Genomic DNA, 288,358 nt, shown 5'->3' with positions numbered 1-288,358 from the left:
GAAAGGTGTCCAGCCCAAGTGCACAGGGTGTACAGAGCATGGGCTTGCTTGCAGAGAGCCCACACACTTGGTGAGCATGGCGAGTGATGGGAATGAGCCAGAGACGATGAAGTTCAGGCCTTGAATGCACTGCACTAGTGCTTGAGATCTGTGCTCGGGGTCAAATCAGTTGCAGAAGCTCCCCTGCTTTGAAACAGAGTATTTTTCTGGTTTTGTGTGGCTATTCAGGGAAAAGAAAGATCCTTTTAGACCTCACTGTCTGTCTTGGAGAACAACCTACAGTGGCAGGAATTAATTTGTGAAATGCCACCTAAAGCTTGAGAAGGTGTAGATTCAAGTAATAAATTTTGGACAATCTCTGCAGTATTCAATTATTTTGCTTGTCCCTCTCTCCTGCCTCTATTCTATGTCAAATAACTGTTGCTGCCCAGAACTGATTAAGGGGATGAATAGAGCCAATGGATCAAAAGACAAATTTTGTATTCCAACGTGATTTCTGTTTTGACTTAGATCTTCCACCACCTTCAACAAGAGAGAGACCTCCTGGGTGTAAAACAGTGTTTGTTGGAGGATTACCAGAAAACGCAACGGAGGAAATTATTCAGGAAGTCTTTGAGCAGTGTGGAGATATAACAGCAATTCGGAAAAGCAAGAAGAATTTTTGTCACATTCGTTTTGCAGAGGAGTTCATGGTTGATAAAGCCATTTACCTTTCTGGTACTTCACATTCTTTAATGGATTTTCCTTGCTTCTCATTTGTATTTTGTGATGCTAATGCTTGCTTATTTTCTTAGCTTTAATCTCAGCAAGTCTTTCTTGAACTCAGTGGCTGTAGCGTGAAGTGGCAAGGGGCAATTCTGTTATTTCTCTGTGTCTGCCAAGACTCATGCACAGTTTTTTATGTTACTTACCCAGAAGCAATCTCCTGCCATCCCACGACAATGCAGCAGATCCTGAAATTCACTACAGAATAATCTTATTTTCGATTTACGCAGGTTTATATAGTTCTGCTGACAGGTTGTGGAAAGAGGAGGGCACCAGGCCAGGAACTCTGCTGTTTTCCAGTGCCAGTTTCTCTGGCAATTTATTGCCATATTTTTATAGATTTGCAGTGCAGTCTGAATAAAGTCTGTCTTTATGCATGTATGTATTCAGCTACTGCATGGGTTAGATTCTGAGCCCCATCTGTAGGCTACGTCTGTTGCCTCCCAGGACAACGACTGCTATAGAAACTCATGTGTAAAATTTCATCTCTTTATTTTCCAGTAAAGGAACAACAAAAAACCAAACCAAACCAAACCAACCAAGCAAACAAAAAACCCAAAACCAAACCAAAAATAAAATAAAAAAAAAAAAACCACAAAAAAAAACACCCAAACCAAACCAAACCTGTAATTCACAGGGAAAAAAAAAAAAAAAGAAAGAAGAAAAAAAGATGAGAAGCAACTCTGCTTTCACATATCAGGCTTCCATGGCTGTCACTGCCTTCTTAAGGTTACAGAATTGGCTTCCTAACTGAGTCCTTTTTCACCTTTCTGAGTTGGATACCATGCCTTGTATGTATTTGTTTCCACTCCACAGGCTGGTTCATCTATCTTTCTGGGTCCTGGAGAGACACAAAGGCATTGTTTTGCTCCACAAGTGTAGCGTAGCGCTTTCAACCCATGCAAGGTATTCTTAAATAAACAAGGTTCAGAGACTGCTCCTTGGCCAAGACAAGCTGACACAGGCTGGCTTACATCCACCCATCATGTGTAAGGTGACCTCAAAAGGACCCTCTGGAACCATCCACATTTGAGCTTGGGAAGCAGATAACGATCCAGGATACTTTGTTTGAGCTCCCACCCTGACCATCTTCTGTTTAGCAGTAAGGACATAATCTCAACATCCAGTAGATGTCCATAGGAAGCTCACACAGCTAGAAACAACTTGTCTCTCAAATCACCATCAACTAAACCTTAACATGAATGAAAGAAAGAAAATAAACCATCTAAACTTTTGAAATATGTTGTCAGGAAAAACCTAACTCCTTTACTTCACAAAGCTTTTGTTAGGGTTTCTGGGTTGTTGTTTTTTTTTTTTTCTAACTTGGCTGCTTGCTTTCAGTATCTATTTGAAGAGCTACAGAAAGTCATGAGTTTTATGGGATCTATATATAGATTGTTTTGAAATACTGCTCTAGTTTCAGGTTTCTTGTAGATCTCCATTCCACCCCCATTTTTCCTTCTTATAGTTTTTTATTTTCATTTCATTTCTTCTTCCCTCCTCATCCTCTCTTTCTGATTTCCAGTCTTCTTTTTAATTTCTTCATTCACATTGCTTCCAAAATGCTGTAGTTCATTGTGACAGATTACGGGCATCACTAGCAGCAGCACATTTACCAGCTTCTGTCCAGGGGGGCCCACTCCACAAGTAACAGAACAGAAGAGGGGCACACCAGATTCAGTAGGAGCTGGTATTGCTGTATTATGATAAACAAAACAGTGGCAACAAAGAGAGCAAAGAAAAGCTCAGAAATGTACAGGCTGCCACCCTGGGCCAGAGCCAGTGTTCCTCTAGCTCAGTTTTCTGCTTCGCAGCAGTTGGCTGCACCCTTTGCTTCACTCCAAGTCAAGTTTTATTTTAATTTCATTTGCCTTAAATCCTGAAAGACCAGATTTTATTATTAGAGGTGGGAAATTCTATGTGCTGCCGCGTGTCCTCATTCATAACACACTAGAGTGCTCATTCAGAATAAGGGAAACAAGTAGAAATGGAAGTGAAAGATTCCCTTCCTCATTCTTCCTCATTCTGAATTTTTTGCAAGTTTATTTCCAAGTTCCTGATCAATCCTTCCTTCTTCTATTTCCTTTTGCCACAGTCCACTGCTGTCTGTGCTTCCTCTTACATCTGTTCTGCAGCCTCCATCCCCGTTTGTCTTTATTTCCACAACTTTTAATTCTTCCAAGGTGGTGTCTCTGACCAGATCAGGTAAAGAACCAGTAGAACTGGAAGGGAGGAGAAAGAAATGCAGAGGTACTCTGTAGCCAAGTTTCACTTCTTTTTACCAAGATCACTGAACTCTGCAGATGAAACAGAGAGCACTGATTGTTCCCCACCACCACCGAGCAGGGAGGTCTGAAACTAGGCGGGGGTGTCTTATTTGTGCTGAAATATTGGGGGGTTTTATCCAGTCTGTTCCATTCTCAAATGTAATGTATTCTTAAATGGTGGGGATAAAGCATATCATTAAGGCCTTTTATTTTCCCTGTAAGATACAAAAGGGATGTACAAACTGAATTTGTGGGTAATATAGTATGTGTGTTATATTATGGGAAAGTCATGCCTTTAATATCTGTGATATAATGATAATTTTGTCTACCTAATCAATTTTATCTGTCTACTCCATCAAATCTTATCAAGCTTTGCATTTATCCTATGCTTGTCACCAGAATAGTGCAAGGAATTATAAAATCCTTCAAATAGCTTAATCACTGATTATTTTTCCCTTTGTATTCCCAAGTAAACATGTATGAAAAGAGACACTGAGAGAGGGGTAGAAGACTGTGATAAAAATGTTGACTTTAGGAAGGCTAGGTTTCATTTAGCCCTGAAAGTTGTATATATCTGTATCCTCAGATACAGATATATCTGATCTGAGGAAAAGACTTTCTAAAATTGTCATACCAGCCCATGAGAAAGCACTTTTCCAAAACTGTATGTACTTTACTCTTGTGGCTGACAATCCAGTAACACCTGCAAATATTGATGGCCCTGGACTTGAAAACACGGGACAAGCTTGAGACAGACCTGTTTATACCCCAAAAGCTCATGTATGCATTTTTCCTATGCTGATATTTTCCCTTTTGGGTTTCTTTATAATACCGTGTATGTGTTTTATTTTAAGTTCTCTCTGATCATCATTAACACTCTGATCTAGATCCCCAGTTAGGGAGCAGATATTGGCCAGTCCCCAAAATACTCGAAGGTAAGTCAAGCCATGGAGTTCTCACTAGACCTATAATATGAAAAACTGTTTGATTTTTATTTAGTACTTCATTAATTTTTCCTGTTTCTGCTCCTTTAAAGTGAGGATCTTGGCAAGTTTCCAAAGTCTTTTCCTCTGCCATTGTGTGCAAAACTGAAATTTAAAACGGCAAGCCAGGTACAAAGTTAATGCTAGCTGCAGTCCTGAGCAAAGAGATGGGTAAAAAAATTCATTGCCCATGCATGAAGGGGAGACAGCAGCAGGTGGTCCTCTCATACATTCAGACACGCTCAAACATCAGTAAGGAGACATGATATTGGAAAAGAGTGAGGCTCCCAGCTGCCTTGTGGCTCAAAGTTTCCAGTGCAGATGAGCTCCTGAGGATCTCATATACAAACTAGGATCTGCCAATTGTGCTCCTTGCTACACAGTACCTTGCTGGTTATCAGCCCATCAGGGAGTCTGTTCTTCACTGGCCAGACCACTGGTCCTGCAGTGTCTGCAAAGTCTAATTTATGAGTGTGCAAGAAGCCATCCTAAAGGCATTTGTTGCTTTTTTTAAGAAAAAGATGCCAAGTCCTGAGCAATCTGATCTGACTTTGAAGCTAGCTCTGCTCTGAGAGAGGGACTGGACTAGGTGACATCCAAGTCCCTTCTGACCCAGGTTATTCTAAGTTTCTGTGCTGGTGGAAACAACCTGGCTGGCTGACCACCTTCAGTCTTTAGAGTTAAACAAGCAATCAGATTTTTTCAGTGTGATTTGTGGTCAATTTAAAAAAAAAAAAAATCTGTTAATTTGGAGGCACTTAAAATGGTTACTTAAAGGGAACCATTTGTCTAGTGCTACACAGAATACTGAGTTTTGAACTGCAGTGTACATTGTCCAGGTTTTTTCCCATTATCCCCATTTACTTCAAAAATGAGATTTGCTTTAATAGAACTCAGCTTTTCTGGTTCACACACAATCCATAGATGCACAGGCCTTTTCATTAGTTCTTTATTCAGGTTATGTGATGGGTTTTGAAGTCCACAAGAGTTTTGCATTCTGCAGCGCTGTTTCTGTCTCTGCCCATACCTGGTGTGTTCCTGCCAACGGAGGCAAAAGATGGGGTGTGGGAGAGGAAGAGAGATTGTGTCTTCCTGGAAAGTACAGCTCAGCTGGGAGATCTAATTTTAGGTTCACGAGACCTGACACCTTGGCAGTGTCCTCTACATTGCTGATAATGCTATTTTGGCACAGAGAAATCACTGTTTGAGGAATGCAGCTGGCACATCAAACTGGCAGGGAACAGTGATCAGGTTAGCTGCACCACTGACCCCTTTTGGCTGACTCCTTTGTGCCTACACCTCTGTGGATAAACCCACATAATTACGTCCTCATTAGTTCAAGGCCCAGCTCTGAAAGGTCACCCACACTCTTCTATTTTGTCGTACTGAATATGATGTATCTGTAACTCTTCCCTTCACCACCTTGGGACTTTGAAGCTATTGTCTCACATGTGCTGTAGTACAGACAGACCCCCGTACTCATACAGCAGGATAGTTTTCCAGCAGTAAAACAGAGTATGCCTAGATAAGCATTTTTGCAAAGATTTGCCTAATCTATTACACAATTCTTAGCTTCGCTGCTCCTGGAGGGAGTTCAGAACTGAGTTTTAACTGTGGTGGTGAGGTGCTGAAGCTCTTTAAACCACAGGCAAACCACAAGACTGAAAGGTAGGTTCTCTTGGATTGCTGTTTAAAAGCAGCAAACACAATTTTTCCTGACATTTTGAACAGTAGTTTCCCCTCCCTGGAGTTACTACGCAGTGGTTGTAGAAGTTTGTGTTTCTGAAGAGCCTTATATGTGCCAGCTTAGCACAGAGTTCATCTCTGCAGCATCCCATCATTTGAGAAGTCTATTCTGGGCTGTTCTCCTTCTGAGTCCACTGCAGGGGGTTGGCATGGAGAAATTAGAGCTACCCTGTGTAGACTGATTAATTCCACCCATATCTGAAGGCTCTGTCTGCAGCTTTCTACATAGTATTTTCTTACATTTTCTCTGAATTGGCATTTTAAAGGTTAGACAAACTGCTCTGTGCATATTTTTCAGGCTTGGAAATAAAACTTGGGAAAAAATTAGTTGACCAAGTATGGTCACAAAAAGCTCCCTTATAGCTTTGGCATGATTTGGTTGTCCTCTGACAGTAGTCAAGGATTTTAGTTCAGAGCAGGGTCCTTTTGTACTGCTGCATAGCGCCTGATTTAAACCTTTGCAGTCTGCTAACTTTAGCATAGGATGCATTGACCAAATTATGAATACGTAGAATACCCCTAAAGATGAAGCACGATGGGTTTCATTATTTTTTCTGAAAGGGATCTTTCAAATGTCTAATCAATCTGTCCATACTTTAAAAATTACTTTAAGGAATGATGAACTCAATTAATTTGTAGGTGGTTTATATTTACTGCTGGATTATTTCCACTAGGGAATTGGAAAATTGTGTTTGCAACTGTAAAGGCTCAAAATTTGAGATCTAGCATCAATGTAGTTAAGAAACCACCCTCTTTGTGGCACAGTAATTTATGTAGCACAATTTTCACAATCACCTGTAGTCATGGTTTTTATAAAATTCAGCCTTTCCCCATACTTCCAATTCCTTTGGCAGGCTGGAGAAAAGCATTGAATCCAATATCATCTCAGTAGGATCAGGAGAAGCAGAACTACATTCAGACTGAAGCAGATGTTATTTAGTAGTTGTTTTTTGTTTCCTTGGCCTTTACACTTTTAATAGTTGGGGACATCACGCTGAAAAATTACATATTTTGGGACACTTCTAAACAGGAATGTGAATTCTGTATCTACTGTGTTGATAGGTAGTGTGGAAAATTATGAAGAAAAATGAGTGGACGAATGTTTATCTTCTTCTGAAAATATGATGATTGATAGATCCTGCATAGATATGCGGGAATCTGCTAATGTACATTTTTACTTGACTACATTTGAAGGGGGGGGAGTAAGAAAATTTAAGCAAATAAATCCTGCAACAGTTAGTTCTACTTGTTGATTTCAGGTTACCGCATGAGATTAGGATCTAGCACAGACAAAAAGGATTCTGGTCGCCTCCATGTTGATTTTGCTCAGGCAAGAGATGACTTTTATGAATGGGAATGCAAACAAAGAATGCTGGCCAGAGAAGAACGCCACAGACGCAAAATGGAAGAAGACAGACTGCGCCCTCCTTCACCTCCAGCAATAATGCATTATTCTGAACACGAAGCTGCTTTGCTGGCTGAAAAATTGAAAGGTAAGCAGCATTTGCTACTTCTCATTTTATTATTCCTTAAATGCGGGAGCCATCCAGAAGTCAGAGCAGAGGAGCTGTTTTCTCTCCAGTGTATTTCATTACTTGCCCTGTTAGCTTTCCCCCATTGAAATGGCTTTTTCTGACATTTCTATGCCAATGGTAATGATACTCACCCACCTGCTAGAAATGTATGACATCTGTCTGTCTACCTTTGCTTTAACAGCTAAAGCACAGCCTTCAAAATACTACCTTGGAAATGCTCTCATAAGACAACCTGTTGCAAGGATCCTTCTTCATATTAAAGGCCTGATTCTTAAAATATCTTTAGTCCTTGACATATGGGTTACTACCTCACATGCATGTGACTGTCCCTGGCATTTAAATTGCCCTCAAAGGCTGCATTTTGAAGTGCCCCTCAGATGCAGTGGTACAACTTATCTCTGACACACGCCATCCATTCCTTCATTCCCTCTTTAGGGTTAGAATTACTTGTGCAAGATAGCATTGTGTTTTGGTATGTGTTTGTTTTCTTGTTTGTTTGTTTATTTCTAGGCGCACTTATTAAGTTAGTATTTTTCAAGGCTGCACTTTGAGGATTCATCTTTAATAGTGAACATAGAAAGTAAGACGCAAAGAAATCAAGTTATTCTTGGAAATATAAAAAAAAATAACAAGTAAACAACTCTTCACACCCCTTGTATTTGTTTTCATTAGGTGTTTAGCAATTATGTTTGGCATTCTCTCCCCCATGATGGCCAAACGCATTACTGTGTGCCAGGTCATAAGAAGCTGTGATTCTTGCCACTGTTTCAGAATTATCTAGATCAGACTTAGGCTATCTAGCTGTCATCACACTGGTCTCTGTTCTAACTATGAAACATGTTTGGGAAGCTGAAGAAGGACAGTGCAAAGTGTTTTCTCCTTGGAGCATGGAGCAGAGATGCACCCTACTGTCTCTTTGAGTACTGCATTGATTGCTGTTATTTGTCGCTGCTACCTCAGTGTATTATTAGTTTGGTTGACTGTCATTCTCACCATATACACTCCTCTATTAAATAATTCATTAAGTAACTGGCAGATTGGTATAATAACCCAGATGGATTGATAGACCAGGAGAAAAGGAGCAAAGAGGCCCTAATATAAGAATTTTTAATTCTTATCTAGCTTCCAATACAGTTTTAGATCCATCTATTTTCAGCTGAATATCTTAGGAGTTAATCTGTTTTAGGGAAGTTTTTCTTTATGTAGTAAGGCCTACAGGTTTCCTGAACTAAGCCAGAAAATGCAAGAAATCCGGACAATTTCTTCCATATGGCTAGTCATTCATTGCCTGGGGCAACTGAATGTGAGTTTTTGCAAGATGTTTAAGATGTCTATATTTAGAAGGGTTTTCCTTTTCATTCTGGGAAGTTTCCATACTTAATTAAAATCTATTCCAAGCATTTATATCTTGGGTTCTCCTGAGGGAAATTTGACCAGAGCTTGACATATATTCACGAGTTTAATATAGAAATATCTTGAGCAAAATATAGACCAACACCATGTATATGACTATTTCTCTGGAAATAAGCTTTCAGAAACATACATAATTAAATATAAAGAAAATTAAGAAAACAAAATATTAGGTTCATTGATTAAAAATCACTAAAACCCAGCAAAAGAATACATTGCAATTTTAAAAACTTTGGTAATTAACAGTAGCCTTGTAGTGAGATTTATGGCACTGGCCCTGAATCAGTACAGATAGCTGGGGATGGAGAATGCAGAAAAGCACCCTCTCCTCCCACTGGGCTTGAGTTGTCTCCTGTGCTAGGTACTATAGAAAGCAGAGGTGGGGTTCAGTCATTATACTGGTCTACATTTCCGAAGGCATCTTAGGCAGTATCTATAAGATAGTAGTGTCAAACATTACGGCCTCCCTTGGGCAACATGGATTCACCACATGAGATCTTTGTGACATCCTAAAAAAAGAAATAAAGCAACACTGGAGAAAATGCTTTAACTCTAGCAAAGGGCAGTTCATGTCATAGAGGAATAGAATCATTAAGGTTGGAAAAGACCTCTCAGATCGAGTCCAACCATCATCATACATTCACAATTTAAATGTGAACTTCAGTGAAGTTAGCATACATGTGTGTGTGTGTACACATCCATATATAAACATATGTATATACACATATATATGTGTACACATACACACACACTCTGTGTGTGTGTGTATATACACACACACAGAGTGTGTTTGTATGGAGTCAAAACCTCGGGTTTCTGTGTATCACCAGATTTGCACTGCTGCAAAAGCCTGGATGATTCATCCTAAAGTAAAGAAGGATCAGAATATAACTGCTCTTGGCAGAATTTACCTTGAAAGACTGGTTTTTGAGCAGATGCTTTGCAATTCTTTTCTTAAGGAAAGTCATGACCTTGCCATGGTACCCACTTCAAAAGACTCCTGAGCTCTGTTGCCAGCTCATGAAACAGAGCTGCAGGTGCCCAACATGCAGGTTTCAGCTCCTGCAGTGCCTCCAGAAGTTCACAGAGCAGCACTAGCTGAAAAGCAAGCCAAAATAGCTAAATATCTCTCATCCTAAGATATTGCTTTGCAATCACAGATGTAGACAACTTGGTCTGAATCCAAGCAACTTTTGTTGTCAAAATAACCTTGGAAATTCCTGACAGCAAGGAAATCTTATGTTGAGCAGGGATGAAGTAGGTTCATCAGCTACTCCCCTAATGTGGTCTAGATATTTACCGAGTCTGTAACAGAGATGGCAATATCTGTTTTCACCTTCTACAATCTGCAGCATAAGACTAAGAAATCATTTTTTTTGTGTACCAGACTTGGCTGGAAACTCTTGCCCCAGTGTTGTCAGCATATTCCTATTCCTCTCACGTGCTGAAGTCACCTGGCATTAACTGTGGGTGAGAGAATATAGAGGAACTTTTGTGCCAGTTGAAAACACAAGTTAATTATAAAATTTCAGCCAGGTTCTCTACTGGTATGGACCTTCAGAAAAAAAGTACCCGTTCCTCAGAAGGCACTGCCTAGTGACGGGGACTGGGACCCCACTGCATGTGAGGCCTTGTACACTTGCAAAAGCATGAGGGTTTATGACATGATCTCCATTTCCTCCTCCCTGTGGACTACCACAAACCCTTTCATATCTGCAAAGAGCTTGGTTTGAATGCTTGATTTATTCAGAAATTAGGAAAACCTGTCAAACTATGGACCAGTGCAATTTTTCACCACTTTCCATTTTCGAGCGTGGCAGACAGTGTTGGTTTATGTGTGTGTCCCTGTCCCTTTCCCTTTTTCCTTCTTCTTTTTTCCTTTTTCCTTTTTTTTTTTTTTTAAATCTATTAAGATCTTCAGAGTCCTTCAAATTAAGTCCTTCATAACTCACTCCTTGTTGCCAGAGTGGACATTTTTTCCTGCACCTTTCATGTCATTAGCCTGAACCTCAATTATCAGAATGAAATGAGCTCCAGCATTCCAGCTAGATGGATAACATGGAGAACAACATGTGCTCCTTCTCATTTGTGTTTCCTTGAGGAAATACCTCAATAAATTCATAGATGTGAATTCTGGGAATCCAAGGTCATTTACAGTGAAGTGTAAATGTTATTTGCCTCCTTAAATAGCCTTCGAGAATAGACCCTCAGTTCTTGTTTTGACAAAACCAGCAGAATACTCTGTCTTCTGCTATTATATTACAAAAAGGTGACTTTTTTTCTTGTGGTTCATTGCAGCATTTGTGTGTGTCTTTGAGATTTTAATTCCTCAGCATTAAATCAGATGCCTTATTACTGCACAGTGAAATGTGTCAGTAGATATTTAGGTTCAAATTTGCATGCTCTGACATCTGTTTTCCTGGGTGTTTTATAAACAGTTGAATATTGCAGTGCCCAGAACATCACACAACTGGAGATAGGCTGAACCCTTTAGGTGGAATGCTGCTCTGTCAGGTGCATTGGAACAAAACATTTTAATTCGTGTGCTTATGGCATTTGTGTTTCAAAGCAGAATTTCGAACATTATGGTTTTCTTAATTCAAGCATATTTGTACCTAATGGTATCATCTTCAGGAATCACTTCTTGTAAATAAGCTCCTTTAAAATACTACATCTATCTTATTTGCTCTAGGTAGCTACATATTTCCATCATCTAACAAAGATGTCTCTTTATATCTGAATATCGTTTTTTAAAGTATTTTGAGCAAAGAAGACATATATATCTGAAAGTTATATACAATACGCTGGAATTTACCTTCCTTTTAAATACAGTGTTTCTTTTTGAGCACAAGGAAGTTATTTGTGTGGTTTTGCATTTTAAAAAATATAATTTGAAAAATTGGGAAGCTGCTTCTTTGCCAGGCTCTGTATTATCCCCTGAAGAGAGCACAGATTGGAAATTTAAATAAATAGATGGCAGTTACAGTAGAATGAACTAACTAGGGATGCATCTTGTGCAAGATTCAGGTAACATCAAGCCTGAGAATCTCAACTCTTGCACGTAATTTGAAATATAAACGACATTTAATTGCTTGGGAAATAGGATATTTCACTGAGAAGAAAACCAGGCTGCTTTCATTGTCACCCTGTGCTTCAGAGCCAGACTCGAGGAGCATAGCAAAAAAAGTGCGGTTATCCAGAGAGGCAAGTCTCACCCAGAGAGGATCAAATTCAGTGCAGGGCTACGTCAGAAGGGGAGGCAAAGTGAGATCCTCTGAACAAATCCAATGAATGCCAGGTTTAATTGCTGCTGAAAGACTCCAGACCTTTTTTTAGCAAAATCTTTTTTTTATTGGTGGTATATCAGGACAGAGCCCTACAACAGATATGTTTCAACGCTTTAGCATCAAATCTGTTCATTCACCCTTCCTGGTTTTAGATTATCATTTTCTCCTTCCTTCTTCCATATGTTGCTGACATCTGCTGTGACACAATACATCTGGCTCTGAGAGCCTCGCACAGGGGCTGTGATCAGGTACAGTGCAAGGGCACTTTTGTCTGCTGGCAGAAGAGCATAAGGCTGGGTTCAGCTATCAGCAGCCTGGTTACCCAATTCCCTGGGCACCTTCCTCCCAAAGCCTACAAGAAGTACACTCACTGTTAAGTGCTTTGCTAAAAGTGTCCTCCATCACCTAAGCTGTATTGTATTGATGCAGATTTTAAGGTTTTAATGTAAACCTGCTAGGTTAAATATACCACACTGCAAAATGACTCAAAGTAACTACTATGAATTGGGAAACGGCAGCTCACCGATCTTAAAGTTTGTGCTGTGATTTTGAGAAATAGGGAGGAAACTCAATACCCTCATAATTACTTTTTATTGGAAATAGTGGCATCAGCAGGAGAAGATAATGGATTTCAGTGTCTCACATGAAACACCTACCCCAGGAAGAATCTTGTGTGATTTAATTTGAAAGAAAGAAAGAGTTTGATGATACAGAGGGGAGAGAGTACCTTTTAATGTATCTTTTAGTGAATGTGTATGTATATTTTAGTCAAATCTGGTGTCAGCTAGTCATTTATTGGATAACTGAAAAAGTTTCTTGGTTATACCACACAGTTAAGGCTATTTAAGAAATAGTAAAGTAGATATTAATCATTCTTTAAAAGAACCCTTTGGCAGTAAGAATTTGTATTTCTTGAGTCTCACTTATTATGCAATGCCACTGAGTTAAAAATGTTATTAATCCCAAAGTAACAGACTGATGTGTGTGTTGTATGGCACAATTATATAAGGAATTTGAGCAGGAAAAAAAAAGAAGGTGAGGGTAGTAGACTGAAGAGTTACATTTCTAGGTCAGTGACAGGCAGTCTGTACAGAGGAAGCTCATAAGCTGAGAGAAAAATAGATTGTCATTTTGGCACCAGAAGTGGTGTGTCCTGGGAAGCAAATTGTTCCTGATGCACAAGGGAGTTGGGCTGAGTCTTCTGATGAGAGAGATTAATGAACCTTTATCCTGACCTGATTCACCCACAGCAGTCACCTGCTGTGGTTTATTCTTTTTTGTATTGAATTCAGTCTCTGCAGTTCAGAAATCTTAGTTATAGTTATAATAAATTACCAAATCAGAAGTCAGATTAACAATAACTTTGGCCATGCATCCTCCTCTGGCTGCAGTTAAATGGAAGGAAGAAGTTTGCATCCTGAACTGGACTATGCCACCTTCCTGTAATAGCTGAACTGGGCCCAGTTTGACAAACCGGAACTGGAGTACGATCAGCTGAGCAGATTCAGGCAGACCTGAGGGCAGTGTAACCATGAGCAAAGGGGTAGTGCTGAGCAGGTGGTAATGAGACAGGAAACACATCTTCCCATGGCGCTGCTACGACTGACAGAGGACAGGCTGTCAATCAGAGGCAAAATAGGTGGGACATATCCCACCACTGTTTTCGCCTCACTGCATGCCCTGCAGCACAGTCATTCTCAGTGCTCACAGGAGTGTTTGTTAACTGGATTTCTACTGGTAAGGGCAGAACTTAGCATCTTACAGAAGGGCCAGAGAAAAATGAGATCATTAATGCAATCCAAAACATACACAGACAGCATGGGAGCTTTCTAGGTGTAGTCATTAGGGTAAAGAGCAACAGCTCTGTCTCAAGTCTAGGAGAGTGTATTATGGGAGCAAGATTAGAGACAAGAGATAGTGCTGAGTCTGGACAACACCATGACCCATAGAACAATATAGAAGGGTTGCTATATTTAAACAGGTTCCAAGTGTTGTGTGAATTATCTCAGATAATTTTCAAACATCTGAGAAAGCCCAGGGTTGAGAATCTAGTAACAAGACTAAAAGCAAACTGTAGCCCAGTGTTTGATTTTCTCCTAGCTAGAAGTCCAGCATACAATGTTACTCTTGAAATACAGAAATATAAAGTTAGCTATATTTGCAATATATCTATAAGTGTAAAAATTATAGTAATAAGAGTGTTTGAATGCCTGGCTTCAGAGTGATAGATTAGTCCATCTCCTTTCTAGTGGCTAAGGCCTTAGACACCATCACCCAAGTTGTGAAAGCACCTTTTGGAGGTGCTTAAAAATGAGAGATAAATAGTCACATTTCAGGTTACTTTGAGCTGAATTCTGCCCTGTGTTACACCAGGGAAACTCCGTAAGCTAAAAGTTAAACGTCTATTTCCAAGACCTTTTCCCAGTAAACCATTTTGCAACAGTTCTTGTCATAGCTTTTTCAATTAAAAAGTTTATTCCATTTGGGGTTGCTTAGAGGTGGTCAAATTACAAGCAGAAAAATGCTAGACATTTGTCAACAATTATTCCCCTTTTTCGTAGAAATATCCCTGTTAACAATTTCCTGGGCAGCTCTGGGGATGCATTTTCTTTTCTTTATATTTCATTTCGTCTAAGTTGTGAGCTAGGATTTAAAGGTCAAATATCCTTAGTTGATGTAAGAGGAATTTTAAATACCTTACCTTTGGAGCCTTGTGAATGGGTCTAGCAGCACCTGGAAATCTCTACTGACAGACACCCAGCAAACCATCATTGATAGATGGGTAATCTTAAAATGACATAGCATCATCACAGCTTGTGTTAGGACTGAACATCCAAGTACAAGAACACACAGGTGAACAAGTGCTGAGTAGGTGTTCTGGAACAGGTGCACTTGTGTAATGGTTAGGATTAGTCTGACCAAATGTAGACATCTGTTGCAGAGATGTCTATATATGAGCAGGCCATCCCAGGCTTCCTTTACAGCTGGTGGAGGGAAGCAGGCACTTCTGGGCCACAGTTCACCTCGCCATTAAATAGACAACTAAAACAGAAATGATAAAGCCTACCTTATTTGCTTAAAATATGCTGTAACTTGGAGGAGAAAAGAGCTCTAAGCGCAAGAAATAATTCTCCGTGAGTTCATTTTAAATGAACAATTACATATGGGAACATGTCTTATATAAAGGAATTTATTTGAAGAGTGTGTTTTTAAACAGTGTATAATTATGTGCCTCCTACCATGAGGGAATAATTTTGAACAGAATTAGGAGTTTTGCTTTGTTTTATTTTTTAATGAATGGCTGCAATCATAAGGCAGTTCATGCTCTGCTTAAATTAGATTCCATTGCTGCATTTCTTCTACTATTTATCTACTAACTAAAAAATAAATGAACATTCTGGTATAAAAATCTGATTTTCTAAGGGAACCTCTGATTCCTCAGAAAGAGTCGCTGTATTCTGGATGAAGAAAATGAATTCATGGTGAGTTACCTAATGCCAGTCACTGAGTAGTGAACTCAAGAATATAGAAGTTAGAAATGAAGATGAAATAAGGAAATTTTAAAACTGTAGAGAAAAGGTTTTATTAACTAATATGCTCCTGTTGTGCATATATTACCCTCTAGCATTTTTGAATGTGTCTTCTAATTGTGTAATCAATGAAGATGCTGATGTTTACCAATGAAAGGATTTTTTCCTGCTAGTACAGAGCTGTGAATTAACTATAACAGTCCCATAGACATCTGCAGCTCCCTGGAAGTATAGTATATTGAAAAAAGGTTTTCAGCATGCCCTTTTAAATGGGTAGAATCTATGTGGCAGAAAGATGGCATGTTTATGAACACCCCTTAGACACCTACTGTGCCTGATAAAAAGACAACAAAACTAGAGGTGTTTTTATTTAATAGAAACTCTGTGGCAAAACAACACACAAACGTGTACTGGAGAGAGATTAAAGCAAGAAAAACGGTGAATGTTTCTGTGCAACTGATTTTCCTAATGCATCTCTGAAACATTTTTGCTTAGATCTGCACACTGTTTCTTCACAGATCCCGATGTAGCTCTTTGGAGGTGCTTCTTTGCATCATTTCTCTCAACTTTGCTGTTCATGTCTGGACCTAGACTGAGTGCTACTATCGTATTGGGTGATAAATTATGTGTGACGATTTAGATAATAATGTCTACAAGATAAAAAGAGGAACGTTCTGCTGTAGTTATTCTCTACTCACAATCAGCCCAATGCTTGCTGTTAACAGGCTGGCGCCATCCGCAGGGTGATCTGACTACAGACTGCTGGAAATTGCATTCTAAAATTGCCAGAAGCCATTATACGTTATTCTTATTTACTACTGTAATTATAATAAACATTGTGTTCCAGAGATGAGTTTTTGGCTGTAAGGAGTATTTGACATCCAGTTCCCATGCATTTCAGCAAGCTGCAGTTTTTTGGAGAGCCTTATTTTTGTGTTTTCTTGCAATGAGGAGACTTTGCAGGAGTCTTCTTTAAATTTGGCTTTTCTGAGGCCTATATTCATACAACCTCACCCCTCAGCCACTTAATACATTCTGCTCCATACGTATCCAGCAAAGCTCCAAACTGGAGTCTAATCTGAAGGGACAATATTGAATAAAAAGATGCACATCTGACTCTTCCTCCCCATGGGCAATTACTTAATGAATGATGATAATGAATCACATGTTAATGTTAAGTTACAACAGATACATCATTGTACACAGGGAGAGTGTTATGATGCTCTTATTTTGCAAATTTTTTTCAAGGATCTTGGGTGAACATGCCTATTCAGCTGTGGAGAGCAAATCTTAGTGCTGTAGCTGAAAGCATATTTCAGTTAATAAGATGTTAAAAATCTCTTCAGAGGCTGTGGACACAGAGTGTGGCATTAGTCCTCTCTGTACTTTAGGCTCCTCACCTTTTAGGGAAGTGATTACTGATTCAGAATAAAAGCCAAAATCACTTAAGAATTAGTATTTCATTATTTTTTGTACATAGAAAGCAGAGTCTTACAAACTACGTCCCATGATTCTGTATTCTGTAACACAGTTGACTGGTTTTAGTATTTCCCAATTTTTATTTTAAGTATCTGTTGGTTATAGCTATAGTACTTCTTCCCACCATAACCATATACCTTTTCCTAGAGAAAGGTATACTTGCCATCTAAAATATATATAAAGAAATATAACCAAAAAGACTAGATGAGATGTTTAAAATGAGTTGTTGAGAAATGGAAGTTTTATAGAATAGAATCCTGGTGAAAAAAATGAGATTGAATTGCACAGAAATGGTTCCACAGGAACATACTGTTGTAATAACATTTTTTTGAAGCTCAGCCTAAATGGGACTTAAAAGAAAATGTTTCCTCTTAATTCTGGTGAAGCCTGAAGTGTAATGGATGCTGTGCTAAGAGTTTTCTGAGGAAGCTGAGAGCACTGTCAGAGGAAAGAAGATTACTTGGAGAGGGAGTGCACAAAATCTAACCTTCAGTTTTGGCAGTCTTAATGCAGAAAAATACAGCTTATGTTACCTGAATGGTAAACATGAAGCTCTAATCCAGGTGTTTTCCTGGATTCATCTAGAATCATTTAAAAAAATATATAAAGCAAAACACAGACAAATAATGCAAAACAAATGATACAAACCAAGCACAGGCACATCATCTGTTCAAAGCAGTTCCTTGTAAGTAATCAGTGTTTTGAGGAGGAATTGTTCAACCTCAACACTGTTCATTAATTAAGTAAATATATAAAAATAACATAAATGTGAACTCTGTTGACAAAAGTATGCCCAAGCTCTAAGACTGAGCTCTCAGCTGACCAGATTAACACAGACACATTTCGTTTTCTCAGTGAGTTCAGTACCACAGAGGTCTCTTCACTCCCACTGTAAGGTCATTCCATATCACTGAATGGCTTAAGGGAGACATTGTGAAAGCAAGGACTCAGGCCACAGGGAAGAGGGGGAGGGTGCTTTTTGTTTTGAGAAAGCTATTAAAATAAGGAGAAGACAAGGCTTGAAGGAAGATTTATGTAGTTTCACATAGCTATATTGGCTTCTTACATCTGATAGAACAAAGGGCACAAAAGTTGCCCAAAATGATATACTGCAAGCAAGATTTATGCTGATTTTAATGTGACATGGAGCAGAAAATGTGTTCTCAGCAGGATATTTATGCCTGCAATTTGAAACCTGTGCTTTGATTGTTCTAGATGATAGCAAATTTTCAGAGGCCATCACAGTGCTGCTTACCTGGATTGAGCGAGGCGAGGTGAATCGTCGCTCAGCAAACCAGTTTTATTCGATGGTGCAGTCAGCCAACAGCCACGTCCGCCGGCTCATGAACGAAAAGGCAGCTCATGAGCAAGAAATGGAGCAAGCCAAGGAGAGTTTCAAAAATGCCTTAACAGGGATCCTCACTCAATGTAAGTAACTCCCTTTTTGTCCAGTGTTGTTGTAGTGATGGTGGTGGTGGTGGTAGTGGTTTTTTTTATCATTTTGTTTGTTTGGGGGTAAGTAGTTGCAATGCAGTCATATTCTACTTCATATCCTATTCCATACTCTATGGCAATTTGGAGGATCAAGGACCATTCCTAAGAGCTTATTATTCAAGGTGAGCAAAATTTCAGTAGTTTTGTTTATTATTAGATGAAGACATGCTCTATGCATAATGTCTACTGTCTACTGTTGTAGACACTTCAAGAATGGACCAGACAGAAGCCTCACTGCTCTGAGAAAATATCTTGCGCTTTTTGAGAGAAGGGATATGTAGCTTGTGCGTTGCACAAGCTAGTTAATTAGGTCGATTAAAGAATAGAGCACAATTAGGTAATATTTTTAACCTGGGTTTAGGTAAAAGACAGTAGAAGCCAGCATGCAGGCCACCTCCATAGTAGAAGAAAATGCTGTACTGCTGCTGGCATCAGGACTACTTGACTGATACAATGCCAGTAATAATTTGGCAGATAAACTGTCTTAAATATCTACTGCTGGGCAGCAATTTCCTTAGCATAGAAATATAATCAATGAAGTTACCTTAATGAGGTTCCCTCATAAAACAATAATTGGGACACTTGACAAGAAGTTTTCTTCAAAGGCAAGGGAGGCAAAGAGAAGAGAAGAAAAGAGAAGGAGGTGAAAATGTGAGAAGAAAGGGGAAAAGAAAGGAAAAGGCAAGAAAAAAAATGAGAAAGAAAACTAATTTAATTTTTACTGTTTTTTAATGTGTCTACTCATGGCTGCTCAAGCAAGAGGCTTTATGATACTCAGAAATCTGAAGCCTGAAGTTAAGAAAAAAGCCCAAGACAATTTATCAGATGGAGAACAATGCAGCTGTTGCATTGTAATTTCTGAATCATATCCCTAACCTTTATGTAAAAAAATAAGCCTTAAAGGCTTTTCTGCAATACATTTCTGGTCCCTCAGTGGGCATCCTTCAAAAGTTAGGGCTGAAGGCACATGCTTGGATGGACTTACCTAGCTTAGGAGAGAAACCCCTGAAGCTTTCTGCCTATGTTATGGTAAGCTCAGCATCTCAGAAAACCAATTCATCCCAGGGCATGTCCTTCTAATTTAAGAGTTTAGATGCCTGAACTTAGGAAGAAAAATTCTGGGCCAAAGACATTTGATTTCTGTGGACATCTGTTCAGTGAGTAAATTTTAAAGACAGCTAATTCCCTTGGTAATTTGCTAGGCATTATTGTCTTCCATTTAGCATCTAAAAGGCAGTGTGAGACACAAAGATGCAGACACCATGCATGGCGTGCTGTTCAGTTCACACCAGGGCCTCTGTAGTTTTGTGTGCCACAGCCAGCTCTAGCATTCAGAAATGCCTTCTTCAGCTGCATTAAAAAAAAATCCCTCATTGTCAGCAGGCTGAACTTTAGTTAAATCAGTCTAAATTAGCCCATTTGTCACCAACTGTTGTAGAACATCTGTCACTTTGGAAATAGAGATCCCTGTAGTTTCAGGTGGAAACTTGCAGTTTTGGCTATCTTGTTTTGCTCCTGTCATGTACTGAATGCTGAACTTACAAAACCAGAAATAGGTCTGGCTTAAAAACAAGAGTTTCAGTGTCCCAGCAATGCCTGGAAGAAGAAAGTTTCTGGCGAATCTGGCCAAGGAGGACAAGGTCAGGAAAAAAACATCCTCAGGGAAAGGTGTTACACTGTGTGGATTATAAAAACAAATTTTACAAGCTTTCCAGATGCTCTCCATTGGTTATTTTATAAACATCAGAAACATTGGCCATTATTAACATTAATGTGTCTTATTAAAATTCTTTGCAAACTTGATGCGAACAGATGGATGATATTTTTGCTTTACACATGTATATGCCTAAGATTGCTAAGCATGGAGACTGTGAAATGAGCTTCCCGTTTTTAAGGAAATTTGAATTAATCTGTATTTTAATTGATCTGAGGAATGTTTTTCATGCATCTTTTTCCATTGTTTTTCCACAGTCCTGCAGAATTGGTTACAATGTGTCAGTTGCTTTATGAAAGTCCTAGATGTCCAAATTAGGTGTGTGTGGTCTATTAAATTTTGCAGCATGACAAAAACTCACTTCTGCTGTTCTGCAGTAAGGATCCAAAAGTCTAGGCTAATGCTGCAGCTGTGTGGCCATTTGATATAAATATTACAGTATTTTTAAAATATAATGTGGCATTACTCTGTCATGAACTAGGTCAGAAGTCCAACTTGGAGCTGACCATTCTGAGATTTCTTTGCAGTTAGAAAAGAAAAATAAGAATCTCCAGGGAATGAGTCATCAAACTGACCTCATGATGCTCTTCCAGTGAGATGAATCATCCCTTGGATATCCCATTTTTTCTCTGCTATCCATAGAGGATTCACAGGGGCCTAGCTCTGAACCAGATGTTCAACTTTTTACATGCCTTATTTAGAGTAGATTAATCCCACTAACTGTGTATAGCCTTGATACAGAAGGATATAGCATAAGGGGAGAACTCAGAGTTAGATAAAAATGCCAGCATTGTAGCAAAAAATGTTATAGAGAGTGAAAAAGAAATAAAATGGGCTTCAAGTGCACTCACCTGGAACACACACACACACACACATGCACACACACACACACTGTCTGTGAGGGTCTCAGTAAAAAGTGAGAACATTTCTTGTTAATGAGGATTACTGTGGCCAGAACATTTCAGCTTATGGCCCAACTGCTAAAGAAGTACAGGTATTGAAATCGCTGCTACAGATTTGTGCCTGGAGGTATTTAGAAGATTATCAAGCAGATTACCCCTAAAAATTTGTGTCAAGTGTTCAGCATGTGAATTAATTATCTGACCAAGATACTTGTGCCAGAATTAGCTATGAAATAAAGTGTATTACTGCTGTCACACCACAAATTTATAGCACCTGATTTAAGTTCTGCAGGTTGTCTTAGTCTTGTTATGGTACTTCTTCAGTTATTTAAGGGATAAAGAGAGAAAAATGTCCACTCCTTCTTTTTATTAAATTACCTAGTTCTTCAATATTTGAATCTGTGCCTAAAATACAGATTGTTTTCCAGAATTTTGGGTAGGTCTGTGTCTTGATTTCTAAATTCTTCCACTGTGTTTCCACATCTTAATAACATGTGACACTGCTCCATGACTTTTCATTCATCTCCATTTCATTTCCTCCCAAACCACCTTTTCAGCCTAAGATTTACCAGTGTTGATCGTCATGTTTAAGGAAAATGGGAACCCTAGAGACATCTGTGTTGGTCTGTGGGCCGTTTTTAGACTACACCAAAGCTACAATTCTCTCCTCTGACTTTCTTCTCCATGCACTGTAAACTTTGTCTATTTATTGAGGTTTTGGACTATTTGGTGCAATCTCCCTTGACAACATTGTCAAAAGTACCTATAGGTGAGTGAAAATCTAAAATCCCATTCAAAAATTATTTTGATATCTCAAGAGTCAGACACACAAGGTGGTGGAAGTGTCCCAGTATACAAGTGGATAGATTACACAGACATTGTAGTTAAGAGAAGTACCCCATGGCTGGGTACTAAGCAGATTATGACACCTACTTATTTGGTCATTTTTGTCCATTTTACTAATTAAGGACTCTTCAATGGACTTTGGAAATAGGAATCAGGGTCTATGAATCAGTTTCTTGTGTTCATGGAAGGGTGGTTTTTATCATGGAGCCCCCTGGCCAGATTGCTTCCTTGTCATGGACTCGTAGAGTCAGTAAGGTTGGAAGAGACATCCAAGATCATTGAGTCTAACCTTTGAATGAACCATGTCAACTAAACCATAGCACTAACTGCCATGTCCAATCGTTTCTTGAACACTTCAGGGATTCTGACTCCCTGGGCAGCCTGTTCCAATGCTTAACTACCCTTTCAGTGAAAAAATTCTTCCTGATGTCCAGTGTAACCATGAACAAGGGAGGATGGCTTTAAAGTGAAAGAGAGTAGGTTTTGATTAGATATTAGGAAGAAAACCTTTACAGGGAGGATGGTGAGACACTGACACAGATTGCCCAGAGAAGTTGTGGATACCCCATCCATGGAAGCGTGCAAGAGCAGGTTGAATAGGGCTTTGAGCAATCGGGTCTAGTGGAGGATTTCAACCTGCAGGAGGGTGAAACTAGATGATCTTTAAGCTCCCCTCCAAGCCAAACCATTCTGTGATTCTATGGATTATGAGATTATGCAGTTTACCTGCTTAGTTTGTTACTAAGCATCTTGAGCCCTTATTTGTGAAACAAGATGTGAAGCTAGATACAACTTTGAGCTGATTCAGTAGGCCTGTCCATTAAGAACAGAAGACTGGGGAGAAGATTGTGTGTCATGTGCCCCTCTTTGGGAACCTCTGAATTGTCACCTCGAGTTTTCCTCTCTTTTTACTTAAGGACTTCAGTGTTGTGTTAGACTACACTGACTTTTTATCAAATAGCTGGTAGGTATCTGATATGAATTCTCACCTCATCCCCCTCCACAAAAAAAAAAAATAAAAAAAAAAATTGAAGTTAAATAATTCTGAAGGGAAAAGCATTCTCAACAGACTGAATAAAATTCTCCTCCTTTCAGGTTTCTTCATTTTCATTCTCTGATCTCTCTGGGTATGATTTAATCTGTTTTAACATTATCAGTGCCTTCACAGATAGAATCTGCATTTTTAATATTAAAAAAATTAAGAAAATGTTAAAAATCTTTTTTGAGCTTTCTTCCAAAAGTGATTGGCAGCAGTTTTGTTTTTCTCATTACAGGTTCACATCAGACGTTGCTCTCTTGCTTTAGAAAAGATAAAAATTACATTGATATAATGATGATTACTAAAATCATAGTCTTATCTGATTTGCTTTATATTCCATACTGTACTCCTTTCTCCCAATAATCCTTCCACTTTTTAGTATGTTCTCACTGTACTAAAAATGATGCCAGTTTCATTACAGTTATTGAAAACATGCTGGTTAAAATTCTCTTAGCAGTCAGGCTTTTTATATACAATCATGCTTTCCAAGTATTCTTTGAATTGCTCTGTATTAATAACAACTTTTAAAAGGATTTTCCTGCTCTTTGATTGTCCAGTCATACAGTCTTTCTTTCATTTGACAGTGATTAATTCAAAAATATGAGCTTACTTTATGTACAAATTTTAGGTCATCATTAAGCTCTTTGAGAAAGAGATTGAGTCATATAATGTGTTTTTACATTGCAGCCCAGATCTCAGTTGGTGTCACAGAATGCCACTATAATATAAATAAAAATATTAATCATTCATGTCATTAGTTGCCACTATTACTTTCTACCTTGATGCATTTTTAAAAAAAAAATTACATACAAAATAACATCCACAATCCATCCATGAGCTTTTGATTAGCTCATTTAGTCAGTGTGCTCTTGGCTCATTTCTGTACTCATAATTTGTCCAGTAAAGTTCAGCTGGGTATCTATTCTTTCTTAGTTGTCCTTCCATTTTCTGTCTCATGTACACATGTTCTCAAAAGCATTTCTATCCAGGATGCTGTGGCAGTGGCAGAGAATAGAGATGAAAGACTCCATTTATATTTTACCTTGCATTCTTATAGTTCCTCCCTATTTTCTGGCAGTATAACCTTTTGTGGTTGCAACTTGTAATGTTTCACGTAGCTTATTCCTTTGTGTTTCATTTGCTTTGAATTTCTGCATTCCTTCCGTTGTCTGTAGCTTTCACTCCACCTAAAGTCAATACGAATCTTAGTATTGATTTAGCGTGGCCAGAATTTCAACAGAAGCTCTTCTTCTGTTATTTTTAAGACTTTTTTTTTTTAATGTGGACCATTAAATATGCATGGTGCTTTATAGCAAAATAAAAGCACTGCCTTCCAAGAGATTTCAGTCTAAGGCCCTATTTTGACAACTCGTGCCACTTGCCTGGAATTGCAGATTTCTAGATGATGACACAGGGTTCAAGGCAAAGAAGAGTATGCTCTAGTCACATGAAAATCTGTGCTTGGTTTTGAATGCTTTGCTGAGTAGAGATGGAGGTAAGGGCCTGCTGCTTCACAGAACAGAGCTGTAAATGTTTTGTGGAAATAAAGGATAAGGGAAGAGAATATGACACTGGGGCAAGGAAGGAAAGATGAAGGTTCCACCCAAAAGGGTTCCTGAGTTGGCTGTGCATATCACATGGTCTGCACATCTAAAACTGTTCAGACTGCTTATAAGTGATTGAATAAACCTTATAAATATGAATAATCCTATGCAACTATCACCGATTGAAATACTTACTCCTTTCATTATGCACTAGTCGTGCTTCTTGTCAAATCACTGGATTTGTCCCAAATGGGGTAGTTCATGATGATGACAGAGATGTTATGGGGACGGGAAAAGAGTTTTGGAAAGGGATAGACTATGTGGTAGAGAAAGATGGACACACATAGAATGAGGGAACAAAAATACAAAAGGAAGATGAGACTGGAGGCAGTAAAAAAAGAGAGAAGAGGACAAGTCATGGCAGACAAGGTAACATAAAGTATGGAGAACTAAATATTACCACATATGATGTCTGAGACGATTTTTTGTTTTGATTGCCTGAAGAGGCTATGGCTGTTGAAACCTCCTCATCCACCTCCCTATTCTTTTTCTTCAGCAAAAGAAACTGTACTATGGGCAAAACAAACATAACCCTCCTGATCTCCTAGGAACATTCTAATCTGCAAGATCTCTGTGTAATTATTACTTAGAGAGAGTCCCTTCTCTTAATGGGACCTACCAGGGCTTGGTTGCATTTATGATGTTCCTTCATTACAGAGTTCTCTTTTTGGACAGACTTACCAAAACCAATTTTTCCTGCTTTTGCTATTTTTAAATCTGAGGACTGAAAATAAAATCTGTCTAACCATAAATAACAAAAAGAACAGCTAATTAAATGCAGTACATTATAATCTTGTCAAGCTGATGAAGAAAGCATCATTCACTTAATCTTCCTTTGAGTTGGGATGGGGAGATTGTGTGGGTTGGGCTTTTTCTTAGGTTTTTTTCTGATTGTCAACACAAGGTCCATAAAGTCCATTCTGTAAAGTGAGATGGTGGCATTGAAAGAGCAGGTACTGTACATTTGTACCTGCCCTAGTGTGTTGTGCTGGTCTGATGTCAGGCTTCTGTTTGTTGAGAAATGACATGAAGGTGAGGTGGCCTTGTTGAGTTCAAGTGATTTATCACATGGCACAGCACCAGCTCTTACAGTTACACTCAGCTGTCAGTTTCTTTGTTGTAAATTAAACCACGTTTCACAACCCAAAAGATTTTCAAAGCTTAAATTGGAGACAGATTTTTTAGCTAAACCTTGCAGGGCAAATTGGGCTCTCTTTAATCAAATTGCATTTTCTTTTATTTCGGAGTTTAACAGGGAGTGTTCTTCTATTTCTAGAACTACTAATTGTTGATATACATACCTCAGACAAGTTACTGTGCAGATTTCAGTATAAATACAGAAAACAGGGCATTTTTAGTATCCCCATAATGCTCCTTCTTTCACTGTTACTCACTCGATTTCTTAGCCAAGAGAAGAAGAAAGGAAAACAATGGCTCCTGACACTGAGGTTTGATACTCTTACAAGACCAGGGATTATAATATGTGTTGTAGTATAAGGACTTTTTCTGTTCTTTGTCTGTGTGGAAGAATCTGCTTATTGTATTACGAAAAAGTATTTCTTCCTGCATTACTCAGGTGTAGACCACCAACATTCGCTCAGTCTCTTAATAATCCATGCAAGCACATGGACTAGAACTGGTCTGAGTCAGATGGAATAGGAAGGGATATCAACCATTAACCCAGGCATGCCTCCTTGTGGTCTCAAGCACTGTAGGCCTAGTCAAAGGGAAATACAGAAATAATTTAGGGAGAGGACATGCTTTCTAGTGCTCTGGTAGGTAAGACAGGGTAGATGGAAGAGGAAAACATCCTTGTTCCTCTGGTAGGTTTTGTAATTGCTCTCTGCAATGCTGACACCTCTGCATCAGAGTGAGAGCAAAAAAGGTGAGACTGCTAATAAAGGATGACCCCCCTGACTTTATCTGTAGGATTAAATTAAGTTGAGCTAGGGCAGGCTTGCCCATACTGTTCAAATGTAAGAAAGCTGTTGCTCTGGGCCAGCTAGGATTTTCCCACACACTGTAGGTATAGTTCAGAGTTTGATGCAGGACAAGTAGTTTCCCAGAAAAGCATCTTTTTTGTGGAGAGAGAAGGGTTGCTGCTGCAGGGACACTTGGCATCTTGTGCCAGTTGGTTTCAGAGAACAAGAATGGTCCCTGGCTGGTTTTGATCACTAGTACAGATGTAGCTGTTAGGAGCAGGGCAGGTTGAGGAATGGCATCCTTGCAAGCTGACCGCCCACACAGCAAAATGATTTGGGAGATAAATCACTGGAAGCAACATTCTTTTGGTCTGTCCAAAAAGGTGGAATTTGGGGATATAATAGTGAAGTCCTCTGGTTTGCTCCTTTATCATGCTATGTCTTAACACTATGTCTTAAGGAACCTATTGGCATCCAGGCAGCATCCACACCAAACAGTAGCTTTCTTTACTCTGATGGAGTTGCAGCTGTGATTCACCTTCTTTTTTTATACCTCTGGATTTTTTTTTTTAATTTTTTTTTTAAAAACCTCAGCAAAACCAATGTAAACAACTATGCCATTTATTTGTAGCAGATAAGTTATTTCGCACTGCTGTCAAAATCTATATCTTCATTATACAAATCTATAATGGCATTTGCTTGTGTATGCTGCTGATGACCTACAGTATGCTTTACTTTAGAACCCATCCCTTGCATTATCTGCAGTCTTCTCCAGGGTGGTATTTCCAACTTTTGTTTTCCTCTGCTAGTCAAAGGCAATCACATCTGTTTCTCCCTCTGTGGCATGTGAATTGAGTCAAAGGGAGAGGCTGCACGTTTTCAACTGCAAATGTGAGAAAGGCAAAGTCTTTTGTGAAAGTATCAGTAGCATAACCAGAAGACTGAGGGTTTGGCCCCAATTAATTAAAATAATAAATGTTTCATTACTCTGCAATCTGTCTAACATTTCTCTTACTCATGTCACGTCGTTTGCCTACGTGGAATTTTAGCCTTAGACATAATGCTGAGTTCTGTTCAGTTCATTACAAATGCCTTTCAGAACTGTTGCCAGAAATATTTTCTTCCCTATCCAAAACTGACCTGAATACTCCAGTCACTACAGCACCTAGCCTTGACTACTGTAATTCCTTGGTTTGCTGGGCTTGAAGCCAAATCGACTGGCAGACTGCAGCTTAGTCAGAATTCAACAAAAGGCTTCTGACCCAAACCATGCCAACTCTATATCCTCCCTGTGCTGCGAATCTATATTTGAAAAGCATGTTATGCATTTACTGTAACAGTTTCCTTTACAATGTAATTTTATGGGTGGAATTTTTCTTTTACCCTTCATGTCAACTGTCACACTCTTATAGAATTTTTCTGAGCTAAATTGCCATATATTCTACCCTTACACTTACAGTAATTTATTGCAAAGCGCTTTTCATCCTGTATCCCTAACTGGTGGAATTTGGAGAGAAATTATACGTGGAATCCGATTATTTTATCTGCCAGAAAAGACTTTTGTTTTTATTTTAACATATTATTTTTCAGCTTCTATTTTGTTTCTTTTTTTTAATTATAAATTATATTATATTATATATATTATAAAATAGTATGTATGGCAGCTTATAATGTAATAAGCAAAGGAAAAATTGAGTACTTCTTCTCTCCTGAACTCAAGGATAAATTTCAGCCTTCCCTCAGTCATGTATTTAAAATAGCCTGCTTGGTAAATATAATGCAGGCTAAAAGTGTTCTCTCTACCTCTTAATCTACAGATGAGTCTGTGCTTTGGTTCTCATTTATTTCTATTCTTCTTTGGTAGTATAATTTTCAAATAATCTATATCAAATATTCTCTGGCCCTGGAGATATACTAGTTTTCCCTTTACTACAATCTTCTATGCAACTTCAGCAGGCGTTGTTTAAGGCACTTTTGTTGATATTCCTAGTTTTTCTGGTTGTTTTTACATTTATTCTTGATAACAATAACTTATCCTGGTAGCACCCTTTATGGCAGCAGAAACTGAGGCTTAAATATTCTTTTAATGTACTTACTATGAGCTGGCACCTGTAATAAAGTGTGTAGTAGTTGCACTGCATTGACACTTGCATATCATTCTGGATTTAGTTGTTTGGGTCTTTTTAGTTATTTATAACACAGCAGAAAAGCAATTAGATAATAATCCTTTGTCTGAAACATGCCACAGAAATTACCAACCACAGAATAAGTCATTAGGAAAGCTGCAATTGCTTACATCCTGTAAGTTATATTGATAGGAAAAACAATGACATGTTATGGACCCTTCCAGAACGATGCATTTTTTTAAAATCCTAATTTAGTAAGGAAACAGCTTAGCATGTGGTCAGTGAAAATTTGATATAGCACAGAATTCAGTAACAGATGTTTGACAATTAATATTTCATGTTACTTAATAATTCTACTTATCAGTCACAGTTGACAGTACAGTGCATCCTGGAGTTCAAGGTGCCTTAGAGAGATTGATATGACCTGTTATTTAGTTTTGGAAATTTCTTTCTAGAGATCAGGAAATAATCTGAAAACTATGGTCAGCAGCAAGACTGGGAACAATTGTTTCACTCAGATTCTGCAGATATCAGTCCAAAATTTGGGGCCTCTCTTTGCCCAAGTTTTACCCAGATATAAAATAAAAATTAGTTAACTGGAGAGTTTCTCAGATACTATAAACCTTTCATGGCTTCCTCTTAGGGATGAATCTACCATCCCTACAGGCTGTGTGCTGATGGATCGCTTACCCATACAAATTCGATACTGATCAGAAGTGAGTATATTGTATCTTGTCTTCCAATTACACAGAGCACAAGCATTATGCCAGCTTTAGGTTTCCTGGGTATCTATGGCAAAATAAACAAATCTTAGTGCAACATGAGCAAATGTGAACTGGCAGAACGGGTTTATATTGAATTGCCCTCTCATAACACGTGAATACAGATTTTGATGCAATACAAAAAGATGTGAAGGCACTTTCCTGTACTGTCAAATCATGGCTTTGGCTGCTGTTTAGCTCTAATGTAATGGTTGGAGGCCTTTTATGTTGGGTGTTACCTGTGGGTATTTGCAATACTTCATAGCCTAGATAGCTGTGAATGTTGAAATGGCTGTACATACACTGACACTTTCTTTGAATAGCATACTGGGATATTGGTCTTTGATACATACTAATTTAGTATACTCCTCCACATTTCCCTTTTTTTAAAATCCCTAGCTGCCAGTTTCATAAAGTTTCTTTAAATGCCTTGATTTTTAGCATGTGATACTCATACTATCCTACTTCCTATAGTTTTTTTAATTCCTAAAAGTTAAGTAAGTGAAGCAGATGCTTCTTCTGTTCACTTTGTCTCCTGCAGTTATACAAGAAAAACTCTTTGACATCTTCCTAGCTTGTGTTTCCATTGAGGAGAGTTTCTGAAATAGTCGGATAATGACTTTTGATAAATCTTAACACCTGTTCACATAATGGAAATTAAACACTTTAAAGTTCAAATGTTTTTCAAAATTCAGATGATCTTATTAATACTTATTAGTGGAAAATGGCAAACCAGCTCTTTCTCATATCTTTGTGAATCTTTTCTACTTGAATTTCCACTTGCAAACTGAAAACAGATTGTTAATTAAGCAAAATTTTCTGAGCACCTGGGTCATCAACACAACGATAGTAATTAAATTCTAGCCGCAGTTTCTATACACATAATAATAGAGTGCTTTACCATTTTCATTCTTTTCAAATTAATTGAATAAATGTACACAGTGTAACTTCCTTGATACATCCACTCTTCAGTCCAAGCAAGTTCTAATGGGCTGAAATTATCACATCTGCCTTTAAAACTTGAATGGATTACAAATGGATCAGATCACCACAGTAATGTTGAGGCATATTCTTTAGTAAAACTGCATATACATATTAATTTAAAAGAAAATTAACTACATTTATTTTCTATGACTTTAGAAGGTAAATCATCCCTGAAAGAAAAGCTTCCATATGTGATTCAAAACATTATAATCTTCCTGAATATTGCAGAACCCAACAGAAGTGGTAAAAAAAAGAGAGTAGAATAAATATGCTCCTATTCAAATGAGTGAGGTTAATTTTCAGATCTAGAGGTGAAGATACATAACTGCTTTAGTAGGTGAGTTCACCATTTTAGCAAGGGTAGGTTGTTATGTATAATAAGATTCTCTACATCTCTGACTCAAGAAAAGTCAGAGAGCAGATACTGATCAACTCAATGAGGGACCAGATCAGAGGGCGCTAAGGCACGCCTGCCACCACTTTTCATTGAGAGGTGGGTGGTGCTGCAAGCTTCAACTTTATAAAACAGGGGACATCATTTCAAGCCAGGAATATAAAGAGATAAATAGCCAAGAACCTCGTTAAAGAGTTGAAGCATTTTTCAGTTTTTCATAGTTTGGCACAGCTGCTCATTCAGGAGCACAGCCCAGGTCATTTGTAGAAAATCTGAATTTCTTGGTGGTCCTTCAGTTAACTGTGCTGAGATCAAAGCAACTTACCTGTTGGCCATTTTTAGTCAAGTCACTGTTGTGGAAAGACAATGTTGCTTCTTACTGATGTGAAGAGAAAGAAAAGAGTGTTGAGAGAAAAGCTTTCTCAATTGAGATGAACAAATAGCTAAAAGCTTAAGAATCTTAATTGTCCTAGGTAATTGACCTAAATATAGATGTTTGGGTTCAAAACAAATGCATTGGAATTGAATGAAGGAAGCCCATTTCACATCTCTTCTTCATCTTATCCAAAAAAAAAAAATGTCTGTTCACGTACGTAACCATACATAGGCAATGGACACAGGACAGAATGATCTACCACAGGTGAGCCCATTTATATTAAATAGCAAAGAAGCAGCATCTGCAGCCACAGAATGCAGTGTTAATGTGTGCTTTTGCCCTTCCTGTCTGCTGACAAATTCCCACTATCAGATAGTCACCCTTCAAAGCAGAGTCTGCTTGTCTTTCACACTTTCATTCGTACAGCCTGCTCTATACAGCTGCCACAGGGGAACATGTGTCAGCTTTATGTGTCGAGTTTTATTTCTATGGTCGCACCCCTATAGCCACACACGCAAAGGCATGTGCCAGCACAAGGAGTTGTAGCAGACATCAGGGGGAAGCAGCTGCATGCACGGTTTTTGGCACAGTTATAAGTTGCATAGACTAAAGTTATGGAGACAGACTTGAAGGGAGACATCTCCAACATTGATACAATGTAAGTACAAAAGACACATCATTGGATGGATATTGATGATGTTGTTTCAGTAATGACATCATCCATAGACTCCTAGTGTCTTTGCTTTGCTTCTCTATAGTGATCACAACATAAATTGCTTGTCTTGTTTGACTTCCTTGTTCACCAAAGTTGAGCAGATTGTCGCCGTTTTCAACGCTTCTACCAGACAAAAAGCTTGGGACCATTTCTCGAAAGCCCAGCGAAAGAACATAGACATTTGGCGAAAGCATTCTGAGGTTGGTGATTTTATTTTTACCTTCTATCCATCATCTCGCAGCTGGATTGACACAGAACGGGTGTGATTATAGCTGGACAGAGTGTATTTGGCAATATTTACAGCTACCATTTTAGCTGTTAATCAATTCGCCGTTTACAGTCTCATCTACAGTATAAATTGCTCCCATTGCTCTCATTATGATAATAGTCGTTAAATAACATTAAGACAGAGAGCAATGTGTTTTTATTTTTCATTCAAAATTTGGGAAATCATTGGAAGATTATGTTTACTATCTAAAATAATGAACTCAAGTAGTGAAATTAGGAACAACATTTTCAACTAAGGAAAGAATTAAGAATTATTCCTGAAAAAATATCTTTTTAAGAGTCATCGTTATCTGTTCTTAGAAGTATTCTATAGCACAGATTTTTTTTCATTGTGCCATTATATGGTCATCGTAAGATGACTTTGAGTGAAAATAAAATAGAAAATTTCTCTCCTAAATAATTATTTAAGTGTATTAAGTCCAGAATTACAACATATTCCTTCCTATTTGTTTTATGCGTATCTTTTAAAAAGTAGATACATAACTTATTCTAAATACTATGCTTGCAAAGAAGCCAATATAAATGTAATCATACTACCACACAGAGTGCATATGTGACTGTCATAAGCATAAGTGGAGGAAATGGGATTCTAACTCCCCTTGCTGCGAGTGGCAGCAAAGGAAGCACTAGACCTCATCCTGTGTTTTGGTCATCCAGCTTTCGTTTTAATTCAGTATATACGCTATGAGCCTGTATTTTAAAAAGTAAGTACCGCTGTCTTTGTTTTCTTTCTTTCTACTTCCTTTTTTTTTAATATGGGCAATTTACATGCACTTGGTTTACCTTCATGTAGTACAGAGTATTACTATCACAGTCCTCTAAATGATTTTTCTCTGTCTCAGAATAAAAACTTTAGAAGGTAAGGTGCACTTATTTAATTATTTTGTAGTACACTTGTAAAATAAGTGTTGTACACTTAGTTTGAGAAACACTAAAGTGCGGTGATATAAATCATTTGGATAATGTTTTAAGTGTCCATTAACTAATGCTAAATTACAGCTGAATACCAATGACACTAAATGTAACATCCACATGAATACCAAATGAATACTTTATTATCAGTGCTATTATGGTGAATACCAAATGACTTCAATAATGGGACACTTAAAATAACATGTTAGCATAATTTATTGGTACAAACTGTATTTTGCATTTTATTCACAAATATTTCAAATATGTAGTGGATAAAGCCTTTGTTCAATTGAAAGTTGGGAAGTTGGGGGTTGATGTTTGTCTTATCTTTTAGAGACATATGAAAATATGCTTTGTTAGTTCATTAATTATGTTGACTATCCCTTCTTAAAATAACTTTCTGTAAAGGGATGTGGTGTGACATTCATTTGCTGGTTTCTAAATATTTAATAAACTGAAATGTATAAGAGTTAGACTTTCCGGAAATGTTAATTCTCTGCTCATTTTTTCAAATATTATTGCCTTTCGTTTTTCTAAGAAGAGGACAACTAAAACAATTCAAAACCATGTGAATATATTCTGGAAATGCCTGTTTTTCAGATATGAAATATGTTGAAAATATACCAAATGGTATCTTTGATTTAAATCGTATTTCCTAACCATGATATTGTTTGCTGATTTTTTTAATTACTTGATCACCTTCCTTTTTTTCTGAATTTGGGAAAGCTTTGCTAGAAACACAAACCCAAAACAAACACTCATACACACAGACATTCTCCATGGAAAATTATTGACTTTGCTGACAATGTAGACATTGATGCATCAAGGACATTTGTCCCCTAATGAGGGAGTAAATATAAGCGGGTGTCTGCTCATGTATGCAGTAATACTTCCCCAGAAAAAGGTACAGGTGGCCTTTTCCAATAAGGAATTCAGAAATGACTTGCCAGTTTCTTCAGAGATGCTTCTGATTTCATGAGACCCTGATTGACAATTTACCTTTTTAATCATTTTTTTTAGAAATTTGAAATTATTCTCCTGTAAAACGCCCACTAATTAGCTTCCTTGCCTTTGTTGGGATTAATGGGCACAGATAGATTTTTTCAGGATATTTGAGATCTGCCAGTGAACTAATGAGACAGCTCAAGAGAAACGCCTTCCCTTTTTTCACGCAGTCCCTCTCTGACAGCTTATTGTTAATTGCATGGAGCAGTTGTCGGACTCCTCAATGCTGTCTCCTCCTTCCACGCGACTCTTCCTTGTTTCAAAGATTTTAAACCACCTCTTTGGGAATTAAGCTCTTTGTTGGCAGAAAAATTAGCTGTCTGCGGATGGACAAAGCCTACACTAATCACAGTGCAGCATCCCCATGTTACACCTGACAGGATTATTAGGACAAAACAGAGTCCTCTCAATCTTCTCAGTGCTGCCATTAAAAAGCCAGTTGCTACACCCGCACCAGCTTTTCTACCCAGAACAAAGACTGTCTAGACTCCTACAAAGCCTGCGTGCCTGCCGATCGTTTTCCTGGTGACATGCGCAGGGGCTGCCCGCCTGCCTGCCTGCACGCCTGCCTGCCCTTGCAGTGGTCACCCAGAGACCGAGCTGTCCATGCTGGCACTCATTTTGGATCAAGATGCAAAGATTTTCAGGACAGTGTTACGGGACTGAGTCTTTTAAAGCCGAGGCAATCTGGGCAATAGAGACAGAGGGTGAGATTCCTTTGGCCAGCATTAAGCATCTACAATACAGAGAGCTCCATCTGCATTGACTGCTCTCAGATGCCTTTGCCATAAGCACAGACACTTTTAGGATGCAGTTAAAATGACTTTGTTTAATGGAGACACCTACATTTGGCCAAATGAATAATACTCCAAGTGGCATTGGGAATCAAGAATTAGATATACCTTAAGCTGGCTCACAATCTTTATTAGTCTGCTTTATACACAATTTTAAGTACTACTATCCCTGCTGTTAAAGCATTCTGCTATGTTTAGCAGACCTAAAGATCACTCAACACTGAAAGTCACTTTCTCTCTTGTTTTCCCTGAGTCTTAGCTTTGATAAAGTCAGTTCTTTCACAGGAAGAATTCCCTGTGCTTCTGTTGTTTTAAATATTCATACACAAATAAATATGATTACAATGATAAATGATGTATAATTAAAATCAGAGCAGTATTAAAAACAGATACTAAATAATACATAATGACTTTTTGGAAGTTCATACTGACAGAAGATAATTTTGGGTTTTAGGAGCTCCGAAATGCACACAGTGAACAGCTCATGGGAATCCGCCGGGAAGAGGAGATGGAAATGTCTGATGATGACAGTGGTGACAATCCCAGTAAAAAGCTGAGAGTAGATGATTCAGGTAAAGTCAAACCCCTCTATAATGTCAAGTATATTCAAGTGTTGTTTTATCAAAAGCAAACAAATACTTATATATGAGAAGTGACATGTTAATATCTGATTAGATAAGACAGTATCTTATTTTAAACCCTCACAAATTATTTATTTGAATGATGCAAGCTGTCTCTATGAGGTGTCTGTCACCTGCTATGTTCTATAATGATGAAAATTCTCCAGTTCTGCCCTTACCTGGAAGCATTTTTTCTTTACTGCACTCTCTGCAGTCTTGCATGACATTATTTCATTCCATCATTGTAACAATGTCTTATTATGAGACGAGTTGAATTTATGCTTTGGTCAGTATTCTCTAAGCCTTACCCTTCTTTTCAACGAGGACATAATAATCTCTAATCTCTATAACAAATGCGCCATACCATTTGAACTGAGCGTTTTTGGTCACATACTGCACTTCTAAGGGTACCTATTTCACAATACGGTACTGCATTCTGCATGAATTGACACTCATTAGATAGGTATCAGGGATGAAAGAACAAGGGGGCATATAATGTGAATAAAGAAAAGGAACTTTTTCAGCCTTCTGCAGATACACTGCTATCCAGGGTGGACACCAAGGGGTAGCTCAGAAGCTACCTGAGTTACTAACTGGCAACATGATCCAGATGGATGCTTTGCTCTATTTCTTGTCATTGGCTAATAAATTTGTGAGTAGCTAAACAACTTGTTTAGATGCACATCTACAGAAAGAAAATTTACAGGAGCTGAAGCCAAAGCTTGACTGGAAACTGCCAGACAGCAGTGAACTTTAAGGAAGATAAAGAAGGAAGGAGTAATATGGAAAGAAACTGAGAGTCTCCATTAGGATAATTCTAATCTAATCCTTTGCATACAGGTACCATATTAAGAAAGGAAAGAATTTCATCCATTAAACTGTTTCAAGTCCTATTATGCTAGTCAAAAAGTGTGAATTCAAGCTTACATAGAGAAGAACTCTTTGGCTCCTCCTGTGACAAGATGCTCTGTGAGGTCAAAAGACTCCAGAAGTAAAGACCAAAGGAAGCAGTGTCATCCTAGCAAAGAATTTTTTACTGTGACATCTCTCTTGAAGGGAGATTTAATATTTTTCCTGGAATAAAAATTCAAAAATAAAATCTGTAAAGGGTGGCCTTAATTTTTGCTTGGCTAATCGTATGGATTTGGATTTTCCAGACAACACTAAGAAGGTTTTTGGAGCTGAGACAGTAGGTCACTGCAGTCAGCAATTTTTATGACTGTATAATCATCTTACCTTAGCTGTGTCCACTCTTATGGAAGAAAGTCATTAGAATTAACAACAGGAAAGTAGAGCCAGAAATACCTACAGCCTGCATGCCAGAAGAGGAGCAACAATGTTTTGAACTGTCACACCTATCAATACAGCCAGGTTTAACATATGCATGCTTAGGGCTACGCTGGTCATTCCTTTTGTAACATCACAAATTGAAAAGTGTGTTTGGTTTTCTTGCATGAAAAAAGACATTTCTATCAAAAGCTTTGATATGTGAGATTTCTACAGCATTCCATCCAAAATAATTTCAGTATTTTTACTGTTACAATGTGAGCACTTGAGTGATAAAAGTAGCAAACCCACTACTGTGTAGCATTCTAAATTAAAATTTAGCTATATGAATCCATTTGAGTACTTGTCCATCATTGTTCATTGTACCATTCATCATCCTCTTGATCTCCGTGGAGTTGATCCATCCTGCTGCATATGTAGTCATCCAGTTCTAAAATTAATGTTATAGCTTTCTTCTTTCAACACTACACTCTCAACTAAAGAAGTGCATTTGGTTCTGTCAATGACAATAGAGGAAAATTGGAGTTAAACCACAAGAGTTACTGGGTAGAAAACATTGGTAAATGAAAATAAACTCAGATAAGGCCTTTTTTTTACTATTATTTTTATGTACAGAAAAATGATTTTTCCTTCCTTCTCTTGGCATTTTTTTAAAGTTACTATTTGTATTAGCTGCCTTCTCTTTTTCTTTTTTTTTTCTCTCTTTTTGAGTATGTCACTTCAGAACTACTGCTTTTTCTAACTGGAGTGGCTATTTGTAATGACAGTAGCCTCTGTTCTACAAAGAATGTCTTTTAAAAAATCTTTTATCACAAAGAAACAATTCTACACAGTAAGAAAACATAGGCACTCTCTTTATTTTTAACCCCTTTTCTTAAAATGTTAGTCTAAATACTTAATCATGGGAAGAGCAAGGCTTGAATAACACAAAGAAGGTATTGTGCCTCTTCAATTCAAGTGCAGCACACACACATAATGGTTTAAAAGTCTAAATCTGAAAGTGAGTGAAGCAATGAGACACGATGAATTGATTTGGATGGTTCCAGAGCTCTGGACTGCCTGTTCTGCCATTCCAACAATATTCTTGAGGACATTATTTTTCAGCCTGCCCTTCTTGACAGTGAGAACAAGACTTCAGGGAAGTTATCATCCCCAAGTAACAGAGATTCCCCCAGGCTTCAGTATCTGTGTCAGGTCTTTTTTCACTGTTTCCCCTGGTTATGTAACCCCTAGTACTAGAAGGCTTAATTAATTCAAAAATTTAGAATGGGTTCTAAGGCCTCATTCTGTCTTCTTAAAATGTAATTTCAGGAGTCTCTCAGCATAATTTCTTCTGCGTATGTCACATCTTCTCATAGCTAGACTGGGACTGGTTAGAATGAAAACCGTCCTCTAGGATATCTGAAGAGAAACCTATTCACAACCTTGAGAAAAAGAGGGTGGATTCCAGCCCCAACATTTCAAAATGCAGTGCAACACCTCTAAGCCCTGAGGCTGGGAAAAAGTACTTCAGTATCTGAATACTTATCCAGAGTTACTGGACTTTGGGGTTCAGAGTGTTGTGGTTTAACCTAGCTGGCAACAAAGTATGACTCAGCTGCTCATTCAATCCCCCAGCCCAGTGGAATGGGGAGGAGAATCAGAAAAAAATAATAACTTGTGGGTTGAGATAAGAACAGTTTAATAATGGAACAAAATGTAACAACAACAACAAGAACAGCAACAGTAGCAGTAGTAGCAGTAGTAGTAGTAGTAGTAGTAGTAGTAGTAGTAGTAGTAATGAAAAGGAGAGATGGATATAAAACCCAAGACGAAGAAGTGATGCAAAATACCACTGCTCACTACCTGCTGACCGATGCCCAGCCACCTGTCCCCAGCAGCAATTTGCCCCTTCCAATGAACTACCCTCAATTTATATACTGGGCAGACCACAGTAACTCTGTGAAATGGAATATTCACATGACTAATTTGGATCACTTGTCCCTGCTATGCGCCTTCCCGGCTTCTTGTGCATCTCCTCACTGGCAGAGCATCAGAAACTGAAAAGTTCTTGGTTTAGAGCAAGCACTATTTAGCAGCAACTAAAAATCAGTGTATTATCAACATTATTCTCATACTAAATCCAAAACAGAGCACTGTGCCAGCTACTAGGAAAAAAATTAACTCTCCCAGCTGAAACTAGGACACAGAGGAATGTTACGCGTAGCTGAGGCTTTACTACACAATAAGATCTGAGGATTTGGGGTAGAAGGTGAAAGAGCTATTGCTAAGAATCATTTGCATTTTTCAAGTCCTGCTAGATATTAAGTCATGTAAGTGATCAAGTCACAGCACCTATTAGAAATCTGTTAATTACAGTTTGTTTGGGAAGATCTGGTCTTGCAGCAATGCAGAGCAACTCAATAGGAACTTGTGGCAAAGTGTGTAACTCCTTTCTAGACTCAAATCCTCTTCTTTAACCTGCTTCTCCTAGTCATTTATTAACTTGATTTACTGATATCAGTGACTCGGAGACAGAGTTGGAATGAGAACTGGGACCTCCAGTCTCCTAAACCTGTCTTCTACCCTCTAGTCCATATTTCAAGGCTTTGTCATTGCCTCCTGCACAAAGACCTTCTGCTAATCCAGGTGTTTTACAGGTCATTCTCCCCAGGTTTAATCAGTACCCTACTTTTTCGTGTGCAGGTTGAATCTTCAAGGAAAAGGAAGGCTTTGCTACTTGTTGGTTATGTTGGAAAGTGTCTCAAACTGCTGCAAGGACACCCCAAGGAACCCCCTAGGAAATCCAATAAGATGGTTGAAGTATCCTATGTGCTTGGTTTATAGGAAATCTGCATAGTTTCACAGACTAAAGGTCCTTTGCATTACAAGGAAAGCTGGCACAAGGCTGACCTGAGACTGAGTGAATCTTACCTGTGGGATCAGCTATTACTTTAGAATCTCCTTTAATTTTTGTTGGTTTTTTTTTCAAAATTCAGCCTTTAAATAGTGATTTTTCTGCAACGTGGATTTTGGAGTTTGAAAGGGACAAGAGGATTGCTGAAGTAAAGCTGGGAGATTGCTAAGAAAAAAATAATAATGATGATTGGCAACCCAGTTAATGTATTTTAAAGTCAAGGCGCAGCTACTGAAGCATTAGCTCAAGGGACAAAAAGGAGATTCAGTGCTAGAGTCTAGAGGATATACAAAAATCTTCAGAATGATCAGGATTTATGGATGATGCTTCTCCCACCTGCTGGCATTGGGAGAAAGGAATCACATGCAAAAGCCTCCAAAGTAATTTTAAGATTTAGTGAAGATGTGTGTTGTAGAGAAGAGCTGAAGTTTGGTTAATGCCTAGAAGGCACCTGTAATTCTACTGTAAGGGGAGGTGGGTTAATCTCTTTCTTTTGCAGTTCACAACAATGTGCCATTAATTCTAGCAACTCCAACTTCAGACTGCAACTGGCACTGTGGAAAAGAACAAAATGCACTGTGCTTGCAGTAAGAATAGTTATCTGATTAAGGCTTTTGACTGGGATCCCAGAGCTCTAGGCCAAATCCCAGCTTCACTACATGTCTCCTGCCTGGACTAATCATTGAACTTCTGTTATCTCAGTTCTCTATTATCAGGTGGAGAAAATGATTCTTTGTTTCATTCAGCCACTGACTGTTCTGTCCAGGTGAATAAATTTCTTGGTACAGGGCTCTCTCCAGCTCAACGAACTTGCAATAGCCTACTCATTGGACCCCTGGAGCATTTCACCACCATTATATTACCTGTTATGAAGTAGCTTAATAACATCACAGGAACTGTGCACAAATAATAAATTGCAAGTTATGTAGTACAAACCCAGTTTGAACATGTAAGATCACTGCTGCTTTGCAAGTTAGGAAGGACATGCTCTATGACAGGATTGTGAAACATACCTAAAATAGGTGTCAAACGTTGAAGCTTTTCTCTCTTGAATTAAAGATCTGGTAGCCTGGATCTTTAATGCTCTCCTGAACTGATCTGTCCTGTTTGCAGCATCAGCTAAGTCACTTGTCATAAGAAACAGGCTGAATAGTGGGTAGTCCATCTCACAAAAAGTATAAGGCCTTGTGAAAGTCAGTATTTGAAAATCGCACCTTGGTCCACACAGCATAAAACAGACTTTGGGATATTGTTTGTAAGCCTGTCTTGAAAGTTGCAAGCCTGGCAAGTTTTCAAGGAAAGCCTGAAACAACACCAAAGTGATCTGTGTGATGCTTATTCATCTTTTCTCTGGAATTTAATCCTCGTTTTTCTTTCTCTAAGTCTTTTGTGAATGCAATGATGCACACATGGAATAGAAACTGTGTCTTATAGGTGGATTAAACTGGTAGGAAAGCTTTATATGGATTGTTAAAACTTTGAATAGAAATTGCTGAGCCCCAGCTGTGTGGAGCTGAGCTTTCTCTTTCTTTTTTTTCCAACTTGATAAGTGTCAAGGCAGATCTCATGTCAGACCATCATCTTCCTCCTGATCGCAGTAATCAGATATTTCTCCCTTCCCTTCTTGTAAGTGTAACCTTTTGGGTTTATGGGAGATTTTATTTTAAACAAAAGCCTGTTTTATTTTTCTGTTATTACCTCTCCATCTCAGAGATGGTGTCAGATATTGTGAAAGTGATATTGGTATTTAACAAACCATAATTTGCCCATTTTAATTTTAAACACTTATTGATAAAGATAACATAAAATAACAAAATGTATTTGCTTTAAAAATTAATGGGCTAGCATAGGTTTTTTCCCTTAAATAAATTGGTACCATTTCAAAGCCATCAGCTGCTGGTGTCATAATCAGCCCTGATAAGCATAGAAAGACATATGAAGAGGAAAGTAAACCCTGTTAATAGAAGCTATTAACCAAGTTTTAGAAGCAATCTCAAAGAAAAGAAGGCATTTAAAATGTGAAGCTCTGAATTGTCACTGTACTGACACAGTCCTCTCTCTGTCCAGAGAAGACAGCTGAACAACCCCTTTGAGCTCTGTGAGCAGAGTAACTTCCCTTTGAATGGAAATGCTTTGGCCTAGCAGACAATCAGCTTTGCTCCCTGGGACCATCAGGGATGATCACTAGAAAGCAGCACAAGATGATTATTCTCTCTGTGCTGGGGAAAGTCTGCTCTAGTGTCTTCCACATTATGCCAGTTCAGAGCTGTTATCATCAGGCAGGCTCCAATTTTGTGCCATAAAATGCATTCCATTTTTCCCACAGCTTTTACAAAAACAGCCTGAAGTTCAGGAAGCATGTAGGCAGGGGTCTAATTTTATGCCCCTGGTTTTAAGTCCATTTGGCTCTAATAGTGCTTCTCGTGCAGCTGAATTTAAGAGAAAAATCCTGATGAATCAGGGCTGAGTGTAGTTGCCCAGCCTGTCTTCCCTGGGGAATAAAAACAGCCTCCTCCTGTCCCAGGTACTGGGCCAGTTCCTCTGGATCATGTACAACACATAGACTCTGGGATGAACAACTATGCGGTCCTGTGGACACAGCAGTGAAGGAGTTAATCTAACTTCCAAATTTTAGAGGAAACAGACGCTTCAAAGGCATTTTCCTATTATGAGGTTTAGGAGGATGTCCTGTTTACTATGAAACAAGTCTGTTGCACTTTGATGCTTTTCAACTGCCAGAAATACTATTATCTAGATTACATTTTATCTTATTTTCTGGGTATTTCATACTGATAAGATTTTATGCAGGATCATTACATATGAGAATAGATTTAATCCTGTTTTTAGTAAGCTTTAAGGACACTGAGGGATTATTTATGCAATAAGATGCAAAGTTGCTATGGAAAATGCTATAGCAACCTAACATCTTCACAAAACCAAGCAGGCACTTGTGACAGCAATCTAAATTTACATTTATTTTAGTGTTATTTTATTGACATTCTTAGTGTCTCATTTTGACAGCATGTTAAAATATGTTTTGCATTCATGCTAGAACAAAATTAACAGCATGTTGTTGGAATGAAGATGATGCTTATAATTTTTGGAGATAATTTAAGCATATTTCATTTTGTGTAAATAGCATTAATATAATAGTGAAAAGATTCAGGTGCATCCTATCTATTTGTAATAGAGAAAACAATGCATATTGAAAGTAATATTTTACAAGTCAGTGAAAGCTAAACTGCTTTTATTTGCTTTATATCGGAATGAAAATATTTTTAAGAAAGAAATTATTTTGTTATTAGAATTTATTTCAAATCCTATATATTTTATTATAACTTTCCCAGTTCAGGATACAGGCTATAATTTTTCATTAGGTTTCATAAAGCAGGGCATAATTTCTGAATGTGTAAACTTACAGTTTGATAGGGGATTGCCCTACTTAAATGGGACTTTTGTAAAATATAGGATAAAAATACACATTGCCCCTTAGGAGGTTAAATAAAAAGGGAAAGAATAAACAAACACAAAGTGATGAAACAGTCTGAACTCTGTCCTCTGCTCATTGCAGTTAATAATGAAACTCGTATTGACTTCAATGGAAGCAGAAGCAAGCTCTGTATATTGATTTTCTCCATCCCCCTCCATTAAGAATCCTGAAGTGCGGCTGTAACATTGTTGAAGTGGGATGTTGGCAGCAAAATCAATAAAAGACAATATTAGAACATATGCTGTTTTCAGCTTCCTCACAATCTGATATAGCTGGTATTAGCATTCTTCTCCAAATTACCTTTCATGCTTTCTATAAAGTGACCTTCCTTATAGCGCCCTCTCCAAAATAAAACTTTTGTGCTTTTTCTTTCATATTTAGTCTTCAAGAGAATGAGCCCTATTTATAACAGTGAAGGTGGTTGATTCTGAACAGAGCACAATGAACAGATTCCTTCAAGAGTGGCTTTAGCCTAACACTATTTCTGACCTCCAAGAACTCTTTGAAAAACTCTCTGAAAGATCATTTCTATTAGTGTTTAAACTAAGATCTTGATTTTAGGTTTTCTCAACTGTGCTACCCTTTACACCCTGTTGTTTTTAGAAGCCATTTTCACCCCAGCACATTAGAGAAGCTTGCAGATACTGCTTGAGGTGGAGATTTAGGAGCCTTCTTATCCATCATTATATCCAAGCATGTGACTCCTTGAACACCAGCATACAGATAGGTGGTTCATTTTGTTGGTGGTGTTTTTTGGTTTGGTTTTGTTTTTTTTTTTAATTAGGAATTCTAATTGCTTTTTTTGTTGTTTGCCCTTCAATGGGCAAAATAGTTTGCAGTGGTTTTGTTTATTTATTCATCCTTCCAAATATTTGATGCATTGCACATTTCATAAAGTGCAAGAATTTTGCAAGCATGTCTGTACAGCATTTGTATCTGGTGATTGCTGAGCTGCTTCTACAGTTGCCAAGTGCCCACCTCACGTCTCATCCGCATATCTCTCTGAAGATACTTGGGTGGCTGCTAGTTCATAACACGTTTCTTCATTGCTTCTTTGTCATGTGTCAGATACAGACTGTCTTCCCTCTTAAATTTGTCTGAGCTCTGGAGACGTGAGCATTTTTAACTGTCAAGGAAGAACACGATAAAAAGCAATAACTCTCCTTATGTTGTTCTATTATGAGATAGTCCTATCTGTCTCATCATGTTTTGTCGAAAGATTTTGAGATGTCTGTGCTGTTAGACCTTGATCCCACAAGATACTCCCTGCTGGTCAGTGTTTTCTGAAAGGCCCAGAAGTAGCTAACTAAGCTCTCTAACTAAGCCTCTCATCTGCAAGTTTGCAACACATTTGATTTTTCAGAAGCTGAGAAAATTCCTACTAAACATGTTAAATTGCGAAAAAGCACAGTGGTCTCTACTTGCATATACTGCAGATCCTGAAGGCAGAATGGAGGGGAGAAAAGGAGATTTTGGCTTGCAGATAAAGCTCTTCTGATCACCCTTCCATTCACGTAAGGGACAAATAGCTCAAGAAATGCTGTCTCTGAATGTAAGAGTCAAAAAATTAGAAGCTTCATGCCATCATTTGCTTATGTCTTCTAAGGAATAAAGGGGTAAAAATGTATTCTCGTATTTAAGATCCATTTTTATCTAAGGTGGACGTAACTGAGCAAGTATTTCAGTATTATGCACAATTTTAAAGGAATAATTAACTCAGCCCTCCAATCCAGTACAAGATCAGAGAGATAGCTGGATAAATGCTCTCCTGCAATTTAAGGTGCAGTAGAATTTTGTACAAAAGTGGTTTATTCTCACATTTATAGAAAGCACTTTACATTTATGAACAAAATTTTCCTATTATAAATCAGAACAATTCAAACCACCACGGTCATTTAAACCACTCCCATCAGCCCTTTCTTCCCTAATGAATGTGACAAACTGAGGGATTCACATGCACACTGCCAAGTTTGTTTCCAAGTAGCAATGGCATTTTCTTCATAAATCCTACAGATTATTTTTTTCAAGTTGTTGCAGGGGTACTGGGCCTGAATGCAATTCCTAGCTCAAATGCCAACAGCAGTGATGCAGCCATGCATCTTGTAAATGCCAGTATTTATTGTTTAAGTCTGAGTAAAAATATAGCAAGCATTTTGACTCCTAAGAAGTAACCATCAGTGGGCCACCTATGTAAAGTAATGCTTAAATATCCCAAGTGATTTATGTATCATATGTACACACATACATACAATCAATTTATGCAATGTATATAAGATGAACATAGCATATGAAACAGCATTCATCAGCATCTCTTCTGCTATGCAGAGTTCAAATGTCTGTACCCTCAGTTGCAAAGCACCATTAATACAAACAGCATTTTTCATTACTGATGTGGGAGATGATCATCAATGCCACTTGATATCTCACTAGTAACCAGCACTTTTCTTAGTTGAGTGAACATATTCCTTCACCTTCAAGACTAAGATTTCCTGTGTTCATTTTTAGTGTTACAGGAACACAGTAAATTTTTAATATTGATTAGAGGAAAAAGCAACTTCTTTGCTAGAATCTTTAAAGCACAGTCTCTGTAAAAGTGCTGTAATAGTCCTATTTCTCAATTAGGAAAAAAAGTAGAACCACTAAAAGATATTCAATACTTGATTAATTATATTTAACTGAGCAGCAGTTATCAGTAAACATAAAGTATCAGAAAAATTCACCTCATCACAAATCAAATACACTAATAAGCAGAGAAAAGAAGTTGTTTTACTGAATTTTGAAAATATCTGAGAATTGCATGTATTTTTGATCACTTATATGCCTATATGTTCCTGTGATGTCTTGCTTCCTAACCAACTCAGCTAAAGTCCACCCATCATAGCTGTCTGTGCAAAGCCAACTCTTCTCTTTCCTGTCTCACCGTATATATACACCAAGTCAGTTGGGCTTAGTACATATCATGGGTGGCAGTAGAAGTAGTGCAGCCCAAAATGTAGAGTTTAAAAGGGACCTTTGCTTTAAAGAGGTAACGTGGAGAAACTGGTCTCAATGGGGCAGACTAGCTAGCAACTGTCAAAATATCATTTACAAGCTATGTAGATTCCTGTTCTCCAAAGAGATGCTGTTAAGTAAAATAGACCTAAAATGTATCAGGCTTTGATATTATTGTAACAAGGTGGTCTCTTCCAAATTCTAAATATTCCTCTCAGTAACGTGATGTGATATCTTTGTAGGAAAAGTCCAAAACAGTTAGTGCTGCAATTTACCTGGGACTGGGTAACAAGGGACTGGAGAATATACTGCAAAATGAGTAGGAGTGAGGGAAACATCTGGAAATGTCAGGTAAGTGGGAATTACAAATGAACAACTAGATGGACTCATACATTAAGAGCTGACTGAACAGAGCCAGTACAGAGGTAAAAGAGAGGAAGATATAAAGACAGGGGTAGAAAGATTGGCTTAAAGAGGGAAATTAGCCTTCCATCTTTGCAGCCATTTGGAGAAAGTTGGATCATTGTTTTCTGCAGCCATGAGATCTAGATCAATATTCCCAAACTGATCACTGGAGTCAATAATCACTTGCAAGACTGTATTAAGTAATCTACATCTTTATTCCTTGGATGGGCTAAAACAGCAAGATTAAATTGCCTTGCTAGTGTTTTTAATTAAAAGTCAGCTTGTGAGAGCATGGTGAAATAGGAAGAGCCAATACTGATCCACAGTCTAGAAAGTTTGCAAGCCACTATTCCAGAAACGTAAAGCAGAGGTATTCAGTTAATGATCTCTCTAGGGCTTTAAATAAAATGTCAGATATCATGGGACTCATCATAACACCACAGGAGTTGGTGGCAGTGCTCTCTGGGGAATTTTTAGTCCACTGCAGAATGAGTATTTGCCTACAACTTTTTGTTACTTGTCCCAGCTGGACAATAATCAGCCCTCCCTTTCCTTAAACCTTCTCTGCTATTTGCAAAGAGATATGCTTCATTACACAAGAAATAATAAGCCTTCATAAATTACTAGTGAGCCACATGTGTAGTAAACCTCGGAAAGAGCAGTGATATTGCTGATGTCAGGCTGCTCAAAGCCCCATGCAATCTGACCTTCAACGCTTCCAGGGATGGGGCATCCACAACTTCTCTAGGCAACTTGTTCTAGTACCTCACCACCCTCACAGTAAAGAATTTTTTCCTAATATCTATTCTAGACCTTCTCTCGATTTGAAGCCATTCTCCCTTGTCTTGTCACTATGTGCCCTTTTAAATAGTCACTCTCCATCTTTCTCATAGGCTTCCTTCCTTTTTTTTTCTTTCCTTTTTTTCCTTCTTTTTCCTTTTTTTTTTTTTTAGCAGCATACTTCCATTTACTAATTGTTTGTCATCAAGTTTTATGTGAATAGGAAGCCTGAAAATAATTCTCATAAGTGTTCAATTTGAACATCTGGTATCATCATGAGTGTAACTGGTATAATGAGCTTCTCTGCATTGAACTTGGGCTGCATGGTAAGGGAAGGACTTTGAAGCAACTGCACCTGAATAAAATGGGGTTTACAAAAGAGTAAATCTCTCTCCCAGTGTGTGGGGCCTAACTCCCACTAACATTAATGACAATAAACCCTCCTCATATAGGATAATTAGTGCCCTCAGAGTTTAAATTTGCAGGTACTGAGACATTCAAGTGAAGTGTGCTTAGCATTTGAAAATAATGTGGAAATTGCTTCATTGTTTGGTTACATTATGTCTGAAGGGGGAAAGAAAAAACTGTTCATGGCTAGGTTAGCTTGTAATTGCACCAAATTATTTATTTTTATACAATTCTAATTCTAGTTTTAGAGTTCATTCAGGATAGTTAGCTAGCTGTTTTCAAGCTTTAACCAAAGGGTGTTGTTTTTTTTTTTTAAAGTCAAGTGGCATAGTCTATTTTTGTCAAAACAAGAGAAACAATTTGTTAAAGAATGCAATACAGGAACAATGTTGCTTTTATCTTCTAATATCAGACTTAGTTCTATGCACTCATCACTGGCATCTGAGCACTGTTTATGCTGGTGATCAGGTATTTAATAACTGTCCGTAAAGAAAAGAAAGTGTCCTCTGGGAACTAAAGGCAGTGGATTAAAACCACTTTAGATATTGGATGACTCAGGATCCTGACGTTGTTGTAAAGTGGGCTGAGAAGATGCTTCAAAGTGACCAAGGTGTACCTTAGTCTTACTCTTCCAGAAAGCTTCTTTGAAGATCCCATCATAGTTGCTTTCCCAAATGCCTTTGAACTGTGTACAGAGCACATCTAACTTAAACCTATTCTCAGTTTAGTTTTTATGGTAGTGTTTACAAAAGTTATGTGTGAGATACATGGATCTATACCTGGGCAGTTACAGATAATAATGGCCTTGACTCATTCTGCCAGGAGCTGACAACTACTAGAGAATACAGAGAGTCAGTCAGCTGTGACAGTTTGCACTGGAGGTATAGGTTAACATTTCTCAAAGTTACTCAGTGTGTCCCTCCACCTCAAAGGCCATCCAGCTTGCCATCTGCAAAGAGGGCTGTGCCTTCCTTTCCACCACCTCACAAACCTACAACCTTCCCACACACATCAAGAGGTGTGTGGCATCCCCTCACACACACCCGGCCACTGCGTGATCATAATGGGATCCTCTGACTATAGCACAAAATTAAACTTCCTGTGGGCTGGAACACTATGTAGAGCCTTATAGAGTAAAAATGAATGAGAGTCCAGTGGTGCTATCTAGTTATAATCATAGAATTATAGAATGGTTTCTGATAGAAGGGACCTTAAAGATCATCTAGTTCCAAACCCCTGCCATGGGCAGTGATGCCACTCACTGTATCTCCTAAGACCATCCACACTATATTTCTGCAAAGATCACCTTCCTTACCAATGACAAATGCCATTATTGCATAACTTACCCTGTTTTCTACAGCATTAAAACACAATTCATGCCCTTCCAGGTCCTCCAGAAACAATTTTCATTGCTGATTTTCCCCTGGTTGTACTGCTTCACAGTTCACCTATTTGAAAAACAAGCAGGCTAGCTAGAGGCCAGGGATAAGTTTTATTGTTTGTATTTATAGTTGTGAACTTTGTGTCCTTATTTCTCTCCACTCACATTTGTTCAGTCCCTCAAACTGAAAACTCTTTGAAGAAGTAGTTGGGTCTTGCAAGATGGCTTTTTTTTTGATATTGAAAATGCTCTGCAATGGGAGTGATGAAAAAAATTACCATAATATCCATTATTTTGACAGGTTTTGATGCTTTTCTTGTTGATGTTATCAAAAGGAGCATTATTTACAAGTCAGGAAATCAGGGTAATGGCTTTAGTAGAACTCACATTTCAGGAAGGTTTGGGAGTGTGCTCTTTGATTTCATCCACATCACTATATCAATACACCAGCTAAAGTTCACAAACTCTGAAAAATTCTGCTGAAGAGATTAGACCAGAAGTCTGAAGGCAGACAAACATTAGAGAAGTTCTCATTTGTATGACCTATTTCTATACAAATATAGAAGAATCTATAGGAAATAAAATCTATAGAAAAATTTCTGCTAGGAGGACCTACAGAAAGCCTGTGCTCTGAATTTACAGGCAGGTTTTCTGTTACTGTTTTTAGTGTTTGCTCATTTGTTTTTCAGATACTACTTTCAGATTTCTTCAGACTCTTGATATAACCTACTGCCTATGCTTTTAAACTCAGCATGTCCCCAGTATATGAATTAGTAGACTGTCATTTATGTTAACTGTAATGTTATTAGGGCATCATCTAAGGTGTGCATTACTAGAACTGGTAGAAAACTCTGAATTCTCCCTAATATCCTAAATAAATACATACATTCAGAGATGGGGGGGTGTTAACAATTTCCTGGACGCTATGACATGATGTGGATCATAAAAGAATATAATTACCTTGTATCACCTGTGAAAACTTACTCTACTTTGGCTCCAGTGGATGTTATTACGTATTAGTTTAAATGTAGTCACTAAGTATCAGCTAAAAGTAAAAAGTACAGATCAGTACTAGTCAAAAACAAAGCGCTCTCCTAAATATCCAAGACAGGTGCCCTGGAAAAATAAAGTTAATTGCTTGTTTCTTCTGAGACATCCTTCAATGGGCATGTTCTTAGACTTCAGTGGATTTCTCATCACCCAGCCACTTCTTGTTTTAAAAATGGTGTCGTTTTGATTTGGATCTAGCCTAGGACCACTGAAGGGAGTCTATCTTGCAACTGAGGCTGTTGCCAAATTGTATATAACACTTCTACCCCAGCACAAAGAATTCACACTAACTTCTTGGAAGTCTTTGAAATATCAATGGGAAGGTTTTCCCCACTTATATATGTCTCATCTTCCTTCAGCTGCTTCTCTGAGGCTGGCAGGTATCATTTTGCATCCCTCGGTGAAAATGCTGTAAAGCAAATATTGAGCTGATTTCCAGCTGTGTTTGCTTAGATAGGAATATTTTTTTCTACTTGTAGCACAGGCAGTTATTTGAGATTGTTGTCAGAGTTTTCTTTTGATATAGCTTCCTTGTATATAGTTCTTCTGTAAATGTTTTCAGCATTCATTGTCTTTTTGTCCTAAGACGCTTTTTAGCCTGCCTCACAGAGGGATTTTATAGATGAATATCTGAACTACTACACTTAAAATGGCTTGAGATGAGCAAACTTGTTCTCTTTTTCAATTAAAACTACATTCATCAGCTTTGTCAATGCGCTCTTAGCAAAAATTTATGCAGAATTTGAAAAAGTTTACTTTTTAAAATGCAGATTCCCTCCCCTCCAAATTCTCCTCTATTTTTATTTTAATATTAAATGAAGTGCCTTTCTTTATAAACTACATAATAAATATAAATGCAATATAATTAAAATAAATTATAGTAGGTTTTTATATAATAGATATTTGCTTGGAATCAAAAGAGACATTGATCTGAATTCAGAGTTATTTTAATCTTATTGCACTCAAATGTAAATATCTTAAACTTATAGTTATGTTAGGTCAAAACAAAGAATGTTTCTGATTTTGTTTGAAACAGTTACACAGTGTTGAATAAGCTGGACAGCCTGCATCAGATGTCTTTCTTTGACTTATTCTCCTTTTCTGCTAACCTTTCTGTCCATAAATGTTAGAAACCACCTATTTGTACCTTTAAATTACATGTGTTTAATGTCATACCGTTTGTGGACTCATATATAATCAGTTCATTTAAATCTTGTGACGATTTAATATTCTGTTACACTGTTGCTATATGTGTTGCATCTTCCTTATTTAAAGATATGTTTCTACCTGGGACTCTGTTGTTAGTTGCTTACTATGAATGGTTAGGAGGATCACCTAAGTGTGTAATAATGTTGATAAGGCACTGTACAACTCAGAGAATCCTGCCTAATATTACAAACTTAGCTCTCCTGTATTCTTATTCTCCCACTTTAGGTTGTTTGGGATGTTTCCATTTTGTATTAAAATAGATTGTAGCACAGCCTTTGTCTTCTGGTCTCTGCAAAAAATAGTAGGGCACCATTCTTGGATGGAACTTCTTGGTAGCACTGCAATGTAATTGTTGTCATATAGGTTTTATTATGATATACTAAATATCATTTTTAAGTAGCATTTTTAATAATGGCCTTCAGAGGTGCGTCTCTAGGGGGTTTTAGCAGTGTAAAAGCTGTATTGCATTCCTACAGGGAAAATGGATGGCTACCTTCATTGCTTCTGTGTATTGTGACTTGTTCCATTTGGAGGAGTTATTTTTTAAACTCTAATATGTTCATTACTTGCAGCTTACTTGCTTTTGTGAGACATTGTGGCCCTTTTCATTTCCTCTATTTTGCTGGCCCTGTACCAGGCATCTCTTTTTGTCTGTAGCTGCACTTAATAGCCTAAACTCACCAAGAAGAATGAAAACGAGGAGGAGTTTTCCAGTTGGACTGTATTGTGACCCAGAAAATAGTCAAGCAGCCTTTACAGGTAGGGCAGTCTGAACCTCAGCTGAATCAGGGTCACAGCCCACATTTCACTGGGGAAATACAGAAGCCTTATGCCTTTCACCTGTACAGCAGCTCTTGTTAGTTCTTTAACAACTGGAATAGATTATGGTGAGTTACTGCTCCTGAGCTACTGTAAAAACTTGAGTACATTCCTGTGCTGAGAGCAGAAAGGTAGGCAGTTTCTAGATACAATTTAGTATTACATAAAAAAAAAGTTTTAAATTTTATGATACTCAAATTGGTAGAAGAGAATACAAATGACAGAGAGACTTTGTCCTGTAGTGACAGAGGGGAAACACTTATAAACTGAAAGAGGACAGGTTTAGATTGGACACAAGGAAGAAATGTTTTAGGATATTTTAGGATGAGAGTGAGACACTTGCAAAGGTTGCCCAGAGAAGTTAGGGATGACTCATCCCTGAAAGTGTTCAAGGTCAGGTTGAATGGGACTTCAAACAACTTGATCTGGTGAAAGGTGTCCATAGCAGGTGAATTGTACTAGACCATTGTTAGAGGTCCATTCCAACACAAACTATTTAATTTTTACTTGACTTTTTGTTAGACTGAGGTTTCTATTTGCTTGGCCTCCTTTTTCTTGTTTTGTTTGGGTTTCTTTTCCCCCTTTCTTTTATTATAGCTTATTTGCTCTTATGAAGATAAAAAAATAAAAAAAAAATCTCATTCTCTTATTTGCCCATTGGACTCATCATTGCAATTTCTTAAGGGTAAATTTTGTCATGGAAGGATGATTGCATGCTTTTTAGAACAATTTAATTTGATGTAGCAGTACTGTTACTATTGCTAAATCTTCCAGAGAGATTCTGTAAAATATCCAAATTAAGCGCAGTAACCAGTCCATGTCTATATTTGACTAGTAGCTAACTGTACTTTATTTTGAATAATGCACTTGTACTATTTTAAAACTAGCAAAAATGATCTGAGATCAAGGTAGATTTGTCCTACCAAAGATAAAACATTTTTATTGCTATTGAAATATTGTGACATTCTATTTAAATGCTGGTATAATTTCACAAATGTGCTGAATCATGTTATCAGGGGGAACGAGGGACTCTTATCTGTAGCAGGTCTAGTCAAGAGGTGCCTAACATTAAATGGAATTAATATACAATTTCCTATAATTTGGAGTTTAATCATATTGCTGTTGAAGGTGGACAAGAAAGAATTCTGTGATACCAAGTCTGAAATCATTTAATCAGGAATGTAAATCAGTTCTGTGCTTCACTTACTGAATGTTGATAGAATTGGCTATAGTAGATTGTTGTTTTTTAATTACAGCTGCTCTGTAATGTTGTTGTGTTACCAGGTTCCAAGAAGGAAAATAGTACAGTATGGCAGTTTGCTATGCCAAATGACCACTGCTACTGCCAAGTATAAATACTACCAGGAGTGGGTTCTTCTGTGGGATGATAACCACATCCCTAATTAATGAATGCCACCCTTCCCTATATGTATTTATGTTCAGATAATTTATTTAAATAATGTTCCTACTACATGCTTTATAGCCTTCTGCCTTTTGCTACACAAATTTTAGCTTATATTGCAGACTGTGCAAGTCATTTGGCAAATGTAATTTCCATCCCTGCATACTAATCGATTTCTTCACAAACACCTGCTATCAGTTATGATAATAAAAATGCCATTCTAAATTGAAAAGGGGCCAAATGGAGCTTCCTAAGGAAATGACTTAAGTGTCTTTCAATGCCTTTAATGTAGTAATGTTCTTGTAGTGCCAACACGTTTTTTCAGCATTTGCATTTTATATAATTTTACTCTATTACATCATTTTCCTGTCTAAAGGGTCCCTCATAACTGTTGCTATGAAGTAGCTCATCACAAGGCTGGAGAGAAATATCTGTGTTTCCTCTCTCATGGGTCTAAATCCACCAATTTTACATTTGAAAAATTCCTTAGCACAGGCCTGATTGGAACATCTGGCCACTATGCTAGTATAAATACTAAATGGCTGTATCAATTCCTATAACATCACTGGGAAAATGTTGTAAAATTGGTTGGTGCCTTGCCCTTGAACCACATGCCAGTTCCTTCCTAAAATATAAGCCTAAATTTAGCAGGCAGATTGCAAGTAGCATTTGAATTATCCAGGGTCACTTTATGGCTTCTTCCATCTCAAAAAATAACTTCCCAGCAACAGTCTTTGCCAGAATCTAATCATTTTCAGCTCTGCTGGGTCTTGTCTCAGCTCTGAAATGTCTCACTGGCTTTCAACTGTATTGTCATCTCCCCAGACAATGTCCTCTGTATTATTTGTAAGGAAACAATCCGTTTTACTGATTTTTTCACATTTTCATTTTCTCTTAGCTCTAGCTGCCCAAGCGTATGCACTAAAGGAAGAGAACGATAGTCTTCGATGGCAGCTGGATGCTTATAGGAATGAAGTGGAGCTCCTGAAACAGGAGAAGGGACAGCTCTTTCGAACAGAAGAAAGCGTTACAAAGGACCAGCAGCTGCAGTTCCTACAGCAGACAATGCAAGGCATGCAGCAGGTATTGCTAAAGAAGAGAAGAACAGGTCTTCTAATTTAGGAAAGTGGTACCATGGGGCTATGCTGTACTCAAGACTAAAATTTTAGGGACATTAGATGGGGGAAAGGGAAGGAGGATTTGGGGATATATTTAGGGATAGTCATTTTGGGAATTCATAAACTGTAAACCCACTGATCATTCAAGAAACTTTCTTATGCATTTACTAGTTAGGAGAAAATTACTCTATTGCTCTCCTCACTTAATCCAATTGGCCCTAGTTTTGCACAAAAGTTAAAAATTTTGTCCAGTGTATCATAGTCAATGTTCTGTGATGCCTTCATTTGCATTCATCTGCGTCTTTCTTTCTGGTCTTGTTTGAGGATGACTGAGATGCCTCCAGCTTGTCCAGACTACTCTGCTGCTGACTTGCAAATGGTTAGCAGCATCAGTGCTATCTCCTGAGCTCTTATCATTTATGCTGACCCATGGACATAACCTTTTCATTCAGCCAGTTTTTTTAAGTGGCTTAGTGCAGCAGCAAAGCTTTTTCTCTGATACCAATGAGGAACTGTAGTATGTCCCTGCAGGGGCAAGAGGTGTCAGTTTATCATAAGTATTATCCCCTATTTGTTAGTGTGCTCCTGACGTTGTGCTGGGCAAGTCTTGGCAAGTATATCCAGACTGCTCCCACTGCTTTGTCTGACATCCACTAACACATGAGCAGCCCTCATTCAACATGCATGTGTACAGCATCTTCCCTGCCCAGGCACTTGTTCGGATGGTACATGGCAAAATGCAAGGTCAGTGGCTCACCGAAACACTGGATTGTGCTCCCATCTAGAATGGAGCTTCTCTAGATGGCACTGCAGAAGTTAATTTTGCTTCCTTCATCTGTCCCCTGAAACTGCTTATGCATTCCTTGTCACTCCCCAGTGATTAGATTCCAGAAGGGGACAAGCTGTACCCACTACTCGACTGTACTAAGCTGCTTTTGTATGACAAAACCCAGGAGATATTCATTGGCGTATGAGCTGCCAATTGGGTTAGCAATTGCATGGCTATCACGGTACCCATTGAATCCAGCAAGTCTGCAAATCCCAGCTAACACCAAACAGCAGAGCACAAGACAACCCTACACATACATTTCTATGAACATAAGCCCTTTTAAGCCTGCAGAGTTTTACAAAATTAGGGTGATTTATTGTATAGTGGAATAATTCTGAACAAAATATTTAAAACATAGAAAATAAGTAATTGATAATTCAAGAATAAAATCTTTCCCAAACTTCAGAATTAAGTCAGAAATACTTGAGGTTTCCGTATACTATAGATAAGTTTGAGGTCTGTTTGTAGTCTTATCCTTATATCAATGGATACTTAAATATCGCTGGTTTTATTAAATTTAACATAGCATATATAAAGATTGTGCGATATTTCATCCTGGTGCTAATTCTCTATTAAAATTAGTGAAACGTGGGCATAAAATACTACTAAATAAAAATGCTAGAGACCCAGCACCCATTTTGCATTATTTTAGTTTCCTACTTAGGGTCTTGGATGAAGACTAATCAAGTCAGTAGAATATAAATAGATTTCTGTTGAACCTCAAGCAAATGTTAATAATGCAAATCAATAACAGCGACTCTGTTCAGCTAGCCATGGACACTGTAGTCGCTATTCCTCTGAGAGTTTCCATGTTCGTGACAGTTCTGCTGTGAGGTTCTCAATTTTTCTAGTTTGCCATCTCAGGGTCAGACCTACTTACTCCCAATGGGATATAATTAGAGATGGCCCAAGGAGCTGGAGAAGACACTGCAGATAATCCAGTCTGACAATACGCTGAGGAGAGCAGCAACACAGAAGCACGGGAGGTGTAGTTCAGAATATTTGGTAGGAAATTATCAGTCAGTTAAGCAGCTGGATGATGGTTTTGGATTTCAATAATTAGCCATAGTCATGACATCCCGTAACCTTTGTGCTTTTCATACAGTTCATGCATGAATATTTAGAAATAAACCTTTGATTTAGGTAGACTCAGTTTTATCTCAGCTTGGTTTTGTAAATGTTGAGAGATGACAACCTTAGCTAAAATCCATCAGTATAGCAGGTGCTCAGCATCTATGGAAATCAGTCTCACTATGAAATATTAAATATATATCTGGGACTTGAATATAAATAATTTAACAAGAAGACCTGTATTCCCTTTTATCCTTTTGTATATATTAAAATTAATTTCAGACAAGGTAAACTGAATGCTATTGAATTCCTGAACCCTTCATATATGTCAGCATTAAAAAATATATTTCTCCTTTTCTCTTCATTTTCCCCTACTTTTTCTTACACTTCTTCTAACTCTGAAAACTAGAGAACAAGTGATTAGAGCTGCAGGCTGAAAAGCAGATTTATCTGAGAAAAAGTGGATGCATTTTCAGAATCAAGACATTTTTTTGTAAATATATTTGATGCCAAACAGTAGCAAATAACACAACACCAACGTATTTTTAATGTACTTCTACCATCTGGATGTTTTTCAGGATTCTTTCCTACATTTGCAGGACTGATGAAATGAATGTTTATTTTCTGTTCCATCACTCCCACTGATCCAAAGTAGCATCAGCAAAATCACACAGATGTTCACTGATGAAGTATACCTTATGGGCCATAGCAGCAACCTCCTTATTTACTGTGTCTAAAAAAAGAAAATCCTTTGGACTAATGACATTGAACTTACAGGGGTTTTAGTCAACTTCATCCATAAAACTGTGTCACAGTTTAATTTCATACACACTGTGAGATCTCAAAGAAATGGAAATAATGTCTTGTATCCATGGTAACAAATGAGATACACTTTACCTGATTTTGAGATGGAAATTGAATTAACTTGTCATTGCTGCATAGGTGGTATTGCCTTCAATTTATTTCTATATGAGAACACATATACCAAGATGATCACTTCTTGAATGGCTCTTTTTCCAGCAGTGTTTGGTATTCTCTGACAAAGTCTGTATTAGAGAAAGGAAACACAAGAAAGGATGTTTTAGTTGTAACTATTTTTACAACACTTGACAGCACAGCTGTAAGAATTTTTTTTAGTCTTGTCTCTGTCTGAAATGTTTTACCAGATACATGACTATAGATAACACAGAAAATATCACCCCATAGTGTTGCTTAATTCTTGCAATTATAAGGCTCAATTTTCAGTGGATATATAATTTCTCCAAATTGTAACCAGTGAGTTTAGCGCATTCCATGTGGAATAGCAAGCAGAATTTTTTCAAAAAAAATTCCCAACAAAATCTTTCAGCCACTCCAAGAAAAAAGCAAGAAAAATATAATTTTATTGTATATTGTCCATCAAATATGATTCTTGAGGAAATGCACTTGCCACCTTTATGCTTTCAAGCAGGGGCTCAGAATTCAACAGTGAGTCTCTATTGAATTAATGATGTGGTTTCCAGATCCTTTATAAAATCTGTCTGAAATTGATAATGTTAGCAAGCCTTTGAAAAATGTTGGTTTGCCACATAGGAGATGACACTCATTAGCATATGTCCAAGTAAATTTTAGGTTTTTAGTAGTCATCCAGGGTTGTTCATGAACCACTTCCATAGCATGGCCATCAGTGCAATGTTTTAAGCCTCAAATTAGTCTCCTAAGTCTACAGAGCACACTGTAGCATGGCTCTCTAATTTAACAAGTTAGCTCTACCTTTTTTGTCAGGCTTAACTGGCCAAGGTATGGGGTTGTGCTTGCATAGCTGTACTGATTCCTGAACTGATACTTCTGCCAATAGACTGTTAGTTCTGCATGGTACTTCATTGCCTTATGGAAATGTATGATAACATTTTTTCCTCTCATAACTTCCTGAGCACGACGGGCTGAATTTAAGCTCCTGCAGGCAAGGGTGTCATCCAGAAATCCCCATTTAAATCATACTTCCATCTATGCAAACTTCAGGAAATGTACACAAGTGCCTACAGCTCTGCTGTTGCACATGCTGGAGTGTATCAGGGACATTTAAGTGGCACCACTTTGCCCCCATTACTTTAGGGGCCTGATTCATTGGCTGAGCTTGGGATCATACTCTTAACACACAGTGACAGCACGAGCTCCCCTTCGTTGGCGGTGATGCATTAAAGCCTAGCCATGGGGTTATTGCACAGCAGTGCCTCTCTTAAAATTAGTGCTCGAGGTGGAAGCAAAGAGCCAATGGAACAGTCGTGGGGGATAGGGCTGACAAAAAGGCTGATGTGCTGCTGCAGGTGCCGTTGGCTTGGTTAGCTCGGCATATCTCAGCAGGAGACTGAGCATATTCTGAGCCTGCTGATTGACCCACATGGGTATCACTCTGATGAAGCATATTGAAAATCCACTTTTGTCTTGTCTTCTTTTTTCTCCCCAAACAATTCCAGTTTCACTTGAATCTCAATGCAGATTGTGAACCTGAACACTCAGAAGCCGGGAACTGCCAGAACCACTGCCTGTGCCTTTTGCTTTGTATACCTCAGAGACCCTTCCCTGTTCAGTGCCTCAGGCAGAGAGTACACAGTTAATCATCACCTATTCAATACCTTCCTGTCCTTGCTGTTCTGTATGCAACTCAAGGTCTTTCTGCAAAGGCCACATTGCTCCTGACATTTCCTACCTACCGAGGACTAGCTTTTGCAGTTTACTAAGCATTTAGCATGTAAAATAAATAGCACATGCACCTGAGACTTACATAGCTTTTTTAAAAGGCTTTGATAAATGCCAGATGACGAGCAATCATAAAACCACAGAGTCATTTAGGTTGGAAAGAACCTTTAAGATCATCAAGTCCAACAATTAACCCAATACTTCACAGTCCACCCTAAGCACCACATCTACACTTCTTTTAAATATCTCCAGGATGATGACTCCATCACTTCCCTGGGCAGCGTGTTCCAATGCTTGACCACCCTTTCAGTGGAGAAATTTTTCCTAATATCCAACCTAAACCTCATTTCAGGCTTTCAGTGTTCATCCAGGGTAAGACAGTTTGGTCTGTGGTACATCTCACTGTTGTGCCTGGGAGGGTGAGAAGAGCTGCTGGAGTGCATTGTAGCACCCTCCTTACACTCACTGCTCCCTCAAAGGAGGATGGTCATGGTACAAATTTGATGATGAGGACTGTGACGTGCACACAGTTTCCACCGTGCCATCACTGGGAGATGGATTAGGAGTCTTTTGTCTAAGTGAGATGGCACAAGAGTGATCTGTCATGTTATGAAGCAAAATCATGTACCCCTAAAATACAGTAACTGTTCTGAGTAGAAAAGCCAGAGGTAGCTAGTGGTGCCTCACCGTGGTGCCTTTGAAATGAATTGGATTTCTACCATTCCCAGCCACTGGAGCAGAGCCAGTCCATTTTCAGATGTCCTCATAGAGTTAGCGGAAGTTTTTTTCTACAGGAAAAGATGGCATTGCTCAGGTCTTTCTTCCCCTTTTTTCCTAGCTTTTTCTCATACATTTAATAGAAGAACTTACTATTTCCATGGTCCACACTCTTTCAGTGGGAGCAGAGACAAAACGCACATTTCTATGCAGGAGGTTGCAAGAGATAGTAGGGTAGGGCATCATGAGGACTTTTCTCCTCATCAATCTTTTAACCAATATAATTAAGTTCCAATAAGCCTCAGCTGGCATTGAGGTCTGCAGCTCTGAGATCCTTCACACATGTTGTTAGCAGTCACAGCCATTCCTTTCTGCCACATACAAACTTCCTGAAATATCAGAAGTCACAGACACAAATGCTGTTGGCTGAAAGTTGCTGAATCTGGTGCTGTGTGAGTGCCATGACCATTACAACAACCTTTAAATACAGAGGTCCTAGTAGCAGTTTAGTGCTGAAATTAACATCATTGTTGAATAGATTGAGCATATTATGGCTATATTTATTAATATAGCCTAAGTGCAGAGGAGATTTGTAGTCTTTTTTTGATTCCATCTATATCTTGCTCACCGAACACCTGTTCGGGATATAATCCACCCAATGTACTTACGCACAACTATAAACTGATTCTTCTCCAAATGCAATATTAAATAAGAGTAAATATAAGAGACAAAAAAAATTATCCCTTATATTTGTGTTTTACCTGCTGAATAAACGGGCCAGAATAATTAGTGAGAAATGTTTTTAATTACTACTCTTGCAGTATGAATTCCGGTTAGATTGTTCTTTTTTCGTGTAAAAGTGACACTGGAGTAGTAATGGCAATACCAATAACCTTATAGGGAATGGATACAAGTTAAGTGTGAGGGACTGAGCCCAATGTCCAGATGTTCGCTTCCAGGCCTGTCTCTTCTCTCACCCAGTGGCTGATACCTGAAAACTGTTTAAGAAATATGTCATCTCAGGAGAGAGAGAAATGCTCCCATAAGCGTTATCACTGTTCTCTAATGCTTTTCAGGACTCTGTACAGTACTGTTCATTTTTAAACTTCCAGAAAACAGTTACTCTTTCTGATTATATTAAAAAAAACCAAGAGCAGCTGGCAATTAAGTGCTATTTATTTACTTGATCTCAGACATGCCAAATGGGTTCTCTTCTCTGTTTAACAACCTTTCTTTATTGAAAGTAATATTTGATGTCCCACATCTGTGACCACCACTTCAATAATATTAGAGAAGTGTAAATAAAGGTCCACAGATACTTTGAGCACCTTATTCCCGACAGCTGCTCTAGTGGAAAAATGGAGGAGGGTAGCATCTTTTTTCCTGCTAGTGCTGATAAAGCTAAACTGCTATTGGCAGCAAAAATAAACCCTTCATAAAAAAATAATTGGGTGCACACACTTTACTTAAAATATGAAAGAAATCAACTAATATCTCCATTTAAAAGCTTGTATAGTCTAGTGGTGGCGAAGGAAAAATCTCATAAGTTTTACAGTCCAGTGATCTTACATGAATTTTTTAAAAGATCCTAAATACTAGAATTGGCTTGCTGATTAGAGTTTCCAAATGTGTTTGATGCTATCAGTACTAGGAACTCTGTTTCCATTTTAGGAATTTTGTCTCATTAGAAATTACACTGAGTAAATTGATTCTCTTCCATAATGTCATTTTTCTAATTAATTTTTTATTCTCCTTCAAAACAAATAAAATATTTTTCTTGACTAGAAAAATCAAAATTTCAAAGATCTAATTTTGTTTGTTGAGAAAAGGGCATGCTGTATCATGCTTATTTGGAGTTCCATGAAAGAAGACATGGGATTATACAGTCCAAGTACCATTAACTGGTGAGGAAGTATCCACAATGGATAGTATTGATGAAAGGTTGGAAAAGATGAAGATGAATGGGTGATCATGTCTTCTTTTGACTGTGCATCATGTGAGGTGCCTTGTAGAACAGGTATGAGGGCAGAGGGAACATGATGCTCATCTGGGATCAGCCTGCTTTCTTTGATTGGGATCAGAGAAAACTGTAAGCCCACCTATCCACTTACCTATTGCCGGTAAAGTCAAGGGCTGTATAATATTCCAATCATCTCATTTAGCAAAGGTAGGAGGGAGCTTTATTGATGAGGTACAATGGGCTTTGGTCAGACTTCTCCCCTCCACAGGCCACAATCAAAATGAAAGACCTTGTGTAATTTGCTTTGAAAGACAGATCCCATAGAGGGATCCCTGATGCTAGCCCTAAGTGTGTATTAGTAAATTGGGAGAATTTAAATTCTGAGAGGAGGGATTGATTCTGTAAGGTTCCTAAGGACTTGGGTCTTTTTCTGATTTGCTGCAGAAGTTCATAGATGACTGAAGAAAGCTTGGGGTTTTTTTGAGGAGTAAGAGATATAGTAGAAAATTACTTGACAGAGGAAAGCTGTAGAGTATCTCTTAAGCCATTCATTTCACCATCCATGTTCTCCTTTTGTCTGCTGCCCAACCCTTAACACTGCCTCTTGAAGCTGGTGTTCCTGAACTGCTATGCCTCACAGAAACAAAAGAAACTGAGAGCTAATTTTCTGATATCTATTAGGTCTAGAACTAGAAAAACTGAAGTCAGAAGGTACATCTAGATGTTGTGTACACCTCTGCTCAAAACAGGAGCATCTCTGGAGTTGTCTCAGTTTTGCTCAGGACCTTGTCTAGCTATGGTCTCTGAGGATGGAGAGTCCATAGCTTCTCTGAGCCCTTGTTCAAGTGGTTGGCCACCCTCACTTTGGAATATTTTCCTTATATGTAGTACAAATGTTTCTATTTGTCCTCAATCCCCATTCAGGACAAGACTGACTCCACCTTCTCTGTAACCTCCCTTTAGGTAGTCTCTGTGTGTCTGTGTCCATCTGTCTGTTTTCTCATTTGGCATATTTCTTATGATACAGGCCTGCCTGCAACTACTCTGAGTACTGTAAATCTGTAGGACCTCTGCAGTCAATCTAATAGCATGGAAGGAAAGCATGGCAAACATCTCCCTAAGAAGCAGCTGGACAGAGTTCATCTTTAGTGCTACCATACACACTCACCCATCAGGTGTGTGTCCACTGCCTGGCCCCCTCCAAGGCAGTTCAACTTTGGAGCTAACATGTTCAGCATGATCTCTGCCTCTGGCCGGAGAGCCAGGAAGACTCACTTTGCAGGTGAATGCCCATCAGACAGGAGCTGGGCTGTTGATCTACATGCAGCTCTTCACCAGCCCTCTTTCGTCACTGCAAACCCCATGATCCACCCAAATAATTCCATCCACATGGCCAGGGACACAGCCAATCCCTGAGAGGTGGGAGGGATGAGAAACATTGCACTATTACGCTGTGTTTCTTTTTAATCCCTTTAAAAAAAATCCACAATCATACTCTTTATTTTAATAATTCCTTGCTGCAACATGGCTAACTTCCTTGAGGGCTCATTTCTAAAGCTTCTTTGACTTGTCTTTCACATTCTCCTGTTTCCTTGGTGATTTGTCAGGCCTCATCAGCATCTTGTTACTAATGCATATTTGCTCAGCTGGGAAGTCACTTTCTCATTATTCAAGCCTGCCATGTGCTGGCCATTTGCGATATGAAATCTTGTCTGTTTTACAAAAAGAGAAAACACTCTTCCAGACAGTCCACGGGAGTACTAGGAGAGGGATTTGTATTTTTATTTTGCAATTAGTTGATTTCATTTTAATTCATTATTTCTTTTCCTTCTAGCTAAGAAAGATTCTGAAAAGAAATATTTACCATCCTTCTCCTTCGTATTTGTGAACAGCTTCTAAGAATTTTGAAGCACTTATTTTCCTTGCTGATTTTTGTCCTCTTCCAACTCTAACTTCTTTTCTGTATATTTTCTGTATAAAATAAAGTTAAAAAAAACAGAGCAAGGTTTTACTTGAGGAAATAGCAAGAAATATAATAAACCCTCAAAAACTGCTATCATAAGTGAGTCCTTTAATTTTTAGGTGAACTCTGCAGGCATTTCAATGCCTGTGATCTCTGATTATAGTGTAGTTTAGGGGAAAGGGCTTCACTTTTGCACACGAGAACTGCTTTCCAGGGTTACTGTTTTATACAAGTACCTTGATTTCATTGGGACTGAAAAAAGTAGCCTTGATTGGGTTACCACCTGCCTATACGAGACATGTAAGTTTCACCTTTCTTTTAGGCACCTAGTGAATCAGATGTTCCCATTTTTCCTGAATAGGGGTATCTTTACTATAGGTGGTAAGTGGTAAATTATATGGATAGGAACTCAGTTTGCCTGAGTTCATTGGGTGTCTAAGACAATCATTCAACTAAGTTGATTCATTTGGACTGTGTAAGACCATTCCTTTTTGACTGATACACTAATTTCAGAAGAGTTTGCTGCAGATCATTTCTGGACACTCTGTAACTACTCCATAAATGAGAGAGCCTTTGCCTCATTCCCATGGCTGAACAGGATGTGTTTGCTGAAACTGCCTGCACAACCTGTGATCAAAGTCAGCACTCACACCTCAGAGGTGTTCTTTTGTCTGCTCTTCTTTACCGCCCTTTCTTTAAGGTCTTTGTAACCCTTTCATGCTTCATTTCAAGCAGCTGTAGAGAAAATCAGAGAAAATCGTAAACAAAGTAGCAGGGGCTGGACCATTCAGCAATATAACTGCTAAACTTGTGGCGAATGCTGATTTTTCTTTTTCCATTATTCTGTCAGCCTTACAGTATCCTAAGTACAGCCTCAGGCCCTGTTGTGGCTTCTGATCTGCCTCGTTTTTGTTTGCGTGCAAAGTTGATGGTTTCATGCTGGAAATCATGCATTCCTTCTGAGATCCTTGTCTGTCCTACTAGACTTGGGGTGTGACCACACTTCTAGATATATCCATAATTTATATTCAAATGTACACTGCCTTTTGAGGAGCAATGAAGAACTGTGGACAGGGAGGAGGAGAGGAAAGAGAAGGAGTATTTCATGGCTGCCTAGTGGTACACAACAGCAAGCTATTACTTTCCCTTTAGGGCTTCTCATATATTCTAAGGCAGTGTGTGTTGTTCAGTTGTTAGCATTCTTGGCCACGCTAGTACTGCATTGTACACATCCTGAGTAATTCAGCTGGCTTCAATAATGCCATCTATATTTAATGTTTCAGAAGCTGCAAAGATTGGTTTAAGATGGTAATTTTCTGTCTGCACTTTTGAGATTTGTGCGATATGGGTGGTACTGAACTGTCTCTGGCAGAGATTCAGCCAGAGGTGGGAGGTGGGAGTGTGTGAAAAAAACCCCAACAAAATAACACATACCCTCTTCTCCCCCACAAATGAAATTAGCTAACCACTTATTATGTACAGGGAGGATTTGGTCCTCATGAATGAAGGAAGCTTAACGCAGGAGAGTGATATTTACCATTTCTACACAGAGCAGTTTCAGAGTTGCCATTGGAAACAATGTCTTGCATTTTTGGGGGGATCTAAAACGCACTGATTGATATTGATAGACAACCAGGAGATTAATTCTTTTCTGCTTTTCCATCTCCTCTCTGGAAATACCAGTTAGAGGATATTAGTGATGTCTACCAGTCTGATCTGTTCCTACTACACAGCTTCATCTCAGGGTCAACCTGGCAGCCATGATAACAAATGCTTTTGGTTGCATATAGACCAGTTGAGCTTCCATACTGGTACTGGTGGAGCTCTAGGCTCTGCAGGTGTCTCTCTCCAGGATCATCGGAGCTGTAATGATGCTGTGACATGGTTTTCTGCTTCCTGACACTTGGATTTTGGCTCAAGGAAAAGACTCTTGCACAACTTGCAGGGCACTCTCAGAGACCCAAAGAACTGCACACTAAGGGCATGGAAGACACCAGAAAAATGAGCCAGGTATTTCCTGGCTGTGTAACCATGAAATTACTCCTTTGCTTGATGACACTGGGGAACTGCTGTCTGAATGCCATGGACATGTCACAAAGCTGGAGATATCAGGGCTTAAAGGAAATGGCCAGAGACATGAGACAAGATGGAAAAAAGGGGCACTTGTATAGCTGTGGTGGCCGTAGCTGTGGGGCTAAATGGGCACAGGGGGAAACTCTGGCAGAAAGGCTAGGTGAGTTGGCAAAGCAGGTGGAACAGTATCAGACAGCAAAACATTAAAACCAAGAATAATTTATTTATTTTGATTGATTGTGGTATATGCTTGCAAGCAAACTGAAGGGCAGAAGAAATACCTGTAGGATCAATTTTTAATAAGCACAAATATATGTGAAAAACAAAGTAATTCTGAATACCATCATCTTGACATCATTCATTATAATCTTTATGGAGAGGCTATCTGTTTATAAGCAGGCATGACAGCAGTCCCTGTTATGAAACTTGTTGCATTCCTGCTAGTGTAAGATCCTCTTCCCATTTGCTTCTAACTTTGCCAAACATCAGGTATTTGTGCTAAATTTTTTCAGGCTGTTCATTTGTCTTAGGCTGATATTTTTTTTCCATTTGAATATATTTCTTCATTTTCCAAAATAAGACTACAAGAGAAAAATATGCTGTTTGGCATGTATAGCTCCATGTTACAACTTCTTGGTGGCAGCATCGACTACTCAGGAAAAAGAAATACCCAAACCTGATCCATGCAAAATTAGTGGGTTCTGCAGCTTTTAGAGATAAATATGAGGGAGAGAAAAAGAAAGTTAAACCCCCAAGGGTTGGCTACAAATTTTAAATAATTTTATCATCTTTGAAGTTCGGATGGGAAGGTCCCACTTCTGTGGATGAAAAACCTTTTGTATGACTGGGAATATGGTGCCTTAGTTAAAGATATTCTGCTTTCCACCCCTGTGAAAATAGGACCCTTTGAAAGTATGAGCCTTTGTACACACAGTAACCCTTCAGTAGTTGACAGTTTAACCACTAAGACTGCAGGAAGATATTTATCTCATATCAAGCACTTTATAGCTCATACTGCAATGAGAATGCACACTCTCTTACTCAAGGGAAACTGAGCATGTTGGATATTTTCCTGGGATTCCTGTTCCTCGCTGGTCCAGAGCCAAGAACAAACATGCAGAACGTCACATCTCTCTCTCTCATGCTCTCAGTGTCTTCCACACCAATTCCTTCCATGCTCAGACAGTTTTGGAAAAATATATTAAACACAAAACAAGAAAAGTCAAGATCAAAGGAAGAGGTATATAATTAGACTAAATTACAGTGGGAGATCACAGTGAGAGATGCAAAAATAAAACAGTAGAACTTTGTGAACTGATCTGCAATATGTCAAATGTGACCATGGAAGAACCATGGGGAGGGGGTGGGTAGGATGGGGAAGGAAATAGCAGTTCAGTTGTGTAACAACTTCAACCTATAAGTCAAACTTGGTTTCCCCTTTGTAACAGACATTCAGTACTGAAAAGGCTATTCAGGGTCACGATAGACTGAAAACTCACTTGGGATCTTCCAGATGGGAATTTATGTTGTTCAGAATGACAGCCTCTAGGGTTTCTCCCAGAAGCTGAAGTAAAATCTCTGAAGCAGGTTAAAGGTAGTCTGGCCACACTAGTGAGACATAACTGCTCAGAGAAGACTCTGAAATGGGGGAAAAGGCTCCTTTCTAATAACAACCCTTCACCATGTTCAGGTGTGTAAGGTGAAACAGGTTGCAGCTGCAAAAGAGAGGACATTTCACCACCTGCTGCTAGATGACACATCTGCTTCTCAAACCTCAGGTGTTTCGGCTAGTGACCCTTGAAAGGGTTTATGCCATATTTCTAGTATCCTGTGTTCTCTGCTTCTCTTCTGAGTCCTGGAATCCATTCTTTCTAAATTGCAGACATCAGCTGGATCTATCCTAGGTAAAACTTAATGGTCTGTTGTAACATGAGTTTACATGGGGTAACTAAAGGGGGTTACTAAGCAAGTTTGCAGACAATACAAAACTGGGAGGAGCTGTTGACTCCCTCAAAGGCAAGGAGGACCTGCAGAGAGATCTCAACAAATTAGAGGGCTGGGCAATTACCAGCCACACGAAATTCAACAAGGAAAAGTGCCAGATTCTGCACCTAGAATGGATCAATCCCAAATGTTCGTACAGACTTGGGAATGAGATGCTGAAAAGCAGTGCCACGGAAAGAGACCTGGGGGTCCTGGTCGATGGCAAGTTGAATATGAGTCAGCAGTGCCCTGGCAGCCAGGAGGGCCAACCGTGTCCAGGGGGGCATCAGGCAAAGCATCACCAGCCGGTCGAGGAAGGGGATTGTCCCGCTCTGCTCTGCACTGGGGCTGCCTCACCTGGAATATTGTGTGCAGTTTGGGGCACCAAAATATAAGAATGATATTAAGATATTAGAGGGTGTCCAAAGGAGGGCAATGAAGATGGTGAAGGGCCTTGAGAGGAAGCCATGTGAGGAGTGCCTGAGGTCACTTGGTGTGTTCAGCCTGGAAAAGAGGAGACTGAGGGGAGACCTCGTTGCAGTCTATTACTTCCTCCTGTGTGGAAGAGGAGGGGCAGGCACTGATCTCTTTTCTGCTGCGACCAGTGACAGGACCTGAGGGAATGGCCTGAAGTTGTGTCGGGGAGGTTTAGGTTGGATATTAGAAAAAGGTTCTTCACGAGGGTGGTTGGGCACTGGAACAGGCTCCCCAGGGAAGTGGTCACAGCACCAAGCCTGACAGAGTTTAAAAAGCTTTTGGATGATACTCTCAGGCACATGGTGTGACTCTTGAGGATGGCCCCGTGCAGGGTCAGGATTTGGATTCAATGATTCTTGCGGGTCCCTTCCAACTTGGCATATTCTGTGATTCTGTAATGGTCCCTTCTGGGGACCTACACAGGTATTACTTTGTGACCTATGACAATATACACAAATTCAGTGTATCATTTGAAAATGTAGGAAGTAGTACCCAACAGGCAAGATGAACACAACCCTGGTCAAGAAATGCCAAAGTAGAGCTTCCTATACAAAAGCTGGTTGGGCATAAGCCTCAGTGGAAGAGACCCAGTTATTTCATGGAAAAGTCTCGAAATTTGAAATGTTCTTGTGCTGTGGTACAGTGAATACATATACCAGAATGTCTCTTGAAGGCTCCCAGGGAGCAGTCTAGGTGGCAAGATCCATCAAAAAGCTAACTAACCCAGCTGGACTGTAGAGTGTATGAGATATAATCAGACATATACTCACATGTATTTTTACTTCAGTGGCTAAATTAATCCATCATACTGATGTTCACTTACACAGAAATACACTACCAATAACTCCACAAGTCCCTGAAATGTCACCTGTTTCCAAGCTGCTCTGAAAACAATACTGACACCACGTCCTTTGATGCCTTCTTCCAGTGCAGTGGAAGAAGGGCTTTTTCTAGGTTTGCTATCTGTAACTTACAAAGATGCTGAACACCTGCAACATCAGTTTGAGTCCGTTACCAGCCTAAGCTGGTAACTAAGCTTTAGATGTAGGTACATGGTTAGATCACTAATGCATGCTAGTAAAGCAATTAGTCATTCAATTAGTCCTTAAAAAGACATGTGCTTACAAGCAATATGTTGCCCCAGCAGAATATAGTTTCCTTTCTTGATCACTAAGGGAATACACCATGAACTTCTTTTGTTAACCTCACGTTTGTCTGCTCTTGCTCTTCAACAGTGTCTAACATTCTTCACATCAATATAAAAATACATAACTGCTTCAGAATTAATTAAATCTACTGACCTGTTCTTGACAGTTGCAATAAATCTATGCAGAACCTAAAGCTAGCCAAGAGCAGGAGATGTGGGCTTTTAAATATGCTCCTGCATCCCAGAATTCTCTTCATAAAAATAGATTTTGGTCATAGCTTTTTGTTTTGACAGGTAAGCAGTCTTCCTGGCTGATATATTGATTGTAGGGCATCAGTCTTCCTGATCTAATGAAATATCACAGCACAAGAGAAAAAAAAAATGAAAGCTTTTGTCTTCTTGGCAAGTCAGTCTGAAAGCTTTCCAGAATATTGCTTTGCTTAGAATGAAAATGGCTGTGGGCCAATGACTAATTATATTAAAGGGCTGTGCTTTTAAATTATTTACGTACCATAGTGTTTACCCCAGTATTATTAAAACCACTGCATATACTTCTACAAATAAGATTTTGGTTCAGATGAATGTGACAGTCACTCTGTGGGTGATACAGCAGAAGTTTCTACTTTAATGTAATAAATAGCTTAATGCACATTAGCGGATGCATTACTCTTGGAGCACTGCTGCAGAAGGAGATGCAGATGAAAATAATTTACCTCTGGTCCATTTAGACACAGCAAATTATGCAACAATAATAACTGTAGGAGCAGACTGCAAAACATTGTTTGAAATGAAGATTTATCAAACTGAGGATTTAAAACTGCTTTGGATCCAGATGATGCTAACCAGAAACTTCTTTTCTTTGTGCAGCAATTATTGAGCATACAGGAAGAATTAAATAACAAAAAATCCGAACTGGAGCAAGCAAAGGAAGAACAAACACATACTCAAGCAATGCTTAAAGTCCTGCAGGAACAGGTGAGTGGTTTGGCAGGAGAAAAATGCTGGCTTAGGCATGCTAAGAGGGTGGATGTCTCATGGCTTCACCTTCAAAATCCACAGGATTCTGACCATGTAATATACTGTGAGTAAGACATAACCTTATGTGACCTGTATGTCTGTTCTAATTAGGCTAACAGAGAGTTTGAGAAAACAGAGTGAAAAGGGACCCTTACTTTATACTATCCAGTATTGAAATTCATGTCTTGAATAACATTTTCTCTTAGGTATTCTACATAGATACCAGTGATGTGTGTTTTCACTCTGACTTTAAAAAAAATATTGAGTGAGTTAAATATACCTGAAACAAAACATTTGTTCCTTCTAAGAATAATATTCAAAAAATTAAAGGTTTTGGCCTCTCCTGTGCAATTCATTTTTATATGAATATATAAAATAATGGCATTATCATAATAGCATTTAAAAAGTAGTTAATGCACTTATTTAAGCAGTGAGAAGCAAATCTCTGTAAATCTGATTATCACATCTTCTTTGACGCTAAGGTGTTCTATGATATTGAGAAGTATATTTGATAGTATTGTTTTATAAGCATGGTAAGATGGATACTTACACAGCAAAAAGAAAGTCTGGTCCTAAATCTGTAAATCTAGAGAAGAAACAGTGCATTATGTGCAAGCACAGTGTGCACAATTCATGTTGTCTCGATAGACCACATGGCATGGACGCACTGAAATAACAAATACCCACCTGTGGTGGCACAGCCACAGTCTTTGCTTTGAGACCTTATTTTAATCCTTTCTGCATAAACTTTGAGCTAAAATATTTGATGACTTAGTTAAGTATTTGCAGTTTAAAGTCTGTGGAATCTGAATTGCTTAGATGGCAGAGATTCAAACTGCTGATGGTTCTTTTGTTCAAGATTTTTCAGCATGTATGTCTGAATATGTCATCAGACAGATGTATGCATTTAATGTACATATTGGGAAAACTAAATTATGCTTATTTCAGATTTTTTTAATGCTTGTTACAAAAGCTGTAACATTTTTTCACATTTAACATTTGTCTTTGAACATATCTAGTGACAAATATATTCTACAAACTAATAATTTACATTCTAGAAGCTTTTATGTTCAGATACATGTTCTTAGCATTTATGGTTACAGAGATAAATGAAAGCTGATGCAAGAGTGTAATACAGAAAATGCAATGAGGAATAATGGATTTGGTAATGACAGAATCTTTATAAATACAGAATCCACCAGGTCTCTTGAGTTAATTGCATCTCATTTCCATTTTCACATGGCATTCAAGGTATAGCATTATAAAGTACTTAAAAAAAAAAAAAAAGAAATTGCATGAAGTTATTTTATGTCTTTGTAGCAATTAAATGCTACAAAAACATATAGGAAGATCTTGAAATGTGAGGCCCAGCAGGGACCACCAGGGCAGACTTCTGAATCTCCGCAGACTCCTACTAATTGCAAATCAAATGTGTGCTCATGCTAGGCAGACAGGAGAAACAGTAGTTGGAAAAAGGCAGGATAGATCTGCATTTGTCTTGAGAATTAGCTCTGAAACACGCCTAAGGCCAAGACTGTAAGTAACCAGAATTTCTAAAGAGTGGTAGGCAGCCAGTGTGCTTCTCCAAGAACCCTGAACAAGTTTGAAAACTTTCCAGAACAGCAGAAGCCATAGCAGTAATGACCCCCCCTTGCCAAGGCTCACAGCTTTTCTTTACAAGCACCACAGCTTATCTGTATGTTTTATCCACAATGGGTATTGAAAATCATTCAGCTGAGCCAGGTATTTATTTTATTTCAAAAATAAATAGTGCAGGACTCCAACCTTGACTGTATGGCTTGGTTTTGTGATAGATTTGCTAAAAACTGCCTTTTCATCCCAAGTTAGCAGAGGGATCCCACCTTGCCTTACTGAGGGCATGTTTGCTCGGAGAGGTGCAGCTGTGTCCAAGCATAGTTGTTCCATTCACCAACCCAGCCACATTCAGGCTGAGATGTCCTGCTGGGAGAGGTCCTATTTGCTTGTGCACCATTTTGCACTGCTGTAGTCAAAAGGCTGCTGGATTAGATCCAGCACATGAGCGTCAGCTCTGGTTGTCTGAGGGATTCACGTCCACTTGTTTGAGTCAGATCTACTGCACCGTAGTATTAGATTTATCAGAGACTTCTGACTCCTCATCCCTTCTCCTTCTAGGTAGGCCCTTCTTTGTTACTGGCACTGGCTCAGTGTGTTGCCTCAGCAAACTCTCTGCTGGTAACATCACACTTGCCATCGACCTGCGATGAAGTCAGCCTAGAGGGTAAGGCAAGTCCTGCTTTTCCAATATTGTATATTTTTTCTGAGCTTCCTATTTCAACATTTCTCTATTTAGCATGTGAGAGAATAATATAATTTAAACATTAATTTAGAAAAAAAAACAATATTGGAAAAAAAAGATACTTCATCCCTTTAGCCTTTGGGAATGCAGCTGCACACTTTCTACCCTTAAGTTTTCCACCATTATCTCCACTGGTTCACCTCCACCTCTTACTGTGGTGGTCCTAGTCCAGACATGGATGCTAGCACCTTCTTACCTGAGCTCTGGCATCCTTTTCAGAGTGTAGCATGCAATAAAAGAGATGGAAAGGCTCAAGCATCCTCTCTGCATTATATTAACTGGTGAAGCAGTGCCAGGGCGATGGTGGTGGGAAACCATGGTGAGGTGAAAGCCTGCTGGACCAATGTAGGCTGGAGGCTGAGGCCACTCTCCTGTCAAACATACATGTGACTGATGGGAGAATGGTATGTCACCAGAAGAACACATGCAAAGTATTGACAAGGAGCCAGCAGCCACCAAGGGTGATGGCACTTTATCAACGTGGAAAAGGAAAGGCAAAAAGTAAGTGATGAGCAGCATTCCTTGAGCACTCAGGATGTGGCACTGGCATGCAGATGAGTAATTCATATTCAGATGAGTAATTCAGCTGAACCCAACAGGACTGCTCATGTGAGGTGAATTTCTATAATGAAGAATTGGTAGAATCAGGAAACAGCTCTTTCCGTCACAATGTGATGCAGAAATACCTAATTCTGGTATTTGACTGGAAGTAGCTATCTCAGATTGTTCCTACCAGCCATCCTCAGGATGGTTATTCTTTTCAGTGAGGGAAAACACATAGTCTTTATTGGAAATGCACCACCCTGCTGTCAGTATAAATTGCAGACTTTTCAAGGGTATTGAAAGATGAGCTTTGGTGAATTGAACCAGGACACTTGATGAATCTGCAGTCACCAGCTATCCTTTGTACTACTTTATCAGGAATTGTTGTCCCCTTCCCTCTCTATCAGGACTGGTTTAGTGGCTTGAACAGCAGTTCCTGAACCGGTGCAGTTTACAGCCCTGCATAATAATAAGGTATGAACAGACCATGGCCTGCTTACCTGAATAGTCAAATTGGAAAGTGTGACAAGTTGGAAACTGAATCACACTCACTTCAGCTGTTGATGCCACATAGCAAAAATACGATGGAAGTAACTTAGCTGCCCTAGGATGGTAGTTCACCAACGCTTCTGAGACAGACATCTAATCAATACATAAGAGAGTTCCATTTCACCTGGATTTTAGGACTGTTGTCAGTCAGAGCCACAGCTGTAGCATCAACAGTTGCATCAAGCCCAGCTTCTTTGGCAAAAAACAAGGAATTCAGAGGAAACTTCTGTTTATTGTTCCCCATCCCTCCTCCCAATCCCCAGATATCTATTCTGAATTAAGTTAGAATAAAAGCACAATTCTTCAGAGTTTTACCTAAAGATCAAATGGTTCTGGGAGCTACATTTAAGTGTACAAACCTCCATGGCTTACAGGCTCAGGAGAGCTGCTGTGTCTCCTCTTCGCTCTGTTTGCTCAGTAACAGGATGAACAACAGCATATTTCACTGTGGCTCGAGATGTGAGCAAGGACTTTCTTAAAATCTCTTGAGAGCAATCTTTACAACCTCTCATGTAATCCTGGATTTTCCCCAAAAAGCTAATTCAGAAGGGAAAAAAATTTTTGTTCAGGTCATAGATTTGCAGTGTTTCCTCAGCTCTTCCTGCCACCGGTTAAATAAAAGATCTGTCCTTCTCCTCACCTCCTTTTCCATCATATCCAGGAGCCAGGAGTTATTTAGATGCTTCCTCAGAAAGACAACATATAGTAGCACTTTGGCACCTTAAACAGCTCAGAATATATAATTCAAAAGTAATTGTTAGCAAAACACTATTTAGCTAGTAGCAACTTGCAAACATTGTAAAGTTTAAATTAATAGCAACAACAATGGGAAATGAAATTGTTTATTATTCTTGAGAGCAAATTCTATACACTTTTTATGCCTTGAAACTACTTTCTAATCTTATTATTTAAAAAATAATGACCCAATCTTATTATTTTTCTTTTTTTTCCCCAACCTATCAAGCCTTAAGTATGTTGGTTTCAAAATGGTTTGAGCAAAAACTCATTAGAATTATATGCTCCATCTGTTTTTCTCATTGGAAGCTTTATAAAATGCTCTTTCAAATAAATCAAAGATAACTGTGTTAAATACTCAAGTAATGTGCTTGTTTTGTTCTGTTTTGTTTTTTGTTCACTCTTTGCAGTTAAAAAGCGCCAAGGAATTAGCAGAAATCAATGGGCATGATGAATCTCAAGCAAATGTAGGTACAGCTGTTTATGTACGGATTTAGATATATGCATGTGTATGGTCTGAAATTTACTATTTGTGTCTTAAGGCTGATAGAATGGCTGAATGATTTGCACATCAGGTTTGAAGTGCCTGTTTTTTCCTTGAAGCCACAGGTTCAAATCCCAGCAAACTTCATTTCGAGGTAGATAAATTGGGTTCCGTGCAATTTACTTTGTAGGATTTATTTGGATGAGACTTTAACAACCAATGTCCTACTTGCTCTATGTGGGTGTTAAGGATACCATGGAAACGACTGCAAAAGAAATGCTTTTCCTTAGTGTCCTGTCCAGGATTACTCAAGCTACAAAGTTATACCATTTGTTTCTGTAGCTGCCACCTTGAGCTGGGCAAGTCTGGCCATATTTCAGTTCTGAGTGAAGTGATTTATGCAGGTGTATAATTTGGAAACAGTTAATTTGCACGAGAGGACTAAATTAATTCGTTGAATCGTTATTTTGTGCAACAACATGAAAGGACTGTTAAGGTCATGTTTTTAAAACCTGCTGCCAAAAAAAAAAAGAGCTTCTGTTATTCCCTTAATGATTGCAGTCAAAATAGCAATTTCCATAAGGGGAGAGAGAAAAAAAGGGTAAGTTTTGTGCTATGTTTGTCATCCAAACCATGCAGTCTTGTGCTTTGTCATAAATATATGAAAATTAAAACTGATTATATAAAATATTTTCCTCCTAGACAAGAGAACTAGCAACAGTTTGAATACTAAATATATTTTAACATCTATTTTAGTCCATGCGTTGTCTAATGGCTCAGCCCAGAAAACAGATATATTTTAAACCTGAACGGAAGGCTCAAATTTTGTGAACTGCTTAGTGATAAGGAAATGTTGTCCTCCTTTTTTTAATCCTTTCCTGAAACTCATTCATTGTGGTCCGTTTCTGTAGTGAAGTCAATAGAGCCTCATAGCTCTTAGCATTTGAGCAGGAGACATTCGATATTGTCTGATAGCTCCAACAAATCTGCAACTGCAGTCTGTCTGCACAGCGTCCCATCGCCCCTTTGAAAGACTCTGTTGGCAAACCAAAAATACATTAATCCAAGGATGATCTTGAAATACTCATATATGCTGCCTAAAAACTGGTATTGTACAATAGTTGATTGCAGGTTTCCTAAAGGATTATATAAATGTATGGCTTAGAAACTCTCTAAAGGAACTTGCTTCCTTTAGAACTTTACAACCAAAACTGTGGATGAAACAATGTTCTGCAGTATTGAAATGTTTTAAAGGAAAATTACCTGAATGCTTCAACTTTTATCATTCTGGCTCGTATGTAACTGGATAAAGAGGAGAGCTTGAAAGTTTTATTTTTATGTAATATAGAGGTTGAAGTAGGCTTAAAAGAAAACATTTTGATTGTGTAAGGAGAGTGCTTCAGTACATCCTTCCCAGATATCTAAAAAAAAATATTTCAGATTCTTTGGTTAACGGTAAATTTTTCAAAATATAGTATTTTGATCCAGTTTGTAATTATAGGAGTTCTTCAAATGCCTGAACTTTCCATAGGATAGAAACTCTGCCCCTCTTTCCCATGAGCTCTTCCCATGCTGATCTCATAGCAATATATGACTCTTAAGGAAAAAGTCAATAGCTAAATTAATGGCAAAGAAGGAGTCCAGACAGTTACAATTATTGAGTCACAGTCACAGCTCTGTATTCAATAACAATGCCACCATGAAATCAGAGAAAGCCTAGCAGTACAAATGGAAATAGAGGAATAGAGAGAAAGAACTGATGTTAAAGCATTTGCTACAACAATGAACTTTGTAAAGTGAAAGCTGAGATACCTTTTAAACAATTGTCGTTTATATCAATTATGTAGCGCTTAGGTGTTGTGCCTTCCAGGTTGTCTCACCACCTATATTCTCAGCAGACACCGTGGTTCTTGCCCCTGGCCACTGTGCAGATCAGGGATGATCAAAGAGAAGAAGGCTTGGTGGCTCCTACGTGGTTGTTAGTGAACTGTGATGCATATAATGGGATTAGGACATATTAGTTACACTTGATGGGTTGAATTCAGCAAATGAAATACCTCTACAGGCCGAGCAATAGTGGGAGGTGTTGGTAAGGAAAAATGGTAATGTATGTCTGTATACACAATCTAATCTTCACACTATGGCATATTTAGATTACTTTGAAGAAAATTAGACTCCTAGAAAGGAGGGGAGAAACTTCAGGCACACTGCATAAGTATCAAGAAAGCCCGTATTGTAATCTTAAAAAGATTACTTTCTGCAGTCCTCAGGATTTCTCCTGATGGCACTAGCCTGCATCATATTTTACATTAGAAAATGTTGTTACTGGAAATATTTTTCTTAGCAAAAAGCAGAAAATCTATATTCAGACCTATCCTGTTGTGTCTTTTACATGTCCATTGTGTGAGACCATCCTGAAAGGGAAACAAGGATCTAGACAACTTTGGAAAAAGGCAAACATCCCTCCTGAAGGAATTTATAGGTTCCAACCTATAAACTGACCTTCATTTTTTTTCTCATTTTTTTTTCAGGAGAATTAACTAGGTTGACTAAGAGGCTGGAGCAATTGCAATGTCACATTCCCTGCATGGCTGTTCACAGTCAAATCTGCAGGGGTGGGGGGCATCAGAATTTCAGTGTATTGCCAGTACATTTGTTATTTCCAGAAAGCAAAACCATCTTACAAGGCTCTGTACAGAGTCATAAGGGTGTTTCATGAGTGACTTGCCAGGTACATGCAGTAATATTTGTTATGGCTGTTGACATTTCCCAGCTATACTCTGTGTCAGGAAAGGCCAAATATTGGGCTTAAGCAGTACATAGAGCCTGAGACACTGGCCTGGTGTTAACAGAGACTTCAGCATCCAGGACTGCCAGAGGTGCTGTCACTGAGTGCTTATTTCCTTCAGCTCTGTGGTTAGAAAGAGATTGCTTCTTGCTTCTGATCTGCCACCCTTTTAATTTCCTCTTCATTGCTGCATATAATGATATTTAATTCACATCTCTGTCTTAACTGAAGAGAAAATAATGACTGATGGACAATCGTAATTTCAGATTTAATCCTTTTCCAGGATGTTCCCAGACTGTTGGCACCTGAATAGTCCCAACATGAAAAAAAAAATCTTGCTTGGGTGGTGTGCTCCAGTAGAGACCATTTTCCAAATTGAAAATGCTGATCCTGTGTTTTGTGACTAACTCTACAAAGACAATTTATTCTTCCACCATTTCTGCAAGTTCAGTGGCTTTCTGTGTTTTGATCAAAGTTCTCCTTATGCTCACTGCTGAGTTCAGTATAGATAGGGCACTGCATGCAAATACAGTTATGTAGCCTCAGTGAATATATCCCTGTTTTTTGAGTGGGAGGGTTAACAGCCATAGTATCGCTCTATTGTTAATGGAGAAAGGGAGATTTTTTTTTCATATAAGTCTCCTTTTAGAAGTACTCAGTAATCTTCTAGGAGTTTGTTGTTCTTCCTTGACAGCTATCTGCCTTCCTTAGATAGCTGCTTTGAATAACTCCTACCTTTTGCAAAAGTGCTGTAAAATGGTAATCAAGAGTAATCAAGTGCTCCAAGTTCAGACCAAAGCAAGATGGATCATGGTCACAGAAGCATTTTGAATGCCCAGATTGCAGTTGAATGGTAAAGTCCTGATGCTGTTGTAAGTCACTAATCAAATTCCCATCAGGTTAAAAAGCCAGGATTTTGCCAGAAGACTTTTAGGGTTACTTCATTATCACCAACACACAATAAAATGAATATATCTCAGAGGGTGAAATGGATTTCACCACAAGTTTTTTACCAGCTTTTTGTTCTGTTTGAGTTTCACTGTTTGAACAAAGCTCTGACTTTGACCTCATTTGTCTATCTGCCTTCGGTTAGCATTTTCCACAGCTTGGACACAATAATCTATGGGTTCTTCTCCAGATGTGAAATCAATAACATCTCTGCAGGAGATGCCAGAAGTTGGGGTTGTTTTCTCTGCCCTGAGAAGCTTCAAAGCTCCATTTCTAGAGAGGTGCATCGTCTTATGTGCACCCTCTAGCCTGTTTTTTTTGTAACTGCTCCCCTTTGCAAGTGGATTGTCTAAAGAGAACAAGATGGAATAATGGTGCAGTGCAGGGATGAGGATAGCTCCTTGAGAGAGAGATGTGGGGTTTGGTTTCTCATCATGGGTGTGTTATCTCATTAGAAGAAGGTGCAAGGACCCTGTACCCTGACTGGAGTGGAGTGTAAAGCCCTCAGGGATTAGAGAGACCCATTTACTGTCTGTATTCAGATTCCTCTGTCCTGGTGGAGTCAGGACCAGGGGGTGAGGAGTGGCTGTGCCTCTTTCTACTCCCTGCCTTTTGCATTCCGGGCATTTATTTGTAGCCCTTCCATCGCTCATTTCTTCTCATTTCCTTCAATTAAGGCACATGGAATATGATAGATTCAAGCAGCTGTGACCATTCACAGATCAGCAGCTTTCCTACTCAGTGCAGCAGGCATGAGGAATGACCACCTCCTGAATTCAGTACCACAAGGCCTGAAAAGTAACAGAAGTTTAACGGGCTGTTTAGGATGTTATCAAAGACTCTGCTCAGCCTTCTGAAATTCTTATGCACTGGTAGATCAAGTCTCCTTGAGTTCCTGCCCTTGCCACCCCAGCTCTGGTCCAGCAGGTTAGAAGACAGAAAGAGTTTCATTAGCATGGTGGAGATGTCTCTGCTGGCTAAGTCACAGTCTCTGAGGTTTCAGCCATTACTGAACCCTAAAGGGAGCAAACAGGGAGTAGACCAAGGTACATTCTGACACAGAATGTGCTACCTGAAGCGGATCCAGGCAGCAGCAATAACCCTTTTGTTAATGTGCAGCAAGAAATCGCACCACTTCCCTTGTCCCTAATTAAGAGTGTCAGAGTAGCTTGGCTTTTGATTGCAGTGAATTCCCATCATCTGAGGGAGGAGAAAGAGAACTCTGAGATACAATGACAAAACCTATTCAGCCACCCACTCAGCAAATCACAAAAGTTTTTTGACTTTAAATTTAATATGAGCTCCATAGGGACACCGTTCTTCAATGCCCAGAGCTACCTGACATTTTAATAATATCTGATCATTTTGTGCAGCCTTTCATCCCCAAGCATTTTCCCCAAGTATTTATACTGCACACGTTTACAGGAGTCATCCTGTCATTTCTGGTGAGGAATAACATTCAGCCTTATACGTATGCAGCTGTGTGCTTAACCCACACAGTGTACAAGGCAGATTGGCTTGTCAGAGCACTCAGGCTCCCCCGCAACCACCTGAAGGATGATGGGCCACCTCTGATTCAGCCACAAGCCTGCTGCTGCAGTCCTGGGGGTTGTACACCACATTCACATTCCTTCCAACCTACTTTCACAGAAAAAAGTGATAGAAGTGAGAAGGGAACTTCAGTATCCCCAGGAGCCACTCTTCATAGAATCATAAAATCATGGAATGATTTGCAGTGGAAAGGGACACCTTTCACTAGACCAGGTTGCTCAAAGCCCCATCCAACCTGCCCTTGAATACTTCCAGGGATAAGGCATCCACAGTTTCTCTAGGCAGCCTGTGCCAGTGTCTCACCACCCTCACAGTAAAGAATTTCTTCCTTGCATCTGATCTAAACCTGTCCTATTTCAGTTTAAAGCCATTCACCTCATCATACTCCAACATGCCCATGTGAAAAGTCTCTCTCTAGCTCTCTTGTAGCCCTTGTAGTACTAGAAGATGCTCTAAGGTCTTCCCAGAGAGCTTTCTATTCATCAGGCTGAACAACCCCAACTGTCTCGGCCTGGCTTTACAGGAGAGGTGCTCCAGCCCTCTGATCATCTTCATAGCCCTCCTCTGGTCTTGCTCCAACAGGTCCATGTCCTTCCTATGTTTGGGTCCCCAGAGCAGGGCACAGCACTCCCTCCCTCAACCTGTTGGCCATGCTGCTTTTGATGCAGCCCAGATACATTTGGCTTTCTGGCCTGGGAGCACACACTGCTGGGTCCTGTTGAGCTTCTCGTCAAACAACATCCCCAAGTCCCTCTCAGGAACATGCCCTCAGAAAGAGTTCATCATCAAGATCCACTCCAAAGGAATGAGAAATCCAAAGTGTTTGTTTTAAGTCATTTTTGCATATTCAGATGTGGAGATTTCTGTGAATATTAGGGTTGCTCGGGGTTTTCAGATACCTGAAGTTAATATCTTACAAATACAAATCCATGATGAAAACCATTAACTCTCATAAAACAGTCAAGGTTGGTTTCCCCTGCCTGCTACTTCTTTTTATTTCGACAAAGACATTTTCAAAACTTCTACAAGTCTCAGAAGGGAAACAAACCGTCTTTTTTTTTTCTCTCTTCAACTTTTCTTTTAGAAGTGCATCAGTCTAGAGATTGCTAGAGCAATATTTGTGCTAAAGGCCATTTGAAAGGGTTTTCACAAATTCTCTGTCTCAAGTAAACATGAAATATCCCCCCTACAGTGACTTCAGCAGAGCTGGTGGGCAGGCAATGCTTTCATTCAGCCAGTCATTTGTCTGCTGCAGTTCCCTAACACAAAATGTGCAAAATGACAATTACCTCTTCCCTTGCAAAGCAACCAGCTTCACATCACATAAACATCTGTGTTAAGTCATCAGGAACCTACATATAAATCCAGCTTTAGAAAACGAAGCAACCTGATCATACTTTTGAAAATAAGCATGAAGTAACTTTCATATTAGTCATCCGTATTTTGCATATGTACATTCCCATAAAATAAATGTACTCGTATACAATGAGAAAAATAAAAAGAGATAGTTTCAATGAGAAAAGCATTTTCAGATTATTGCTAGTTGTCTAAACTCAGCAGGTGACAGTTATAATAGTAAAAGCGTTGTAATGAAAAAGTTAAAAGCATCTCTGCAAATGGATCAGAAAAATAGGATGTCAAGAGCACCATAATACAATTAATCTTCGGTCCCAAAAATGCTTCTAATATGTAGGCTAAATCAGACAAACTAGTCTTAGATCTGTCCATTTGAAGTTTTTCATTCACAAGGTCTTACATTCACTGTTCTAATTTTTCTATGTTGTTGATCCTATAATTTTAATGCCAGATAATTTTTCAAGTTGTCAACTGTTTATTTGTTGATAGCAGTGCACTCTTCAAATGACAATAATGGTAAATTTTAGATTACTGTATTTTAAAAGTAAATTTCTATATGAGTGTACTTTAAAAGTAATTACAATGTGCTGTTGCTGACAAAACCAGCACTAGGTTCTTGCATAGCACAAAATAAGTTACCGAGCTTAGGCTTGATCTGAACGAAAAGATAACACCTAGTGTCTATCATTTCTAATGATAGACCAGTTATATTAACCAGCAGTGCAGCATATGGCAAATATGTCCTTCTGCATCACTAGATAGTAGAAGGAGAAGGATCTTGTGAGACCCTGGAAAAAAGTCCTGAAAAGCAAAGGGTTTTTTTTCCTGAACTGTTGGTCTGGTGCTAACTCTAACAGTAGCACTAATTGCTTATGAGAGCTTTGGTTATGGGCTGATGGTTGGATGCCTCATTCCTTACCTTATTCTTTTCCTATGTGATGCAACACTGTAATTTGTTACTGTAAACTGAGTTATCCCAGTACACATAGAAAAGGCCAAGAAACCTCTGTGCATATAGACAATGTGTCACAAGGCCATCTACCTTAATTCTACGCACTTTAGTAAAATCAGTTTTTAGGCTATGGGGAGTCAGGACCAGGTAAAATATAATCTTTCTAGGAAGTAGTTAATTCACTAGCACAAGATAATTCATTTGCAGTAACAAAAGAATTATATTAATCAAAGATTATGAGCAATTTCGTAGTCATTAGAGTGTTTTTAAAGGAGTCAGAAACAGTCACTGTGACAGGACATGCTGAAAGAAGAGTTGTGTAACACATGCAATGTTCATGGAGAATTTTAAATTACTTTCAGAGTTCAAACATTTAGCCACATTTTCACACATCACATCACAGCACAGTGCCCTAAGTAGTCTGTGAAGGGGAACAAGCTCCATTAAATAAAGAATTAGAGATATTTTGCCCAAATCAAGTATTGCTGCTTTTGGGAGATGCTGAATCAGGCAGCCTGACAAGGTGGTCAGACCTCCATGTGATCAATCTGCAACTACACTGAGCATGCATTCCCCACAGGCATGTGCACAAACACACATATACAACACATGGATCTCATGCATACACATACACACAGCCACACAGAGCAACACAAACTCAGCATTCATAAACATAAACAGTACTGAAGTACACAAACAGTCTAATTTTGCTCCCATTTCTGGCTGATAAGCATGAAGGTCCATTAGGGGGAAATACATGTGCAGACTTACACATATATACAATGTGAATCGCTCTAGAAACTGGATTTTGACCTTCAGGCTGTCCCATAAATGGCTCCTGCCTCACACATACACACACAAGCTGGTCATTTAGTCATTCCCCAGACCCTGTGGTGTCCCTAGTTGATGGCTTGGACCCCCTGGTCTCTCTAACTGCAGTGTCCTAGACACGTGGTTCTCTGATTACTGATCCCACTCCAGCTGCTGTGCTCAGACCCCCTCACAGAGCCCATGCACACAGAATAGAGAGTCCATTACCCAGGAAAAGAGAAATTGAATTTAATCAGTGTAATACACTGATCAGAGCCTAGAATGGCCAGCCAACTGGCTAGCAACCTGTTTACATGCAACCAGTCCCTTTTATCCGCTCCCAAACCACCATGATCCTTCCCTTTTCTTGCCTTTTCTTTCCCTGCTAAGGGCACTCAACTGAGTTTTGTACAATCCCACAATGCTCGTCTCCTACATCCCCTAAAAAGTCCCATATTCCTATTGGCAGTGCTCCCCTCAGACTGTAAAATGTTTTAGAGGTGGACTGGTGTTGATAGGTGTCACGTTCGATTCCCAGGGCTGATGCTTTTCTGTGGCAGCCCTGGGAGGACCTAGGTAAGGAGATTCTGCTTTCTCTGATTAGGTTATCAGACTTTCCCCATCTGTAATGGTGCTTCTGTCCCCCTTTGTGCTTGTGGAGATACGACGTTAATCACAAGTATCATGAGGATGGAGCAAGTGAAGGTGGTTGGAAAATCCTTTCTGCAGGGGATGGAGGCACGCATCTGTTGATAACAGTGCAGGACTGGCGTTTTTCAGAGAAACTCCTGAGGCTTGTCCAGCCATTGTACTATTACCTTTTTTTTTGCACATCCACGTGCTCTGACACTGCAACTGATCCTGCTTTGAGCAGGCGGTTGGACTAGAGACCTCCCAAGGTCATCTGCATGATTTTGTGATTCTGTGATCATCTGAGTCACAATCACTGTCTGTGAGTGTACTCATACATTGCAATTGTAGCAATTTGATTTAAGTTAAATTTAAATAAGCTCTTCCACTGTAGTTTGGCTCAACTTGGGCTGAATCATTTTGAATCCACTGTGGATAAGAACATAGACAAGGAGAGTAGCCCATTTTAAACTGACAACCATGTTAAGCTGTCAGAAGTTGTCCTGTATCTCAAACTTGTATGTCCCCATAAATTTAAGATACCTGACTTTATGTGCATTGAAACTATTGCAAGACTTCCATTCACTTGATTGGAAATTGAATTAGGCTTCATTCAGATTAAAACAGCAAGATTAAATTTTCAGATATGGGTCTTCAGTACGTATCTGGAAAGACCAGCAAAGCAAACCCAACTATACCAGACTTTAGGAGGTCCACAGATAAATGAAAATAAATGAAATAAATACAGTCTTCATGTCACAGGCCAGTTTCTACCCAAGCTTGCAGTCAAACCTGTCTGGTCCTCAATAAGCAGTTTGGGGAAACACACCTGAACTATGCCTTTCAAGACCTTAAGGACTGCAGATTTGGTGTCACATGTGCATGGCTCTTTCTTCTATGAAAATCATTAAATTACCTTTTATTTCCAAGCTTACAGCATGTCTCTGGCCTGCTCTTTTTTGCTTATGTTTCAGATAGATAGCTTTTTTCTCCTCCTACTCATTTTCTCTCATAAATCCCCTGACTGATGAGAAAGCGTGGTATATCCCTTACATCTAACAACATTCTATAGTGGCTCTGTCATATGCCTGCTGTGACAAACATCTTATTCTGCTACTGTTTTAATGGCTCAGACAATTGGCTTTGTACATATAGTAAAAATGCCAACATATCCTGCAAACTCTTCCAGAGGCTTATGGTCTTTCAGAAGACAAAATATTATTTTTACTCCCTCACCCTCTGCAGAATCCCATATACTACAACAAAGAGAATGAGGTCTTCAAAGACAGCATGCAAGCAGTCACCATTCCCTTTAGATTTAAAGGTAATTATCAAATATTTGGATTACCCAGAGAGTGAATATTTCATCTCTTTGGCTATTTGCCATTGCATCCTGGTCTTCAATGTCACATTCATTAAATCCCATATTCTGCCTTTCAAGCGGAGTCCTGAACAACGGGTGATATGGAACTGTACTCTGGAAGGAAGAGTTTCCAGGTAGGGCAGCTATTGTGCAAGCCCTGTTTGGCTCTTAGTGTTTATGGGCAACAGCAAGTCCTCACTCCCTGCATTTTTAAGGATGCTGGATAGCATATGTTTTCAGGATCACAGAACATTTTAGGGTAAAGAGAAACTTTTCTGCTAAAGAGAAAAACTCCAGGCCAGAGTAAATATTTTGTATTCTGTCTGCCTTTTTTGCACTGGTGCAAGACTGACCTGAAGAGGATTAATGACATCTAGATTGAGATCTTTATTTAATATCTTACTTTCCCATAGGGGAAAAAAGAAACTAATGAAGGAGTGAAAGACCCAAGTCATCCAGCCTAAATATCTGGGGCCTTCTGATCTGCTAGAGCCTTGGAATGCAGAGATAGCCTTTTGTTCTTACAGGATCTGTGACTATCTTCTGTAAGAAGTCACCACATCTCTTCTACTCTTCAGGGCTTCAGTGTCTCTCTCTAAAAAGTGCATTTTTCTGAGGAGTCACTCTCTTATTTGCTGAGTCTCCAGTGCAGGACCCAGCTGCTCTGTGGTGGGCCATGTTGGGCAGTGAGACCAGGCACCTTATGGAGCAATCCACTTGCTCATGCCTCTGCATTTTCTTCTAAAAGAAGGCAGGATACATGAGTGAATGATGCAAAATAAACTTCTCCCACCTCACAACCAGGCATTATATATCCATGTGCGAAACTGCCACATATGACTCTCCGCAGCTATCAGCTCCATGTCAGTGGTGATGTCAGAGATCTGCTTGTGGAAATGAATAGTCCATGTGATAAAATTGTTATGTGCTGTCCTCCGTTTTATTCAGCAAGTTCTCCTGAAAGTTTTCCAGCAAGACTCTCTGTCTCTCCCTCCCTGGTTCAAAAGCAGGGAGCCCTGAATAAAATGTTGGTCCCAAGGAATGTTTGCAGAATCATAGAGTTTGTTAATCCTATGAGGGAAATTCATGTCATTTCATCATCTGCTGATGGATGAAAGTGTAATTTGCAAGAAAAAGCTCTAAGCTGGACACAGTAAGAGCATCACACAAAATAGTTTCATTCACACTGAGCAGCTCAAGCTGTCATTATCAAATTTTGACATAATTTGTGAATAATAAATAGAGCCAGTTTCCTAATGATTCCAGGTGTGACTTAACCTGAATTAAGCCTTCCACATAAATGCGTTGACTTCTTGCAAGGTCAGTTCATTTCTAATCAGTACTGGATTGCACATGCTCAGCTATGTTCTTGTCCTTTAATGCAGTAACTGATAGATGATAGCAAAATATTCCTTTTTAATGAAACCTGCTGAAGAAGACTGCTTAGGGCCTCAGAAAATATAATTTTCCACATAAAGAATGGTCTGCGGGAAAGAAAGGAAATACTGTAATGTAATTTTTCTCAGGCATCTGGTGATCAGTTGCTTTTTCCCATGTCAGAGAGGTGACTTTTTTTCCAATTACATATAGCCTCATTCACCTTCGTACTCTTAAAATTCTTGTTTCTCTAGGTTGACATAAGTAGTGCCTCTAAAAAAGTGCAAATAAACTGCATGAAGATTTGCTGTAGAGGCTTCATAGGTACCAGATTTGTATCTGCAGTGTGTAGTCAGATTCCTAATGTTTTCACTTACACTATAATTAGCTTAGTTTCTGGGTGAATTTCACACTAATTTTTTAGACGCAACTATTCCATTTCTCTGAAATCACTGTTAATTCATAACAGCGTTGCTACTGAATCCCTTATGTGACTATGCACATCGTGGATTTTCTCATGGCCAATGCAGACTTCCTTTGGCAGCTGAATACATCAGAGTGGTCTAATTTATCATCTTCTGTGAGGCAGATAGTTTTGGATGGCAGAAATTTCTCCTTTTCAAACCTCCAAGAACCCACAACCTTCTTCTAAAGCCAGTGGTTTGCTGAGTATCTATCTTTGCCACTCGTTTCCTCAGGCTCCCCCATAAACAATTTTTTACTCTTTTATCCTCTATACAAACATACAGCTGAGGAAGACTTGATGTGACTTCCTTTAGCATCCATTTACACTGTCCTATAAATCATGCAAAATGTTCTGCATGGGCTCAAATCTAGGCATTAAATGAGAATCCATCTGTTTGTTGCTCCCAATGGGATTATAGTTTCTTTCTCTGCATCACTGCTTAACAGAACTTCCAATCCCACCTGAAACTACTAGTGTGCTGGGTTTGGGGCCTCTTATATCAAATGCACATCTCTGCTCTCCTTCATCTCTGAGGAATTGTTATTTTTAGACTGCTTTTCTATCTCTGATGGAGTCAAAGTTACATCTTAACCTATACAAGCTCTGGAGGCATATGCTGCTCCGCTCTTCTGCTGCAGCATCACGAAATCTGTCATCCAGCTCTGTTCTGATCTGTAACCCCCTTGTCATTACTGCCCTGTTGGAGAAATTTATGTAAACACTTCTCTTGTTTCTGTTCCTTGCCTGGGTTTTCTTTCACTGTTCTTTGATGTCATGGCCAGCAGTAGATCAGTATTTGCATTAGCCTTTGGCTCTGTCAGGAGGGGAATCAACAGTACTGGACAACTTAGGGCATACTACTGCTGCTGCTATAATGTGCCCCGTGACTTACTGCTGGAGTGTTAATGTCAAGGTGATGTAACTGCCAGAGTACTGAGAAACACCATTATTTTAAGGGGGGATCACTGCCAACTCTTGAACTGCAGGCTCCCTAAACTAAAATACACAACTAGAAAGTTATTTCATTTCTACTAACTGAAGAGGCTGACTAGCTTACAGGTACACAACTCCTCATAGATCTCTGGTCAGGAGACATGCAACAAATCCCAGATGACTCAATGGATCTCACTCTTCCTTCAATGTGGGCTAAGGTCTGTCAGAGCCCCTTGTTGCTGGGGGCTGAGGATACACATATGCATGTACGTCACTCATATGCACATAAGGTTTCTTAGCTGACACGTGGAAATTTGTTCCTCTTCACAACACAAGGGAACATTTGAACCCATGATGCATCTGAGCCATCAGGCACTGCCTATCCTGGCAGCTGCTCCTTGGAGCCAGCCTATAAAGACCACAGACTACATCACTTTGGGGTTTTTTCTGTATATGTTGTGTTGTTGGTTGGTTGGGGTTTTTTTTCCTTTTTCAATTGAAAATGAGGAAGTTCCTGATTCTTTTTACCAGTCTCACAGGTTGTGAATCCTTTAGTCATCTGTAAAGAGGCATATATTTGATGTATTTTGGACTTTTTGCTTATTTTAGCATGTATTATTCACACCTTCAGAAGTGCCTTAGAGCAACCCAAGCCCAGTGTCCCTCTTTTATTGCCAAAAATGCTTGCCAAGAATTTTGGAGCAAGACACCACCCTGAGGGCATGTTCTAAATGGGCCACATCATTACACAGAATAATACAAATCTGCTTGCATTTAAGGCTGCCCACTCCCATGCAACCTCCAGCTGCTTACCTTGACTCCCTCAAACAGAACAAGAGCACCATTCCTTCACAGTCTCACCTCATACCATCACTCAACCCCATATTCTCTGCCTCTGACGTTTTTCATGGAACTGCTGAGCATTTCACAGAGCAGATGCAGCAGTGTGAGTCATTGCCTCACCGAGGAACAAGTTATTGCATAGCAGTTGCTCCACGGAAACAGCCCCTGTATGTGCTTGAATATTGTGCAATACACTTCACTTACATACCTTGGAAATGGAGATAATTTGTTTACTTCACATATAACCAGGATAAGAGCAGCCTGTGTCACACAACTGCCTGGGTACTTCTGATGGAGCATCTGACATGTGATCACTTGGTTGAGATTTGGATGGTTCAGGCCACCCGATTGCAGAAAAAGAGCTCAGAGCAGGAGCCTTGATTTGATTGCCCTTAAGGTTGGTGCTCTTAACAAGGTAGCTTTATGCAAACCACCTGTTAGGAATGGTCTTCTTGAAATGTACTGACCCCCCAAAACGTGCCTGAGAATTGTTTGGGATGGCATTGAGGACATGCTAGGCACAGGTCAAAGAGTGTAACAGGCTAGATGACTGTAGTCTACTAGACATTGTTGTAGTAGGTTGTAGTCTAGAAACATTGCCAGTGACTGCCGAATTTACTCTTATGGCTGTAGCTGAATGTTTCCATCCATGTTCCCTAGAGGCAGTCTTGGTTTACAGCTTTAATAGCTGGAAAATGTGAATTTTCTGACCATCCTCACAATTTATGGCACAATTTCTCAAGCTGTTATAATGAAGAAGCACTAGCAACAAAGTTATTACTTACTCCACAAGCAAAATTTCTCTTCTTGGCAGCTCTTTGCATAAAGGTAGCTCAAAATGTGTCTTAATATTCTGCAAACAAATCAATTATTTATAATTGTCTCATCTTTAGATGCAAATTAATGATTTTTTTATAGAGTTGAAAAGAAGCATACACGTTTAATTGAAGTAAATGAAATCTACATGACCACCTGTTTGTTTTTTTAAACTTTACAGGAAATCAATGTATTGACAGTAGCATTGGTCAACCAAGACAGAGAAAAAAACTCAGAGAAACGAAGCCCGGGTCTAAAATCAGAGAAAGAGGCACTGTTAATAGGTAAGATAACCCCAAAGAAGATTTGTGAGAACAAAATGCCTTTTAAAAGATTCCTGTTTTGCATGTGTTTAGCCACAACTCTGTGCTAAAAAAAGTAAAAAAAAACATAAATTTTTTTTCATCTGTATTCAAAATGGCTTTTAGTAAGAGAAATCCTAAAATACAAGTGCACTTTGCCTTTCTGAACAATTCTGCAGAGTTTAACGAAAGGATTTCAGGTATGAAGAAACTTGCAGGATCTGTATTTAGACTTGCAGCATGAATCAATGAAGACTGTATTTTCATCAAGATTTAGCAGCCTAGAATTGTATAGCTTCTTATATGATTATTAGACCAAGTGGTGAAGGAGAAGGGCATGGAAATAATATTAGCAAACTACCAAGCAAAAATATCTATACTGCATGTATTAAGCAAGCCAGATTTATGCTTTTGACATTAGGTGAGGGAATTAGCAATATGAATATTTATAAAGAATACCACAAGGACTGTCATATCCTTTACCTAGAATAAAATCTTTAAAATAAACGCTTAAAGAGGGCCTAAAGCTAAAGCTTATAGGCAGTGGGCCAGCTAACTGATATCAGGCATTTAGAAACACAGAACTGGCTGTACCCATGCTACCCTTGGAGGGAACATGCCCCATTTATACCTATGCATATTCTGCATTTGTTTTCAGTGGGGCAGGTTTTCGTGGAGCCTGAAGGCTCACTGTTCAAAGTGTACCCTGTGGCATGGCAACAGAAATGTTGACCTCAGAGAACGGGTTTAATTTCTTTGGTTTGGTCTTTTCACAAAATCGGCAGTATCCTAGTAGGTGATAGTTCCAAAACTACCTTAATTTGTTTAAGTGCAGCTCATTTGCATAACCTAAGCATCAGGAAAGTTGCTGGTTTATTGCTGAGGCACAGATTCAGCAATTCACGGATTCAGTTTAGACCGAGAAGGTCATTTGAAAGTGAAGAATGTATTTAAATGTTTAAAGGGTTTAGTACACAAACTCTCTGTGACTGGTGAGATGCAGAACAGTGGGTTGCACAGAAATGTATGAATTGTTTGAATTCTGCTTGTTATAATAAAATCTGGAACTTTTAATTGCAGCAGACAGTACTTGATCTGTTCAAAGATTATTCTGTGAGAAGGACAGCAAGGATGGGATTTTAAGAACAGAATAACAACCTTTTTTTTATGAGTTGCTCATTATTTGACTGAAAGAAGTGGTGGCAGTGTCCCAGTTGTTCAGTAACACACTCAGATAAACAAAATAATCTCTGTTCTGGTCATAATACCCCCATAACTGGTTCATTATTACAGTTCAAAGGTCCTCAAGACGGATTTCAGGTTATCTCCTCATCTGGGGCATGTTCAGGTGTGGTAAGGGAAAAATGGGCCTTGCCTCCATCCGTTCACTAAGTTTGTCTATATTTTACAAAGTACAATATTGTCTTAGAGGAAAAGTGCATAAAAAAAAATAAAAATTACTAAAAAGTTATCATGGAACTTTAGTCAATAACTACAAAATATTTACAAATTACTTATTATTTACAATATATGAAAGAGCTATCTTTGAACGTTCTGAATTGAAAAGTCTTGGGAACTGCATAACAAATGCAATGACACTGGTAATATGTGATGGGAGCACAAATTGGATTTCCATTCAACCCATCCAAGTGTGATGGTCTTGGCTTTTGCTTCTAAAGCTCTTGTGTGGTTGCTTATAGTCATCCACAGCAAAAAGAAGGTAACTGCTGCTAGGACTCACCATAATGTAAAATTAAATATACACCACTCCCTATGCAGGGCCAGAAGTCTGTAAATGCTATTCAAAAAATGAGGGAAGTAAAAAGGTGTTCTTTGCAAAGCCAGTTCTCAAATGAGTTAAATATTGCTTGTCAGTTTCAACCATGGCCAGTACTTGGGGAAAAATGAAATCCAAAATTATCCTAATTCATTCAGCATGAAGAAAGCAGTATGGCCTGCAGTACACAAGATACAGTGACCCACTTTTGTCATTTGTAAGCATTTTTAATCCTGATGTTTATGATTTAAGTATACGAAACTTCCCCTAGGGTGGTTCAGCTAAGAAACCCATCCAAAGAGTTGAAAATATTTGTTCTGATTCTTACAGTTCAACTCTCCCCAAACAGCAAGTAATGCACATGCCATTTTCTATTTTCACTGTTTGTTTAGAATGGGAGAAATTGAATAGTGCCTTTAACAGCAGTACTGATGCCCCAAATCTTGTTTTCACTGGTCATCATTATTAATGCTGTCACTTGATTTTTACTGCAGAAAAAATCTCTAGACTTAGATCTTGACTCCTCTTAAGCCACTTTTATTCTCATACCTTTTATAATTATCCTGAAAATAACAATGAAGATAGACAGAACAGGCTCTCTTTTAAGAGAAAGTAAAATATGTCAGAAAGGATTTGTGTTTTCTTCAGCACCAGTTAGGGGTAATACGGATTAAACACTTTTTATTACCAGCATCAGCATAATTACTGGAAAAATTTGAGGGAGTGAGGTTTCTGTCACAATTATATGAGACATTTTCACAACAGAGCATCCAGTGAAGGAGAAAAAGGCAATAATTTTACCATTCCACAATCCACAATTTTATATTGGTAAATCAAGCATAAAATTGGTAGCTGAAATGCTTCTAGCAAGGCTTTGTTTAGAAATTCCTTTATTCATCAGTATATTATCCTGGTCACTTACTTGCTAACTACTGTCATTCCTGAAGATGAGTTATGGTATTTAGCATGTTACTATGACTGTATTAAAAATGTGCCATTTTGTTATGTTTATTGGGTTGTGAAAGAAAAATAAGAATCATAATTGATACTGAAAAACCTGCAAGAACAGAGTATTCAGAATTATTTTACCTATTTTAATGATACGGTGTCTGAGTAATTTTAATATTTTGTGTGCATTTGTTTTTAATACAGGTATCATATCCACATTTCTTCACGTCCACCCTTTTGGAGCCAATATAGAATATCTTTGGTCTTATATGCAGCAGTTGGACTCTAGGGTAAAAAAATTTAATGAAAATCTGTTTTGTCTATAGAAATATTGTATTATTCTTTACTGCAGGTTAAACTCTTCATGCATTTCCATTAGAAAGATAATGGGATATGGGGCTTGGGGGTTTGCAGTCTTTATTCATTTGCAAATTACAGTGCACGTGCTTGTGTTGAGGTCTTCGCCTCGCACTGCTTAGCTATTTTTTATGGCAAAGAAGAGCAGAGCTTTAAATGGCAAAGACTAGCAGATGATTTTATGACACGATTCTGAAATATAGCTGAGGAGAAAGAAAGCAAAACAAGAGGTCCATGTAGCCAGGGCCATCAAACTGTGCAGAGTTTTTGGAGATGGCTCCTTATTCTTTGTGAAGTTGTTAGTCATGGGTCACACTGAACCGAAACTTCCATGAACATATGAGTGGACCATGTAGCATGTCCTTAGACTGCACATGGAAGCAGAGAGGACCTCACAAAGGAATTGGATGACCTTACTGCTAAATTCAGGGTCTTGGCTGTGGCCAAGACAAAAGTGAGGCCAACACACAACAGTGTGCAAAGTGTTTAATACATCAGTTTGTACAGTCCACAGTCAATACATACCTGTAGGATAAGATTCTTTGACTTACTTTTTAATATTTACTGTAGGATGAGATGAAATCAAGCCCCAAAACGGCCTGAATATTAAGCAAGTCAACTGTGAAATAGCCACTTTTGATCAGGTGAATGCTACTCTAAGTGCTAAACAGCGGCTCTGCAGGATGCTAGGCTTCAAGAGACACTTAGCAGATGCAGGGGTCACCCTGTGGTCAGCCACAGGTCTGACCCATATCTCCCAGTACTTGTATGATGGTACTTTCCAAGATCTTCTTCCAACGCAACTCCTTTGATCCTGGTAATATTTTGTTCCTGAACAGCCCCTCCAGCACATAGCTAAGATCACCTTCCAGCTGCTTTGATGGTTTGCTTTCATAGCCTGCTTCATGCTTCTGGATGATCCTGGATCCTTCCTCTGTTTCTATGAAAAAGAGTAGAGCTAGAAGCCCACTGGAAATAAGACAGGTTGCATTGATGAGTGAGGAAGGATAATGAAGTTTTTAGGCACTGTCTTCAGGTCTTGGCAACTCAGTTTTGCTAGTATTTTACAGTCCACTGAGGATGGTAGAAAGAGGTGAGAAACTGGTGAATTTCAATTCTTTTTTAAATGTCTGGTTTTATCAAGACCTGATGCATCCAGAGCTTCACACCTACAGCCATTCCTCTTCTGCTTCTCTACTCCCTGCCTCTGCCATGTATACATTTTCCTTCATCTTGTCCTCAGTTCCTGCAGCACTCAGTCTGCCCAATCTCCTCAGTTACCTTTCAAGTCCTTCCTTAAAACAGTGTTTGGCTAAGTTTCAACTCCTTTTTCCCCTGGATGACCGCTCCATCTCTGTATCTCTTGAGTGATGAAAGTAATCATCTAAAATATGGACTCCTTAGGGCTCCAGCCCTGCTACTCTTTGCTTCTGCCCACTGAGCTCTTCAACTTTCTCCCCCTGCACGGCTGCAGTCCCTTCTAGTGAATGACTGTGGGCTCAGTCCTTGAATTTCTACTCACGCTAGTAACATGTTGGCTTCTGTGAGGCTGCCAGGATCAAACCTTTAACTCACAAACAGAGCCTTCATGGAAGGAGCATTGTCTCCATCTCTGCAGCTACCGCTGGGCCTACTACGGCATAATAAACACAAGCTGCAAAATTTGACCTCACTGGTTTATTTTGTAAGTAACTGCTTGTAGAAAAAAATTACTTTCTAATAGCACAATACAGAGATGCAATCTCAGAGATTAATTTCATTTACTTTCCATGGTTAGACTGTCATTCTTCACCTGAACAGGAATGATAAGGTCAGCATAGCCATGCGAGCTGAGGGCTCAGTATAAAGCTCATATATAATGCCCAAAAGTAACCAGATATCCATTACTGCCATGTAAGTATCTAAAAGATAGATCTGATTATTCTGGGGCTTTAGACTGCCTCCAACACTGATTTTTGGTGCCACCTTTAATAAATCATTTAATCTTTCTGGTGCACTAACCTCTAGAGGAAAATAAGAGGCAGTAGATATTTTCTCACCTCCCTTGGGTGTACTGAGGTATAATCAGCATATTTTATGTTCACATACTGTTTTAAAAAGAAAAGTTTTCACCATGGAAGGCTCCTACTAATATGAATAAACAGAAATATCCCTATTGCCAGAGAAACCTATCAAACCATTAAAATACTTGTGGATATCAGGCAACACCCATACATTTGCTTGCTGTTCTTTTCATGACCACCATTTTAGAAGCAGTAGTAGTAGGATAAAATGGTTCATTTTCTATGACTGTTCCTTTCTTGACTTCCCTACTGATTATGCCAGAAAGGTTGCCTTTCTGAAAATGTTTGCTGTAATGAGAGCATATTTCCCACTAGGAAGGTGACCAGTCATTAGGGTTCCAAAATGATACAAACATTCTGAACAATGCAGAATTGGGAACTTTACTGCTTAGTTATCCGGGGCTGCTGAACTGAGTAAGACTGGAAGAAGATGGCTCCACGGATAGTCAGCCCTAAGTAACAAAAGGGAGCTGATTAAAGTCTTTTTGAAAGAGAAAAACTGATGGAACTGGGAAAAGAATTCGAGAGGTCCTAGGCTGAGAAGGAAGAATAAAGTCCCATCTGCTTCCTCCTCCTCACAAGTATACCCATGACTGTAGTTCTTAGATGGACTTCATACAACACTGTGTGACCAAGCCCCAACACGGCAGTTGCCATTGTTTTACAGTGGGATGCCTCTTACAAGAGCAGAATCATTCCTTCAAGGAATTTGCACTTGCTTTGGAATCTGGAAATTCATATCAGGCTAAAGTTAAAAAAAAAAAAAAAAGGTTTACTCTTTTCATCTGGCCTGCATTCATCCCTGCTCCCCCACCCCCTCCCCTTATTTCCATTCTTAATGTTTCCTCTTCCCAATCTACAGAGAAGCTTTCTCACTTTACTTTTACTTTTGTTCCTTTCTCAGATCTCTGCAAATGAGATAGAAATGCTTTTGATGAGACTGCCACGCATGTTTAAACAAGAATTCACTGGTGTAGGAGCAACACTGGAAAAGAGGTGGAAGTTTTGTGCCTTTGAAGGAATTAAAACTGTCTGACTGTGACTAGTAATGAAGCTATGCAGAAGAAGAATTCCTAGAGCATGGCAGGGTTATAAAGTATTAAAGTAAGAAATTTGGGTTTGGGCACATAGTAGTATGTTTTCAAAGTTATCCAAGCCTAATTTTAGTTACATTTGTGACGTTCTCTTGTGAGTGGAAATGTAGTTGTGCACCAGTTCCTAAAATAAAATAAAACAAAATTTAAAAAAAAGTTTCAAAATGTGACAGATTGTTTCCTATGAAAACTGGAGAAGATACCACAGTCATAATGATTTCAAAATACTACATGTCCTATATCTAAGAAAAGCTCATTGAGCAAACAGTTAAGGAGAAAGATTGCCCGGTTATGGTCACTAAGCTACAGCGATGTATGTGTAATATGTAGTAGAACTCATTAAGTTTTGGTATAGAAAATTCTTTCTGTTTAGTAAGAAAATTGAGTAATTTTACAGTGAGGAAAAGCATACCAAAAGAAAACTTGAAGATGTGTCTGAAGTTATTGTATTTTGTAAATTAAGTTATATGCTGTACCAGGGATTTTTGCCTTATTGAAAGAGGCCTGAAAATGTGATTGGAGTCCTCAAGAATGCTTTATCAAGAATATTATTTTTCTAATGTAACTATTCTCCATTACAAGTTCTTTTAACATGGATTGCATACCAATTTTCATAAACATGTAAATAGGGAGGAAACCAGTGTTACTGTATTGTATTTGGTATGTAACATTCAGGTTTATGCATCAAAATGAATATTCAGTTGCATTACTGTTACAAATTTTATAGCAGATATATTAATTTTTATCAATAAATATTACTTCTACCATATTGTTTGTGTAAGTTTTTCTTCTGATGTTTTTGAAATGTAGTCAATCCAGCAAGAGTCTCCTGGAACTTATCTTTCTCCTACCTGAAGAATTGCAGATAACTTGGTTAAATTACTTATGAATCAAAAAAGCAATATCAGCTAAGATTAAAATAATTCAAAATATTGGTAGGGGAAGTACCAGCATGGACCTTTGTTTAGCTGAACAGATTTCATTTGGTTTTTTTCAACAAGCAGACAGATAAAAAATGAACATCTTCAGGTATCTCATTTTCCATGTTGTGTTGGGTATTTGCAATGCATCCAATTAGTTACTTCTTCTAACATCTAGCTAAAGCTTCTGGCCTTTGGCCAGCCAGGGAAAGGAATAAAGCACTTTTAGTGGTGTTCCTTAAGTAGGAACATTGATATAAATTATCATGTAAGTTTCGCTGTCAAATACACAGTACTCCAGCACTCCTGTAAGAGCCAGCAAAAGCTAAAGTGTGTGTACCAACCAAGCCAGGAGAGCAAGGAAGGAATTTCTCCTCCCAGAGCCTTGCTTTAAACAAATGCATCATTTAGCATGGTGCTGGATAAGAAACAGCAGCCACCTCCAAGTCACACGTCTGTGTAGGCAGAGGAGCCAGTCACAAGAGAGCTGGCCCTATGAAGTGGGGCACCAACAGCAGGAAATATGGCAAATTGAAACAGATGCAGGGAGTATCCCAATACATGTCAGAGTGATGTTTCACTGAGGTTCCTCAACAAACAGCAATTAGTGTCAAATGCAATTAGTAATGAAGGAACTCTCCTACATGGCTCTTAGTGATTAGTACTTTAGGGCCTATTTCTCTTACGGCATCTACCTGGAATATAGAAATATTAAATGAAATGCTAGTTGTGTACAAAAGGGGAAAAGAAAGAGGCTTAGCAGATCAATTATCGGAAAATTATGCTTTCAGGCAGTACACATAAAATTTTTAAAAATAAAGTACATCTCTGTTATGGTTGTACAGAACCTGTGTTAAGTCACTTGGGTGAAACTAGTAATTATATTCCAGTTATGCCAATGAAAAGTAACTAGTTTAATCCAAGTAACAACTCCTTCTCCTCTTGTAATAATACAGTTTTATGAATAATTCTGACAAAAATGTGTTAGGTCTGACAGCTGTTATTTAAGTACTGTAACATAAATGTATATGGATGGCACTTAGGCTGGGGAAAACAGATGTGAGAAAACTTTCACCTCCACTTACTCCATGCCATACTTACTCATTATATTCTGTCCTCCCTTTTCCTGTGTCCTCCTTTTTTTCCCCTCTAGCTCATCTCCTCTCCCACAAAACAACTCCAATCCCAGATAGTCACAAAACATATTAATTTTGACCAAACTTTGTAACCTAATCATCATATTTGCTTTGCATGTATTTTCTCTTCCTTTTTTTTTCTCCTGTTTTTTTATGTCTGTCTAGACCATCAAAGCTTTAGGAGAGTACCCTTTTTAGTTCTTGTGTAGTACCAGCTAAAAGGGAACCTCCTTCACTGGCTTTTAGATACCACAAAGAAGATCTAAACTTTGAGTACAAATAGCATGTAGAGATGCTGTATTATTGTAACATATCAGCTGAGAGCTTGAAACTAGGGAACATCCTCAAAAGTATCAGGTTGGGCCTCAGAACTGGCTTTAACTTTGTGTGCTCATTGGCTTTGCGGGAAAATGGATTAAAATGCTCAGCTCCATCATTTAGTTGCTGAACTGTCCTTATGATGACCCTTGGGGTATTCAGCTTGGAGTCCTGAGGTTGATAGAATGAGATAAATAACAAGCCACCTTTGAAAGACGTCTAGACCGCACATTAGGAACCATTTCTTTACTGAGATGGTGGTCAAACACTGGAATGGGCTTCAGACCCTCTGATCAGTGCCTCAAGGCTGTCAGTGTTTAAGAAGCATTTGTGCAATGCTCTTAATGACATGATTTAGCTTTTGGTCAACCCTGAAGTCGTCAGGCAGTTGAACTAGATGATCCTTATAGGTCCCTACAAGGCCCACGTTTCTCCAGCTGAGTCAGGTTGAAGGAAGTTGCGCATTTGGCAAAGACTCAAAGCCATTACAGTTAACAGAATCTTCACAACAGCAGTGGGAAAAAATGAACAAGGAAAGGCCAAAGAGACATGACATCATCAGGCTAACCATGAGCTCAAGAGATGAAACTGTGAAACAGCCTGGCATGTAACTGCAAGTTATAGAAGAAAGTTATAGTAGTGTTTCCTCTTCTCAAACAGGGACTAGTGGAGCAGGAGAAGATTTTATTTCTGACTACCCAAATATGCTGAGGGTATTTTCTAAATTCAGGTGTCTTGAACTGCTTTTCTCACAGGAGACCTTTTTATCCTCAGCTTTGAATTGTCTTGGGCTGATGGCAGTTTAGAGGGCCAGCCTCTTACTGCACTGTATCTGATTCCCACTTGAAGGCTTAAGAGATAGGCTGTGCAAAACCTCTTAGACAAATGTGCATTTCACCATGCACATTAAAGGGAGATGGGTGTAACCTCTCTGTTAAACTGCATTTTATGTTCACAAGAGATGTTTTATGTTTGATAATGTTTGATGAAGACTGCATTTTCCCCATCACTGAAAAGGAAATTTTTAATATCTCCTCGTACTATTGCACATAGTGGAGTCAATTGTTTATTGAAGTGTGAGGGTTTTGGGCAAAGCTTGCATGTTCAGGACTGCTAGAGCATCACATTCACTTAAGGAACAACTATACTGAGATTTATAGAAAATCCTGTATCAAGTTATGCTACATTTAGCTACACAAGATGTGCAGTAAATGCTGTGGAATCTAAAGCTCGAAAATTTGTTGTAAGACCATTCTGGGTGGTTTGCTAAAGTCAAAATTCTGATCTTGCAAGCATTGTTTTATTTAAAATCAGAATGGCTTTTCCAGTCAGGGTTAGTAAGACAAAAATGTTCTGTGCTGCTGTGAATTGATTTGGGGAATGAGATTTGAGAAGAGGGGAGGAAAAGGAATTAGTTGGTTTGGAAGATTTTTTTGAGCCTCCAGCACCAATAGTAGCCAGGTCTGATATACGACTGATGTTCATTTTGTCCACTTAACAAATGCATCTCAGAGTTCAGCATTTGAAGTGTGAGGTTTTTATCATCCTTCTTTTTTTTTTTCTTTGAAAGGGTACAAATTGTCCTTTGACTTGTCACTCTGGTTATCCTGCTAAGATCTGAACCTCGTTTACCGTATCTTTTCCCTCAAAAAGAAGTAGAAACAGCAGAAAATTTCTTCTGGTTCTGTTCTGTAGTCAATCTCTTCTGGAAGCAACTGCTGAGATACTCAGGAAAAACAAATTTGTCCTATATTTATTGGCATTAAGTGCCTATAAAGTAGGACACAATCTGGAGGAAGCCATTTCTTCTTCCAGGCTCTCCAAGAGCACAGTCATTGTGACTTTACTTACTGAGTTAAAACTGAATGTCTCAAGAACAAGTAAGTCAACTGAAAAAGCAGCCAAATCAGGAAATTATGCTTACAAGGTGCAGATCCTCTAACTATATAACCCTGTTACACTGAATTCATGGAAATCATAATTTGTAAGCAAAATCAAATAGATACACTCAGGACTACCTTTGATTAAGTGTTTTGCCTCACACTGGGTAACATTGTGCCTGTTCAGACTTAATGGGCTGACTCCAATGTCATCCTCCTTCTCGATAGGGATATTTGGGTGACAGGAAGAGGAAAAAAATATAAATTCCTTTAAACCTAGCAGACAGCACTCCTGAAATCCTGCTGCAGACATACTATAACCATTGCTCAGACTTCTGGCTGATAAATACTTCTTGCTAATTTATGTACTTTTATATACATAACATTGAAGCCTAAAAATCATCAACTTGGACTGCTCGTATCATAGCCATGTCACAGTTAATTCTGTAGTGGTCCCAAAAGCCTATGGTGGATTCAAATACACCTCCCATAAAAGCATCCAGCCATGAATCAAGGTTATCAAGTGATGAAAAATATTTTTTTTTTGCTTGATAGTTTGTTAGAAGAGATTAGCATTGTCAAAATTGTGCCCTAACTTCCTAACTTCATTTTTTTCTGGCTTCCTTTAGCCAGTTTTGCTTTTCTCTGCAAGATTAAATAATCCTTTACTACTGCATATTTTCTCCCCGTGAAGATATTTATATATTGTGGTCTGTTTACTTTTCAGTATTCTTTCTCATAAACTAAACAGATTGAGCTTTTAAGTGTTTTACCATAAAGCATTTATCTTCTCTTCCTCAAATCATTGCATTCTTTTTCTTTTTTTTAACATCCTTTCCAATTTTTCAAAACCTGCTTTAAAATGTGTGGAGAGAAACTGTTACTTGAATTAAACTGATCAGTTTACAGTATACAGACATGCAGTCACATCTCTGCTCCAATTCAGCCTTTTGCCTCCTACTCCGATCAGACTATTAGCTGATCGCCAATGTCAAAGCAGTAATCCAAGTAAATCGCTGTTGCACCATTTTCTTCATCCTTCTGGTGTAACAGATTCCTCTGCACAGATGTGTTTCTGTCTGCTAAAGCCTGGCTTTTCCATCCCCACTGATAGGCTTGTTTGTGCAAGCGCAAAGGTCTCACCTCACAAGGGTATTTTGAGGCTTACATCCCATGTGCAGCCTTGTTCTTTGCTATGGGGACAGTCTGGATAACTCTATGATGTTTATACCCTCTCCTGATTTAAACGGGGGTAATCAGATCTGCTGTCAGGATGTTAGCTGATCACATCAAGCATTCAGAGGGCAATCGCACAGGCTTTGTCTAGACTAGGGTTTAAATGTGTGTCATTAGCACATATTAGCTGATACATTTTAGAAGTCTGATGCAGACGAAGCATAATGCCTTTAATGTGAAAAGCTGGCTGAGTTAGGCCCTTGGGCATTGGCGTTTACACTGGTTTGTCTATTTTAGAGTTTTAGAATAAGTTAGCCAAGGGCTTGTCTGCAAAGACCAGTTAATTTGGAAGAAGATAGGCTATGAATTTAAAGGGCTGCTCCAGGACTTAAGACCAGAAAAAGATTAATTCTCAAGTAGTTGCTCTGAAATAGCTCAGTATAATAGTAATATGCACTTAACTAGGTACATTTTCTATCTCCTTTTTTTTTTTAACTTTCTCCAGAAAAAAACAGTTCCCATATTAGAGTTGTTGTATTTAAAAATTAACCCTCTGGTGCATTTCTGGTTTTTATCACTGCTCCTTACTGAATACAGATGATTAGCTTCGTTGTGTCTGGGGAGGAGGTTGGAAAACTTGTACACTCTGCAAATCTGGTTGCTGATGTTAAAAGCTGACTTGCATTTCACAGGGGGAAGACATGGTATGCTTGTGAGAGGAATGGGAGTGAAGCAACAGAAGACCATAAAATAGGATTAAAAATAGAGACTGGAGGGATTTTGTTAGAACCTGGCGTTCCATCAAAAAACCCCACACAAATCCCAGGACATCCCGGAAGCCTGTTATAAACTAAGAGGGGGAACAGGGAAGAGGAAGAGATAAGATTTCACAGTAAAAATAATTGTAAACTACGGTAATATTGAATCTATAAGTGTTTGTGTATTTCCTTAGCTGGTTCTGTCCATGGAGTCAGCTCTGTCAGGTGTTGTGTCTGAGACTTTGTAAAGAGGAACCTTCCAAAATTACTCTGCAGTTGGCTCTATCCCAAAAATATGCTCAAGCAATACTAACTTCCAGTGGCAGAGAGCCCCTCCCCACAAGAAAAATCTGCCTCTCTAGTTCTACAGTTCACTGGTTGATGATGATGTTAGCAAAAAACCTTTTCCTTATCCTTGAAGGCTAGTGAGAATACATATTACTCATGGAAAACAAATATTTGCCAGGCAATCAAAACTCATTTCAGAGTGTCATTTCTACCCCTCCACTCTAACTAGCTGTCCCCTGGGCAAAACTTGTCCCTTGGTTAGATGGAGTTAGCTAAAGCCCCATCAGGGTGGAATCTACACTTTTGTCTTCAGAAGATGAACAGCCATGGATAAACATCGTGCTACTAGTTCAAGGCTGATTTGTCTCAGGAAGAATTGCAAGGCAGGAGCTGCTTTGCAGGATGATACTGGAAGCCTATTTTGCACAATAAAACATACTGACAGAGAAGGAAGCCAGATGGTGTCTCAACAGCCCAAGTTTTCTAAAACACATTTCCTACCCTGAGAAGTTCTTGACTGACAGCTCTGGAAACAGGTGCTTTAGTTGTCCACAGGGCAGGACAGGGAAGGCATCTAATATTGTCCCAGCAGAAGTCTACAGAAATCACCTGCCATTTCATTTTCATCGCTATGAAGTCCTTGCCTCATCTGTCCAAACTGCAGAGGAAGGGGATGTCTGCAGAATGTACATTTGACCCTGATTTGAGGCCACAGAACTTCTGCTACTTAAAACTTTAGTTTGAGGGCTGGATTTGAATCTCTGATCTGTAAAATGGATATACTACTGTCCTAAGGAATGTAGAAAATTATCCAATCACTGAGGAGAGGAAGGCAGCCTTTCTTGAAGCACAAATGAAGAAATATACCCTGATGACCCCATCCCCTTCAATCTTCACAATGAGCAAGAAGATCTGGAAGTACATGGCTGGCAAAGAAGTTCATCCTATCAGAAAAGACAAAAAAGAGCTCGTGTTATATTCACACAGAATGTTTTGAGATGGTTTTTTAAGTCTAAAGAAAACCCTCTGCAGTTTATAGCCATGAGATGCTCTTAAAACAAAGATTAGTACAGGGAAATGGAGCAGCAATGAAAAAAAGAATATTATCTTTTATGAGCACTTTACTGCTCTTCCTCTTTGAGAAGATTTCAGTGTGGAGGCTGAAATCCCTATTGTTTCAAAGGTTTACAGTCGAGAGCAGGAATAACATGGGATTTGCAGCCTTTGTTTGATTTTTGTGGTCTGTGCAGTTCAAATGTACAAAGAAAAACAGGCAATATACAGACTGGGGTTAAGACCTTCACTTTCTGAATTACTAGGTGTCTGAGAGCTGTCACATACAAACTCACAAGCAAGGGAACTGTGACCAAATCCAATAGTAAAGCTACTCAGCAACACTCCAAAACTCAGCTACACAGTGCATGTTTCCTACTAAGAATTTGATTTTAAAAGCCATAAATACCAGGATTTTCACTGGAATGTGGTCGCAGAGCCAAAGATGTGAGACATGTCAGCCACTCAACTAACTTTGGATGATATCCCATCATTGGAGTGACATGCCACTTCCTACTATAGCCCAGCAAACAGATCTTAATTCTTCCTTGTCCAAGTGAGCACTTTTATCTGCTCAGCTGTGGGATGTCCCACTGATCCAGTTGATCCAGTTTCCATCACTCTGTGCAAGGTATTATCCATCCAGCATGTTCTGAGGACACCTGTGAGACTGATCCCCTACCTGCAGCTGTAGGTGCTCACCTCACTTCTCAGCACTCTCAAGACTGGGTTTTCAGATAGTCCTCAAATGCCTTCATGGCGTACCTCCATGTAGTCATGACTGAGAAACATGGTCCTCTGAATTCTGGGAGTCGGTCACTTGCATTCTTTGTAACATAAGGAAACACAAGAAATACAGGCCTTGAAGTACAGCACATGGCTGGGTAGGACATTCTTCTTGAGCTTCTAAGGACACCATTCTTCACATCTTCTTAATCCAGCCTTTATCCCTTCTCATCATGCGAGTTTGTGTATGTGTGTGTGAGGTCTCCAGACCATTCAAGTGGACTACAGCTTTTGGTTTCCTCAGCATATCATGTCTTTTAGTTTATTTTACTGCAAGTCATATAGGTAGAGGTGAATTGCAAAGGAAAAATGTCTACCATGCCACATAATGAAATACATATAACAACAATCTCATACATAAGGAAAAATTTACCTCTAAATGGCTGTCTGTCCAGTTTACAAAGAAGAAAGAAACAAACAATTGCAACTGAGAAACCATAAAGATTTATATAAATGGATAATATTAATTAGTCTTGAAAGATGAAAGGCTGCCTCCTCAGAGGAGGATGGATCAAAACCTATCACTTACTTAAATTTCCATTCAAATATAAAAAACAAGAAACCCAAACTATAGTGCCTGATTACCATGGATTATCTGTATCTAGCTTCAGGCACTGACACTGCTACAGCACCTAAATTCAAGAGAGCAAGTGTAACTCAAGGCTTGTGTCATATGACTGAAAAAGGAGCTACGACGCCTCCATCCAACATTAGGCAGGTGGGTGCAGAATCCAACCTTCACTCAACAGGTCCCATGGAAACAGGGCACAGATGCCCTCACAGCCCAGCCATGCTGGTAAACAAGAGCCAGATTCCACCTTTCACTCAGGACACTCTGTTTTTCAGGCATCATAGCAAGGGATGTGATACTGCAGTTATCTAAGGAGGAACAAGTATGGGGAAAGTGAACTTGGTCTTCACCACAGGTACCTGCTAGAAGGTCAAGGGTTACAATATCCAGCCAATGATGGCTTTACTCAAAACACAGAGAGCTGAAACATCTGTGGTTGTGACTTTATCTCATCCCACTTTAGGCTCTCAAGCAGACAGATCTAGTGCTTAGTCACATTCATGATCCTGCATTGCCATCTCATTAAGGGGGTGCTGAATTTATGAACTCATCTTCAGCTGTGGCTCACTGGAAATGCTACAGCACAGCCTCCCTTGAGCCTTTCAATTTTAGTGAAACAAGGGAACAGCTGGTAAATGTTGCCACTTGAAGGAGGATTTTCAGTGGTAGGGACTATGATTACTGTTTCCTGGGTTGTTCCCAAATCTGCAGAGCACCTCCTTGGTGCTGCTACCCTAAAAATCAACATGACTCTAATGAAGGTATCAGTCAGCAGAGAACACTGCCACTGCTGACACATGCAGATAATGATTAATTCACACCATCTCCAAAAGAGCCAACTCACACAGAGGTCATGGTGATGCAGACATCATGGTGATGCAAACATCACCTATCACCTTCCCTATCCCAGCCTTATATACAAAATGCAACCTATGTAATCAATGTGTAAATGAGCAAAACTCGTAGTGCATATCAAATCTTCAATCCAGTAATTTGTTTTAGCAAAATCTGACTGTGACTACAAACACTTCACAGACTAATTTTCAGATTCATGAGTTTTTGCTTGGTTTGCCTACATGTTCTCTGAGCTCTGTGCCAAAAAAATATTTCCTTTCTTGCACTGAAACGTAACACTGACATGTGTCAAACTACTTCTTTTGTATGGGCTTAAGCGTACTTCTTCCTCTTTCTGCTTTTTGTAGATTCATACATATTAGACACACATCTTTGGGTTTTAATTATAAAATTAATTTAGACAGCAACCAGAAATAAAGCTGACAAATCTAATTTCCCAAGTAACTCAATATCATCTCAGGATCTCTGAGGAGGAAAACAAAAAATTATGTCCAAGCAGTTACAGACAAATTAAAAAACAAAGAAAAAAGCTGATCAGATTAATAGAGGAGCATTTCTCTAGTGTAAAAATCCATATTTATCATCAGCTGTGAGAATGTGATGGTATTTTAAACATTAAATGACTTTTCATACTGCTTCCAATCCCAGACACTTAGGGGAAAAAGCTATGTAGATACACATCATAAATGCATCTTAAAAGAAAATAATTTCTAAAGTAGTTGCTTAATGACCATATACAGTTCTGTGCTAGCTCAAATCATGTAAACTCCCTCCCATTCCCTAGATTTAATCTAAAACTTTTTTTGAAGTGATTGATCTGTGCCAAGTGTGGACTGAAAAAGAGGCTTGCTGGAAGGTCAGCAGAGAAAGCTGTCAAGTGACCAGTCACAGCCATACTCAGCTTCACTCATGTGAAAGTACCATAGGCAGCTACCCTGTCCCACAACAGTGTCACAGATATGCAAACATGATCCTGGACATTAAAAAAAAATAAATAAATAAACTTCCCTATGAAAATACAATACCAGCCATCAGGAGGAGGTTGGGAAATACGAAGAAACCCTGAGAGAACAATGCACTTTTCTAAACAGGTATTTGAACCCAAACTTAGATCTAGTGATCTTTGAATTGCTGTCAAAAGCCAGCCTTTCAGCTTGGTAGAGTGCAGCTCTTCTTGGCAAAAGCAGAGGTCCCAAGCACAGCCTTAAGGGTGAAGACCTCTTACAGCAGTGATATTGTTGCATCCACTGAAGAGAGACTTGCTGATGATGTGCTGCTGGAAGGAGTGAGTGGTGATCACACCTTCATTAGGCAGTCTGAGGATTAATGGATTATTGTTGGTCTTCAGGTTGAATCTTACCACCCATATATCAGCTGCAGAGAGGTTTCGGTCACTTTCAGCAGCTTCTGCTCCAGTCAGTCATCATGACCAAAGATTGTTATGCCTTTTACATCAGCACATGTGCACCAGCAATGATTCATCCCTGAGAGGGTAGAGGTCTTCCATCCAACATCAGTGCTGTCATTCCAGGTAACTATAGTCTGATCAGCGAATGTGATTTTAATGGCTGGTCTGGATGTAACTGGACATGGTTGATCAATGTAAAAAAATGTTACAGAGCTGATTGCACTATCTCCAATGTTAAGTTGCTGCCTTCTAAGTAAGCTGATCACAAGCTAACAATTATCAACACATTTTTTGAACTATTCCCAACATGCAAGATTGAATGTTTCCTTTTTAAAGTACCAATACACAATCAATTGTAAAACAAACAGGTCTGTAAAGATTCAGTGTATCCACATATGAGGGGCAGACCTTAGTCTCCAGAGAAGTTGGTATCCTTCTCCACTGCTCTCAAAAGAGAAACCAATATCTCAGTTCAGCAATGAAAATTGAAAAAGTGGGCTGAAATAACTGTGGAAGAAACTCATGAAGCCCCTCCCAGGGCCACAGAGCAACTCAGAAATATCTTCATGACACAGTGCTCTCTGAAATCCTCAGCTCTCTTCTGAAGGACTGAATTGGAGTCTATGGACTGCCCAGCAGTTCAGCTCAGCAATGGGCACCAAGCAGCTTGTCTGCCTAAACCAAACCAGAAAATAAACACAGAGAGCCTTGAGACAAAGACTGGAGGCTTGCAGGTCTGTGTGTTCCCTCCTCCTTGGAAAGGAATCTAGGGACCTGAACCTTAATGTCCACTGCTCCCTAGTGCAGGAGCCATCAGGCCACAGGAACTGCATGGCACAGCATCCGGTTTCTCTCACACTGCAATGTCTTTCCAGTGATGTCCAAACCCATCCATGTCTACAAGGAGTGAATCAGAGACACACCAGAAGCTTTTGCTTACCTAGCTTAGAGACACGCAGGTTCTGCAAAGGATGAGGCTCTAGTTTACACTCCCAAAGACCGGTGTGTGAGCAGAGTGCCTATGTTCCAATTACAGGCAGTGGAAAAGAAAGTCATTAACCCAGGCTGAAAGATGCCTGTTTTAGGGAGAGGTACTCTTATATCCAGGTAGCTGAGTGGCTCCCCAAACTCCACTCACTACGTGTATGATAGCAGCTTAGTCATCCTCATTACAGATACCTAAAAGTTCATCTGTGTGGCATTTAGCTTAGGCTACCGTGGGCCGTATCTACCTGCCAGAGCCAAGGTGGAAATTGAGAGCCACTTAATTTTCCAGTCTGTTAAAAAAATTAATTTCATCCATAGGCAAAAAGTGCTTTGAGGTTCTTGTAGCTTTTAGCTTATGAGTCTTGCTGACTTTTCCATCACTTTTTTATTTTATACAGTGTCACACTTCAGTTGTGTGTGAACGTATTTGGGCACTACCAACATGCAAAACTTTTCAGAATCTTGTAAAAGCTTTCATTTGGAAGTGGAATTTATGTAAGTGTGTGTTAATGATTTGGCATCTTAAAGGGGTTATTTTGAGTGCTATCTTTAACTTCATTACCATTAAATTATCCTTAGATTATTCCAAAGAGATTGTGGCCTAATGCTTTGAACCAATTAAAAAATTTATATGTAGAGTTGGTGATAGTCCACAGTCAAGAGGACATTTAAACACTGGAAACCAATTAAGCAGCCTTTGGGACATCACGAGATGTTTACCTTATTTACACAGTGTTGATACTTTTCTATATTTTTTCTGCATAGAGTGAATTGGCAATCAAAACTTGAACAGGTTGAAATCCATCACAAATATCTAAATCATTTGGTAAAGCACAGTCCACACAAGTAATGGATGCCACACGCATGTAGTAAAGCTGAAAACCTTCTAGAAATCAAGTTCCATTCAGTCAATCCCAGATGGTTTCATTCCTAAAGAAAACCGTAACTGAAAACAGCATCTTGAGAGAAACATTCACCCCCAATCATTTGGCTGTGCCCCGTAATGTCAGCATGCAGACAGCCCAAATCTCAGGATTGTAATCCATTTCCCTTATAGAAGTAATACAGAAGGACAAAGTCAGGGACTGATGGGCTTTCTTAATCCTTTATGTGATCGTAAGACTGGCTGTAGGAACTACTGGTGTAAGGAGTTTCTAACTGTGGGAAATTTAAGGAATATAGCTATTTCATACAAACTGCTCTAATAAATGTTCACCATTAGCCAATGCGGCAAGGGAATCTCTGCAAGGGAAAAGGAAATACAGACAACTTGTACCCTTAGATTCATCCTTAGGTTAATGAGGTCAGAGTAAAATCTTTTAGCTACTGACCAAGAGATCAATGACTTATGATCAACGACCATTGAGAATATATTTGAAATACCTTTTCAAGGTGAAATCCTTGCCTTGTGAGGTGTTTTCTTAATTAGAAGAAACTTCCACTTTGTAAACATGACTTTTGGAGGTTAAGGGAAATGTAAGGGGCAATTCTTACATGAACACTGCATTTCCTTGTCATATATTTCCACACCTTACAAGGTTTTGCTAAGCACTTTAAAGTTACAGTGGGATGGGGGACAACGGTATTACCACTATAAAATCATCCCCTCAGTCCACCACAGCATGAATCAGAAGTATAAATTGCTGTGCCTAAGTGGGAGAAGTAAGAAATAGACTGTTCCCACTGGAAAGGTAAGTGACTGGAAATGAGCCCAAAAATTTGTGCTTAGGGTCTCAAAGCTGGAATACTGCTAGAGTGGATTACCAGGGAAAGCAGCATTGAGTAGGAACCAGAGCCTAAATATCTGACTCTGCCTGGCATACATTCTGGGGAGATGCAGTGTGCATAAAGACCTTGGATTTACTTCACTGCTCATCTCAATAAAAAGACATTTTCTACTAAAGTGCTGTAGAAAATCATTTCTCATTGGTTTAACCTTTGATTTCTTAGAAGTAGTGTGCTCCTCTGTACATCTAATGACCCTGGGTTACAGCTAACAGTGCCTACCTGAAGGCACTGGTGTAGTAAAATAGGAAGGATGAATCTGTTCCAATTGAGCTCCTACCCCTTATTCTCAGTGGCACAGGACCCTCTACATGTCATCCTTTGCCCAGTGAAGGAGGTAGAATGCCCACCCACTCTACTATTTCCTCTTTTGACAGACATTGACTGTGAGCCAGCATCTTTCCAGCAGGCAAATCTCTCCCTCTCCATCTTTCCACTCTCTGGAAAAAAAAAAGAAAAAAAGAGAATCTTGCTACTTATATATATATATATATATTCTAAATCATTTTAATATATTTTCTACATCTTCTGAATTTTGCATTTTCAGCCGGCCTTCAATCCCACCTTCAAGGTTTTTTTCTTTGCATTTACAAGAACTGGAATTATATTCCAGAGAAGTATCTTAAAAACACTAAGGACCCTGAGATGACCAAGTTCAAATGTCTGCATATGTATACACATACATACATGCAGCTTCTCTGCAAGATCTACTATGAATGCAGAATTTGCCTTAATTCTGAGAAACTCACTTCAAACCCTCCTCCACACTCACATATACTCTAATGCACTCCCTCTTATATAAATCCACCTTCTCCCTCGCTGACATATATATTCTCTCTCTCCTTCACCAGTCTCTTTGCCTCTGAGCTAAATTACTCTACTGTGGAAATTGCCATCAGCAATTTTCACCCTTTGCTGCCCTTTCAAGGAGTTTATGCAATGGTGCAGTCATGATGCTCAAATAGCTACTTGATATCTTTTGAACTATTTTCCAACTATTTGCATGCATGTGTTACAGAAGAGCAATGTTTCTCACAACACCTCCATGGACTTAGCATGTACTGAACTGGTTGAAGTTGAATTTTTATGTTGATTACTAACTCAGAGTCAAATGGGTGTCTTGGGGATGACATTACTAACATTATAAGGTCTCTGCCCAGCTACAAAGCACCTGCATGTTAACTGTATTTTATGGAAAGAAGATTAGTTCAGACGTTGAAGCAGTGTCCTAGGACTTGGAGTTAGCTCCTAGACCCTGGTGCTACCACTAAAGGGATTGATGTACTTCTGGTCTTTTTGCTCAAGTGTGTGGCACCACCCAGCTGTTTGTTCCCATTCTCACAGCTCAGGTGAAGAATGGGTTGGACAGAGTGGGAATTCTGAGGCTGTTCAGTATAGTCAGCCAGGTTGTCTTAGATCCAGACATATCCCATGAGGACACTGCATTATTCCCAGGTCAGATGTGTGAGAGTGGCTGTGAACCATTTTTCTGAAATACAAGCTTGAAAGAAAGTCAGAAGGTCCCAGCTGAATTCATGGCTTGAGCTCTTGATCCCTTATGACTTTCCCAGGTGGCCAAGAGAAAAGTCTTCCAACCTTTCTGCACTTCAGTTTCTTAGTTATAATGAAAGAGCCCTTTCTACTGCATGGGGAAATTTTGAGGACAAACACATAAAAGACTGTGGGCACTGTCATGCTGGAGTAACAAAGGACACAAGTACCCAAGAAATTATTTGCTTTTCATATATGAAAATAAAAAAGTGACTAAACCAGGTTAAAGTGCTTACATTTGGGATGGATGGGGGAGTGTTATAAGGCTTGCTTATTACTTGTCTGCAGAGCCCTACGATACTGTAGAACCAGTTGGTGGTAGAATTATACCATAATCTACATAGTTTGATGAGCTGATGATTTTTTTCTTTGAAAACCAGTCTTTCAGATTTATTTTTTGTGAATCATCAAATATAATCAAATGCCTGTATACGAGTGGGCTTAAGGGAGAGTAAGTAGTTTGACAAAATAGATTAATCTTTACTTCACATTAAAATGGTGGGTCCTTCCTTTTGATTATTCCCAGGCAATAACCTTGGTAGGTATATCTAAAAAGCTGTGCCTAAGAACTTAGTTGCTGAAATAATAATAATAAGAAAAAACTCATTCCTCACCCAAAGTTGACGTCATAGAAGTGAGAATTTAAGGAAACTATAGGTTCTCGAAAATCTAGATTATTATCTCTATTCTCCTTGAAAAAAGCTTCCACTGACAGTACCTGTTTCTCCCCACTCCTGTGAAAATCTTGTGCTGCCAAGAACAGCTTTTTGTTCAGAAGAAATGCTGATTTTGTGGGAGATGAAGGGAACCTTTACTCAGCTGTTCTGATCTTTTAAGTAAATATTTATTTATTTTCTGTATGAAGTTATAAAGTTTCTTGGGAATACAGATAATGTAGCAGGAGGAAAAGTAATTACTGTAATTTTGCCTGTGCTTTCAGAAAATAATCCATCTGATAAGCACCCCATTTACATTTAGTGAACTGCACAGCTCAGCTAGAGGCATCTCAACTAGATGCATGCAGTCCCTGTTTAACAAATACTATAATTGTCCTGCTAACAGAAGTACTTGTCTTGGCCTTTTCACTTTTCAAAGACCAGATGAATAAGATGTCATTGACATTAAGCATGCCTTACATCCATTTCTTAAGGAATGGTGTGCTCAGAGGTGCTCCCCGAGAGTTAGCAATCCTTTGAAATAATAAAGAACCACAGCTCATAAGGACAATCAGACACAAAACAGCCGCCTCTTCTTTTCAGGTCCAAACCCCCTCCAGTGTCTCTGGGAAGGGGATGGTATAAGCATCAAATCAGGTCTTCTCTTTCATCTTCCTAGAGCTTTATTTTCTAGTAGAGGAAAACATCTGTCCCTTTGATTTTTTGGGGATAAATGGGAAGAGTCTGAAAGAAAACCTCATTAATTCACTGTGCTGATGACATAAAATAAGACATTCTTTAGGAAGTCAAGTGACAGGCTGCAAGGGAGAGGAGAACGAGAACTGACCTAGAAGCCATGCCTGCCAGGTAGCACAAGGACAGTGAGTTCCCATCAATGTGAATGAGGACTGAAAGCACTCAGCACGTTGCACGATTAAGCCCAAAATGAAAGCAGCCTTTCTCATCAAAATTGCACTGCCTTGCTCCTTCCCAAAAGGCATGCTAATTTGTTAGAATTCACTATCTTTGGCAGTTGTTTCCAACTGAGCTGTTTTGACCTCCCTTCCCACCATTTGATGGGAGAGTGAGACGTGCACACCAGCTAAGAGTTTCAGGACACTTCAAAGGCAGCCCACGTCTACTTCCATTGGCCACATCACCTTTTATTTCCTGGAAAAAAGTGGTATTTGGGCATGTATGATGCAGAGAAAGGTGGTACCTTGTCACAGCAAGAGAGGAGGTAGGAGATGGGCCACCTTCCCCACCGTAGGGTGGCAAAGGTGGCATCCCCATCAGGAAGGCCATGCAGTGAGTGGAAGGAACACAGGAAAACTCTCATCCCACCTCATCTCACCTCAGCTGCGTCTCCTTTTACCAAGAAAAGTCTGGGAAAAGTGCATCTCCCTCACAATTTAGAGCATCATTCAAGTGTGGGTTTAGGGTTTGCAGGGATACCTGTAGGATACTAGTGTCATACACTGTCTGATATGCAAATGACAAAGGCAGAATGGCATCTGCTCGGAAGGGTCTGACAGCTCCTCTCTTTCTCCCCTTCTCCTGCCTAACACTTTTCTTCCAAGCCTCAACCCTCATGGCAGCTGAGCTGTGTTTTCTCGAGTAGGTTGCTAGCAGGAGAGGTGATTTTTTATGTTTTGTATAGGAATTTATAGCTCTAAAACAGCGTTCATGTGACATACAGCAATACATTTTTTCCATAGAATACCTTTCCCTGTGTTTTAACACTTTCTATCCTCTGCAGAGGAACACACAAAATATTTCTAAAGCATCAGGCTTGCTACACAGATTTTCCCTCACTGCCTATATGCCAAAGCATTTCACAGTGGCAAAAATTATGAGGCTGCGTACAGCGAAATGTAAGGAAAGCTGTTGCTGAATGACACCGCACAGTGTGAGTGGGAAAGGGAAGGAGGAATCAGTCATGAGACCAACAACTGAAGGAGAAATAAATTAAGGGTCATAAAACAAACTGCCATTCAAAATTCCCTTTCCACAGCAAGACCATTACTGTGGTTTCTGTCAGCTTCACAAAGTGAGGATAATTTGGGAATGGTCCTGAGGATCCATTTCAGTTCCTGTCCTGTGTGTCATAGGGAATTCATAGAGATAATGACGACCACTGTAGACAGAGCAAATGGATGAAAAAATGAAAGGGATATAAAGTTTGGCTTCCAAATCAAAGCCCTTTTCTTATTGGGACTCCACTGAAAGCACACTGCCTGGTACCTCCTTGTCTGGCACGTAGTTGTGGGATATACAGGTACCATTATTGGAGACTGGGTAGGCAGAACCCCTGGCTCATATTGGTGGAACACCTGCCCCATCAGCTCTCTATGTTTTTATGCATTTGGGAGTCCCTCAGCGGACATGCAAGTTTCTAAGAGGTCCCACATGCCTTAAACAGGGATGAAGTCACAGCTGGGTGAGCTGCCTGGCATGGCACATCATAGAGTACCCTTGCGTATCAATGCAGGGTGGTAGAGCCCTAAAGGAGGAATGCAGACTGGTCAGTAAAAATGCTAATGTGTGGTAGGAAACACATATATTCCAGCCCATGATTTTTATTGTCTACCTGTATATATAGAGGAAAATACACTTGGCTCACCAGCCCCAGCTTTTAACATCTATCTGCTTCAAAGTGTATGGAGAAACGGGGGTCAGAAAATGGTATCACAGTAACATCTATCAAGGGCTTTCCATCCAAAAAGAGCCCCCTTCCTACTGCCAGAGATGGAGCACAATCTAACTCTGTAAAACACACTTCTTGTGATTTTGGAGTTTTGTCTTGATTGCATTTGGATGTAAAGAAACATGCAACCCAAGTGTTGATTGCTTTGCATGAAGAAACAGTCAGTGCAAAATATAAAATAGAAGAAAAATTTCACTAGAAAATATAAAATACATGTGACATTAAGTCTTTTCAAAACAACAGGAGTCTGCATTTATTTAGTGGTCTCTAATCTTAGAACAGCTCTTGATACACTGAACAAACAAAATATTACATGCATCTCTCATCAAAGCTCACTTCTTTTGCTAGATTTCATGATGAATCTCTACTCTGCCATGCTCAGCAAAATGAAAAACATCAAAAGGAAAAGTCTTTGCAATAAAGGCTAGATAATCTTCTTCCTCCTTTAGAAAAAGTGCCTTCTCTCTTACTTCACCGTGCTTACTTTTAACACACAAACACACACACACACTGCTTCCCACGCATCCTCCCTACCTGTGTCTGGTTTTGTGGACTCACAATCTTACTTGGTTTATAAACAACAACATGCTCTTGTCCAAAAGCACTGTACCTGCCAGCATGCCAGCAGTGCTGTGAAAACAATACTCTGTTTAATGCCTTATCAGTACTATGCCAGATAAAATTAGAGTTCAAAAACTGAATGGATACTGGAAGTGAATATACAAACTACATTGGCATCTAGGGAAAAATTAAGACTTTTACAGAGCTCTTCTTGGGATCAGTGGATGCAATGGGTGTGTTTCCCCATGTAGCCAATCAAACACGTCTCTCCTGGATGTGACGTGTTTGACAGACACACAGCCCCTAACTCTGCACATTGTCAAGATGAGGGAGGGAAAAACTAGATCACTGAATCCAATGCTACTTTTGAACACTTTATCTATCCTCTGTCTAGGCCACATAGCAGAAATGTCATAGGAATGTCTTTCCATCCCTGTATGTCCATAGCTCCTCAGCAATCGAGATCCTTATGCACCCGTTGGCACAGTATCCAGACTTTTATCCATTTCTTTGATACATGAAAAAATAAAGCCACTTGGATCTTGAAGCAGATAACACACAAAATCAGATGCTGTATCCAATCGACTTGCATGCCACTGCTGAAGCTGTCAGCAAGATGGTAATTTACTTGATTTTAAGTGTGCAAAGTATTAAAAGCCATTTGTGCTTGCATTCGTGTCAAAGCAGACAGGGCCTCCTGCTTCCTATGAACTGTACTTAGCCCACCTCACCACATACACACCAACCTCCCCAGTGCATACTGCTAGGCTTTGCTATTGCTGGTTAGCCAAACTAACTGCATAAAATTCCTTGTGCATCACCACAGTCAAACACTTTGCAGATGCACACTGTTTGTAGCAGAACTGTAACCTACATGGAGAATCCCATCACATATGATGGGTCAGACAGGGTTCCCCAGCAGGTCCATGCAGAGCAGAGAGATGTCAGTGTGTTCCACAGATAACAAATGCAAACAAGAGCAGTAGGTCTTTCCTCAAGGGCTGGAAGCTGCATTTTTCTTCTTATTTCAAGAGTCATTGATGTCTTTTAAACAAACAGCCTTTGGAGCCGATAAGAAGACATTAGACTGAGGGACATTACAAAGACATGCAAAAGCTGGGCTTGAGTCGCCTTGAGCTAAACACAAAGATGAAGCAGACACTTCACATTTTGTTTTGAAAGATATCCACACCTGCCAAAATGTTTTGTGTGGCATCCTCAGAGTACATCTGTCTGTGAAGACCCCTGGTATCACAAAATACCCACTGTGTACTCAGAGTTTGCGCAGGAATTTACAGCCCTGCAGCTGGACTTTCTAGAGGATTTTCCCTTCCCTCACAGGGGACAGAGCAGAGAAGAGGTCTCACATCACTTGCAGAGGGGGCAGCATGACAGCAGATACAAATTCATATGTGGGGGAAAGAGAGGAAGGTTTAAGGTTACCTATTGCTCTTCCCACTGCTCAGCTGGTGTGGCCTGTGAAGATCTGCCAGGATATAGGTAATTCTGGTTGTACCTGGACTCAGCATTCCCAGCTCCCTCATCCCTTCCTACAATTTATCCCAATACCGAAGAGAGAACTTTCAGGTCAGAGGCTTCTATAGGGGAAGGGGGAAGTATATACATTTATTTACACAAATAAATACTATACAAACTAAAGGTAACTATATATATATTATTATACTTCTATCAGTCCTTTTAAGCCCCTCCCTTTAACTTTAGTCCAGGAGTAGCCTTTCAAGGCTGATATGTAATGCAGTCTCTCTATCGTGGGAGTGTTCAGGAACCTGAAACGCTCCCTCACCAACCTCCAGCTGGTTGCTGAAGTCCTTTCTCCTCATGAAGTCCAAGAAGGTAGCTCTGAGTCCTTTCTCCTTGGTCCCATGTCAGCCTCTGCTGTGTCATTCCCTCTCTCTCAGTCTCATACCTCGGTTCATAGGCTGCTGTAGTGTAGCTTATCAACATATGCATCCTGGAATGTTGATTCCTTCTCTGGGTTTTCGGCTGTCCTGTGTTTAAATCACTGTGAAGGACATCCTCCGGGCCTCTCTCTGGTCTGTCTCTAATTTCGCCTGGGATTCTTGTCCCGAGTGCCGAGCTGTTTCGTCCACTTTGCTTTGCTTCAAATGTTGAGCCTCCACTTTATAGCTGAGGGAAAGAAAAAGGCCCCCCTCCACAGCTTAACTGCGAAAGGGGGGGGGGACAGAGGGCTTGGCTGCAAGGCCTGCCTTCTCCCCTCCTCGCTTACCAGTTGTTTGTGAGTCACGTCCCTCACAAACATACACTCACTCCAATGCTGTCTCTAACTCTGGTCTAGGCAGAGATGGGGGGCTGCAGGGCTCCCCTCACCCCCCTGGAGGGGGGGGAAGAAAGAGCCCAGCCACCCCCTGGCCTTCTACACCTACACGCAGCAGACACCAACAGAGAGATACGCCAACAGCTTCTGGTGCTGTGTATGTATGATTTTTAGCAGAAGCGAACAATACGAGTGGTGTCTTGGCTCTCCAGGGAACACTGCCCTGGCACCCAGTCACCTCTGAGCCCCCGACTCCCGGGGGGGCCATCTCAAACCATGACAAGTTTCTAAACAGAAAACATCCTTTTTTACTTTGTCTTTAGCTTGCCAAGTAGAGCAAGCATTTGAATTCAGAAAGTCACCTCCTTTCCCCCTCATGCTATGCCTCTCTGGATTCCTAAACCTTGTAAATGAAAAGCTACAGTTTTCTTCTTCATCTGAACAGTTCTGCAGGAAAGCATAAGGATGTTAAAATTCACAAGATAGCTATTTCATAACTGAGGTCTTGAAAAAACTGCAACATAGGGTCTGGGGAGCAGGGAAAAGAAGGCCCTGGAGAATGATATTTCCTTAGCACTTGCAATTAACTTCCTCAATACTTTTTGGATAAAAGTTATCAGATAAGAGATCAAGAGAGAGAACATGATTTAGCTCTAGCGAGTCTCAATTTACAATCCATCTTCCCTGATCTGAGTTCATTTTGCACAACTCCTGTGTCATGTTCCTCTCTTGCAGAGATGGAAGAAAGAGTTTAAGTCAAAATAGATAAGTGTAGATTCCCTGGAAGCCAAAATGAAATGTTTCTTAATGGCATTTTTATGGCACTCCCAGGATATCACCATATCCTACAGGGCTACTATGAGGGGAATTTCATCTCCTTTACTCGGAAAAGCTTTGGTGACATTCTGGAAAAATGCATAATGTAGCAATTTAAAATAGCTAAAATATTTGGTTCAACTTTCTTGGATTTCAGCCCTGCATGAGAAAAGAGTGTGCAGGGAGGGAGGTGCAGAAGGGAGAGAAATAGAAATAACTCTCTCTTAATTTCTCCTTTTGCTCTCTTCTCCCACCACTCTCTGACATTGAAAATCAACCTGAGGATCGAGGGGGAGGATGCTGCTGCTGAAGAGCGCTGCCAGACTTCTCTGTGAAGAGGTCTGATTTTCATGAGCATGAACAGGAGACCTCTCCCTGGTCATGTTTCCAGGACTGGATTATTAACGGTTGTATTTCCAGCCCTTTAATTGCTTCCTCTTCTGGCGATGTCTTTTTTAGTCTTACTGCAGCTATTACACACTCGGTACATATTAAGTAATGAAAATGTACAATCAACGCATACATGCCTTGCAATTGCTGTTTATACTCAAGGATTTAAAACTAGTAACAAGGGAGGTTAATGTTATTCTTAGGAGATAACACTCGTTGCTATGGTGAAGACATCTTCTGTCACTCACTGTTGGGAAGATGGAGACTGTGCTATGAATGCTGGATGGCATTTTTGCTTTTGAAATGAGCAATAGTAATTACTCCAGTGCACATACTAAACCCTCTATTTCTGTGCAGGATCTCATATAGATGCTTTGTATTTAAACAGGCTCCTCTCTACCTTCTCAGTGGGCTCAATGTGCTGGCATTGATTGGGTTTTTCAACACTTGAAGAAACAAAGGAAAACAGCAATAGCTGGTGTCAGAAGTTAAAAACAGTCTTACCAAAAAAATAAACTATCAGGCAATTTCATTCTTCTGTTGTTTAATGTATGTTACCCACTGCATCATGTTCTGAAGATCCTTCAGTTTTTTAAAATATATAAAATTTCATTAGGCCTGATCTGCTGATCACAACTTCATGATCTGCACTTCCTACTAAAATTTATTCAGGCAATAATCCACAAGAAATTGGTTGTTTTCAGCAGTTTATGACTTGTTATTTAAAATTTAACAGAATGGCAATTTATTTTGGTAACAACCAATACTGAGAGGTTTACTGCCATTGTAAACCATAATCAACTGTTTGTATCATTACTAGTTTTTCAATTTGCACTGAAGATTATGTATGGGGTTATTTCACATTAAGGGTCAAAAGTATTTAGAGAAACCATTCACTTCAGTGCACATTATTCAGCAGATTGGTAAAACCTAACCCTGAAAGGATAATACTAGAGTAATTCCCAGTAACTTTTTTCAATCACGGACATGAAAAAGGAATCTGTAGGAGATGAGCAATACAGAAGATTGCACTTTATTTATCACAGCACCAGGTTAGAAACTAAAGCTTGTTGCCACTGTCTTGCTGAATTGTACTGTACTCATAAAATAGCTTAATCATCAAGGTTTCCCATTGCTCTCTGAGCATCAGGCAACTGGACATAGATTTCATAATTGACACATTTAGAAAAAATTCAAAATACTTCCATTGTGATTGAAATAGGTTACAAATGAGAGCACATGTTTTATAGCAGTATATCAGTTCTTCATCTTAGTTCATTATAGTGGGCCAAATCTTTTGAGTAATTCACAGTGAATAATTCATATGCACAAATTACCTTTGATTTTTACTCTCAAAAATGTATCTACAAGGAGCCTGTAATTTCCTTTTTTCTACTTATTTCTCTAATATTTCTTTTTACTCTGTAGTTGCACTAGCAGTTACTGCAGAATACTTGAGCTGAGTTTAATCACAAGAGCTCTTCTATCACCACTGTCTCAGTGGTTATATACATTTGCACAGTTCATCCAAATGCTTAGTTATTAATAAAACCAATTGTTTCGTCTTGACACTTGTGCCTATCTCAGAAGTTCATTTTTCCAATCTTTTTGTGCTAGTAAAACTTTCATTAAGCAAAACCACTGCACAGAGAAATACAGATGAAAAACATTCATTTAAACCTTTAAGCAGGTAAAAGTAGGTTTGGTGTGGCTTTTCTGTTGGTTTTTTTGGGGGTTTTTTGTTTTTTTTTTTTAATTTATGTTTAGTAGTATCCATTCAACTCCAACTCTGATCGGAATTTGTGGCAGAAAGCTTTAACCCACTTTTTCCTCCAGTACTCAAACATTATGAAGCAAATTAATCCCTACCACAACTCCAGGGAATTTGAGGACATTATAGCAGAGACTACTTTGGCACTGTATTTTTTTGTTTAAAGCGCTTACCTGCTCATGTACACTTTTTATATATCAGCAGTGAGAGTTGCTGGATTTCATTATTCACATTCAAATGATGTGAAATATGGGAAATGACACAGCCTTAATTCTCTTATAATTTTTTGGGTTTCACTTTCTCTAACTTGGACTGTGTTATTAAAATTGCCAGATATTAAGATTGCAGCTGTTGCCACTCTGTTTTACTGGAAACAGAAGTTTTTGGAACCTCCACAAAGTTGTCCAACAGAATGCTGAAGAAAAGAAAACTGAAGACATCCTCCTTGGAAGCACAGCCACCATGTCAATCACTAGAAGGGAGATCATTTCTCTTTAAAAAAAAAAAATCAAAAGAACAACAAAAACTTATTTTTTACTTACTCACAGGCCTAGAAATAATAAATGACACAAAAGAAACTGAAACAAAGTCCTCAGGAAAAAAATCCAAACTCAAATCCACTGCCTAGTAATATTCACCCTGACTTTCATCCTGTTAAAAGTTCTCTTCAGCCCTGGGCATTGGTAGCAGAACTGCAGCAATGAGGATCAGGCAATCTTGCCTGCCAGTCAGAAGCTTTTAGAAATTTGCTGGTTCTAGAAAAACTAAAAATAAAAGTGGAGTATTTCATAAAGCAACAAAAGCAAGACAGCCTTCATTCTACCAGGTTGCATCAGTATAGCTATAGGCTACCAGGTATCAGATATGAAGAGCATTTAGACCAGTTCAGTGCCTTTCCACAAGTGCAAGCAGGGACACAAGAACAGGCACAAAGGTCAATGGAAAAAACCTGCATTCTTCAGTTTACCTTTACTGACTAAAATAACTTGCAATCAGAAATCCCAAACCATGAGCTTAGCAGTCAGTGAGGACACTTCAACACTCTGCATTTTATTGTCATTCACGGACAGACTTTTGAAACAAGACTTTTAACAATATAGAACCAAATTACGAACCCTCCCCACCTCCACTCTTAATCCAACAAAACCTGGGTGATTTCAGCCAAGTTTCAAGCTAACCTGAGTAAACAGGTCAACTTTCCCATGCACTGGCTGCTCAGCAGCTAATGCTGAAGCAGCACAAGCTGATTTATATTCTGTATGGTCACTTAAACTCTCTACTGTCAAGTTAAAGTGTCAGACAGGTCCCAGTGGGGCAAGTCTCTGCAGCTCTTGGAGCACAGTTTCTTAGGAAAAGAGTTTCGTCCCTCATGAGAATTCGTTTTGTATTATGGATTACTTCCTTCCTTCTTCCCAGAAGTGAAAGGACTAATTAGAAATAGTTATCACTGCTGACATCCAAAGTATTATTAGAGGGGCAGCCCAGTTAAACAAAAACAAAATTCATATCTTTTGTAGGAGATCCTGATAATTCAGGTGTTGTTAGACTCCAGTAGGATCGCTTTTAAAGCTTTCTTCAGATTCAGCTCCAGCAACTTGGCTTTCACGACAAACCAGTGAGACTGGAGTACAACTGATGCCGTCTGAACCTCTGGGTTTGTTGTTTAAATTAGTAGAAAAAGCCCAGGCAAGCTTCTTTGTTTCAGAACCTAACTCCTCATGCTGTTCTCACATCTGCTACTGCATTAACCTCTGCAGAAGTTTTTCATTTGTTTTGGTTACATGGATTTTGTAAGGCACTATCTCTAGTTTTGTCACAGAATTTCAGCTGAACAAAACCAGGCGTAAATAAATCCGTTCCTCTGGTGAGGAGCGGAGACAGGATAATCTATAATTCTATATGCTAGTGGAACCTGAAGCACATGGAGGATGCTAGTGTGTGGTTGGCATAAGCAGATTTAAGATTGCCACTGCCAAAGGCAGCTCCTCTCCAGCACCTCTGTGTGCACCTACGCATTCACATCAGGGCAAGCCAGAGACCATGCAGTACAGCTGATGTAATTTTAATTCATTGAAATTACAGCCTCCTCACAAGCACTAATGCAAGAAGGAAGCACACACAAGCCAAGGGGACTTTCAGACATGCTATTAGGTTGGTATAAGCAGGTCATGCTGGTGCAACCTATATCCACAGAAAATCTGACAGAGAATCCTAGTCATTTAGGAAGATGTGTGACATTTTCATTCTGCCTTCAGACTCTGATAGAGACAAAATAGTCCAGCTTCACACCTTTTAAACTATATCCTTTTGGGAGATGGGGGGATATGTGTTGCTGAGGGAAGAAAAAACCCTTTCGTAGGTATTTAATTCTCAGCAGCTGGTAATCTATTCAACTTGCTAACCAACTCTGCATATGCAACTTCACTGTTTAGCAGTAGATAGATTCACAAGTCCAAGGAAGGGGAAAAAAAACCCTAAATCACATTTAGAGATTCCAGGCAGATTCCAGTATCAAAACGGAAAGAGGAATAAAGTGTCCAGAATTTAGGAGAAAAAAAAAATCCCTCTGAGTGTCACCGGAAAGGTTTGTAAACTCTACGGAAGTCTTCATTACAGTGTAATCCTTCCTTCCATCCCCCCAAACAGTTTTAAGTTATCTTCTCTGTTCGTGATTGCCTTTATATTGTCATTGACATTGTGTTATATTAAGTCAGTCTCTAATATTAGATGCAATTATGATACATGACATTGAAATAATTTTTAAAGTAAGATTCCACTTGAAGGAGTCACCTTAAGTCTATGCCTTTGTAAGGCTGTTTACTGCTTTTGTGATTGTGCTATCAAGTATTCTTCGTATACAAGTACCAAGGTGCTAACAGCCAGATCCAAAATAGATAAAAGGAGCCAAATATTTAGTAACTTGAATTAGATGTCTGCAGTCAGACTTGTATTCCAGAAACACCTCCCCAGCTGCTTCTTCACTCCAGCTTTGAAAAATACTGCAATTATACTTTTTCTTGATTTGACTCTGGTTCCCCAGGACTATGTTTTGCCTCTGCATAGTGATAGAATTAAGTCTATTAGTGCTAACTGCCCCTATGCCAAACAGATATTAAGAAACTAGAAATACAGATGACCTATGGATGCCATTGGAGTCAAAGTGATCCTGGATTCCACACTGGACATACTGGCACACTCTCGAGTCTAGTGGAAATTAAGAGTTTAAAACATTTTATGGATTTACCTCAGTATTCTCAGTTATACTTTTTTCCCCCCAGACTTTGAAAACTGGATCAGAACCTGATTTTTAATCTTAAACATCACATTCAAGAAGTTTATGTGTCAGAGATTGTGCCACAGATGACACTGACTTGTGCTTTCTGTCTTGAATGAGTGCCTGTAACACTCACTGCCTCATCAGCAGTTACACACAACTGTACCTCACTGGCAATTAACTCCACTGGGACTAGGATCCAGCTACTTCATGGTTACAATCATGACAGTAATAGAGTTACCAGCAGAAAAAAAAAAATTGAGGGAGAAGAAAAAAAAAAATCAACAAAAATAAGATGTGACAAGTTCTTATTTACGTAGTCATTTTTCAGGAGCTGAGCTGCACATTAACACATAAATGCATTGTACCTTTAGTAAAACCTTCCTCCTGAATAGCTAATAAGTAATACTTAAGTGCTTTCACCAATAAACTAACTTACTTTAGTTACTGTGAAATCATTTTTATTATCTTTCTGTCTAAAAAAAGTTGAAGGCAGCTAAAATCATCTTGGTGCACCTCCTGCAAGATCATGAATTATTGAACACTGGAGGAAGAGTGGCTGCGCTGAGAAAAAGACAGATAGTGAGGGCACTTTCTCCGTTATTGAGAATATAGCTTAAAGGGAAGGCAGAAGCCCTGGAAACATCTGCAGGATTGTATCTTAGTGATGAGAGTGGTGGAAAAGATCAAAGCCAACTCACCAAGGATTGAATATTTAATTGTGTAATATCAACATATGGAGATGCCAATCAAGCACATACGCAAGTTGCAGATGTTGCCTTGTGGCACAGCACCTGGATCCCAGCTCACTCTCCCAGGTATTTAAGGCCTCTGTTGAAATGGTACCTACAGGCTGTTGAGAGCGATGTGAGCTGGTGGTTAAATAATACACTAAGATCAGGAGAAACAAGACATACCAGAGCTCGCAAAGTACTTTTTTCTCAAAGGGGAATCACACTGCTTCTTACCCAGCTGCGAGTAAAATAAATCTAACTGGCAATCTGGCAGTCCTCTACTTGATTCAAGAAACCCAAACTGCTGTCAGTAACCTCAGCACTCAGATCTTTAAGCCTCTCTTAGCTGATCAATTTGTCCCCTGCAGCAGTTCCTACTGCAGAAATTCCCACTGATGCCAGTAAGGGAAGCACTAAACAATTACAGGCTGGCCCGTTGTTGAACCTGCTAACTAGGTGCTCATGATTTGGGGAGATATTTCTGTATGTTTAGGCCACTGGCAGTTTTACAAGGCAGAATGTCTTTGCTCTCAGCCCAGTGGAGACTAGGCAGCTTTCCACCACCCAGCATTAAGAACAAAGGACTGACCTGACCAATGACACCAAGAGTGGACCCAGAGTCTTCTGGAGTTCTGACTCCAGGACACCAACATGGAGTGCTATTAAAATACCAGTATTTTGTATTGTGCAGCTCTCCAAAGAGTCAGGACTATTTTAACTACGATTTTAAGTTCAGCTGTACTTCAGACTTTATAAAAAGCAAGCAAACAAAAAATACACATAGGAACTATTGCAGGGCACTTCCCTGATGTGACTCTTGCTATTGTACCTCTGCCATCTGTCGTCCCCACTGGATCTAGTAGCATAGGAAAATTCAGGAGGTCTTTAGTCTTACCTGCTGCTCAAAGGAAGGCAACCTGCAGGGTCAGAGCAGATTGCTCAGGACTTTATCCAGTGGGTCTTGAAAAACTCCCAAGGTAGGAAAATGTACAACTTCTCCAGGCAACCTGTGTCACTGCTGGGTGTGAAACAGTATTATTTATGTCTAGCCTGCACCTCCCTTTTCAACTTGTGCCCAACCTCCCACCACACATGACTGTGGAGAGCCTGGACCCATGTTCTTTATGACCTTATGATGCTGGGGGACTGTTGTGAGGTCTCCCAGTAGCCCTCTCTCCTTCAGGGTGAACAAGCCCCACTCCCTCTTTCTCTCTTCACAGGGCAAGTGCTCCAGCCCCCCACCAGTGGGGTGGCCTTTGCTGGACCTACTGTAGTTGGCCAATATCTTTCCTGTCCAGAGGTCCCAAAACTGGATGCAGTAGCTAGGTGTGGTTGGCTGAGTAGGGAAGAGCTGCTTCTGACAATCTAGTGACCATGCTTGCTTCACCCAGCTGGGAGGCTGTTGTCCCTCTCTGCTGCCAGGACACACCACCACCTCTTGTTCTTGGTGTGCAACACCTGTATCCCCTTCAGCAGAGCCACTCCCCAGCCCAGCATTCCCCAGCCTCTAGCACTGCAAGGGGCACCTCCTTCCCAGGCACCAAGCTTTACACCTGTCCTTGAATTTCATAAAGGGTTCCTATCACCTCATTCCTGCAGCCTGTCCAGGTTGCCCTGAATGACAGACCTTCCCTCCCGTGTATTGAGTGGTTCATGTCATTTGGCATTATTTGTAAACTTGATGAGAGAGTTCTCAGTATACTTCTCCAGGTCACTGACAATTTTGTTTAACAGGAAAAGATCCAGGACAAATCAGCTTTTGCATAGAGCAAGACCCCTCAACCACTTCCATCTGATCCCTGTCATTCAGACAATTTCTTACCTATTGTGTTCTTCACTAGAATTTCAAGTTTCTTTTATAATATCATAGAATCAATGGTTTGGGTTGGAAGGGACCTTAGAGATCCTGCGATGGACAGGGACACCTTCCACTAGACCAGGTTGGTTCAAGGCTCCATGCAGCCTGGCCTTGAAATACATTACCAGGGATGAGGCATTCACAGCTTCTCTGGACAACCTGTACCAGTGTCCCACTACCCCCACAGTGAAGAATTTCTTCCTAATGTTGTATTAGTCAAATTGTATTCACTGGAATGTTTAGGACCTTTGTTATTCTTCGCAATACAAACTGTTCACTTGCCTGCTAGATGTAAGGAACATCCAAGTTGCCCAAATCAAATCCAACAGTCAGGAGAAATCACGTTACCCAGAACAACGCTTTATGCAGTATTTAAATCATACAACCATTTTAAAGAACTTTGCCTCTATTTAAAACTAGAGTTTATTAGATGCAATACTTGCTATATTAAAAGAAAAAAATCCATCTAATTAACCTCTCCTTGTATAAGTTAGTATATAAATAAGGAAACTATAATAGCATAGCAGAGGGGTTTTAATGCCTCATGAAGCTGTACAGCAATTACTCTGTACCATAACTAACTTGAAAAATCTTAAGAATATTACTTGGATGATGCTACGATTGTCAAAATTATATTTCTCATTCTAAGTATAGTTTTGTGATTTCCTAATAATAAAGGAAGTAGGTGTATTGCCACCTAGGCTGACAATTCAAGTTATTCATGAAAGGAATTTCTCACTCTATGGTTCATGAACCATTAGCAATCAGTAAGACATCAAATAATGATTTAAAATTCCCTCTCTCCTACTCAATGCCTCCAGACTAAAATATAAAAGCATATTTTAAATGTACCTGCAATCTTACGCATTTGTAAATAGAAAACTGTTTGGACAACATCTCAAAAAGCTCTACCATTTTTTATTTTATATTTGCCAAATTTAAAAAAAAGTTGGGTACATGAATCTCGTACAAATACAGTATGATGACAACAGAAGAAAAGTGCCACTTTTCTTTAAAAGATTCGTAACTACATCCTATACTAGACCAAAACTGAGTATAAACTCAATAAAGTGGATAAATTCGAGACATTGGGGTGGTGTGTGTTGTTTAATCTTTTTTTTTACTTGTCTTCCTATTTATGCAACATAATTAAATTAAGACCTGTAATTTGCTTTGGCATTATATTTGCTGTCTTGATCTGATTTGGAAAATTAAGTAAAAATAAATAAATAAATAAATAAATAAATGTAAGAAAACTGTTTTTTTTTTTAAGTGTGCCCCAGTACAGATGCAAAATTCCACATAGGATCTTGAAAAGCAGCGTGTATGTGAATAAACATGTGTGTGGTTACATATACATGTACATACACACACAATCTGTTGCTTTAAAGTAATCACTGAAATGACAAAGTTAAAAAGTCCTAAGACTGTCCTGGTCATGGTGCCAATTCACAAATATGTCTTTGAACCCACACAACAAAACCTGCTGTTTATGACCCAAGGAACACAGTAGTTTTGTCATCATTCAACTAAAAAGTTCTGGAAGGTGTTCCTGGTGATTTAGTGCCAATCTATCATGCTGCTTGTCAAAGTCAGAGAGACTGGCAGACAGAAGCTCACAGAAGAGTATGAATTAAGATAAGGCCCTAAAGCCCAACATGCAGGAAGTGAGGCTCCTAAGGAAGTCAGTAATAACCTCAGCTGGTGAATTTCTTTAAGTTGTTTTGACATCATTTCAAGGACTTAAGCTGACCAGAGCTCAGTACTCAGGCCCAGGGATCTCACAAGCTTTATCAACTTCCATGCTGCAGCAAGGGGTAGCTCCAGCAAGAAGCAGAGCAAGTGCCATCACCTCCTCAGCCCAGCTTCATCACCAGTCTCATCTGAGTAGCAGGTCAGATATTGGGATTTTCACACCAAGGCTGATGAGGCACCTGACAACCACAGCTACTGGATCAGGCTTTTCAGGGAACTTAAAGACACCAGATACCAAATTTGTTGGTCTAAGGATAAGTGTAGAACCGAGCAAAGACCTTGCAAGAAGAAAGTAGTTTTACACCTAGACAAAAACAAAAATCCGAATGCATAGGAGAGTAAATTTTTACCTTTAAAATTACCTAAGAGATCAGGCAAAGGTTTTGTGAATTGTGCCCTTATTTTTATGTCTCAGTTCTACCCATGTCCCACCCTAAGCCCTTATTTTTATGTCTCAGCTCTACCCATGTCCCACCCTAAGCCAGCAAAAGTTTTGCAAGTTGCCCTTATGCATAGGCGGATAGCTGGATTTACTGGGTCTTTTTGTGGACCTGCCTAAGTCTGCTGTATCAAGGGTAAAGAATGAAGTATCAGGTAAAACTCCCATGGACCAAGAGCAAAAACCAGGGAGATAAGCAAGCTCTGCTTCATTAAATAAACTGGGAATCACCCACAGCAATGACAAATAAATGCACTCAGTCCTGCCTGACTTCTAAAGCTGTAGAGGATAACTGGGACTGGTTATCATGTAAGGGGAAAACTACCTGGGAATTCCTAAGCTAAGAAGTTACCGATGAACATTTTCTGAACATTAAAGCAACACATGAAAAATGAGTCTGCCTGCTGCTGGTAGTATGGATGGACAGAAATTGCACCAGAATAAATCAACCTCTACACACTTTTCTTACACATAAAAAGCTTATGCATCTGACAAGTAAAGAAAATAGTCTCAAGAGGCTGCATATTTTTAAGATTAAATTACCAGGCTATGCTGTTAGAAATATTCTTCCTAGCCCAGCTGAGCATCAGTCCGAGTGCTGTTCTGCAAGGCAGTCTCCAAAGGCTTCCTTAGCCTGCCATGTTGACTATCAGCAACAACAAACTGAGCAGCATTACAAGATTGGCCTTTCCCTGTCCTTTGTTCATACTTCCAAACAACACTTAGCAGGTAAAGCAAGTTTTCGAGTAAACAGACAAGAAAAAATATGCTATTGTATGTGTGAAGTTATGGCACTGGACATACAACAGGGATGCTTTCACAACTGCTACTCATTAGCTTCATTAATTTCACAGCATTTTCCAGAGATAGGACTGGCCAGCTAATTTGTTGAATTTTTAAATTTGTTAAATTTTTAAATTTGTTAATACATCAAATTTGTTAATTGGTCAGTAGTCTGCTCTGAAAATAATGGAGAAAGCAGAACTAGAACTTGGTTTTATTTCTTTTTGTTAAGAAGGAAAATCTCCCTTATAAAGTCAGAAAAAAAGTGTTTCATCCAAAATAATCAGATACAAATAATTACATCAGGAAGGAAGTTATCAGCAACAGAATCTCGTAAAAAACCCAAACCCTTCACTTCTTACAAAGACATGAGAAGTTCACTTTAAAGAACAGAACAAGTAGCCATCTTTAATGCATTTGTTTCAACTGATATTTTAGAATAGTACTTCATTTTACTCAGGAAACAAAAAGGCAATCATACAAAAACAACAGCTAGTCACTTCCAAATCATCAGACAGAATGATTTTGCTACCTACCATTCACATCAATTTTGATTTTGCAGAATGACTCATATCACATACACGTTCCACTTCAGAAAATTAGGACCCCCACCATCTCACTTCTCCCAAAATGAAAACTGTCATGATTTCATTTTTTGCTAATACAGACTGATATACCAGTGAAATGAGTGACTAACCTTTGATGTGCATTAATTGACGGCCACTCCTTTAACAAGAACCAATTAAAGCTACTGCATAGGAATAAACTATTTCCTTTAAAGCTTCTTGTATTACAGCATTAGTTAAATGATGCAAGTGTAGTACTCATACAGTGCATGCTATTCCCAGGCAGGTTTTTCCCAACAGTCCTTTTTGCTTTATCCAGTCAAATTGTGTCATGTGTCTTGCCACTCTAATTGCAATGAAGTCTCTAAACTATGTAAAATTAGTATTTCCTTTTAGGATCAACTAAAATTTTTTTCATCTCCCTTTAATGAAAGTAAGGGAATTGTGACAAAGTCTCAGGAACCTGGTAAAAAATAATTCATATTCATTCTTCCTTTCAAGGAAAAATCCATATAATCTGGACAGCCACCACAGATGAACTACAAATGCATGTTCTGGTAGATAAATAATTAAAACATTCAACTTCATATTAACTGCTCTTAGCCACTTACCTCTGGCTAAATAACCTAGAAAATGGAATATCTAAATTTTATATTTGTAGCATTTCAAGTTGTTTGTTGTACCTCAAACGACAGAGCCTGAATGGACAGCAGGAAGTTTTTCAGTCTTGCACTGAATCCACTATACTGTCTCATCTCATCATCATCCTCTTAGGAGAGTTAATTCATCTGCAGACAATTTACCACTAGGAATCTGTAGCAGCCAAGTGCCCCAAACTGCACCTACTCCCAGCTGTCAGCTGAAACTTGTCCTCTTTAAAGTCAGAGACCCATGACTTCAGCACTCCCCAAAGCCAGTCCTAGGTTGCTAGGATGTATGGAAGTATGTACATATACTTTGGGATATGAAGCATAATGCAGAGATGTGAGCATTACTGGAGAACTAAGCCAGGAAGTGCGCCCAGAGCCATATGCAAAGCAGGTACCCTCCTGTTTGTTCCCTGCTGAGTCAGTCCTACACCAGATTCACATGACTGGTGTAAGATCTGAACAACTGCAGCCAATAAAATCCATCTCAACTCCATGCCACATGGACCTACCTTCTTCACGTCCACTGCTATGAAAACCCCTGCACTATCCCAACTGCTACAGAGTAAACATACTCTATGACTTGAAGCATGTCTAAATGACTATTTGACAATCTCAGAGATCCTTTAATATGCAAAAGAACTAACTAAAACCAAGAATCTTCTCCTTCATAGCTCCAAGCCCCATATATACAGTTAATGAAAACTGCAGTCTGTAGTCCCATTAGTCCTTTTGTCTGGAGTTGCAGCTTTCAAACCACACTCATGAACAAACCTACTACTTCACAAATGAACAGACTCAAGGGTACAGTGGTGCTGGAAACTTGTACAGCATCTGCCATATTTCCTGTGAATCATCACACTGTCACAGATTTTCTCTGGTAACCCTAAATATAGAGTTGTTTCTTTATTAATGAAGAATCCTATATTTAAGACTAATTTTTGAATTTTATTTTAAAAGATCCAAAATTTAATGAAAGAAGCAACTACTTCTGCAAAAAAAAACCCCAGACAGTAAGAGAACTTTTTCAAAGTTTGTAAGGGATCATGATTTAATAAAAATACACTAAAATTGAGACAGAATCATAATACATCTTGAGTTGGAAGGAACCCATAAGGATCATCAAGTCCAACTCTATGCTCCTTGCAGGAGCATACTGTACATAACTTTACATAACTGTAAAAGATATCAGTTTGCTTTAAATCATCTTAAAATTTTAATTATGACAATAAATATGAATAAGAAACTGTGCAGAGCAAGTAGACATGAAAGCCATTGTGCAATGTATCTGCTGCATCTCCTCTGACCCAAGCCTTCGGATTTCAGTTTTTGGCACTGGATTCCAACAAGTCTTTTGCTTCATTTATTTTTGTTGCTAAGTAAGGCGATCCACCTGAGAAGAGAAAGGGAATACTGTTTACACATCAGTATTAAGTACCAAACTACTTCACTTGCAGTATTCCTTTATTACTCACTTTTATTAGCTCCTTCTTCCTACACAGATCCTTTTGATACAACTGCTTAATAAATTACATTGATAAGAAATAAACTAATTGATAAGGAAACATGAGAAATGTAATCAAAACTGAAGTCACTGAAGAACAACACTGAACATTTTGTCTCGGAGAGAAGACTGAAATTTGACAACACTTTACATCACTGTGATTTGATTTAGACCTGCAGTGCGATGCTTCTGCAAATGTATGCAAGGTCAGCTGTCTTAAATATTCACTCAAACCAAACAGCTAGTATTTCCACTCATCCCAAAAACTGAGAAGGAAAATTTTAAAATAATTTTGACAAAGAATTGTTGTGTGCACATGCACACCTTCCCCCGCAAGCCTCTCCTGCGCTGGGTGCCCAAAATTACCAGCCAGAAACCATCACATCAAAGCTGTTTAAACATGGTAAGCCTTCTAACTTCTAGTCCTGAACACTGTCATTGCTTTACGCTCCATCTAACAATCTGATTACAGTTCAGCAATCTTTTTGTGTTTGGTTTTTTTTTACTCTCCCCTTGAGTGCCAACCATCTGTCTGCAGTCACCAAAAACAACATTACAAGGTCTGTATCAGTAACTTATTACTTACTATTACACATCTATATTTTTTACGTGAGAATGTGATTCCAGCAGTACTGTGCACTGAATAGCCTTTTCCAAGGCATCTGTTCAAACGTATTTTTCATTCACCATTTCATTCATTCTATTAATCAGAAAAGACAATGATAGACGAAACATATAGAGCTACTTGTAGACATACATAAATAAAGACAAAAAGGCAAGGCTTGCTTAAAGACTTCTTTAGGACAATCCTGCAGGAATCCAAATCAGTATAAAGTCATTTCATGGTGCAGTAAAACAACTGGAAAAAGTAATGAAGTTCTTTTTCATGTTTTGGTCTTGTTTGAATGTAGCCTTAATAGGTAAGACACGCTGGAGGAAAGTGAGGCAGGGTAAGGGATGGGTAACAAATTGGCTACTTAAAAAAGAATTTATTTTTTCCCTTTTTTAAAATCAAGTAGCTTTTAGCAAGGAATAGGATTTACTACATTGAGTATTGCTTCTTTCAAAGAGTAGATAAGAGGATCAAACAAACAGTAAAGACAAAAACCTGCAATGAACAATGTATTCCAAGTAATTTTTAAATGTGCATTGATTTTCTATCTGTCTAAAGTACAGGATCTTAAAGTAAATTCAAATCTGTTAGAAGTGTTTTCACTACATTTACATCCTTAAGTGCCATATTAATTTTGTAGCCCTCCAATGAGAGGAAATTCAATCTCATGATTGCCTAAGTGTTTGTTTATAATTAGGGCAAGTCCAAAAGGCTTCTCTCTTCCTCTTTTTCTGTGAAGAAATACTCTTTCCTAAAATCAGTAACTGATAAATTAACACAATACACAACACAATATATCTATACAATATATCAATATAAAAACACTTTGAACTGTAAAAGTTCATGAGCAACTGTTTTAGTAGTACTCACTGAGGATGTTATTAGGCAAATTTCTATATATTTATTTACTTCTAATAATTCTCTCTTCAACAGTTTGGATCTCAGATAACAAACGTTAACTTCAAAAATCTGTAATTAATGACCTTTCTTTTATCAACTCCAGCTGGTAAAATATTATTTTAAAATGACATTACAATGTTGAATATAGTTTTTAAAAGCACATTTGTGCTACCCACAGCCCGAAGAAATCAAGATCTATACACAAGCAAACAAGTCTCTCTGTGATGCCTCATGTTCAAGATTACTCCAGGCCCTTGCTCTACAGCTGAACATATTACACAAGCCTTTTTTCTACAGCCATGCCAGAAGAGCTTCAGGGGCAGCACAGAGGCACAAATCCCTTCAACTGGTGTTCCTGGAGAAAATGCTCCATCTTAATACCATGCAGAAGGGCTCACCACATCCATCCAAATCTACGCTGTGCCCAGCTGCAGGTGCATTACAGCTGTAAGAGCAGTCACTAAAATCTTTGTTAGGGTCATTAGGATCTTCCTAACAGGAACTCTCTCTTTAGGTCTACTCAATAACCACATGGGGATTCACAGTTCTTTCTGGCTCACATCTCCAAATACTGCTACAATAAACTTAGAAGTTCAGCATTAAAAAATTTTGACCTAATAGGTACTCTGGTGGTTAAGAGGCCTTTGCCCATTGTAATATATTAGAAATGCAGAAGAGAATTTCTTTCCTATGTTTGTGCAGCTTACACATTATAAAAAGTGTAAAAAATGAAAGTGTGAAATCAAATAATCAGGACAACTTTAAAATTAAACTGAGGGGTGAAGACAGAAAAGAAACACTCAACTGAACACTTTCCATGGCCAGTGGTCACAGTTATCTTTTCATTTTCTTAAAATGGGGTGCTGGCAGGGAGCCCTGTAATTCTGTCAAAAAGATATAAAACCCCTCCAATTTCCCCTTTTGACTTCTGAAATACAGTGCAACTCTTCACCATCTGTTATTTTAAAGTAGAAACAGCAATGAACATATGGGCTTTCTTTCTCAACCAGCTGTAGTGTAGTTAAAGTTATAATAATAGCCTTTCTCTAAGATAAATTTACATCAAAAACCTGGCCAGTAAAGCAACAGTGCCCAGCTTTACATTCTTTCCAAGTGAATTCCATAAAGTCTGAAATTCATCAATGATGTACTTAGTAACTGCAGAACATTTCCCCACAGAAAGTTATTTTCATGCATGTGACTGGTCCATCACAGTTCAAAACAGGAATGTTTTGAATGTAAAATTTTTACAGCTTATTTTTGAATAAGTTTTTGCCAAGTGTGGTAAGGTAAGCTGGTCCCTGAGATCATAGTTTTAACTGAAGCAGTATAAGTACAGAAAACAACACTGAAGAAAGATGAGTAAAACTGTGGTTCATAAAGCCCAGTTTATGTGAGAGAAGACACACAGAAGGTCAAGTCAATAAATAAACAAAAAACATTTGCACTCAATGTTATTTATATAGTCAGAAAACTTAAACGATCTCATTTAAACCTCTTCCTTTCCAGCCCTCGTTAAGAAGAGTAATAAGTATTTACCTTTATCAGGATGATTCAAAATCATGATTTTTCTATGGGCTGTTCGGATTTTGTCCCTGCCAGCAGATGGACTGCAAAATAAATATAAGTGCTTACCAGAAATGCGAAAGCGCTCAGGCTAAAAATTAACAGTTTATACTGGCTTCAAAAACATTAAAACTTGAAATTTTCACCATCTTGTGGACAAAACATTAAACTGCATCTCTAAGGGAGTAACAATAACAAAGGCGTGTAAGACACATTTTTCAAAAGCCTGTGTATTTCACACATACAAATATCTTTCAGGTTTTTGTTAAACACAATGCATCCACTCATTTAAAATAAACAATTTTGAGAGGGTGGAATAAAAAAAATGAAAGCCCCAGCAGTTGTAGGGCATACCTGGTTGGTTATTCTAGCATTAAGTGCAGAAAAAACAATTCTTGCTCCGAGAAAATAAATATTTTTATGACCAGTGACAAAACAACAAATATTTAATATTATCGCATTTTGTTCTACTGTAAATATTTTTATAGCTGCTATAAATATTTTCTCTTTCTGCTGGGGCCTGAAAAAAAGCCTGCATGTTGTTATTTTTGCAAAGCCATTCAGTGTGTTACATTCAGGGATATGCTGATTTACAGGTGCTACCTACATAATATTGTTTCCTTCAATGACAGATACATAAAATATGTATTCGGCCTAAACTAAATACGTCCCTTACCAGACAAACAACCACTTATGGATGCAGTATGCCAACACAGTAGGGCTATCATATGCAAAAGGATGGCTTGAATGCTTCGGTTTTTTATAATTTGTTAGTATGCAGAAATGAATCAGTGTTTTCCACTTCAGGTGACTTCTTAATCAGAGCGATGATTCAATTAATTAATCTTTCTGTAGATACAGTTTGAATGCAAGGTATCAGCCTAACTAAATTCCCGAGGTAAACAACCTCTCTAATTATTATTCTGTCACAGTGAAATTAGGGTATGTTGCAAAAATAGTTCACAGAACTGCATAAGAAAAGAATACTTCAATGGAACACAAAGTAGACTAGAAACTAAGAATCAAACAGAGGGTGAAAGGCCTTGAACCATATAAATACAAAAACGAAACGATTTGTTGTCAGACAACTGAAAAAAATAATCATCTATATTTTGATTTGCAAAGCTGTTTTTCAATAATAAAAAGGAAAGCTGATATACAGCATTTAGAAACGCTGATGGTCAAAGCACAACTGGGGAGAAGTGGCAGTTGCATATTACAGAAAATTGTGCAGGTCTGCTCTGAGAAGCAAATGTGAAAATGGTTTACGTTAAATTTTCTTGGTTTAGGAGATATTGCTTATCCCACAGTTAGACTGGTCCCTAAAAATTCTTAATAAAAAAAAAAAAAATGTCAAAATCACATTTTCCTTGACTCACAACCTGAGTCACACCAACGTTATGCTGCCTTCAACATCAACTAGCTGAGAAGTCTATCACCTTGGTGGGAACAGTCAATATGCTGGAGGGCAGGGCTGCCATTCAGGGGGATCTGGGGAGGCTGCAGGAGTGGGGTGATAGGAACCCTTCACAAAACTCCTCAAGGACAGGCACAGAGCTCAGTTCTTGGGAAGGAACTGTTCCTTGCAGCTCTAGAAGGTGGGGAATGCCAGGCTGGGGAGTGGCTCTGCTGAAAGGGACTCAGCACACAGCAAGAACATTCCTCCACTGCAGTATGTTACTATGTCTCTAACACAAACACAAATCACATGGTTCATGAGCATTTTATTGTTTGTTTTTTAGTTTAAGCAGAATATTAGAATAATTTATAAGCCAATACAAGTCTTACAAAAAAAGCCTCTTACATGGTTTCAGCATGAGTATTCCGCATTCTTGCAACACGCATCTCCTTCATTCAATACTTGCTAAACTAAAACATATTGATGCAATGCACCTACCTTACCCCTAAAATAAGACTAGCTTCTCGCCTATTCATTTTCTGTTCAAATCCTCCTTTATAGTATGATGAAAAACTCTAAAAAGAAGGGAAAAAAAGCAATAATTAGTTTCATGTACAAGGTGCCAGGAACTAAATCGCATTTATATGACCTCATTCAGAGCATTAAATTCATCTATAATTTATTTCAAAGGCATGGAATGACTGCAAACCAGATAATATGAAAGGACTTCTCCTGAGTGTTAACAGATGCAAAAACTGACTTAAAAATAACTATCTGTGTTTTTAAAATATTCCTTTCTATGTTTTTACAATCTTCTACTGTTAATAAGACATATTAATAGCTACAACCCTTAAAATCCTGCCTGCAGGCAAAAAGGTCCAGAATCAAAGTACATACTAGCACGGAGTAGTACAGTGTTTGTGCTGGGGAAGGCAGGGGAAGGAACTATGCTGAGGACAGCATAGGTACCATCACAATGAAAAAAGACCAAGTATTGTCATCCAAGGAAATTAATGACAATGACTCCAAATATTTCTACAAATACAGTAGGTAAAAACAACAACAGAGATAATAACAGATAAATACAACGTACTGATGAAAAGGCAGTATCTTTTTTCCACTTGAAGGAATTTTACTTAAAAAAATATATCATGAGTTCTTTAAAGGAAACCCGGAAATTAACAAAAAGAAACAATTAAAGGCTTAGCATAAAGCCACAACCTCTGTTTCAGAAAAATCACTGAGCCGGAGAACACTGGAAAGTATCAAAGTATATGGGGAAATCCTAACCAACTTTTGCCTTTACATCTTTCCCTCGACACCAATGACTGACAATGATTGAATACAGGATCTGAGGCTAGTTTTTTTAAACTTCTTGTCATGTGAGACTTAATCCACTGTTTTAAGAAGGGAAGAAAAAACAGTGGGAAAAAAAACATTTAAAAAGAAGAGATGGAGATAAGAGCAAAACATTACAAAAATTAATTGTCATAGGAAATGGGTCAAAGGCATATTTGTCAACTATAGATCTATTTTAAATTAAAAAAAATAATTTACTGAACCACTACTGATGGTTAGCAGTGATCTCACAGTAAACATTTCTCTAAGTCCCAGAGGCAGTAGATGTAGCTCCAAGACAGCCTGCCTAGGGGAATTGGAACACAGAAATCACTCAATAAGACTTGATTTTTTTTCCTCAATGCAAAACCTATCAATGGGAAAAATAAGCTTCTTTTGCTGCTATCAAAGGGAAGTCTGGGCATGAGAGCTGAGATTATTTTCAAGTGTTCCTTTCACCCCCAAGGAAAAATATGCCCGGCCCTTAATAAAACACTCTTCTCACTAAATATAGCCATTCAAATTCAGTGAGAATTTTGCCTTATGTCTACACAAACTCTCTTATGTAATTTCAAAAGCATTAAAGCATTTAAAGGGCTCTGTCTATGAAATCTAAGCAAAGCCTTTAATTAAACTTAGAAGAGACATTCTTTCAAAAGTGTGGTTCAGAAATACTTTATCTATTGCTGCCATAAAGTCACATACAGCCGCAGAAAAGGTTTTCTCGTGTGCTGTTATGATCCAAAACTAATTTTACCTTCCTTCTTTCCACCGCAAAACATGCACAAAACAGCCACTACTGTAACACTGCAGGTTATCAAAGCTGAAGTAATTCTGGAAACTGTGTGCCTACAACAAAAATCTGTTGAAGAACCGCTTCTATAGCTACAGGGTAACACAAACCAGGTCTGTAACACTGCACATCGACATTACAGGTTAGAGTACGTAACATGAAGGGAAAACACAGGGCTTCTCTGATTCTCTGAGAGGAAATGATACTAATAATTTAATGGTCAACAGATAACCCCCTTGAGGAGGCAGAACTGCACAGAAATTTGCAATGATGCCAAACAACTACTACAGCCAGGAGAGAAAAGCACAATTTAATGTCCTCTGAAAGATTTTTCCAGAGCTTCTCTCAAAGTAGTCTAGGTACAGATGGTTTCCTGAAAAGGTTAATTCTTTTCTGCCCTTCAACTCTGATACACAAGTCTAACACATGATAACTCTGGTTCACTATTCACACAGAGAAGAGTAATATTTGAACTATCTCTACCATGGCTTGTCTCTGTCCTTGGTAGATTTCATCTATAAAACTATTTGAAATATAAGAATAGGGAGGAACGGCTATAGGCTTACATTCAGAGATATTTTTTCATGTTTTTAAAGCCTACTTTCTTGACACTGTTCTAACCTCAGGAAGCCTTGATTCGGTTCACTTCCAAGAGGAATGAAAAAAGAAATTTTGGTGTCTGTGTCCTTTCATACATAAACAAAGAAGTTTGATGAACTGGTCTTCAAGGAAAAAAAAAATTTCCTCAGAAATGAAGGATATAGCAAGAATAATAAATTCTTAAATTAAAATCTTCATCCTAAACAGAATTGATAGTAAAAGGAAATCAGACATAAAAGCCATTTTTCCTACTGGTTACAAAAAAGGGGAAGAATCATTGAGCACTCATTTTATGAAACACCTTGGCAAATTTCTAATTCTCTAATGAAACAACTTTTGCATGCTACTCAAACTAAAGCACTTTTTCCTAGTCGTAAATTTTAAGTAATGGCTGTAATGATATTTTTCTGCTATGAGAACTCCTCAGTGAGCAGGTAGCTCTAGATACTTGATTATTTATTAACTCCAGCAATTGCAAAGAAAATTCAGTACCAAAAAAATCATTGAAATGAGCTCTCTATTTCTTTGCACTATTTGGGGGGAGGGGTGGCTATCATTTAATTTACTTAATTTTCTTGCAAATTATTACTGCTTAGCAACTTATGTAAGCAAATTCTCCTTCCTGAACAAATGCTATTAATAGGTTTGGAGCAGGGGAAGGGACAGAAAATGGCTGCACTTGCTTTGCAAAAGTGTATTCAGTCTTGCAAATTTTCACAAAAGTAATCAGCTAGGAAAATCCAATGCGTATGGACGATGGACATCTTCAAGATACTTTTTCCGGCATAGTATAGGAAAAGCATGATCACCGTTTCCATGCCAGTTAAGAGACTGAAAATACCATTATAATTAATGGCATTTATTCTGAGGAAGAAAAGCCAGTTGACTACTTAGTGCCATGCACCTTCTACTGGCAACAGACTCTTGCCACTACACACAGAAACAAAACAGTGTCACTGACATTTGTGATGACAGTGACAAAGCTAGGCTCAAACTGAAAAAGCATTTCTCTGGAAGTGAGCATTATGACTTTTCATAAAGGGGAAATGACAATGTTTCCTCTAATGTCTTTCTCCACTGAAATAAAAATGGCAGAAAACTTCAAGGCTAAATTACAACAGCATTTACAAATATATATTCTTAAATATGAAGTAACTGCTTTTAGTTGAAGTTAAATGAGAGGTAAAAATTCAGAATAAAACACAACACTTTTACTTGTCTTTACTTAATATTTTTGACTAAAGGATGACTGCACTTGTTGACTGTTCACACTACTTACTTAGGTAAGTAAATAAGAAGTGTCAAATACTCAAGATACACCAAGCAGCATTTTAAATGATCGCTTCATAATTGCTCAACTTGACCTTTTTGAAATCATTTGTTAGTGAGCAGGAAGAAAGAATAAATACCATCTGTATTATCTTGTGTGACTGGGAGGGACCAACATGAATTGTGACTTCTACTGCAAAAAAAGGAGGGAAAGAATTGTAAATGGGGGAGGAAGAGTGGGGGCTCACTAAGAGAATAAAATAGCTTTTGAATAGGCAGCTACTTCACAGACTCAAAAAAAAAAAGGCAATGAAGGACAAGATTTGATTCTAGAAAGCTAGAATAACCACTGGAAATTACAGTGACCAAGTTAGGTGCCTTCCAACATCACAGAAAAGCAGTGAAGCCTAGACACTAAAGGTCTCAAGATGTTCTTTCCAGTAAGCACAGGCAAAAGTGCTAACTGGTTGATATCTTAGTCAGCATAGTTTAAAGAGCAATATGCTGTCATGAAATGTGATGAAAGTGCTAATTCACAAATTATACTCAGCAGCTTCAAATTCCGAAAACAAAATCATGTAAAGCTGCTAAAATAAGAAGTTTGGACAACAAGTACTTAAATAGAGAACCTTTGTATCTAAAGTTTTCTCTATTTTCTCTATTGATTGTTAGGAGGAGAAGAAAAAACATTAAAAAAATACAATCCAAAAAGTAGTAGATGTAGACTAGTAAAAATCAAATAATCTTGGCTAAGAACTATATAAGTGTCTTAAACTTGGATGGCAGTTGCCGAAGAAAAATACTATCACTATCCTCACAAATGTAAAGCTGACAAATATATACAGTTAATAGCAAACAGGAAAAAAGTTTTTACTGTATTCAGTAGATCTTATCTTACACTGAAGACTTGTATTTTCAAGTTAAAAAATAGAATAGCAGAAGGGAGATACTCTGCTGGAATAATCAACACACAATTCTGGGCAGTAAGGCAGGAAGACAGAGTAAGTAAGACAGAGGATACTGCTCCAGGGACTAGAAACACTTAGAATGCAGAAGTTCCTGGTTTGCTCTTTACAATTGTTCATGAATTCTGCAGGCCTCAAAAGTCACTGTGGTAAAAATGAGATAGGTATGCAATGAACTTGGCTCAGCCAGTACTGAGGGGTACAGTTTCCAAGGAACAGATACCTCTCAGTGCAGTAGCATGTCATATTTCAATGTGTTAAAGAGTCACTGCCTGCTTTCTTATGTGAACACATCTGAATTTAGATTCTCTAGCCTATATCTAAAAATGGATAGAAAAAGAATTGCTGGAGTATAACTGCTAGGAAGGGAGGGAAAGGGAAGATTGAAGTACTCCCTACTCTGAAGCCACATGTACATGTACTTCTACATATATCCAGCAGGCCTTCAAGTCAGACTGTATCTGTATCATGTGAAAACAATTTAATTCACAGTACCTAAAGTCCCCTCTGCTGTCTTGGCAGGCAACCTGGGAATCTCTCAAAGATTACTTTGAAAAAGAAAAAAAAATTGGCATTGGTCTCACAACAGCAGTGCAATAGAAGGACAGAGAGCAAAAAACAAATCCAGGATCACCATTTTTGGCTGACACACATCACAATGAAGAACAAATGTGAACCAGCCCCAAGAGGACAGCTGAGTCTTCTCCTCCCCAGGAAGCTTGCCTTGATCAAGCTTGCCCCTTCAGCACATGAACACCAAAGACAGATGGCAAATGAATTTGGCCTGCATCGTCTGTCTAGATGGGCTCTGTTTTGCAATCGGCCTAACATTAGTAGGTACAATGCTAATGGTTAGGTTTTTAAAAAACATATCTTTAATATATTTTTCAGGAAATAATAATCTGCAACAACTACTCCCTGATCACACTCACACATCAGCATGAAGAGGGGAATCGTATTCCTTTGCTGGGATAAGAGTTCAGAGACTATGAATTCTGAATGAACACACTGCCACAAGCAGACACCTACCTCACTGGGAATCACTTTATTCAAACGGGAATGGAACATACGTATTTATTTACCAGAGGAAAACATAGCCACTGAAGCAGAAAGTAAATGCTCTCAAATATTCCCTGCATATGCTCTTCTCATAACACCCTACCTCTGGATTTTTTACCCTATAATTATATTTTTAAATATATAAGGCAAAATCAAAGAACAAAAACTTGGTTAAAAGTTCAAATTAGCTAGAGAAGAAAAAAAGACAACTCATATGTGAACCAGAACACAAGCTCCCCCATCTCCATGGCAACCTTTCCTAGAAGTTTATCAATTTGTCTTCTTGACCTTTAACACTGTATCTAAAAGACTAAATTCTTTTACTTTTAGCTTCTTGAAGTGAAACTGCATGTCACCACTTCACAATCTTTAGGAACTACCAATTGTCTCACAGCACACTTCAACAATTTATCATAAACTTACTAGTAAGTAAGTGTATGATAAGTATCATATGCTTGCTAGGGTTCCAAAGCAAGAAACATTGGCAGAAAAACTAGAACTGTTTATCAAACTTACAAATATCTTTTGATATATCTTCCTCTGTAGGGATTTAAAATACAGCAGACAACACACCAGAACATAGACAGCAGGGAGCAGCCCTATCCTGGGTAAAAAATAAACTATGTGGCACTTCTTGTATTTAACATAAAGCATCTCCTTTCTGAATAGTAGAAATACAAAATCATACCTTTAGCATATAGTAATATCTAAACTTACAGAAGTCGAAATCCTCTTTGCTGTCTCTGTAATTGCCTGCTCCAATGGTTTCCAAAGGTGGAAAGCATAACGACCTGAAAAAGACGGAAATTAAATGAAATTATAACCAATACTCACTAAAACAAACAACAAAACCCCCTCCAACCTATGTCCTTCAGCTTACGTTAGAAAAAATTTTGGTTTTAAAAAAATCACAAACTATTGGGAGAGGAAGGAGAAGAATTTTAATTTCTTCATCAAAACACCTAGTCATGGACTGCAAAGATCCATTGTGTTTACTCACTATTTAACTCACTAAATAAACAGATTTAAATACATTTCAACATGATAAATGAAGATATCTGCCTTGTGAACTTTAAGAAAAAGGGTAGTTTGAAACATTAGCTTTGGATACACATTATTAATTAAATACTGTTCAAAGGTTATGTCTTCAAACAAAAGAAATCTATGTACTATACATTTCTTGTTGTGATGCTGCGTGCTTAATCACACACTTCGTAAGTACTGCATTTTTTATTTTGTTACAAAGAGAGGATCTTCTGGGATTCAGAGCGATTCAATTCCTCACTGGCAGTGGATGTTCATAGCTAGGAAAGGCTAGAAGGCACTCTATTACATTGTTCTCAGAGGTACAAAGCAGGTCTATCAACTTCAGAATCAAGATTTATGTCACATTACTGGAGGATTTTCCCCATAAATCCCCTCTCCCCAATTATGCTTTGATTAACTATTCATTAGCAACATAACTTACTATTGCACACAGTGGAAAAACTTTTTATAAAGTGGCTCTGCTTCAGTCAAATAGCATCGTCTTCATTCTTAAAATACACAGTGTGTCCATAAGTTATTTTTGTGATCTAAGCCTGTGTCTATGTTAACACAGAAGTTAAAACACTGTTAAGAGTATCTCTGTTGGAATGTTGTGATGTACTGTTACCTCACTTTCTTTTTTCTGTTACTTTGACAGTTACTATTAATTCTTCAGCTCAACCAGCAGAAGAAATTCTACGAACATTCCTCTTCTGCTTCTATAAAAGCACATAAACCAACTGCTTAATGGATGTACATCACCAAAGATCTTGTCTTTCCCTCCCCTAATTACAACAACACAACTGAACCCACCAAACACCTGTTTAAGTTTTGTGCAACTTGTTCATCTATTAAATCTATTCTTGGTGCATGCACTTACACTTTGCTTTTGTATGCTGAAAATAACAGAAGTCAATTAGTGTATTTCAAACCCAGAATGGACAGTTATCCAGAACAAGTAAACCAGGGAATAAATCATGCTAAACTCATGCCCTGTGTTCAGACTAGAACCTATTTTTCAGAGTAACATACAGTCCAAATGCAAAGAGTTTAGGCAATAAACCAAGTCCTATGGAAAGAGTTTAGTTTGATAAATGACTGTAGTCACTTAAACCTTCTGGTTTTCTCTATTTGTATTTGTTGAGCATCACTATCACATCACAAGATCATCTTGTGTTCTTCAGTACTAAAGAGCCCCCACGGTGCAATGTGTTATTAAGTAAATAAAGTAAACTTTTCACCTTACATTTTGCAGACAAAAAGCAGATGGAATACTTTAGCTCCTGTCCATAAATTACTTTCCCCAGTTTTCTCTACTTTTCAAAAAGAATTTTTGAATATATGGCTTTGAAAGGGCAGGAACTATAACCAGATACAATTCTCTACAATACTCTCAAGCAACCTTTCCACTTTCCACTCTTTATATCCATAAAAACTTCATTAACCCTTTCTGAAACAGCATCTTGGTGAGAGTTCCACACTCAGCTGGTAATTTAGCTTACCTGCAAATGCAACAGTTGCAACACCAAGTCCAACTGCCACCATAGTTCTGGCCTAAAGCAGAAAAACAGGAATCAGAATAACATTCAAACTCTAATTTCATATAAATGCACCTTTTACTTTAACAAGTATTTCTGATGTCTGATGTGAACATTTCATATATAATTTACAAGAAAGATGAAAGTAAGTTCTGTATTCCTCAGACTACATTAGATTTTTATAGTTCAGTCTCATTAACCCATGCCAACACATCAGGTTTAACTCAGAACTACCCACTAGCAAATCAGTGAACATACACTGAAATCACTCTATAGTATATAATGATAAAAACACAAGGCAGACAACTATTCAGGATTACTTGAAATTACTTGTGCAGACTAGTTCAACACAGTATGTAACAGAAAGTACCTGTTTATTACAAAACCATAAAGAGCTAACTCAAAACTCCAATATCAGGTGTATGTATTTTCCTCCACAGTGTTTGAAAAAAAGTCAGGCACCTCAAAAAGGACAATAATAAGTATCCTCACGCTGATCAATATGCTGATGAAAGGTATGAGGTAAACCTCGAAGAAGGGACTGACTTCTCACGTTTGCAGAATTCAAGAAGGGTAACGAGCTCTCCATTTCTGAAAAGCCTACGAATAATCTTTGAAACAAATGAAATAGTCATCTGTGGCATTACCTGTCTTATCATATGACAGTTCAATAATGCCTTGTATTTTTCCCGGGGAAACCTGAGAAATCAGATTAGGCTTGTTTATCTTGAATTCAAAGCATAATGACAATGAAAACACTTTTATCACCAGACTGTCTCTTCTATATATGACTTACTTCTGCAATTACTCAGTAACTGGTTTATACGTTTTATACAAACAAGTCTGACAGAAGGACTTAAAGCTCAAACTTCAATGCAAGTGCCCTAATAACTGGATCTGCAGCCAAGTTGCCTTTGCTACTAAGATTCTGGGGCTAAAATTCTTTGTCTTCAATTGTACCCAATCTCACTTCTAAACAGAGTGGGAGTAAGGGAAGAGTTTGGAAATAATGTTTTTAAAGCCTTCCTAGAGTTGGTTTAGTATGGGCTAGAACATGGGCTGAAAACTTTGCCCACAAACAGGCAGCTGTACAAGATGTAGGCACCGATTGCACCCAGTGGCTCCTACAGCTTTTGTTCTGAAGGAGCCTGTGATTGCAGTGATTGCAGCCTGTAGTACTGAGCTCAGTACAGAAAAAGTTGTAGCCAGCCCTGAGCACATCCAGAAGCAGCTGTATTCCTCTATATCTAACTTCTGGATCCCAGAGATTATAACTAAGTACCTACCTCCCACCTACCTGAGGGGACTGTCCTAGATATTTGCATAAGACTGCAATTGCCTAGAGGTTTCTATTAAAAAAAAAACACAACAAAAACAAAAACAAACAAAAACCAAAACAACCAAAAAACAACAAACAAACAAAAACCACAAAAAATAAACAAAAAACCCAAACAAAAAAAAACCCCTCACTAAACATACTGAAACTGAAGCTCCAGAGTTAAGACTGGGGGAATTCTGGCCTTAAAGATCTTCCTGTCTAGCCCATTTTAGTAAAAGAACTCTTCCATTTCAGTGTACTCTTCAGTCTCAATATCAGCATTCATTTCTGAACGTAAAAATAATGTAGTAGTTTTATGTCTGTTGTTCCTTTCAGTTCCACCAAATTTCCCTTAATCTTTAGACCATGAAAAAACTTAAGCATGTTACCTTAAATGGTATACGATGTAAAATAGTCAAGCACAGTTCATCTCCTCACTAAACTAAAACTCCTTTAATTTCTTCTCACAAATCAAGTTTTCCCAGGCTCCCAATATTTGAACCTTAAAAAGATTCCTCTAATTCGTCTGTTTAGACAGGAACCACAACCAGCCACAAGGTTTCTGAAAATATCACAACCCTATAGCAATTCTATATTATTCTGTTATGTGTTTTGTGACCATAGATTAATATTCAAGTGTTTCCTTGACTTTGATTCAGAGTGACGGCAAGAATCTTTTACTAAGTGGTTATAGTCAATTAAGAGCTCAACAACGCGTGAAATAGATCACACTGGCAAAAAAAAAATATTTATTAGTCTGTGCTTGTCCAGATTAAGTTATAATTGCTTTGTCACCTAAAAGGTGGTTTCAGTCAGCAGTTTACAAAAAGATGTACAGGTTGCAACAAGGCATTAGCAGCAGACACCTCATCACAGGTAAGACCAAGCACAGAGAACGGGCTAATAAATAATACCAGGATTCAGCCAGTTTAGTGCAGAAATAGCATGTGTTTGCACAGTAATCTGGGAGCACAATGTAGAGACCCCTGAGGGCCTTTGACAGAATCAGCCATGTCTGCTGGGATGCATTATTTCAATCTCAGTGGAAAGCAGTAGCAGTTAGTGGAAAGAGTGCTGCCCGGAAAACAGCAGGTAAAAACAAAGCGTGGCAGCAGCTCTAGAATAGGAGCAGGATGCAGGATCAACGGGGAAATGACGACAAACCAAAAAACTTCATAAAAGTGATACAAAGCCAAGTCAGAGAGGCATGAAAGACTGCCCACATTTTGAAGTGAGGTACAGCCATCTGAGAAATATTGGTTTATAGTAATTCCTCTTATGACCCTAAGATTAGCTCAGTTGGTTGGAGCATGGTGCTAATAATGCCAAGCTTGCGAGTTTGATCCCTGTATGGGCCATTCACTTAAGAGCTGGACGCAACGATCCTTGTGGGTCCCTTCCAACTCAGAATATTTTGTGATTCTGTCAATTTTGGCCGGAAAGCAGCAGTTCAACTGCGTGAAACAATGGAGGAATCAGTAATTATTTGCATTATGAGCAGGTTACAGAAGAGTCACTTGCCACATAGTAACAAAGAAGTGATAACTTGTCATACAAGGCATCTTGAATGTTTGTTATGGTGTGAACATATCCTAACTATACCCATGTGACAAAAACTGAATTGGAATCACTGTTACAGAGATTGCACAGTTTGTCTTTTACTGACACGGGCTCTCATAAAATTAGTAGCAACTTCAAGTACTAACCAGTAGGTCCTTTAAGTCTGGCTTGACTCAGTTTCCTTTTCCACGCAACGAGCAGTTGCGTATTTAAAAGAATCAGTCAAGGCTAGCCTGGTGCTTTGAAATGCAAAGTCCAAAGCTTTAATTAAATGCACTCCTTTCACATCAATATTAAATGAAAGCAACTCACTGCCACTGTGGAAGGCAGCAGTTCATTTATTGCATGCTAATACAACTACCACCGCAATCATTTTTTGTCTCCTATTGCTTGAAATTGCATTTTATTTCAGACTCATAAGGGATAAATAAATAAATACATACGCACTGACTTTCAATTATGACAGAACTGACCTTCCCACCACTCCAAAAATGCCATTAAGGAACTTCCAAGACATGGGTTTTAAATGAAAGCATTCTGTTAAGATCCAAGAGGGAAAAATAAAGAAATAAAAGATTAAAGTAACATCTGTCCCTTTCTTTATTCAATGAATCGGCTCCCAAAGGTTAGTCATCAATCCCACGCTATTCTGCTGATCTCAGTGTTTTAATTTTACTGTGTAGTTCGGTTTTCAGTAATAAACCCTCTTAGATAAAGAAAACTTAATTCCTTCAATACTTAATTCTCCAGTGGCTCTACCTTTTTAGCAGAAGAAACAGGGAAGAATGAGATATTATTTTTGCAAATTTCTAATCCACGGTGCTCTGCTAGCTTAACCATACCTAAAAAATATGGTTAGTTCTCATGTAGTTCTTAGCACTATGGCTTCTCCTTCTATGAAGAGAGAAAAAACCTTATAAACAAAAGAATTTCAAATGCATCACTTTCAAATTTCAGCACAACTCTAGTACATCTGACTATGGGCTGCAAGAGTCACCTGTAGGAACGTTACAACATATCTGCTTGCACAGAATTTGGATTTTATACACTGGTTCTTCTACCACCAGTGAAAACATCCTTCTTGATCAAATGAAAAATATTTTGCTCTCCTCCTAACTTAGCTTTCAGACACACAGCAAGAGCTCTACAGTCTTTTGCCTTGGAAACCTGCAGTGTAATAGAATAAAAAGCACAGAGAAAATAATAATTTGCTGACATGGGTTGGATGGCATTTTGTAACTAATCCATGCTTAGTCATAGAGCAGCAAAATAGGAATTATGTACTTACATTTAAATAAACACACAAGTGTAAGTTGCTTAACTAGAAATTTCAATTTAAGAAGGTTTGATTCTTTTTTTTTTAGCACTGTATGCTACTAAGAAGTAGGATAAACAAGTATACTAACCAAGTATACAAAAATATTTCTGAAATTAAATTATCCCTCAAATAAAAATTCTTGGCTTGAAATAAATGATTATTTGGTACAGAAGATAGAATAAGGCTTCAGAGCAAACCACCTAATTTACTCTATATGGAGCCAGAAACATTCTGAAGTGGGATTATATTATAAGTTATCTCCAACCAATTTGATTTCATAATCTAATGTTTTCCTTCCAATCTTACCTTCCTATTAAATTTAATTTGCCTTCCAACAGTGAATTAAAAGTAATTTCAGCTAGATGCTGTTCCCCATACTGACACAATTTTTATGTCAATTTGTGTAATTTATTTTACAGCAACTTTTTTGATTTGTATACAAAGCTATGACTGCAGAGTTTTTCATAGGAAACTGTACCAGAGCAAACAGATTCACTAATAGAAGCATCACCATAAGGTATTCAAATCAATCTTCTTGTGTATGTATTAACAATGACCTCTTGCTGTTATCTTTGAGAACAGACTCTTCATGCTTCCACTGCTGCTCTTCCATCGCTCCAAACACTTTTGTAAAACAATTACGAGAATAAAAGTGACCATGAACAAGTGACTTCAGCTAATATCCCACACAGCTCACAACAAAGATTCACGGTAGGATATTGAACAGAGCTCCTTCAGCCCCAAGAGATGGATGCTGCTGTGGGACTTTGCTTCTCCTAGTACTGCTCTGTTCCACCACGGCAGGAAGGCCTCATTACCCTGTAGGGTGTCAGAGGAACAGACGCACAGCACTACGGTTGGTTTTGCTGTTTCTCTCTGGCAAAATTTTAGAACTTGTTTATACACAACTTACCTCCTTCTGAATTCCTTAACTGTGAATGCATTATGTATGCTGTTCTTGCTTCCATTACCTACATAACACCATCCAGACAAACTCTAAAATAGCTTCTGTATGCTAACAGATTACAATGTAGATATGCCTAAAAACCACTGCATTCTCCACTGAAAGGCCTGGTTAAAGAATAAATTTCATCAGTAATCCAGATTCTAGTCCTCTGAAGACCTATATCAGTCTCTGGACCTTACTAAAAATGTGACAATACTAAGGGCTACAAGGCAAGCCATGCTAACCCCAGATGCAACTTTTATCCCAGACAGGTAAGAGGGTCCAAAGACTGGACAAAATTCACTAGCAATTCTCTGCTAGCATTTGAAAGGAAGAATGGCTGTGATAATAATGAGTTTCAGAGCTAGCTTCTTAAGACTACACAGCTTGCCACTAAATACATAGAAAGACTCTCCTGTTGGAAAAAAAACAAAGTCCAAGACTGTAGTAACAATGAATAAATGACTTAGAGAACTGTAATTTTTAAAACTGTATTTTAAAAAAGTAAAAATATTGTAGCGACAACACAATGAAGTAAGGTAAGTATGACTTCTATGCCATCTTAAAAATGTGAAAACTTCACCACCTGGGGCTTTAAGCAGTGATGCATGTATTTTTCCCAATTCTCTTTTCCAATGGGAATTCACTGTTCCATGAACTAATTGAATTGACTAGAATGAAGGACTGGGATAAAGTCCCATCACCCTTCCCTCTAGAGCACAATACAGCATAGGAAACTTCAGAGGCACTTTGCCTCCACTCCAGACTAACCCAGACTCTCCCACATTACAAAGTACCAGGTGAGAATTACTTTGCTGAAGCAGAGCTCTATGAAACCATCAACACTCAAACCCACCTGCAATAACAACACCCGCACAGTGGGTGAAAACACCACAGGTATCACATCACCTCCTCATGGCAGAGGAACAAAATTTTCAGCCTTGTTTGTTCACACCTGAGAACGTCTGGGCCAAAGCGCTCCCGTGTACCCCAACTGTAGCATCCCAGAAAGGGCTGGGACAAACTCCGACGGCTGGATGGCTGTGGAGCCAGCCAAGGACTAGTGGTAGTAATAGACAAGGACTGTCAGTAAGAACACGCTGTGGGAAAGAACAAGACGTGACTAGAGAAAGGGGACATGCGGAGGCAGCACTTTTCCTTGTTCTATTTCCTAGAGATACACACAGCACAGCACGGCACAAGCATGGAAAAGAGGCCAAGAAATGGGCATGGACTGTAGGGAGGGATCAAGACCACCCAAGAGACCTGAAGCCCCCTGACTCATTTCCAGAAAGATCTAAAAGAACAGGCTGCACATAATGACTAGTTCCCATAGAAAACGAGGAACCTGTCTCCAGGGTGGGGAAACCTGTCCATAAAAAGGTATCTCCACCAAGCCCAGGTAGTATCCCCAGGACCCTGAACATCCCGTCAGCTGGACCGACGCTGGAACCAGGACTGATAATCTTCTTTTTTTCTCTTTTTTTTCTCTCGCTTTTCCTTTCTTTCTTCCTTTCTCCCTCTCTTACCCTCTAATTCATCTCTCTCTCTTTTCACCTTACCCCTTTATCAAAAACCCACTGCCATGTGGTGTCAAAGATTAGCATACCAATTTCCGTGCCAATCGTGAAACTTGCTAATAAAACTTTCTGATTGTTTGCGGACCCTCCGACTCCTGCAGTTCCTCCCGACCACGAGCATTCCTGAATCCTGGGCGCTCCCTTCCCCTCAAGGGCAGGCCGACACACCGCTGCCCATGCTGCAGCTCCCCCCACGGCACGGCGGAACCTCGCTGCCCTGTCCCCCCGGACACCGCCACCCGCTCTCCTAGCCCAGCCCGGAGGAGGACGCCTGTTCTGCGCAGCGCCATCACGCCCCTCTGCCCCGGCGCTCACACGCGTCCCCTCGCGGGCGTGTTTGACCCCCTGGGTCAGAAGGGAGGCAGCTGCGGCCTCCTGGCCCCAGGAGCGGCGGGCTCCCGCCATGCGCTCACCAGCCCGCGGTCCAGCTCGGCTTGGCCCCTGCCGGCGGCCGTAGGGCCCCGGGCGTACTCGGCGTAGCGAAGGCCCTCGTCAGAGCCCGCGGCGCCCGCCATGATGGAGCCGCGAGGAGTCGGCGCTACGGGCCGGCCGCAGAGACAAACCGCGCGGCAGGACGGACCGCGCGAGGGGCGGGGCCGAGGCCGGAGCGTCACATCCTAGGAATAAGGCGGAATGAAGGGATAAGAGATAATTTATGCACTTAAAAAAAAAAAATAGGATAAGGAGGAGAGAAAACACTCGGGCCGCACGGAAACGATTCGTTTCCATCTCCTGAATACAGGATTTTAGGCGGGGTGGGGAATATGTAAAGGAAAGTATAAAGACAAATTAATCTGGGGGAAAAAACCTCACGCTAAAAATGCATTTTAATATTAATATGCTTTCACTTAAGTTGGTGTCTGTATGTTTCACTGTGTTTATATTTTGATTTTCTGAACATGCTGACACTTCGTATCACTTCTGAAAACCTCCCTCAGCTGATCCCTGCCTATGCAGAAGTTGTCAATCAACATCAGTCCCGCAGCACAAACTGTAAAATGCTCAGGCCCGTTCCAGTACAGCAGCAGAACAGCTTTTCCCTTTTTTCTGGTTTTCCTTGTCTCCTAGCTGGTCGTACTGGCGATGGAATTGAATCACCTGCAGATTGCTAAGCGGTGTGACTGGACAAAAAGTATTGCTCTCCTTACCTCCTATTTCAAATGACAGCTGCTCTTCTGAACATCTCTAAGTGTCTTTTTAGAGTACCATAAAGGTGAGTTAACCATATATAGCATTTCATTAACCTTAGGCACAGGTATAAATTTAACTTTCTACTGCACAGAAGTCACTGAGAGTTCTATGATGATCCATTTGTCAAGAAATGCATTCATTTTTACTTCTTCATTGGACATACACAATCATATACGATTAATTTTTTAAGCCTTCAGTGGAATTGGATTTCTTGAAAACTTAAATCTATTTTAAACTCATTAAAAGTGTCCCCAACTAATCATTTTCTGTTCGTTTATTTGCATAGAAATAATGCAGAGCAGCATGTTGCTTACTACATTTTTGGTCAGCAAACCAGTTTAAAAAATAATAAATTTAAAGTCTTGGAATCTAGGTCTTTTCCTTAATTTTCCAAACTGATCCCTGAGACACCGGAACAGGTCAAAGTCTGCTCTCATCAATTCAAAGTTGTGATTCTGTTATTTTGCCCTAATACTACTGTCTCATGGTCACAGCAGCCAAATTCTTCCTATTTGTAAGTATCAGAACCAAAAGAGCATCTCCCCTTGTCAGTTCCTTGATTACCTTCACAAGGAAGTTATAATCGATGAACTCAAGATACATGTCATTGTAAGGACATAAAAAATTGGCTTTTAAAGACACTGAGTCATACTATGGTCCATCCAAATACATCTAGGCAAGCTCTGACGTGGAAAACAGTGCTCTGAACATCTTCCTCCTATTACTGGCTACTACTACTACTGCTACTGCTACTATTTTCTGGATGGTGAGCCACAAGAAGCATATTGATTAAGCAGAGCAAACCAGATAATGAACACAAGGAAAATATATCTTTTGCCAGGAGTAAAAGACTGTAGGTTGTCTCCCTTGCAAGCAAGAAGGGGAGGAACTTAAGCGGCTGGGTCTTTGGTTACAGTTCTCTCCCAAAGCTCCTTTCAGCATGGCACAGCTGTGTGCTCTATTATGCACAGGATGGTGCTGGTAGAGACAATCTGTCCATTACTATTTAATTTAATCCTACACATTAGTATGTTCCAGCATATTGTCACTATTAATGTGTGGCAATGTTGTCCAGATTTGTTATGCCATTTAAGTTAATTGTCTGCATATTTTTCCTATAAATTACTTTCCTAAGTAGTCTGTGCTACAGTATTCCATGATGCAGTCAGGATCAATGCTGGCAAGAATCTCTGTCAGGAATGAAGGAGAATCTAGAAACAGATACCAGATTAAATCTTGTGAAATTGATAACAAGGGATATATATGTATTTTGGATTTACCTTTCACCACTGAGAATTTCCAAAATACATGTAAATGTAGCACCTGACCAGTGTAATTAGAATGGCAGGGACCAAAATTTTGTACTAAAGATTAAAGTTTCTGAGGTCAGGCAGAGGAGAGAGTATAATTGAGAGTTATCAAGGAAACCATGAGGCATATCGTATAAAACTGGTAAAGTCAGTACTTGAGCCTTGCTGAATTGTCATGTACATACAAATGGATGAAGAATAAATCTTCCCAGCCACTGCACCAGGATTAGAGGTTGCTCCTACAAGCATTTGTATATTTAATTACCATAATATACTGTAAAAGCAAAAAGAGGTATGAGCTGTGGACTTCTGCTAATTTCTTCGGGTAATGTATTCAGAAACATTACACAGTAAAGAATGTAATGTTCTTTCTAGATACTATAATAATTGTATGACATCTTTGGTTGACTAGGTACCACAAGGTAGTATATTATATAAAATCCTAAGCTGGAACTAATCATGGCCTTCAGGAATTACAAGAGTACAATTATTCCTTGAAGAAGATGGTATATATGCCAAAAGGCTCAGGTATCTTTTGTGAATAAGTAAATCTCCCCTGCTGTAAAAGCTGTTAAGAAAAAGATCTATTCAGAAATCTTGCAATTAGTATTTTAATACTGCCAAACTTCTCGAGGATTTTTTTCCTTCTGGACACAATGCTGGAGCAATAGCTGTTAGGGTTCTTTGTTTCTGATAGCATTTGTGTTCATTACCAGTTAATTTTACCTATTGTAATATGTTCCTTGCAGGCATTTTTAATGGTATAAAGCATCCATTTTTAGTCCTGATTGTTTTTATAACATCAGACCTTTAAAATAGCCCTGCTTTATTATTTAGTATTATTTATACAACAATATAAATATGCATAGCACCCTCCGGGCATAAGAATACTCCTTAAATGTAGCAATAATCTTCAGGCACTGCTTCTGGACCTCAATACAGCATGTTCTGGACATCAGGTCAATTAGATTTTCAATCTCCACTTCCATTTTCTGAAGTAGTATTAGATAAAAGAGAGGTGGACCTGCTATAATGCTGAAGGATACTGTGGAGAAAGCAAGGGTCAATTTTCTTTTAGAGAGTGGAAGATGATAGTTTTTGACAGGTACCGTCAATTTCTTTTTGCAATAAAAGCTTTTTGCAATAAAATGGGAAGTGTGTGCAGCATTTTACATTTCCTAAATAAATTACCCAACACATACACACACGCGCACTTGTCAAAGCTAATGGCATTCTTTCTGCTGAACCTGACAAATTCCAGTCCTAAATCTTAACAAGAATAAATCTTGGCCAAATGTTGACATTTTACCCTCCTTCTGGGCCTACCTCTCCAGGGAGCAGAATAATTCCTCTTCTCCAGCATCCTGAGCTGTAACAATTAGTTCTATCAACCCTGCAGAATGCAGTGTCCCCACAACACAGCAAGCTTGCTCTAATGGAACATTTTCTGTCAAGTGCACAAAACTAAAAGTAATACTACAGCTTTCATTCATATTAATGTTTTGTGGTTTTGGTCTACAGTGAACTCAGACATTTTGCTTGCCATAGGCATGTTTCAGATCAAGTATTTTAAAAGTCAAGCTGAACAATTCTTGTCTAGTTTAAGATTTTGTGTTCACAACTAATTGTACAGCAAGGTAGAGTACTCAGCCAGAAAAACCTTTGTAAAGTAAAATGCATCTCTAAAAATTCAGTTTTGCCATCGTGGTATAAAAACTCTATATGCAGAGCTAATTATAGATATGCCTCTATTTGCCATAGTTTGTCATTGCCCTAAAATACAGGGATGTGTTCCCTATGATCAGCTACATGCATATGCTCTATAGTATATTCAGTTGCATGTCTTCTCTATTTAGCCAAAACGTCCTGTGAAAAAACTTTGTATGTGAACCCTTGAGCATCATATTCAGGTATTGAACTAAGTATTTTAGTGCTGACAGCAAAAGAAAAGGCAGTTCTCCAGTGATCAAGGCCTCTTGATACCACTTGCTGGCTCCTGGGAAAAACAGAGAGTGGAAAGCTTGCCTGTCCTGGGTGTCTTTTTGAAGGTTTCCTACAGTTTGATGCTTTTAATGAAATGTCTCTATGGTTGAGGAAAGAAAACTTAAAAATGCAAAACTTTAAAATCCGTAAACCAACAGTGAAATAATGAAGAATAAACAGGTGTTTTCAGGGAAGGGAAGATAGGGGACATTGCATTGTTTTACTTTTATATATTTTAATACTATTTCTTTCATAGAAGAGAGTTTTATTCTATCTAACATTACCAAAGAAATGATGATGCGGCTGACAGGGATTCTGAGTATCTTTTATAGTGAGAAAGGACCTCTAATTCCTCTCATTTTTGGTATAGTTCATGATGCTGTTGAGTTGGAAATACAGATTCAGTACAGAATTTTCCTCTACAGAAGTTATTTTGGTTACTATTGTAATATCCTGAAAAACACAGGTGAGCGAGGGTACATGGTGATTCTTAATATTCCACGTGTCCACTGAGGTATTTTCTCAAAGCAAGAGAAAGATAATTTTTATCTTAATTAAAATAAAAGAAAATAAAACAAAATAAAAAAAACCATTGTTAATAGCTAGAGGCAACAGACAAAGAGCTTTATTTTGACAAATGAATTTTCTCACTCCTTTTTCCTGCTTTCTCCCCTGTCCCACTGGTGAGGAGGGAGGGAGCCACCAGCTATGTGGGTACTCACTTGCTAGCAAGGACCAATGCATTGCAGCATCAGGCCCAGTTAGGAATGTGAGACAACTATAAACATAAACCATCAGATAGAATAGTCAGCTAGTATTTGGTGGGTCTAGAAAAACACAAGTAGTGAATTAAAATTCTTGTGGAGGATTTGGGAAGTTTTGAGATTTGGTGGGGTTTGCATGTTTCAGGAGGTTGAATCAGCAATCTGAGATTTTAGCATTTATTTAGCATCTACAACACTGAATAAAGTAGGGCTGGAAGCTGATCCTTTTTCCTAAATCCAGCTAGCACAGACTTACATATATGCTGCCCATGACAAGCCTCCACCAGGATAGAAGTAGCTAAGTAGCTAGACTGATCCTAGTGGAGGCAGTATGCATGTCCTTACTACTTAAACTCCTAGTGTCCTGAGAGCCTTAGGTGGTACTGCTGTGACTCTAAAACTTGATTAATATTTTAGGGGATATTTCAGCTCAGTGTGTCTGAAGCAATAGGAGGGATGGGTTGCAGCCCATGACGTTGTGTTTTAGTGACATGAAACTGAAGGGGTGATGAGTGATAAACTGTGCAGTATCACAAAGATGCACATGGGATGTGTTTGAGATGCAGAGATTGCTGGGTCAGTGCTGGAGAGTTGTTTAGGGTGGAGAAAGTTAAATCTGGTACAGTCATTAATACTGATTTTCTGGGTGTCATGTCTGACATGAACCATCCTTAGAGCCAGGCCTGGATGCTGTTCTGGAGAGAGTTAGTTTAGATTGTCCACAACAGAGCTATGAAATAAATGAGCATTGAAAAGATATAAGTGATTTAGCTTCCAGTACTTGGGTTCATTTTACATCCCTCTTTTTTTGAGCAATATAGATGTGAAGTATTTAGATTCTACAGTTACTGTTTTCAGCCATGAGTTTCTAAATTTCAACAGGAAAAAGATATTAGATCTGAATTTTACATAACATTGAAGGATTGAGGATACAGCAGCAGTCACCACATTAATTATAATCAATTTTTGTAATTAAGTATGAGTTATTAAGACATCAGTCTGCTTGGATAAGAAAACCCCAGATATTGAAGCTGGATTTTTATCAGATAGGATGTCTGTAGGCACACAAACATTTGCAGTCTTCAGACATGACTTTGCTATCATTTTTTTGCTACTTCTAGTGCCTTTTTGTCTCCTGTATTCATCCTGAAGTTCTACATAAGAGAGTAAGCTTGATTCTTGCTTTCATTTACCAGCACCTTGTACAGAAAATATTTGTGAAGTGGTGTAAGGGATTATGCACCAGTTCATCCCTATACAACACACTGCCATTGCACTCCAGAGTCTCTGCAGAATGTTTTGTGTACAAATGTAGATGATACCTGCTGCAGAGCATGTTAGGAGTAATGGTGGGAGGGAAAGACCATTGATGCTGCCTCCTTGGGGCAGGCCTAGGAGATGCAACTTTCTGGATGTGGCAGCTCTGGGAGGTGTGCTGCTGGTGACAGTGTCCCATACAGTACACCAAGGAGCATTACAACCACCAGGCAGCCTTTGGCTTTCCATGTGGCATTTTGTTTTACTCCTTCCCCGGCATGTGTGGGGTGTGCTGTAAGGCCTATGTGGTCTGGGCAGTGAGGAAACCTGGCCACATGATCTTCCCTTCTGCAATGTGTTTTTAGTGCAGCTTGATCAGCTGAGGACAAAAAGTGACAAAGTCTGCATGTGTGGAGCTGGATTTCCCTAGCTCTGCTGCATTAAGCTGGAGTAGCATTACTACTTCTTTTTTGCTTGGGCTACAAGTTGCCAAACAAAGGTTGCTGATTATCCAGCCCTGCAGATCCCATAGATACAGTACCACTGGTCAGATGTGATTACTGAAGGGAACTGCATTTCTGATAAGTGGATCATGTATTAGTCCTCTATTCAGGTGGAATTAGGAAAGTAAAAATAAAGAAGTTTTCTGATTGAGCAGAACTCAAAGGCAGAATTTGAGCTGTGCAGGACTTTAGGATTTACCTGAGGGTTAGTTTTTAGTTTCCATCTTTCTTTGTATACTCATGCAAAATAGAAACCAGTAAACCCCTGAGAGTTATTCCCTCTGTCATAGGAAAATTTGACATGCTGGGGTAAAAAATTGTCAGAAATATAGCATTCAGCCAGTCCTTGCCATGCTTCTGCTGAAGCAGTCTATTCCAAGACTGCACAAATGTTGTCGTCTGCTTTATTAGTACAGATCTGCTCTGCTCTCCCCTCCGTGACTCCTGTTTGCCTAGGTGCTGTGATTGAGATGATCAAACTTTAGCTTCAGCTGGACGATGACTCAGAAACCAGTACATGTATTTGCACTCCTGACAGCTGAAAGTCCAGACAGAGGAGGAGCTTACAAGGAATTGAAACTAATTTGTGGAAACTCCGAAGTTTTGAGTCTTTCCCTAGCCTAAGCAGCAATACTTGTGTCTGACAATTCAAAGTACTCCCAAAGCAATGTCTGGGGTTAGAGGATGGAGGGAAGGCAGCAGGTACAGGACAGCTGCTGGCTCTAGTACTCCATTTTCCTCTCAGGGTTACCCCTTGGATGGCAACAACAAAACAGAGAAGGGTAAAAGCACCCAGAAGCTGAAAACGTCTGGAGAGGAACAAAGCAGCCAAGCGCCGGTCTACCAACAACAGCAACAGCAGCAGTAAGTAACAAGGAGCCTGTCCAAGATGATGTTATGTGTATTGGGTGCCTCTTCCCGAGCTTGCTTGAGCTGTATATCTTTAAAGGGGGAAATACTTCGTAGAGAGCCTGTGAATGGGGCTGAGCGCACAAGCAGCATATTGTCCTTTTCTTGGTGCTTCCAACATGGGACCTGAGTTGTTCTGGCAGGCTTTGGCATGGCTTACACCCTGTGCAATAGCAGTGGCCAGTTCTATATGTTGCATATTGGCATACGTAGGGTCTGTTTCCTGGCATCTTTTTTCAAAGTGAAATTTCAAATCTGGTTCTAGCTCCTTGTTTTCTGTTTCTCCTAATATTTCATTCTGAGAAGTCTAAAAATACTTCTACTGGCTTAAGAGATGGATATAGGCTGCATTCCAGCACTGATCTGAATGCAGTCAAGGACACAGAAAAGTTCCAGCAACTTCATGCTGACAAAAGTAAAATGAAACTTTAGCCCTCAGTTTCATTTTGTGCTTTATTGGAATCTACGCTCAGTCCATCTCTGGTTTTCCAGTAGCAATTCTGAGATAGCTTGTATAGCCTGTGTCTTGCAGATATAGTACAGAATAGAAACTGAAAGTAGTGTGTGTATTTTTTATGCACGTGTTTAATGCAATTAGGCTTAGCTGAACAGAGCTAATTGTTTTCTCCAAATGTGCTTTTCATGAGCTGTTAATAACAGTGCATGCAATGCTATTATTACTGTTATGTGCAGATCTCATGGCTTTCAAAGTGCAGCTGACAGGAACTGCAATCTGTTTCGGTTTCCTTTCCCTTTTTTCTGGATGAAGAAGGTGGAGCCACGCTGTGAAGGAGGTGGCAGGCTGATGATGGCAATCAGCGGATCAGCAGCTTTCGATTACCCATGAATACTTGCCTACTAGGTAGTAGTGGTACGGGGACTACTGAAAGCTGGGTCCCTTTGGAATCCGTCAGTACTTCAATGACTGACTTTCAGCAGAGCAAACAAAAAATCCTTAGTTACAGTCTGTTTATTTTCTGCCACTTCCAAATGCGAAAGACACTGTCTTGCCTGCCCTCATAATGCCATATATCCACAGTAATATTTTTTGCTATGTGACACAAAAGATTCTCTCTGTGTCTTCAGAAAGTTCTAATAAAGAATTAATTCCTAAATTTCAAATTAAAGTCTGCATTAGTATGTAGTTAATGAGGAAGAGGGATGAGGGAAAGGCAGGTTCCGACAGAAACCATGTAATATGAGTGGTACAAATACTCAAAAAAAAGAAGTGAACAAAGCTGGAGCTTGCATCCTTCCCTTGAGGAGGGGGGTATCAGCTGTCAATTTGAACAGGTTGAAGATGTTTAAACTGCAATTTCCTTAACTAACACAGATTAAATTGGTAGATAGTATCTGAAATACTGAAGCAGACAATGAGAGATCTTTATTCTCATAACAAAAATTATTTCATTCATTATTACTTTGTTCTGTTATCTCAAGTTACATTTCAAGAAAGATCTCAGATTCAAATACCATTTTAGCAGTGATAAAGTTGACTCAGCCTTTTAGTCACCAATCCTTTTAAATATGATCTTTAAAACTAAAATACCGGGGCACCCTCAGAATGGTCCTGGTGTTCAGGCTCTGGGATAACCAGAGCAGTAGGGTAGCTGAAGTCACAGTAGAAGAAAAAATATGTAGACTAGTATTAATTAAAGGCTTTCTGGAATACATATAACAGAGAGAACATGAGGAGCCCAAGTAAGATACCTCTGTGCCAAGGAGTGTTTCTATTCCAATTTCTGTCTGCTCGCTAATTTTTTGGAAACAGTCAGGATATGGTTTTGCTACCAGCAAAGCAGGAGCTGGAGTCTCCTTTGAAAGCTCTTGCTTGAGTTGATTCCATGCAAACTCTCAGTCTCAATCAGTCAGAACAGTTTGGAATGGGAACACACCTTAGAAGCATCTTAAGGTGGGGTCAGGGGACCTTTCATGTAGACTGGACACATGAAATATGTGTGGGACATGGCACGTTGCAGTCCACTAGTCAATATTCAAACTTGACTATTAAAAAGTACAAGGTAGGCAGCTGGTATTAGAGGATAATTTTGCTTTGGAAAAGCCCTTATATAATATGTTGAGGCTGAGAAGTCACAATAAAGTGGTCCTAATTAAGCTAAGAAAAATACATGTTCAAATGCAAAATTGAAATCACGCTTTGCACATCCCCCTCCAGTTATATATAGAATGTGGTTTCAGGCATGGAGAAAAAAGTCACAAGGATGACAAGTGCTTGAAACTGCTTATAATAATAAGCTTGCATTTAAGTTACTTCACTTTGTCTGCTAAGTGCCATGAAATTAGCTAGCAGCAAGTGAATTCTCAAATTGCCCCTGTTCATATCTTTTCAGAAACAAAAGTCTGTATAGAAGAAAAGGTGAAGGAAAGCGGGGAAATTAGAGGGTAAAGTATAGCTAGCGTCTGAAAAAGAAACTGCTGCCCCCATTCAGCAGTCTGTCCTTGGCGCCTTTAAAGCTGGCAAGAATAATATTGGTTCTGCTAAAATCCATTAAAAAATGAAATTCAAGATAATAAAACCTGAGGATACATTGCTGCACAGCAGGTAACAGTCCCTCATCATTTTGTGTGAAAGGAGAGCAGAGTTGCTAGAATGCTTGACTCGAGAAATTATATTCTTTGCTGCTGGAACCAAATCCATAAGAACTATCTTTCCTTCATTTTCCAATCTTCATCCTGAATTAAAAAAAAGAAAATATCTATAGTGTTGTAAGACCCCTCAATCTTTTGCTGATAGACTATACTTAGCAGTTCTGATTTTTTTTTCTTTCATGATCTGAGGTTTCTTTTTTTAAAAAAAAATTACTCTACAAAACTGTAGGTGGATCCTTAGCAAAATGCTTGTTTTGCCCACTGCCCAGCCACCAGTGGGAGTGCTAGAAGGGTAATTTGAATTATGGACAATCTGTTCAGAGCTGAACTCTGTATTTGTTACAAAGGAGAAATCTCCCAACTCCGTCTTTCAGGCTTATGTACTAATCTTTACAGCCCAGTGGGGCAATTCAGAGATGCCCAGCTTTGTTGTGGTCAGCAGCCAGCCTTTTCTCCAGCCAAGTGTCTGGTTGCAGGTCTATATAAGACAATAATTATAGTGTTAGGCTGGGCTGTGGGGGTTGCTGTGTTCCTTAAAATGCTTGGAGGAGGGGAGGAAGTCCTTCCAGCTCCTGTATTGGAAGCTTTTTTGGAAGAGCTTGATTTGCACAAACCCTGACGTTCCCTTGATGGATAGCTTGATGAGGAGCTGTGATGAGGTTATGAATAGGGAATTTATAGGAGGATGCTGTGTTTGGGCAGGGGCAGTAAAAGGACAAATTCTCTGATTCAGAGGCAGCGGAGGAGGAAATACATTGTTGAAAAGAGAGGGGAAGCAGAGATGAACATGCCACCAGCTTAAGTCCTAATCTTCATGTGATACAGCATCTGACCTGCTGAGCTCTCCAGGCACGCTGGCAAGACTGACTTGCAACACATGGATGCCCCTGCAGGGGATAGTTTGGCTCAGCGCTTGGTGTTGCCAAGCCCAGCGTCTGGCCTGCCCATGTGTGGATGCTCCATGCTTCTCACAGCTAGGGATTACCAGGTTCTCCAGCTGGCTCTGGCATACTGGCTACATCCCTGGTACTGCACTGAGATAACTTAGCTGCTCTAGGACCTGGGGACAGCATAAGCATGGCCATGTCTGACTTCATAGACTTTGCTGGGTCTGATGCTAATCTATAACACGCCACAGTGAGTTCTGCCCCTTTGGTGTAATCTGACCACAACCATAGGCTGACTAATGGCATATTAGCATTTTACAGAGGAGAGAGAAAGCTCTGCTCTGGGCCAAGTTTGGGATGAGAGCTACCCCTTGGCTCCCTGATTTGATCCATCACTGTGGCAATTTTCTTGGAGCTTTAGAACCTGGTCGAGATCATCCAAAACAGTGTGCTGGCTGAAGCACATCTTTCTGATGTGCTACGACCAGAACAAGCTGCTGAGTCTGAGCTCCATCTAAACTCTTGGAAATTCAATTCCAATTTTCATTTTTAGTCTTTAGGCCAAATTTTAACTTAAGGAATTTTCTACAATGTGGATAAAACAGAACCTCAGGTCTGTTTCTTTCCTGCAGATTTCTGACTCATACTTTCTCATGGGCCTCTCTCTGCTGCTGTTTCACTTCTCGCTGTGGTAATTAAGTGCATTCGTGGCCCATGGCAAACACAGGACAAAATCCAAGGACACAGACTTTTGATGATAAACATTTCCTTCTAATGCAGTTCATTTTCTGCCTCTTATGCTAAGACCACACATGCAGTGAGGGTGAATCCGACAGTGTGTAATGCTAAGCCTGAATAATTCACTTTTGTCTCTGAGCTGCAAACTAGTAAGATGCTGCTGCTGATAAAGATGGAAAGCCAGACCCCCAAGCCTGCATGCAAGGTTTGTACACCCTCCCAGAGCTCTGCTTAAGGCACTGCTGGGACACAGAGCATATTGCTTGGCTGAAGTCTAGAACTGTGGCTGTCAGTTATTGTTAGCATCTGGCCGTGTGTGTATTGTGAAATGGGGATACCTACAGGATAGTTGTCTGCTTGTTGGGATTTGGCATCTTGTAGTCCTCTGATTTGGCAGCTTCCATGGTGCTCAGCAGCATATGGCTGTTCCATCAGGCATGGGAGCGGTGAAAACAATACTTTGTGGTGCCATGGACTTGACAGCTCTTAAAACAATTCCTGATAAATGAATGTAAAAATAAACTTAGCGTACCTTTGAAGGAAATTTAACAGTTGTCTTTTGCAGTTTGGTCTCTTTTTCATTTTAAATTCGATCTCAACATACTATTTAATGCAGTATTTCACCTATAACTTCTCCTGAGTCTCTCCTCTAGGTTCATTCTGCCCTGGTCTTCTTCTCAAGCTTTAGTCATTTGTGTTGCTCTCCAACTACATTCTCAGTTTCTACATTTTCTTACACAGAGCACTTTGCCTAGCAGAGCAAGATATTTAGCTTTAAGCTCTGTGGCATTTATGTATCAATGCAGCCGCAGTATAAAGCACAGTGGAACTGGAAATAGTTTATAACAGCCATTACTTTTGTAACTCTTTAAACTATTTCACACTTCATTTGGAAAGCTCTCCAGTGGTAGATGGCTGGAGTAGACTTGAGAAAAAACTGAAGAGCACGGCTCTGCAAAAAATATTGCTGGTGAACCGCAGTTCTCGTGGTTTTTCAATTTTAGAAATAAACTATTTTATACAAACCTTTGAAGAAAGTAGAACAAATGTTTTGATGGTCAATGCCCTGAAAGCATTGAGGTGTCCTTGAGTGGTGCTAGTTAGATAAGTAAACTTATACACAGGATTCAGAATTTAAGGTTGCAGACATGGTGTTTTTTTGTGTTGCTGATCACTCATATTGTAAACTATCATTGCAGATTTTCTATGACTGTACTGCATGTTTCTCCCGATGTATAACCCTCTATTTATATGTATGTGCTGGGTTTGGTTGGAGTAGAGTTTATTTCTTCACAGTGGCTGCTGTGGGGCCATGGTTTGAATTTGTGACCAAAACAGTGTTGATAACGCAGAGATGTTTTCATTACTGATGAGCAGTGCTGACACAGAGTCAGGGCCTTTTCTGCCTCTCACCCCACTCCACCAGTGAGCGGACTCAGGGTGCATAAGAGGTTGGCAGGGGACACAGCCGGGACAGCGGACCCCAACTGACCAAAGTGATATCCCATAACATATGGCATCATGCTCAGTATATAAAGCTGGGGGAGGAAGAAGGAAGGGGGGGATGTTCATAGTGATGGCATTTGTCTTCCCAAGTTACACATTATATGTAATGGAGCCCTGCTTTCCTGGGGATGGCTGAACACCTGCCTGTCCATGGGAAGCAGTGAATAAATTCTGCTTTGCTTGTGTACACAGCTTTTGCTTTACCTATTAAACTGTTTTGTCTCAACCCACAACTGTTCTCACTTTAACCCTTCTAATTCTCTTTCCTGTTCCACCAGGCAGGAGTGAGTGAGCAGCTCTGTGGTGCTTAGTGGCTGGCTGGGGTTAGACCACAACAATATGTTGTTATATAGGTATTTATAACCCCACTACTGTGGTATTTTATGTCTGTCTGTTGGAAAAATCATAGAAGGTTCCTTCTTGTTTTTATTTCAGTATAGATACATTCTCTTATTGGGTTATAATTTTTTTACTCTCATTAATATCTGTTCAGTCTCTGCAATGAGTCAATACATTCCCATTTTCTGTGGAGAAAATATAACAAAAAATTCCCTTCAAGGTTAATATGTTCTATAAAGGTAGAAGAAGATTTGTTTTTCTCTTTTGAAGAGCTATAACCAGGTTAAGATGTTCTTCCCACCTCTTTGAGTGACTTCTGTATTTGTATTTATAAAACAATCCTATCTCAAAGATAGGCTTAAGTCTTATAACAATTAGAATCATTATTAGGGAAACAGTAAAGTTAAATTCTTTATAATCTTTTCTGGCTGAGGATTTTGGAGCACTTCCTATATTGGTATAAAGCACAAAAAGTCTGCATACAACTGATAGCTTTAAATCTTCACATTTCCTTAATTGCTACCCAGGTAAGTAGGATAATTTGCTCCAGATTTGTGGCTACTGTGGCAACCCAGAAACTGACTGGAATATTAAATTGACAGGCTGTAGCAGGTTTTATAGGCTTTACTGGATCAGAGGTTTTGCCTGAACAAAGAAACGACATGCAATATCCTGCAAAATGGATAAAAACATGAAGTGAAAGCTGGTGGGGGGGTTTTGCATTAACTTTCTTTCCTTCAAAAAAAACCTCAAGAAAATAAGGGATGCTAGGCGTGGGTTTTAGAACTGGTAGGGCACATGGAGTCTCTCAAGTAACAGCTCCTCTGGCTCTTCTCCTGCTGTAGGATTGAAAATCCAGGACCAGTTCATACCTTGATTTTCACCCATCACACAAGAAGTTTACTGTGTACTTGCTCTCCCTTTCTCCTCATCACGGAATCATAGAATGGTTTGTGTTGGAAGGGACCATAAATATTATTTAGATCCAACCCCCCTGCCATGGACAGGGATCCTTGCACTAGATCAGGCTATTCAGAGCCCTGTATAGCCTGGTCTTAAACATCTCCAGGAATGGGGAATCCACTATGTCTCAGGACAACCTGTTCCGATGCCTCGCCACCCTTACAGTGAAGAATTTCTTCCTAATATCTAATCTAAACCTACCCTCCTTTAGCTTAAGGCCATTTGTGATCCCAGTACCCAAAGCTACACTCTGATATGTCTTTCCAGAGACCACGGTGAACACTATAAAATAAGATAAACTCAATAATGCTTTTTTTCCCCTATTCTTTTTTCTTATAACTTGGACTGAAACAAAGCATGTAATATAAAAACAAAGCATATAGTATAAGCATTAGGTAAAAGACAAACAAAAGTTGGTATCCTGTTCTCCCTTTCCCTCCCCCACTGGAGACTTGGCATCCTCATTTTATTTTACTTCGCCTTTATTCAATAACATGGAAACCAATTTGGCCTTACATTAAGCACTCTTTTAACCACAATAGCTCTTAATCTCTCTTCAGAAAACAGATGGTAAATGTAGTGTCACCTCTACCCCTTTTGTAAACTGAGTGATCTTTGCTGTACTTCATGTCCCTCTGAACTTCTGAAGGTGAGGTCATGGTCAGATGTCAGAAGAGTGCCCCCACCTGGCCTCCTGGACTCTGAACTTTCCAGCCAAAAAGCAGAAGCGGATAAAGGAAATGATTCATGGCATAAGGGCTAGATTTGATACAGTGATTTCTCATATATGTTCAGACAAGCAGAGGTCCCTGCTTTCTTTTAAACTTGATTCTAATTTAAAGCAAATCAACTAAACAAACTCTGTTTGAAGTCATCAAAGTACATGGTATAAAAATTCTGCCCTCTAGTGCTGTGATGTAACAGTGTGATGTCTAAGATGCACCGATTGATTTATGGGAGGGGAAAATATGTAGCCTTGCAACCCACAATTTCAGCCATTTTTATCACTTCCAAAGGGAAGGGAGTGTAAAAGGTACTTAATTTTTGTATATTAACTAGAGAGAAATATGATTTTAATATCTGAAACAACAGCAAAAGTTACTAAAAAAATCTTGAACCAGATAAATTGTGCAACAGCTTGTCAAAGGCACTTTGGGATAAATTGTAAATGCTACTACTCAGTCAAATAAAGAAAAATCTGAAACAACATCACTGATGGGGAATGTTATGCCATAAGTTAGGTGTGTTGTCAAAGCTTCTTTTAAGTAATAGTTGCAGTTGTGTGATGAATGCTAGTGGGGCACTGCTGCTGTCTTAGCTCCTGCCTTTGAAAGTCTGGAATTCATTGGAGAGGTGAAGAACAGTCTCACAGTCTCAGGGGCACCAGAGTATGCTGGCAGGAAGGGAAAGGATCATATTAAATAGCGCCACTAAAGCTCACAGCTCTATCTTTACTAGTTTAATCTCATAAATTAATCCACATTCTCCTAGAATAAATCTTCAAAGAGAAAGAGGTAATTGGATATAAATACTCTCCTTCCCAAACCCTGAGTTACACTGATACGGCAGCAGACAGCTTTTGGCACTTTGATCTCTCTGCATGATTTTCATTTCCCTTTTAAGCCTTAGTCTTGGGCCTCATTGTTTCATTTCTTTTCCACAGCCAGCTGTACTTTCTCTGCTTCCTAGCTTGTCCTCCAGCCACCCCCTGTGGTCCTTCCTTAAGAACATCAGACATCACCCCTCATTATTCTTTGTTGGCTGCTCTTCTCCTTGTGCTTTTGCTGCAATGAAGCCAGATGAAATGTCTGTGCCCATGTGTGCATATAAAACCCCGCCAAAAGAGATGTGAGTTTACTCTGATACATGGGGCCAACTGCTGCTTAGTGCATTTCTGGTAAATCTGCACCTCCATGGCACAGCTTCTGCTGAGCAGGAGCCATGTAAACTACTCACAAAATACACCACGTAGATAAAACCCTTTGTCTTCTCCAAGTGGAACTGACATGTTTTCATCACTCTTTTGATCACCTTGAGTCTCTTAATACACTCTGAACCCTGTCTTGCCTCTTTGCTGTCACGCAAGATTGATAGCTCCTTGAGACAGCAACTGCATTTTGAATTAAGTCTAGCAAAACAGGGTCCTCGTCCTGATTCAGTGAGTCACACCTTAGGCATGACAGCAAGATGAATATGTCCAAGGAATTCCTGGTCCCTGAAAATGTAAGACTGACAAGGAAACCAAGGCTCAGCCTGAGAGTAAGTCACCTGGGTCCATCACAAATAGTGTGACTTTGCATACTCCTTCGACAACTTTTGGGCAGACTGCTTAAATCCACAAGGTGCTTGGTGCCCTCAAGGTATGGGGTGGGACTGTCAACACCAGTGCTTTTCCCAGTAGACACCCAATGGTGTTCCACATGGAACATTTTGGTTCAAGGAAGGGATTTGATTCAAAATGCGTGAGATTTGAGGTCAGCAGTCTAGAGTGAGACTTGAATAAGAACAGCGAAGACTATGCTATAAGTTTCTGGAAATGTTATCCTTGGTATCTGCTGTCAGCTCCAAATATAATAAGAATTTCTAGAGTATTTACCAAAAATTCCTGAAGAGCTGAATCAGAATAAATACCAAGTTTTTTACGAAGTTTTTTGCTAAGACAGCAAAAAACTGAGTTTTTTGATAAAGGCACTCCCTTCTAGTCCTGGTTTTGCGTAAACAGGAAAAATAAGAGTGTTTTCTTTCATTTTAGTGTCAGCCCATATGTCTTGGTAACTCCAAATGAAACCAGAAGAAAACAGTTGCAGCAAAGTAAGTTGAATTGTCTAATATGGTAAGTTGAATTGTCTAATATGGTAATAATATTCTACTTGAATAACTTTAGGGGTTTTTGCATTTTATTGCTCTTGCAAGTTTTATCCTAATTTTTACAATGGTTTTGTATGTGCAGCTGTGACGGTAAAGTCAGTACTATGAGCATTCTCCATCATCACGTAGTTTTTCCGAAGATTGACTCCTCATCTGGCTACACTTCATGCAGAATAAATCTTGTTCAGGAGAAGGGTTGTGGTAATTTCAGTGCTGGAGCTGTTCAAGATGGCTTCTACAAAACTGCCGGAATTAGCTCTATCCAGCTTTTACAGGACTGAATTCATATTGGAGAACCCAACTTTGAACAGTCTCTGGGGCAGCAGGAAGAAGAAAATGTATAGATAAGAAATATTTTTGAAAATACTCCCATGAGGAAACAAAAGTAACTACAGCCACTGTTGGTTCTTGAATCTGCATTTAAGGTTGTAGGTGGCCTTTTCAGTGAAGTTGGTAAAGGTCATTATAGATGGAAAGTATCTGTATATATACACTGACTTTTTCTTGGCTTTGAGTCTTGCAGGTGAAAGTAGCTAAGCAGGAACACCCTGAACCTCTACCAGAAAGATCTTTCATTGGCAAAGTTACAGCTAGAGTCAGTTTTGAAATAAATTCTGTATGCAGAGGTGACTGAGCACTGCAGTCCTGCACTCCTGACCATTGATTTATGCAAGATATGAAAGCTGAAGGAGTGTGAGTCAGCACTTCTCACATCTTGAGCCCTCAAGGAAACAATTGAATTAAATCCTTCTCAAACTTTGTGAGTTTGGCTGAAATGCTTCACCATCAGGCTAGTATGGGTTATGGGTTGGGTTTCCTTTAGCTGCAAGAAATAAAATTGACTTATCTTGAACCAAACCATAATCTTCTGGAAGGATGAATAGCAGCAGATCATCTTAGACTCGCCTGTGACATTAACAGCAACGGTGCTGCTACTCTAATAAAGATCTAGTTTCACTTTGTGCCAGAAGCATGTAAGGTCTGAAGCATGCCAAGTATTTACATTTTGGATACTGGCAGAAATAGGACCTAGTTGAATGCAGTCTCTACCTAAATGTTTGTTTTAAAGGTGAAATAAAAAGCTGATGTCTCTTTGGGGTCTCTTTAGAAACTTGCTCATGTACTGGCTTTATCCTCTAAGAGGACACCTGGTGTTAGTGTCTGATAGCCATAGCCAGTCATTAGGAAATATGATTACTAAGAGTGAAATGAGCTCCTAAAGCAACTGAAGTGATAATGTAAAACACAGGTTTTGTTGGGCTTGCTATTGGAAGGAATTGTTGGTTTTCTTCCTCTGGCAGTTGATAAAGAGCAAAGTTAAATCAACCAGCCATCCTAGGGCATATGGCTGGCACCCTGTCTGTGTTGTCTTCCACTGACTACACTGGGAAATTGCTGCCCATCTCACATGTGGACACCTATGTTGAAGTGTCTTAATCTGAACCTGATTCATGCATTCCTCTTGCTTTTATTTAAAGAGCATGTGGTTGGGAGGGAAAATTACTTCTCATTTCCCTGCTGGGGAGCATTATATCACAAACATTTCCCTCCATGCAGCAGTAACATCTTAATTGTAACAACTTCTGCTTTACCTGCAGGACTAAATAATGTGGCTTTTACCTACAGGTTCCCAGAGGTTAAAAAGCAGTCTATTAGCAGTCCCTTAGCTGTTTTTTGTTTTGCTTTTGGGGTTTAGTCCTGGGGTTTGCTCACCATTAGAGTCTCGAGGTAAGGAAAACATTTGCCTTGTTAGCTGATCATTGCAGTGACTGAGTAACATCTTGGGGGATGTCTGCACCCCTTGAGAACAAGTTTGTTCCTGGATGGTCTTCAGGATTACATGTAATTAGCAATACTGCATGCTTTTTAGTATTCTCGCTAACTTCCATATATTTGTTTCTTTTTATGCCTGCTCAGTTGCTAAGAAAGAGTTAGATGACCTGGAGCGGTGGAAGGAAGAGCACAGGCCAGGGCCGATTACGTTGGTTCCACAGAGATTGGGTAAGATGTGAATCGGCATTTGCACATTGCAAAATTTTGTTTTACAGAACATGAGGCATTTTTCACTTTTTTTCGCATGTTACTTATTAAAGAGATTCAGTATCAATAAGGGCTAACAGGAGCCTACTGCAGGTGCTCTGTGCTTCTTGATGGTCGTGGCAATGAAGATGTTTCTCAAACAAAACAGCATAGATTGTCACTCAAGAAATATGCTGAGATTAGAGTAGAAAATCTGTGCTAACATTTGGGTAAAACAGGTGGATTATCCCTCCTGCTGTTGACACTGCCTTTGGTTGATGTCTCTGAGGGGGCACACATTTGCCGTTAGTATGAAGATGGACAGCATGTGTTGGAGGCTCTCCAGTTGCCCATAAGAATACTCCTCTGTCTTAGGGGCTAGTATGTGTGCTTTCATGACTGCTGGCTCTTGAAGAGGCAAGAGTGATCCCTGCAGCTTCATCATTTGTAGGCTAAATGTGCATGAAGCTCTGTATTACCAATTTTATGAAAATAACAACAAAACTAAGTAAATGAAAAACAGGATAAAAAGCTACAAGAACTGAAGTCCCCGTGAACTGATGTGTTTGTGAAGATACTCAACATCTTTTCTAGACAGGTTGTGGCATTTATTAATATAATAAATAATAAACCCACATGACCCCATTGGTTGAGGGTTCAAAAAATCAAATCTGTTTATTGGAAGCAAACAACACCCTTTATATGCACTTTAAAACTACACGGGATTCTCTTAACCAATCACCATGTGGTACCACAATGCCCATGTGTGTAGGAGTACATTCGGGACTTCATCTCCCAGGATGCCCCTTCCACCATCCATAAAACACACCTCCTACAACATGCGAGAGAAACTGATGTCTTCAATTGCAACCACTATAAAATATTTAATTTAGTCATATTTCAGAGTTACTTTAAAAAAGAATTAGAAGACAAAACCAAACCAACTCACCCCAAAACAAATCTTGTTCAGAGAATAGAACTGCCGATTGTGCTGAAGCAAGAGGAATGTTATTAGAAGTGTTTTTCAAGTACCAGTCTTCAGACCTATCTTGTTTCAGTATATTTCTTTAATGTCTTTGGCACTAAAGCTAGGAGAAAGCTGATGAAACTTGCTGACAAGAAAACTTTAAAGCATCATCTGTATAGACGATGATGGGATGACCTTGAGAAACTGACTAATAAAAATCAGGCAAAATTAATTCTAGCAAATTGAATTATTATAACAATGCCTTTATTAGTTTTATAAACCTAGAGCTGCCCTTCCTTCCCTTGGCTATCATAGGAGAATCTGGGGTGCACGGTGCAGGCTATTGGCTACCTTGACCTGCAAATTGAGTTCTTTCTTTGCCATACTACACATGATAAGTTTGCAGCGGGATAATGTGTATAAAAATAGATAGCAGGTGGGACATAGAGGAATTTGAACTGACTCCAACCCAGACTTGGTTTTTAGATCAAGGTGATACGGGTCCCACATATTCTGCCCTGCAGCCTGAGTCAGTTTGTCATGGTGGTAATGCCCTGTATTCCCACCATCACATGCAGTCGTGGCCAGACATGGTCTTTGTGAATTCATGCATATCTGCTTCTTGCTTGTGAGTCATTCCTAGAAGACATGCTTCTGTCACAAGAGGATCACAAAGCTTTTTGCTGAAGAAAGTGAAATCTGAAAACAGAAATTTGGTGTATGGTGTCTATGTAGAATGCGTGCGGGCTGGCTGCGTGACTGAGGATGTGGTGTCAAAGCTGCAGGGACTGGTTGTGGGGAGTCTTACCTTCTTCTGGGCCCATAGCATTTAAAAACTTTTTTGAGGAAGAAGCAAATTAAGAGAAGGAAAAAAAAAAGTAAGAAAATATGATCCCTTCGGTCATTGTCTAGCTGCAACTTAGACTCCTGGAGACTGAAACACTATGTTCAGTGCCTCTGAACATAGTAAGAGGTAATGTGCAAAGATTATTAGATCTTATCATTCCCATGGGAACAAATTTGGAGCTGAAGCGAGCTCGAGGAAGGAGAAAAAAATATAAGTGGCATCTCTAATTTCACCACTGTAGGTACTCATTAAGGTAAAAAAGTATCATGTGTTTTTTCTCAGAGTGATTTTAAGAGATTACACATCTAGTCTAAATCACCAGAGAATCCTTGAAGTTTCTTAACACTCATGCTTTCCACAGGGAAATAAGTATTCTGGATTTCAGCTCTGTAATATTTGACTGGCAAACTTGCAGCCACTGTGGAGAGATGAAAGCAATGAAGGATGCAAGTTCTACCCTCCTTCATAAGCAATGAGTGAAGCAACAATTCATGCCTGATAAAATGGTCTCTTTTTTGATCATATCATATACAGCCAGTCACTACATACTCTGACTTCAGCAAAACATTTGACACACTACAGCCAAACCTTGAATGAATTAAACCTGGCTGAAAGGCTATAGGCTATAGCTAATAATGATCAGAAAAATATTTGTTTAGAGATGATGTTCATCACTACATGCAAAGAAAGTACAGTGCACACAAGAAATATTGCCAATAAAAGGCTAGAAAAAAAACAGAGATCAAGCATCCAAAAGGTTTAAAAACTTGTTTAGTAGCCATTTTATTTTCTAGACCTGTGAAGGAGTCACTCCACTCAATGCTAGCTGTATGCTTATTGCTACTCTAAGCTTGTTGCCTGTATACTGTATGGCCAGTCTTTTTTGAGGACTTATCCTACAGATTTATTTCTGTGCGTAGAAATGTTGCCACCATTAGGGAATTGATCTCCACTTCACTGAACCTCACAAAAGCACCTAAAGATTAGTTACCTTCCATTAGTAAGTGGAGGAAGCTGCCTTTAGAGAAGAGTGATCCCTTCTGAAAGATCCAGTATATTTGTCTTACATTTCATAGAATGGCTTGGATCTGAAGGAACCTTAAATATCATATAGTTCCAACTCCCCTGCCATGGGCAGTGATGCCACCCACTAGACCAGGTTGATCAAAGCCCCATCCAACCTGGTTTTGAACTCTGCCAGGGGTGGAACATGCACAACTTTGCTGGGCAACCTGTGCCAGTGCTTCACCACCTTCATAATGAAAAATGTCTTCATTATATTTAATCTAAATCTCTCTTCTTTTGGTTTAAAGCCACTCCTCCTTGTCCTATCACTACATGCCCTTGCAAAAAATCCCTGTCTAGCTTTCTTCTAGGCCCTCTTAAGGTACTAAAAGGCTTCTAGGAGGTCCCCCTGGAGCCTTCTCCTCTCCAGGCTGAACAACTCCAGCTTTCTCAACCTGTCTTCATAGGAGAGGTGCTCCAGCGCTCTAATCGTCTTCAAGGCCCTCCTATGGACTCACTCCAGCAGGTCTATGTCCTTCTTATGTTGGGAACTCCAGGGCTGGATGCAACACTCCAGATGGGGTCTCACAAGAGTGGAATAAAGGGGCAGAATAAACCTTACTTGACCTGCTGGCCATGCTGCTTTTGATGCAGCCCAGGATATCAGGCACGTCAGGTTGCACAGATTGGTGCAGCTGCTTCTATAGTTAGGAGGCACACAGAGGAGAATTTCTCATTAAAACACTAAGGGAAAATACACTCCCTACCCTCTGAATGGTGTAAGAATTGCTGTTGATTTTCAGAACAACTGAGGGAATGAATTATTTCCTCTCCCAAAGCAAGAAAATACTTTGGAAAATAGTAGAGCAGAATAATAAAATCAAAGTCCTCCATCCCTTAAGCCCTAGTATCAAGTTCTTTATGTGGTTAGGTTTTTGTTTGTTTTGTTTGTGAGTTGTTTGTTTTTATTGAATGCTGAACATTATGGCCAGAGCTTTAGATGTTCTCAAAAGAGAGGCCATGCCTTTGAATGAGGACACCTTCTGCTATCTGGATATAAATGTGAGGTTTGTGGGAAAAGGCTTTGACTTCCATTTCAGAAAGGGGATTCTTCCTTGAGCGCCAAAATGTTAGTTAGAAAATATTAAAGTGATAGCATCCCATTAGAGCTGGCAGAGTCCAAGATCCTAAGTTTGATAAAAGATAAACTTTTTGGTAATAGAATTTCTGACTCTGTATGTGTGTGACAAACTGAGCGAAGGTGGAAATAGTTGGATTGAAAAATGAAAACTCACCTGCAAAGCATGACTGATTTTCTGAAAATGGAATAGTTCCTCAGTAAACTGATCATATACTGTAGAGACATATTTGTTGGTAGAGTGGGTGATACAGTGGATGCTCTGTAAATAATAAGCAAGTGCTTTTGATGGATGAATAAAATGATCAAAAAGGTCTCCTATCTGTTCTCTTTAATATCAGACAGCTACTGTAATTATGAAAAATTTCCTGTATAGGCATACATCCAATCTGTTATATTGCTACGTTCCAAAGTGACTGGTATTGGCAGTTAAAATGTTCATAAAAAATGCAATTTATATGTTTGGGTTTTTTTAAGGTGGAAAGGAATCAGAGGCTCAAGCAAGGCAAAACCAGCAAATGATGCTCATGCAATCTAAATACCAGCAAAAGGTCGGTAAGAATAAATTTGTTTGTTTATTTTTAGAATTCAAAAGAAAGCTTTTCATGAAGTATTTCTTACGACTATAAACTGAACTCAGAGATGCTTGACAGAAGAAAGTCATGAAACCTGAAGGAAGCAGCAGGAAATCAGAAACAAATGTTCTGCACCAAAGAAAATAAGAAATCTGTCCATAAATATGTAGAAATCTGTATCACAGATGATCTAGAAAATAATAACCAGTACGGTTGTAAAGCCACTTATATACCTTGTCATATCTTTCGGCATGCTGCCTACACTTCAACTAATTGATCAATGTACCACCCTAAACTGTACTTATGTAGAAATGTTGTTTCTGTTATAAGAGGTATAAACGCTTGTAAGTTATCAATCAGCTGTGTGATTCCTTGCATGGATGCCCATTTATCAGTCCTAGATTTCTCAGCCTTCTTAAAGACAATATTGGAGTAGCTGTTGCACAGCCTGCATTATTTAGTGTCTCATTTTAAGGGAAAAAATTCTGGAAACTTTCCCCAAACACACTTTAGATTTGAAAAATATACAGTACAGGAGCCGTTACCTTATGCATTCCTTGTATAAATACATATGTAAAATAATTTTGTATTTTTTTTCATGCAGCGTAAGAGAGAAGAATATGTAAAAGCAAAAAAGGCAGCTGAAGAAGCTGAAATCCTGAAAAAGAAAGCAATTCAGAGAGAAAAGGTAAACCTGGTTATTGCAGAGTTAGAACCATATAACAGAGTTCATGTCTTGATGCTTGATTTTGCTGAACTACAGGGAAGAGGCTAATTAAATTAAGTGGTATCCCCAGATGGCATCAAGGAATTAGGAAATCCAGTCCTCCGCCTCTTTGTAGCTCACTAAAGGATGTCTGACCTGGTGTTCTTTGGAGCTTGAGAGTTCCTTGGGCTCTTCAGAAACTCCAGCCTTTCAGTTGCATCCATCCTGAGGAGTTAGCAGAAAGGTAGAACGCTAAGGTCAGGAGTAACATTGTGTATGCAGGTTACATGGTTCACTTTGGCATGAGCTTTCTCTATAAGATCAGATTGTGGAAGATGGCACAAAGACCTTATAAAATCTATAATTGCTTGTGCACACGGGAAGAATACTAGAAAATCTGGCCTGTTTTGGTGGAAAAGCCATCCAAATCATGAAAAGGTCAGTGTAGTCTATCTGCATTGGGCTGAGAGCACCGTGAAGTTCAAATGGCCCTCCAGCCCCTCTGGGGCTTGCACACACAAGTGTATTGCAAATGTCAGAGCACTTTTCCTTCTAATATTCTCCATATACTGACACCAATGATAGCTCAGTTTCAAAATTTCTTTTATGATTTTGCATTTGTTTTCTTTTTCTAGTTATTCTCACAAAGCATCTTCTCATCCTTCGTGCTGCAAAACTTTTGTAAAAGTTCATTTGTGTCTCCTTGGTGGCAATCAAATAGTGCTCAAGAGTGCAGTGTTGAATTTAAATGAAAAAAGAAAAGAGGGGAAACCTGATACAGATGTCCACAATAACAGGGAGAGAAAGGGAGATTTCAGGTTTGCAAGTTTTATCTCTACAACAGTAAAAATGATTTTCTGTGCAGAAACTGAATCTTGAAAATTAATTAAAAAATAATCAATACTGGTTGGCATAAAAGGGCATGCATAAACAAAAATAACTGTAATTGCCTCCAGGTAAGGGTTAGTCCGTTCTCAGTCTTTCAGTGGTTAGCATTACTCTTTGGGGATAAGCCCATACACAATAGCTCACTGAGGTTATAAATGCTATCATGGGAAAATGTCATTGATGGTTACCAGCTCATGTATAGTTCCAGAAGCTATAGAATGAGGATAGCAATGGTAGACAGGGGTTTAATTATTTAATATATGGTGTTTGCCCATGGGCATTGGACAAGAAAAATGTTACAGGGCTGCTATATATAATTTCTAGTTACACCTAAAAATATATTGACGTATCAGTTTTGTTTTCATACTCTTTAATTTCCTTACCTTCACTCCCACAGATTATAAAATCTTTATAGATGTTGTAGATAGTAAAACTTCTAAAGGAGGATGAAACATAATGGCAAACATCTTTGCCAAACAGACTGTCTAATTTGACTAAATAAACATATACCCAAAAGCAATCAAATAAAACAGAGGAGCATGAAAGGGAACTCTTAATTTGAAGTTGTTTATTCAGATTGTCTTCCACAATAGTGATTCAGCTGATAAGATTTCTTCTTGGAAGATAATTATGTATTAAAAACTCAACCTTGTTTTTAAGAAGAGCGTTCTGGAAAGCCACTTAAAGGTATCACTTTGTCTATCTCACCCTGCCTGCAAATGAAAGGCTCCCAAGAGCTGAGGATAAGAGGAGTCTTAGAGAACTGGTACTGTATGACCAATGTTCGCCTTTGGTTACCACAAGAAATAAGCTTTTTATTTGAAGTGATAGATCTGTATTCAACTGCACCTGCAGTGCATCGGCTGAGAGCCGTTTTTCTTGCTGGCCAGTGCTTCTTTTGCTCAAGGTTATTATTCATTCAATAAAAACCAAATTGTCTGACAGTCTGAAGGGAGATAATGGCTAGACAACTTTATCAGCAGGAGCCCTGGAACTTTCACAACTGGAAAGCTACTTTGCCAAAAAACGTGAATGGTGAAGCCCTACAGACTAATGTGCTATGACTAGAACGGGTGCTGATACTCAGCTCAGTTCTTCCTTGATTGTAAGAACAATATAGGCCAGTGCTGCCTGTGAACCTAGGATCTGTTTATGTTTCTGCTTTAATGCTGATTTTGCAGAAAAAACAACACCTACTTTCCAATTGTCTTTGTGGACAGAGAAAACTGTGTGTCTGCCAAAGCAGTATCCAAATGTGGAAGGTCTGCCTTCCACTCTCCATATGAAGGAGTCCACCTGCCAGTCTTTGTCATTCTTTAATTAATCTTGAAGTTATTAGGTGCTGAAATACCAATGCACTTGGCACCTACCTTGTCTCTTTCCATCTCTCAGAGAGAAGGAAGATTCTTTATTCTGTGTTCCACAGGACTGGTTTGTGTGAACAGATACCCAAGTCTCCCACATGCTCTGTGAGAGGCAGCTTGTCCTGGGACTGCTGTGGTTTGTTCATGGGGTAACCATGGGCTGCATGAGTTTGAGTATTCTAAGGTAGTGATCTCTCAGTGCTCACTGAAATAATTTGAAAAAGAGTTTGTAATGTTAGCAGGAAGTTCCCTATTTCTGTTTTTGTCCCCAGTGCTGAGATGTGTGCCTGATCTGCAGAAAGTGTGGATGTACATGGGAAGTAGTTTTTTTATTAATTTCTCATTCGTAGTAAGTATTTGCAGTTTGGTATCTTTTGTGTAGCCCTTCACATCACAGATTTTGACCAGACTAAACCATAATTTCCTTTGTGTATTTTGGGTGAAAGGACTGTCAAAGTTCTCCCAGAAATAAGACAGTGACTGAGATTTGGCTTCTTGTTTTTTAAACTTTTGGAATTTGTGCTGCACATAAAATAGAACAACTTTAGTGCACTGGGTATTTCTATTTGCTATCATTCAATTTCTGTTGCTGTTCCCCTGCCTTTGACCTTTCCTTGTATGCTCTAAGTCTTGACTGAATTCCAGTTCATACAGCTTTTTGCTCTTACCTTACGCAACTTTTTGCTCTTACCTCACACAGTAAACAGTCCTGTCATCTTTAGAAACTGTTTTATTTAGGATAACCTGTAATTTCATTTTATTTTTTATCAAATCATGTGCTTTTTATTTGACTGTGTTAATCAGCATGAATGGCCTTTTTTTTCAGGAATTTGTTAGAACCAGGCACTTTACAGACCTTCTGCTAATATTTTTCAACATGTTTACCTTCAGTATCACAGCTGTTCCGCTCTTGGCTTTGTTTTTGAAGATGCTGCCAAATGTACAGTGCTTTGGCAATGTCTACTGATAGATTGTCGTTAGTTAGAGAATGTTCCAGTCCTGTTGCCTGCCACTTGTATGCATCCTAAGCAGGGGTCCCAGGGTAAACTTCCAGAGTAAAAAATAGTCATGTCAGCCACAAATGAATAATTTCAAGATGCTGGGGCTTTCTTCAGGTACCATTCTGGTGGTAGAATAGCTGTAGGATATCCTGTTGTTTGTGTTTTTTTCTAGTGGGAAACAGAGATGATACTGAAGGTTTGTATTTATCAAAATTAGTATCGCTGTGTTTTTCTGGCTAGGAGCTAGACCACAACAACTCCCATGAGCTTTGGATTGGAACTTTCAGGAGCTTTGCAATATGGTGGCAGATCTCACACCCAATGTTTTTTCAGAGGGGAAGGAGTCAGCTTGCAGTGTTGGGCAGTGTTGGGAAAAAGTCTGGAAGCTATGGCTGATGTCTTGAGAGTATCAGCATCACCTTTGACTATAACAGAAGCCAGATTAGATTTCCCTTCTACCTCTTTCCTTTCTTTTCCTGTAAATTGTAGTTACATAAATAGGTGGGAGTCTTTTTGCCTAAAAAATCATCCCTCTCTGGGTGGAGTGGTTAGGAACAAACAAGGTATCCCTTAAACACTCTCAAAGTTTACCTATACTGTGCAGTCATGCTCCTCACTGCAGTTTGGTTAAATTTTTTAATTGCATCAGTACATCATATATTCTACCACTGTTTCTGGATGTCAAATGACTGAACAACAGGACATCTTATTCAGAGATTCATCTTCCTCCTTTTGTTTAATTTTCCACTGCCTTTTTCCAAATAAAAACTTCTGAGTCATTTGCCTTCCAACAGTTTATATCGTCACACAACATAGTGGCTCTTTTCCTGTTTGCAAATATCTGAAAGGATTTTTTTTCTTAAAAAAGGAGGAATTTGCACTTGTTTTACCAATCTCTTCCAAACAGTCATTCTTTACCCAATTAAAAAATACTTACCCTTAAATCACTGAAGGCAAAGTAATTGAGTAACTGCCAGCAGAATTGTAATTTTTCTGAAACTTTTTTGATTGCAGGAAAGGAAGAAGATTATAGAGTTTGGGGTTTCAGCCCTATTCTTAACACCTCTGCCCAGGTAGAGTGTCCTCTCCCTGATTTGGGGGTCTGGCCATTCTCACCTACACCACCCTTCTCACCTCTGCAAAGTATTGTCTGAAATTTCCACAGCACTTTGTTCAGAGGAATGGCTGAAAATAAAAAATTATTCTTTTTCCTTTTGAGGGGCAGTGACAAGCAGAGTGATAGTCCAAGTCTGTATTTTGCTCCATATGCAAGTTGCCGTGATCCTTGGCTAGGAACTCTTGCAGCACCGCCCCCCCCCCCAACTACAGTGTGGGAGCTTGTGCTCAAAATATAGCAGGCTGAAATCTCAGGTTGGCACTTCCAATTTGTGCTTTTAATACACTGATCTGCCTTTTGACTGCTCTTCACATGTGACCTAACTGCAGCCTGCGAGCCAAAGCAAAGATTTGGCTGGCCTTCTTTTGACTGGAGTTTAGGTTGAACTACACATTGCTGTTGCAGCAAGTTCTCTAGTTTTTGCTTTTATTTTAATGTTTTATTCTACTTGAATTTGGGGCTTGGGCATCTTATATGATCCTTTCACTGGAAATTATGTGCAATTTTGTATTAAAGGACTTAATCACTTGTGGTATCCAGATTTTAAAAGGAGTTGTATGTGTCAAGGATTTGGTTGACTCTTATACTGGATATGGTATCTGAGGCAGAATAATGCTGGTTAAGTACCAATGTCTCCCACTTTCGTCCATCTTAGCATGTATTCAACTGGTCAGTACCTAATGCCCCTGAAGGTCAGGTCTATGAGCTACACGTACTCATATCACTGCACTGTCAGTGCTACAGGATTGTCATCTGCTTTGGTGTGGTGGTTTGGGTCCTTCTTACCAGGACCAATGTTCCAAGAGAGGTCCCCAAGCAGAGTTGTGATATGAGAACTGTCAAGGCTTACAAGGCCCTTTAGGTACATGGATCTACGAGGAGCACCATGTCATTTTCTATTATAAACAGATCTCTTGACTAGGAGATGTTTGGTCATATCTGATTACTTTTAAATTTGAAATTAGGTCACTTTTGTACCCAACTGCTGCCATAGATCTTTCAAAGACCAGAATATTAAAATACTGGAATTGAAATAATCAATGTTTGTTTCTCATTTATTGGAAACATCAAATATGTTTTCCTGTTTTTAATGCTGTAGGCAGAGAGACTTGAAGTTAAAAAAAGAAAAGAAGAAATGCAAAGAAGAGAGATGTTCCTTGAAGATCAAAATTAGTAAGTAAAAATTGAAAATTATTACCTTAAATTCCTCATCCGTTTGTCCTTCTTGTTTGTTTGTTTGTTGGGTTTTTAATTATTATTTAATATTATTTATTTGTCTTTTTTTTTCCTGGTTTGGGGCTCAGGAAGGGCTTCTGTTGCTATTTTTTTCAATTTTTGACTTGAAACTTTTGATTTCAGGACAAGGGGCAGAAACACGCAGGAGGTTCCTACTGAACATCAGGAGACACTTTTTTACTCTGAGAGTGACTGAATATAAGCACATGTTATCCAGGGAGGTTGTGAATTCTCCATCCTTGGAGATATTCAAAAGTTCTGGGCAGCTGTCTCAAGGTGGCCCTGTTTGAGCAGGGGGTTGGACAACATGACATCCAGAGGTCCTTTCCAACCTCGAAGATTTTATGATTCTGTGAAATATTCCAAGCCTCCTCCACACCCTATTCTGTGAGAAATTTGATTCTGTAGACTTCTCTTAGCTTCCTAAAACACACACTTACAAATGAAAGCTGTGAATTATAGAATGACTGTGTTCTTTCTTTCTCTAACTAATCAATAGGTGATCATTCAGTCCAAGACTAATTATTGAAACAGGATTTAAATTACATCTCCACCCATTTATTTTATTGACTAGTAAAGAAATCTAACCTACATGGAAATAATGAGGACTTCCTATATTTAGCATACTTAAATGTAGAGATTTGTTGTGAAGACCTGTTTCCTAGGAATACCTCCTTAATATCAGATTTAGATACAGCTTAAGTCCTGGCATAATTAATTCCATTGGCAGTGAAGTTCCTGCCTTGCCCATTCACTCTACCCTATTTATTTATTTTTAACTGGTCCAAACTGATTTTATCACATAATTAACACACAATACTGTTTAGTCACCTTTACCTTTTTTATCTTAGGCTTCTGAAATTACTCACCTGTATGTTTAGCCTGATTGATTGCTTTTTCCCTCCTCTGTGACCTTTAAGGGAGTCACTTTTTTCCCATGCTGGTAGCTCCAGTTTCTTCAGCATTTGCCCAGACTCTGTTCTCTAATGCACAGACATTTTAGTGCTTTGTCACTAATCTCAGCCTTTCTTGTATTTTATTTTTGTTTCTTCGCATTTGACTTCAGGCACAGCTCTTTCCTTTAATACGTTATCAGCATTTGTCTCTAGATATTGGTGTTTTGCTTGCTGTTTGTCCTCGGTTTGTCCTGGTGTGGATTTTCCCACACTCACCTTGATTCCTCAGGATTTCTGAAGACCCTTCATAACTTTAGATCTTTGCCTGCTTCTGACAGACTAGACACTTTCATTCTGTTTGGGCCTAAATCAACAACAGACACATCATGTCTTTGCAGTGCAAGGTCCTCAGTTACGGGGCCTTGCTTCTTCCTAAGGGAATTGTCAGGGTTTTTATCTTCTAATTTAATATAAGGCTTGGGCTCCTGCCCCCCAGAGCTCAACCTGCAGCTCTCACTGCAGCTGCACACCAAATTACCTGCACTGAATGTATTCCTCAAGATATAGAGTGACACTAGTGTCTTCCCTGGTCTGAAGGAATCCTCTGGTGAGCAGAGGAAGGAGAGTCTGTGCCACTGGATGTTGCTGAGGATGCACTGCTGAGATACACTGCCATTATGAAGCACGGCATCCAGGAGTAATGGAAAGATTCTGTGTGACATTTCAGATTTTGTGAAGTAACTCTATTGAAGTACTGCATGTTCACATAGAAATGCTTGGTATTAAAAGTCATGCTATGCAAAAAAAAAAACCCTACTATGCAAAAATGAGTAACTCATTACTTGCATCATCTAATACCCTTTGTCTAGAGGCAAAGAGAACAAATGCAAGGTTGTGCCCCTTTCTTTGCTGTCTCTGTTGGAGTATTTTGATCTCCTTCTCTGCTTGCTGAGAGATGGGGGAAGGAAGGTCATGTGCTGCATATAAAGCAGTGACCTCTGCAAAGTCATGGCCTGTAGAACCATTTCAAAAGATAAGCTCCCTTGTTAGTCTGTCCTCTATAAGACCTGTAGCTGCAACATCACAATTTTCCTGAGGAGATCAATGCCTACCAGCACTCTCATTAGCTGGAAAACCTTTTAAAATTGATCACCACCTCTAGCTATATCAGCCTCCAAGGGCTACAGCCCAATCAGTACCTCTCCTGCATGAAGTACCGCTTCTATTTGATAAGGAAAGGCACTTAAGATTCTCATGTCATTAACATACTATGATGCTGTCTAGAATTTTGTATTTCTGATTAAATTCTTGTCACTATTAAAACCAAGAACTTCTCAATGAAATCTCTTTTCAGAGGGTCTAACATGAAGTGCTAAAAAGAAAAACGGTCTGCAACTTTTTTTGCTGTCTACAGAATACAGTTATTTTCTATGTTTGAAAGCCTTGTAAGCTTCTTTGGACTTTGGATTGAAGAAGTTGCTGCATATGTAGGAAGTGATTGCTACAGTTTGTGCTAACAGAGAAGCATATGAGGGATTTGTTGGTCATAATGTTGCTGTGGTTCTGTCCTGGCAAATGCCAGATTTAGAAAATGGGAAGTGTGTGTTGACTTTCTACCAGAAACTACTTACCCATGAAATGGAGTCCTTCATTCTGAGTCATGACATCTTGGATACATTTTGCATTATGGGCCTGACTGTGTTTCTGTCAGGGTGCATGAAAAGGTAGTGAAGGCTTGTATAGTCCATACTTTGGAATTGCTGATCCATGTGAGGGAAGAACTGACTGTCCATCTTTCCAAATGGAAACAAAGAAGAGGACTTTTCAGGACATCCATCTTTAGTTAGTACACTGTCATTTAAACAGTAATGAGGATGGGTATCTCATGACTTGCTTTTCTCAGCTGCGTGAATCTGTGTTTGAACTCTAGGGTATCTCACCATACAACTTAATCTAGTAAGATGCTTTTATTTAATTTGTATTCTACTTTCCAAAAACTGTTGTGTTGGATGTGGTCCACTGTTTTTCTAATAGTCATCTACCTATTTATGTAATGGGTAAAGCAGTCTAGAACATAGGTTACTTTCTAATAGTACATGATGACTGTTGTGTCACTTCATCCTTCACTTTTTTACATATTCATGCCTCTGTTTTTGTGAAGGTCGTGCTCCTGTAAAAATTCTCGGCACTGCTGCACTCGGGTACATGTGTGGACTCAATATATTCTGCTCAGAATTTGGAACTGGAAACAGAATTTGTCAGAGTGCCTGTAAGTGCGTATTCCAAACACAATGCAGGAGGTTCACCAAACCAAGTTGATATACGCTTGCTTGCCAAAGCAGTTTTCTCGAAAGTCATAAAATGCAAGAGAATAAAACCTGAATCAAAACAAAATTTTTATTTATTTATCTATTTTTACAGGATGAATACTAGTGTCCTTGCCAGTTTTCAGTCCCCTATGATGTGTGGTTCAAACAGCAGGCTGGCAAGAGATTTTCCCCACAGAAGTACAAATGTAAACCTGACCAGACTTTTGATATAGGTTGCTAGAGAAAATGAAAGAGAGCTCACACAAAAAGGGTTTGCAGCCTTGAGAATCCTTTGTTTGCTTCTTTTCACCACAATTGTCTTTGTTTTGTTCATTTGCTCCTGATTATTTTAAGCGTTGTCAATTATTTAGCTAACAGGCAGAAAACTAGGCTTTTATAGACATCCAAAGGGACTCTCTTGAGTGTAATAATGAAGGCAGTTTATTGAACGCCTGTGAGGTTGCTTTCTAATTGTACACATTAATCTGCCCATGCAAGCTGGCTGAAAATATAGAAGCAGATTGCACATGCAGATGGAGCACACAGAATCTATGCAAAAGACTGATACGAAACTGCATTTTCCTTAAAACTGGATTTATGCTTATTACTTCAGATAATAAATGAAACTTACATCTAAAATAACATCCAGGAATATTGGATGAGTTTGTGGATGAAAAGAATAGCCTAGCTCTGTTATTTTATCCAGTCAGGGAAACAAAGAAAGCAGGTGAGCTGACAGGATAGATTAGTTTTAAGTGTTGGTAGGAAGTGATGAAAATAATTCTGCTGGGAAAGTTGCCTTTTTTCTTTAATCTATTTGTATACTTTCTTGAAGCCTTGTACCTAAAATGAACTAGTGCTACATTTTTTGTTCTTATCCCCCAAATCAGGAACACCTGCTCAAGAGTTTGCAGACAAGAAATCCTACTAGCCAAAGATAGCACAGTTTTGATCACTATCATTAGATTTGTCCAAGTCCTCTGTATTATGATTTTGCATTACTGCCAGTGAAGTCTGTGAATACTACAGTAAGCTTGCTATATGGCTACTGGAAGCATTTGTGTTGGAAAGCAGGCGAACTAAATATTCAGAGGATGACCTTTCCTCATGGTAAAGGGCATTGCAAAAGAGCCATCAACATCATACATGCATTTAATAATGTGTAAATTATTTCACGTTGTAATTTTTTACCATATAGCTTCCAGCAAAAGACAAATCTTGCACCAATACACGCTCCAAAATCAGTTCATGCTGGCAATTTTGCATGTAGCTGGTGTTTGTTTTTTCTTTACCCAAAAGTGGACTCAGTCCTACAGGTGTGGGTTAGAGCTGAGGTACAGGAGAACCAAAATCCATATAGAGGTGAAGGCATGTGTGTTGATGACAGACAGAGATGTTTTTACTACCTTGCCCCTTGTCATGGTCCATCTGTGGGAAAAAGATGCTCGTAAACTTCTGAACTTATTTAAATCATGTAAACTTCTTGCTATGCTAATCTCTGCAAGGGAGGAGGGAGTGAGAGAAGGCATGTGTAACTGTGTACTAGAAAAAGCCATGTATCTTTGGTGAGACTATTTTCACATATGGCATTATCGCCCCCCCATCCCCAACCCCCTAAACTTCATTCCCCTTTTAGAAAGTGATTTTTATTGGTGAAATCCCAACTATACCTCCCTTTGGAGTGTCATTCTCCATCTTCCAACATAGAATCTGTTGGAAACCTGCATAAATGAACAGCAATCTCATCGACCTTTGCATTGACTTCTGGAACGTCTTCAATTTTAACATTCGGTTTTGTTAGGCCACATGTCAGAGGAACAGCAATGGCCCTAGTACCAGCCAGGCTTGTTTATCATAGGAAATGCCTGACCGAGATGCATTTGGCAATGCGTAAGACAGAGCCCTGCCGTGGGTTGACCTTGGCCAGATTCTAGGCACCCACTGAAGTCGCTCTGAGCTGGGAGAGGTCACACAGGCAAAACAGACTCAACGTGGGGTTAATACTAAAATTTATTACTAACAGGATAAGATCTAAAGAGTGAGAAATAAAACAGTCTTAAACACACTTTCCACCCACCCCTCCTTCCTTCCATGTTCTCCCTCCCCCCCCCCGCAGCAGTGCAGGGAGAAAAATCCAGCCCTTGGGCAACAGGTCTTCTAAATCTGCTGTCCTGTAGGTCGCTCTTTCATGGGCTGCAGGGGGACAGCGTGCTTCACCATGGTCCTTACCATGGGTTACAGCAGGGGCCACAGCTCTGAGTCCTTCCCCTGCTCCATGGGGTCCCTCCCACTGGTAGCAGTCCTTGATGGACATCTCCAGTGTGGGTCCACCTCTCAGGCAGTAGTTCTTCCATATCTACTGTCCTGAGGGTCACTTCTCCATGGGGTGCAGGGGGGGTCACTGCACCCCAATGGTCCTTCCTAGGATGCAATCCTTCATAGGGTGAGCTGTACCGATGTGGATCCCCCAGAGGGTCATGAGTCCTACGCAGGAATAACCTGCTCCAGAGTGGATTTTCCTCTCTACAGGCCACAAGTCTCCTTGTAAGTTTTATAAGTAGGTTTTAAAAGCAGCAACCTCCCCCCCCCTTTTGTCCCTTTCCCTTTCTCCAGTACCCTTGTTTATACATTCCTTAACCCTCTTACCCCATTCTATGCTCCCCATATCAATCCTACTTCTGAATACAGCAGAAATGTTTAGTCTTTTGTCAAGGCAAGGCCTAGATGGTTGACAGAACAGCATATCAAGGCCTAAACCACAGAATACGGTCAAGAATTAGGTAACTATGTACCCTTTGTGCTCTGATGATGGTGAAGATGGGATGAATGAGGGGTCCCAAAATACACCCCAAACTCATTTCAAGGGGGTGGATCCGGGGCGGACCAGAGTAAAGGCCACAGGGTGGACACATCTGGGATTGGATGGATGGTATTATAAAATGTAACCTCTCAGGCATGGCCTGTGAGCACGTCGTGTAACATCTACTGCCTTGGCAAATAAACCCTTTCTTATCTCACCCCTAATTAACTGCTCTGGAGATATTTTTTTCAGCACCAAAATACAGCGGCAACACTGGAGACAATACTTTCCTTTCCATAACATGAATTCAACTGTGGTCTCTCTGACTTCCCCCTTTTCCTGCAGTATGGCTTATGCTATGCTTTGCACTGTCATGACTACAGGTTTAGTATTATGAAAAATACCTTTCAGACATTCAGTCTGGCAACTCTAGATGCATTGCTGGGTTTCCATAGAGATGACACAAAACAAATTAACATATGTAAGACCTGACTTGTCTTTTGTCAGGTCCAGAAATCTGAGTCCCTTTCTTGTGATAGGGACACTTGATTAATATATTACTTAATTTGGTGTAGTAGGGTGTTTCCTCTATTCAGAGGCAGTCTTGCTGAGAAACTTTATTTGCTTCCACTCTTGTAATCATCTTTTCTGATATCATAACAGAGTTAACTTTTCATCTATCAGTGTGCTGATCCTGGAAAAGTAGTGTCTTCCACCACATTTGTATTCAAATAAGTAGAAATTCTACATCCCCCATGTAATTCTTTTGACATCCCTAAGGAACTAGGACATCCAGGTATAGACCTAAGTTGCCAGATATTTCTTTGCAGAGCTTCAACCTTCTCTAATATATTCCAGATTTTCTATAGGAGTTCTTGATCTTTCTGGTATAGAAATAAATTGCTATTTTATCAATTTTAGCATAACTAAAAACCCACAAAATCTGCAATTTAAAACTTCAAGTTGCCAAAATTATTCTGTGCAATCTTACCACTCCCCTGTCATGGAAAAAATGTGAGTGCTTAAGACTCGTGCAAGAAGACTAATAATTTGTTCAACCTTGATACTCTATAGATCAGGGAAACAAATATTTCACTTGGTTCTTTCTTTACTGTGCATTGGCTGAGGTCTATGTAACTGCCCAGGTAATGGAGGAAAGAGAGGGTGAACTGGGAATGATCAGACTCTAAAAGCCTGGCTTGCTACAACTTGGGCACATACTTTGTATGTGAAGTAGTAAAATGTTTTTGTATTGTGTAGAGTAGAAGAGAACTTGTGGGTTCTTGCTCTTTCTCAGAACTTCTCCTCAATGTACCACTCCTCACTGACTAGCAGGACATTTGCCAAAAAGACATCTACTCACCGTTTCAAATCATGGAGTGAAAGATAAAAACACATTTGGTAGTCTGTTTCAGCTGTTAGTCATCATCACTTTTTGGCAGCCAAGGCTTTTTCTCCAAGCTTAAGTCTTTGGTAGAGGCATCTTCTCCCCCACAGAGCTAGCTGGTTGCCCTGTTAGGAGAGTAAATCTTTGTGTTGAATATGTCTTGAAGCACTCTTTCTGCTCTCACTTCAGTGCTTTCATGCTTTCCAAAGCTGTGTACAGAAATAAAATTGCCTCTTTCCTCTAACTCTTCCTTTGAGTGAGCAAAGGCTGGAGTAGATATGTCTGGTACTGAAGGCTAGGAAAATGGTTCCCAGTCACAGCATCCAAACTCCTGTTGGTTTTGTTTGTGACTTTGTTTAACTGCACTTGGTTGAAACTGTGAGCAAAGTGGTGCTACTTTGAAAATCTGCTTTATAAGGGATGCAACTGGAAAAAGAAATTTGTGCTTGACAGAATAAGAAATGACGATGCTGTGCAATTCTGCTTCAAATAAAGACAATTACTTTTTTTTTAATGCCACAAAATGCTTCTAAGTCTTTCTGCTTGATTAAGTAATCTCTTGTAAGGCTTCATCATATTAACCATGAAGGAAAATTCCTTAAAATTATCTTTTAAATTACTTACCAGAGATTTATAGATCTGGTTGAAGGATTTGCAACAATTCAGTGAAACAGTTGCATCCTGACAATGTCCAAAGGTATATGAGTCTGTGTTACAGGAACTTTACAATGAGGAAAGAAAACATAGCCACTGTACACCCCAAATATGCGAATGAAAATAATTGTTTGCTTAAAAATCCTCCCAGCAAATGTCTTATCCACAGTATAGGTTCTGTATCCTCTGTCTCATTTCATTTTGTCTGTTTCCATAACCTTTTTTTTCCACCTATGTTCTTCAGCAGACACGTGATAAAATATCTAGGCTGGATTCCAAGGGTGGGATAAAAAGCTGTGTTTATTTTTATGGAAGCACTAACAATTCTATTTGGATTGGATTTCTTCATAGCAAAACCAATGAATTATTGAACAGATTGCACCTGGGTTTGCCAAAGAGTGATTCCTGTCAGATTGCTAATCCTGGGCCAGAATCTACAGCATGGGTAAGCAAAACTATGGTGTGTGCTGTATTTTCTATCAGCTTTCCAGGTGCTGTCAATAGTGTAATGTTAGAATATTCTAACTGAGCTTAATTGTCTAGACATAACTCAGTGAGTACCAAGGAGTCTTTCTGGGTGAATGAGATTGCCTACATTGTCTCTTACAAACTGGCAGAGTATTCTACATAGTAGGGGAGTGCTCACAGATCTCTCTCTGATAAATGAGAACCAGATTTATATTCAAAGGTCAGATCAGAATCTTAAATATGCCCTGTACTCATCTGTTGGTGGTAAGCTTTCATGAAATCTCAGTTCTTGTCAGCAGAAGCTTTACTGCATTAAAAATCTAGTCAAAAGAAAGAGAAGCCTGTTTCTCACTGTATCATAAAAAGTGATTCCATACACTGCTTGGGGTCTTTGTCCCAGTTTGAGTGAGCCTGGTGAGTATCAATGTAATTAGGAAATAGATAAAGTATTGCTTAAGTTTAATTATTCTAATTGCCTCTAAAAGGCTTTTCCACATATGATTAGTCTCTTCATGTCTAAACCAAGCTTTCCTATTATGTAATAACTTTCAGTGAGGAATATTAACCCTGAGACAGAAGTATTTCTCCTGTAGGGAGATTTGTAATTGGGGGAAGACAGAGAAGAGGGAGCCAAGTGGACAGAAATTACTCTTATAAGTAACTCAGAGGAAATTTGGAAGTATCTGATCTGGGCAGCCCTTTATTGTATACAATCTTGAACAGCTGAGTAACAGGAAGGGAAGATTTGCCTCCCTATTTCCTCAGAAGCCTTAGAAATGTGCAAAAATCCTCCTGTTACTGAAATTGCTGCCAACAGAGTATATGACAGCTGTCTTGCCCCTCCTTTCTCTCCCTGGTTTGCATGAAAAGGGAAGGTGATATTGAAAATAGATTTCTTTCCCATTTGATTTTGCCAATAATTTTGTGCCTCTGAAAATCCTAAAGAAATCTTAGCATACGTGAGCAGATATATAGCTTGAAGGAGCCAACTCCTGTCCAGCATTGCTGGACAGAAGGTCAATTGCAGGAGAGTGGCTTTCAGACTATCTTTTGTAGTCCTGGACGGACAAGAAAGATGAAGGACCATGGGAAGAGAGAAAAGATGTCTTGAAACTACTTCTGCCTCCCTCTTGAAGCATCCAACACTCCAAACAGTGGGGAGCTTGTTCTTTGGTAGGGAAGACCCCGCTCTGCAGCCTTTGTATGGTGTGAGCATTGAGCTGCGAACGCTAGTGAGCTCATATCCCCAGGACTGACTTGGATTTCAGCATTTTGGTGTGGTGTCTTCATATCCATAGAGAAGTGGGTGGATGTCTGAAGGAACACTGAATTCTTTCAGATGTCTTTCAGATGTTCAGGTACTTCTTTTAGCCTTGGCCTTCTACTTTACCTACATATGTGTGGCTTTCCCATTCCAGGTTTTGACAGGTTTCTTAATAAATTATGCCAAATTACATACCATAGTTAATCTTTTGCTTCGCTAGTGTCCAAGCAGGTAAAATACATCATTCATCAGTAATGTTCTTTAATACTAGATGATGTTATACCTGTCTGTTGCATAGCAGCATTTCTATAGCTTTCTGAATCAACTAATCACTTGCTTGTAATGCAGCAATGCAGTTAGCAGTTCTCCCAAGCAACCTGGATGAGGTATGGTCTATAGGCATACTCACACCATCTGAGCTCTGTGTGAGGAATGTGAAGCACATAACCAATGAGTTGTTATCTAAATAATCTTGGCATAGTATCAAGATTCTAAACCAGTGGGAAAGCTAGGACTCTAATTTAGATGTTATTTTGAACGTGTCCTTTGTCTGGAGTAATTAAAAGATTCAGGAACAATGCATTTGAAGTAGTGAAGTGTGATAAGCTTAGGACATGGCTGACATGCATGCTAAAAGGGGGCATATATGTACATATATGTGAGTTTTAAAATTTAAAATTCATCCTCTAAACCAGTTTGGGACAATGTAATAGTGGTCAAAGTTTTTCCCTCACATCATTTCTTTGGTAGTGATATTAATTCAGCACACCTAGTTCGACTATCAAGGCCAAATGTTACTTGATGTCTGCGAACAAATTTGACTTCTTTGGAGTGACTCTGTCATTGATGACTTTTTTGGCCTGCTTATTTAATCAAGCTCATAATTAATTTTAATCCTTTCTTTCAAAGTGTGACCAATCCTGTGTAGATTTTTATTGTCTTCCAACTTGATTAACATACTCTCCACACAATTCTCCAAGCCATTATGAAGAGTAATGAATAATATCGGACTCAGAATGAGTCTCCCTGGACACATGTAACAACTTCTCCCAGCTCAAAATTGAGCTATTAATAATGGCTTTCTCTATTCAGTCTTTTTAGCAAATTATGTGCCTGTTGTTTTAATGGTGTCATTCTGCATGCATATATCAAGTTTTGAGAACATTGTGTAGACCTGCCACAAATTCCTTACTGAAGTCAGACCTGCATGATTTTTGTATTAAATTATACTGTCTCATTATTAAGTGTGCTACACTATGTCCCTTCTCAAAGACTTTTCAGTACAAGTTGCAGTGTATAATATCCTGAAGATCCCATAAGATCCTAATGGCTTTTTGCTAACAAATAAAACTTGTGAAAGACCAGGGCTAGTTACTATAATGAAAATGGACTGCACAGCTGAATATACTATTTGTGATGTGTAGTTCAGATTTTCAGGTTTCTTGGCTGCCCCACAAATAATAGAGCAGATTTGATCTCTCAGTTTCTGTTGTCTTTCCTCCACAAATAATCCTGCTTTTCCCTCTGTTACCAGACCTCTGTTCTGCTTTTTTATCTTGGTAATATTTCCAGTACTTTTTTTCTTCCCAGAATACCCCATCTCACTATCATATATCCTAATTGTGTTTTGTGACTGCTCAGATTATGTTTGTCGCTGGGACATGTGCTGTGGATACTTTGTTGTGATGTATAGGTGGGCGTTCAGCCAAGCTGAATCACAGAGAGACTTTTAAACACTTCTTGTTTAAATTCTAGTTTTGAGACTAATCTGTTTCTCGAGTAACTAGAATCATTCAACATTTTGTATTTGTTAATTACCCATATAACAAATTGGGAATAAGGTTCTGGAGTTTGGCCTCCCCTTCCCCACAACAATATATTTTTATTTTCTGCTGAAAAATAGACAAGAAGCCATGCTTATAAGCAAGCTCTTCGAGAGGATGATAACAGAAGATTAGAGGAAATGAAGCAAGAACAACGAAGGAAGGTATTTATACATTAACAGTTTGCATAGTGTAACTTTTTTGCATGCTGTGAAACCAATTAAATACATTGATTACTTGTAGTCTATGCACAGAGCTTCTCTTCAGCAAAAGTCATTCAGTCACTGTTTTCAAACATTGTGAGAGAGATGAGTCAAGTTGCAAAATTTGAACAGGGACGGGGCAATTATCTTCTGGATTCAAGGCTGTTTGCATCTGGATAAGAAGCTCCTGTTTGCCTCTCCATATGAACAATTGTGCAGAGTGTTTTTTCACCATGGCACCTGATTTCATAGGCTAAGGAAACCAGTTTGCTCTCTCTCAAGCAGAAGTCGTCTTACTGAGATATTCATGATGATCTCAATCTGAATAGTCTGTTTCTACAGAATTGGCACCCATGTGCCCTGCTTTCTCAAATGGGGACATGGAAACGTTCAGATTTGCTGTTAATTGTAGTATGCTTCTCTGTTCCCTTACTAATCACCTAAATGAAGAGTTTTGAATTGTCTAAAAAGCAGGCATACCGTAACTGCAACTTTGAACTCCATCTTCTGCATATGTGTCATGCATTGCCTGAAATGTATCTGAACACTGTAGTCCCTCTGTTATAGATTTGGGTACCATAACCACATGAAGTTCATCTACCGAAGGCGATGGCAGTGTGCCAAGTTATCTGTCTTGGCTCCAGGTCTGACTTCGAAAGTGTGGGGAGGGCAACATTTGAAAATCATATTAGCGAATCATTGGAAAACATATGAGCAAATACTGAGCCTCTTGCTGTGCCTCTACTGTTACTAGTATCCAAATTCATGTTAAAGTACTTCCCAGGTCGCAGAATCTTAGCACAACAAATTCCGTGCAGTGAGTTTCTACTAGAGCTGGAGAAGTGACTGATCCCCTCTCGTGGATATTTTTCTTTACATGTTGGGGATGTGTCCTCATTTCATGTTATTGTAACACTGTGATACCGGAAACAAAAGGTGGAGCAAAAGGGAGGTTCTTAATTGCTATCCCATCAGGTGTATGCTTATTCCCAGGAACTATAAAGAGTAAAATTTTTTAAAATCAGTCCTGATGAGTGTAAGGCCAGTAGCTGTTGTATTCTGTACAGTGATTCTTCCAAAGAGAAAATAGCTGCAGATGTAGATTAGCTTGCCCCTAATTGATGAGGGGTTTTTTAAGGGACTTGTGTAGAGCTGTAGACTCTTTACTAATTTCCACAAATTACTAAGAAGGTGTTGACTGCTTTTAAGGCTGGACTTGTTTGCTACATGGTTCCAAGGTCTCCTTGCTTTCACAGTTGCTGCAACCTATCAAGCGAAGTAATGCACTACTTACAAACCTACAGTAAATAATATATATTTTAAAAGCACCAATAATTGTCCCTCAGATATATGTTGGCTCGTTTCTACTTCAAACCAATATTTATTAAAGTAATCATGAATTTTATCTTGTGTGTACCTCCTGGCACAGTGTAGCTATAAAATGTGTAGGCATTGTCAGTTCCCTTTTTAGTTCACAATAGGTTTTAGTATGTATTACTTGATTTAGAAATTTTCAGTACATTTTGCATCATATACACACAATATATTTCAGAACATTACTCCAAGAGAGGAGTCGGCATACTGGAAAGTCAGATACTGAGTTTTAATTTTCAGGTTGAATAGTTATTTAAAACAGTGAAAATTAGGGTTGGCTTTTTTATTTCTTAATCCTGTTTCTTCTTTTAGGGCTAGACAAATATTGATACACAACACATTCTCAGTTATTGATTTTCTTTGTACATGTATTGAATAATTACTATTTAATGTTCCACTTAAATTGATTTAAAGAAAAAAAAAGGCTTGTGGTTCCATTCAGTTATTGAAGCTTTTATCTAAACAAATAATTTTATTTTAGTTTCTATTCCTACTGCCTCACAGTTGCTGTAGAAAATATGAAAGATGGGTCTGTTCCTATCCCTTCACATTTGCCCTGCAAGCCAAATTTTTTCTGCAGAAAAATCTGCACCTTCAATTCTTGGGTGCCTTGCAAGGAGCAAGAGCTACACAAACAAGCAAATATGCAGGCCAGAGTCATACAAACTGTGTTTCCTTCACAGTTCCGGCTAAAATTGCATAAGCAAACTCTCCTTTGAAAAGAATTCCATTTGACACTGTTTATATACCTTAATATTACATAAGGATGGTTAGTCTGCTGCAATGCTGGGAGCTTGCATGTGCTTCCACCACACCAAAAAGTATCATTTGCCCTCCTCACCCTGGTAGGAGCCCCAGGGAGCTGGAGGTAACACACCACGCCACATACCCCATATCTCATCTTTTCCTTCTGCTCTTTAGAGGCAGGAGGGAAAAGGGCATGTCTCCTTCTTACCCTATGGGCATGACAGCTCTGTCTGCTCCTGCTAGATTACTTTGGCTGTCTTCCCCCTTGGACCCACAGGGAAATTCAAACCTCTGGGTTGGGGCAAGGGGAAGCAGACTGGTGTCTGGCATACCCCCTTAAATGTAGGACTGTAAATGTCTGAATCCTGTAACTTCCCACTTTTTAAGGCACAAAGAAAGATCACCCACATACTGAATAGAAAAATGAACTCAATTTTTGACATAGTGCTGTCACATAAATAAAATGCTGCTGAGAGACATTCTGGGAATGACATGTGTCTCTAACTGAGGTTAATATCATGTGGAATTAGTAGGGTTTGCAGCATAAGTATGTTAATTAAAAGTAAATTAGTTTGTTTGTTTATTTGTTTGTTTTTCACTTTTATCATTCCCAGGCTGAATTAATGGAATTTAAACAAAAGCAGGAAGAGGAAGCCAGGACAAGAGCACATCAAAATGAACAGAGGAGGTACAGTGCAAAAAATGCAGAGTACACTCTAATTGAATTCCCACCTGGAAAGGTTCTCAAAATTGCAGGCACTCATACTTTCGAAGACGATTGCAAAGAGGATCCTGTATCTCGTCTCTGGTTTAGCTTTGCTTTCAAATAAGGCACTAATATCTATCATTACAACTGCTCACAGTAACGCAGGATGACCCAGAGTGCCTTTTTAATTTTCTTTATCCTATCAGCATAGGATACAGGATAGGGTAGAAACTATTAGTACAGTATTAACTACTAGTACGGTACCTTCAGCTGGGACACACGTTTATCTATCTATCTATCTATCTATCAGTAAGATAGATATAAAATCTACATAATTCTACTTTCTTCTACAGTGGGTTACTTAGTCCATTGTGGTTGACTGTCACTATGGTTAACAGACAGAGCTAAACATGGGATTTGATATCCATACAGAGAGATACTGCTCTTGCAGTGCAGCAAGGCCTTCTGCATCAGCATTTCTTCACACCTCAGGCTGTGCCTCACTGCTGTGACCTCTCCGTGCTCAGTTGTTCTCATCTTCCACTTCAGTCACTTAACTGACTTTCCGTTATCCTGAAGCACAGCTTTATTCTCAGCTTCATTTTCTACTGGAAAAAGAAAACAATTCTCAGGCTCAAAAATAAATCCACCATTTTTTTATACCATTATGGAAATATAAAAAAAATACTTCTGTAGGCAACCACTCTCCATACTGCTTTCATTTCTTTTTTTTCTCTAGCAAAGACATTGAGATAATTACCCATAGAAGCTAATGAAGGATTTTCAATTCACTCCATCTCATGTCCCTATGTAGAAATAACACAGTATCTTGCATTTTATATTTTTCTTACCAATGGTATTATAAAACATTAAAACAACAGTCATGTAATGACATACATAAGCATGTATGTCATTCCTAAGCATTAATAGGGGGGAAAATGAAACAGTTTTCAAAAGAATCATAGAATTATTTGTGTTGAAAGGCACCCTAAAGATCGTTGAGTTCCAACCTCCCTGTCATGGGCAGGGACACCTTCCGCTAGACCAGGTTGCTCCAAGCCCCATTCAACCTGGCCTTGATCATTTCCAGGGATGGGGCATACACAGCTTCTCTGGGCTACCTGTTCCAGTGCCTCACCACCCTCAAAGTAAAGAATTTCTTCCTAATAGTCAATCTAAATCTACCTTCTTTGAGTATACAGCCGTTACCACTTATCCTATTACAACATGTCCTTGTAAAAAGTTCCTCTCCAGTTCTCTTGTAGCCCCTTTCAGGTACTGAAAGGCTGCTATAAGGTCACCCTGGAGCGTTCTCTTCTCCAGGCTTAACAATTCCAATTTGAAAATACTTAAAACATATTGAGGAAAACTATGTTTGTATTTGTTCATGCCTTCCATGTTGATAGAGCAGTGTATGCTAGAAGAAAATGCTAGAGTTGATTCCAGAACTGGATAGTAGGGAAAGTTGTCAGCTGCATAAATTGTCTCTATTAGTTACAAGCTTAGGTTGTTTTTTCATTTGCATTAGGAAATCAGTACTTCTAGAAACTTTCCTTGTGTGCTGAAGGCTGAATGATTATCTAAGATGAATTGTCAGAATAGGTAATCTCCCTGATAAGGTGAGTGGTGTTATGCAGGTCATCTTTCTATGGAAAATTTTTCACAGCAGCCAAGATGTGCCTTTTAATCACAACAGACTGACCACAGGATAAGGATGCACCTAGAGAACTGAAAATTAAATCCACTCAATCTCGTTCTTGTCCACAGTTATGCAGCACAGGTTTGAAAAATATAGGAAGATAGGCACTGAATGGAGGGGAAGGGAAAGCCACTCACAAAATGTTAAATTTCAACAGTTTGTGAATTTCTCAATTACCTTCAGTCATTATTCATTTTTTAATTGTACTTTAAGGGTAAATAATGCTTTCTTGGACCGACTCCAGAAGAAAACACAACCTAATGAGAGCTACCAAACTGGATATACTGGACTACCTCATTAATGACACAAGGGTAAGTTTTTGGGTGCAGAACTTGGAAGTAATGAGTTGACTTTTTCTCCAGACACTATTGTGTGTCTGGGTGTGTTTAACCTGCCTCACAGAACTTACAGTCCTGGATGGCTGTCCTCAATAGCTTTTAAGAAGGAATCCTGTCTATATATAAGCTGTTGAAATGGAAGGAGGGAAAAACAGTTACTCTTGTAGTAGAATTCAGTGGCTTTGCATGCAAGATACTCACTGCAAGGAACAACATCCAAAGTACTTCCTTAAGTTCAGAACAAGGATGGTGAATTGTTAGGAATTTTTTGAAAATCTTTAAATGAAAGATGTTTGGATATGCTGTAAATATTTTAATATGATACTGAAATTGGAGTGGAAAAATACCATATATGTATATCTACATAGTTATTCCCACGTATAGCTGTTCATTTTTTACCCATATAAAATTATGACAAAGAAGGCCCAACAACAACTGATTTAAAATCAGCGTTTTTAAGGATTCTTTGAAGAAAAGCAACCTTGACTGTAGTCTATTAAATATCCATTCATTTTTCAACTGTCCTAATGAGGCATTAATTTGACTGTTGTTTAGAATTGCACTCTTCAGTATAAAAAAAAAAAAATAAATATGTGTATTCCCATCATGGAAATTTCTGTTAGGTTGAACTTCCATGGATGAAAGGACCCTAGTGCAGAAATGGAAGAGTTAGGAAGACTGAGCAGCAAAATTATGAGAGTCTAAGAGAATTTAATGAGTTTGCCAGTGTAGAGGAAGGTGTTTAGCTGATAAACTAAAAGCTTGAATTGGATTTGTTGGACTATCTGGTGAGGATGCATATGTTGGCCAATGAATGCCAGGAAAACTTGGGTTCAAGCATCTACAAAGTCAAGGCTTAGTTGAAAAGCAGATATTGTTACTGCTGGAGTTTTCCATGTGCTGGAACTGTCTTCATCACTACAAGCTTTGGGCAAGCCCTAGACCACAGCAGAGGGCTCAGGAACCTTGGACTGGTCCTCTTGGTCTTGTGAGATGAGACAGGACCTGCCAGTTTAACCTCCCATGAGGTCTGTGAGCAGATGCTTGGCAAACCAGGCAGTTAGAAGCTTTACTGGTAAGGTCTGGATCATGTGCCAGGCAGTCCAGAAGTTGCTGGAAGCCAAACTACAGATGCCCAGGCTAGTTAAAGACTGTGAGACAGCACTGTGTATGGCAGGCCTGAGTCATCTGCTGAAGGACGGCATGTCTACAGACAGCAGAATTAGACTTTGGGTAGGACAGAGCCAACTGATACCTCGTAAAGAGCAAAAGGTGAAGTTTGCTGAATGGTTCCTGGTTAACAAAAGCAACAAGGGCACTTTGCGTCTTTTATCCTCATTTGTATACTGTTCCTTGATAAACTCAAAAGGAAATGTGTGACATAGCTGAGATTCCCAATATCTAGACTCAAGCATCTCCATCAGAGCACCTGCCATTGCCACTGGAAACCTTGCCATTGCCTGCAGAGGTAGCAGCAGGGTTTTACCTGTAGCCAGGTGCACGTCCTCTTTCACAGGGCAGGTGTTGCTACCACCAAATGAGTGTACTCAGCCCAGGCACAGTTTTAACAACAGATGCCTCTGTGATGTATGCAGCCAATCTGTGGGGGAGTGGGCGAGGGTGTTAAATATATATATTCAAAGAATGCATCAACAAAAACGCAACAAAATCCCATGTGTAGAAATGATTAATTTCCTACTCTGTTGTTTACTTAATGGTTTCCAAGGAGCCTGTCTTCTGTTGAGTAATGCTCGATCCATTTTTCCTTTATGTTGTGATGTGAGATTTGAAGACTTAACAGAGGAGGGAAAGATTAAACAATGAAAGAATATGTCATAATGGAAAGGAATTAAAAATGAGCATTGGTAACTAGTACAAGAAAGAAAAATATCTCTCAAAAGATAGGCTGGAGGCAGCAACCTCAGTGTCTTTAAAATGAGATTCTTCTCCTTTCCCCAGGGATTTTAAACAAAAAGAACTGAACTCCAGGTGGGGCTTACAAGCCATGTAGTCTGCAGCCTGGCATTTTACATTTCAAGGGAGCTAACTGAAGCAGGTCAGACTATATACTAAGATTAAAAGAAATTAGAAAGGTTCACAAAGTAGAGACCTGCAGGTAATTTTTGAGCCTGCTCTGTCTGTAGTGACACTGAAGAGAAAATATTTGTTCTCTTTCCCTCTTTTTTTTTCCCGTTTGAACTCTTTAAAGTCACAACAGCTTCACACTTAACAGAAACTGAACATTGTGCTCTGTTATTGATGTACCTGCTGTATTTTTCACTGTTATTTCTATTGGCCTGGTTTCCTAAGGAAATTAAGTTTGTATGATAATGCTGTCTGTCTGCACGTAATAAGGTTTTCAAGCTGATGGCCAGTCTTAGCCAAATTTGAAAGAGATTATAAGTCTCAAAGATAATTAAATTTCTGTGTGTTTGTGAAAGCAATGACTGGCATAGGAGAGACCCCAAAACAGTGCCCCACTCTGAGAGGTGGTGGGCACTCCTTCGGCTGCAGCCCTCTGGCTGATCAGTGAGGACACAGCTCCTGAGCAGCTGCAGCTCTGCCCTGGTTTCCTGGGGACATGGATATCACAAGAGACATGGAGAAAAGATGAGGAAGATGAATATGTAGTGTATGTCTCAGCATGAGGGAGAAGCCCAGATCCTAATGTCCCCTAATCAATAGAAAATGAGTTTTCATTAATTCAATTGCCTTCCAGACATTTTGTGGTTTATTAGGAATGTTTATAAACTGTTATTTCGAGAAGGATGTTCATGAAAGTAATCTTTTCTGCCTTTTTGGTTATAAATGCCAAAGCACCTTCTATGTCATTATGAGGTTTCCTAGTTTTAATGGGAAAACAACTTAATGAAGTTCCACTTCTACCTGTGAGCTACTGCAGCCTTGAGAGAACTCTGAGTCTTGTTGCATGCTATTGAGAAAGTTTTGATGTCCTTTCAACTGCCATTGTCTCTGACATAAGGATAAACCTCTCAGGATAGGAGGGTAAAAAAATAATGGTTGTCCTTTCAACATCAAAGCTTAATAAATAAGATCATATCATAGAATCATCAAATGGTTTGTGTTCAAACAGACCTTAAAGATTATCTAATTCCACCTACCCCTGCCATAGACAGAGACATCTCCCTAGACCACATTGCTCAAAGCCCCATCCAACCTGGCCTGGAACATTGCCAGGGATGGGTCATCCACTTCTCTGGGCAACCTGTGCCTCTGGATTCCTGTACCTCTCCATCCTCACAGTAAAGAACTTCTTCCTAACTTAGTTGTTACTCAGCTGGAACTTATAACTGAGTCAGTATCTGTTTACTGTAATGGCACAGATTATGAGTTTTATTTAAATAGTAAACCACTTCTATTGTTACAAAAGAATAACTTTAAAACAGTTGCACATTTTTATATTCAATACTCGTGAGGATTGCCTGTATTGAAGTACAGAGAGATTTACAGAGGCCAAGTGCTAATACGTGGCAAGCCTGTAACAGAGCCCTTGTTTATTTTTTGCATGGAAATGGAGCACTGTCAAGTACCCTTTTGTCTCTTCTGTTAATGGGAAGAGGTCACATGGTGAACATATGAAATTTATAAGTCTGCTCTTCTTTAGGGAAATACTATTTGTCTTGCTGAAACTCTCTGAGCTATAGGAAACCCAGAATCTAGAAAGCAAGATGACATATTACATCTTCCTGTTTCATGTCACCATTACACCCGGTGTCATGCATAAGAATGAGAAATGCTCCCTTGGATGCTGACTCTGCTCTTTCAGTGGATGCATAATTCTAGATATTTGCTGTGGGAAGCAACTGTGCCCTGAAAACACAGGTGCAGTGGGACAGGAAACCCCATTCTCTTCCTTTCCCATGTGCAGAACAGTAAGTCGATAGATGTTGGATAAATCTGTTTTGAGGAAAAATGATTTATGGATAAAACTATTTTAAATAAACATGGTTTGTGGGTTTGCACTTGGTTTAGTTCTTGTAGCATGACCCACGGGAAAGTCTTTTTGGACCATTAACAAGCACTTGGTTTGCTATTTACTACCAGTTGAAGAGGGAGTATGTCATGAAGTTTACTGTTGCACAGCGAAAAGAACCATAGTTCAAAGGCCCCTGAAGTCACAAGAGCAGCATACATGCCACAGGTTTCCATAAACAATCAGCCTTTAATGAACTTTCAGAAGGATCAAGTTGCACTGAAAATGCTGGTTTCCCAGCACAAAGAAAAAGGTTTTACTTAATATGGAAATATTGAGAATAGAATGTTTATACAAGAAGGTTCCAGAATGCAACCCACAGTGCTTACATTTGTTTTAATGAAGAATGTGATTCATTAATATAGCTTTAACTTGGTTAGTTTATGTACAATCTGAGTTGAAAAGATTTTTTTTCCTAAAACTGGTTGTTTTCTTGTTAGTTTGTATTTTTCTTTTTATTGAAAGTAACATGCTTGTTTTCCTGGCAGAAAGATGATAGAAAATATGGAAACTACTTAGCAGAAGTATCAGCATCAATATAGGAACGTTAGATGAGTAGGTCCAGGCATGCTGTATCCCAGTTTAATGACTTACCTCTGTCAAGGCTGTCAAACATTATATGCAGATGCGTTCTGCCTGCCTTGACTTTGAGCTCAATCTTTCTTTCCTTTGAAAATCTCATCCTAAAAGAGAATAGTGGCAGCCTGGGAAGGAACAGAAGAAACTTCTCACTCTTTCAAATTGTGTGAGGTCAAGAAATGACTGAGGTATCTGAAGACATTTGAAACACTCCTAGATTGTTATTTTTTTCCCCAGTAAAAACAAGATACGTTTATCTCCTGAGTCAATACACTCTGCTATTCATATTGAGTTCAAATCAAAGACATGTTTCTTGCTAGAACTGGAATCTTGCAGAACTGCTTACTTGTTATTTTAAGTGGAGTTTCAAAAGGCCAGAAAGGTCTTCAAATAATCCACGAAGTGCCACTCAACTGTATAACCATAATTCCTTGCATAAATGTGTGGTTGTACTGTACATTGTACTGTACTAATGCATTTTTTTCTTTTGTCCATAAGTCGAATTACTTGGAATGAAGGAGGAAAATGTTAAGAATAATGAATTTGTTTGTTCTTTTTAGTACCAATGCCCGTATTAATTTAGCTATGTATTTGACATTTCATTATGACAGCTTAAGTAACTTAATTTTGAAGCAGTATGAGAGGGGATCTTAAAATAAATGCTTTCCAACTCCATGTTTGGGGCTATGGAATGGCACATATCTAATCTGAAACGTTTTTTTGTAAAGAACCACAGAATGTATATTGCAGGTCAGAAGAATTGCTGATGGCATGGAAGGCATCTTCTGGGAGTGCCTTGATATTTAGGCTAAAACCTCAATACAGCCATGTTCTCTGCATCATGTACTGTACATGGATAAACCTGGACAGCTGAGGAATGTGGCTGGAACTGCGGGAAGTGACTCTACATTAGTCTTAAGTGAATGACTGTCATGGGCTGTGTTCTTCGTGCTATTTCTCATGAGGAAAAAGGGAGATTCATATCAGTGGAGGCTGTCAGTAAACACCATTAAAGAACCAGAGAAATCAGGCCCTCTGTTTTCAAATGCCCTTTTCATAGGGCTCACTACACCTGTTCTTTTCTGAAAGGGCTCTCCTACTTTAATTACCAGTTACAATAGAAAGATTTCTGCAGAGCCTTTACTTCTAGGCTTGGAGACTTTGGAAGCAAGTTCAGGTACCTTGCAAGTTCAAGTTCTTGCCTTAGAAGACGGCTCTGACTTTTTGTTTGGAGGTTTTTTGAGCTAGCATTTTATAAAAAGGAATTTAAAATAATCAAACTTTCAAAAGTCCCTTGCTTCCAACCCTTCTTCCACAAATCTAAATATTCTTCTGTGACTGTCTTCCTCATTTACTGCTTCAACAGTTACATTAGTATTTTTGCAACAGGGTTGTATTCTGAAGATGGTATCAAAATAATATTGTTGGCCTCCCCTGAGTTGTCCTTTCAATTTTTAAAATTGTAATTGTTATTAAAATTAAATCACTAAAGAATGACAATGAGTAGATGAAGACAGTTCCTCAGAGGGGAAGAAATGACCATTTTTTGCATCCCACAGTTCTGTTAGGTTTTATAAACTGTGGACAGCTAAAGGAATTCAACATGTTGTATTCTTTGTTATTTTTCCCAATATCTACAGTACCAATAATATATTTACATATGAAGTGTATAAGAATTATGGATGGACGTACTTTTTTAAGTCTTGTTTTGCTGTTGTTGAGAAAACACATTTCAGCTTGCTACATTAATATATTGTTCAAAGAGTTATTAATATGTTTGCAGATAATTAGGACATTTTGTGAATTAAATTTAAAAAAAAGATAGAAATTCCTTCATGAAGGCTTTACATAATTAAATGTTAAAACCTGTTGGAAGAAAAAGGAAAACATTATTTTCCAGTGGACTTAATCCCTGAGAAGTTGACTTTGATTTTTGTTTTTGCTGTAAAAGATAATTTTTAATTCTATTTTCTCCTGCTTGTTACAGGGTATTGGAGAAATACTCACTTTTATCTGGCCTAGGTAAAATGACTTCGTAAAAGCTCCAAGAAACCTCTTCTTTATCATTGTGATTTTTTTCTTACACTGACTTCAGCTGCACACCCACTTCATGAGCAATCTGCAGAGACTGGTTTCTAGCTGTCATTATTCATGCATATTTGAAACAGCTGATTATGAAAGTCTATTTAATTTTTAATGAGAATATGTCTTTTTTTTTCATAAATTGTTTTGCCTCATGCAGAATGTAATTATCCCAGTCTTTGGGATCTCAGAAATTAGTTAGTGGCTGCAGAAACTGCAGTAATATCTGTGTTTACTTGCTGCTCTATACCCAGACAGAAACAACTTGGAGAGGAACTAAAGAAGAAGATAGAGGGTTTTCTTTTGGGAAGGCAATTTTGTGAAATTGTTTTACTGCTATATTCAACAACAGACACTCAAGAAGAAATGCATGCATTGTAGACAGGATCTTTTAAATATGTTCTTAGAAAAATACAACACATGAAAGAAACAAAGCTTGAAATAACACTGAAGTTTATTTGATCACTCCACAACTTTTGTGGTATGATATACTGTTTTTTCACTTTGCCTGTTTTACCTTGGTAACTTCTGTTACATGTATGGGGAAAACTACTCCTAGGTTAACTTTAGTTTCTTGCTTTTCTTTGTCCCTCTAGTCTAATGGAATTTAATTTGAGTCTCCCTCTTTCTGAGACAGTTGGCAACATTTTAATGCTTTCCAAAAGTCAGATGCAAGATCAAGACATTTCTTACCTGAAAGCAGGTTCTACGATACATGTTACATAAACCACATAGAGAAGAAAAAATATCTGTGGCATTTACAAGTATGTCTTAGGCCAAGTTAAAGGTATCTGGAGCAGTTTTGTTCAGTGTGCAGGCATACCATGATGTTTTTCCATCACCCTAGAAATATGGAATCTTCATAATGAATCACCTGAAGTTTTCTTTTGAACCACTGATGTTGCAGTCTTTCCCCTCTGGGACACTCTGTAGTTGCCCTTGGCTCTGTTTGTGTCAAAGAATTACTCAAATCTCTCATACTACTAGCTAGCTGATGTTCATAAGAAATGGTGGAGATCTTGGCAATATTCTGTTACTTAGCCTTTTTTTAGGTATCTGACACTGGGAAAATTCCTTGGGAAGACTTTTTCATACCTACCTAGTCGCAATGCACTGCAAGCAGTATTTGACTGTGTCATTGGGCTTTTGCTTTGGAAATTAAATTTACATTTCCCTCCAAGAACTCCTTCACCCAGCCTTCTTTGATAGATATCTGGACGTCTGCAGAGTGGGCTACATATACATGCATACACATATATTTTAAAGGAAATGTCTTTGCTGAGTCAGAACCTTGTGTTGTACACTAATGAGAATAAGACTTGCAGGTAGCCTTTTTGAAGTAGTGAACCTGCAGCTTCTCCACACTTGATGTATGGTATCCTAGAACCTGCTGACAAAGGCTCAGTGGAAGTGGAAGTCATCATTGTCCCTGACAAGTTGAAATTCTGTTGCTGTGTTTCTCTATCCAAAGCAAAAGAAGAACTTTTTATTAACCTGTTGCTTTCACATTCAGGAACAGTGGTAGCAAGTCATCTCAGGTAACGTCTTCCATTAAGCTTGTCTTCTTTCTTTTGCCTGTCTTCAAAGATGAAACTTGATCACAGTCTTCAAAGTGCTTCCCCTTATCCAGCATTTTAACCTTTTATTTGAAATGCTGTCTACAAACTATTTGAGACACTAACTATTCCAGCCCTTTTTAATGGCAGAATATCTGAATTTTTCCTCTCCTATCTTTCTGAACAGAACAAACAAATCTATATGAACAGTAGCCCAGGAAGTGTCTTTGACAGCCATGGCCTGAAATGAAGATGATAAGAAGTTACATCCATCCACAAATGGATGTTAGCAGGATATCTGGAAAATGTTGTTCTTATCCTGTTGGAAAGCCTCCAATATCTCAGAATTACCACCTCCCCACACACATATCCTGCCCTGATGTTATGACATCTCTTTAAAGGAGTTATAATGAAATGAACTGGCTGTAGACTGGAAAATGACTTTGTTTGCCAAGAGTTAGGAACTGATAGCTGGGCATGTTTTCTATCTATCTGTTAGAATAAACCTTTGATAAAGATATTCAAATTCAAATAGGTTCCTCTAGTTACAAGTTATACCAACTGAACTCAGTATCTTTATGCTGTGGCATAAAAACTGATTTTTTATTACTATATAACAGTAAATGAAAAGTCTTTTTTTTTTTTTTAATTGTTGTTATCTCAATATAATTTGCACTGATGATCTTCTTATTTCAGAAACAAACCTTCCCACAGGGAGTTGTATGGGTCTGGAAGCTGCAAAAGGAAACTACCTTGCTTTTTCATTGCTGAGTCAAATTCATTTTAACAAACTGACTAAACCATTATAATCAGCTATTCTGAATTCCAGTATAACTTGACAGCAAGTGTCCTATGTTTAGCCTTTATGGTCTGCATAAATCAGAAACTATCTTCCTATGAAGAAATGTAATATTAGTTTAAGGACTTACAAGACTAATTCACTGTTACATACCTAAAAGTTGTTCCAATTAGCTACTAGAAAGGGAGCTAATCCATAGCTTACATTTTATGGTACCTATCCATGTTCGTTCACACCCTCGCTTCAAGAAATCCAAATCCTTGTCTTCTGTCTTGGAGAATATTTTAACCACCAGGTTCTTTAGGGTAGTTCTCAGCATCCAGGCTGTGGCGACTCTTCTGTTTTATACAGAAGAATAGAAATACACATGAAATGAGAAGGCACATAGCTTTATCTAGTCCAAGAGCAGGATGTTGCTGCTGTGGCCTGTACCATGGCTCTTGACTCCTTCCACAGACTCTTTCTCTGATATATCCTATTGAAGCACAGAGGGAAAAAACACTATGGCTATTTGCTGCTTCAATGTAACCTTTATTCTTTTGCAATCGTTTCTCTCTCCTTTCTGAGAGACTGATGTGTTTTCCTGGCTTCTCTCTATGTCCCCTATTTATCCCATCCTTTTCTGTCTTGACATGGGGCTGCATTAGGAAGAGCATTGCCAACAGGTCAAGGGATGTGATATTTCCCCTCTACTCAGCACAGGTGAGACATCAGGAGTGCTGGGTCCAGTGCTTGGCTCGCCAGTATGGGAATGATACAGACATACTGGAGCATCTTTGATATGAGAACAGACTGAGAGAGCTGTGACTGTTCAGCCTGGAGAATATAAGGCTCAGAGGGATCTCATACATGAGTAAATATTGGAAAGAGGGAGAGTAAAGGAGATGGGGTCAGATGCCCAGCAATAGGACAAGGGACAATGGGCATGAGTTAAAATACAGAAAATTCTATTTAAACACAAGCCTCTTTTTTTTTTTCTTTTTTTTTCTTTTTTTTTTTTTTTTTTTGTACTGTGCAGGTGATCAGGCAGTGTCACGGTTGCCCAGAGAGGCTGCTGAGTCCCCATCCTTGGAGATACTCAAACCCAAACTGGACAGTCCTGAACAATCTGCTGTAGGTGACCCTGCTCCGAGCATGTCTAGATGCTCTAGTAGTCATGGACAGGCACTCAGCAGATGGTGACACTGTTAGCACTGTTAGTAGGCATGGGAGCTTTTGCTGTGACTGTGGCTGGGTAGAAATGCAAGCTTGAAGATGAGAGAAAATTCACCTGTGTTTCTTCAGTCTCTCATTAAAGACTTTCTAAATTTCAAACTGTTCTAGGGATCTCATCTGATCTCTCTCTGGTCTGCTCTCATTAAAAAAGAGTGAGTTTATTTCTTGCCAACTTTAATTCATTTTTTTTTAATTTCACTTTGAGCCTACATTCCCTGTTCCTAGCTGTTTGATCTTTGCACTTAGCTCTTTAATTAAAAGAAGGCAAGACTAACTTTTCCTACTGCCTGGACCTCTCTCTAGGAGCTATCTTTATCTCTTATTCAGCTAGTGACAACCACAGTCTTTACCACCAATTTCTTTTTCCTTCCCTCCCAATCCATGAACTCCCGTGAACTATATTTGGGTAAGAAAATCCTAGCAGAAATGTTATTTTTGAAAGATGATTCCCATTTAGTATTCTCCTTTAAAGTCTCTCTAGCAAATTCTCAATTCGCTTATCTAGACTTTGAAGTTTGATTAGTTCTTTATTTTTAAATGAGAAAGTTGTACGGCCTTATATAACTCTGCTCTTTTAACAAATGCTCATTTTGTCAGACTAGGAATTCCACCACAAATGCAACTTCTTTATATTTAAAATTTTGTCTTTCATTAAACCATGTTGTCTGGTATTAATGATGCTGTTCACCCTTAATTCTTTATTGAGCACATCCTCTTTTGCCTTCCTGAGATTTTGCCCTGGGTAAGCATTAAATTGACAGACCCGTAGTTACATTTTCAGCACATTATCCTGAAAAATTTATTTCCTGTCTTCTTTGTTCAATCTTTTGGACAGTCACCATATCTCAGAGGATTTATTCAGTATCCTGCTTTGAAAACAGCAGTTTAGCAGTCTCATCAGTTGATACATCTACAGCCAATGGTTCAAGTTTTCTTTGTTGATATTCAGTAACTCACTGCTTTACCAAAGGAATAAATTATATATATTTCCCTATTCCCATCTGAAATAGTTATCTGTCTGTTTCCCAAAAATAAATAAGAATGTATGTTGCTATCAGAAGTGAGAATTTTGCATTTTTCTTCCTCTGTGGCACACTGGTGGTTATTTAGCTAATCTGAGGGGGTGGCAGAGTTTCTGTGCTGGTGTTCCTTGTCTCAGATACTTCGATCTGGAGTAGGGTGTTTTCACAAGCCATGGTACATGACCGGTGGCCACTGGAGAAGTAGGGTATCTCATTGTAAAATTTCATCCTCAGAGTAGATAAGTTTTTAGTAGCCACCTTCCATATTTACTCCACCAGGGAATCATAGAATCATAGGAAAAAGGTTAAGTCTTAGATTAAAAAGGCAAAAATAAAATTATGAAAAGAAGAGCGTAACAAAGGCAATTTTGACATAGCTAGGACACCAAAGCTTTTGTCTAACTGATTTCAAAGCTTTGAGTAATGCCATGGGCCATGGGAAGAACAGACAGATCTACTCTTCATAAGCAACTTCTTAGTCACAGCCAAAAGTTTTCTGGTTTGTTCAATTGAATTTGATCAATACAAACCCAGAAAAAAACCCACATTTCTCACCTTGAGAATCTGCAATTTTCTCCTTAATGTAGACCACCCTATACTATTTCAGTCTTGCTCTGCTTTTGTGGAGAGACTCCTTTGCTATTGACACCCTCTCTCTTTTTCCTTTTCTTTTTTTTTCAAAATAAGGTGCAAAAAATTTATCAGCATGCTTAATTTGTGTTTGTTTTGTTGATCTACACAACTGAAATGCTTTCTCTGTCTGCCTGGAGAGTGTGGTAAACAGATGTTTAACTGTTTTAGCTGTTTTAGATCAGCAATTGCTAGCACATCAGAGACCAGAGCTTTCAATCCCAGAACTTGGCCTACTGGTCTTTGTTCATGTATCTGATCCAACCACATTTAAATAAATCAAAGAGATTTGCTACAATGAACTAATATGGACCTTTTGGTGGAGGTTAAGGTGAGTGTAAACTTAGTAACTGCAAATCTGTTTTGCCCTATTTCTTTTTAACCGGAATAACAAACAAACAAGGGGGGGGAGGGAACCCAAACAAAAAAACTATCCAAAAAAAACCCAAAACCCCCAGGCCACAAAACCAAAACAGTGAAAAAAAACCCAAAATCTAAACTCTTTATTTTCTTCCAGAGGGAAGAAATGGTTTAGTTTGATAGGCTCAAATTTTTTGATTAACCTTTATTTTATGTGGCTTTTCAAAAGTTCTACTGTACCTTGTCACACTAGATCAACTCTGATGAATTTTCTGTTCTCTTGAACTTTTATTTTTTCTATATGTGAAATCAAAACTCAAAGTGCTGATTACTTTACTCTTTAAATCAATGTCTCTCTTGGCTCTCCTTCAAAAAAAAGTCTGTGTGAAGCAGTGATTCACTCTGCTTATTGTGTTTAATCTGGGAAAATGCAGTGCTTGCTCTTTGCACTCTGATAAATGTCTCCAGCAGAAGGCAATAGAAAATATTTTAACTGAAATAGGTTAAACTGATAAGAAAGAATCCCAGACATAAAGGTAAAATCATTTAACAAACAGATTCAGTGTAATTATTGTCTTATAAGTTGCATCTCCTTTTGACTTCAAGTGGGATAACCAGCACTTGGGTCTCCTGCAGGTTAGCTCTCCAATGTCACAAAACCTGCAGAAAGGACAACTTTTAAGACTTGGGAGTGGGTCTGTGGGCTCATGAACAAGTACCGAAAACAAATGCTACTGTGTTAGCAAAATTTATGATTCACAGAGGATATTTTTCTTACTGGTTCTGTTTTAACTTTAACATAGGGAGCAGTAATCTTTACAGCAGTCTTCTAATGATGTGAGACAGAACAAGCTGCAAAGGGGAATGGAATACAGATACAGAGGTGGTACAAATAGACCACATACTAGGTTTGTAGTTTGCATGTGGAGAGGAGAAATGAACACAAATTGTTCCTGAAGGAACAGTTTATTTTCTGTTCTAAGGGGTGCTTTTACTGAGGGAAGGATTCAGTTCTCTGAACTGTCTGGAGTGCAGATCTGTGGAGCCATCTTCTAGGGGATCTTTGACACCTACGATTAATCAGTCTCTGAGGACATCTGTCTGTCTTTGTTGTCTGTAGAGAGAATATAAATGTTCACCACAGACTACGTTCCTAATTTTTTTGATTATGTGAATCCCAACTATAACAACCTAAGCATCAAGAAAAGTGATTTACTTGCAGTGTATTCGCATAGTTGCAACTATATATGGAGTCCTAAAAAAATTGCTTTCACAAATAAACACAAGGGTTTTCCAGAAGGTTGCAGTACTCCACACTTCAAGCTGTCTGTTATCACAAATTGGTCTTTCAGGCAAATAAAGTGATGAGAGTTTAAAATGGAGGCCTTGGTACTAACTGATATCTATTAGCTCAAATCATATGTTGATATTTGTGGCACTTTAAGCTTAAGGGCTGTTGAAGGGCCGGCTAAGATTGTGCACTGCTGTTCACTGAGAGCCCCTGATCCAGTAAGGCTGTGTTTGAACAGACAAGGCAGAGGATAGGGGAAAACGCAATACAGTATATGAACAGAATGACACCTGCTCATATACATACACACGGCAAATTAATTCTATGATTCTATGGTTGTACTAGAATTGAAGGAGTACCACTCAATACCTCTGGAGAGGGATTGCCAGGAGGGAGTTATGACTATAGCTAACCAGCATCTTCCTGTTTCTTCCCTTTCTATAGCCTGCAGAGCTGTCTCTGTCATCGCTGGCCTTTCATTCACATCCCGACTAGAATGCACCTTGGCAGAGTTAGGCTTTGAGAAAATGATGTGTTATGATTTTATTGTTGCAAAAAACCCTTTTCATCCCTGAGACACTTTACTTCATTCAGCTACTGTTTGCCAGGCATCCATTTGAAGGGGACAACACCACCCATAAATACCTAGTACCAGTACTGAAGTTTGTGCCATTTGATACATTATTTCATCTTAAAGGCAATACAGACCACACAGGTATTTAAGATACCTTGAATGTGACAGCATTTTAAATAAATACATATGGTCAGATCATAAAGAGGGCTAAATCAGTATAACCTTGGTGAAATTGGGTCCCTTAAACTGCATAAGTTACATATCTCAGTGCAAGTAACTCTGAGCAGCTTAATCTCATGCATGTGAAGGAGCCACACAGCTGGCTCCAGGCAGTTTGAGGGGGTTTGCAGACACCCCCTATGCCAGATTGGGCTGGCAACAGGCTTAATCCTGGGAATCCTTTCAGCAAGCTACAGCCTATTGCTACCACACCTGCTTGCACCTCCTAAACACACCAACTGTGCATCCAGTGGGGGTGCCAAAACAGTGTGGTCATGCAAAATAGTAAAGGAGATGTTGGTGATGCCCTTGAGGGTCAGTGACATGCCAAGCCATGGCCCGATCTCATTTACAGCTAAAGCCCACAGATGAAGCCAGAATCAGCTCACTGTATTTAATTGCAGAAAGGCATCAACTGCAGAGCTGTGAGGCCAAGCATCTGACTGTTATGTTCAACCCTTCCACATCAGAGAAAAAGGCCAGTAGTACTGTGTGCTAATAGCTCCCAGTACTGACGAGTTAGTCTTTTCCTTGGACACTTCCTTGCTAATGGATCTGTGAAGTATTTTCCTACTATAATATGGTACAGTTAGCCTGTCAAAGGCTCTGTGCCTTTGGCTCTATGCCTTTGGCTCTGTGCCAAAGCCTACTCATACAGGTTCTACAAATATTTTGTTCCATTTCCCCAAGCTCCTAGAAAATGGTTAATCAGTAATTCAACAAAGGTTGCATTTCTCAAGAATTAAGGGGTCAGTAAAAGTCTACCATAAACTTTTGTAATGAGCTTCTGTAGTGAGCATCCAGCAATCTCACTTTCTCTGTTACCTGGCTTTGCATATATATGGATCAGATACAGCTTGTTCAGGAGTGATCATGTCTGTTGCTAGGAATAGATCATGCTGGAATTTTTAAACCCACTTTGCTGAGCTCTGCCACCCCAGTCAGCACTACAGCATTAATTGTGTTCACTCAGGACTTCTGCTTCTTATTGAATGATGATTACGTCTGAGTAGCAGGGACTGGTGAGTCATCAAAGGGTATAAATTCTAGGCTCTGTTTAAATGTTAAAAAGGTGGTAAATGCATGATATATGAACAGTTAAAATCTTCTACAGTTGGGAAAACAGTATGCTATAAACAGGATTTATTTTCAATATGTTAAAATTTTGTTGAGTATTCCACTGATAAGTATCACAAGGGACTGTATTCTTATTGTGCTGTAATTAAAATGAATGCTTCAAAAATGCCTGTCCCCAGGCTGATAGTAATGACAGTAGAAACAGGTGAGGAAAATAAAAGTTAATGAAACTGGACAAGAGTTAAGAGACGTCACAAAACTGACTTTGTTCTGTATGTGCAAGTTCCATTTAGAAATATTTAATAGTAAGCGTATAACTATTATTACAGTTATAAAATAATCTTTGCTGACAGTGAATAGTTCATTGTTCATTACTGAGAGTCAGAGTTTAACGTTGAGCACACAGCTTGCCAAAACCTTTCAGCTCAGGGACAACAAAAGCTGATAGTGACAAATATCCCACACTATCCCACACATTTAATCCAAAATGTCTTTGGATGCAGCTCTGTGATCCTCCAAAGGGGACCTCAAGACAGCTTTCCGGTGAAAGTGCGGACCTGATTGCCCCACAGGGCTCCCCTCTTAGCACAAGGGAGGCTGTGCATTCAAGTGTGCCTATGGTGTTGGCATTAAATCTGTTGCCAGCCCACTCTGCCATCGGGGTGGCTGGAAGGAATCCATATGTCTGGGAACTGCGCAAGTCAGGGAGCACCATATGTTCCTCCCTGCTCTTTATAAAAAAAAATAAATACCGAAGCCACCATCAACAAAAAAAAGTGTTGACTCACTCTTTGGGCAGGGATTAGCTTTTAGTATTAATTCCTAGTTTGCTCATCAGCACAAGAAAAGGGTCTAGTTGTCTTTGTTATACAGCTTTGCAAAAAATGCAAGAACGTAGCAGAATGCAAAATGCAGAATACAGGATACTTCACTTAAGTTGGCACAACTGTTAAATAGAGTCGCTGGATGTATGACCAAGGACATGGGTCTCAAAAACATCTTTTTCTTGGAATAAAGTGCCAGCTAGGAACAATATCAGAAAAGAGAGAAAAAATAATTTTAAAAACATCTAAACCAAACATAGAAACACATTTGATTAATTACAATTAATTAAAACCTCCTGAAACAAAAAAATAAGAAGATTCTTATGTTCTATGGTCTAAATAAAGTGCTTATAAGAAAAAAAAATGCACTTTTTACCTGATAGTACCATGAGGAGAACAGGAAGAAGTGAATTGAATTTATGAAGGAAGTCCTGAAAAGAAACAAAAACTCAAAGTCATAAGAAAGTAAAGGAAAGAGAAAGGAGCCAATGTGAAGAGCTAGATAGAGATGGAAATAAAGTGCCAGTCAAGCCTTTAATAGCAAGATGTATGAGCAGGATTTAGGTTCAATGTATGGCTCAGAGCTATTACAAGCCTTTCTTCTACATCCCCGGGAGATAAAACTTCATTCTGAGGCCCATGTTTGGAATAAGTCTTGTAAAAACAATTGCACTAAAAAGAAGTTGGTTCAAAAGCCTATATACTTTCACAAGACATTTATCCATCTTGCTTTACTGATGTAGAACATCAACTAGCAAAAGTGCAGTTGTTTGCTAAGTGCTGTGATATGGTTTTGAAATGCTATAGAAAGCTTTACAAACTCTACTATATGACTTAAAGGAGGACAAAAGTAAAAGAATAAAGGAAGAAGGAAGTATGTGGAAGAGAGAGATACAGCATTTACATGTCTGTCTTGCAAAGGACTGATACCCAAGTACAGTATGGAAAGTGTATCACTAAGCTGAGACAATGAAGCAGAGGGATGTTTTTCTGTGCAGAAAATTTAAATGTCCTCTTCTACTTTTACTAGTTTGCCAATTCATATACCAACTGTATTGCAGAATAATACAGAACAAGTGACAGGACTTACAATGTTTAATAAATTGTGATGACATCCACAAATCCCAGTCTGATGACACAAATTATCCTCATTTCTTCGCCCCATAAGATGAATAAAAAGAAGGGGATGGAGGTGGTTTTGTATTGCCATGTACAGCAGCAGGGCAGGCAAATGTAAGAACTATAGGGCATGAAACAGATAATATAACACCAGGAAAACAAATGACAAATGTCTTATTGAAAGATAATGGAAGAGAAAAAGGTAAAAGTACTCATCAAAATGACATGACTCCAGCAAGGTGAAACTTAGCTTAAGACAGTGATGCTAAGCAGCAGAACAAAATATGCTTTCTCTATAAAGTGCCTAAGGAGTGGAGCTCTTAACTGATAATTGATTATTGCATGCATATTATTCTGAATATGGAAAACACTTTTATCTCAGCTAAATTCTTCCATGGAAGAGCAAATTGTCCCCCTGATCTGTCACTTGTGGAAATTTTCATCATTGTGGGCATTTTTATTTTGTTATTCTGAGATTTATAATGGTTTCACTAGAAAATAGAAATTTCAATTTCATATTTCTCCAAAATCTTAATTTTCCATTTCTTTCTAAGCAGTCCACAGATAAGATTCATCTGCATGTTAAACCGAAACACATATATCTGACATAGTTACCCTTGGCTCCATTTGGTATAGTAGAAAAGGTATCTCTGCTGGACGACAAATCCTATTCTTAGATAAGTTTCTAATGTATGTCATTTAAAATGATTTTTGGAGACCCATCTCTCTTCACCAGCTGCAGAAGGAGCCTTCTGGGATTAGCTCAGCTTTAGATGTCCACTGCTAGATAATGAAAGCGGGCTGACGTGGATTCCTTGAAAATCATGAGACCTTGATAGTCTTCTGTGGGTTGTGGGTCAAAGGAGCAATGAAACTGCATCAGAAATCAGTGAGCAACATTTAGGAGTCCAAATGCTCCTAGTCCCATCAGGTCCTCTGCTTTGTTCTTAGTGAGGCCAAGCTGATGCCTCTAAACTGATATCTGTAGAGGTCAGATGAGACTGCAGGGAACCTACCTTTGTGAAAACCGAGATTCCTGCCTGGGGCTGGTAATGGAATTGATGGAAAAAAAATTTCATACAGTAGGCAATAATAACAAAAGATAGCAAGGATGTTGCTTGAGAAATTCTTTCAAATGCGTGCTTTTGTTACGTTGGCTGGAGTACAATAGCTATATTATATTGCAAGAGGTTTGGCTCAATAGGATCAGATTTGTAGGGCAAAACTGTTGCTGATGAACCAAGACCCACACTATCTTTATTTTCAGTAGTTTGACTATGGACTAATTGCACATTTAAGGCCCGTTAGTGACTGGAGCATGTTGGAGGCATCACAGGAGTCCTTCCTATACTTTAGATTGACCTAAGACTATTCTGAAATAAGAGCCCAAGCATGGTGGCTAGCACACCAAGTAGATTTGATTCAAATGTGTGCTGCTGATCTGAATTAAAATACTGATGTACACACACACAAAATTTCAGTTCCACTGAAAATCTCAAGACTTTGAAGAAAATGTTCATGCAGAGTCAGAATGAAGAGCCAAAGCATTTCCTTCCCTTTCTCCTTTCTAAAGTATTTTGTTTCCCAGGAACACTGGGAACAACTTGTTCTTCTTATAATGATGTATGACCTCTCTGCATCCGTGGGAGTAGAAAAGCAAGACTTCTCTGCCTACAGTGCACAGAGGACTCCTTGGTTTGAGAACTCTTAAAGCAGGCAGCTTGCTTTGGGAATATAGTCGTCATACAAGTCTCAGACATAAATTTCATCATGTGCAATATGTGCATCCCCATCATGTCCCTTTGAGTTTATTGAATCAGCTTTTTTTTGTACATGTGTTGAAAATTCTCAAATTATTTATTTAAATGCTGCTAAATATAGTCATCCCTCTAGCCCAAATGGACTAGATGATTGTCTTACAAAGCAATGACTTTGAGAAGACCTTACTATATAAACAACTAATCTTTATTTCCTAGCAGTTTACTCCTTATTCCTGGGGGGCTGGTTACTTGTGGGGACACTAATACATTTCTTGCATATAGGTGTAGGAAGGTGGTATTGCCCCCTTCTCTAACATTGGGAAAAGTATTATGGCTATCTAGTCGATCCTGTTATCACTGCTTTTGAGAAAATGACATAAAAAGAAAAAAAGTCAGAGTTCAGAGAAAAACACAACTGATATGAAGCCTGGAAAATGCATTTCAGCGTGACACCTTTGGTGTTTGTTAAGAAACTGAGGTGATGACTTGTTAAAATTCAACCAGCTGTATTGTAAGGAGAAAGTGTAGGAGAGCCATCAACTACAGTGTAGAAATGAACCAAGGACTGAATGTTAAAAATATGGGATAAAAGCACACTGAAGTCTAACTGTCAGGGCCAAGAAAGTGATTTCTGTCTGGAAAAATGAGAAAGAGACAACAAATTTTGCAAGTCAAGAAGTTTTATTTCCAAGTGTAGCCGGAAGAATGTTGCAAAGTATTTTGGGACTTGTAGTTTTCCGGGCTCTCATGCATGCTCAATGAAATACTTTAATGTCATTGGTTGAGAGATCATGTGACACGATTTAAACACTGTATTTAAACTGATGTCCTTTGTAATGAAGTTTAATTCTGCTCTCGCACTCCTTGGTTGAGTAGTGGTGTTCCTGCGACAACAAGCACCTCAGATAAGATCTCTGAGGTTACCAGGGAAGAGGTTTCTCTGTGTATTCTTCCTCCAGTGTGTTAGCAGGTTTTAGGCTTTTTGCCTGTAAGTCACTGTCTCAGAGTGATGCCTGCTGGAGTAATGCTGAAGAAGCAAATGACAAGGCAAATCAGTTACTTCTCCATCATTCCAAATCACTAAGCAAAGCTAGATGACTTTCTAAAAAGATGAGTTTCTTATTCCCCCAATGAAGGCAAGTTTGACTTAACATTTTAAAAAGATTACAAGACTAATGTTAACAAATTCCAGCTCTCATTGTGACCACCTACTGAAAATTATGACCCCACAGGCTGAAAAATGTAGCCTAGTTCAACTACAAATGTTCAATACTTATGGGAGAGCACAATATTTGATGTAATCCTATGGTCTTAGTTGGTATAGAGCAACTCACATCAATCCTGGGTCCCTTAAAATTAGGAATTATTCCAGTAAACTGTATGGAGAACTGAACTGTGTTTGCCATGTTTCTGAATGAGTGTTAATGTGAAAAAGATACTCATGTTAATTGGAAAATAACAGATGAACTAATTCATAGCTACTGTTTAATCTATGCTTCTCATCTTCGAAATCTCTGCCTTCCTTTAACACGACTATGGAAGGGAAATGATGGGGTGATCCCAAATTCAGGTATTGGCTTATGGACTGAAGTTAGCCCATGCATATGCACCATGAACAGTGCAATAGAAATAATAAACAATATTAATAAACTCTGCAGTCAGATATTCTTCTATTTTCAACCATTTTAAATTATATGACACTCCAGCCCTGGTGCTGTGCAACTAAGTAACATTAATGTGTTCAGTCTGTATCTAAAAATTAACTAGGGCTTGAGTTTGAACTACCACAGTTTCAAGTCCCAATACAAGACTGAAAGACTTGGCAATGTAATTTTCTTTTTAACTTTTTTTCTTTTAAATTGAATTAATTTCTTTTCCTTGCTTTGTGTGTGCACAGATCAATCCCACCTGCTCTCCTCATGTCAGTAAATCTATTAACACAATGAGACCACTCTCAAAAGAGCATTGCCTGCTCTGGGACTCCTGGTGCAAAGCAAAGCAAACTTGACATAATTTTGAGAATTTTATGACATTACCGCTGCTTTCCTCCATGCTGTTTTTGTGTCCCCACGAACTCACGTCTCCCTTCCTCAGTTATCCTTGCTGGAGAGATGACTGCCATCTAGTGATCTTTGAACCTATTTGTTCTCTATTGTCACTTTACAATACGCTTGTCTTACAGCTCCAATCTCACAGTTTATAGCCTGCCCTCTTTCTCTTTTCCCCCGGTGTTATGAGCAAAATCAATTATAAAGCTTTGAAACACAGCCTACCAATCCAAGCAAAGGACAAACTAAATGTGATATTAAGTCATAATTTTAGTCCACGTAATTTTTTTTCTCCGTTTGTATTCTATGGAAGGAATATTGGATTTCTGTGTTTCACTATAACCTTGCTGTCAAGTAAAATCCTTCTACAAGTGAGGAGGTTGTTTAACCCAACAGCAATGAACCATTGATTATGTTTGAATGTATTTAGCACGTTAATATGCCCATCTACCCTGGTATGCTTTTTAGCTGTTCCTCTAAGTGATGTGGTGCAGCTGCCTGTGTGCTGAGGGAGCAGACAGAGAAAAAAAACTTGCTTGGAGCAAACCCTGATGACTCCATGCTACAATAGCGAGTGTCCTCACTGCACAAGCCCCTAAACATCAGCCATCCCCCAAGCAGGTACTTCCCCCAGCAGCGATAAAATGAGACACTATATATAGAAGCGTGGTTCTTTTTCTGAGTTGTTTAGTCACCTAGTCCAAATCAGGTGCAAACTGTCCTTAATTCATTAACATCTGAGCAAAGCTCGGAGGAGGTAAAGCTCTCTCTAACTGCTGATAATTAATTTGCAAGTCCAATCCAATTAAAAAAGAACTTCAAAGGGATTTTAAGCAGGAAATACAAAATGTAAGGCATTTGAAATATGAAATATTACACTCTTTTCCCATATAGTCCTAGATATTTGAACCTAATCAAGTGAAGGCCTTCCTGCCTCTTTGTCTGTATGTCCATTTGAAATGGATGGATGAGGAGAAGGATGACAAATATTTTACAGTGGCAGACAAACAGCATACTCTTCAGATTGACATGTAGCCAATCTGCATTTAAAAGAAAAAAAAACCAGCAACTGTGAGACTAATGTTGAGCTGGCAGATTTTTCTATGCATCAGAATAGCAATCGTATTAAAAAGACAGGTGCTCAAAAACACTAGAGAAATCAGTGTGATTTATTCAGTGCATTCAGGGAATCCCAGACACATGTTGATCCTGGGAGAAGAGCTAAAAGCTTAATTTTTGAACGAACAGAGAAGGAACAATTTGTCTAAAGGCCATGAGGACTCTAGAAAAGGCAAATACTAGCAAGGCATTATGAATACAGTTGCTACAGGCATGAGCATCACTTACATCCTAGTACAAACCAGCCAAAGCTGCAGTCGAATATACTTGAGGTAGCCACTCCAAGCATCCAGGTCAGCTTTGTAGGTCTAGAGATGCTGTAAACAATATAAGTAGCTTTGAAAAATACGCAGGTGAGAGCAAATGATTTTCCAGAAGAATTGAAGAAGCAAGCATGGGCAGATACTAGGAAAGAGTGCACTAGCAGTGCTTTTGCAAATGGGCCTACTTTCAGCCTCTGCCAGTGCTTTCTTGATGATCAAAAATAGTAATTACTGCCTCCCTGCCCCAGTCTTTATATCTGAAAAAGCTGATAATTGTGACAGTCCTTGTCAAGCATCCCAAGACCTATAGAGGTAAATGCTATGCAAAAATAATTTCCTGCATACTCCTGGTCTATAAGAAGGTCAGTTTTGGGACTGTAGGTTGTGTTCACATCCCTAGCTCTGTATCAAACTGCTTTCAAAACTCCTTCTTAAAATCCAGGCAAATGGGGTGAGCTGTACACCTCCTATTTTGATAGGAGCACCTGGGCTGCTAGTTTGAGGCCAGTCTGTCTACAAAAGCTGAAGTCATGGTATATGCTATGAAGAAGTCACCCTTTTGGGCAGGGCATTTGCATTGCTGGCAGAAAGCCCTCACACCTAGCAATTTGCTGCTAAACATAGCAGTGAGCAGTGGAGATGTTCCAATCTGGCTGTAGTGGCAGGTGGTTTAGGAATAATTAGTCACATTCTTTTCTCTTCACAGAAATCAATTCATTTCCGCATTATGTCCCTGTGTCTGTCTTATTGATTAGTGATAAATGGCATAACCAAGGGAAGCCATTTGTGGTCAAACAAAACTCTCAGTTAACAGGCAGGAAAATATGCCATGAAAATTGACTACACAAGCAAAGTGCTCAAGAAAAACAGGAAACAAAGTCCCAAGAAGACAGCCTGTCTTGTCTGTGACCCTGTCCACTTGTAACAGGCTAAAGCCAAACTGCAAACCTAAGTGCTGCAAGAAATTGCCCAAGAAAAGCATTCACAGGGTGGTAGGAGCCCTGGAAAAACAAAGGGTTGTGTTCCCAGGAGCTGGAATCTCTGGCTTGTGAGGCTCAAAGTTCACCCCAGTCAGAGCAGAAGTGAGATCTTGTCCCAAGGCAACCTGGGAGGTTGGTGCCAGTGTGTTTTTGCAAAAAACAAGCTGTCCTTGAGAGATGAAACCTGGCTCAGCAGATGTCATTAGTAGCATTGACTTCAGCACAAGCAATACTTCACACGACAGCAGTGTCACAGAGGACCATTCACCTTGCAGGCTGGACTAATTAAAGGGCAGCTACTCTGCCAGCTGGACAATCAATGTCGTTTGTACTATTATGGAAACTAATAATTTACTGGATACCTTTATGAAGTAAAATAGCTTTCAAGGCCCTTAGATTAAAAGAAGGACAAACACCACCATCTTTGAGGGATGAAGAGAATATTTTCTGTTTTCCTGCATTAATATAGTATCTGAATCTGAGAAGTCTTGAAAATGTTGATTTCCACGTGCTCAAATGAAGGAATTCCTTCCTTCCAAACAATACCCAGTATTCCACTGGGCTGCTGAGAAAGCACCAGGAAGAGAATTGTAGCATTGGTTGTTTCGTGTTGCTTCCAGTGATAATGAAGCAATTTTCCTATTGTAAGAGAACGTTTTGTAACTCACTTATCTTATTTGGGCTCTAAAAGGTTTGCATTGAGATGTTTATTATTTACTCAATACTTAATTGCTGTGCAAGAATGCACTCACAGAAAAGCACATACTGATTTTTATTATCAATTGGGTGGTTCTGTTTTTCTTTAAGAAGCAAACAAAAAAAAATTTTACTGTTGTGTTTCAGTTATCCATCGATCCTTAGGCAAAATCAGAGCAAAAATTCAGAATAATATGGCTGCAATATAATACACACACAGTTTTATTGTAGAATTGTTTTTGTCCATTTATGTTTCTGATTGGCTGCTTGGGCAGAAGGAAATTAAATCATAAAGAATAAGTTTCTGTACATGATATTTCAATTCTAGAGGAATGGCAATGGAAATGGGAATGCTGAGTATACCCACACATTCATCTCTCTTGGTATCCAGAATTAAAATGAGATGTCACATAGAGCTGTCCTACCCCTTCACGGCTTATTTTGCTGTATCATTTCAGTAAAAAAACAGTATTAAAAGGAAAAACAAAATCTCAGCCAATGTTGCTGTAAACACTTGAATGTGACTCTGTTTTTTACTACACAGATGACAGCTCCCTACTTAATCTCTCCAGCCATTCCTTTTAAGTCTGTCTGACTAACATAGCATTTTTTCCAGCACCAAATGGGCAGCTGTGTGTATGTACTTTTATTGCTTATAAACAGGTCTGAAAGGTTCCCCTCAGCCACTGTATATTTGAATAGTCTTTGCATTCATTTGAGCAGGTGCATAACTAACCACAGCATGACTGTGCTGTGAGAAATCAAATCCATTCTCCAATCAGCACTTCTGCTTTCTTTTACTTATTTTCGGGTTTTTGGTACGTGAACAGTCAATTAGCAAGAGAGAATAGAAAGAAAATAAGTCACATAAACTACCCTGTCACATTAAAAGTACAGATTTAAAATGCAGTTTGATAAGTAGCTCATTTATTCTTTTGCAGACACCTTTGCTTTTTTCTGCAGCGAAAGAGAACATTTTCTTTTCATGGCCACTGAGATGCCAGCAGGGGGTTGACTTCAATGAAAGCTACGTTTAGGCATAAATTTAGATATGATGTCAAACTGTCATGATTAAGGAATGTTGGGTCATGAAAGGTGAACAGAAATATTATTAAGAAAAAATGGCATTGCACTACATAGTGAGACCAAACGTCCTCACATGTATTGTTAGCAGACACTTTAGTCATTTTCTCTCAAGTATAAATTTTTCGCACTTAATGGGTTCATTATATTGCTGGTCCATTGCTGGTCTCCTGCATGACTCCTGTAGTCCCCGGGACACATCTCTTCTCATCAACAGGTACTGGACAGGATTGGCCATGAGCTCTCCCACAGTTTCTGTGCCAGGGAATCAGCAGAATTCGTGACTACTGAAGAGCAAAACCTGCTGATAGGAACAGGGGAAGATTTTTTTCCCCGGAAGTTCATACAAACAATTTTAAAGCACCTTCTCTATTTTTTTTTTTCAGGAGAACGTGCATAGATATATAGAAATACACATTGAATAAAGAAGTTATTTTTTTAAAGCAGAAAAAACAAAAATCCAGTCAAATTTCAGGAGTTTATAAAGTTTTTGTCAATCTAGATTTAAAGATCAAAATAATGCAAGTTTTAATGTAGAAAGGTATCATCTGTCAGAGATACTTACCAGATGGCTGAGCAACAGTATACTAACACATAAATTATATGACTTAATCTCTTGACTGTTTGTGATATGTGATATTGTATCCTGTATATGTGTATAGCACATATATATTAGATTAGATTAGATTAGATTATTTTTACTTCCATTGTTTCAAATCATTGTGTATAAAAATTGCTAATATATAATAAACTATGCTAATATGTAATAGAAATTAACATCAAAGATACCTATTTTTTTGAATATACACACATGAACGTATCTGTATATATTTGATATTATATTAGATAAATATATATATATAATGGTTATTGAAATTTAAGAAATTGGATAGTGTTTGTGCTACTTTGTGTCCTTCACTCTGCCTTGATTATTCTGAATCCAAAATCTGCTTCATTGTTCTCACTATCCTTATTATTGTCATGTCACTGACAACCCTAGAGTGAGATGCAGTAAGACATTTACCATGGGCAGAAAGGTCTTAGGTTGGGAAGTCTTACTTTAGTTAATTTTTTGACAGTCAACACAAACACTCAGCAACTTATCTGAGTATTAATAAAAAGCAGAGAAATATTAGATTTTTTTAAAACTTGCGGAAACTGTAGGATCACCTACAGCCACAGTCCCTCTGAATGTTCTTGTCTTTGCATGGGTTGCTCATGACTGCAGTCCCTCAGGGGTGTCCCTCTCTCAGCATTGATCACCCATAGTGATTGGCCATAGTTCCTCACTGATGTCACCAGCCTTTTTGGCATCAGCTGTTTTCTCAGAATTACCTCCATGATCATGGAGTCCAACCATTAACCACAACCATTAACTGCTACTGGTTTCTTTCTTAAATTTGTCTGAGCAAGGGCACTGTGTGCTTCATTGACTGGATAATGGTGGAGATTTGTCATGCAATAGTTTCTCCATCACTGCCTTCATGTGCCCCAGTGCAGACTGCAGCTGATTTCAGCAGGCACACAGTGGCCTGTGACCATCTCCAGCACAGTCCTCTTGATAAGACAGCCTGCAGTACGTGTCCCAGTCTGTAAGGTATGACTCAGAAAAACTCCACATGTTGCCCCTTAAAAACAGATATTTAAAGATCATCTTCTGAATGTTACAAGCTAACCCGTACAGTCAGACTGAACAACAGTAATTGCTCCAGTCCCTCAAGCCCGGTCCATGTAGAATAAATGAGGAAACCTTTCCCCTGCATCATGGCATAGCTACTGCCCATGAAGACTTAGGACAGAAGACCTTAGCAGGGCCTATTGCAAGCTAGTGTGGCTCCTGACTTAAATAAAAACCTGAAGGAAATCTGACAGAGCAGAGCACTGGGGACAGGATGGACAGTACCTTTTCATCCACGCTGCACACCATGTGAAGATGTCTTGAGCAAAAGACAACTCAGTTTTGAATAGTATACATTGTGCTCCAGCAGATTTTTATTTCTGTGAGCACTAACTCAGAAATTCATGTGGGCTAAGCTCCTACATTGTTTCCCTTGCCATGACTGCCACAGGTTCTTATTAAAGGATCCAGTGATTCTGCTCCTCTGTCATAATAAATTCTGTTTGTGAAATTAATTGAGTTTCTTTCCTGCAAATGCCAGACTCCTAAACTACTCATTCAGGGTGAAGCAGGTATCAAAGAATCATAGAGTGGTTAGGGTTGGAAGGGACCTTAAAGATCATCTAGTTCCAAACCATGGGGAGGGACATCTTCCATTAGACCACTAGGTTGCTCAAAGCCCCATCCAATTTGGCCTTTAACACTTCCAGGGTTGGGATATCCACAGCTTGGGATAGGGCATTCACAACTATGCACAGCTCCCTAAGAAAGGAAAAGGTAAAAACAATGTGCTGAGCTGACACTTTCTGAGGTTTTTACGTTTCTGAGGTTTCCTGTTGACAGAGGGTAGGAACCTACATTGTGTTCAAGCCAGTCTCCCTACAACTGCCCACCAGAGTAGAAGGCAATGAACTGGGCTCTTCAGGGCTTTAGTCATCAGGTTTTTTTTAAAGTTTTCCAATTGAAAATTCTCCTTTCTTATCATAGGTCCTATCCAAGTATGGTCCCAATAGTCTCCACAGCTCAAAAGAACTAAAAGTAGCCATGATCTCTGCTGTGTCCTGTAAAAGTTAACAAGGCTTTCTTATTTGGGATGTGGGTGGAGACAATAGACTGAGATTGTAGCATGCTTCTGACATTTCCCTCTGTTCTCTGTATATCCCTTTCACTATTTTCTGCACACTCACAACTAGTAATTCATACCACATACTTTCAGCTTGTTTCAGTCACTGTCTATCTCATGACAGCAGGAAGAACTGTTTAGGATGCACTAAACATCTTTTCTTGCACATACTCAGCCAATCCTGTACACGGCAATAATGTCTTCTGTCATTACACCTTTGAAAACTGGCCAGTCCTGAATAAGAATGGTTTCTCTGCCTTCACACCACCTCATGCTTCATCTGACTGCCTGGATTCTGCCCTCTGGAGCCATTTGCAAGCAACATAGGCTTGGAGGTACTTTTTAACATTTATGGGAAAACTCCGGGGGAGTCTTCAGCCCATGGCATGTTAATGACACACCTCTTAGAAGCACTTGGCAATAGCTTCTTCATCATCTTTTCTGGTGGCTGGTGATAAGATCGTGCATCCATCTTATGCCTGGAACTGTCATACTGGCATCATTCTTTTCCAAGGAGCAAAGCCATCATTTCAACAATTTCTTTTTCTTTTTTTTCTTGGGGAAATAATTTGCGTGTGCCCCCCTGGGCTTCTTATGGTGAATGTGCCAGTCAATGGCTTTGCATCACTGATGCTCTGCCCTGGAGTCCCAGACTTCCGTTGTAGCGGATCCACAGAACTGTAACACTGCAGAAATGGTGTTGACTTGGAACTGCCTTTAATCTTACACAAGCTGCTTCTTTGGTCTTCCCCACTCATTATGTAGTGACTGTATTAATAGCTCTTGGCCTTCTGACACAATGTGCTCATCCATGGATGGCAAATCTTTTAGATATTGGCAGCAAATTTAGCTTAAAAAGCACCCCAACTCTCTCATTACTGATGGTGCCAAGACTAATCTCTGTCAGTGTCAAATCTGGTAACAGGGCCAAGGACTTAGCATTGCTTTCCTAATTTGAATTTCAGATCTATTCTCTTCCTTTCAATCCAATCTTGTCTATTTAGTCCTTTTCCCTTGGTGTTTAACCATATGCTGAGGAATCCAATTCTTTTTATGGCTCTGAATCAAGATGGGGAGACCTATTGCCACTTTAAATCCTCATGCTATGTTGGTTCAATTTCTTCATTTCAAGCTGAATCTGATGATGTGAACTTCTTTACTCTCTATTCCCTGCTGAGAGAAAACAGAGTGTGCATTAGCTCACATGCTGTCAAGGATGCACAGTTTCTGCTACTGTACAGTGGGTCCACATGCATGTGCAGGGAACTACACAACATTCCAAGAGAATGAACCTATGGGCAATACAAACTCATGAAATCCTTTTAAGTGATTTTCTTTTTTTTACTCTATGCTATAGATTTTTCACTGTTATTTCCCGTCTATCTTGCAATAATTGTGTGAAAATTAATTGGTAAATGTTTACAAAATACTCCAGACATAAAACTGCCAGATAAGAACTATTTTAATTAGAATTAATAGTAATAATAGAACTAGATTGAGAGCCTTTCCATGACAGTAATACTCACTTTTAGAGGGAGACCTTAAACTGACCTGAATATTTAGCAAGTTACAGCTACATAGTGTAGATAATTAAAAATAAATTACTATCAGGGTTCTAGAAGTAATTGAAAATCATGTTAATAAATTTAGATGGGAGAGAAAAAAGAACCCAGTGCAAAAAACAAACCAGCTCATCTAGACATCCCAGAGGCTTCTGAACAAGTGCAAAGGATTGAAGCCTACAGGATGTAGAACACACCTATAAATCTCTGTGCACCACTGGCAATTATTACTGCTTGCCTAAAGACCTGACTTCTTAAGAAATGGAGCAGAATCAATGTGGCCAGGTGTGTCTAGCAGGAAGCAAGATGTAACTATCCCTTGAAGCAAAATAGAGAGCAGAATATGATGATAACAGTTTGCAGGTAGATAAGGTCATGCTCTGTTTGGATTAAGTGCTGTTGGAAGCTGAAAAGGGCCTTTACTGTCTAATTTATCACAGAATCAAAAGCACTCAAGAGGTTGATTGCAACAACTCCTCCACGTGATACACACAGTCTATGGCTCTCCAGCTCAAGATGGGCCTTCCATCTGGAAACTGCAGTTTTTACCACTTGTGCTTAAAATAGACATAGCTGACAAAGTATATAGAGACAAACGGATGGCGTGGCCAGGCCCAGAGGGCTGTTACCAGTAATGTAAAGTCCTGCTGGAGGGCAGTCACTAGTAGTGTATACAGGGGCAAGTACTGCTTGACAGCTTCATTAATGACCAAGGTGATGGCAGAGAGTACACCCTCAGCAACTTTACAGATGATACAAAACTGGAAGAAGTGGCTGATACACCAGAGGTTCATGCTTCCATCCAGTGCTGGAGAAATAGACTGACAGGAACCTCATGGAATTCAAGGGGAAATGCCAAGGGAGGAACGATCCAGGCATCAGTACACACTGGTGACTGACTGGAAAAAAACTCTGCAAAGAAGTAGTTGTAGGTCTTGGTGGACAGTAAGCTGCCTATGAGCCAGTAATGTGCCCTCACAACTAAGAAGGCCAACGGCCTCCTTGTGTGAGCAAAAGCGTTGCCAGCAGGTCAACAGAGGTGACCCCTGCCCATTGCTCAGCCCTGGTGAGGCCACACCTGGAGTAGTGTCCAGTTCTGGGCTCCTCAGTAGAAGAGAGACATGGACATGCTGGGGAGAGTCCAATGAAGGGCCACAAAGATGGTTAAGAAATTGGAGCATTTTGAGATGAGGAGAGGCTGAGAGAGCTGGGACCATTCATCCTCTGGAGAAGAGAAGGCTGAGGAGAATCTTATCCATGTGGATAAATGCCTCATGGAGGGAGTAAAGAAAATGGATCCAGGCTTTTGTTTTGAGCAATGGGACAGAGGCTGTCACAGTGCAGCTCCTTTAGTAAGGTCTGCTCTATGTATGCTGTTAGGTGGAGGAGCAGAACAAGAGCGCTTTCTCTGAAGAGCTCATATTCAGTCCACCATTTGCAAGTAAGAGGACAACAAATTTTCAGGATGAGCATGATGTAGCATTTTGCAATTCAAAAGCCTACTAGTGTTACTGACTGCCCTTAGGGAAATCACTCAAACTCAGCAGGAACCATATCATTCGGGTTCAGGAAGAAGGAACACAGAACAATAAGAATTCAGCCCTATGCACTGCCTTTGGTTATTCAATGGCTTTGTTGGGTCAAACTTCCCTGTTCACAAGGTAGAATAGAAAGTAGGAAGGGTTGAGCAATAACTTCATTAACAGCATAGGCGCTGTTTACCTTAAAGAAGCAGGCAGTCACTATGCTGTCACTGGGTTATGATCCTGAAAAAAGTGTCCAGATTTTGTAAGAAGAGCATCTTGAAGAAAGAAAGAATCCTATAATAAAAGGAAAAGAGCTTGGGTATCATATTTAAGAGAAGGTTGGGGTTAAGACAAAGATTGAAAAAAAAAAACCACGTAATTTAGAGCCTCTCCAAAAAAACCATTAATTTAAAAAAAAAAAAAAATTAGTCAACATGATACGGAAGAAAATCTGTTACTTTGGACTAGGTGCTAAGGGAGAAAAAGAAGATCAAAGCATCACTTTCTGATGAGACAGAACTGCCTGTACCAGTGTAGATGTGCATCAGCCACTACAGGGATGAGAAACAGACAGTCTCCCAAGGAGTAAAAGGAAATGTTGCAGATAGCAGTACTCAAGAGATCTGATACTCACCAACAAGGACTTTGTGCCAGTCCCACACTTGTGCACATGTGCTGCCACCAGTACTGCTAAAGATTTCTTTCATCTCTGATTTTAACCCATGCAAATGGCTTCATGCAAATGTGCATGAGTTAATATCAATAATAATGGTATGATTGCATTTTATCTGCATATACTTTGTTACCCACATCTTTTTTAATTCCTTCTAGGTCGCTCACACCCTAAGCTTGGCAGCCAAGAGCTGCTGCACTAAATATGAGTGAAATGAGAGTCTTGACTGTTCATGGTTTAATCAATAATAGATTTAGGAGATGAAGTCGCCTGTGCTCTTCGTTTTTGAATCTCAAGCCCCATCTGCTGCTTGCTCACTGATTTGGTCTCTCTCCTGTGAATGCCTCTCTGATGATCTTGTTTACTGAAAGTAAAATACTTGTCACTCAAGAGTTCAGTCAAGTACGTACTTTTGCGGTCTTACCAATTATAGAAAACATTGGTATTGTCAAAATACACTCTCTTCTGCACTGTAAATGCTGCCTGATACCACATGAATGTTTATTTTTGAGTGTTTTTCACTGAAAAATCTATAGAAAGACTGCAAAATCAGACAGAGGAAATCTGGATGAGGAGATCCTTCCTCCACCTAGTATTTAACTTTCTGCTGATGAGTAAGATATAAGCTACTCTGTACTTCTAGAAAGTATATTTGCATAACAGGGTTACTCGTACAGTCCACTGCACATAAGGTCTACAGAACTGGGCCAGAAACAAGGGCAGAGACCCAAGTACATTTTGTTCATTCTCTTTTGCTACTTCAGTGCCACAGCTGCACACATAGAGCAGGCATGAATATGTGAGGCAACTCCCATCGCTTTTCTTAGGAACAGTTGGCAGCAGATTATTAATATAGATGCTCCAGTGCTGACAATTAGGAATAGGGAAGGACACACATAGGTTGCATTAAGCACCACATCAGCAGAGCATGTGATTGTTGCTTCTCTCCATAGTGGGCTCTAGAGTGGACTATAACTGGCCCAGCTGCACAAATTGATCTCTGCTGACTGCTGCATCAGGACTGCTCTAAGTGTAAATAAGCCTCAAACCTTCTGCATGCAAAGTATTTCCACACACGCAACAATAATGTATAAACTGTACAAGTACGAGCACTCTTTTCTTGGGAGCCAATTTCTGGTGTCCACTGGGCTGTGGTTTCTGCTCAAGTGATCCAGGCAGATCCTGACAACAACATAAACTACTATGGAAAAGGCAGGAGGATTTGAGGAGTTTGTCCCCAAGAATTTTACCACAATCTCCCAATAATATTTCAGAGTGTTATTATCTCTGGGAACATTGGAAAGAATCTGCAAAATTTGTTGTCTTGCAAGCTCTTTCTCCCCCAAAACCAGAGCAGTAAACAAAAAACATTTCCTACTAGATTTGAATTAAGAAAATAGCTTTGATTCAGCCATAATGGAATTGGGTGCAAATCCCTCAAGGTGAATGAAATCTCACTCTTTTACACCAAGATTAAGTGCTTCTCAGGAAAACCAACCCATTTTTACAAGGCTACTCACACTTAAATACTGAAAATCTCCATGGGAAGTGCAGGTGGGTCACCTGCAGTCTACAGACTTAGCACACATTCCCACGTCATGTCATGCCAGCTGTGGGCACATCATTTGGTTTCTAATGGCATTCATGTGAGATAACAGTCTCATAACAGATTGATTTGTGACTCATCAACAACAATAGAAAAGCACAGTATTTCAAACATCAGAAAAAGACCCAAAGAAAGATTCATGTGTAGCTACAGAGGATGTTTGCATAGAGTAACTACAGAGTGACAGTTTAAAAGCAATTATACTGATTCAGCTTCTAATACAGGGGACAATCTATTACCTCAAAAGCTGCTCATTGCAGTTGTGTTTGTCCTAGAGAAGGTTTGGTTTGGTTTTCTTTAACAATGTTGGTCCTGTCAAGGGAAAACAAAATCTGCCTGTGGACTTGAAAATTTAACTTGGTGTCCTAATTGAAATTGATGCACTCACTAGAAGACCTTCTTGTTGCAGTTGTGAAGAGAAGCTTTTGTAGCTGTCTGCAGGTTTCCTTCCTTGAATAGTGTGTATTGCTACTTAGTCATCTCTCTAATTGCAGTGTATTAGCATGAATATTGGATGGTGATTTGGAGATGTTTAGCACCTCAGGAAAAATAATTGCAGCATGACTTCAGGTTTAACCCATCACCTTACTCTTATGCGTGGCAGCCACTTTAGTCGGTATTTTTAACAGGACTAAAACCTTATTTTCTCCTTCTCAGTCACTGGAGACTGTTGTACAAATGAGATTTGGACATTCTTTTCCTAAGCCCAGTAGATTATTGGTCCACCTTTCTAATGTACATGTTCTCCTTTAAAAGTATTTTAGATTCCACCAAACTTGTTATCCAGGGAAAGTGTAAGGAAGCATTGCTCCTGTTAACAAGTTTAGTTGCCCATGACAAGACAAATAATGGCTTGACATTCCATTCTACTGCATCTGAATTTTTTGGTGTCTCCATGAAGCTGGTGTAAGAGAAGAGTTCAAGTCAGGCTTTGCATTCCTCATCAACTTTTTTTGACTTGCAAAATCATAGATACAGCAGCTGCTGTGTGTGTACAGAATTACACATTATCACATTTCTTTTGGTTTAACTGTCTTGTCATATTTTCATACAAGGTGTATTTTCAAAAAAACCAACAGAAGAGCAATACAGCACAGTACAGTAAAGGCACAAGAACCGGCAAGCACAGAGCATAAAAAAAAATAAGCAGTGATTTGCCATTTGCTGGTATGTGCCACTTGCTGCACAAAAGGTGAAGTAGAAGCATTTGAACTAAATTTGAGTATAGTATAAACTTCTAATATAATTTTCTGTGAGAGGTCTGCCTTTATTTCTTTTATGTTTTCAGATCCATTGCTAAATGAAAGCAAACACAATTTTTTTTATTATGCATATAACAAAAAATAAAATATATTATTAGAATGAGACATATTTAGTCATTTGTATCATTTATTTACTAAGGAGAAACATGCTTTGGACAGCCAATATTTGAATTCTTGGCAAAATCCATAAATATTTGCAGATAAAAACAAATGGATTTTTTTAAGGGATAAAATTCTATCAAATTATTTTTTTCATACTGGAACAATTGAAATATTTCAAAATTTGGAAGCATAGTATGCTATACATAATATAGGTAGCATTTTTCTAATGGTATTTCAAGACTAACTTCAGCTACGTTATGTTTTTTTAAAGCATGAGAAAAACAAAAATAAAACAAAACATCTAATTTGGATGGAATTAAAAGGATTTCTGTCAGTTGAAATGCATTTTCTTCATTATATTTTTGTTTCAGTTGTAGATTAAATCATATTCAGTCCACAGCATTACTGGAATGGCCTGGGAGATAGAGACAGAATGCTTTATAATACCTATTGCTAAAGACAAGTGTGTTGTGGTTTGAGCACAAAGTGAAACACCGGGAAGAAGAGAGCTGTCTTAGCACAGATATGCCACTGGGAACAAGAACATTGTGTCACTCTTGAAAGCACCTCTTCCCTGCTAGAAAGCAATACATGCATGCTCTGTATTTCACCCGTCTGGAGAAAACTATCTGTGAGTGCAATAAGCCAAGTTGGTGAGAAGAAGAGGAAGCACACAGAGGAGTCTAATAGCAATCCCTGTGCTGGCACACAGGAGAGAGACAGATTACATATGTGATGGGTCCCAGGACCACCAAGACACCTAGCAGTAATTTCTTGCTGGAAACCAGTAATTTGTTGCTGGAATTTTATCCTGCCATCCACTCGGTGGGTTACAGATCTGGCAGTAGCAGAAGCCTGGACCAGAATATTGTCCTCTTTCAGACTGCAAGTCCTTATTGCAGCATTTCCAGGAAAGTACTAGGATACCCTAATGACTGTTCTACAGATTTATATCATTTTGTGGCGGGGTACCTGAGCAAGGGCTGCAATGTCCACTGCTACTGTTATGTTACATGGAGAAGAAATTAGGGAAATTTTCTAAAACTTCATTCTCAGATTTGACCTTGATACAAGAATCCAAAGGATTCATACTGCAGAAAGATGCAGAGTCTTGGGTGTTTTTTCATTGTACTTACAGTGCTGGGCACTTTATTTGCACGATATCCTTTTAGTGTTTTCAAGGAAACAGTTAACCCACAGAGAATACCGAAAGGATGTACAGCACAGTAGGAGGGTACCAGTGGGTGGATATGTGATTTCCAGACTAATCAGTTCACCTTTCTCTATGGTTAACTTCCTTCTTATTTGTTGACATTTTGGCTATTCCAGGTAATACACAGACTTCACAGTTCACTGAAGATGATTGATATATCATTTAAAGTATTCCTTTGCTAGACAAGAACTACATACAGTTTCTCTGCTGTCAGCCCTTAAATCTCCAAGACTACAGTGGTGGTCCCCTTCCATCTAGATGATGGCATACATATTTGTTTGAATGTTCTTCCCTAAATGGTGAGGATCATGCACTACTCCACTGTAGTCACTGGAGAATTTAGTATTGCTTATCTAACATTACAGCCAGCAAGGCCCAGCACTGAGTTAACACCCGTACTCCAGTTCTGTATAACCAACCACAATGTACTTTTTTTCTCTTCTTTATTTTTTACTTGCTTTCTTATTTTTAAAACAGGTGTGGACTTCACTGTCCTTAAAAAGCTTTTCAAGTAAATTAGGAAATAAAGCTACATATTTGCTAAAGAAAAAGCAGACAGCCATTTATGAGTACTGCTTCCAATTATCTTCTCCATTTGCTACTGATCATTTCTCAGAGAGCCAGTTCTGGACATCTGTTATTTCTCTCTCCTTCTTTCAACTTCATGCCTGACCTAACATGACATCCATTTGTCCAAAAGGTGGCACTGCATCTTTGAGCATTTCATGGACTGAAATTGCTCTGGTGCAGAAGAGGTCTTCCATATAAATAAATAGAACTGCTTTGCAGATCTGCTAAATATTTTCCACTAGCTTTCCAACCATGGACCCTTTCTAAAGTGTGTCCTTAAATTTTTTAATAATTTAAAGCTTTGCTAAAAACAAAAGCTTGACCTTGAGTTTTCTGACATCTAATTTTAATATGTGGCTAAAAGCAAGCTCTCCAGCCAAGCACATCAGGGTAAGAAATAGCTCCTCTTTTGGAAGCTCTTTAGGGAGAGTTGTGATTCTGAGCTTCCAGAAAATCCCACATCTGCCACCAGGACAGAGAAATTCTTGCCCTTTCTGATTGCTTGTTCTCTGTCTCCCAAATTTTCTATCATGCACAAAATATATTTAGTATAAAAAGTAAAAACTCTTACTTAAGACACCTATTTCTCCTCAAGCCAGCAGGCACAAGCCGCAGTCAGACTTTCAGGCCCTGGATAGTCTTAGGAATATGCAGTTTGGTCTAAAAAATACAAAACTGTCTTTTCCACGGTACTCCTCACAAAGCAATTTGACTCAAATAAATCATCATGGCATGTCCCAGATCACCTCCTCTGCTGGGCTGCAGTCTCTTTCTCACAGTAGTCTGGCACCACACAGATGGCAGGACTACCACTAACCCATCTCCCTGACTTTTGTCAGCTTTCCCAGAAAGGCTTTTTTAACCCTTCTTTCGCTGCTTGCTTCTTGTGTTTCTGGGTCTTGATGAGCCCTGGCTTAAGGCACCTGTTGTCTGTCTCCCAAAGCTGCTGCAGAGGTGCCAGACTTCCACTTTTACTGTTTTCTCCTGTTAGGTCCATCTCTATTCCCCTTTCATCTTCCTTGTCTTTTGGAATCCAACTAACTTGTCTCTTTTCTATCTTCTGGTGAGTTCAACTTCCTTTTTCCTGATTTCCTCTCCCCCCCCCCCCCCCCCCCTTATTTCAAGTCCTCCCTTCCTTGGGAGACCAGACTTCAATTTTCATGTTGACAATCAGCTTGGCTCTAGTCTTTCACTCCCTGAATTCCTGGATTGCTTTCAATTTTTCTGTTGATTGCTCGAGTTGTTCACTCCAGTTGCCACTCAGCCTTCAGTCACTTTTTGCTTTTCTTGCTTATAATCTATTCTTTCCTGTGTTTTACAAGCCCTCTAATGAATTTCATTCTTCTAGTATGTCCTTTAACTTGCCTTTTCCTCTCCCAAAAAGCATTCTACACTGATGTCCCTGCCTCCTTTACTGTGATGTTTTCCATTGCTTTGTGTCTGACTGTAGTTAGTGGGCATCCTTCAAATTTTTTTCTTCACTTTTCTGGCTTTCCTGCTATAGTTGTTTTGCCCTGATGTACACTTAGGGCTGAGCAGAGTAAGAAAGCCCAGGCAGGGCCTGAATTGCAGGTAGCTGTGCTCTGCAATTGGGAAGGAGATCAAACTCCTGAAAAGCTTGAAGAAGCTCTGCTTTGGTGTCTGAGGTTGATCAATGCCACAGAGCCTTAATCAGAATTCACCATCAAACTCTTACCTAGCTTTTAAAAACTGCACACCATGATACAATGCTTGTGTATAAGATGTGTTTCAGCAGCACTTATGAGCTATAGGACAGATGTGGTAGCTATGCATAGCTTTGTGAATGTTTATAATGATCTTATGGTCCTGACAAAGGCCAAATGAATAATGTAAAGTGCCATGATGAGAACTGTCCAACTACTTACACAGATATGGGAGCTATGCATGGACTAATTAGTGGGCATTCCCAATCAAAACTTAATTGTTAAGAATCTGTTGTATCCAGAAAGTCTTTTTCTAGATTTTTTCTCATTAATCCAATCATCTCCATGTTTAATTCTCTTTTCCTCCAGTGAGAGGTAACAGTATTACATAAAAATATCTTTTGCAGTAAAATGCTTCTTTAACAATTTGGTTATGATACAAAACCAGATTCCCACCAGAAAAGGTTTTTATCTCCAAGCATATTGCAGCCAGTTTCCTTCCTAATTAATACCATATCCAAAATTCCAATCCATATCCATATCCAACCCCAAAATTCCATTTCAGCTCCCAAATGAAAATTGATGAGGCAGTCAGCCACAAATAAGCATGGTTTACCATGGATAGTTCAATCAGCACAGTTTGCAGTATAGCATGTTGCTAAAGTACAGCCAGCTTTTATGTTTTCATGTCCCTTGGACATTCCCTGGTTCTATTCTGTTATTTTGATAGCTTCAAGTTACATGCACAGAGATTTTTTTCAAGATGAAGTTTGATCAAAGAGTCAGCTGTGTACATGTCAAAACAAAACAGGATAGGTAAAGTAATTTCTGAGGAGTGAAAACAGACCCTGAGTGGCGGCATGGTTGAATGGGAGTCAACAGAGGCTGGAGGAAAGCAAGGTGCATGGACCACATAAGTTCTTCCTTGATGCACTGGACAATTTGCTGCATCATTCACATGGCATGGTATGGCAGGCTGCAAACAGAGGACTTAAAGTAGCTTTTCCCAAGCTTAATTGTGTCCCTGCTCAGCTGTGGTCTGTACTTGTCTCACACCAGTGCTACCAGTCAGTGTAATCAATGCTAATTGTGGTGCTAGTATTTGTAACACATTCAGCTAACCTTGAGAGTGAAACTATGACTGGTCCTTGTTGGCCTTCTCATCAGAACCTTCTTGGGAACTGACATGACATCTTGGGAATGAAGTGACAATTAATATGTTTAAATACACTGGCTACCATCTTCCAAAGTATACACAAAACTTTAGTGCCTACAGTGCAGTCTCCTTCCTAAGCAGAGCCTATGTGAAATTCCATACTCCCTTCCAGAAAAGCAAGTGTGTTTACCAAAAGAACTCAGACCACCAAAATCTTTGTGCTTTGGATAGGAGGACACTTTACATTGATCATCAGACCTGCATTCATACAAAAGAAAAAGCTTCCGTCTTAGAATAGCCCTGTGTTTGTTCAGCTTGCCTGTGTACAGAAAATCATGGGAGAAATCCTGGAGGTTATATTTTCCAGTTCAGAGGATATTTAGAAAAGAAATAACTTTATTTTGAAGTTGCAAAACACTGAGAAGAAAGCAGAAAGCCAGATATTGGCAATAGCCCTTTAAAGCAGCTGTAACAGCAATGGATATATTTTCTTCTGCTGGGGCTTATCCATGAAGGACAGTTGTTGGTTGGTAAAAAAAAAGAATATTTTCATGTAGATGAAAATTCTCTGGCTCTAGTGTTTCTAAATCTGTTTGCCTAGGTCTAGTAAAGTTTATTTTAAAGGCCAGGTTTTTTCTTTAGGAATTTCTCAGTAAATAACATATTATGCATATCTCAGTGCAGGTATTCTCAAAGCTGCTGTAAAAGCTATTGCAATGCTCCAGAAATTGGAGGAGTCCCAGCCAGGGGAAGTACACAAAAGAAAAATTGTCTTAACATTAACTCTAGCTGTAGCCAAAGAGATTAATGAAATAGTCAAAGAGATTAACGTAATAACCAAAAAGATTAATAAGAGCAGCAATTGAGGGAATTAGTGTGATGGGGCTAGTAGACCCCACATTACCCACACACCTCTTTCATCTAGCCCCCAGTGATAACTCCCTTGAAAAAGGCCAGTCAGTTAATGCCTGAACATTTGTTGCAACTGCTACTACAACTACTGCTGCTTCTACTTCAACTAGTACTGCTACTGTTGCTACACCACAAATAAATGTGGTGCTTTTAATGGACATGACCTAAAAAACTCTGGATTTATGCTCTATGCACAGCAGAATGGCAGGTTTGTCCTCCTCAGTGGCCTTAATCCTGACGCAGAGGAGAGACGGTACCAATACCTTCCAGCCCTTTACACACCTTCAACCTCTCCACAGAACAGGGAACTAATGCCAATGGTGATCTTTCTTTCTCATCATTAATATTATTAATGTCATGTATCAGAGAGCACTGCCCAGGGACACCAGCCAAGCTAGGGTAATAATGTGCTGAACAAGCACAAGTAGTACCAGACACATTATCACCCTGAAGGAAATAAAACCCCAGAAATACGAATTAACTGTCTTTTTGTGTAGGGTTGGGAAATGAGACTGAATGCCTTGCTCTAAAGCAAGCCTTGAGTCACAATCTCCCCAGATTCTTCCCTAAAACATACCTGAAAGTGGAATTCGGCTAACCATTTACAACAGGTGGCCACTCTACATGGAACAAAACCATCATCAACTTCAGGAAGAGTTGGATCCAACCCATGAATGGTGAAAGAGCAACCTCATTTCATTACATTTTCTATTTATTCTCATTCAAATGGAAAACAAGTTTCTTAAAGTTTGCAAGGCTGCTCATGCCATCTGCCATTCATGTAACAATGGCTGGTCCTGTAGTGTTTCTGCTCATGGACTATTCATCTTTTAGTTATTAAGTTTCCAACTAAGCACAATTTACTAAGTACTATGGACTCTGTTTACATGTGTTAAGCTCTAGTTGAAAAAAAAAATCAATATAATAGGTATATCAACCACTACATAAAAGTATGCTGCTTCTATATGTTACCTTTCAGTCAATTATATTTGCAGTTCTCCAGTTTTCTAGAAATCAGCAGTCATTCTATCCCTACACTTCCATTTTTACTCATTCTGGCTTAGACAAGCAAGACTTTGCTTGATGTAAAACCACTACGTCTGTTTTCCAGATACTCAAGGGACATTCTCTATTTTCGTAAAATGGAGGAATTTCCAGCTCCTTGTACATTGTGAGTAGATGAGTCATGCCACAGCTACAGGTTCTTAATATATTTTCCCTGTGGAACAAATAAACTGTGTATATTGCTACGGTTTCTAGAGCTAACCTCCTCTAGGGACAAATCTTGCCTTCAGTAGAGGTTAATTTCAGTCCAGCTTCAACATATGCATCACAGAGAGATAAACTGCAGAGTCCTGGAGACCAGGAGACACAGTTTCCCCACCTCTAGTAGTTCATTGTATTCAGGCTCCACTAACACCTACACCTCTACAATTTATTTCACTGTATATAAAACTTGGCTGTATGCTCTCCTTGCCTATGGAGCTTTCTGGCTGCTAAAAAAAGAAAAATATGTTGTAGCTTGGAAAAGCCAAATTCCTCATGTTGTTGTAGCCAGCCTGTTTAGACTGTCTAAAAAGATAGAGGTTGTTCTGGAATGGCCTCATATTCTTTTTAACATTGACTATTTGTTTCAGCAATTGCTTTGTTTATAGATTTTGCCAGCGTTATTCTTGTTCAGATTTGGGGCTTTTTTGCGGGTTAAAAAAGAGTGTAGGTTTCCCTTCTGTAACAATTGCTTTAAATATATTAGTCTTCTCAGTTAGTAAAACCCAGAGTATGAAAAAAATTTTAACAGTTTCTGCCTAAACAAAACAATATGATGCCAGCTCTAAGCAGCAACATCAGGAATGACAAGTTATTATTTAATATTCAGGCTTGACCTGGCTAGTCCTCCGTATACACAAGTCAATGTGAATTCCATGCATGGAGGCTTTAAAGGACCGGGTTCAGAGTTTGTAGAGCACTAAAAAGCCAGTGCTCATTTTTTAAATGCCACTGCACACCTAGTCATCAACACAATAATACAGCACTGCTTAGGCCATTGTGTTTCTCTTGACTCAGTGCTAAATGTCACATTGTTCCTGAAGAGCAACTACCCTGTGATGTGTGAGAAGTCTGGCCTTCTATGGATCTGCTCAAGCCTCACCCTGTTGCAGCTGACTTCAGAAAAGGCATCTGTTTAGTGTCATTTTTACCATATCAGAGAGGATATGCAGATATGCAGACCAACAGTGAGCCACATTTCCTCCTTGAAGTTTGCATATACACTAGGTTTATTAAATGTGTTCAATGAATTAAATATTTATTGTTTATAGATTGTATATTATTATGTAATATAATTAATGATTAATTATTTGTTTAATTTATTAAAATAAAGAAATAAATATTTTATTAAACATACAGATTATGCAATTAGCATCTATTTAGTACTAGCTGAATCCAGAGAATATCCTGTTCTACATAAGGATTTCAGTCAGTGTCAGGTGTTTGTTTTAGTTGTCCTATGGATATGCCACTGCAACTGGTAATTCCAGTTGCCTCTACTTTTTTTTAATCTCTGATGTCCTTATGTTCTTCTATTGAAGGCACTAGACAGAAGCACAGCATATACAGGCTTCAGGTTCAGCAGACAAGCACAACATATACAGGTTCCAGTCTTCACTGCAATCTTCTCAGCACTTCTTCAAAAGCCCAAATAAACATGCAACACATTTTCCAAGTCACATAAAATTCTATTTCTGCATGTGATCTGTATTGCCATGATTTCTCCCAGCAAAGCATAACCACATTTACTTAAAACCATGGTCTGAAGTGAATGAAAACACCTCTTCCATCCAATAGTTCAGTGGCAAGAGTGAGACCTCCACAGGAGTAAGGTATGCAGGGTAGGTTCCTAGGGACGTTTCACCTTAGCAGCTTCAGACTGTATCCTAGGAAAACATCCTAAGCTTCTCTCTGACGCAAACCATTCTGCTCCCCACAGCTTGAAACAAGGACCATTGGGAAAAAATAATGTAGTTCCACTGAGTCAGGAGGAAAAAAGAAGAGTCATGGAAAAACTGGATTGGGAGGGACCTTCAGAAGCTGCCTAGTCCATCCACCTAGCCTAAGGAGGGATCATTTATACCGCTTGCTTGTCTAATTGCTACTGATCCTCCTTGATAGAGACTCCCATATCTCCATAGGCAGTCTGTGCTGGTGCTTCCCCAAGCATAGGCTTGGGAGACTTTTCCTGTTATTCTTGTTTGTGCTATCCATCATGGGAAGAAGAACAAATTATTCTCTTCTCTCTAAAAGTGTTTGTCGTCTTTTGTCATGTACCCAATCAGTTTTTAAGCTAAACAATCCCAAGTCTTTTAATCTTTCCCAAGTGATTTTAAAATCACTTTCTTCTAGACTGACTCCAGCTTGTCTTTCTCATACCCAAAACCGAACAGTTTCATCTGAGCTCTTACAAAACGTGGGACAAAACAGTATGACTTGCGAGCTGTTACTCTGTATGTAAAAAGTGATCTGATGTCTGCCATTTTGCCAACGGAAACTATTTGTTTCAATTTATGATGTCCAATGGTATATACATGTACATCAGTATTTCAGTTGTTACAAGAGTACTTTTGAAGTGGTTGACTTCATCCCCATATAACATGTTTATTTTGTATTACAGAGAAATCTTGAGGTGCATGACCTGCTTTTCTTTGGGACAAAACTAAACAAAAATATGTTCCTCAAGAGTCTACTTATTGAACGTTTTCTGCTGATGGACAGTCCACAAGACCAGACTAGAGCCAGACTCAAGTAAACCCTCTAAAAGTGAACCCACGAGAGTTGGGTCCTCAGCCCTGACTCCTTCAGTCTGCAAGCTTGCTACCATTGCACAGCAATGCTTGGGTACCCCCACAGGGTACAGAAGTACCTCACAACCTTCAGAACCTGTCTTGAAGAAGAGTGCTTTACTGGTTGTACTGTTGTTATACTGTATACCACATGTGTACCCTGATTCATGGCTAGGCTTCACGAACGAAGATTTGGGAAGGCTCTATGTACCCTGATTACTTTTGTACCATACACACCATTGATTACTCTTTTTTTCTTAGTGTGATATCTTGCATTTATGCACTTTGAATGCTATTTGACACTTCATTTTTCAAGTTCTCCTTAAATTCTAGCTCTGTCCTCCATTGCATTTGCTGTCCTTCTTGTCTTCAAGCCATCTGCAAATTTAATATTTGATATTTTCTTTTCCATCATCCAGATGATTAATTAAAATGTCAAGTAGAGTGAGATCCAAGACAGATCCCTCTAGCATGCCACTCAGTAAAGTAAATCATTCCAACGGAACAGTGAACCAGAGAAAATATTCTTAGCATATAATTATCTGATCAATTTTATCCCACACTACAGAAGATCCACCAAGGCTATATATGTGGAAATCTTTTAATGAGAATGTTATATAAGACAGTGTTCAGATCAAAATATGTGAAATTAACTACTTCAACTCTAGCTGTAAAATCTCGTTATGGACAGAAATTAAATTAGTTTAATGCAATATGTTTGTGATGAATTCCAGTGGACTATTATTTATCTTCTTGCTATCCTTCAGGGACTTATATATAGTGTAGTCAATTATTTGTTCTAGATTTTTTTCTAGAATTTGATATTGACTAATCTTTTCCCTCTTTAAGAATAATGACTATGATTGTCTTTTTTCCTGTCTTCTGGTACCTTATTTGACTTTTATGATTCTGAAAGGATTCATTTTGTACTACCAAATAAAACAGACTGAGGAACACAGTCTGCCCCTGAGGCCAAGTGGCACAGCACAATTCATCTCCACATGGCAAAACTTTCCCCTCACTCATCAGAAAAGAGTGTGGATATTCAAGCTGTCCCTCACCCAGTTTATTCCCTATCAGTGTCCAGAAACTGTCTGGGAAAATAGTAGAACAAAAAGACAAAAATACGTCAGAGAATTTTTAGCAATAATCAGTTGGGGTGGTCTTAGGACAGCATGTTAGCCTATAACCTGCCTCTGTTCTATTTATGACAGAGGTCATAAATATAGGTATAGCCAGAAAGTAACTACTATACTATTTGAGATGGGCTAAACCAGTTTACTGTGGTGATGATGATGATGACAATGCTGCTCAGCTCAGTGTTTATGATGCAAGATCTTTTTATCCCCCTAAGAACTGCAATAACAGCATGGGTAATGGGAGATGTTTTTTAAAAACTGCAGGGATATAAATGCGGTCTGTATGTGCCAATTTAGTTTAGGAATCTAACTCACTCTTTGCTCTACACCCACCCCATAATGAATGCTTCCTTTCTATTCATTATATCTACTTTCTTTCCTTGAGTTGCTTACTTGCTCTCATTTTCAAATGACCTTGTTATTGTAATTCTGTAATATTATCTGCTACCCATTTCAACCCAGGCCTTCTTTTTAGTTATCATATTATTACATTATGCAAGAATCATAATTCGGTTCTGTCTGAAAGACAGAACCCCCAGCTGCTACATAATGCATGTACAGATTCAATGCATTTCTAATGCTGAGATTTTTTTCTTCTTTTCCATTGTTCATATAATCAGAAATATTCTATGGAAAAACTAAAAATAAATCTTCACCCAGTGGAATATGGTTCGTCATGTCTCTTGATACGGGCATTATCTCAGATTTAGCTCAGCTCATTTTGTAGGGGAGATAGAGTGAGACTCAGCTCTAATTTAATATCTCTGAGATTGATCTGAGCTGTTTGCAGTTTCAGTCACACGTAATAAGGTGAAGGTACACTGTCTGATTGTCTGGCTGAGCATTTATGCTGTGCTTGTCATAGTAACATATCTGAGCTGCTTTGAAAAAAACCCCTCTGAAAAGCCAGCAAAAATAATGACCTTCCAATATTATTAACCTAGGCTGATTCCTTTGTGCTTGACACCATTAGTTTTCATTCCTTTAATGGTGTGCTTCTCCATTCTGCAATCCTGAAAATGGCAGAAGTTCTTTTCCAAGGTTGAATGGGAAGCTGCGTCAGATGTCCTCTGACAAGTCATGCCTCCTCATGGAGGCTGGAGCATGGAGGGGTTCTAAGGCTCATGTGGCTGCACTATGGGTCTTGAGACTGAAACAGAAAACACCATGTGAGACACTGCTAATACAAGGAGAAGGGAGAGATGGGTGGTACCTATAACTGCAACACTAAATCTCTCCCTTTTGAGTATTTAGAAAAGATAATTCAAAATTAATAAATTCTGAAATATCTAGGCTATGCAATTCAGCCTAATGCTGTGGTCCCTGAATTAGCTCCAGAAGTATAATTACATTGCCCTGTCATTCTGCCCAAGATCCTTATTCTCCTTCAGAGGCAGATCTAATTACTCTGGGCACAGCACCAGTCTTATGCAGTCACAGCTCTACTGGGACTGAGCTGGGACATGTGCTGACATTGTGCTGGACTAGACACTCAGACCAAAGTCTGCTCAGTGATGGCTTCAAATTGCTCTCCCAATCCCCTGTGGTATGTTTCAGGTGTGTCAAAGTAGACCCCAAACCCAGGCAAACTGTGTGGTAAGGTTCTGGAAGCAATAACCAGGGGGTATGTGGTTTCCCCTTTATATCCTTGTTGCAGAGCAAGAAACATTAGATGTCAAATTAAGCCTGTTGGCCACATACAGTCTTAGAGCCACAGAATGGTGTGGGTTGGAAGGGACTTTCGAAGGTAATCTAGTCCACCCTTCTGCAATGAGCAGGGACATCCTCAACTAGACTAGGTTGCTCAGACCCTCATCCAACTTGAGCCTGAGAGTTTCAGAGGAAAGAACAAGGCCCTAAGAGAATACAAAAGAATTGCCTGCAGTATTAACAGAAATATCCGAAGTTAGCTTTTACCTAAATACTGCTCTTTTATATTGCAAAATCAATGAGATAAACACTGTAAGTTCTGCAAACAGAATGCCAGCTTCATTTTTAAGGTTTTTGTCTTCCAGAATAATCCTCTATATTAAGAGAAGGACTGTTGTGGTTTTTCTTTTTTTCTGCTGAGTTGTTTTGAAATTCAAGCTTGTTGGCTCTGTTTCTTGTCATTTTAACATAATCAATTCATAAAAAACTGTTTAGATTCCCAGATTTACATTATGGAACTTATATTTCTAATGAAGAAGGCCACTGGGCCTATCAGTACAGTTTGTAATTATAATCTGGTGTGACACTGGTGCTGCCTCATTTAAGTGAGGTACTGCAGACTACTTTCAGTATTGTCAGACACAGCAGGGCTTACAAAGACCAACCTAGTGAAAACAGAAGACATTTTTAGGGACTTCAAGAAGCCAATGGACCAGGCTGACAAATGACACAGAATAGCCTGATTGATTGTGACTTTTTCTTTCTATCAGTGATATAAGAAGCTGGATTACGGCAGCCGTAGGGGCAGCCTGAGTTGCTCACCCTACTTTTGTTGTCCCACACAGTGTGAGACAGAAGAAATATTAATTTAACTTTACAGTATACCATCATTGTACCAATACCACTCTTTTGGAAAGCTGTCTATTCAGTCAGCAGGGGAAACTGGATCCCCTGCTGTTGCTTATATGCTCAGTGGTACCAGTAATAGCTATACTGGTGCCTGCCTTTCAGCAGCATGATTTGGATCCATTACACCTTTATTTCACCAGAAGCCTCAAAGAAATCAAGAGGATCAAGGGTGAAGAAAGCATTCTGGCATGAAAGGCCAAGAATCTAATTTATCCTGAACAAATTCAAAATTCTACATTAAATATCTCATGCCTCCTTTAGATTCCATTCAGGCACATTATTTAAAGTGTAAAAAGTAAAAATCTGGAGATAGCCTCATGACATCTCCAGGATAACGACTGTTTGTTCATTTCTGTTAGTACAACATTTGGCACAACAGGCCCCTGACTCCAAAATCCTGGGAAACCTGGGAGTGCAGAAGATTGACAGCAGTTAAGAGATGGAGTGTCTGAAGCTGGGAGACAGCCACTAAAGCCATTCCATAGTTCTTCATTCTCCCTCAATTTTGGTAAATCATGCTGAGCTCAGTAGAAAGTCCTCTTGTGGAATCTTGGCTCATTTGAGTGACTATGGTGCTCTCCATCAAGCCATGACACATTTATGGGCTCAACGGACTTCACTGCAGCAGGGGTGCTGTGTTTTCTATTCCATAAAATAAACTGTGCAATTTACGTTTTCTCTTCCCCTTTCCAAATTTTGTAATCTAGAAGAACAATAAGCACATATATTGCTTTTATGAGGGAAAGTTCTGAGAACCTGGCAACTTGCCTTGTCTCCTCATTTCTTTGTGTTGGGTAACAGGCAGGATAGTTTGCTGCAGCAAAAGAGTGAGTAGAGTTCTGTCTCTCTGAAACCAGTCACCGAGGAGTGCAGGACAGAGCCAGCATGTTGAGGTCTTTGGGAGAGACAGGGGATAATAAATCACCTTATTACTTCTTGTTTCTCATTACAGCCAGTATCAGGAGAAATGTGTCTAATCTTACTGTGTGGCACTGCTTCAGCATGGGTGAGGGAAGGGTAAACAAGGTTTAGAGCCCATTCTGTCAGCTTTACTCTTAATATCTCCTGCCTGAACAGATTCTGACACTCTCATGACACTAGGGTGAGAATGTGGATTCTGGATGGATTTCAAAGGGGCAAAGAATAGAAATTGTGTCACACGATCTGGGGGTTCGTCCTTTTATGTATGACACCCTGGGTCTGCCTAATGAGGCACAAAATTATTTTACATGTCTGCTAGAGCTCTGCCTCTCACAGTCTTGGCTCTAATACCAGCTCATCTATTCTCCCCCTTGACACCCTCTGTGATTGGATTTTAGTAAAGTGGATGATTTTTTTTCAATTTATTTATGCATGCCTCTCCTTCCTCAGCTGTTCCAGACAAGCCCTCCTGCCTCTCACACACTTTCTAGTGATCCTTTCTTTAAATGTGGTCCCTGCACTCAGTGTAAAGGGACAAGAGCAGAATGAGGGACCTTTCCACAGTGCTTGATCTACCCATGATATCCATACAATGAGGAGACCTGGAAGAATCCAAATACTCATGAGCAGAGTGGGAAGAACCTCCTAGTGAAGGACTCCTGTTTACCTGTTTGTTTTCAGTATGTAATTGAATTAGGATTTTCCTTCTCACACAGGTGAGCTATCCTTTGAGTAGTCACACTGGAACTTTGTGCATCAACATTTCCAATCTGGTATAAGTTCTCTGTCTGCCTCTTACTTGAGGAGTGGTGGATCTGTCTGGGAAGATCCAGGGCAGCACTGGGACTAGGTCTACCTGGCTGTCTCCAAAGGAGAGCCTGTGCAATTCTACTTTCAGCTCTGAAAGCATCAGCCCCCGCATCCTCACTGCCTTGTACCCTCTCCTCAAAAGCGGGTAGAAGTGGAAATGTTTTGAGAAAATGATGTGACTTTTGTGTAAATTCACAGTTAAAACTACAGGATAATTTTCCTCTTCTCCAAAGCTAGGAAACAGACCACTTCCAGGTTGGATGAGGATTCATCAGATGGAAAGTGTTGGTGGAACTGTCACATTTCCCTCCAGATATACCCACAATGGACTGGTGAAGGCTTATCTGCACTGATGTCCAGCATAAAGACCTGAACAGGCTTCACCTGAAGTAATCAAAGTACCAGTAATATCTTAGCTGCGACACCACGGAGTTCCTTAGAGCCAACTCTTTTCCTTATCCCTCCTCTTTTAATAACTCTGATAAGTAAAAAAGGAAGGAAAACATTTCCAGCTTCACTCACTCAAGGAACAGATGTTGCCATTGATGAGCTTAACAAAATTGCAGCAACCAAAACCTCTGAGTCATCTGGTTCACCTCTTTAACTCAGAATTTGTTTCAAGAATGCATTCATTAGTTCTTTTGCAGTAAAGCAAACATGGCCTCCTATAAAAGGGACCAGGCAGAATAAAGTATTGATCTATTAGTACAAAAAGTAGAAGACTACAAGGCAAGGTCATGCTTTCCTGTAATGCTTGAGAGACGTTCTATTGGAACTATCTTGATTGTATGAGGATCTCTCAATATTTATAGAGGTGTTAAAAATACTGTAAGCTATGTCATAAGATAATGATTTAGAATGCAAACTTTGACCTTCTCGGGTAGATCTGGCTTTTCCTCCTCCTTTTCTTACAGAGAATATTATATCAGCCTGTGGGCTGTATTACATAACTGATTCCATTGTATAGGTCCATGTTATCAGGGAACAAGGTCAAACACTGTATCTTTGATCATCCAAATGACTCATCTGATGATTTGTCTCAGCCAGCTCTCTCCAAGACAAGGCTGCTCTAGAGAGTCTTATGCAAGGCACTGTGGACATTGTCCATCCTACTTAGCTTGAGATTCAGAGGCTGGGTACCTGACCCTTTTCTATTTTATCAGCATAGATATGGATCATATTCAGACCATTGGCACCTGAACCAGACTGAGATGGGGGCTGTTAAAACATCCTTCATTGTCAGGAGAACAATGAATGATTCAGAAGGGTAGCAGACAAGGCTGCCAGACCTGTTGCAATCAGCAGAGGTAAGAACTCAGTGGATGTGAAGAAGGATGTTGCAATTTAGTCATAATGACCATAGTTAGTATCTGTCATAGGCAGTCTGAATGTGGAGCTTACTCCATTGACTACAGAAGCAGCCAGAGTCCAACAACTGGTTAAAAGTCAGACTCGGTTACTCTTTAAGACCTGCATGGCTTTTAGAACCCATATCCTGCATGTCTGTCCTCAAAACATGGCCAGCACCAGGCCCTAACCATGATGGCTTTGCAATCTCAAGTCAAGAGAGATGATGTGCAGACATGTGATTTACCAGACTTGGTAGGACACCCACTGGTATTAACACCTGCTGTAGAACAGGTTGTGCATGTGGTACAAGGTCTGCATCCAGCCTTTCTTGTAACACTCAGTGTTGAAACCATTAGATCACCCTGGACCACATATCACTATTTCTGGTTTTAAAGTGATATCCAGATCAAATTTCCAAATCTCTGATGTATCCATTTGATCTGAATATTTCAAAATTGCTCCCTCTTTTTTTGTTGCTAAATTCACAAAACTGCAGGTAAAGTTTGTGCTATATTAATGTGTTACACAGCAGCAAGTTGAGCAATAATTGCTTTAATGTATGTAGCTTTTGTCCCTCTTTTTTATTCTACTCCATTTTCTTAGTTTTTTATATTAGCCCTTTTACAATCAGACCCTCTGCTAGCTCTGGTAACTTCAAGGAGGCCAAGTTTGTAGGTTCTGTAACTTAAATCACCCATTTTCTCATCTTCTGTGTGCTGACTAAAGAGTTTACTTCACATTTACTCAAATTGTTATGAGTTTTAAAAATGCTCTTTACAGAAAAAAGAGTTTTTCAGAATAAAATGAAATTATTTCCTGCTGCTTCTGCTGGATTGAAACAGTTGTTTTGTTGAAACATATTGTTCTGTACTAGTTTTCATAAGAATATGATGGATCTAGTTTATTGGTGTAATAGCGGTGTCAGAGAAGTGTAAACCATGATGACAGAGTAGGGAGTAAGGTCTCATGGATCCAATAGACTTGCCTTTGCCATCAGCTTTTAGAGAAGATTTTAACCATGAGCTATTCACTGAATTATTCTGGAAAATAGCATCGTGGATTTGTGTGAGGTGTTCGTGCAGTCCTGTCCATGCTATGGAGAGCTGAGGGCTTTTTTTCACGCACTTGTACACTGGCTCGGGTGCCATATTTTAGTTTCTTCACGTAGCAGTATCTTCCCTAATGATCAGTTTGCACTTCATCCTTATGACTTGGGGGCTACACTGAGACTTTACACTAGAGACGAAGACACTAGGGAAAGAATCAAACGGATGTTCCTGAGCACCTTGGGAACACCTCTTGTACTCAGTTGGGAAGATCTGCACCATCAAACCTCATTAGAGGCAAGACATTTCCTAGTTTGTGGTTGGTATATCAGAAGGGACAGAGGCATGTTCCCACTCTGCAGCATGAAGTCCTACACAGTTTTGCTGAAAGAAGCTTTCCAGGACCACACTACCACAGGTAAGTACAAACATTAGCATACTGTGAACACTTCACTGAAATCTTTCGCTTGATGCCACTTAATTACTACATTAATTGGCCCCGTATACTGAATAGTTATAGTTATGACTTCCTGGACTCTACCAAACAACATGTTGTAATGAAGTAGCAAAATTAAATTGCAAAAACATGCTTGACAAAATTTCAACCTGAGATTATAGTAATTTTTCTAGTTTATATTTACTTTTATACATGCCCATTGTAGTCAGAAAAAAGGAATGTCTGTTGAAATAATTCTTTTCTGTGCAATGCATTGTATTTTAAACAACAGGGGGAAAAGATAAAGTTATTTTTTATTATTATCCTCTTATCAGTCTCTAGCTAATAGCTAAGACTGTACTTTCCTAAAGAGCAGACCTCTGATGATATTTGAATGGAGACTGGGGTTGGTTTGCTGCCTAGTACAGAATGGACTTCTGCTTCACAGAATACTTCTTATTCCCACAAATTCCCTATCCCTAGGCATATGCTTCTTCCTCTCCGTAATCATCTCTGAGGGACCAAGAAGTATATCTGATATTAATATTTCATGAGGGTGCATGGTGCTGGAAAAATACTTTTGTATTTTCAAAGCAACTTTGGAGACTGTGTGTAGCGAGTCACAGAATGCTGCTCATTGAAATGAATTTCACTGAGGAACAATTTCAAATAGTATTTTGACACCCCAATCTATTTACAGAATAGGAAAGGGATTAAAGTACAAAATCTAATCTGGTCATATCCAGATATCTCCTCTCCCACACACCTGGTTCCTACTGTAGCTCTACATAAATAAAATATGTTTGTACAAAATACCTTTTGTCTTCCTTGTGTGAAACTTGGTGTAAACATATCCTGGGTTATATTATATAAACTTTCATGCTGTATCACTGAGGACAGAATCTGAATTGTTATTCAGTTGCCATGGCTGCCAAGAGATGTCTAGATTGCAATGATAAAGGGATTTTATTTACATCCACCCACACGGCATGTTGTTTGGTATCCTGGCCCAATACATATTGGCAGAAGACAAATTTACTAAGCTGGGATCTTGTGGGTGTACTCGGCAGCATTCTGCATAAGCATTTGGTCCTGAATTAGAAGCGACATGAGACCTTCTAGGACACAAATCAATCCCTTTTTCTCTCCATGAGAGTTCCCTGAGACCCAAAAGACATACGAAACAGAGCGGGTCAGTGGCAAGCACCGCTTGGAGGGGAGCCGGGCATCAGATGCAACCATATGATGCTGCAAACAAGGTCACGAGGTAGACAAGGGAGATGCCTTTCAAGGCAGTCTTGGGCCAGGAGCAAGTCCCCTGCGGACCTGGAGTGCAAACTCCTGTCACAGGGGAGCTCTGCCCCAGGTACAGTTGGCACAAGTCTGGCTGCATGGTCATGTCAAGACCAGTCATCCCATCAGGCTCTGTGAAAAGGCAAAACTGCAGCTTGCAGAGATGCAATTGCTGTAAACCACTTACCTTGCTGGATGGATTTTTTCAGTAAGGTGGAAGGTGTGTTGCCAGGAGACGGGAGGTGAAAGGAGCTCTTCTGCTGCTGTGATTTACTAGGTGTCTAGGTTAATGTGGATGCTGCACCTCACTAGATGGTCACAGTAAGTTTTAATTAATAGTTAGGGCATCTAAATATTTGCAGATGGGTGTTTTTACATTTGAATAAATGAATACATTCAGCTTTGAGGCTTGAGCCCAACACAGTATTTCCAAGTGCAATTCAAAGCTGGCAGGAATGCTTCCATTTTTGATTAGTGATAAATCTAATTGCAAAGGAATGGCTGACTTTCAGAGATTGGACTGTATGATAAGCCATCTGAGAGTAGGAATCAGGCTAAATGAGCCTGATATAATGATTTATTTACAGCAACTCTGATACTTTTAGCAATCCATTATAATTGCATAGACAGAGACTTCATCATCCTTTCACATCTCTGTGATCCCTGCAAGGGCTGGGGAGCTGCAGAGCAAACCCACAGAGAGAGGAGCGCTCGGAAGGCTTCATCCTGCAAGGTGCTGAGAAGGCTGCACCCTTTACCAGGCAGAACAGGGTACTCGGTTCTTCACACAATTTCCCACTGTGAGTTGTTCAGGTCGATTGAACGAATGATTGAATTTATTTTGTTTAATGTCTAATAAGGAAAGGTAGTTAATTTCTGTTGGACAATAAGAATAAATCTAATTGAATCAAAGTCAATGCAAGTAAATATTTTTATTAAGTTGTTATCACACCGTTTGAATGTACTCCTGCACATGTTCATAGCTGTCTTAATTTTGGGAGAAGGAGGTGTTTTTAGGAACTACAAAATTAATTAAACCTGTAAGAATTTCTTTATTCCTTTGGGCATTTTTTTTTTTCAATTTAAAACAGCTAGGTCTCTTTTTTGACTCAAGCCTACACATTTCTTGAGAGAAATAGTGTGTGTGTGTGTGGTGAAATAATACGATGTCACACCCTATTCTGTCTTTGAAACTAAGATTACACTTTCCAAAACAGAGGTTTTCCTTGGGAAAATTGATCTTTTTCCTAGATGAAATCCAATTTTCCTCTGAAAAACAAACTAGATGGAAACTTTTGGACTAACCATAGTTGGGCCAGTTCAGTTTGCAGAAAAACCCCCGGCTAGTGCAACCCTTATGTATGTCCCTCTCACACTTCAACAAGGTAGCAAGAAAAGACGTTAGCAGTCCTGGCTTTGTGCTGCTTAAATCCTGCACTTCTGCCAGGAACATCTATACTCCATCATCTGTTTTCTCTCTTCTCTGGGACACAGTCCACTGAGGGCATATACTAAACCTGAAAAAAGGTTTGAAACCTCTCCAAAGAGTAGAGTTACTTTGCTTCATCCCCACCCTTGCCATTTTTTAAGAGCATTAGGTAGGCTGATGTGTTTTTAAAGGGGTACAAGCACAGTGTAAGATCATTGGTGCCCTGTCTAAGGCTGGAGAAGTGGGATGAAGAGTCTCAAAACCTTGCTTGTTTCAGGTAGGAACCCATTTTTTAAGTTGCTATTAAAGAGATAAAAGTTATCCAGGAAATGTCATGGGTGGAGTGGAAGGCTTAGACAGGCCTAGGCAAAATTTATTAAAAAGCCCTGCCATTGAGTCGTGAGGTGCAGAAAGGACTCCCTTGCTTTCTAAACTCCTTCTCAAAGGGGAGTCTTCGTGCAGCTTAATCCAGTCTTAGCCTCTGATTATGTCAATGGTTTAAATTTTAGGAATTATAGAGGTGTGATTGAACAACTTTTGTCCCACAGGTTTTAATGATTGGCAAAATGAGAATACTTCTATAAAATGAAAATTTATTTTATAGAAAAGAACCTAATCATAATTATTTACTACACAATACAAAAGCTAAAACTACTTGTAGTATAATATAAGATAGGATAGTGCACTATATTGAACAAGTATAGAAACAATTATATTAAAGCTAGCAAAAAGGAAATAATTATTAAGTAGAGAGTTGATGTAACTCACCCATACAAATGCTCTCAACCTCAAGGAGTATCCTTGGAGGGTTTCCCCAGCCAAAGGAGGAATCTCCACACATACACCCCAAGAGGGTTATGTCAGAAGAACAGAACTGTATAAGATGGGACTGGACTTTTATAAAATAAAGTGATTGACTGCTAGTCACACATTTACAGGCCAGCTATCATCTTATCTAATTCAAAGCCTGGTGAACCAGGATAGTTTTAGCATAATTAACACCAAGACAACACTCTGGCCCCAGCAGTTGATCTTGCATTATAGCTTGATAGCTTGCATTGTATGCATTCTGATTGGATTTTAGGTCTTATCAAGGTGGGTTTATCCTGCCACATGGAATGGAGGAGCAGAACAGTGCATTAGCTAGTCTATCTATTGGCCAGGCCTAAGTAGACAGATTGACTCCCACTGTGGGAGCAAATAGACTGAAGTACTGCTTCTACAACTATAGCAGATTGGGAGAGCAAAGAGAAAAACACCAGTCTCATTCATTTTCCTTCAAAACAAAATTAAAGCTAGTCAGCAAAGCCCCCACAAAGTTATAAGAGTGGAGCATTTAAGATATGGGCCATGCACTGATGCTTTTCATGCCACATTAAAGTCTGAAAACCTGGCAAAGCATTCTGGCTTTGGACACATCACTACATCAAGTGTCTTTAAAAATCCCAGCCTAAATCATTGCCATGGACAGATGGGAACAGTTTTATACTGTCTTTTATAAGCCATTCCTGGACTGTTCCTGTCACAGATCTGTCTTTTCTCCTATCATTTACATCAACACACAGTTCCAGCAACCTGGATTCTATTTTTTCTTTTGTTTTTTAATTAAGAATACATTTTGATGCTTAAAATGGATGTGGAGGGCAAGAATACACCATGTGCACCTGGTAGGATTTAAACTACATTATTTCCTGGAGGTTGATAGGACAAAGGGAAATAATACACGTTAATATCACTTTAATATTATATTCACCAGAAACAGAGTAAGACTCCATCTGAAGATGATGGTCAGAGACGAGCTAGCAGTTCTCTTTTCTTGGGATCTTTATGTCTGTACAATCCATTTGATTCACACCCAGTTGAACCCTTTCAGCTGGGATGCTCTTTCTAGCTGACCTTGTCCAGGGCAATCTCTCACAAGCATGGTCAAGAAAGGAGAGGTAAAAACATGGTTTATTCTTGGGTAATGTGACCTGGATGACAGGTGCAGGAGATGAAAATAAATCTGCTGTGAGATGAATACACGTGCTGTCCATTGTCACTGCCCCAGGGGGTCACAAGGCCACATACCCCTGAAAGTGCTGAAGACCTTGTGCAGGAAAAGCCTCTAGGACCACATAAAAGCTAGCTTAACCACAGCACTGGTCAAAGCAGCAGAAGGTTGTAAATTTGGCTGGCCTTTGCCAAGAGTGAATTATAGAGCCTGAAGGTACCATTCACAGTTAAAAGCTAGAGCTTCTAAGCTTTCTGTTGGCAGTCCATGTCCTAGTGATGTGTCACTACTCCTGAGATTAGAGAAAGCACTCTCATATACACAGGAAACATATTATCTGTACCTGTTGGCGTGGTTATAAATTCTGCTGAGAAGGGCACAGTTCAGTAGCCATAATCTTCTTGAGGTCCTCCTATCCCCTGTTAGTGTGTGTGTGTTTGGTGACTGTCTGACACCAGCCTTATCCTGCAGGCTCCAAGTGCTGTAGTTTACTGACATGCAAAGCATTGCCAGCCGGCACTTACCCACTGAGCTCTGCCACTGAAGGTTGAGCTCGTATCAGTGGTACAGTGTTTCCTTTATGACAGGTTTGCTGTCATAAAGCTTCATGATGCTGTAGAGATAGCACTTCTGCCCGTGCTTTAGGACCCATCACAGGAAGGCTGCACACAGTGATCTGTGAAAAATAGGACTGAATTTGCATCTGATTCAAAAGTAATTTCACATGGCTTTGTTTTTTTTTTTTTTCCCTTTTCTTTTGTTTTTTCTTCTTCCAATGTTCTCTTTCAAATGATTTTATTGTATGAGGCAGAGAATAAAAATAAGGAAGTAAACTATGGGGGGGGGGGTTACACTGGAATATTTTAACTATTTAAAAACATTAGGAGCATATTTTCATGATGCAATGCTAGTTAGAGACCCCCTTTGTTACCTTCAAAAGTATTGGTACTTTTGGGTGGCAGATGGCAACAGCCTGAAAAACAGCAGCTCAAAGACTTAGCATATAGTGTCATGCCAGTGCAGCTTTTCACTTGCTGGGCAAGCTTGCCCACGGGCGAGTACAGTAATGACTGAAGCTTTGCTGCCTTACACTAGTTGGGAATAGAAGCTCAGGAAGTGTACACCAGATTTATAAATATTCTGTTAATCTTGAACACTGAGCATAAATGGAAAAGGTGTAAAAGGAGGAGAAGGATATTGAACTACATCAATAAAACCTTCCAGCTGGAAAAGTCCAAAGAATGTGTAGAGATTACTTGGAATCAGAAATGAGTTCATTAAAAGATGCACCAGAAGTAATGAGATAAGATAATGAGGGGATTAGTCCGTGTCCTTTTTGCCTCCTCAAAAAGAAAAGAAAGAAAAAAAAGATAAGTGGATGGGGGAGGGAAGGAGGACTTGTAGAAACAGAGAATGGGCATAGCCCAGCCTGCATCTGCTACGCTCCAGTAACAAAGCCCCATTGCACCTGAAGCATCACAGTAGCTCCATTGATCCCCACTGGAACCTCTCCCAGTCACATCCGCTGCATAGGCAAGGGCCAGAAACATGCAATCCTTCTGCCTCCCCTTCCCTCAAAGCTCCTCTTCCATCATCTTTCCATCTTCCACTCAGTTTTTCAGCCATCTTGAGACTGACTGTACTGCAGCCAAAAGGCTGAGATGTCAGTAGACACCCACAGCTAGCTGCCCAGAATGGGAAAAACGTGCAGAAAAGAGAGAGAGAGAGCTGACCAGGCTACACAGTTAACTGGGGAAAGGAGCCAGCAACTAGAGCAATAGCTGTTGTGGCTGACCTGCCAGCCCAAAGCATCCATCTGTGACTGACCATCTGCCTTGGATCCTGCAAACATCAACAAAACTCATATTTTTCTCCAGCTCTGCTATCCTTTCTCTCCTCCTTCCTCTTATGCCTTCCATGCCTGACCACAAACAGGGAAAGCAGCGTCTCAGAGCAGAAGAGAAGCAACCATGGCCTCTCATTTGCTGGGACATCCATACACCAGCAGTCAGAGCTGCACAGGGTTACTTCAGCAGGTAACCTCTTTCCCCACAGGAAATTAAAGTACGGGGAAGCACCAGCACCAGCTACTCATAACATCTACTAGGACATGTTATCAGGACATGACAGGACATAGGACACATCTGATGAGACATGACCGAAAGGTCACTTGAAGGAAAGACAGAGTTCTCGCTTAAAAAATGGACAAAGCTGTTCATTTTGTGCTTTGTATCATTGAACCCTGGCATTTTAAATTGTATTGTATTATTTTGCTTGGAAATAAGGGCAGCACGAACATAAGAGTCACTGCTGAGGAGAGCTTCATTTTGAGGAGAAATATAAATAAAATACAAAATATAAAGAAGACTAGAAAGAAGAGATAAAGCAGACTCCATTTAAAGCAAGGTGATACTACCTGTTTTCAGCCCAGTATGTATTCACAGCTTCCTGTGGCACTTATCAAATACTGCCCACTGAGAAAAACTTTGATGAGCATTTTTCCCCTATTTCTTTGTTAGTGAAACTGTTCCTAATGACTACAGCAGTGCACATTGCTGCTTAATGCACAAAGCCTGCTGTGTTTTCCCACACAGCCACCCGAGCTGGTAGCATTAAATTCACAGCTCTGTGCTCTGAGTTACTCTCCAGAATGAGAGACTTCATATATAAAACAAACTCAGCTCTGACTCACTCTCGCTTTTCCACAGGAGATAGTATTAATATTAAATTCCATTTCTCCTCAGGAACAGTGTGATTTCCATTCTGTTGACAAATACCTCAGCAACACATGGGTAGAGAAAGAGGAGACAGAAGTGTGATAGAGAACTCTGGGAACTGATCTAAGTGTTTTGCACAATCTCAGCCATTGTACCACCGTTTCTTTCAGATGACCACATCTTTGCTGTTTTGCAATGCATCTATCTGCTCTGATTCGCCCTGTGAAACCTTTGCCCAGCCTTCAAAGACCATCTCTGCATAAATGCATAGGGCTGCTGAGAGCTGGAGTGGAAATGAGTAGCATTATGCATCCTAACATCAGGCAGAGAATGTGTCCGTGCTATAGGAACCAGACAGAAAACAGTTGCCTTCATGCAGGCAGAAAGAACAGACCCAGCAAAATCCTCTGACAATGTTTTGTGATTCAAACAAACCAGCTTCAGCTGTGCTAATAAGGTAGAGGCAGATCATTTAATTCAAGTCCTAATGAAATGGAATTACAATGTCCCAATGACCTTCATCAAGGGGTTTCAAAGTCAGTTGAAAATCTTGAAAATCTAAAAATTCCATTTTTCAGTGGGATCTCTCAACTCCCATAACTTTCTGTACCAATTTACCACAAACATAGTAGGAAATTAGTGAGTGAAACTGTAACTTTCCAGTAAGTACTGTAAGATATGATAGAAATCATATTTTTAATTCACAATCTGAAAACCCACTGGTGAGAATTAATTGTACCTGATCAGGAGAAAGATGTATGGCTTATGCATCTGTATGAGTATTCGGTATATGGCTGTTCACAAAAAGCCCACAAGCCAAGGATTATTTATCAGAAGTGTGCAGTGAATAGTACCAGGTAATGAATGTATTTGGGATGATCATGGTAAATTCACAGATTATTCAAGAACAAACCAAATAGAGGTGATGAAATGTATCAGAACCTGTAGGAACTATGCATCTAGCTGTAGTGGAGAGGCTGCAGTTTTGAGAATGGCTAGCACTTGGAAATGACATCTTTTACAAAAATTTTGTGATGAGATTGAAGAGTGGGTAGAAAAATCTGATCACTCATTTCCCCTTTTTCTGCAGAATTAGCTCAATAATCCTCATCCACTGCTGTTTATCGCAAAAGACAGAACACATCTTGCACTGTATTATTTGGAAGATAAAGCAGCGTTCTGAAGTCAAGTTCAGTTTTGCAGGCAGTATATCAAGTAGCTTACCTGGGAGCTTCCTGGTGTGATTTTGGATCTCAGAATCCTGTGCTGTATGTAAGAGGCACCAACCATGCTTGTGGATGTGCCCCAGAATGGACTTCCAAGAGAATGCCCCAAAAAGTGCTGGACATTTAGTCTCAATGATTGCTGAGCAAGCTCTCGAAAATCACCCACACTGCACTTAGGGAATACCTGGATTCCAGTCTATGGTGTCTGTAAAAGGTATGTCCTCACCAAAACTTCTCCCATCTGCATTTAGGAGTCAAGAGTAATTTTGAGAAAAAGATTTCTCTGGGCCCAGTGGCGTATTTGTAGCCTGTATTTGTATAGAGGAAGAATGGAGGCAATTTCAGCCTCTTTACCAAATATTTGGATTTTAAATAAGAACATAAGTGCAAATGTGCACTATGCATCAGTACTTTTTTAAGGGACTGGGGAAGTTATTTATTGTACACGAGGATGCCTGAACACAATTTAAAAATGGGTAGAGCCTATGTAAAATTAACAGAGCTTGAAAAGCTTCTCAGCTCTGTCCCATAACATTGTTTTAGCAGCAGACCTCAATATTGGCACTATTTGAAAATCTTCTCCCAAAGGGACAACTTATGCAAAATCTCTGTTAGGTGTTACCCTCCAGCTGTGACAGGGATGAACAGGTACCTATACGCCATGGTGCACACACAAAATTACAGGAATTAAATCTCCATGTGCATACCTGCCTAGCCACAGAAAAAGACTTTACAGTGCTGACTGAAATACTGTGGTGATGGCTGTGTCCCATACTGCCGCTCATTCTGAGATAGGAATTTGCCCTCCAGACCTCTATGATTTCTCAATGAATTGTTCAGCTTAAGGGCCTGATACACAAAAACACTTGAAGCAATATACAATATCGGGAAGATCAGATCCCATCCACTTCTGTTTGAGGAAAAACACTTGTACAACAGCAGCTTTCAGGTATAATACTGGAAGTGGGTTATTTTCAGGAACAAAGAGCCATGCTGGTAAAAACTTATATAATATGAATACCTCAAGGACAAAGATTTTTCTCACTGCACAGAAAAGGATGAGAGAACAAAAGGTAAGAAGAGCACACATCCATAAAACTGGTATCTATCTTCTTTTTACCGTATCTTTTCTTAGATCCCTATCAGTTTGTTAGTAAGGTGGGGAATTTTAATATTCTTTGCATATTTTTAATACCTCTACACAGCCATTATGCACATGTGTATGTGAGTGTATACATGTGCACATAGGTGTATATCTACAAATGTATACATATACACCCATAAACTATGTTATATGTAGAAACACTTTTATATATACCCGCAACTTTCTGTCCTATAGAGGCACCACTTTCATTTGTGTCTCTTCTTTATGCCTTTTTTATCTCTTTACTGGTATGGATTTAAGTTTCTCACACAACAGATATTATTTTAATATCTTTTACTGAAGTGTCAATCTACAACCACTGTAATGATTGAAATAAATCACTCTGAGGGTTTTTCATGGTACAGTGAAGAAGAAAATATGGGCAAACTGGTCTGGTTTTTGTCTTCATGGCCAGCACATACCCACTTTGCAGTTACTAAGGCAGAAGACCTGAGGGATTTTTTATCCAAATGTAAAAGGAATTTAATGTTATCTTTACCTTTTAAGAAAAGTACTAGAGGCAGAGAAGAGTTTAGAGACACTCTGTGTGTGAACTTGCCCCAGCACAAGCTTCCCTCTTGCAAAGCTCTGCAGATTGTCATTAGGTCCTATGATTTATCTGTCCAAATGAGATCCTATTGTTTATCTGAGACTCTCACTCAAACCCAGAAGCCAAGCAATTTCCATGACAGGGACTCCCTGCATGAAGTTCCTTAAGGGTCACAGGGGGTGCCAAGAGAAGGTGAAGACTTGCCCTGTGTGTGGTTGAAGTTGTATATGAGGAGAAACACGACAGCCAACCAAGGCAGAGACAATTGTGAAATCAGCTTGGCTTGACTAGCCTTTGGTGGCACAACACTGTGTCAGGGTAGAGAAACCATGACCTCAGTGTTGCATCCTGCCCTATCCTAAGCAAGGAAGGCTATGCCACACTCTGGTCATTTCTGTTGCAGAGCCATGAGCAGGCCCATAGCAAACTCCACCACTTGGGATGGTTTGAGATCCCAAAGTGCTCAGAACTGAAGTTGTAATGCTGTGAATCTCCTTTTAGGAAGCAGAAAAGAGGGAACAGGAGCAAGAAAATATTTATCATATTTTCTTCCTTCTTTTTTTTTTCTGGACTCATGCCAAGCACATCTGGCCAAAGAGAGGGGAAATGTGGTTTTCACAAGACAAAACTTTGAATGGATACAAGCAGTTTCTAAGGAGACCTGCTCTATAATTGCAGAGGAAATTACAAGCTGAATCATCTGTGGTTTGGGGATAGAAATCAATGGTATTTTGTAAGTTGAACCCAACTGTGCTGTCTCTTACCAAGAAGAAAACTGGAAAGAAATCAATTCCAAGAACTTTCAACAAAAATCCGTCTTCATTCAGGTCTGACAGAACTGTTTTGTTCTCTTCTCTAAAGCAATAACATGCACCAGCCTGAAATCCCTAATATTATTGCAGAGACAAGCCTTTCCCAGCAAAGACGGGCTAATACAATACACTGCAGGCCTGCCAAACCACTTGATGCTGAGTCTTATGAATGCACAATGGCCTGCACACCTTTCAGGGATGGCCTACCAAACCTCCTGATGTCTCTGCGGAGGGCAGATCCAAAGCAGAATCCACCAATTGTGATGCATTTGCACCATGCATTGAGATGAATTGCTGAAGCATAACAGCATCCACTGAACCCTGTAATGACAGCAGTAAACTAATTCTGCTTATAACCTAAATGGCATTTGATTCCTAAATTAGTGCTCTTCATATGCTTATGCTTTACACATTTTAACTTTTTTTTTTTTAAGATGGGAAAAGAAGTGAGATCCTGAATACCTACCAGTATTTGTCCTTAATTTTGTAGTTTTACTTTACTGTATGTCCCTGTGAAATGCTGTTAAATCATAAGAGATAATACAGAGACAATATGCTATATTCTGGTAAGATGAGCAAAACTTTGCTTTTATGTTTATTCTATGTTTCTTGTGTTGAGAACTCCACAGTCAAACACTGCAATGCTTGGTTCTTGCTCTTAATCTCTGGCAGACTTGATCCTGCACATAGTATAATTCTAATACATTTTGCTAGGACTCATCCACCAAACAGACCTGCCAAAATCTGTGTCAGAAAGGCTGCATTAGTCATAAAGGTCAGTGTTCCTTACTCAAAAGAGAACGACGTGGACAGAAGCTGAAGCAGGGCTTCTTCAAAACAGAAGTATTCATAATTTATTCTCCACTTCCCGCAGTTGTCTTTCTTGTACTGTTCTCCATTTTCCTCCCTTTCTGCTTCTCTTTTTGTGTACCAGGGTTGACCAAAAGTACTTGATATTGAGCTCAGTGCTACTAGTGAGGTTAGTTGCACTCTTCCTCACCACAGGACACACTCAAGTACTAATGAACTAACTCCTGTTTGGAACTTCAACATTCTAGAGCTTTTATTTCTTTCTCATATCATCTGTCAACCTTACGTCAAGGGTTTTGAGTATGGGGTATAATTTCTTCATGCAGCAAAATAAGGCATATATAATGCACCAGTGAAGGGAAGTCAAGGAGGTTCCTGGCTATCCTTACTGTAACAGGAAACAAAAATGATGGGCTATAGTTGAAGGATTTCTCTCTCTGCTTCCCACAGGACACACAGCATGATGCCTATCAGGCTTGATCTTTCTCTGTGATTAATCAATCCCTTTGTGAACAGTGAACCCTTTTTAAACTTCACGAGAGACAATTGTTAAAGATGTTCTGACTTTACCATGGAAGAAGCACTAAGTAGCATCCTTTTGGACAAGTTCTCCTGATCCCTCAATTTCTACACTCCCATCTTCTTATACTTTTTTTCCCTGTAACATTCATTTTGCCCAAATTTAGCTGTCAAAAAGGTGGTGTGACCTCTGCTGTGCTGTTCAGTAGGACCCTCCAGGGACAGCAACTTCATCCTACCTCCCCTCTATGCCTTTCTTACACTGGGTGTATGATACTCTGGAGAAACCTCCTGTTCTCTACTAACAGTACAGAAAGCCTGTAATTACTTACACTACAGGCCCACCTTACAATCACAGAAGAGCTGCTTGGATTGCTTGGATCACCCTGCATCGGGATTTTGGAGTATTTTGAGCAACAGAAGGAAACCCATTTCTGGATGGGGTCGAACTTACTAAAAGCCAAGTGTTTCATTACTAGAAATAAAAATGCACAGCAGCTGAAAGAACTCTATGACTCAAGTGATAAAAAAATTCTACTATAAAAAATGCTTTTGTTTTCAAGTGAATAGTTGCCCTTTGTAAACATGGAAATTCTCAGGAAAACTAAGGAGTTACCAAAAACTTGTGGTTTTTACTCTTTCTGTGGTTTTGTGGGTTGGAAATGGGGCGGGGGGGAGGTATATGAGAGTTTTAGGGAAAAAAAGTTGAAGTGATAAACTCTGATCAACAACATATTCCATTTTTATAAAGAAGGAAAGGTAAAAATTTCAAAGAAGAAGTTGGATGGTGGGTAATAAGTTCTCTAATCTCTGTTTGGCAGAATGTCAGGTCACTAAACTAGACTTTGTGTTACAAAAACTTGTATGAATATTTTCTTTCAGATTCTTTTAATGAATTCATTCAGTACGTCTTCCTACTTCAAAGTATTCCAGCCAATGAATCTCCTGGAGCTATTGTTATGATGGTGAATTTAGAATTAGCATTGTAGAACAGTAAAAGCAAGTGAATTCCAGATTTGTAAATACATGTTGGAAGTCGAAACTTGATTCTGGTCATTTTACCTGTGTAACGGGACAACAACGACACCTACCTGCAATGAATGACTCATGAGTACTATAGTCTATTCTGAATAATAAATATATTCAAGAAAATTACAATTTATTGGAGGACAATTCACAAAGAGAGGATGAGATGAAATTAATCTAATACGGAATTAAAAATTAATTAGCCATGCAACTCTGCAGGACAATGATACTCTCACAAGTAATAACTGTATCAACATTCATGTGGAAGAAGACCTCCATCTGGTCATTCTTCCATCCCAGCAAATATGAGAGTACCAAGCTGCTTTCAGAATTTAATAGCAACCTGCGGTTTCTCTTAAGCTTCTGGATTTATTTTTTTGTCCTGTAGGGGTCTTTTTTTTTTTTTTTAATGGATTGACGGGTCTCAACAGTCTCTAAGAGGCCTCTGTTATTCCTTTTCAGAGCTGTTGGAAGTCTAGTTAACATAAAACTCTTTCGCATAAAAATTTGCCTGACCATTAGTATTTAAGTTAAGAAAAACCTGGGATGATTTATGATTCACATAATTTACCTTGCTCTTGAACCTCTGCTATCCCTGTGGGATGAGTATTTCCAGGATTAGGTAGAGAAAACATCATCTTTTTAAAATGTTACCCAAAGCTGCAATGTACATATTATGGAAACAGAAATTAAAAGAAAATTGGTTGTCCAGAGACTAAGCTGAAACTGAATGATTCCATGTCAGGAGTGAAACAGTTGTCTTTTCACACCTTCTTGTCTTCCTTTTGGTCTCTCTTTGTGTTTGTTTCAGGCAGGGGTGAATGGAACCAATCTCCCTGCAGCAAGTGGCTACCATTCATTTGTGTTTACAAACCAAAACTGATGCACCCTCAGTTTGTCACTGAACCACTTATGAAACCTGACTGGCTGCTGCAGGACTTGGAATAGAGTCCAGCTGTAATCCATTAGTGCAGAAAAATCCTTTGCATGGAAAAATCAAGAGCTTACACTAAAAAAGCAGAGCTATTATAGCATGAGACTTTTCTGTTCTGTCTGCGTTATTGTGGCAATGTTCCTATAGACTATGTGTAAATGATGTTATAAAAATAAATTCTGATTAGATTTGAATGCTTGATGAAATCAGCATACAATTTAGTTTTTCCACAGGGTGTTCGAGAATATTTATAAGAGCTCTTTAATTATTAAATAATTACAAAGCACTCATTAAAACATTATTCATTTCACCATTTAATCATGCCAAGTCATAGATTTTAAACCCTAGAATTTTTCCTTTCTTAGTGCCAGACAGATCCAAACAAAGTTAATTGCATGTTTTTAATATTTATGTAGTTAAATGGGTAGTTCAATAAACTGCAGTAGAGTCATAGGATGAAGCCCAAATCACGGGGAGAACTCACAAGTGCATCATCAGGCTCAGGAGGTGCTGCACCACTTTGAGAAATACACTTTGTCAAATGACACTTCGTTACATTAAAAAAATACCCTTGCCAGCACAGTTAGGTTTATCTGAGTTCTCCATAGGACCCACAAGGTAGACATTTTCACTTTGCTTTCCTTAGTTCTAAGTACCCCTATTTGCCTTTGACTTCATCAGGTACTTGCAAGCTTCTATTCCAAGGTACTTTCCCTCACAGTCCAAGAAGATAAATGGAAGACCTTGGCCCAGAAATGCTTGTTTAATTCATCCAGATGTTGACAAAACACCTCATCAGTTAGGAGGGAGGATGACACTAGCAAAAATTTAGTTAGCGTTTCAGGCATCCCATCATCCAGCAAAACCTCAGAGAATGATTACACTCATATAAACAGGAACTGCCTTAGTTACCTAAGCATTTTCTATGAAGCAGATCTCACATATTTCCCCTCATGAGTGCACTGAGGGTATGAGCAAGCTGACAGTCAGACTGGACCAAGGGCTTTCTGGGGATCAGACTCACCTGCTGTTAGGAGAACAAACATCTATCATGGGTAGCAGATACTTTTCACATCCCAAGGCCACCTGAGGTGTGGTCCTGCCTAGAAGGGCTGTCAAGGAGCAGAGGACACCAGCTAAAAGGTCACTCCAGAGACTCCTTGGCCTGAGCGTTGGGATAGCTGGGATCCTCAGAATCAATGACTTTCCCTGTAATTACCTTGAGGAATGCCAGCCATACAAAGACAAATTCATGTTTTATACAAAACTTTTTTTTCCTGTGTGACTGTTATTCCAGTGTTTTAATAACATCTGCAATGGTTTGTTCAGGGTCACAAGGGAAGATGGTGGCAGAGTTGGGGACAAAGCTGAGGAGAATCTCATTCTCATTCTTCAGACTTTCTATCCACCAAGGAAGCAGCTTCCCAAATCAAAGTGACAGGATGAGTTCAAAGGAAAAGCAGCAAACTTATCAATTAATCCAAGCATCATTTCTACAAACAATACTATATCATACTGCCAGAGATGTGGCCCATTCCTTGAACTTATTCTTGGCGTAATTGCTTTCTCTGGAGAGAAAAAAAGCATTCTGTGTCCTTGAGGTAGAGCTATGAAGAGCCTTTTTAGTCATTGAATATAGTTCCTTTTCTTCCCCAGCAGGCCATTGCGGATTCAATATCTGCAAAATAGCCAGAGAAAGGCTGACAAAGTATCCATCTGCTTACAAGGTCACAAGACAGTGTGGCCACCAGTGTTCAGTCAGTAAGAGAGTAAAGGCTACAAGCATGCTGTGTCACAGAAAGACAGGATAGAAGGGTGTATAACACTACAAATATACACTTGTAGCAATACAGAGGTCTGTGACACCTAGAAGTTATAAATGCAATAATCAGAATATAATTAATATTATTCTGTCTTCAACTCAAATACGTACAAGGATAGTGTAACTGGCAACAGCATGTATTTTGTAACACTCAAGGCACAAAAAGATGCAATCTATAAGCATTTTACATAAGTACATGAGCAACATGACTACCAAATACAGATGAAGTTGCAAACAGATAGCATTCAACTAACAAAAACTGCCAGAGAGAGAATCAGATAAGCACATGGGACTGCAAATAGCCAAGACAACCTACCCGACAGGCATGACTGGCAAACCAAAAAGCCCAATAAGTGATACTGGGAGCAGACGAGTTCCTCCTTGCTGAGAGCAGGAAATAGCATAAAACCATCAGGCATAAGCAAGAAAAAAAAGCAGAGAAAAGAAAAAAGACAAGCCCACTTCAGCTCTGGCTTCTTTCATCAATGAGCTTTCAAGCCTGATCACAAAACCTCGGCAAATAGGGACCACCAAAGACCACAACCATCAGTGCCAGCTGTGAGGCATCAATCTCCACATTATTAAGTGCACACAGCTGACTTACAATATGGCTGTTAAAGACCAACAGTGATGATGCTGAACAATGCTGTGAGCACAAAGGGTGAACTTTATGAATGGATCTAATAAAGTTAAAAGTTTAAAACTTCCCTGACCTATCAGCCTTCTGAACATTTGACAGCAATCCCTAATTACCACACTATATACACACATTCAGTTTGCATATCTGCAACACAAGTTTTCTGCAACAATACAAACTTCTTTGTAAGGAGTCCTAACTGATCCTGAGTGCACATGTACTAAGAAAACTCAGGTGCTATAATCAATATTTTTCAAGATAAAAAGGCTTTCCACAAGTAGGTGAGACTAATTAATGGATTGGGGGTTTCATAATGTCCATATCTTTCGTATCAATACAAACCATACTACAGGATCTGTAGCCTAATCTGCATTCAGTGGATCACTGTTAACTAATTTAAACTGAAGTAATTGCTTCAGTTAAGATCCTAATGATTATTTGTTCACACCAGAGAAGCCTTATCACAGTTAGTAACTCACAATTTGGCGTATCTTTGGGAAAGTCAGTAGAAACAGCAAGACTTGGACAATGAACCTGAGCCTTGTCCCAGAATGAAAACAGTCACTTTTTATCATTCACTGATCCTAAAGGACTTTCTGCAAGTGAGCAAAACTGCACCTTTTTTAAAAATGGGCAGCAATGAGGTGAGAGGGGGCTGTGATTAGTTTATGGCCTATTTTAACACTGCAGGACAGTGTCAGGAGCTGTAGAGAAAAACCCCAACTCAGCTTCCAGCGCTGCGGCCTTTTAGCCAGGCTGTTTCCTTCCATAGCATGACAGCATCAATTGTACAGTACCTCTGAATGTCAAAAGACAGAGGAAAAAAACCTAGGGCAGAATTTTGCATGGCAGTACCTTTAGGCATCCAAATGCTTTTGGAAATGTGACCCATAGGCAGTCAAGCAGACTAGCTTTGGCAACTTTCCCACATCCTATTAATGACCAAAGGCCTTCCATTTTCAGACAATAAATTGAGCATCCTCCCTAAGCTTTACATGTTTAGGAATAATGATTATTAATTCCTTTTTAAAAAGTAATTAATTATTGTGTTCCCAATTTACATTAATGAATCTGTCTATATGCTGTGACTATGAACTAGAATAATTTTATTTCTCAGTTATATTACGGTGATGCCTATAGGGCATAAGAAGGAGGGAGGCTTCATTATCCTAGGTAGTATCCAGGCTGCCAGACAACATACTCTCTTTCTCTTCCAGTTTATAACTTAATTTATGAAAAAGGACTGATGAAAGAGAAAGGTTCTTAAAAAGCTGTGACCTAATTGGCTGCCCTGGTTTCCCATGCTCTCTTGCCATGATGATGACCCTGTTAGGAATAGTCTGGGTTGTTTTTTCTTGCATGGCAAAACACAACATGGAGGCATGGGGAGGGAAGGGTCACTCTCTGCAGAAGATGCATTTGACTGGGTGTTCATTAAATTGTCTACTCTCAGATAATTGGAGAGAAATGTGAGACAATACATCTGAGAGAGCCTCGCCAAACCATCTGAACTTTGTGTTAGTCCCAAGAGAAGGCTTTATTGCCATTAGTCAATCAACCAGTATGTTTGGCTTAACTTGTGTGTTGTTTTCCCTTAGGCAGTTGACGACATGAGATTGATGTCATGTTAACATAGCTTTCTGAGCTATGCAAACTGAAGTTTAGGCCTGACTTGTGTAAGTGGCTACCACAACATGCAAGCAAAAGGGGTAAATGCAAGTAATTAGGCACTGGGTTTGCTTTGTGATGGGATGGTCCAGAATGGTACACCAAAACATATTTTGGAAATAAAAGAAAATTGCAAGTTCTCCTAGAATTAGATTGGTAAAAATTCTGAACCGCCCTTTCATACAAAACTAACCATGCCTAGACCTGTAACTTCACACTTATGACAAGATTTAATAGTAGAACCAGGAGGCATCAAATAACAGGAAGAAAATTCAAAATAAACAAAAGGAAGTAATTCTTCACGAGCAGAATTCCTTGACAAAGGATGTTGTAGATACAGAAAGTATATATAGGTTCCAAGGGAGACTGAAAAGATTGGAGAAGTCCACTGAAGGTTAACAAGCCTTGGTCAGGACCAGAAAATTTCTAACTTTAAAGAAAGTGAAGTCTGAGAAAATATTAGAGGAAAATACTACTATTTCTCTTCCTCTCTTACACTCTTCCTTAAATGTCCAGTTCTAATTAGCATTGCAACAAGTATACAGGAGATCTAGAACATTTAATTTGACCTGCCACTTTTGTATTACATTTCATGTTCTTAACAAACATGCCAAGGTTATTTGGATTTTTTGCTTTTGGACTTTTTCTGAGTTTTGCCTTCTCCCTTCAACAATCCAGGAAGTAAAAACACAGCTCTTGATGTGAATATGTAGGTGTCAGAATTTCCACACTATCTCACATGCAGGCTAGATGTCCACTTGCAGGTACGTGGATGAGATTAAAGATCATCCTTGGATCATAGTAAAAAAAAAATAATTTTTTTTCTGCCAGGTCAGAACTGCCTTGCACTAATAAAAATGCATATCAGTGTTAAAGTAAATGCCTTAGAATTTGAATAAAAAGCTCACCAGAGTCCACAAACTACATAGATCAAATGCACCTAATCCTGTACTACCATGGTAAAAGGATGAAAAATTACAGCCCTCTTCACTTTGATCTGGTAGGAAACACAAAAAACCCTGCTTTTTTTTTTTTTTTTTTTTTACAGTAAGAAATCCATTTCTGTAGCCATGGCTGGTTGCGCTGAAGGGCAAAAAAAAAAAAGAATGCAGGTTAATTCAGCTTCCAAACCACTACAATATACCACAAAGCCCTCAACTACTTTACACACAGCCTTCACCTCAAGAGATTCTAACAATTTTCTTCTTGCTTCTAGGTGATGATTAATGCACAGACTCCAAATACACATCATGGCTAGGCTTCATGAACAAAGATTTGGGAAAGGTCTCTACCCACGTTTGTCACAAGTGTGCTGGTGGCTAAAAAAGCCAATACGAGATAGACATGTCCAGTTGCAAAAGGCACAGCAGAAGGACTCCTTAGGTGGTAAAATCTGCAAGGCAGGATTCTTTCTGCATTGCCTTTTCTCCTCAAGGGTGATCCTGCGTGCTTTCTCAAAGGCATTAGCAGCATTATAGGTGGTGTGTCTCCAGACCTCCCGATTGGAGGCCAGAGTAGACCAGTTATGATGATCAATATGGCCAAGGCTGAGATGTTGTTTCAGGGAGTCCTTGTATCTTCTCTTCGGGGCTCCTCTTGTGTGGCAGCCAGTGGCAAGTTCACCATAAAGCAGGATCTTAGGGAGGCAGTGGTCCTTCATCCTTGAGACGTGTCCTGCCCAATGCAGCTGTGTTCCCAGCAACATGGCATCAATACTTGTGACTGCTGCTCGTTCTAGAACAGATGTATTGGTCACGTAATCTGACCAGTGGATGTTTAGGATTGTATGGAGGCAGCACTGATGGAAGCGTTTTAGGAGTCGCAGGTGGTGGCGGTAGGTGACCCATGATTCGGATCCATATAAGAGAGTAGACAGCACTATGGCTCTGTAAACACTGATCTTGGTGCTTTTCTTCAAGTGTTTATTTTGCCAAACTCTTTTATGAAGCTTTCCGAAGGCACTATATGCCTTTGCTAACCTGTTGTCTATCTCTCCATCAATCTTACCATCCAAGGAGATGAGGCTGCCTAGGTAATTAAACTTCTGGACTGATTTGATCTCTGATTGGCCAATGGTGATGTGGGGATGATGGAAGACTTCCTGAGGTGCCCGTTGATAGAGAACCTCTGTCTTCTTTAAGCTGACTTCCAGCCCAAAGAGTTCAGCAGCATCTGCAAAGCAGGATGTTAAACGCTGCAGAGCTGCTTCTGCGTGGGCAACAAGGGTGGCATCATCAGCATAAAGCAGCTCCTGGACAAGATGGTTTAAGGTCTTGGTGTGGGCCTTCAGTCGCCTTAGATTGAATAGGCTTCCATCGGTACAGTATCGAATGTAGATACCATCCTGATCCTCAAGGTCTGCCTTTGGAGCATCATGCTGAAAAAGACTGTGAATAGGGTTGGTGCGAGAACACAGCCTTGTTTCACACAGTTGGTTATTAGAAAGGGCTCAGAAAGTGCATTGTCATATCTGACTTGGCCTTGCTGATCCTCATGGAGTGAGATGATCATTTTAAGGAACTTGAGGGGACATCCTAAACATTCCAAAATCTGCCATAGACCTTTTCTGCTCACAGTATCGAAAGCCTTGGTGAGGTCAACAAAGGTTACATAAAGACCTTTGTTCTGTTCCCTACACTTCTCTTGCAGTTATCTGAGAACAAATACCATGTCTATGGTACTCCTGTTGGCTCTGAAACCACATTGGCTTTCAGGTAGAATTCCTTCTGCTATAGCAAGAGTATTCTTGCCAGGATTTTGCCAGCAATGGAGAGCAGAGTAATACCACAGTAATTTGAGCATTCTGATTTAGCTCCTTTCTTCTTATACAAAGTGATGATGACTGCATCACGAAGGTCTGATGGAAGTTTGCCTAGTTCCCAACAGCGCACCACAGACTCGTGAAATTTAGCATGGAGCACATGGCCCCCATTTTTCCAGACTTCAGGTGGAATTCCATCAACCCCAGCTGTCTTGCCAATTTTCACCTGCTGTATGGCCTTAAGGATTTCTCCTAAAGTGGGGGCAGTATCCAATTCATTCTTCGCCGGTAGTTGTGTGATGGACTGAATAGCTGAGTCTTGGACTACACTGTTGGTACTGAAAAGGGTTTGAAAGTGTTCAGACCAATGATTCAGAATGGAGGTTTTTTCCGTCAGAAGCGTTTGACCATCAGCGCTGAGTAGAGGGCATTGGACCTGGTATTTAGGCCCGTATGCTGTTTTCAGGACCTCATAGAATCCTCTGTGATCACCCATATCTGCACATAATTGAGTTTTTTCAGCTAGATTGATCTACCACTTGTTCTGGATGTCACGAAGTTTCTGTTGGAGCTTGCTGCATGCAAGACAAAATACTGTTTTTCTTAAGTGACAGGAAGGCAGTGCAAGGTGTGCTTGGTGAGCAGTTCTTTTCTTCCTCAACGATTACTGGATCTCTTGATTGTTTTCATCAAACCAGTCCTTGTTCTTCTTGAGGGAGAACCCTAAGGATTCTTCAGAGGACTGCAGGATGCTGTTTTTAATACAGTGCCAAATTGTTTCAGGAAAGGTATCTGTGGAATCTATGGAGTGGTTTTCAAGCCTAGTTTGAAGATTTGCCTGGAATCTGTCTCTCACTGTGGCTGATTGGAGATTGTTAACTTGGAGTCTCCTCCTTGGGATACTGCCCCTTTTAGGTTTGAATTTAAGATTGAAGTTAAGTTTACAGCGCACAAGGCAATGATCTGTTTGACATTCTGCACTAGGCATCACGCAGCTTTGATGGACATCACAGACACCTCTCCGTTGCAGCAAGACGTAATCGATGAGGTGCCAATGTTTAGATCTAGGATGCATCCAGGTTATCTTCAGACTATTTTTCTGCTGAAAGATAGTATTAGTGATGGTGAGCTGTTGCTCTGCACAGAATTCTAGGAGAAGTCAACCATTATCGTTGCAGTTTCCAACACCATGCTTGCCTAAAATTCCTTTCCAGGCTTCAAAATTCTTTCCTACTCTGCTGTTGAAATCACCAAGGGTAATGATCTTATCATCTGCAGGAACCTTTTGGGTAAGGCAGTGCAGGTCGGTGTAAAATTTATCTTTTTCGGCAGGGTCAGCTTGGAGAGTGGAGACATGACAGTTCATGGGCAATTAGGGCAGAACAATGCTCAGGACATCCACTGTCTGCAGAATCAAGCATGGTTCTGATGTTCCAGCATGCTAGAGTCAGTTTGGGTACACCTTTGGAGGCAGGTGTGTGCCTTTGTCTTTTGATCTTTGTGTGACCACATTAGTAGAAGATGCCCATTGACCTGCGGTTAACCCACCGGGTGAAGGGGGAAATGAGCTTTGCTTAGACCACCTTTTCTAGGCTCCTCTCCAAGTGCAGCAAGCAGTGCTCTCCTTGAAAAGGCTGCTTGGACATTCAGAGTGCTGCCCAAAGACACTGTCATCTCCGGTCAGTCTCTGACGACCAATATCCTGAACCGCCTGCATGCAGGGTTGGGTCTGTGGCTTCCAATGCACCTTTCACCTGCCGTTTTGACCCTCACCCATCACTACAGGGCTTTCAAATGTGGGTAAGGCCTTCGAGCCTGTGCAATGGATTTTTTAGGTTAAACGCAGTATGTGCGGAACTGAACCTACCCTTTAATCCTAAGGTTCATCTGCCGGGGTCAAGCGAGCTTGGACGGTGGCAGTGAGGTCCTCAGGACGTAGGTTTAATTAGAGTGACCTCTCGGATGGCCTTACAGGGCTAAGCGAGCTCCATCTGCCCAGGTTTGGGATTAGAGTTGTCCTTCTCCTAGGATGACTGCCAGAAGGCTAACGAGCTCATCCTGCCCAAGGATGTGTTGTATCTGGCCCTACGGTTTTGACCTGTCTGGCATGGGCAACCCTACCAAAGGCATGTACCATTGCCAGCATAGCTCACAACCACATAGGGGTACACAGGCTTCATTCCTATTAAAATGATTAGGGCAAGTCTTTCACTTCCTACTCTTCCGCCACCTATCTATATTCAATCCCAAGGAAATACCCAGGAACAACCCTTTGTCCTGACCACCCTTTCAGGATGTAACAAATATATCCAGAACATACCGAACCTGGGCAGTAGCCACAGGTGAGCCAAAAACAAACACATGAACAAACCACTCCAGCCCCCGTACCCACTCGGGGCTCGAGTACCTCTCAAGGCCCTAGCCCGGCCGAGACTCCAACCCCCCAGAAGAAACCATTATCCAAATACACAAAGGGGTAATAAAATACCCTATGCCATGAACACGTATTGGATGGAATTCATTATTTCTGAAGGTGTTGAAAGCACTGCCAGCAGCTCTTCCTGGGAAACAGCCTTCTCTTTCTGAGATGGTATGTTCTGCTTATGAAGGGACACCTTATTATATAAATAAAAAACCTAGAGGGAAATACTATTGGACAATTTCATTAGATGTTTAAAAGCCCAGAAACAAAATTCTTGCCCTAAGAAGGTGTTCATTCTCACTGGACAGACCTGTGTTATCACAGAGAAATGCGTCTTCAAAGATGGCTCCGTGGAAAAGCAGACATGAAAAGAGAAACAATAGCCACTTGTAACCACCTGACCTGATGCATCTGGGAACTAAACCATGAGGATCACACATCTCTTTTCTACTACTGTTAGGAAGCAGATTAACTGCTCAAGTGTATAAGAGTGAGAAGATAAGTGAGTCTCTTTTTGAGCCACCTCTCTAGGGCATTGTTACACTAAGTTGTCACAGAACATTTTCCACTCTTGCTAAACCTTCTTTACTAATCAGACACCATGCTGGGTGCTTTAGTGATCAGAGATCAAGGCAACCTTCACCTGCTCGTGAAGAACCATCTATAGTCACAGTAAATGAATGCCAGTCCATGAAGATCACTGACAGCATTAAGCACAAGAGGCTGATCTCCTTACCACTTCACTAGCTGAGACAGCTTTAACAGCATCCCCAATGCTGGCAAGACTGTGAATTCTTAGAAGTGAGAGATTGATCACTCAATCAAAACCATATCTCACAAATTCAGATTTGTTGAAGAACTCCTTTTCTCTGTGTCTGCTTCTCCCAGCATCATTGTCAGAGTTGATAAGCTACAGGATGGTAGTGCCTTAGGAGCCCAGCTGGCAATCACAGTTCTGATGCGCCAAATTGAGTACAAACAAAAGGATAGCCTGAGTGGGTTTCACTTACTCAGCCCTAGATATTATGGAGTCATCTAGGGAGACTCATCCTACTCTCCCTCCCTAGACTCTGTAAAACAATTGGTATGTTTAGGGAGCAATTTCTCTAGCCACAGGCACCTATAATATGATGAAGTGAATCACACCTAGAATTTCCCATTTCTCTGCAAAGGCTATGAAGAGAATAGAGGGCAGATAGCTTAGATATCAATAGATACCTATATGTAGGAAAATAACATCATTATCTCTGTTCTTAAGAGCTTTTGTTCATGAGGGAAACAATTTACTGGTACAAATACTCCCAATAAGATATTTTCCAAGGATTCTTGTTTAAAGTGTCCATTCAATCAAACATTATCAAGTAATCTTAGTGAGTTAAGGCTACAGAGCCAGGTAAAGAAAGAAAGTCAGACACTGAGGAAAAAGACAGTCTCTTTCACTCTCTTAGGTGATTGGATAATATGAAAATCCACAGCTCAGATCAGCAGGAAGACAGCTGTGGAGGTTAATCTGCCACCCTGCTCTAGTCAAGACTCCAAAGTGCCAAGCAAAGTGCACTCCAGTCCCATGGGTAGACTGGGGACGAAGGCACTGCTTTCTCCTGAGTTGCTTAAAGAACCTGAGATTTCTGCAGGAACAAAATATTTTGCATTTTCATTCCAAACAGCACAGAGAATACCTGCCATCCAACACACCCATCTCAGCCTGAATCACAACCCATGTTTTTTCTTCAATACCTGTTTTCCTCCAAGCTCATCATTTGCGTGTTTAACTAGAAATACAAATCACCTTGAGGACACAGCATTTCTGCTTCCCCTGTGTAAAGTATACAGAAATTGAATAAAAACATTGTTCATCTATGCAGCAAGAGAAGGTGATCAACAGGATCAGCCTTTCAGTGAAAAGAAGATTCTCATTATTTCCGACCTATGTTCCTGTAATCAGCAACTCAAACTTCAGCTGAGCAAAAGCAGCACCAAGACGGATAGCAGAAACACTGGGATTCAGACTGTGTGCTTATAGATTCGGGCAAAATATGCTTGTTAGTGTATAATTAGTCAGCTCTCTATGCAAACCAATGGCAGTTGAAAAGATGTGTGGTGCTTTGAGTTTCAGGAGCCCTCACCACAGGAAACAATATTTTATTATAATGTAGATTTCTGCATTATTTGCAAAACTCCTCAATGCAGGGCAGATGTTTTCATCACTCACTGCCATAGCCAAGAAAAAGAGAGGGTAGAAAGAACTTCAAGAATAAATATTTAAATAGATGAACCAAGGAATTATTAATTCTCTGCTTCTCATGAAGAATATAAAGTATACATAATTTCCAGGACTAGGCGATTGATGGTGCAGCTCGGCAAGAAACTTTCTTGATTAGATTGAAGCAGGCACGCAAAGCATGTGAGAGGCCACAACGGGCCACTCAGGCAGAGCAACATATTGGGATCTCCAGAAAAGGTATAGGGAGACAGAAAGGATGAAGGAAGGCTCAGGCAGTATTTTCCTTCACTCATGTTGCCCAGAGAAGCTGTAAGTGCCTCATCCCTGGCAGTGTTCAAGGGCAGGTTGGACAGGACTTTGAGCAATCTGATCTAGTGGGAGAAGTTCCTGCCCATAGCAGGGGGGTTGGAACAAGATGGTCTTTAAGGACCCTTCTGACCCAAACCATTCCATGATTCTATGTGAATTTAAGGCCAGAGACTTCAAGCAAGCAGAGCCCTCAACATGCAGGCCTCCCTTATTCTGTCCAAAATAAGCTGTATAAGCTCTTCTGCTGTCAAGGGCTATTTTTTTCCCCTCTTCATATGGGAAAATATATCTAGAGCCTACCACTACTTACAAGTCTTTCTCTATTCCACTCATTGGATTCAATGATTTTTAGTGTGTGTACAAAAAAAAAGGAAGTTAGTGAGTAAGAACTATAGAAGTCTGAGAGGAGATGTGGGAAAGATGTATTTTTTTGCTGTGTTTACTTATCTGGACAGCAGCTGGTACCATTAGAAAGAGCTAACTTGTGGGGAGTTACCTTTTTGTTTCAGTTATTTTTTTGTTGTTGTTCTTTATTGAGAGAGGAGCTGCTTGTTTGTTTGTTTGTTTTTTCTTTGCTTTGTTTTGGGTGTTTTGGGGGCTTTTTTTTGACACATTACTTTGTAGCGTGGTTTCAGGGCTGAAAATATCTTGTGAGCTAGGTTCCAAGACTTGAAGTTAAACCAATACAAAACGACAATCAAGAAAGCCTCTTTTCAAGTCTTCTGAATTAAAATTGGATATTATAGACATGAAATGGGGAGAGGTTATTTCAGTGCAGCTTTTTTGCAGATTCTTTGCATCTGAAAGCATAAGTCAGATACAGATTTTATATGAATTATTACATTCCAAATACACAATGAAAACAAAAAGTTGGGATTCTACGGGTTCATGAAAAGGTTGATTGCTGCCTATAAAAGTCCTCTCACTGATATAAATGTGTTTACGTTGTTTGTACAAAAGTTGAGGTGTGTTGGGTCAACCCATCTTTTCAGGACAAGGAGTGGGAATCAGATGCATGCCCTAGAATTGTACTTTCAGATTAGGTGAGGCAGTAATGTGAGCAGCAGCAAGAGGAAAAGTCTGCTGCTTGCATATACTGTATCAGCTCATGAAGATTTTTGCTTCAGGCTTTGGAGAAAGATAAAAAAAGTGAAACCACAAATGGAAAAATAAATCTCTGGAGTTTTTCTAAAAAGTTGTGTTAGGCCCTTCACTGTGTACTTTTGTTTTATTAGGCCTTTCACTGTGTACTTTTGTTACAGACAAAACAATGACTCATCTTTAAAAGCTGCTAGTTGATTGGGCTGGTATCATGTGACCTGTCAGCATTCGTTCAATATATTTTCATAGTGAGCAAACAGAGAAAAGATGTAGTTGCAATAGAGGCAATAGGACAGTCTGGAGAGATACCCTACTTAATCAGTCACCTTAAAATACCCTTTTCTTTAGTGTTCCATTTTTGTGCTACACATTCAGAAGACTTCGGTATATTGTTCAGTAACAGAAGAAAAGGCTAGTCTAGACAGGTAAATTGAATAAAAACAACAGAAGCATAGAGTAGATGAAGTACACTTTTAGTTGTCCTTTGCCAATTTTTTTCATTTAGACTGAAATTTCCCATTCTGTGTGTCTGCTTCAGGTGGGGATTTTTTGTTTGTTTCGTCTATCTACTTATCTATCTATCTATCTACATATATAGAGAGAGAATACACATCCACAATTTCACTGAAAATATGTCACCAGTTTCTGTGAAGGGATTTAGGCAAAACATGCTGATTTCTCCGCATGGTTCCCCAAGACACCTTTTGTGTCACTATGTTATAGGTGTTGAGATTTGGCAGCAGGGCTTCATCTGGCTCAAGGACTTGCCCAGTGCTGTTAAGAAAACAAAAAATCATGTCTACATGAGGCTAGGTTATGAGGGTTTGATAAACTACCATGTGTGCAGGCTTTATAGAGGCTTGCTAGTGCTTTATGTTCCCTGGCTGTGCCCCAGTCCAGGGCTCAGAGAGATTTTTCCTACCATTTCAGCCATAGCCAGAAATTGAACTGAAATTAGGAGGAGGCTTTCTCTAGCATCCTTCGTACCTGTGATGCCCAGGTACTGGAGGAGAGAATGCCAGAAAGAATCTGGGCCCAACCTGAAGGGAAAGAGCATGAAATGTTACCTAGAAAGAAAAAACTTGGGGAAGACAAGGACAGAGTTACATCAGTTCATCTAAAAATAGGTTACGAAATGAAAGGGAACAGTGGATACAAACAAAAAGGCTTCTGGAAAGTAAAACCAAAAATATTTCAACAGACCCATTCCCATATTTTCCGCAAAAAATCCTCTTTTTTTCTGAGATCGAGACAAGATTGAAAATTAACATGTCCTTTTTTTTCAAATCATGAATTCCCTTAGGAGGTGCAGCTTTCACTGTGCTCTAGTCAATTCATGTAGAATATTTAGTGCTCCCCCAGCTCTGCTGCTGTTCTCAAGTCCCTCACAACCCCCAGAAGATGAGGAAATAGTATTCCCTTCCTATTAAATACCAAGAAATGAGGCAAAGAGGGAATTAAGATATCCATTAATCTGGGGATTTCTCATTTGTAACATCCTGTGATCTGGCACTTTCTACCTTCAAAGTGCAGCTGCTGATATTCACTTTCAGCTGGGATTGCCCAGCCCTACACAGAATAGAGCTGAGGCTCAAGACAGACTCTCAGAAAACAAGAACTACACAACAAGCAGCACTTCAGTGTCCTGCCTAGAGGTGCTAAGAAGGTGGAACCCTGCATCATCCTCTGCACAGAGAGCTCAAGATAGAAATTCTGTTTTGGGTGGTGTCACTCTCATTACTGATGGAAGGCACAGTATTTATGGTCTCACAAGGGGTCCTTGTGGTATTTCATGGTTGGTAGGCAATAAGCACAGTTGGCTCTGTGATGAATTTCTCCGGCATGTCTGTGTGACAGCTGGATTGGGAACTGGCTTCTTGCTCCCTATTTATGTGCCCAGCACTAAAGTGGTTCAAATACACTGTGACCTAGAGGTGCTTCCAGAGTCAAGGCTGATCTACTAATATATAAAGATAGATCTCTCTGAGATTCTGGGCGACACCTTCCAGGCAGATAAATTCATTACATTATACTGCCTTGCAAAACTACCTCATCCACTAAACCAAAGAACAAATTCTAAATTATCAAATGAAGTGTGACAGCTCTGCTAATAAAAGAATACATTGTTATCTCAGGCGAATAAACTGAAAATCAAATGTATCAGCTGAGGAAAAAATTTGGAAAGGCATCCTGTCTCATGTTATAACCCAAAAGAAATCCTAACCTACCTCAGCAGCAAATTTGGAGGAGCAGGATGTGATGAGACAATTTGCTCTCTAAGGATGGAAGAATTTCAATGTACACAGTTAATTTCATTGCTGAGTTAAAAAGTGTTTTACTTGCTGTATGGGAAAGGTATTGATCCAAACACTGTTGCAGCCTAACTTCTTTAGAGCACATTAGAAATTCAGTGTCAAGTCTTAGGCTAAGAGGTACCTGGTGCAGTTAGACCCTGAATATTTACCTTTTTTTTGGCCTTTACTGTTGCTTTAAACAGAAGGGAGCAGAGTATTTTCCTTCAATAGCACTTCTCTCATGCTGAGATTATTGGATTAGGTCCTAAAATTACTAGAATTTGAATAAACCATGTAATGCCCAGAGTAAAAGTGTGCAAATACAATTTCACTGTTTGATTTGAAAGCATCTTGGAAAATTAAGGAAGAATTAGAACCCCTTCACTGAACAGCCTGACTATTAGAGATGCTGAGAAGCAGTAGTCAATAGGCCAGGGCTCTCTACCTAACCTGAAAAAAGGCCAGGAGGCACCTGGAAACAAATTTGAGAGCACTTGATGGTAAATACAGCTGTACAGAACCTCTGCAATGAAACCCCAAACCAGGCAGGTAACTCAGCAGAATTCTGAATTTCTTGTAGCCACCATACTTGGTCAACACACTCCAAAACATCCGCTCGGGTTCAGAGACTGTCTCACAACTTTGGGTTGTGGCTTGAATTAAACAGGGCTGAGTTTCAGTTGAACAATCCTATTTATAGTTTCCAGCTGACACCAGGCCAAACCCTGTGGTTTTGCATGGTTTCCGTCTGAAAGACAGCAAAAATTGGCCATTTCAGCTGATTTTTTGCTTTGGGTTTTTGGTGTGGAGGAAAGAGAAGAGGGAGGAAGGTTCATTCAAAAATTGAAGCAGTGAGCAAAAGTAAGAGTCTATGAACCTCACCAGCCAAAACTACAGAAGGCTGACAGAGATCCCTGGGAACAGAAACCACGGTGATTTTCCTGTCTCCCATGGTAAGCAGAGGCTATGTGGTGAGTGGTAGTGCTGCAGGAAAATGTCTGAGTGGAGCTACACAAACAGGAGGTGGATTGGATGGACAAGAAGCCAACTGATTGCTGCTGGATGGATCCTGTCTTCCTACATTAAGAACTTCTGATCTAAAATCAGCAGCTCACATGTTAGCAGCAAAAACTTTTACAGCCTGCACCTCTCAGCTGTGAAACCCCAAAGCACAACAAGAGGAAGCCATGTGGTCTTCTCAGTGGTTGGAATAAAAATATGGGAAGCCTGGAGGTACTGAGCCACTGACTCAGAGTGTGACTGTAAGGAAGTCACTCCACCTTCTTGTGCTCCAGTCATACTAGTTCAAATTAGCTTAAAAAGTAGAAATAATTTTAAAAAACACCCAGTCTGACTAACCTGCTTGTTGAGCAATCATGTGATGTCTCTGGAAGCTTTTTTGGCATATGAAGCACCTTCCCAAAAAGATAACCACTAGAGAGTTCAGGGTCATGGAAAGGGAGCTCCTTTTAAAGGAAACTAGAAAATGCCAAAAGAAACTATCAGTGGAGGCAAAACTGGCATACAAGTCTAAGTTGCCATTTTCCAAAAAGACATCTCAAGTCACTGTCATTTTATTGTTGCTCATTTTCACAGGATTATTTTCTATCTCATTGTCATTTTCAAAGGGATAAAAAAACAGACCAGAATGAGAAACTACTGAAATGTACTTGCTAAAATGGAAGAAGACATCAAGATATACCTTTTTTCCTTTCCTACAACTGGATGGAAAGTCAGTGAAGCTGAATTATGTTATGCATTTATCTTATTTTTCAGTACTGAAAGGTACATAGCAATTTGGCAAGCATTAAAAAGACCTCAGTAAAACTAAAATGAAAAAAGTTCAGTAAAATTATGTTATTCACACAGTATAATGGCATGAACACAAAGTACATTAAAAGTGTCAAGCCTGTTCTCTTCCTCTGATCCCAGCAGTATTCTCCTAAGCCTTTTCTCCATCTCCCAGGTAATGCACAGACAAAAGGGGGCAGACACAAAAGCTATATGTATAATAGAAAGTGAAATGCAAGCTGACAGCACCATGACCTTTTGCACTGGCTTTAGCTTAAGAGGAACTCAGACACAAAACACGCCTTTAGTGAGCTAAGGAACAGCCAAGCTGTGGATATCTGCTCTAGCATGCTCTTTCTGATCCATCCAGGTATTACAAACAAAAGCATTTCACCATGCCACAGCACAAGAAAATTCCTGATCAGACACAAACTTGGGGAAGCAGTTAAGCCAGACTTTTCTCCTGACATTAAAAAAAAAATCTAAACTACAACTAGATGTGCAGGCTAGGTGACTAACTCCCACCCTTTGAAGAGACTGACTTGAAGGCCAGAAGTCTCCCACCCTCCCAGGAAAGCCTCTGGGGACTGTCCACACGCCCAGAGCCATGCTGCAGGCTTGTGCACCATCTAAAGCAGACTCACCATCTTGTTTCTCCAACATTTTCATCTTGTCTTTCATCTTTTCCTCTTTCTGAAAGAAAACAGAAATCTCTTTTTCCCTCTCTCTTGAACACTTGCCCCTCTGGACTCACTGTATTCCCCCATTTTGTTCTTGGGAACAGCTAACCAGGATGATGTTTACACAGTGAGAAACAGGTAAGACATATCCCTCAATAGTGCTTGTATCACACTGTGGTCCCAGAAATTCTGAAACAGTTTTCAATCATCCTTCTTTTTTCCAGAGCATGGACTGCCATGGTTGCTTATGCTGGTATTAATGCAGCTTTTAGCTGCCTGAGAAGCACAAAGTGCATGTACCTAGCAGATAATCAGGTCCCACATATTTATTTAGTAGATTAAAGATCTTACATTAGTTAAAAAGACACAAATATCAAGGGGAAAAAGGAATGCACAGCATAGCTCTCAGAAATAGTCAGATTCCAATTACTGTAATTACATCTTTCAAAGGTAAGGTATGAAAATTATCACTTAAACAAGAGAACAAGGAAAGCAGAGAGAACAGTACCTTATTTCTCATCTTATCTTTGTCTCCATGCCATTGTACTGAATTGCCATGATTACATTTTGTTAAAGTCTTTTCATTTTTCTCACTGTTCTCTTGAGGATATAAGGCTGGTTGAAGAAAGCAGGGTTATCAACCAAAATTCAATTTCACAAACTCCTAAAGGGAAATATTTATGAAAATGCAGACTTTAGAAAGATCAGATTCCTGTCTAACTTTCCTTTATGAGTTTGATAAGTGCACGAACAAAAGCAGATGCTTCAGTGTTAGGGGTGTGGGTGTGTAGCAGAACTAAGGGCATAAAACCACCTCCCACAGAAGGAAGTTCTGTTTGGCAAAATATGCCTTCTTTTCTCCTTCCTGGCTTCCTGAAACTTTGGCATCTTCATCCTCTTGAGCAACTAGAGGTGGCTCTAGCTCTCATCAAGCCATTGCTGCATTTGCCTCTCACAAGCAGCATGTTCCTGCACTGGCTGCTGCTGAGCTCCCCACCAGCTCCTGCTTTCCCACCAACTAGATGATGTCTCCTGGATCATGAGTTACACTTCATATAACCTTGTCCCACTAATTGGTGTTTCTGTCAGTGAAAGCAATACTTTCTTCTTTGTCTTTTTTTGAACATTGCTGGCACTGAAATAGCACAGGAATTTTTTTCCAGCAAACTCAGTTCCTCAACACAATACAAGGCCTTTATCCTTCTCAATAGTCCAGAAAACTCCTGCAGGCATAACCCCATGAAGTCAAGAGCACTGAGTACATTTCTTGTGTTATGGTGCATGAGGCAGCCTCAGAGTGAGGGAGCTGGGAACGACCTGGCGACACCTTCCCTGCAGCAGAGCAATCCAGAACAGTGTTTTTTCTAAAGGCAGACTGCATTGTAGGCAGACTTTCTGTCATTTTCTCTTTTGGTGTCAGGACAGAGGCCTCTTAGAAGAGGATGAAACTAAGGGAAAAAGGAGAAACAAGGATGGACACCAAAGAGAGAATGAGATTGAGCGTTAAGGGCTCAGACAGGAATGGGAAGGTAACAGGAGGAGGCCACCCAGCAGAGCATCTCTGACAGCATCTGTAATACACAAAAGGCATCTGGGTTGGTGGCCAGTGTCTGACAGTGCTCCACTTGGATATGCAAATGACCAAAGGAAGGAAGCTAGTCCCACAGGCCCAGTTATATACTCACTAGGAAAGTTGTTTTTCTGGTCATCACATATGGAGAGCTTGATTCAGGCCAGGACGAGGCAAATAAGGACATCCCGTGACCTGGAAGGGCTTGGATAGGGAGGGCACAGATAAGGAGGTGACCTCTCACCCAGAAGTGGTGGGGCAGCTGCAACAAGGACTGACACCATGTGCTTGGGGCAAACATGTGCCCAGTCCCTACTTGACCTGAAAGCACCTGAGAAAGAAAGGCCAACAGATCTAATGTGCCAATCCCCTCTGCTCTGCAGAGGATTTTCCATCCATCCAATGCCCCTGCAATCAGTATGGGCCAGGCCAATGGGGATCCTTGGAATGGTACCTTATCCCCACTTGTGACTGGGCAAGACCTGAGGGTGCAGGAAAGGAGAGAGCAAGGGCAAGCATGCAGGGGTCTGCATGGGGGGAAAAGAAATTATCTGCCACTGTATGTGAGTCAGCAGGGAAAGCAGCATCAGTGATGCCACAAGCAGAAACACTCAGGTTTTATTTGTGTGCTCCCAAACTCTTAAATGACTTCTGGAGGATTCACAACTACACATAACCCGTCATGGAAATAGGACTGAACTTAGAACAAACACAGCAAGAAAGCTGTTTTGTTGAGAGAAACGTCCTCTACTGTATTATTCATACTCCTCTGCCTCTAGTGAAAGTCCTGCAGAGAAAAGACTTGTTGAGGTGAGACAAATATATGGATCCAGCTTCTTAATGCAGATAATTCACAGAACTATCAAGGAACAAGATATAAGTAGTATTATTAACATCGCTTCAAACTTTGACGGAAAATTTGATGACTGATTTTCAGCCTCTTTTTAAAGTAGAAACTAGTAGTCACTAATGCTGTATTTCAAGGTAATCCTGCTTAAATTAAACCAGACAGTACTGAACTCTCACTGGAACTTGTTAAATTAAAGGCAGAAGTCTTTAGCAAAGCCTTTTTCCCCTTCTAAACTGTGATAAGTGAGGAATTAGTGTTCTTAAAACAAAAATGCAATTTAAAAATTCAAAGTGTTGAAATTATAGAGAGCATTTAGCTTCTCCAGTTATGCCAGACAACTCCCATGCACACCAGCTCAGGGTAATATGGGTCAGAAATAAAAAATGCAGAGAGAAGCTCAGTTATAAACTATAGACATAATGTTTGTAAAAACAACTTGTAAAAAACCCAGCAAAATTATACATGTGATGGTTGGAATTCCAAACAGACAAGAACCAGATGAGAAATGAAGTGCATATTTTAACTGCCATTTGAACAACTTCAGTATGGATGCAGTAAATTCTTGTTTGAAGTCTTGATATAGAGGATGTCTGTTTTCCGAGAAGCTGTGTTTTGGCACAGCAAGGAATGATAATCTCAACACGGAAATCTTTAAGAAAAATTTTCTGCTTTGTGTTTGCTGGAGCTCAGACTTAGGGATAATACAGCTACCTTCCAGCCTCAGTGTCTTTGAATCTCCGCATATAGATATATGTACACACAGTGTATCTAAAGCTCTCCATCTAGTGGCAGTTTCACAGAATCATAAAATCATAGACTCATTTGGGTTGGAAGGGACCTCCTAAGGCCCTATAGTCCACTTACCCTGTAACGATCAGGGACATATTCCACTATTTCTAGTTTCTCAGAGCCCCATCCAATATGAATTTTTCCAGGGATGGGGCATGTACCACCTCTCTGGACAACTTCTGCCAATGCCTCACCACTCCCACTGTAAAAAACTTCTTCCTTATATCTAATCTAAATTGACCCTCTTTTAGTTTAAAACAGATGCCAAGCCAACCTCAGCCTACTGCCCAATACTGTCTTTGCTGACTGTCTCCTAGCTGAAATACAGGCAGCCATAATCATTTCTTGTTTCCAGTAATAATTACAAGGGAACAAAAAAGCCTGAAGATTCATGAGCTTCTTCAGAACATTTTCACCCTGTGTCTCTCCTTTGAGATAAGCAATCCTTGCTATTATGTTATTATGTTATCCTTTTGAACCCTTGTTAATGTAGATGTTTAAACCTTGAAATCAGTGCAGGTGAGATAACGGGATATGGAGCAAAGTAAGGATGAGAGGAACAGC

The 288,358-nt window shown here is 39.3% G+C and overlaps 3 protein-coding genes and 1 long non-coding RNA gene across 14 annotated transcripts in view; 2 read left to right on the top strand and 2 right to left on the bottom strand.

Moving 5' to 3' along the window:
• The window catches only part of ENOX1 (ecto-NOX disulfide-thiol exchanger 1), a 361,204-nt gene extending 263,762 nt beyond the window's left edge, over positions 1–97,442 (top strand). For 6 of the 7 annotated variants that reach the window (XM_064645690.1, XM_064645686.1, XM_064645684.1 and 3 more), the window contains 11 exons: positions 511–717; positions 7,021–7,254; positions 18,218–18,430; positions 31,973–32,079; positions 35,333–35,450; positions 54,515–54,699; positions 70,501–70,608; positions 75,226–75,282; positions 90,314–90,416; positions 93,364–93,449; positions 96,484–97,442. In XM_064645690.1, the coding sequence (XP_064501760.1) occupies positions 511–717; positions 7,021–7,254; positions 18,218–18,430; positions 31,973–32,079; positions 35,333–35,450; positions 54,515–54,699; positions 70,501–70,608; positions 75,226–75,282; positions 90,314–90,416; positions 93,364–93,449; positions 96,484–96,615 (1,550 nt within the window). In that variant the 3' untranslated portion in view covers positions 96,616–97,442. The remainder of the gene's footprint in view (positions 1–510; positions 718–7,020; positions 7,255–18,217; positions 18,431–31,972; positions 32,080–35,332; positions 35,451–54,514; positions 54,700–70,500; positions 70,609–75,225; positions 75,283–90,313; positions 90,417–93,363; positions 93,450–96,483) is intronic. The other variant, XM_064645691.1, reaches the window with a different exon arrangement.
• A 32,941-nt stretch (positions 97,443–130,383) lies between these two features.
• On the bottom strand, positions 130,384–153,280 carry DNAJC15 (DnaJ heat shock protein family (Hsp40) member C15). 2 transcript variants are annotated; one of them, XM_064645670.1, is made up of 6 exons: positions 153,104–153,280; positions 145,933–145,984; positions 144,122–144,195; positions 137,879–137,955; positions 135,955–136,025; positions 130,384–132,791 (listed from the first exon to the last, which is right to left on the bottom strand). In XM_064645670.1, the coding sequence occupies exons 1-6, from the start codon at positions 153,203–153,205 to the stop codon at positions 132,721–132,723; spliced, it is 447 nt and encodes a 148-aa protein (XP_064501740.1). In that variant the 5' UTR covers positions 153,206–153,280; the 3' UTR covers positions 130,384–132,720. The 2 variants fall into 2 exon arrangements, with proteins under 2 accessions (XP_064501740.1, XP_064501741.1); XM_064645671.1 differs by lacking the exon at positions 153,104–153,280 and adding an exon at positions 152,720–152,883.
• A 6,975-nt stretch (positions 153,281–160,255) lies between these two features.
• EPSTI1 (epithelial stromal interaction 1) lies at positions 160,256–245,966 on the top strand. 4 transcript variants are annotated; one of them, XM_064645665.1, is made up of 11 exons: positions 160,256–160,562; positions 170,403–170,461; positions 172,436–172,519; positions 176,972–177,045; positions 177,674–177,757; positions 183,245–183,318; positions 191,779–191,872; positions 195,063–195,146; positions 197,921–197,994; positions 199,925–200,022; positions 243,994–245,966. In XM_064645665.1, exons 1-10 carry the CDS (start codon positions 160,366–160,368, stop codon positions 200,010–200,012), a joined length of 912 nt encoding a protein of 303 aa, XP_064501735.1. In that variant the 5' UTR covers positions 160,256–160,365; the 3' UTR covers positions 200,013–200,022; positions 243,994–245,966. The 4 variants fall into 4 exon arrangements, with proteins under 4 accessions (XP_064501735.1, XP_064501736.1, XP_064501737.1 ...); XM_064645666.1 differs by lacking the exon at positions 243,994–245,966 and adding an exon at positions 206,610–211,341; XM_064645667.1 differs by lacking the exon at positions 243,994–245,966 and adding an exon at positions 200,673–201,736.
• LOC135409746 (uncharacterized) lies at positions 213,019–215,736 on the bottom strand. Its single transcript, XR_010428344.1, has 2 exons — positions 213,947–215,736; positions 213,019–213,400 (listed from the first exon to the last, which is right to left on the bottom strand). It is a non-coding gene; the product is annotated as an uncharacterized LOC135409746 (long non-coding RNA).
• Positions 245,967–288,358: the final 42,392 nt, after the last annotated feature.

The sequence above is a fragment of the Pseudopipra pipra genome, chromosome 2 (genome assembly GCF_036250125.1).
Source record: "Pseudopipra pipra isolate bDixPip1 chromosome 2, bDixPip1.hap1, whole genome shotgun sequence".
NCBI classification, from domain to species: Eukaryota; Metazoa; Chordata; class Aves; order Passeriformes; family Pipridae; genus Pseudopipra; species Pseudopipra pipra.
The sequence above is the reverse complement of the archived record's forward strand: the minus strand, read 5'-3'. Positions and strand labels throughout refer to the sequence as shown.

Bases quoted from the DNA above. Each gene is read 5' to 3' on its own strand.
- EPSTI1 (XM_064645665.1), top strand. From the start codon at position 160,366: ATGTCTGGGGTTAGAGGATGGAGGGAAGGCAGCAGGTACAGGACAGCT. The intron at 160,563-170,402 runs GTAAGTAACAAG...CTTTCATTTTAG, and splicing joins CAACAACAGCAACAGCAGCA to TGTCAGCCCATATGTCTTGG. The intron at 177,758-183,244 runs GTAAACCTGGTT...TTAATGCTGTAG, and splicing joins AAGCAATTCAGAGAGAAAAG to GCAGAGAGACTTGAAGTTAA.
- DNAJC15 (XM_064645670.1), bottom strand. From the start codon at position 153,205: ATGGCGGGCGCCGCGGGCTCTGACGAGGGCCTTCGCTACGCCGAGTAC. The intron at 137,956-144,121 runs GTAAGTTTAGAT...CCTTCTTTTTAG, and splicing joins CAAAGAGGATTTCGACTTCT to AGTTTTTCATCATACTATAA. The intron at 136,026-137,878 runs GTAGGTGCATTG...TTTATTTTGCAG, and splicing joins AGTCTTATTTTAGGGGTAAG to TCCATCTGCTGGCAGGGACA.